Raw genomic sequence first — 288,358 nt, 5'->3', positions numbered from 1 at the left:
TCAGTTCTAACCCTGAAATCCACAGGAGATAAGCATGGGCTGCTGAAGATCAGTTCTAACCCTGAAATCCACAAAGAAGATAAGCATGGGTTGCTGAAGATCAGTTCTAACCCTGAAATCCACAAGGGAGATAAGCATGGGTTGCTGAAGATCAGTTCTAACCCTGATATCCACAAGGGAGATAAGCATGGGCTGCTGAAGATCAGTTCTAACCCTGATATCCACAGGGGAGATAAGCATGGGCTGCTGAAGATCAGTTCTAACCCTGATATCCACAGGGGAGATAAGCATGGGCTGCTGAAGACAAGTTCTAACCCTGAATCCACAGGGGAGATAAGCATTGGCTGCTGAAGACGAGTTCTAACCCTGAAATCCAATAGGGAGATAAGCATGGGCTGCTGAAGATCAGTTCTAACCCTGATATCCACAAGGGAGATAAGCATGGGCTGCTGAAGATCAGTTCTAACCCTGATATCCACAGGGGAGATAAGCATGGGCTGCTGAAGATCAGTTCTAACCCTGATATCCACAAGGGAGATAAGCATGGGCTGCTGAAGACAAGTTCTAACCCTGATATCCACAGGGGAGATAAGCATGGTACGAGTGGTTGGAAATCAATTCTATTTACCTTTTGCTTATCATGTATTTTTTTGAAATTACATAATTGTGTAATATAAACCATAATGATCATAGGATGGATATTTGTGCAACTTACACTGCCCATAATAGAATGGACATCTGTTCAGAAAACCAAGAGACCGGATGCGGGCAGCGGCGTACTCATCCGTTGTTACCATGACCACGTTGATGCCATACGACTGCACTGTAACCATGAACAAGCAGTATGTGTAGTCTTTAAAACGTCAAGGTTGGTGCAGTTGATATGCCTGACGCCAAACCAAAGAAATATTTGTGTCCCCACAACACCCACCCCTCGTCCCAAATAAATAAATAAATATATATATATATATAAAATAATTAAAAAATTAAAAAAATAAATAAATAAATAAATAAATAAATAAATAAATAAATAAATAAATAAATACGTGATCGTTACACGTGTGTAACTAAAGACATGAAACTGTAACACGTGTTGACAGATTCAGAGTGATTTAGGATGTCAAGATGATTACTTTCTTAAGAGTTAAATAATCTTTTTGAATGCATTTTATTACTTGAGGGTATTCCTGGTGGCATTTAGTCGGTGTTGTAAACAGTTGAAAACGCTTTTGCTTGGTTTGAATATGTACAACACATTTGCTGTATTGGTTATTCACATGTCTAGACTTCGTCTAAATTTCGTCGGTTTGTTGATGAAACAATACAGATGCGTTACTTTTTCACACACTTTTGTTTGTTTTTTGTTTAAAGCTGCACTCAGCAATATTCCAGCTATTTGACGGCGGTTCGTAAATAATCGAGTCTGGACCAGACAATCCAGTGGTCAACAGCATGAACATCGTTTTACCCAATTGGATACGATGACATAGCCCCGTTTGTAGCCTCTTTCGACAGCTTGGGCTTGCTGAAGACCAATGCCAACCCGGATCTTCATGGGTATTTTCACACACTCAATCAGTCACTCAGTCACTCACTCACTCACCCACCAAACCCTCCCACCCACCCACCACTCACCACTCACTCACTCACTCACTCACTCACTCACTCACTCACTCGAGAGCCCCAGCGGCGCCACAATGTCTCTGGCGAAGATGTTTTGGTTTTGGGATTGGAGTGTGCGGTAAAAGCTGTTGATGGTGGAGACGTCCAGACGTCCCTGTTGCCGAAACACGACCCACATGTAAGGGTTCACCCGCTCCAGGGGGTTTCCAGGCCCAAAATAGGCAACTATGGTCTGGAACAAAGGATACGTAATTAAGTTCTCATTAGAGGAATCTATCGATCGATACCCAAAACTATTGAGCAATAATACCACGTGACAAAACAGTGGTATTGTTTTTGCCCACAACAGTATGTCCTCCAGCCGTGTAATGTATTTGTAGTTCTAATTATTTGATGTAACAATGACGAGGTGAGGTGAAATGGGGGTATAACGTCGTATCTATACTTTAGAATATTTCGCTGCATGCATATGTATGTGTGGTTGCTTGTACAAGCCCAGACTTAAGCTGGTTTTATAGTGCTAGCTCACTAAGATACCATGCCGCAGTGAAGCATGAATACCCCACTCAGACACATTACACTGACTCCGAGCCGACCAGTCTTTGTTGTACCCATTAATGCCGAGCGCCAGGCAGGGACCAACAAGTACCAAACGTCTTTTGGTATGACCCGCTCTCCGGGCGGACGCTCTAACCACTACACCACGGAGACGGTCCCAAATGACGACATGTAAGGAGAGTGATGATGGCTTCACCTTTCGGGGTATTAAGCAACGTTTGAAACGAACGCTTGATGACGAACTTTTGATATATTTGCATGTGTTTTATAATTGAATGTTTGAAGTAACGAGAAACTACTGTTTTATATAGGTTTTTCAACTTTATACTTTATTTTGCATGTCATGTAATCGCCCATGCAATAAATGATACCTACATCTCCACCCTGCAGCCTGCCGCCGACGACGTTGATGTACAACGCGTGCATGAAGCTGAAGCCAACGTCATACATCATGACAGTGTAGAGGGCGTTCTGCTCCGCTGGCCACGTCACTTCCGGCAGCTCGCGCACGTCGAAAGGGGGATATACAGTAGAGCCCAGGGCGTCGATGGAGAAATATTGTGACCTTGTATAGGGTACGTCCACTACCCTCCCACACCCGGGGTATGTTCCTGGTGATCATCAAAGAATGAGTGAGTGAGTATTGTTTTACGCCGCTTTTAGCAATATTCCAGCTTTATCACGGCGGGGCACACCAGAAATGGGCTTCACACATTGTACACATGCCGGGAATCGAACCCGGTCTTCGGCGTGACGATGCTTTAATCACTAGGGCTACCCCACCGCCCCTCATGAAAGAGAAGCATGGACTTATGACTGCATGATTTGTCATTTACAAGAAGGTTTGAAGAACATACATGGAACGCCATGTGTTCTTCTTAGAGCTATGATGTGACGCAAAATGACGTAGAACCTCACTCACTCCAAATTATACAACTGAAATGTATTATTTAAAGATATCGCAGGGTAAATTCTAAGAGAGAAAAGGGTGAGTGAGTGTAGTTTTACGCCGCGTTTAGCAATATTCCAGCAATATCATTGCGCGGGACACCAGAAATGGGTTTCACACAAAGTACCCATGTGGGGACTAGAAACCGGGTCTTTGGTGTGTCGAGCGACGCTATAACTACTAGGCTACCCCACTGCCCCAGATAGCAAAGAAATAGTTATTGATATAACTGGAGGTGAAATGTTCTTAGAGCTATAATGTGACTTAAGAGACGAAGAACCATACTCATTCTAAACTGTATGTCTGAAATTCATTATTATAAGATGTCGCAGGATAAATTAGTTAGCAAATATTTTATTGATATTACTAAAACGTCTGTAGATATTTTTTAATATCGATGGTGAATAAAACGTTCGATTCCCCACATGGGTATGTTGTCCGAAGCCCATTTCCTGCTATATGAGGGCTGTCTGTAAATAAACGTGTCTGGACTAGACAATCCAGTGATCAACACCATGAGCAATCATCGCAATTGGGATACGATGAAATGTGTCAACCAAGTCAGTGAGTCTAACCTCCCGATCCCGTTAGTCGCCTCTTAGGACAAGCATGGGTTACTGAAGATCAATTCTAACCTGGATCTTCACGGCTATTTTTACCCTTCATCAAAATGTGTCGGTGTTGATATAACATCTGAATAACTCTCCTCGCGATAGTTTTCTGAAAAATCTGTGAGCCTTAAGGGAAACTATAATGTGTTTTATGAGTAACTGAATAGGAGGTAAGTGCATTTTCTATTTTTAGACAAATATTTATAACATTTTATTGCCTTCCAGTCCTTAACACTCTCGATATTTTGTAAGTTGGTGATTTTTCGTTCAATATAAACCCAGAAACACATGACAATTGTCAGAGTGTTTACCGCAATATAAGACGGAGAAAGCGAGTCATTCCCCTTCACCACACAAGGAATGCGACTTGACCTAGTTTCGGCCCGAATGGTCAACTGTGCCCATTTACTCTGTACCAGTATGTAAAGTTTAAAATGTAAAACAGGAAATGAATTGAGACCGGTGTTATTCCTGTTGGTTAGAAAATGCCTGTGTTAATTAAATATTTTCCGAAGCTCTTTTTACCTTGCTACGCAAATTTGGGTTGGAGAGGTAGTGGAGGACTTGCTTCGGACCACGAAAAACTTGAGAAGGTAAGGAGGCGATTCTACTTTGGAACTCGTGATGTTATTGGCTTATGTCGGAAATTCGAAATACAATCCAGTGATCAACAGCATGAGCATTGATCTACGCATTTGGGATACAATGACATTTCGATTAATGTAACGATAATATGACACAAAGCAAGGGTTGAATGCAGTTAGTTAACTGGACCCGTTTTTGACTTACTATGGTAAGCAAAAGAAATGAACTTGGTTCTCTGTGACGGTTTGGAAGGTTTTCCGCGAGCAAAACACATCAATCTGTTTTATCTTCGGGAGAGGACCTCGCTGAGGCCTAAGTGAGTGCGGTTTTACGCCGCTTTTAGCAATATTCCAGCAACATCACGGAGGGGGACGCCAGAAATACACATTGTATTTATGTGGGGTATCGAACCGTGCCTTCGGCGTGACGAGCGAACGCTTTGACCACTAGGCTATACCCCGCCGTTCCCTTAGGCCTAAGAGATCATAGAAGAGAAATATTTCTCAGTACTATAACGTTGAATTTGACATGGGCGTAACACAGGTGTACTCATGTGGGGAATCGAACCTAGATCCTAGGTGACGAGCAAACGTTTTAACCACTTGGCTTACCCATCGCCCATTGCACATCACATAACCACCTTAAGAGAAATGTTGTGTGGATTTACAAGTACGCTTCAGAATCCGCCTGTGGACAAATCCGAGTGGTGCCTCAAAGGGTTACCCAAATCAGGCCCCATTTCCATGCCCATAGGAACCCTATGTGGGCCCCAAATATGTGTGTTGCCTCAGTAGCAGAGGAGGGTTATACTCACGGTCAGATCCATCAGCTGAAAATATAATAAATCAAACTATTTTGTATGGTTGATAATATATTGTTCGAAGGGTACTAAATACAGAATCATAATAGCCATACCTTAGCCTTAAATATCATCTGCAACAGTATCAAAGAAATAAACCTGTCTCCCTCACAATACTTAGCGTTCATGTGCAACAACGACAAGAGAGAGTTATCCAATAACGTGGAATCAAGCAGAAACTGCTGTCGCCATATATATCAACAAACATATAAACAATTCACATGTTACTTTACTTTTATCAAAACATGAGATTAAAATCTACAAAACCGATTTCATTTTCTTATTGAATCTGTGAAGTGAAAGGGAATAACGCCGTTAGAGTTACGGCCGGTGACGGTGTCGCTTACCTGGAAGAGTAATGGGGTACGTGACGTTGACGACGAAGGATAAACCGCTGGCGTCGGCGGCGTTGTTTCCCAAGAGTCGAGTGAGGAGGGAGGTTCCTGATGGGTTCGAGTTTCCACACAAGATTCCTCCACTGCCGGGTGGGCAGTCCGTCGCGAACATCGTCCCAAACCAATAGGCCGAGGTGTTGGTGTAGAGGGACCTCATGGCCGCCAAACACGCCGCATCACGTCGGACGCTGCATGGCGTCGAAGTCTGGGCGTGGACATCTGCAGAGCGTTGGATGGAAAAGAACGAAATAGCAGCAACAATAATTTCAACATAACCACTCTCTTCCCGCGGTATGAAAGTATTTGCTCAAAAAAGTAACAGTTTAAAATCTGAAGGGGTGTAAGGTATTACTAGTATATAAACATATAAGGTATTGCGTCATAAATGCACGTGTACACGCACACGCACGCACGCACGCACGCACACACACACACACATAAAAGCACATCGCCCACTGTACAGAACGTCTGCACTAAAGGCCTACAATCATTTCAGTTCGTGCAATGCCGCCAATTCTGGTGAGTCATTTAAGTCGTTACTTTACGTTCGGCATCATAAAACGTTAGAGAGTTGGCTCTACCCCATGTGCAGCACAAGACGGTATGGTTTTGCACGTAACCCTTACTTATGTAAGACATTTTTGTCCCCACTATTAAAATATCAACCGGAGTCCAGTTCAACTTATGTGACGACATTATGATAAATTCTACTCATGCTGTCTAATCGGTAATAATAAGTTTTTTCTTTATGAGCACTTCTTCTATTAGTTTGTGTGACTGGTATGGTGATGGCCACAATCTGCTACCTTAAACTCTACATCCAATAATATCAGTAAAGTCAGTACGCAGCGCCATTTTGAAAACAGCGCCCTCTGCGGGAGGACGTTGACCCATTGCTGGATAGCGCCCGTCGGTCCGCGGAGATCGCTTAGAAACTTTGAAAAGGCTCAGAAAGCGCTTCTGCCTATTGAACTCCGCCAGGGTGTAGTCTTGAAAGTATGCAAATATTAGCCAAGCTCTTAACAGACTAAACACAAGAAGTCCGAGTCACGTTGAATGATAGAGACTAAGAACTCCTGCACATTTGTTTTGCCACGGCGCTGTTCTTCAAACATACGGACATATCGTACCAATCACGCTGTGAATCTGATGAAAGGAAATTCTTCAGTACATGGAAGATCAGTTTCACATGACATTTGTAACAGGTACAAACAAGAATGTGTTTTGAAAGATGACATAGGACACACTATGTTTGTTCCGATTCCATGTTTGTTTTGAAGCAGGTACAGTATTTAGATGCGCATGTTGGAAGTAATTGGTATAGCTGCCCTATAGAATTATATGCGTGTGTGTATCGTTCTTCACCCTTGTGTTCCCTGGTGTTGAATGGAAAACTTACATCAGAAAAATATAATTATAGTGCTTCTGAGCATGACGATATTTTATTACGCAACACGTTCGGGTAGGTGACACTTTAATAGCTTTTCTACTTTACCGAATGGACCCGTGAAGGTCCGGGTTAGAATTGACCTTCAGTAACCCATGCATGTCGTAAGAGGCGACTAACGGGATCGGGTGGTCAGGCTCGCTGGCTTGGTTGACACATGCCTTCGGTTCCCAATTGCGCAGATCGATGCACATGCTGTTGATCACTGGATTATCTGGTCCAGACTCGATTATTTACAGACCGCCGCCATATAGCTGGAATATTGCTGAGTGCGGCGTAAAACTAAACTAGCTCACTCACTCACTTTACCGAATGATGAACAAAGCTTGTGTTTTATTGGAGAAAGGTTTAAAATCCAAATGGAATGACCTCAGAACTGGGAGATGGCAAACAGAACAAAATAGGGAAAGGAAAGGCAACAGCCATGCAGCATTTCGCTGAATGAATTCGGCCGTGAAACAGGTGTACATACAGTTAATAACGTTATACATTGTAAGGAATGCTGAGTCATTCTGGTGTTCAGGGACAGACATAACTGCTTTTGAACCAACGACGGCCTGGGACGACGGCATGTATACTACCCATCAAAAGTTAAGACTCACTTAAAGCACTCCCTATATGTTATGTATATGTGTATGGTTACATCGAAGATGAATTTCTCCACTAACTTGGGGGAACCAACTGAAAACCTTATGCAGATGAATTGCACGAGGATCATGCATCAAATTGCTGTGAAGCATGTGCAAATATCATGCATGTGAACAGCTGCGTTTTGGTGTAAAGTTTTGTTACGAATTCGTCAATTTTCACTGAATTTCATCATTTATTGAACTCATCACAATAATCTTTTCAACGTTACAAATGTGTTTTACAATACATCAGTTCATGTGTAAACAGTACCTTTAAACAGTATGGAATGTTTTGCAAAATTTATATTAGAACAGTTGACTACATAATGGCTACATTTACACTAGTGAGTCTCAACTTTTGATGGGGAGTATGGCTGCTGTGGTAAGGACAGCAGGGTTTGAATATATCTGGGATAAGCTGCAGGCATGATAGATCGTTGACATCATCTTGTCATATTTCTATCTCAGAAAATATCTTCAACCATACTCTTTAAAAAAAAGTAAGAGAACTATAATTTACAATTGGAAGTCAATCAATGTTGGTATGATAATAATGAATGTTTTGAGAGTGCATCACCCCTTGCACTTCCTTATGACCATAGTTGTTTGTACAGTATCGTTCTTGAAAGGTGATTGGTGTATGACGTGAAATTTGCATGTGTACGATTTTCATTAAAAAACCCGTCTAGAAACAAACACTAACAACTGTGTGATGCAAGATGATTGTCAACATTAATGGTCTACAGTAATTTATCGACCTTCTTTAAAACCGTCAAAATCAAGAATGACACCCCGGACTACTGCGTTGTGCATTCCATGTGTTGTGTTTAAGGCGGTGATAAAGAGAAATGGTGGTGCGTTCATAAGATGTCTGTATTTCAAAAGTCTGTTAACGCTTATACACCCCATCCAAATTGAAAGTTCAGGTTTGCCTACATTTTCAAAGAGTATATTTAACTATTTAACCGATTGATTGTTTATACGGACAATATTAGGAGGGAAGCTGGGCCCGTCTATTATATCGCAATAAAGCTTTGGCGTAAGTTGATCACACGCAAAGGAAGCAGGGAACCAGTTTAACGGGGTAGGTTCATGTAAGTCAACCGTCATCATGACGTCAGCACATTTCTACGTAAGTTATCTCAAAAAGTGTGCTATATCGCAGGTCAAGTCCTTTGATTTTAGAGAGAAGACTTGGACGTGAACTATGTCACGTATAACATATATATAACACCTTATCTTCTTGAGCGTCTTCTTGTGGATCACACAGCGTCATACCAAAAATGAACTTGCTACTTGTTGTTACCCTGTCTGGAATATTGCTAAAATCGGCGTAAAACCATACTCAGTCAGTCTAAAATGAAACTGAAAGGAGGCTAACTTTGCATCAGACAAAAGGCCAAATAAGTGTTATTCAGAAACCTATGATTGGTTCGAATCCCACTTGGTTTTGTCTACAAGTGCGGTCTGAGAAGTGCATCACTTCGCGTTTCCTCACTCCACCAACCAGACAAGCCGTTATATAACTTGAATACTGCCTAGGTCGACGGTCAGGGGCTTTATTGGCGTCAAATCCTGGATTCTATCGTTGTACCACATATCGATAGCCATCCACTGATCCACCAACAAGGTCACCAGGAGACCACGGGTAAATGAGTATCTCCAGGAAAACGTCTTCACGACCATCCCTTGCAAAACATATGGGTCTTCATTTTGACCCGGAATACATAAACTGACCATGGAACCACCAGCAGCCAATCTACAGGAAGTGGGACAAACATTGGACCGATGATGGACCAATGGATAATGCCCAAATAGCGAACCTTTATTTCAAATAGAATAACTTCAACATCTTTCTTAACGAATCGTCGTGAAAATGAGTTTCCTCATGAATTGAGATTCTCTGTATCAGAACTTGAACATCTTATGGAAAATGTTTGATGCGATAAACCAACTCATCATAACTTCAATCCGATGCTTATGCAAATGCTTGTAGTATCTACTTCCAGAAAACTGTATATGCATGTGATTACTGGTTTATTTGGATAGACATGGCTGCAATTACATTTCGCACTATACAATTCACTGTTCACTCAAGCTTTATATTTATGTTTTTATTAGGTTAAATAGTGAATGAAATATATGTTAAATAACAATGTCAAATATACAAAAGAAAATTCCGTTATATTATCATTACACTCATATTTCTCCTTTAGGTGAGTGAGTAAGTATGGCTTTACGCCGCTTTTAGCAATATTCCAGCAATACACCAGAAATGGGCTTCCTACATTGTACCCATGTGGGGAATCGAACACGGGTCTTCGGCATGAGAGCGAACGCTTTAACTAGGCTACTCCACGGTCCCTCTCCTTTAAGTAAATGTCATACATCACGAAAAAGAGTGAGCGAGTGAGTGAGTGAGTATGGTTTTATTTAGCATTCCAGCAATACACCAGCCCTCTCCTTTAAGTAAATGTCATACATCACGAAAAAGAGTGAGCGAGTGAGTGAGTGAGTATGGTTTTACGCCGCTTTTAGCAATATTCCAGCAATACACCAGAAATGGGCTTCCTACATTGTACCCATGTGGGGAATCGAACACGGGTCTTCGGCATGAGAGCGAACGCTTTAACTAGGCTACCCACGGTCCCTCTCCTTTAAGTAAATGTCATACATCACGAAAAGAGTGAGCGAGTGAGTGAGTGAGTATGGTTTTACGCCGCTTTTAGCAATATTCCAGCAATACACCAGAAATGGGCTTCCTACATTGTACCCATGTGGGGAATCGAACACGGGTCTTCGGCATGAGAGCGAACGCTTTAACTAGGCTACTCCACGGTCCCTCTCCTTTAAGTAAATGTCATACATCACGAAAAGAAGTATCTCTTAATGCTCAATGTTTTGATAATATATGATAATTACGATTCGGCAGAGTCTCCATCTATTCATGTCTTTTGCATAACTTGATATATATATATATATATTACTGTGCCCAGATGGAAGAACAGGTTTTTTACAAGTTCTTGGCTGTTGATGACAGATGGGTGTATATGGATAAGTATACAGCTCTTTATTGTGAATGATGACACGGCGTTTTCATTCATCTATGCGTGCATTGATTGTGATTGATGAATTCGGTTTTTGTTTCATCGGATCTTAAAGAGTTTGTCATGGTATGGGCGCTCTCATATCTATACACTATCCTCACTGTGAATTAGAATAATTTTAACGCTACTACAAGAATAACGGCAATGTCATGTTCGAAATGTTCAAAAGCGAAAATAAAATTGTCATTTCAAAAGTCATCCTCACAGACACCAGTTTGTCACCAGGGGGCGTCTTTCTCAGTATCTCGTATGAGCAACACGAGCTGCAATCACTGCACGGCATCTCCTTGGACAAGAACGGATAAGACGCCGGATTCTTTCCTGGGGAATGGCTCTCCACTCCTCCTGCAGTGCAACGCCGAGCTGTTGCAGCGTCTGTGGCGGCGGCTGACGTTGACGTACGCGTCGACTCCAGAGTATCCACAGGGTGTTCAATAGGGTTGAGGTCTGGTGATTTAGAGGGGCTATGGCAAGACATTGACGTTGGAATTCTGCAGAAAGTTCATTGTTGCACGTGCAGTATGAGGCCGGGCGTTGTCTGGTTGAAAATCTGTGTCTGTTGGTCAATAATCGGGAGAAGGTGAGGCTGTAATACGTGGTTGATGTAACGTTGGGCTGTCAGGTTCCCTTCAACGATCACCAAGTCTGATTTCTGGTTGTATGAGATGGATCCCCAAACCATAACGCTTTTCTCCGCCAAATCTGTCCCCTGTCGGACGCAGATGGGCGCAAAACGTTCATGACGTCTCCTATACACACGTTTTCTTCCGTCGTGATGTTGCAAAAGAAACAGGATTCATCAGAAAACCAGATGCGCCTCCAGTTTTGTAAAGTCCATATCCTTACGTTGTTGCACCACCTGAGTCGTCGGCGGGCTTTTATACACCCCTACATTAACTGCCATTTCATGATTTGCATGTGTTTTTTGTGCGAAGTCACCATGAGGGTCATTTCGCCATGCGTTGTGACGGAATAAGCAATAAAATACACTTATGCGTACAAATGCAGTTGTTTGGATGGTAATCTTCATTAATTACGTGTATCAAATAACGAATAACATTTAGTTTGGAAGCAAACTTCATTCAAACGGAATTTTTTCATATCTGAGGAAGGGTTGCGTTTCTTTTTTGACAGAGTTTATGTTAAATCAATGTTACAAAAGAAAATTCCGTTATATTATCATTACATCCATATTTCTCCTTTAGGTGAGTGAGTAAGTATGGCTTTACGCCGCTTTTAGCAATATTCCAGCAATACACCAGAAATGGGCTTCCTACATTGTACCCATGTGGGGAATCGAACACGGGTCTTCGGCATGAGAGCGAACGCTTTAACTAGGCTACTCCACGGTCCCTCTCCTTTAAGTAAATGTCATACATCACGAAAAGAGTGAGCGAGTGAGTGAGTGAGTATGGTTTTACGCCGCTTTTAGCAATATTCCAGCAATACACCAGAAATGGGCTTCCTACATTGTACCCATGTGGGGAATCGAACACGGGTCTTCGGCATGAGAGCGAACGCTTTAACTAGGCTACTCCACGGTCCCTCTCCTTTAAGTAAATGTCATACATCACGAAAAAGAGTGAGCGAGTGAGTGAGTGAGTATGGTTTTACGCCGCTTTTAGCAATATTCCAGCAATACACCAGAAATGGGCTTCCTACATTGTACCCATGTGGGGAATCGAACACGGGTCTTCGGCATGAGAGCGAACGCTTTAACTAGGCTACTCCACGGTCCCTCTCCTTTAAGTAAAATGTCATACATCACGAAAAAAGAGTGAGCGAGTGAGTGAGTGAGTATGGTTTTACGCCGCTTTTAGCAATATTCCAGCAATACACCAGAAATGGGCTTCCTACATTGTACCCATGTGGGGAATCGAACACGGGTCTTCGGCATGAGAGCGAACGCTTTAACTAGGCTACTCCACGGTCCCTCTCCTTTAAGTAAATGTCATACATCACGAAAAAGAAGTATCTCTTAATGCTCAATGTTTTGATAATATATGATAATTACGATTCGGCAGAGTCTCCATCTATTCATGTCTTTTGCATAACTTGATATATATATATATATTACTGTGCCCAGATGGAAGAACAGGTTTTACAAGTTCTTGGCTGTTGATGACAGATGGGTGTATATGGATAAGTATACAGCGCTTTATTGTGAATGATGACACGGCGTTTTCATTCATCTATGCGTGCATTGATTGTGATTGATGAATTCGGCTTTTCTGTTTCATCGGATCTTAAAGAGTTCGTCATGGTATGGGCGCTCTCATATCTATACACTATCCTCACTGTGAATTAGAATAATTTTAACGCTAAATCCAAGTCAGTAGTACTACTACTACTTAAAGAATAACGGCAATGTCATGTTCGAAATGTTCAAAAACGAAAATAAAAATTAAAAATACAAGTCCTGCAATCATACAGTTATACTATAAGAAAAACAATTTACTATTTTCCTCAAAGTTTAACCTTATTATTTTCTGTCAAATGATCTTTTAACACAATTTGTTATGTTTACTTGAAAAACGTATTCTATCGAGGTAAATATGTTTTGACAATTTTTACAAAAATGTAGGTATCGTCAAAAACCTGAATAATATTTCTCCTATCTTGAGCAAAGTTCTCTAAACCATAAAGCTGAAAAGAAGGTATTTTGAGAATAAACTCGAATCTCAGATTTTCCTACAGAAATTCCTTTGGCAGGTGAAAAGCACACCGTTGCAACTTTCTTCAAAATTTGAAATTCTGCGATCTGTCCGATGAGATGCAATGTGCTATTAATGCAAATTTGTAAACAATGACAATTCGGCTGATTCAATTAAATAAGGAACAGCTGTTAGTAAAAATTACAAATCGTAACACTTACAATATGAGATCGTCAACAGAAAAGCCAAGAGGACGGGTACCTGCTCCATGGTATCGTCTCACTATGACTCAGGTATAGCGATGGTTACTGTCAATAATGGGTAAATATGACCTATATACACCTATGACTTCATGTTAATCATCAGCCACCACAGACAAGTGCTACGAAGGTGAACTTAACGCCTGTAAGCGCAAAGACTCTTGCATCAAAAGGTGTTGTGTTTGTTCAGAACATTGTCCTGTTGAGAGACTGACTGTACGTGATTCATCATGTGGCATTATTCATGTCATTAGGAAATACTGGCTCCCGTGAAAAAAACAGGTTTCTCTCCGATCGCTGAACACAAACTAGCTTCAGGCGCCCAGCATTTGACATTCTGGGCGGGGATCGTTGAAATACACTAAGAAGCTGTCTGCCACAAAATTACAAGATTTTTTAAGTGTTTATTATGACTCAAAGTTTCAGTAAAACAGATGTGGTTTGAGCTGTGGCTGACAAAATATTTGTTATCCCAACAAAATGAGTTAGTTCAAATACCAGATCCCTCATCACAGAATTATTCTCTGTTGGTGGAAATCATACCGATGGTTGCGACTTTAATACGTAAATTCACCTTATTTTACATCTTAATAAAACAAAATGTCATAATAATTAGCTGTCACTAGAAGAGCAATGAGAATGGGCACCTGCGCCATGTCTGTCGTCTCTCGGTATGAGTCAAATATTGCTATGTCATCTGTCTTTAAGGGGTATGTTTGACCTACATGTACCCAAGTCATGGTCTTCACCAACCAACACTGACCAGTATACGACAGTGAAACCCACACATATAAGCGGCAAAGACTATCGCTTCGAAACGTGTTATTCGTTTAGTACCTTGCCATACTGAGTGTTGAAAAATATTAAGAAGTTGTCTGCCACACCAATTGAAAGGTGTTTTTAAATGTTTAGTATAACTCATTTTAATTGCTTATCATAACTCATAGTTTCAATAAAATATATATCTGGTTTGAGCTGCAGCTGACAAAACATCTATTCTCTAAACAAAATGAATGGTTTCAAATCCCTCATTATGTAGAATTATTCTCTGTTGGTCGAAACCATACCGATGGTAACGACTTGAAAGAAGTTAAAAATCAGCGATATGTCGTTATTACCAGCGCCCTGTTATTGTAAAACACGTACATTAATTTGTCCAATTAAGAAAACATTGTGATAATAATTAAGACATCCCAAAACTTACATGATGTCGCTGTCACAAGAAGAGCAATGAGAACGGGCACCTGCGCCATCTCTGTCGTCTCTCGGTATGAGTCAAATATTGCTATGTCATCTGTCTTTAAGGGGTATATACCCAATTGCAAGTCATGGTCTTCACCAACCAACACTGACCAGTACTACAACAGCGAAACCCACACCTACAAGCCACAAAGACTCTCGCTTCGAAACGTGCTATTCGTTTAGTACCTTGCAATGTACTCATTTACTGAGTGTTGAAAAAACACAACAGAATATTCTGACACAAATATTTCATTGTTGCATGCAAGGTGTTTTTATTTAAACAGATTCTTATAGGTGCATACTTTCAATTTAATACAATATATCTGATTTCGCAGTTGTAGCTGATAAGATATCTGATAGCTGATACACATATCGCAGTTTGTTTTCCAATCGCAGATCCTCGCAGAGATTGCCCTTTTTGGTCAAAACCATATCCATGGTTACGACTTTCACTATTGTTAAAATCTTCTTAAAATATTACAGTCACCTCACTCATCTAATTAAGAGACAGATGTAATTATAACTAAAACGTTCACGTGGACAACACTTACAGGAAGAGACCGTCAACAGCAGAGCGAGGAGTGCGGTCACCTGCGCCATGTCGGCCGTCTTGAGATGAATGACTCTTTGTAGCGAGTAAATACAACCTACATATAGCCTAGTGTGTGGAATCCAGTCAGTCTACATTGACAACAATTGCACCAACGTAGCCCCCACCATGGATTCTTGTACGGCGAAGTTCCGGTCACTAATTGACGCCAGAGTAAACGCTGGGTTGGTTGGTTGGTTTGTTGTTTAACGCCGCACTCGGCAATATTCCAGCTATAAGGCGGCATTCTGTAAGTAATCGAGTCTGGACCAGACAATCCAGTGATCAACAGCATAAGCATCGATCTGCGCAATTGGGATACGATGACATGTGGTCAACCAAGTCAGCGAGCCTGACCACCCGATCCCGTTAGTTGCCTTTTATGACAAGCATGGATTACTGAAGACCAATTCTAACACGGATCTTCGCGGGTATAAACGCTGGGCTCTGTTAAACACCCGGTGTCGCTGTGATGTTGATGACTGAAAAGGACCCGTCCCTGTAGTGGAACCCGTATGATAAAAGAATGTTGGGTTTAGGAAAGCCGTGTTGGCACTGTACACAAAACAGAATATGTTATAGGGATCAAATCTAGCCGGCATGCGGGAAATCCCAAAAGGGCTTTGGCGGTTGGTTGGTTTTAGGCTATTCAAATATCTGACTTCATCTTTTCATGACGGGTTGAAAGATACACAGCAACAGGTCGAGGCGACAAGCATACTGCGCTTTCGGGTTCATTTTAATTGAAAGGAAGTTGGCTTTGTTGAAAAGCAATCCATATACTTTAAAATAACACCAGGGCGGCGTGGTAGCCTAGTCGTTAAAGCGACCGCGGGTTATGCAGGAGACGCGGGTTCGATTCCCCACATGGGTACACCGCGATATTGCTGGAATATTGCTAAAGGCGGCGTAAAGCCAGACTCACTCGCATCAAATCACTTCGAGTTACTAGTAGATATTATTTCCATTATAATATACTGTACCATTCAGAGAATCGTGATTATGAAATGTGTCTCTCGGGGGAATTATACTTCTCAGACTTGGCCTGGTCAGAATCACAAATACATTTTGTAATACCAAGCATAAGAACAAAGATAAGTGTTTATTTCAAAAGCCAATGCAAGAACCTTTACATGTGTTATATTTTACAACAAAACACATGCTATAGTTTGAAGATCCGGGTTAGAATTGATCTTCAGCAACCCATTCTTGTCGTAAGAGGCGACTAACGGGATCGGCTGGTCAGGCTCGCTGACTTGGTTGACACATGTCATCGTATCCCAATTGCATAGATTAATACTCATGATGTTGATCACTGGATTGTCTGGTCCAGACTCGTTATTTACAGACCGTCGTCATACAGCATGAAAATTGCTGAGTGCGGCGTAAAACTAAACTCACTCACTCACTCGTATCTCACTTGCATAGATTGGTGCTCATGATGTTGATCACTGGATTGTCTGGTCAAGACTCGATTATTTACAGACAGCCGCCATACAGCTGAGTGCGGAGTAAAACAACAAATAAACGCGTCGAGTATGGAGTCGTTGCAGACAGGTTCAAGGAAGGTCGGTTATTTCAGTGGACCACCATTTACGTCAATCTGATTCTGCTAACCTGTGATTTACCTGATTTTATGTTTTGTTAGTGTATGAAAGTGACTGTGTAAAGCATTGTGCAGTGTCTGTGAACTTGCACCACTAACACTAAACTCTTGACGATCGACCCTTTTCAGAACGTCCCAGGTTCACAAGACTTCACGATCGATTGATCCGAAACCAGGCTCAACGAGATCAAGGCTACTGGAGTACCAGTTACGATCCAAACGATGCAGGGGCACTGGGGTATCCTAGTGGTTAAAGCGTTCGCTCGTCACACCGAAGACCCGGGTTCAATTCCCCACATGGGTACAATGTGAAGCCCATTTCTGGTGTCCCCCGCCGTGGTATTACTGGAATATTGGTAAAAGCGGCGTGAAACGAAACTCACACATTCCCCACTGAGGCATGTCCATTGTGTCCCAGTTGTATATATCGAATCGATCACTGACATACCGTCGTCATATAGAATACTGCTCAGTATATGTGATACTAAACCTATGTATATACGTAAGTGTGTGTATAGATCGAGAAAACTGTAACTGCATAATTCAAGCACATGTCGACAATGTATTACTAAAATTTATTTTGAATATTTTCAAAAAAGAGATATAATACAAGTACACAATACTGATGTCAAAGGCAAATATTCAATAATGCAAACAAATCACGATTTCTTGATGTGGAGAATATGTGTAATAAAATCAACTTGAAAAGAATAATTACGTGATAATTATGGCTATTAAGAATATCATACTGTGATCAGCTTATAAGGTGTCATGACCACAATATATGTGATTCGACCTTTCTCGATTCAAAGATTTTTATTTTAGCATTGTAATTTATAAACATCATTCAAGGAGCACAAACGCTAAAAAAGTTTATACAGTAACTGAAAAATATCAAAATAGTTCTTTGCTTAAGGTATAGTATGATAAAAAAAGTATTGGACATTTAAAGAGGGCAGTATTCAATCAGGCAAATTAACGTTTGAATAGTAATTATTAAATGCAATCGTTTGAACTGAACAGTAATTTTATTTAAACTGAATTTCATAGTATCGATGGATAAGGAAAGAAGGTGATTTGTTTCAGCTGTGTCTACCGAAATAAGTTAGAGAAATAACAAGGAGAAGTAGGCACAATGGCGTCCTCAGCTGGACGCCAGAGTTCAGAGGGCACGGGACTCCATATCCGGTCTGACCTGCGCACTCCGCTGCTTCTTTGGTGGCGTTGTAAACGCTGTACAGGAGGTACTTCCGGTACGGGTCTGGCGTGTATCTCAGTTGTCTAAGTCCTACTGGAGTCAGGGAATTGTCTCGGATGAAGTCTGGCGTCCGGAAGTGACATCTGGAAAACAAGAAAACGGTTGCCAATTTGCATCTATGTATGCAGTATGACTTACAGATACCGTGTCGAATACAAGCTAGCCGTCGTCATATTGCTGGAATATTGCTGTGCGGCATTAAACAACATATACACAATTTCTGAGAAACCAAACAGCATTAAACAACATATACACAATTTCTGAGAAACCAAAAACAGGAAAAGCTGAGCCTTGTAACCCTATCATTAAGATATGTGCTTGTTAGTTTGTTTACTTTCAACACCGCACTGTTCCTGAAAGACAAAAAATCATAGATGTCATGAGGAGGACCACGACGTTTCGGAGGATCTTCTTCCTCCTTCATCACTCACGTCGTGTAATAAAGAAGTTGACACCCATAATTCATACAAAGTACTGATGACACCAGGTGTTCGCGAAAAGGTGAGCTCATCCAGCCCCACCAGTGGAACAGATAGTCAACTGTACACCTGAAACGTATCAGGGTTGTATGGTTCAAGCCAAATAGGGACATATTTTTGTCACTGATGTGTCAAGTTTGAAATACAAGCTTTTCCGATAGGCGTTGCGTTGCTATCGCTTTACAAATCTTGCAAAATAGGCCCCTCGTCATGTTTTAACTCCTGTGACGACAAGACAGACTAGCGGTGAGTCTCAGAAAATATTTAGTTTGGATGGAAACTGAAATGGAGGCCCACTGAGATTAGCCAGTCAGTAGGAGTCTAGACTTGCTTTATTTATGACATTTGCATTTCAGAAACGCTCGACAGAAAGACAAATGAGATGGTTCAGTGACTCTTAAGAGTGAGTGAGTGAGTGAGTATGGTTTTATGCCGCTTTTAGCAATACTCCACGTGTGTTGCCTCTTGCGACAAGCATGGGTTGCTGAAGATAAATTATAACCCCGATCTTCAAACTGTAGTATGTGTTTGGTTGTAGGTTTAACACATATACAGGTTTGGCCTTTGTAAACACTTATCTTTGTTCTAATGCTTGGTATTACAAAATGTATTTGTGTTCCCATTATAACTCCGGTCTTCACGCATATCCAGTACCAGTACATAGCATTACAAACAAAGGGTGTCAGTGTGTTGTCCTTGAAGGTTTTGTGACCCATCGTTGCACAACATAGAGTGGCCGATAAGCAAATAGATGAACTGCTTGAAGACTATTTTGAATCGTGTGAGTGAATGAGTGTTGGTTTAAGCCACTTTTAGCAATATGCCAGCAATCTAACTGTGGGGGACACCAGAAATGAGCTTCACACATTGTACATATGTGGGGAATCGAACCCGGATCTTCAGCGTGACGAGCGAACGCTTTAACCACTAGGCTACCCCACCGCTCCATTTCATTAAAGGCATTATCTGATCATTCCTTGCATACAGGTTAGTTTTCTCTGACCTGCACAACCCCGGGTTGACTCCGAGGCAAATCGTTTTATTACCTGTCAGTCATGAGTGATGAGCAGTCGTCTGCCGTGTAGCCAGTCACTGCAGTCGCGTTCACAAATGTCGTCTGCTCGAACAAGATGAACACATACACCGAATCCTCACTTGGGGCCAGTGGTGTTAAGTACGGGTAAACCTCTACACCGGAAGTGACGTTAGTGCCATGGATATTGACCACGCCCCAGTGAATGGAGGCGTTGTGGTCGGTGGAGTTGATGTCGCCGATAGCATCAAGCAGAAGCAGAGAATACATCTTGTCTGAAAGAAAGAAACAATAATAATGGTATAATAAACAGCAAGACTTCATTCTTAGCAAGATTGTACTCAATTTTTTGAAAAAATGTTTGTGGGAAGAGAAAATATTGTCCTTACTGGGACATTGCGCACCAACTCTTTTGTAATGTTAGCTGCACTATTGGAGTCAATTCCTCCCTGAACAATTACACCAGGAACAAATCTTGGGGTGGTGAATACCTTTTAACAATTACATATCACGGCAGGGGGACCAGAAATGACCACTTCATGTGGGGAATGGGGTGGTGGGGTAACCTAGTGGTTATAAAGAGTTATAAAGAGTTGGCTCGTCAAGCTGAAGACCCGGGTTTGATTCCCCACATGGGTACAATGTGAAGCCCATTTGTAGTGTCCCCGCCGTGATATTGCTGACATATTGCTAAAAGCGGCGTAAAACCATACTCACTCACTCTCTATTATTACCTAAATTGAAATCTGTTCCTAAAATAAGCACCAACAAAAATGTAACTATGCTTTATATAACGTTCAATAGCAAATAATGTATTCTACAATTGTATAATTCATCTTTCAGTATATCATCATTGAGATATCTCATCTAATTTTAGTTTATGATGCTGAATCCGATTCTGCACGTGCATGTTTATACAATTTGTATATTTATGCTATATTGGGAGCATGATACTAAAACACGTGATGTCATTTTGTTGTTTTTGTCTGGGGGTAGCTGTTTTACAGGGGAGGGAACGTCAAACCGTGATTGTTTCGCTTCCAGGTGCTCATAATTACGACTTCAAACTTAAATTCGACGTCTATCGCTATGGGTATGATGCAAACAGGACTGGCGCAAAAGAAAGCTGTCAAACATTTTAACGTTCATCGAAACGCAATATCATATCTTTGTCGTTATCTTCACGTGCCACGTCACGCCAACAAGACAACCACATTCGGTTGATGTTTCAATGGAATCGATACCAAATTGCCACATTAGTTCAGGCAATTCTTGTGTTATGAGCAGTTAGTTGCAACCGTATCCACAAATACGCTCTATATGGCGCTTCCAGGTCACCGTTAGTCACGCAGACCGCCTCCGTGGTGTAGTGGTTAGAGCGTCCGCCCGAAGAGCGGAAGGTCGCGGGTTCGATCCCCGATCCTGTCATACCAAAAGACGTTAAAATATGGTACTTGTTGGTCCCTGCCTGGCGCTCGGCATAAATGGGTAAAACAAGGACTGGTCGGCTCGGAGTCAGTATAATGTGTCTTAGTGGGGTATTCATGCTTCACTTCGGCATGGTATCTCAGTGAGCTAGCACTATAACCAGCTTAAGCCTGGGCTAGTACAAGCAGCCGCACATACACATACACACGCATGCACGTCGTCATATGAGGGAAATATTCTCAAGCACGACGTTAAACCCAATTTCACCTCACCCCGTTAGTCACGCATAGCTCGGTGTTGACAGCATCTGAGGTTTAAAGGACAAGACTCGGACAGTTCACTGTTCACAGGGGTCAGGTTCATGAAGCAAGGATTTGATCACTGGATTGTCTGGTCCAGACTCGACTATTTCACACCAGCGCCATATAGCTGGAATATTGTGGCGTTAACTACAACCAAACGAACATTGACAACGTTGGAGTTTAAATGACGTGCGCTACCGACGTCTAAGATCATATTCTACCCATTGTACAGATGCAGGATGTAACGATGTTGCAGCAGAACAATGCCGGCCAAGACGTTACAGGCGTTGTAACAGACTGAGGCAACATAGCTGTACCGCTATTACCAGCTTTTTCAGTAGACCCCTCCCCATTTGAATATGTCTGGGATGGGGAGACTGCGGCTGAACCAGCAGGTAATGTTAATAGCTAATTTGGTCCAATCTTGGGTTGACCTTTGCAATATCATCCCCAGGTGTCTTAAGTGTCGCAATGTATCAACGCACACGCTGGTCACACCCGATGTTGACACTGTTAATAGAGTTGTTACACTACCTCGCTTTACGTGAGTGAGTGGGTGAGTGAGTGTGGTTTTATGCCGCTTTTAGCAATATTCCAGCAACATCATGGCGGGGGACACCAGAAACGCGCTTCACACATTGTCCCCAAAGTGGGGAATCGAACCAGGGCCTTCGATGTGACGATCAAACGCGTTATCCACGAGGCTGCCCCACCGTCCCTTCTCTTTAAGATCGCTTTGTTTCTTGTTACCGGTTATGGACATGTCAATGAATTTATTATGTAAAACACTGATCAGACGAACGATCTTGAATAACATTTACGCATTATCTTAAATGACATTTATACCACTTTAAAGGAAGGACAGTTACAGAAACGATTGAAACAATTTCAGTTATATTATATAATCGTCGCTGGTGAGTTCACAATACATCATTGTATCAGGAATCGACTTAAAAGACCACGCACGTTAATCCCCGTGAGTTAATCAGAATAAAGAATGACCTGTTTCACAAAGTACAGCCAGAAGATGAACACCACTTTTAACAATACCCCGGAAATATGAAGGCAGGGGGCACGAGAAAAAGACTTCATTCATTGTACCCATGATTTGAACCGAACTCGGAACTTCGGCGTGCACATCAAACGCACTAACCACTGTGCTTTCCTGCCGCACAGAGCGGTCTGGTAGCTTAGTGGTTAAAGCGTTCGCTCGTCACTCCGAAGACCCGGGTTCGATTCCCCACTTGGGCACAATGTGTGAAGCCCATTTCTGGTGTCCCCCGCCGTGATGTTGCTGGAATATTTCTAAAAGCGGCGTAAAACTAAAATCACTCACACACTCACTCCTGTCGCACAGGTGAATAAGTGAGTGAATGGACACGAAATTGACTCACTCCAGTTTCGTTTCATGGGTGAACTAATGTTCAGTCCCACTTTTCCGTTTCCCACTTACTTGCCAAGGTCTGTGTGGTGGCGTTCGGATTCTCCACGGTGCGGAGGGTGATGGAAGGGGTGCGGCGGTACGTGACGGAGCCGTGGATACCGTAGCTGCTGTAGTCGAGGGTTGTGTTTACAGACCTACACAAGAAAACGTTAACCCTTAAACAAATGCCAAACACTAATTGGTTTACCACCTGTAGGTCCATTCAGCGGTTGAAATTGGAAATTGGCTACTGCAACAGCATGTACGCTTCATTATCAAACCTTGAGTGAACCATAGAAATAGAGTCAGGCAACTGACCCTACCGCATTTCTTGCAACCACGGCTGATTAAAGTTAAAATCGATTCCCCGAGTTTACCTGTGTTAAGCGTGAACAACACGGGGTAGCACCCGACATACAAAACCGTGTTAACAACAAAATAATTCCGCCAAAGGAATTAAGACAACGAGTACTATATGCTCATAATATCAATCACTGGCAAGTCTGGTCCTGATTGGTTTATTGAAGAGTACTATATGCTCATAATATCAATCACTGGCAAGTCGGGTCCGGATTGGTTTATTGACAACGAGTACTATATGTCACAATTACACTGGGTTGATTTGGATCTAACGCCGTTTGAACAGTATTCCGGTTTTACACCCTAATGTTGAAGGCAAGCTGTAAGTGATGTAAGTCTCGGACCTTACCACTTTTGAACTGGGATTCGAGAGTACCAGCAGATGCTTCTGGCAAAGGGACGCAACTCTGCACGGCCAATTGTCACAAAACATGATTACACCAAGGCAGGTAACTCTTTCCGTTTTATCCATCTCGCCGTCTGCCCGAGGCTAGGCAATATCAAAATGGCTATTACTTTATTCAATGGGAGATAAATCATATGAAGAAAAATATTACCTGAAAGCAATATGTAACAAAACGACATGTACAATGTATAAACCTACTGTTGGTGGTGTTCTGTGCAGCAGGACGTAAACGTTATAGCAGGGGCGGTATAGTGGACGTCCAGAGAGACTCGGAGGTGAAGTGGGGTCGTCAGGTAGGTTAATCCACCTCGCTGGCCGATGTATTTGTCCAACCCTGTTGATTGTGAACATATGTAAATATATATATGTGTAGTCATATGAAGGTAATGGTAAAGTATACTTATACAGAACACCCTCCTTGATACACTACACACTGTTGAAACCACACTGGCTTCCTCACTATATCGTGTCTAACCGGACACAAAGTACTAGACCGTGAAGACCCGTTTTAGAATCGATCTTCAGCAACCCATGCTTATCCTAAGAGGCGACTAACGGGATCGGGGGTCAGGTTCACTGACTTGGTTGACCCATGTCATCGTATCCCAATTGCTCATTGACCAGACAACCCCGTGATCAACATCATGAGCATCGATCTACTCAGTTGGTATACGATGACATGTGTCAACCAAGTCAGCGAGCCTGACTATACATCCGATCCTGTTAGTCGCCTCTTACGACAACATGGGTTACTGAAGATCAAGTCTAACCCGGATCTTCACGATTCAAGGGTGCAGTAAACTAGTGGAGTCGTGACAGACATAGTGCTATGATCACCCAACCCTCATACATCGTGTACTCACACAGGCCGTAGTAGACGGGGCAGCGGTTCAGGAGGCCGTACTTCATGCTGGCTACGGTGGCATATTCGTCTGTCGTCACCCGCATGATATTTATACCATAGGGGCCTGAAATGTCGAAATAAATACAAATGTCAGTGCAAAAGAACACCCAGTCTTGCTATACTGAGAAACGAATTATATTTGGCGCAAAGAGCATAAGAGCTGTGAAAAATATATGAAGTTCATTAAAAATCAGTGATGACACCAGGTGTCGCGGGCGAGGTAGGCATGTCCTCCCCTTTCTGATTTCGTTGAAAACATATGCGAAAGGAGCTATGTTATCGGTAAATCCCGTTTTGGTCCGGTTAATATTTGGTACCCAGAACCTATTAAAAGATCAATATTTGATGTCTGATACGTGGAATATATTCTCGATGGATGCGTAAGTAACAAGTGGCTGTTCCCACCGGTGCCCAACCAACAACGGCTAAGTTACCTGGGAGACTGTATTGATTCATCATTTCATCAAGATATTACCTAGAAGACTGTATTGACTCATCATTTTATCAGGGTATTACCTGGAAGACTGATTGACTCATCATTTCATCAAGGTATTACCTAGAAGACTGTCATCATTTCATCAGGTATTACCTAGAAGACTGTATTGACTCATCATTTCATCAAGGTATTACCTAGAAGACTGTATTGACTCATCATTTCATCAAGGTATTACCTAGAAGACTGTATTGACTCATCATTTCATCAAGGTATTACCTAGAAAACTGTATTGACTCATCATTTCATCAGGGTATTACCTAGAAAACTGTATTGACTCATCATTTCATCAGGGTATTACCTAGAAGACTGTATTGACTCATCATTTCATCAAGGTATTACCTAGAAGACTGTATTGACTCATCATTTCATCAAGGTATTACCTAGAAGACCTAGAAGACTGTATTGACTCATCATTTCATCAAGGTATTACCTAGAAGACTGTATTGACTCATCATTTCATCAAGGTATTACCTAGAAGACTGTATTGACTCATCATTTCATCAAGGTATTACCTAGAAAACTGTATTGACTCATCATTTCATCAAGGTATTACCTAGAAAACTGTATTGACTCATCATTTCATCAAGGTATTACCTAGAAGACTGTATTGACTCATCATTTCATCAGGGTATTACCTAGAAAACTGTATTGACTCATCATTTCATCAAGGTATTACCTAGAAGACTGTATTGACTCATCATTTCATCAAGGTATTACCTAGAAGACTGTATTGACTCATCATTTCAATCAAGGTATTACCTAGAAGACTGTATTACCTCATCAAGACCTAGAAAACTGTATTGACTCATCATTTCATCAAGGTATTACCTAGAAGACTGTATTGACTCATCATTTCATCAAGGTATTACCTAGAAGACTGTATTGACTCATCATTTCATCAAGGTATTACCTAGAAGACTGTATTGACTCATCATTTCATCAGGGTATTACCTAGAAAACTGTATTGACTCATCATTTCATCAAGGTATTACCTAGAAGACTGTATTGACTCATCATTTCATCAAGGTATTACCTAGAAGACTGTATTGACTCATCATTTCATCAAGGTATTACCTAGAAGACTGTATTGACTCATCATTTCATCAAGGTATTACCTAGAAGACTGTATTGACTCATCATTTCATCAAGGTATTACCTAGAAGACTGTATTGACTCATCATTTCATTCTAGAAGACTGTATTGACTCATCATTTCATCAAGGTATTACCTAGAAGACTGTATTGACTCATCATTTCATCAAGGTATTACCTAGAAGACTGTATTGACTCATCATTTCATCAAGGTATTACCTAGAAGACTGTATTGACTCATCATTTCATCAAGGTATTACCTAGAAGACTGTATTGACTCATCATTTCATCAGGGTATTACCTAGAAGACTGTATTGACTCATCATTTCATCAGGTATTACCTAGACTGTATTATTACCTAGAAGACTGTATTGATCATTTCATCAGGTATTTGTATTGACTCATCATTTCATCAAGGTATTACCTAGAAGACTGTATTGACTCATCATTTCATCAGGGTATTACCTAGAAGACTGTATTGACTCATCATTTCATCAAGGGTATTACCTAGAAGACTGTATTGACTCATCATTTCATCAAGGTATTACCTAGAAGACTGTATTGACTCATCTGTATTGACTCATCATTTCATCAAGGTATTACCTAGGTATTACCTAGGTATTACCTAGAAACTGTATTGACTCATCATTTCATCAGGGTATTACCTAGAAGACTGTATGACTCATCATTTCATCAAGGCATTACCTAGAAGACTGTATTGACTCATCATTTCATCAGGTATTACCTAGAAGACTGTATTGATCATTTCATACCATGACTCATCATTTCATCAAGGGCATTACCTAGAAGACTGTATTGACTCATCATTTCATTTCATCAAGGTATTACCTAGAAGACTGTATTGACTCATCATTTCATCAGGGTATTACCTAGAAGACTGTACTACTCATGATTCATCATTTCATCAGGTAGAAGACTATTACCTGACTTCACATCTAGAAGACTGACTCATCATTTCATCAAGGTATTACCTAGAAGACTGACTCATCATTTCATCAAGGTATTACCTAGAAGACTGTATTGACTACCTAGAAGACTGTATTGACTCATCATTTTCATCAAGGTATTACCTAGAAGACTGTATTGACTCATCATTTCATCAGGGTATTACCTAGAAAACTGTATTGACTCATCATTTCATCAGGGTATTACCTAGAAAACTGTATTGACTCATCATTTCATCAGGGTATTACCTAGAAGACTGTATTGACTCATCACTGTATTGACTCATCATTTCATCAAGGTATTACCTAGAAAACTGTATTGACTCATCATTTCATCAAGGTATTACCTAGAAGACTGTATTGACTCATCATTTCATCAGGGCATTACCTAGAAGACTGTATTGACTCATCATTTCATCAGGGCATTACCTAGAAGACTGCATTGACTCATCATTTCATCAGGGCATTACCTAGAAGACTGTATTGACTCATCATTTCATCAAGGTAAACGCTTCTCGAGTTGTTTTCCATCGCAGAGTTGACGTAGTTTCTGACGTCATGAACTTGAAGCGCCCCTGTTGTTCAAAGACGGCCCATACATACGGGCCCTCCCGAGGAAGTAGATTGTCAGGCCCAGCGTACTCAACCACGGTCTGAAGGCATGAAAGAACGATAATCAGTACTGGACCCGATTCACAATGCGATCTGAGAGATAAATTGATCGTTTTGTTTGTTTGTTTGTTTGTTTAAAACCACACTCAACAATATTCCAGCTATATGGTGGCTGTCTGTAAACAATCTGAGTCAATCCAGTAGTCAACAGCATGCGCATCATCTACGCAACTGGGATACGATGACATGTGTCAACTAAGTTAGTGAGCCTGACCACCCGATCCCGTTAGTCGCCTCTTACGACAAGCATGGGTTGCTGAAGACCAATTCTAACACAGGCCTTGAGGCTTACTAAATTGATCGTAACTCGCATACTTTTAACATGGGCTTACGTCAGTCGCAGCGCTAAGATCGTTTTGTGTAATGGGAATACAGGGCTTGGGATCGTTGTTGTTACAGTCTGTAGAATCGACTGAGATGGGTACTAGCATGGTCAGGTTTGACTGAGGTTAATGTACTGTGGTGGTAGGATTTGGTGCTGATGCTTTTCAACACTGGTTTGTTTGTTCCATTGCTTGCATTAAACTCTTATGTCCTTATCTGACGGCTTGGGTCAAGGCCGCCGTAAAATGCAATCGCTCAAGGCCGGGTTCACCTATGCAAAGGTCACACAATTCTGCGATGGGTCGGGGTGACTTCGTGTCCTCTTGCATTTGTGTAGAGGGTGATCTGATGGTCAGGCTCTGTGGTTTGGTGTCATACCTCGGCTGCGGTGCTCATGATATCAATCATTGGTCTGACCGGTGAAGTATTTACTGGCCGCCATCATATATGCTGAACATTTTCGTGTGTTTGTTTGTTTGTTGTTTATCGTCGCACTGACATTTTCCAGCTATATGATGACGGTCCGTAAATAATCGAATCTGGACCAGACAATCCAGAGATTGACATTATGCTCATCGATATACGGAATTCGGTTACGATGACCGTCAACCAGTTCAACAAAACAATCACTTGTCTGGTTTTCACTACGTACTGTCGACATACAGGTTCTAATCAATAATTATTAATGATTCATATACATTATAACAGAACTCACCTCCCCGTCGTTCACGCTGCCGCCATGGACGTTGACGTACATCGCGTGTATGATAAACATGCTGGCGTCATACAGGATAACGGTGTATTTGATGCCATGCACTGACGGCCATGTCACTTCCGGCTCTTCGCGCAAGTCAAACGGGTTGTATAAGCTGGTATTCAGTGGGTCAATGGAGAATACCTGTGGTAGAGTCAGTGGAGCGGTGACCTTGACCCCACAGCCGTCATATGTACCTACAGATCAGAAATACAGACTTACAGCTTGTTCAGCTTGACCTGAGCTACTCTACATATGCATGACCCGAGAGGTCAAATGGCACAAACGGCAGGTCGAGTTAACTTCATTAAATAGGGGAGCAGAGAATGTTATTAATGTTCCTGCACGCTGCATAAAAGCCCGGATTGGAAACATTAAACCATCTGTAGCTTCTTTTTTAAGTTTAAAGAAAGTTAGGACATTGCTGGCGATTTGTCGACAATGAGATGTCAAAGGGCGATTTTGTCTCGGCTGTTCGGACATGTTTACAATCAACTGACAAAGATGCACCCCTTCATAATAATAGACCCAACCAGTTGTGACACGTCACGTAATTCATTAGTATTCACTTGATCAGGTCAAGCTGAACAAGTTGTAACATCAAATGCACGCCATAAGATCAACTGTATCCACGCTTGTGAAGATAAATACAGCCAACAAATGCACAATACATTTGTAAAACCTTTTGATTATTTAACATTAAAGCTAGGCACGAGTGTTTCACCGATTCTTTATTGTTGTGGCAGCGTATCGTTTACCTATTCAGGACTAAACTTTATGTTAAAAGGACACCAGATAATTTACAGCACTTCCAGCTTCGACGTTGTCGTTCAATCAAAATCTTTTCCCGTTTACACAGATTTTTTGATATACTATTCTCATAATTAAAGAAATCCAATGAATGATACCAAAAGACTAGAAGACCTAAAGAAACACGTGATCTTAATAGGTTACAAAGAAATTCATTAGAACACGTTATGTCGCATAATGACTCTAATAATAGCACGATGTCAGCCTCGTTTGTAATCGTTATGTAACTCCATTGATAGCGCGATGCCAGGATCGTTTAGGATTAAGCAGTGCTTTGAAGGAACGCTCGATGGGTACCTTTAATGACTACCCTTGCTCAACATAAAATAACTTGTCTCGATTTGAAACATGCCATCCATGACAGCTCTTGCTTCATTTATTCGTTTGTTTGTTCGTTCATTTATTATTTATTTGTTTATTTAGCTTTAGGTTCTCTTTGGCTTACGCTGGTAAACAAATTTAGTATCCAGTCAACAATCGTTGCTTAAAAAGTGGTAACCTCCGTTGAATATTTTACTGATCGAACTCACGTACTGACACACAACACCACCGTTCTCATTACAGTGACAATTAACACAGTGACGAGTTGAACCCAGTATCAGGTGCGTGTATTACACGAAGATGCTACGCATACTCACGCTCAGAGCCGTCATCTGCAACAAATGAGACCAGAAAGTTAAATAGATGCATGATAAACAACAGCGCGACAGGTAACGGGACAGAGCGTCATAATCTTAATCACTACATTAGTCGCCGATCACAAGATCCAGTCAAGCGAGAAGGAACCTATTTAGGTTCAAAGGGTCCCCATCCCTCCCTTCCTCCAACACGCCCCCATCCAAAATAACTAAATGCCATAATTACTGCAGTCTAAAAGAACAAAGTTACTGGTCAATGGACCAGTCAATAGCCTGCCTTCTTACAAATACAGATACATTGGGGGGTGGGGTAGTCTAGTGGTTAAAGCGTTCGCTCGTCACGCCGAAGGCACGGGTTCGATTCTCCACATGGGTACAATGTGTGAAGCCCATTGCTGGTGTCCCCCGCCGTGATATTGCTGGTATATTGCTGGGATATTGCTAGGATATTGCTAGGATATTGCTGGGATATTGCCGTGATATTGCTGGGATATTGCCGTGATATTGCTGGGATATTGCTGGGATATTGCTGTGATATTGCTAGGATATTGCTGGGATATTGCTGGGATATTGTTAAAAACGGCGTAAAACTATACCACTCACTCACAGATACATTAACACTATACCCCAAACAAGTCAAATCATTATTTAATCCTTCCAATCTTGGAAAAGTGCCAATGCTAGCTTATCACAAGTAGCGGTAATTGACGGGTATAAAGGAATTTAGTGTTACAAAATAGTGAGACATGGCTACAGAAGAAGACTCGTCTTTAGTGCAGCCATGTGGGATTCGAACGTCAGCCTGCAGATGGCATCGGTCGCCCTAACCACCAGTGCCAGAATAGGTTTCAGTTCAGCGGCTTGGCATACCAAAACATCCCGGTATCTATTCTAAACTCGTTTATAAATACTGATATTCGTGAAAAAAGATATTACCCCACACCGAAACGTTTCCACCCTCTACCTTAAAAGCCGGGACAGACAATACATACGACCTCGAGCAAGCATATCCCGACCACAATACATTATCGTACATTAATACAGGTAATACAATAATCAGGTAATAACTTCGCGTAACAAGCAATTTTGAAATACTAGTCCTCATTTACATGATGAATAAATATTCTCATGTATAATTTTATATACGACTGAAGCCATTTTCTGGTGTACCCTGCTGTGATATTGCTGGAATAATGCTAAAAGTGGCATAACTCACTCACCCTGCACCCACTCACTCATTCATTCACTCACTCACTCACGTATATGACTACGGGAATAAATCAATTAAGGAAATACCGATATTTGAGTTTTGGATAAGTAACATATAGTTTGATGAATGTTTTAGGTATATTTGAAGCATGCAGGTTTATTTACTGTTTGGAGTCTTCAGATAAGATTTGGCCTTTATGTTTACAATTCCAGCTGTTATAGGCCAAACAGACCCTGTGGGTATTCCTGGGGGGACCCAGATTACTACGTCGTCAATAGCAGGGATTGTGTATATACGACAACCATGACTTGCTACATTCCCGATGACTTGCGAAAGCCGTGTAATGGGACAGGTGCTCTAAGAATGTGTGTGTGCGCGCGTGCTTCCTTGTATGGTTGTGTGCGAGTAATTGGAGCGCGTTGCGGTTGTATTGCTGAATATATGCGCCACACACTATTGACGCATTCACCCACGTACACATGTTTACTCTGTACAATAATGCTGGTATGATTACTAGAGCGAGATATGAGTGAGTGAGTGAGGTTGCATTTGCATTTGTTTCAGACATATAGCCACGAGAGAAGTCACGCATTGGTGATCGCGTGAGTATGGAGAATCGAACCCCGGTCTACTTCGTAACGAGCAAACACTTTAACCACTAGGCTACAACACCGCCCTTGTGCAGCTTGGGAAGTTTACTATAACGTTAATGAGTGAGTGTGAGTGAGTATGGTTTTGCGCCGCTTTTAGCAATATTCCAGCAATATCGCGGCGGGGGACACCAGAAATGGGCTTCACACATTGTACCCATGTGGGGATTCGAACCCGGGTCTTCGGCGTGAAGAGCGGATTCTTTAGCCACTAGACTACCCCACGCCCCTATACCGTTTATGTCACACTAAACTCTGGCATCATACTGTGATCATAGTCATTGTAAGACAAACGTCCTCGACACCGGACACTGATGTAGACGTACTTACCAAGAAGCTGGATGCTGTAGGTGACGTTGACGATGAAGCTCATGTAGGCGGGGTCGAGAGAGTACTGTCCCGTCATCCTACTTAGGAGGGAGTCGGTGCGGTCGCTATGGCGGTTGATGCACTCATACCGGCCGTCTTGGCGTTGGGGACAGGTCGTCGTATACGACGTCCCAAACCAGAACGCTGACTGATCCAACAAAACGCTGCGCACGGCGTTCAAACATGTGACGTCATAAGATGTGCTACAGGCTGTGCTCGAGTGAGAACCTGGAGAAAACAAGAGAGACTTATTAAATAATTATTTGCTCTCAGCACCGTCTGTTGTAGATTGACGGTTGTATTGAATATATTACTGTACCCATGAAGATCTGGGTTAGAATTGGTCTTCAGCAACACAGGCTTGTCATAAGAGGCGACTAACGGGATCGGGTGGTCAGGCTCGCTGACTTGGTTGAAACAAAATAGAATCGGTTACTAGTAGAATTTGATGAAGTATTTGTAACGGAGGTAGTGCTACGCCGCGTTTAGTAATATTCAGCAATATCACGACGGGGGACACCAGAAATGGGCTTCACACATTGTACCCATGTGGGGAATCAAACCCAGGTCTTCGGCGTGACGAGCGAACGCTGTAACCACTAAGCTACCCCCACCGCCTCGAGCGACATGTTAGTCACATGTTCGTGAAATAGTGTAGTGTAGTGTGGTGTTGTGCGGTGCGGTGCGGTGCGGTGCGGTGCGGTGCACCGTAGTGTAGTGTAGAGTAGTATACCCCACAAGGCTACCCCACAGCCCCATTTGGATATGAAGCAGTAGTCGAAAACTTTGTCCCCACTATTACAACAGGCGTCTGCATAAGTCCCACATAAGGACTGTGTACTGTGAATGTAGAGCTTTTACTATGATATACTGTCAGCATTGATCAAATTCCACCTCCAATGAAGGGTGTTTCAGAAGATAATCTTAAATTACTCCTCCAATAAAGGATGTTTCAGAAGATCATTAGAATACCTCCTCCAATAACGACTCCCTTTATGGCCGTTGTACAAACGCGATAGAAATTGACACATGTCCTTGACAGAGTGGTCAGAGTTCAACGTTGCCGATCACAGACGGCGCAATTGTTTTATCAGCCAATCTACAAGCACCTGTCAATAATTAACAGATAGTGAACTGTCAGTGGGGGATGTTACAGAGGGTTATACACGCCTTTCATGTATATAACGGTATCTCAACTATGAATGAATTTTGGTATTTTATTAGAAGATATACACTGACGTACACCGTTTACCGAACAACTGACAATTTACGACTTAATTTCTTCTGTGAATAAAATGCCGAGCAATGAAAGTATATACTTTGACAAATCAAATTGCAAAGCGTTACCTGAAAACAGTCGCCCAAAACAACGCAGGCAACATAATATCACCATAATACCCGTATTTAACACAACCATTTTGTGTTTGTGTCATGCATTTAGCCACCATCAGACTTTCGAGCATATTTAATTTGTTTCGGCAGCTTATCTGAATATTTCGAAAAGCCACAATGTCTCTCTGCACGTCGCTCTACAAGTAATATTACTCAGCTGTTATAGAATAATACAAACATTCTCCCACTAAGCAGGCATTTTTCCTTCATGTATACGTTCACTCATAGTCTTAAAGGTTCAGACATGTTGAAATCGTTGACATTAAGCTTTTTTCATTTGCAAATTTTGGGCATCTATTGCAATACATAGTTATGCCTATGATGAGTGAAAAATTTGATTTTATAATTTTCCGAAAACAATTAAACAACGACAAGTCCGTGACGTTGTAATGATGTATTCGGTGTACGTCTGTTTTGTCTTGATCTCATATCTCAGTCTCAGTCAAAGACTTGTTCATGCTGAAATAATGAAAACACCAGCTATAGCTGAAAACTTCTAAAATCAGCCTCTTTGATGACGCGCAGCTCCCCTGGGTTGCATTTTCTGTTATTATATATTCAGAATATTCAGCTGTTGAAATTCACAAAGTCAGATGTCATTCATAATCATCTTAACACTTGTATACTAGCAGTTTTGTTTAGTTATCAACTGCACATATCCTGTAGGCCCTTACTTCTTTAACGTATATATTTTGTAAAATATTAGAGAGAGTGTGACTACTCACCCGAAATTAGAAGAGATATGAGGGATAGCTGAAGCAGGTGTTCCATGTTCCTTCCACCTTCACGTGTGTGGCAGTACAACACCTGCAGACAGGTTATTCCCCTTATATACCTCGGCGTGCACCTGGGGCGTGTCCGGGCAGGCTCTCGTGCATTCATCTCCTCTCGCCTCTTTCCGTAACGTGAATCGGAATAACACGAGTTATAATGAAGCTATCTCGTGGTAGAGCAGAGGTGTTTACCTAATGTAACCACGTATGCCTTTGTTAAGGCGTGACCTGTGCTGATGTTCAGGGTTGCGATCCCCCCTAAAACAATACTTTACATGTTGAATGGTGTGGAATAGTTTTGGACTGACTAATTAGGTGAAAACTAAAGCAAACAGCAACCGGCAAATGCAGGAGCATGACCCAACGTAATAAAAACCGACTCATGGAGACCACCTTGTATGACCGGCTGATGGTGTGTCATCTTCCTCCGATGACTATGGTCATCATTGTTGATTTCGAAGTCCAGACTATGTAAAAGTGACAATGGTATTGCTATGCAGAGAAAAACAACACCCTTTCATTTTTACGGAACGAGCATGCTTGACAACGGTACAAGAATCTGTATCGAGACGTCGCACTCACGAATAAAAAGAAGTTGTTATCCATAAAGTTTGTTCTATATTGTACTTCCCAACTTCTAAAATGCCACTCAAAGGAGCATGACATGGTTTAGTATGGAATCCTAGAAGGGACAGTGTCGCGTTGTCGCACTTTGCTAATTGTGCCGTTTTGCGACAACGCGACAATGTCCCTTCTAGGCTTCCATACCGGACAACTCCAAGACCCATGTCGATATGCAATATGCATGCGTCGTTAATACTAATTTATGTTTGTGCGTCGTATCGTAATTTCCAGCGAGATGTCATCGTGCCATGTGTTTACTTTGTTGTTTAACGTTGAAGTCAGAGTTACACCAAGTACGGTGGTGGTTTGTATTCCGTGTTGAGACTGAACCAAACATATCAGTGATTGATGTAATGATGAACCCCCAACGCCTTCGAGGTTGGGTGACACGCGAACCGAGCCTTACCATCCAATCCACCCAGTCGTTTTTTATCACAAACATAGTTTCCTGGGGATCTGTTTTATGTACAGCAACAGCTTCTAAAACACATATGTATATTATAAGTAATAAAAAGTCGATAATGTTGCAGAACCATTTCACCTGTGTGAGTGAGTGGTAATTTAGTGTGTTAGCTTGGTGTCTCAGGACAGTGAGTCTGTAGTTTTAAGTTGCGTTTAGCAATATTCCAGCAATATCACGGGCACCAGAAACAGGCTTCACACATTGTACCGACATGGGGAATCGAACCCGGATCTTCGGCGTGACGAGCGAACGCTGTAAGCACTAGGCTACCACCAACTCGAGCTACGCGTTAGTCACATGTTCTTGAAATAGCGTAGTAAGGTGTGGTGTGGTGTGGTGTGGTGTGGTGTGGTGTGTTGTGGTGTGGTGCGCTTTAACTACTGGGCTACGCCTCATGTGTCAAGACAGGTTTAATTGACACTGATATTGAGGGTTACCGTTCCGGTGAAACCCATTAGCTTGGGCATGGTACTTGCTAAACTAAAACATAATGATGGAGAATCTAGGATTGGAACCCATTGGTCTACTGCTCACATAAAGAACGCACGGCGATTTACACGATTTGGGTCACTTCTGTCGTTCAGTTTAAACTTTGTGATTCATTGAACATTGTAGACATTCCGTACATCAATGATTACGTTGGTCCATTTGCACGTTAACGTTTCTTAAAGGTTTCTTAAAGTTATATGGCGCTATTTGTGCCCCACCCCCCATTCCCACTTCCCACCCCGACAAATCCACCTGTACCTTTTACCTGTACCTGGGAAGTCAGTGAGTGAGTTTAGTTTTAGGCCGCTTTTAGAAATATTCCAGCAATATCATGGCAGGGGACACCAGAAATGGGCGTCACACATTGTACCCATGTAGGAAATCGAACCCAGGTCTTCGGCGCGACGAGAGAAAGTTTTAACAACTAGGCTACCCCACCGCCCCTGTGAAGACCTTGTTCAGTCATCTTTATGTCGACCCGGGTTCGAATCCCCACATGGGCACAATGTCTGAAGTCCATTTCTGGTGTCCCCCGCCGTGATATTGCTGGAATATTGCTTAAAGCGGCGTAAAACCATACTCACTCACTCACTCACTCTCTCAGTCATCTTTAAGAACTTATCTCTCCCCCGTCCCCCGCGCTTCCAACCCCAAACACAACCCTACCCCTATCAGCAGCGACAGCACAAATACTAACACCCCCATGTCCTGTTTACCCTCCCACAACAGCGTCTTAATGTTCTTTGTAGTAGTAACTCTATCTGGGATACTAAAATGTTTCTCTGTCCCAACAGCCCGCCCTTAATTACCTTTCAGTTACCTTAATTACCTTTGTCACCTGGCCATGTCATTACCCCCAACAGAGTCTTGTTCCCGTGGGTCCCACAACGTCACGTGTGTTGACCTTGGGTTACGTAATGACACGTGACTGCACATCACGAGGACATTTGGGGGAGAGAGAGAGAGAGAGAGAGAGAGAGAGAGAGAGAGAGAGAGAGAGAGAGAGAGAGAGAGAGAGAGAGAGAGAGAGAGAGAGAGAGAGAGAGAGAGGATCACTGTAAGAAGACCAAGGTGTTTAATTTTGACATCCGTTTCTGCCTGGAAAAGAGGAAGTCATGCCTCGACTGAGTGCCGCCAATCGAATCAACGCCATAGACCGCCTTGAAGCTGGGGAGTTGCAGTCTGCAGTTTCCTGACCGTATTTCGCCTTTGTGATCGTTTCCTGCAGACCAATTCCTCCCAAGGTCGTCGGAGAAGTGGCCGTCCAAGAGTTACCACCAGGGCCGCTACATCCACAGCCGTGGAGACTGCACAACGCATCCCTGGTTTGAGAAGAAGTTCTAACCAAAGTGTCAGGAATTGATTGCGTGAAGTAGGGATTCGGCCAAGAAGACCAGTTGTCGACCCTGTTTTGAGAGACTTCCATCGGCGCAATCGCTTGCGGTGGTGTCATAGAGTCTGGAACTGGAACCTTAGAAACTGGAGGCGAGTCTGGTTCAGTGATGAATCACCATTTCTTCTTCACCGTTGAGACGGAAGACATCGTGTTTACCGTTGGAGAAATAAAAACCCATACCCAAACCAATCACTCACTCAACCAACAAACCAATCACTTGTACAGTACCCAAACAAAAGGCGACAATAGTCACACGATATATTGCTGAGCGTGTAAGTAAGCTTGAAGGGCGCACCCATTTTGGGTGTAAGTCTTCACCACGCTAACAAATCAACCTCTGCTATGTGGACAGCACGTATGAATATTGTATCCCACACATACACGATACACCCATCTCTCTTCACCACGCTAACAAATCAACCTCTGCTATGTGGACAGGACGTATGAATATTGTATCCCACACATACACGATACACCCATCTCTCTTCACCACCCTAACAAATCAACCTCTGCTATGTGGACAGGACGTATGAATATTGTATCCCATACATACACGGTACATCCATCTCTCTTTACCACACTAACAAATCAACCTTTGCTATGTGGACAAGATGAATATTGTATCCCACACATACACGGTACACCCATCTCTCTTCACCACACTAACAAATCAAACCTCAGCTATGTGGACAAGATGAATATTGTATCCCACACATACACGGTACACCCATCTCTCTTCACCACACTAACAAATCAACCTCTGTTATGTGGACAGGACGTGTGAATATTGTATCCCACACACACGCCATACACCCATCTCTCTTCACCACACTAACAAGTCAAAGCTCTGCTATGTGGACAGGACGTATGAATATTGTATCCCACACATACACGGTACACCATCTCTCTTCACCACACTAACAAATCAACCTCTGTTATGTGGAGAGGGCGTATGAATATTGTATCCCACACATACACGGTACACCCATCTCTCTTCACCACACTAACAAATCAAATCTCTGCTATGTGGACAGGACGTATGAATATTGTATCCCACACATACACGGTACACCATCTCTCTTCACCACACTAACAAATCAACCTCTGCTATGTGGACAGGGCGTATGAATATTGTATCCCACACATACACGGTACACCCATCTCTCTTCACCACACTAACAAATCAACCTCTGTTATGTGGACAGGGCGTGTGAATATTGTATCCCACACATACACGATACACCCATCTCTCTTCACCACACTAACAAGTCAACCTCTGCTATGTGGACAAGACGTATGAATATTGTATCCCACACATACACGGTACACCCATCTCTCACTGACGTTTTAGTGTGTCAGCTTTTAGCAATAATCCGGCAATATCACGGCGGTCCAGACTCGATTATTTACAGACCGCCGCCATACAGCTGGAATATTGCTGAGTGCGGCGTAAAACTAAACTCTCTCACTCACTCACTGACGCAGAGGTAGCTGATCGTACAGGAAACTCAAACACCATTTGTGTCAGATCATCCAAACATGTCAACACCTATTCACAACTTGTCGATGACGTAGGGAGCGGTCCGACAAAGTCACAGTGGATAGTTTGCCATGGTACTGAAGCTGTCCGAGTTACACATATGGGACTCCGCGGCACAGCATGAGGGCCTTCTATACATGCTGTATACTGACTGGCGTCTTCTCGAACCTGTCTTCATGTAATGGGCTTGTCAGTCATCCTTGCTAAATTCCATGTACGTATCACACCAAAATGAGCAGGATCCTGAGTACGCTTGATAACATCATACTGTTTATGTTGATATGGCACAGATTGGTAATTCCTCCGAATCCTCCACGGCAAATCTTGACAGAATGTCACTTGGAATGTCATGTTTCCCAGGTATATATTCCACATTTAACAAATAATCTGATAGTTCTAAATACCATCTTGCGCATTTAATAAATGTCAAGGGCCTATGCTCTGTTTTGATTATAAACTTCCTACCATTAATATATTCTCTAAACTTCCGTACTGCCCAGATAAGTGCCAAAGCTTCCCTGTGTGCAGTGGAATAATTCCGTTCAGTTTCTGACAACTTTTTTTAAGCAAATGGGATGATCACCCGCTTCACCCGTTCCACTGGCGTCTGTCTGAACAACAAATGCAGAACCATTAAGACTAAAGTCAGGATGTGCTAACACTGGCAATACTTCTCAGGGACCCTCCGTCTCATGTTTACATCCTATACCTGTCACGTCAAGCTGACGGGGCGGTGGCGTAGCCTAGTGGTTAAAGCGTTCGCTCAGCACGCCGAAGACCCGGGTTCGATGCCCCATATAAGCACAATGTGTGAAGCCCATTTCTGGTGTCCCCCTCCGTGATATTGCCGGAATATTGCTCAAAGCGGCGTAAAACCATACTCACTCACATCAAGCTGACACACTAAAACGTCACTGAACGGCTGTTCTAAAGCAGCGTTAAGCTAATTCACGCAGGTGAAATGGTTAAGCAACATTATCTTCTTTTAATTACTTATAATATACATGTGTGTTTCAGAAACTATTGATACACATAAAACAGATCCCCAGGAAACTATGTTTGTGATAAAAGACGACTTGGTGGATTGGATGGTCAGGCTCGGTACGCGTGTCATGCAACCTCGAATGCTTTAGGGGTTCATCATTACATCAATCACTGATATTTTTGGTTTAATCTCAACACGGAATACAAACCACCACCGTATCACTGGAATATTACTTGGTGCTACTCTGACTTCAACGTTAAACAACGAAACAAACAAATGGTACGGTGACATCTTGCTCGAAATTACGATCTTGTTTCCGTCACCCGTGTTGTCTGCAAAACGACGCGCAAATATAGAATTAACGACGCATGCAATCGAACGTTTTAACCACTGGGCTACCCCACCACTCCATTTAGAATGTGATCACATACAAGATACATAATAAATAATACAAAAACAAGCACAAAGTGTCAAAAATAATCAAGGCGAGAAAACGCGACAATGTCCCTTCTAGGATTCCGTAATGTTCCAGAATGTACCTTTCTTTATTGATCTCGTCTTGAGTCCAGTATAAATGCGAAAGGCGCTTTGGTCCTGGAGATCAGTCGTGTGTTTTTTTCATCTGCCTGTAGTCGGTAGCTGCGTATTGCTGTAGCGGCATATTATCTGATATCTAATGAGCTTCTGTGACCACTTGACCATGAATCCCGTGTCCTCAGGGGTCTTCCGAGGCCTGCTGCTGTTGTCTGCAGTTATATGCTCCGTGTTGGTTCTGGCCACGTCCACCACGAAGCCGAGCGGTGATTTAACATCACAGGAAGAGAGTCCTATTATTATCAGGAACATTGGCATCAAGATGTGCCAAGTGAAATGTGTTGAGACCGGAGGCTGTTGGACCTTCAACTACGATTTGGACACTTTAACTTGTCGTCTACGAGTTGGCGAATCGAATCGAATGGAGAAGAAGAAAGGATTAAAGAATCCTCTCAAGGCTCCCTCAGATGTAAGTCGAATGTATCTGTCAAACAGTGGGGTAGCTTAATGGGTGATGAGTGCGCTCGGCACACCGAAGACTCCAGGTTCGAATCCCAACATAGGTACAATGTGTGAAGCCCATTTTTGATTCCCCCTGTGATATTGCTTGAATAGTGCAAAGGCGGCGTAAAACTACACTCACTGTGTATTTGTCATGGAATTTAATTCTTCACAATGTTTGAAGCCCATTCATGGTGCTGGTCTATGTCAAAATCAGCGTAAAACCCAACTAACTCACTCACCCCCCATACACTGCTCACTCATATAAAGTACAGGGTGTTCAGCTTGACCTGAGCTACTCTACATATGCTTATCCCGGGAGGTCAAATGGCACAAACGGCAGGTCGAGTTAACTTCATGAAATAGGGGAGCAGAGAATGTGAATAATGCCTAAAAGCCCGAATCGGAAACGTTAAACCATCTGTAGCTTCTTTTCAAAAGAAAGTTAGGACATTGCTGACGATTTCTCGACACTGAGATGTCAAGCGGCGACCTTGTGTCGGCTGTTTGGACATGTTGACAATCAACTGATAAAGGTGCACCCCTTCACAACAATAGACCCAACCAGTTGTAACACGGTCACGCAATACATTAGTATTCACTTGATCAGGTCAAACTGAACAAGCTGTACATAGTTGAATGCATTATTGTGTTAAAATTCCAATTCTCTGTTGCGTTATAAACATTTATCGCATTTTGTCCTCAGAGTAATTATGTACAATGTACGTCTACAATGTGTGTGTGTGTTAAAATATAATACCTTAAATTTTCATCTGAAAGCAAAGTCAGATTGAAACGCTTATGGACAATTCCAAACACTGCTCATACCAATGTATTCACGTATAACCTCGAGAAAAGAATGAAAAACTGTTCAAATATAAAGACTGAGTCTGGTCCAGACTCGACTATTTACCGATCGCCGCCATATAGCTGGAATATTACAGAGTGTGGCGTTAAACAACAAACCAACTAACCGAGGGAACACCAGACATTTCACAGCTGACCAAATGATGACGACAAGCATGTGTTGCTGAGGCCCAACTTTAACCCGGGTCTTCGCGGGTTCGCGCACAGTCGTTCATGGTCGTGTTCACTTCTGTCTAAAGGTACCCCCGGGTTCCTGCGATGGTACGTCTTGCAGCCTTGGTGCCAGGTGTTTGCAGAGTCGATCAGGAAAAGCTGTCTGTGTGAAAGGTAATTGTCTTCCATTACTTCTTGAGTGGTTTCTATGAGCTCATTTAATTCAGAGTGGAATTGTTCATTCAATTATAGAAGTTTGCATGGTCATTTGTTAATTGATTTTCTTTGGAAGAATGCCAACTCCCAAGGAATATCCGCAGTCTCGAATATAATTTTATACATTGTAAACCAAAAGTCACTGTGTTCTTTAATCTGATTGGTTGAAAAACGTGATCAAATGGTATTTGATTCCCGGAAATTCTCTGCGTATTAATACATACAAACATCGATCACACCATTGTATTGTTACGTCGTCAGCTGTGATGACGTCATTAAAATCATATTGTGACGTAAAGTCCGAATGACGTCACAAATGAGCAGTTCCAGATGCAACCATGGGAGACAGCCGAAACGGCCGGCTGATGACATTTCACTGCTGTACCCGTACTCGATGTCAATGAGAGCAGACACAAAAAACGTGTGTGGACCTTTCGGTTTACTTTTGTGTTTACAATGTCGATAAACATCATGTGTTGGCGAATTTCCGGGTGTTATTGAGTATTTGAAGCACGGGAATATTTCATTTGAAACCTTCGGCTAACGCCGTCGGTTCCAAATGAATTCCCGTGCTTTAAATACTCAATAACACCCGGAAACTCGCCAACACATGATGTTTATCTCCTAATTGTAGCAATTACTGGAAATATGTCCTAACATGAGTTAGATTCTCTACCACCTTTCTATATATATATATCTATCTATTCGAAGCATTTAAAGTATACCTAAGAAAAATCACTGTTCGGTATCTGTCCTGACAAATCCTTACCTTTACATCAACACAACCATGTTAAAAATAAAACCATGCCGGTTAAACATTTCACTCCAGCTTGGAAGACGTTTCACCCTGTGAGATCCCAACAGCAGAGAACAGACAAGAAGAAAAGGCAAGGGAAAAACTTATTCCAAGCCTGCAGAGAGGGAAACTTGAGTCGGGTGAGGGACATCTTGTCCAAGGGTCAAGTTTTCCTCAACAGGGGAGAACGGGGGAACGGAAGGACACCAGTGATGCTGGCAGCACGAAGAGGACATATTGATGTGTTTGACCTTCTAAAAAGTAAAGTATGCAATATGTCCATTCTTGACGTTCTTCATATGTTCTGCTATGGAGGACAAGTTGCGATGGTGAAGCATGTCCTCAAGCTTGATTCCGTGGACATCAACAGTAGAGGACAGAAAGGGAGGACATGTTTGATGATAGCGGCACATAGGGGAAAAAGGGAACTTTTTAAATTTCTTGTCAACACCGGAAGTAATGTGTCCATGGTAGATCAAGTAGGGGACAACATTCTTCATATCGCCTGTAAAGGAGGACACGTGGAGATGGTGAAGTATATCATCTCACGGCGCCTTGTAGACGTAAATAGCAGGGGACAAGACAGTAAAACAGTTCTGATGTTCGCATTACTTGCAAGAAACAGGAAAATATTTGACTTATGCGTTTGCGCTGGTTGTAATTTAACGGCAGTTGATGGTCAAGGTAACAACATTCTTCATTTGGCCCTTCAATCAGAAAACCTGGAGATGGTGAGGTATATCATCTCACAGAACTTTACCGACATCAACAGCAGGGGACCTAGCGGTTGGACTCCAGTGATGTTTGCAGCAATGTTTGGAGAAATAGGGTTGTTTGACTTTATAATGAGCAAAGGAGGTGATGCATCGGTAGTTGATGACGATGGTCGCAACATCCTTCACCTCGCCAGCCATGAAGGACTGATGAAGTTGGTGAAGCATATTCTTTCTAAAGATATTGTTGATGTCAACGCCAGGACCAAGGACGGAGAGACAGCAGCTGAAATTGCGAACAGAAAATCATACAGGGAACTGTCTGGTTTCCTTACATCGCAAGGTCGACAGGGGAAGTAACTGCGGTATGATTTCAAACTTGGCCCAAAGTATTAGTTTATTATTGATAAATTCATAAAATGATTTGGTTTGTCTTCAAAGTGAGAATGTGCGGTTGTGTAAATAAATGGAGTTTTCGTCAGTTTTAAAATAACTTAACGAACTGCTATCAAAACACACTAAATTCCACCCAGCCCACTCTTTCAGCAGAACAGAACCGTATTCACCTTATATGCTAAGAATAGCACAATGAGGTATTTATCAGAGATTAACATACAGACATATGGCGGCAGATTACATATCACTTAAACTTGTTGGTGATGTAACGGCGATATCTAGGAGGGTTTGGGTTCTTCATTTAATGGTATTATAAACAGGTTGTGACAGGTGCTTCCAGTATCATGTGTTTGGCGTCAGAGACATTTTCTCTCTATTTTCTCTCTATATGATGCCACCGACCAAGCTCAACTAGTAGTCGGTGGTTAGAAAAACTGAATTGTGTTAATGTATATATAAATACACATATTGGGCAGATTTTGTAAATAATATTCATTTTTCATAGGATATCTTTGATTATCTTATATATATAGTCCGTGTGTGTGTGAAAATGCACCAGATTTGGATTTATTTGTTTTCAGGGCATTTTTTTGTTTTCTTATGAATTTCAGGTTATTTGTTTTTCTGTTGTTTCCAAATGTCCAAAGTAAAAAATGTAGGTATTATTGTATTTGTCTGGAAAATATTTTTTGAATGTAATTGAGCCACTTATTTCCAGGTTTGTAATTCATATGTTTCACACAATAGCCTTGTATATGTTTTGCCTTTTGTTTTTTTTATAAACGTTTAGCCCAGTGCATGGCCATGGTAGACTGCACTTCGAGATCTAAAAGGTTTCTTCCAGTTTCACCATATAACACATACAGAGGCTAACATTGATCAGCCCTGAGAGACGATGATCACCATCCACTAACATTGAGCAGCTCCGACTGACGATGATTACCATCTACTAACATTGATCAGCCCTGACTGACGATGATCACCATCCACTAACATTGAGTAGCTCCGACTGACGATGATCACCATCCACTAACATTGAGCAGCCCTGACTGACGATGATCACCATCCACTAACATTGAGCAGCTCCGACTGACGATGATCACCATCCACTAACATTGAGCAGCTCCTGACTGACGATGATCACCATCCACTAACATTGAGCAGCTCCGACTGACGATGATCACCATCCACTAACATTGATCAGCCCTGACTGACGATGATCACCATCCACTAACATTGAGCAGCTCCGACTGACGATGATCACCATCCACTAACATTGAGCAGCTCTGACTGACGATGATCACCATCCACTAACATTGAGCAGCTCCGACTGACGATGATCACCATCCACTAACATTGATCAGCCCTGACTGACGATGATCACCATCCACTAACATTGAGCAGCTCTGACTGACGATGATCACCATCCACTAACATTGAGCAGCTCCGACTGACGATGATCACCATCCACTAACATTGAGCAGCTCCGACTGACGATGATTACCATCGACTAACATTGAGCAGCCCTGACTGACGATGATCACCATCCACTAACATTGAGCAGCTCCGACTGACGATGATCACCATCGACTAACATTGATCAGCCCTGACTGACGATGATCACCATCCACTAACATTGAGCAGCTCTGACTGACGATGATCACCATCGACTAACATTGAGCAGCTCCGACTGACGATGATTACCATCGACTAACATTGATCAGCCCTGAATGACGACGATCACCTTCGATTAACATTGAGCAGCTCCGACTGACGATGATCACCGTCGACAAACATTGATCAGCTCCGACTGACGATGATCACCATCCACTAACATTGATCAGCTCCGACTGACGATGATCACCATCCACTAACATTTATCAGCCCTGACTGACGATGATCACCATCCACTAACATTGTGACCGCCTCCGTGGTGTAGTGGTTAGAGCGTCCGCCCGGAGAGCGGAAGGTCGCGGGTTCGATCCCCGACCGCGTCATACCAAAAGACGTTAAAATATGGTACTTGTTGGTCCCTGCCTGGCGCTCGGCATTAATGGGTACAACAAGGACTGGTCGGCTCGGAGTCAGTATACTGTGTCTGAGTGGGGTATTCATGCTTCACAGCGGCATGGTATCTCAGTGAGCTAGCACTATACAACCAGCTTAAGTCAGGGCTAGTACAAGCAGCCGCACATACACATACACACGCATGCACGTCATCATATGAGCGAAATATTCTCAAGCACGACGTTAAACTCAATTTCACCTCACCTCACCTTACCTCACTAACATTGATCAGCCCTGACTGACGATGATCACCATCCACTAACATTGAGCAGCACCGACTGACGATGATCACCATCCACTAACATTGAGTAGCTCCGACTGACGATGATCACCATCCACTAACATTGATCAGCCCTGACTGACGATGATCACCATCCACTAACATTGAGCAGCTCCGACTGACGATGATCACCATCCACTAACATTGATCAGCCCTGACTGACGATGATCACCATCCACTAACATTGAGTAGCTCCGACTGACGATGATCACCATCCACTAACATTGATCAGCCCTGACTGACGATGATCACCATCCACTAACATTGAGCAGCTCCGACTGACGATGATCACCATCGACTAACATTGATCAGCCCTGACTGACGATGATCACCATCCACTAACATTGAGCAGCTCCGACTGACGATGATCACCATCCACTAACATTGATCAGCCCTGACTGACGATTATCACCATCAACTTACATTGATCAGCCCTGACTGACGATGATGATCACCATCCACTAACATTGAGCAGCCCGATGACTGACGATGATCACCATCCACTAACATTGAGCAGCTGACTGACGATGATCACCATCCACTAACATTGAGCAGCTCCGACTGACGATGATTACCATCGATTAACATTGATCAGCCCTGACTGACGATGATCACCATCCACTAACATTGATCAGCCCTGACTGACGATGATCACCGTCGACAAACATTGATCAGCCCTCGATTGACGATGTTCACCTTCGACTTACATTGATCAGCATCTAACTGACGATGATCACCTTCGACTAACAGTTATCATTTTCGACTGACGATGATCACCGTCGACAAACAGTGATCAGCCTTTGATTGATGATGATCACCTTTGACTAACATTGATCAGCTCCGACTGATAATGATCAACTTCGAGTTACAGAGTCTGACACCGATTGTCAGTAATGGGGCTATAGCATTAATAACAGCAAGAACACGAAAACAAAAGGAAATATGTTATCTCCCTATCAGCACGGTATTTAATAACAATTTCAAAATTATGTTTGTGTTATATGATTTATTTTGTCTTCAAACTGTAATTGTACTTTCATGGTGTCATCAATAAATAATATAATCCAATAAACGCTTCTGTAAACGTGTCTGAATATAATCGCAAACTGTTAGAAACTGTTTTGCAGGACCCAGTCACTGGTGAATATCATACACTTTCAAGGTGAACTAAAATTGAAAGCAACTGTTCTCAAGGAGAGTAAAATACAGTTGTATAGTGTTTTGAACCCATGCTTGTCGTAGGAGGCGACAAACGGCATCGGTGGTCAGGCCCGCTGACTTGGTTGACACATGTCATCGTATCCCAGTTGCGTAGATTAATGCTCCTTATGGCAGTCACGCGATCGTCTGGTCCAGAATCGAGTATGTACGTACTACCGTGATATACATGTAAAATTGCTAAGTGTGATGTTAAACAACAAACAAAACAACTATCAGATTCGACTGTGAATGATCTACTACAAATGACACCACAGACGGATGCTGATCAGCCAGTTATAAACCATTGACCGTTAGATATTCACTCAGCCGTCCGTGGTTTTGCCAGCAATGTTATACAACAATGCAACTGGGAGTAATGAAGAGTTTAAATTAATATTTAAGCTAGAGGACATTCAGGATCCAAAATATAGCACTCACTTAGAAATGCATCTATCATATGAGCGAATATAATGTATTGAATGGTGTACACTATGGGGGTGCCTGTCTCCTTAGCCACTTGATAGTGTGGTGAAAAGAGATGGTATATCGTGTATGTGTGGGATACAATGTTCATACGTCCTGTCCACACAGGAGAGGTTTATTTGTTAGCGTGGTGAAGAGAGATTGGTGTATCGCGTATGTGTGGGATACAATATTCATACGTCTTGTCCACATAGCTGAGGTTTGATTTGTTAATGTGGTGAAGAGAGATGGTGTATCGTGTATGTGTGGGATAGAATATTCACACGTCCTGTCCACATAACAGGTGTTGATTTGTTAATGCGGTGAAGAGGGATGGGTGTATCGTGCATGTGTGGGATACAATATTCATACGTCCTGATCACATAGCAGATGTTTGATTTGTTAGCGGGGTGAAGAGAGATGGGTGTACCGTGTATGTGTGGGATACAATATTCATACGTCCTGTCCACATAGCAGAGGTTGATTTGTTAGCGTGGTGAAGAGAGATGGGTGTACCGTGTATGTGTGGGATACAATATTAATACGTCCTGTCCACATAGTGAAGAGAGTTGACCGTGTATGTTGATACAAGCGTGGTGAAGAGAGATGGATGTACCGTGTATGTGTGGGATACAATATTCATACGTCCTGTCCACATAGCAGAGGTTTGATTTGTTAGCGTGGTGAAGAGAGATGGATGTACTGTGTATGTGTGGGATACAATATTCATACGTCCTGTCCACATAGCAGTGGTTGATTTGTTAGCGTGGTGAAGAGAGATGGATGTACCGTGTATGTGTGGGATACAATATTCATACGCCCTGTCCACATAGCAGAGGTTGATTTGTTAGCGTGGTGAAGAGAGATGGATGTACCGTGTATGTGTGGGATACAATATTCATACGCCCTGTCCAAATGGGAGTGGTTGATTTGTTAGCGTGGTGAAGAGAGATGGATGTACCGTGTATGTGTGGGATACAATATTCATACGTCCTGTCCACATAGCAGTGGTTGATTTGTTAGTGTGGTGAAGAGAGATGGGTGTACCGTGTATGTGTGGGATACAATATTCATACGCCCTGTCCACATAGCAGAGGTTGATTTGTAAGCGTGGTGAAGAGAGATGGGTGTATCGTGTATGTGTGGGATACAATATTCATACGTGCTGTCCATAGCAGAGGTTGATTTCTTAGTGTGGTGAAAAGAGATGGGTGTACCTTGTATGTGTGGGATACAATATTCATACGTGCTGTCCATATAGCAGAGGTTGATTTACTTAGTGTGGTGAAAAGAGATGGGTGTACCGTGTATGTGTGGGATACAATATTCATACGTGCTGTCCATATAGCAGAGGTTGATTTCTTAGTGTGGTGAAGAGAGATGGGTGTACCGTGTATGTGTGGGATACAATATTCATACGTCCTGTCCACATAGCAGAGGTTGATTTGTTCGCGTGGTGAAGAGAGATGGGTGTACTGTGTATGTGTGGGATACAATATTCATACGTCCTGTCCACATAGCAGAGGTTTGATTTGTTTGATTTAAACATATTTATTCAAGAGAATGGATTGGGTACAAGTTATGCCAACTTAGTGAAACCCTCTCCTATTTACAGTGCTTACATGCAAAAGTGAAACAAACTATATGTACAGGGATAGAAAGATATATACAAAATGATATATACAATACAATAAATACATGAATTATTTAGATCATACACATTATATCCAATCACTGAACCTTTTAGAATTTGATATATATTTTTGAACTTCTTTAAAAATGTGAATATTGTCACTATACGGAAGATCTGCACTGCCATTTAATAGTACGTCTAGGTTTGTTGGTGCTTTAATGTTACAAATTCTGCTAATATTTTGAAACATTTCCTGTCTGATAACAGAATACAATGAACATTCCATAAAATAATGTTGAGAATTTTCACAGGTAAATTTACAATTACATTCGGGGTTCTCTATGAGACCGATCCTATATAGATCACCATTTAATCTACTATTTGAATATCTTAGCTGGGTATGAATTACGTTGAGTTTTCTATAACCATTCTATTACTATTTGATTTGTTCGTGTGGTGAAGACAGATTGTGTATCGTCTATGTGTGAGATACAATATTCATACGTCCTGTCCACAAAGCAGGGGTTGATTTGTTAGTGTGGTGAAGAGAGATGGATGTACCGTGTATGTGTGGGATACAATATTCATATGCCCTGTCCACTGGCAGATGTTGATTTGTTAGTGTGGTGAAGAGAGTGGAGACTAATGGGATAGGGTGGTCAGGCTCGCTCACTGGGTTGACACATGTCATCGTATCACTGGATTGTGTGGTCCAGACTTGAATATTTACAGACAGCCACCATATAGTTGGAATATTGCTGAGTGCGGCGTTAAACAACAAACATTGTTACATATTTACCAGCCTCATGTTACATATGTTTCAGATCCCGCCAGCTTCAACATCGTGCGCAGCTGGAGCGACGACTACGCCGCCGTTACCATGAGAAACAGGCGTGTTCGATGATGATGATTTAGGGTTTAACGTCGGCTTTTAGCTGTAGCCAATGTCGCCGACGGGGTAGGTGGGAGATAAGATAACAATAAATAGGTTTAAAATAAGGAGTAAACCACCGTACCCAAAAAAAATATAAATGCTGGGGCATTAACCTAAGTGGACTTTATAAAGAAGAAGATTATAAGGAAGTATAGCATAGTGGGACATGTATGGGAATGCAGTTAAGCTGCATAATTAGTATAAGGGGATTTAATAAGGAAAGAAAAATGGGTTAAGTTGGTGGGGGGTGGGGATGGGGGGTGAGGTGGGAGCGAAGAAGGCTGTGGGTAAGGGGCCGTGGCTGCTTGGCGAAGATTGCAGGTAAGCTGGCTGTGGTGGGTGGCCTTGACCTTGCGTTAGAGAGGTTGGGCTGCTTTGTTTACGTTTTAGTGGAGTGTGATTGGCTAGGGGTGGGCGCGGACGTCGCAGCGGATTTAGAGCACTATAGATGAATGAAATTGACTCCCAGGTCTAAATGTATAGGCATGTGCCAGTGATAGAATGATAGTATGGGTAAGTGGAATTTTGACGCCTGATCTAAATATGTAAGCTAGAAGTGAGTGGTAATGAGAGGGTTTGTTTGGGAGGTTCTAAATTTTTGGGAGTAGGTTAGAGTTTTGTAGGAAAGTGGCTATGGCATGGAAGATATTGGGCGGATTGTGGGGGTTGAGAAGGAGGTGTATGTTATTGTGGTATTTCGTGGGAATGTTGTTGTGTAATTGGTTAATGTTTGTTTGTTGCAGCTGGCAATGTGTGAATATGTGGTTTATGTCTTCATGGGTGTTGCAATGTGTGCATAGTCCATCAGGGTGTCTGTTTTGTTTGTAGAGTGTGTAATTTAAGTTTGTGATGCCTGTGATTAGTCTGGTTATTGCTGTGTCTATGTTTTTGATATTTGAATATGTGGGGATTTTTTTTATTGGAGATTTAATAATGGAGGTGACCCAGGTTGATTTGTTTGTGTTGATATTGTGTTGGAAGCTTGTATTTGATATGTTAGTTTTAATCAGTTTTTTTATTTCTGATTTGGATGTGTGGAAATTGAGATTTGGTGATATATGGGATGTGGCGAGTTTGGCTGCGGTGTCTGCGGTGTCGTTTCCTGTGATGTTTGAGTGGCTGGGTATCCATGTGAATGTGATATTTTTGTTTGAGCGTGCGAGTGAGTCTGTTTGGATTACTATATTGTGTATGAGGTCTGGACGAGATTTAGAGTGCATGTTGTGAAGTTGTTTGATAGAATTGAGTGAATCAGTTAAGATGAGGAAGATTGTTTGGGGAAGGGTGGGTATTAGGTGAAGTGCAGTGAGGATTGCAGTGAGTTCAGCAGTGTTTATTGTGGTGTAGTTGGTATAGTGGAAATTAGTTGTGATGGGAGGGGTTTGTTGAACATGTATGCCTAGGCCTGTGGTTTTGTTTGTGTTGATTGATGCATCTGTATATATGTGAGTGTGGGTGGGGTAGTTTGTATTTATGTAGTTGTTTGTGATATTAGTTATGGTGGTTTGATGGGTGTCTTTAGGTAGTTGTTTGAGGATTGTGTCAAGGGACATGTCTGTGGTGGGTGGGGGTTTGTCGTGAATGTAGCTTGTAATGGGAGGTGTGTGTTGAATGGTGTTTAGCTGTTGTGCATGTAGCAGACTGTATAAGTGAGTAAGGCATGATGCTTTAAATGGGTTTGATTTGAACTTTTTTAAGTGTAGATTTCTTAATGTTTTTATATTTGTTTGTGATTAGTTTAAATATGGGATTGTGTTGGGCCCCAGCCCAGTAAGTGAGTGTGGTTTGGTTTATTCTTTGTGTGATTGAAGAGGTGCCTGTGAGTAGAAGTAATGTGTTAAGAGAGGTACCACTCCTCGCGCCGAGAGCTAATTTGAGGGCTTTAAATTGAATGGAATTAAGTTTTTGAAGATTATGGGAGGAGAGGTTGTGGAGAATCGGGGCGGCGTAGTCCAATCTCGATAATATGAGAGTTTTATATATGTTGATGAGGGTATGTTTGTCGGCACCCCAGTTTGTGCCGCTGATGGCTCGCATTAAGTTTAGATCTTTTTGACATGAATTGACCAAGTTATTAATGTGGGGTGTCCATGTCAGATGGCGGTCGAAAGTTACTCCTAGAAATTTGGCTTCTTTTTTTAATTCAAATTCTTGGTTATTTAGGTGAAGTTTGGGGGTATAATTTTGCATATACTGTGTTTTGAATAATATGCCCACGGTTTTTTTAACGTTGATGTGAAACCCCCAATTTTGGGCCCAGTTTTGAATGGAATTTAGCATTTTTTGAATTTTGAGTGATGCCTGTTTAACTGAGGTGGAGGAGGTCCAAAATGAAATATCGTCTGCAAATTTGGCAGTTGTGATTTCTGGCCATTTATCTGGAAAAATGTCATTATCATGAAGTTGAATAAAGTTGGGGATAATATGCTCCCCTGGGGGGTTCCATTTTCTAGGGGGTATGGGTCCGAGATGGTGTTGTGAGATTTGATTGTTATTTGTCTGTCGTTTAGGAAAGAGTGAATGAAATTTATAATTCGACCGTGAATGGCATGTTTTTGAAGTTTTTGTAGTAGGTCGTTGTGCCAAACCATGTCGAATGCCTTACTGAAATCAATAAAAATGGCCATAGTATATTGTTTCTGAGCTTGTGCTACTTTGATATCTTGTTCTAAATGTAAAATGTGGTCTAAAGTTTGTCGATTTGGAGTAAAGCCGCTCTGGTCCTCCTTAAGTAAGTTGTTGGTTAAAATAAGGTGTTTGAGCCTGTTGTTTACAATTGTTTCTAGGGTTTTACAGAGGTGGGAGGTAAGAGAGATGGGACGGTATGAGTCAGGCTCGCTGTTGGGTTTCCCTGGTTTGAGGATTGGTACCACTCTGGCTGTTTTCCAAGTGTTGGGGATAGTTCCTGTGGTCCAGATATGGTTAAAGAGGGTAAGTGTGAGGTTATGCATGTTGGGGGGTAGTTTATTTAGTATTGTGTATGTAATGGTATCTGGACCTGGGGCTGAGGCTGATTGTTTGTTTTTTAGGGCGGATTTGAGTTCATGTATGTTGATAATTTTATTTATGGGTTGGTCTGTGTGAGGAGGTTGTGGGGTGTAGGGGTGGTAGTTTTTAATAGTGTTTTGGAAGGTGGGTGGGTAGTTGGTGGAGCTGCTTGTAGCCGAGTAGTGGGCAGCAAATGCATTTGCTTTATCTTTGTTTGTGGTTAGGTCTGGAAAGTTGGGTGAAATGGGTTTTTTAGAAATGCCCTTTATGGCTTTAAATTTATTCCACATAGTCCTGGGATTTCGATGAGATTGCCTGAGGGTAGAACAGAATTTCCTCCAATGGGTGATTTTTGCTGCCTTGATAATTTGTTTAGTTTTGTTACGTAGTTGTGTAGCTAAATGTAATTTAGAACGGTCCCTTTTTGATTGATTAAGGGCCTTTTTTCTAGCCTTTCTGGCATTTATAATTTCATGGCTCCACCACGGGACTGTTTTTTGTGCAGGGTTAAACCGAAAAGTGGGAATGCATTTATCTGTGATATTTAGGATAGTGTTTGTAAGATTACTGTTAAATGTGTTTATATCGGGGCTGTAGATGGATGAGGTGTTTACTTGGTTGCATAGTATTGTGATTTTTTCCAATCTGCTTTATTAATGTTGTATCTGGTTTCTGTGGGTGTGGGTGGAGGAGTGGTGGTTGGTGAGGTGGGGATGTGTGAAGTTATAGTGATTTTAATGGGGCAGTGGTCGCTGCCCCAGGTGTCGTTGTGTACCTCCCATATGCAAGCTTGTGTTAGTTTGGGTGTGGTGAAGGTGATGTCTATGGCTGTGGGTGAGTGGAGGTGGGAAAGAGGGTAACGGGTGGGTTGGTTGTCATTAAGTGAAGTGAGATTGTGTTGGCCTAGCCAGTCGGCGAGGCGGGTTCCGTTAATATCTGTGTAGGGTCTTGTGCCCCACAGTGGGTGATGTGCATTGAAGTCTCCGAGTAAAATGGTATTGGGGCTATGAATGTACAGAGTATTGCCAAATCTTGGGGAGTGATTTTGATATTAGGACTTCTGTAGACATTAATAATGGTGATTTCTTTGTTCATCATTCATTATGTTTTTCTGCGCTTGGAGCTGGTCACGTTGAACGCCCCGCACCGATCGCCGTCTCAATCCATAACCACAAAGCTGGCTTCGTCCCCTCTAACCTCCTCCTCTCTACCGACCACAGCCGACTGACTACAAATCAACACATCCTACCGGTCGCTGCACCGTGGCCCCCCAGGGCCAGGAAACACGCAAGTGTTACCTGTGAAACCTTGACTATCATTGACTCATAAATCATCCGAACTGTAGCTCGCTACCATATCAAACCTTTTTCTTTCATCTCATTTGTATATATGCTTTCTCCTGTAAATTTGTTTGTATTTTCATTTTGTATATTGTGTACTCTACCCCAGCCCACACTCCCCCCCCCCATTCCCCCCCCCCCCACCCCCACCCCCCCCACTACACTATGGCCTCCCCACCCCTCCCGGCCTCACTATTCTCCACTCCAACAAAAGAGTTCCCACCCCTTACCTCCCCAATTCAAATGGACCCCATCCCCATAAACTTCGGAATCGACATTGATTCCCTTCTCCCATCCCTACAAACATCAAAACCACCACCCCCAGCGTAACAACCCCCAAGCAACACAACTAAATCCACTAAACGCCCGCACATCTCTCCCTCTGAAAGCTCACAATCAAACAAAAAATAATGCGACAAAGCCACCCCAAGCCCAAGACAATAAGCTCATACTACTAGCCTTTGCCACCAACACACACACTCCGCTCAATCACACATACTCTATCAACAAATTCGCCCTTTGCCTCAAACAGCACAACATACAATACAGATACATAAACAATTGTGGCCGAGGCTTTAAAATCACATTCACTGACAAACAAGCACTAAACAACACACTTAAACACACACTGATTGACGGCAAGCAAATAAACTGGCAATACCCACGCTGGCAAACATCTATACAGGGAGTCATCTACATAGACACAAGGGAAAAAACGGGCGTGTTCTAAACAGGTGCCCCTTCTTCAACAAAAAACGTAAGCATCTGTAGATCAAATGTCGGCATCCTCTCGTTCGATTCCCCACATGGGTACAATGTGTGAAGCCCACTCACAAGTGAAAAATAGGATGTTCCTAACCGTCGACAAAACAAAAAACCCGGAGTGTCGACATCACGTGGTCAACATACCGTGACGGTGTTAATTAATGAAAGGGAATGTTTGCTTAGTGGTTTGCAAATGGCTATGGTGGCTACAGCTATGCTCGTATCATGAGTTAATGAATTAAGTTGATTAAAGAGAATGTCTTTTTAACAATTTGCAAGAGAATTAAGGTTGCAAAAAACAGACTATTATTTTACGTTATGCGAGTGGAAGGATTACCATTTTGGAGTTTAACATGCAACAACAACCGGAAAGAAACAGAGAGCTTACAAATTATTTTGTGATATTGGGAGTAGAAGGATTATCGAAATGCTGTTGTAAACATTTAGCATTTGGGTATATATAATAGATCATGAATATTTTGTTACCACTGTCAAAATGGCAAATGCTATGGTGCGGGTTACATTGATTGACAACATTCATAGAGGTCAGAATCTTTACCACAATGGATTCAAGTACAGAGTCAACAGACGCAGAGCTCAGAAAACATACTGGAGATGTACAGATGCAACCTGTCCATCATATCTGGTTACAGAAAACAACCTGCTGAATATGGTCGGTCAAGGTCACAACCATCCTGCTATTCCGTATCTTACTGAAGTCGATGCGTTCAAGTCAAAGCTCCATCATCGTGCAAAGACTGACAAAGCTACGCCTATCCCCCAGATCTACCATGAAGAAGTCAGCAACTTGAGAAAGAATCCAGCAGCTGCTCCGGACGCCCTTCTCCAACACATTCCTGTCTTTGACTCCATGAGAACCAGCATATATCGACAAAGACATAAGACCGTTCCTAAGCTCCCACAGACCCTTGCAGACATCAATCTAGAGAATGAGTGGACAACGACTGAAGCAGGAGATGACTTTCTTCACCGACGAGATGATGGCAACATTTTGCTCTTCTTCACCAGCAAGAATATGGAGCTTCTCTCTGCAGCAGATGTGATCTTAGCAGAAGGTACATTCTCGTCTTCACCGCGACTGTTTGACCAAATCTACTCGATCCATGCTGAATACCAAGGACACATGCTACCCCTGATCTATGGACTCTTGCCTAACAGAACAGAAGCGACCTACACAAGAGTGTTTGACTATCTGAAACAGACTGAAGCGACTCAGGGACTTCAGCTTTCTCCTGATGTGTTTCAGTTGGACTTTGAAGGTGCAGCTCACAACGCCTCCAGTATTGTATTTCCAAATACTCAGCTTCGTGGCTGCTTCTTTCATTACACCCAGTTCATCTGGCGTCACACACAGAAAGTAGGCTGATGGACTACGTTACTATCACCTGGGTAGAAGGTCCATGGACACTGCCAACTTGGAATCATTTTGAAAATGATGGACACAAAACTAACAATGATTTGGAAGGTTGGCACAACAAAAGCAACAAGTATGCTATAAAGACACATCCGAATGTATTTGAGGTTGTGCGAATGCTACAAAAAGAACAGTCATTTGCTGAAGTAAAAATTCAGCAGATCCAAGGACAGCAGAGAGATCCCGTCCGTAGACGTCGCTACCGAATCATCGACGCTAGGACAGACTTACTGACTCGAATTACACAGACCATGTGTCAGAGTTCCTTCATCTTGGCTGAACATTCAGATTACTTTAGTGCACATATAAAGGAGTTTTGGCAAGAAGAAATACCTGGACTCATCTTTTATATATTTATTACTTATAATACACCTGCAGAAATCACTTATTTATATGAAACACGCACAAATATATTGTGTGAGCTTTATGAAATATATATACAAATATGTTATATTGTGTGACATATGATACATGCATGTTGTTATATTGAATGAATAAATATATTGTCTACTATATATATCACACTCTGTTTTAATTGGTTTCAAGAACACTGGGAGTGAAGTCACTCATGTAGAACATCACCTCCCTTTTCCCGGACTGTCGACAAGTAATTTGGACGGATTATTTCTTGTTGTCGACAGTCCGGGCATAAACCACTCCAAGAACTAGTTGAAGGGCTACGACAAAGCACATATGTGAAAAGCTATGTTTAAAACAATCCATTCATTCATTTTAATCAGACACCATAGAATAAACCTATTTTACGGTCTCCACCTTAATGCACAATGGAAATGGTTGAACACTGTTAACAGATGACTCACTCACGCCTTCACAGAAAAGTATTTCGTATGTTTTACACTATAGCAAGTGAAGGTAGAATTCCGGTCTATTGTTGTCAGGAATCAAAAGTCTGTTGGACAGCCATGGTGGTGTGACCTTCAACTTGTCAGCCGAGGCCTCGATCTCACTTGACCTGCACTACGTGACCCCGGACATGCGCTTCACCTTCTGCTGTTCCGCAATGCAGACTGGGTGGGTCGTCGTTGTAGTAGTAGTAGTAGATCCAGATCCTGAGCAACCCATACTTGTCTTAAGATGCGACTAACAGGATCGGGTGGTCAGGCTCGTCGTATTCCAGTTGTGCAGATCGATGCTCATGTTGTCAATCACCGGATTGTCTGGTTGAGACTTGACCGTCAACACACCGCCGTCATACGTGAGGTATAGATGGTGTGGCGTGAAACTGGTAGTATTCTCAGTGTTCTGAGAAGTAGTAGTAGTAGTAGTAGTAGTAGTAGTAGTAGTAGTAGTAGTAGTAGTAGTAGTAGTAGTAGTATTTGTATCTTCTGATCGTCATCATTATGACCTTCATCAGTGTTAAATAATGTCTCTTACAGCGCCGCCAACCTTCACGTGGATTATAGGTCTAAGGGAAACATCATGGCCGCCAAAGCGAGAACCGAGCCCATGATTCATCTGGTACCAAGAAACCTCTCCTCTAACCTGGAAGGTATAACACGTCGTGTCTGGCTTCCCAACCAACACACGTAGCTGAATTTATCTCTTCTGAATGAAGTGACGCTAAGTATTGCATAGATCCTACATGTATTTCATACAACATTAAAATTCATAACATGGAGAACGTTTATGACATACTACCATTCGGGATTCCTTGTTAAAGAATTGGTACTGGTCGATTACGACGGTCGTAACGGTAAAGTGATCGTAACTCCATTATTTCAACACACACTTACGACGGTCGTAGCGCTAAAACGATCGTAACTCCTATACTTTAACCTACGCTTATGACTGCCGTAGCGCTAAAGTGATCGTAACTCGATTACTATAATAACCCATGCATAATATAGTCGTCGCGCTAAAGTGATCGTAACTCCCATACTTTGACACACACTTACGACGGTGGTAGCGCTAAAGTCATCGTATCTCCCATACTGTAACACACGCTTACGACGGTGGTAGCGCTAAAGTCATCGTATCTCCCATACTGTAACACACGCTTTTGACTAGTTCATATTACATGTCAGTATACTACGACGACGTGGACCGTTGCCCATAATTTCAATCACTGGATTGCCTGGTCCATATTTTCAGGCCGCCGTCGTACATCTTCAGCTGATTTTATAAATGCTATTGTCGTCTAATAGGTCAGTTCTTCACGCTGATGCTGATCGACCCGACAAAGGAGTTGAATACTACCACCCCAAACTCCAACGTTCACTGGCTTGTTGTCAACATCCACGCCGAAAACATCTCATCTGGCGATGTCCTCGTGGAATACATGCCCCCAATGCCACATGCTACAAAGAACATGTTTCTGGCGCTACTGTACAAGCAAGCTAACAGAACCGAACAAGTGAAGAACATCACGGGCTTGTTCGGTTATGATTGCCCTCGAAGCACCAAGTACGAGTAACGAGATTTGGTCTAAATATGGCTGAGTGAGTGAGTGAGTTTAGTTTTACGCCGCTTTTAGCAATGTTCCAGCAATATCGCGGCGGGGGGACACGAGGAATTGGCTTCACACATTGTACCTATGTAGGGAATCGAACTCGGGTCTTCAGCGTGACGAACGAACGCATTAACCACTAGGCTCCCCACCGCCCCTAAATATGGCTGAAATAACGCCGACGTATCTCCCATACTGTAACACACGCTTTCGACTAGTTCATATTACATGTCAGTATACTACGACGACGTGGAACGTTGTCCATAATTTCAACCACTGGATTGCCTGGTCCATATTTTCAGGCCGCCGTCGTACATCTTCAGCTGATTTTATATATGCTATTGTCGTCTAACAGGTCAGTTCTTCACGCTGATGCTGATCGACCCGACAAAGGAGTTGAATACTACCACCCCAAACTCCAACGTTCACTGGCTTGTTGTCAACATCCACGCCGAAAACATCTCATCCGGCCATGTCCTCGTGGAATACATGCCCCCAATGCCACATGCTACAAAGAACATGTTTCTGGCGCTACTGTACAAGCAAGCTAACAGAACCGAACAAGTGAAGAACATCACGGGCTTGTTCGGTTATGATTGCCCTCGAAGCACCAAGTACGAGTAACGAGATTTGGTCTAAATATGGCTGAGTGAGTGAGTGAGCTTAGTTTTACGCCGCTTTTAGCAATGTTCCAGCAATATCGCGGCGGGGTGACACCAGAAATGGGCTTCACACATTGTATCTATGTAGGGAATCGAACTCGGGTCTTCAGCGTGACGAACGAACGCATTAACCACTAGGCTCCCCACCGCCCCTAAATATGGCTGAAATAACGCCGACGTATCTCCAATACTGTAACACACGCTTTCGACTAGTTCATATTACATGTCAATATACTACGACGACGTGGACCGTTGCCCATAATTTCAATCACTGGATTGCCTGGTCCATATTTTCAGGCCGCCGTCGTACATCTTCAGCTGATTTTATAAATGCTATTGTCGTCTAATAGGTCAGTTCTTCACGCTGATGCTGATCGACCCGACAAAGGAGCTGAATACTACCACCCCAAACTCCAACGTTCACTGGCTTGTTGTCAACATCCACGCCGAAAACATCTCATCCGGCCATGTCCTCGTGGAATACATGGCCCCAATGCCCCATGGTACAAAGAACATGTTTCTGGCGCTACTGTACAAGCAAGCTAACAGAACCGAACAAGTGAAGAACATCACGGGCTTGTTCGGTTATGATTGCCCTCGAAGCACCAAGTACGAGTAACGAGATTTGGTCTAAATATGGCTGAGTGAGTGAGTGAGTTTAGTTTTACGCCGCTTTTAGCAATGTTCCAGCAATATCGCGGCGGGGGGACACGAGGAATTGGCTTCACACATTGTACCTATGTAGGGAATCGAACTCGGGTCTTCAGCGTGACGAACGAACGCATTAACCACTAGGCTCCCCACCGCCCCTAAATATGGCTGAAATAACGCCGACGTATCTCCCATACTGTAACACACGCTTTCGACTAGTTCATATTACATGTCAGTATACTACGACGACGTGGAACGTTGCCCATAATTTCAATCACTGGATTGCCTGGTCCATATTTTCAGGCCGCCGTCGTACATCTTCAGCTGATTTTATAAATGCTATTGTCGTCTAACAGGTCAGTTCTTCACGCTGATGCTGATCGACCCGACAAAGGAGTTGAATACTACCACCCCAAACTCCAACGTTCACTGGCTTGTTGTCAACATCCACGCCGAAAACATCTCATCCGGCCATGTCCTCGTGGAATACATGCCCCCAATGCCACATGCTACAAAGAACATGTTTCTGGCGCTACTGTACAAGCAAGCTAACAGAACCGAACAAGTGAAGAACATCACGGGCTTGTTCGGTTATGATTGCCCTCGAAGCACCAAGTACGAGTAACGAGATTTGGTCTAAATATGGCTGAGTGAGTGAGTGAGCTTAGTTTTACGCCGCTTTTAGCAATGTTCCAGCAATATCGCGGCGGGGTGACACCAGAAATGGGCTTCACACATTGTATCTATGTAGGGAATCGAACTCGGGTCTTCAGCGTGACGAGCGAACGCATTAACCACTAGGCTCCCCACCGCCCCTAAATATGGCTGAAATAACGCCGACGTATCTCCAATACTGTAACACACGCTTACGACTAGTTCATATTACATGTCAATATACTACGACGACGTGGACCGTTGCCCATAATTTCAATCACTGGATTGCCTGGTCCATATTTTCAGGCCGCCGTCGTACATCTTCAGCTGATTTTATATATGCTATTGTCGTCTAACAGGTCAGTTCTTCACGCTGATGCTGATCGACCCGACAAAGGAGTTGAATACTACCACCCCAAACTCCAACGTTCACTGGCTTGTTGTCAACATCCACGCCGAAAACATCTCATCCGGCCATGTCCTCGTGGAATACATGCCCCCAATGCCACATGCTACAAAGAACATGTTTCTGGCGCTACTGTACAAGCAAGCTAACAGAACCGAACAAGTGAAGAACATCACGGGCTTGTTCGGTTATGATTGCCCTCGAAGCACCAAGTACGAGTAACGAGATTTGGTCTAAATATGGCTGAGTGAGTGAGTGAGCTTAGTTTTACGCCGCTTTTAGCAATGTTCCAGCAATATCGCGGAGGGGTGACACGAGAAATGGGCTTCACACATTGTATCTATGTAGGGAATCGAACTCGGGTCTTCTGCGTGACGAGCGAACGCATTAACCACTAGGCTCCCCACCGCCCCTAAATATGGCTGAAATAACGCCGACATATCTCCCATACGGTAGCACACGCTTTCGACTAGTTCTTATTACATGTCAATATACTACGACGACGTGGACCGTTGCCCATAATTTCAATCACTGGATTGCCTGGTCCATATTTTCAGGCCGCCGTCGTACATCTTCAGCTGATTTTATATATGCTATTGTCGTCTAACAGGTCAGTTCTTCACGCTGATGCTGATCGACCCGACAAAGGAGTTGAATACTACCACCCCAAACTCCAACGTTCACTGGCTTGTTGTCAACATCCACGCCGAAAACATCTCATCCGGCCATGTCCTCGTGGAATACATGCCCCCAATGCCACATGCTACAAAGAACATGTTTCTGGCGCTACTGTACAAGCAAGCTAACAGAACCGAACAAGTGAAGAACATCACGGGCTTGTTCGGTTATGATTGCCCTCGAAGCACCAAGTACGAGTAACGAGATTTGGTCAAATATGGCTGAGTGAGTGAGTGAGCTTAGTTTTACGCCGCTTTTAGCAATGTTCCAGCAATATCGCGGAGGGTGACACCAGAAATGGGCTTCACACATTGTATCTATGTAGGGAATCGAACTCGGGTCTTCAGCGTGACGAACGAACGCATTAACCACTAGGCTCCCCACCGCCCCTAAATATGGCTGAAATAACGCCGACGTATCTCCAATACTGTAACACACGCTTACGACTAGTTCATATTACATGTCAATATACTACGACGACGTGGACCGTTGCCCATAATTTCAATCACTGGATTGCCTGGTCCATATTTTCAGGCCGCCGTCGTACATCTTCAGCTGATTTTATATATGCTATTGTCGTCTAACAGGTCAGTTCTTCACGCTGATGCTGATCGACCCGACAAAGGAGTTGAATACTACCACCCCAAACTCCAACGTTCACTGGCTTGTTGTCAACATCCACGCCGAAAACATCTCATCCGGCCATGTCCTCGTGGAATACATGCCCCCAATGCCACATGCTACAAAGAACATGTTTCTGGCGCTACTGTACAAGCAAGCTAACAGAACCGAACAAGTGAAGAACATCACGGGCTTGTTCGGTTATGATTGCCCTCGAAGCACCAAGTACGAGTAACGAGATTTGGTCTAAATATGGCTGAGTGAGTGAGTGAGTTTAGTTTTACGCCGCTTTTAGCAATGTTCCAGCAATATCGCGGCGGGGTGACACCAGAAATGGGCTTCACACATTGTATCTATGTAGGGAATCGAACTCGGGTCTTCAGCGTGACGAGCGAACGCATTAACCACTAGGCTCCCCACCGCCCCTAAATATGGCTGAAATAACGCCGACGTATCTCCAATACTGTAACACACGCTTACGACTAGTTCATATTACATGTCAATATACTACGACGACGTGGACCGTTGCCCATAATTTCAATCACTGGATTGCCTGGTCCATATTTTCAGGCCGCCGTCGTACATCTTCAGCTGATTTTATATATGCTATTGTCGTCTAACAGGTCAAATCTTCACGCTGATGCTGATCGACCCGACAAAGGAGTTGAATACTACCACCCCAAACTCCAACGTTCACTGGCTTGTTGTCAACATCCACGCCAAAAACATCTCATCTGGCGATGTTCTCGTGGAATACATGCCCCCAATGCCACATGCTACAAAGAACATGTTTCTGGCGCTACTGTACAAGCAAGCTAACAGAACCGAACAAGTGAAGAACATCACGGGCTTGTTCGGTTATGATTGCCTTCGAAGCACCAAGTACGAGTAACGAGATTTGGTCAAATATGGCTGAGTGAGTGAGTGAGCTTAGTTTTACGCCGCTTTTAGCAATGTTCCAGCAATATCGCGGAGGGGTGACACCAGAAATGGGCTTCACACATTGTATCTATGTAGGGAATCGAACTCGGGTCTTCAGCGTGACGAGCGAACGTATTAACCACTAGGCTCCCCACCGCCCCTAAATATGACTGAAATAACGCCGACGTATCTCCCATACGGTAACACACGCTTACGACTAGTTCATATTACATGTCAATATACTACGATGACGTGGACCGTTGCTCATAATTTCAATCACTGGATTGCCTGGTCCATATTTTCAGGCCGCCGTCGTACATCTTCAGCTGATTTTATATATGCTATTGTCGTCTAACAGGTCAGTTCTTCACGCTGATGCTGATCGACCCGACAAAGGAGTTGAATACTACCACCCCAAACTCCAACGTTCACTGGCTTGTTGTCAACATCCACGCCGAAAACATCTCATCCGGCCATGTCCTCGTGGAATACATGCCCCCAATGCCACATGCTACAAAGAACATGTTTCTGGCGCTACTGTACAAGCAAGCTAACAGAACCGAACAAGTGAAGAACATCACGGGCTTGTTCGGTTATGATTGCCCTCGAAGCACCAAGTACGAGTAACGAGATTTGGTCAAATATGGCTGAGTGAGTGAGTGAGCTTAGTTTTACGCCGCTTTTAGCAATGTTCCAGCAATATCGCGGAGGGGTGACACGAGAAATGGGCTTCACACATTGTATCTATGTAGGGAATCGAACTCGGGTCTTCAGCGTGACGAGCGAACGCATTAACCACTAGGCTCCCCACCGCCCTAAATATGGCTGAAATAACGCCGACATATCTCCCATACGGTAACACACGCTTTCGACTAGTTCTTATTACATGTCAATATACTACGACGACGTGGACCGTTGCCCATAATTTCAATCACTGGATTGCCTGGTCCATATTTTCAGGCCGCCGTCGTACATCTTCAGCTGATTTTATATATGCTATTGTCGTCTAACAGGTCAGTTCTTCACGCTGATGCTGATCGACCCGACAAAGGAGTTGAATACTACCACCCCAAACTCCAACGTTCACTGGCTTGTTGTCAACATCCACGCCGAAAACATCTCATCTGGCCATGTCCTCGTGGAATACATGCCCCAATGCCACATGCTACAAAGAACATGTTTCTGGCGCTACTGTACAAACAAGCTAACAGAACCGAACAAGTGAAGAACATCACGGGCTTGTTCGGTTATGATTGCCCTCGAAGCACCAAGTACGAGTAACGAGATTTGGTCTAAATATGGCTGAGTGAGTGAGTGAGCTTAGTTTTACGCCGCTTTTAGCAATGTTCCAGCAATATCGCGGAGGGGTGACACCAGAAATGGGCTTCACACATTGTATCTATGTAGGGAATCGAACTCGGGTCTTCAGCGTGACGAGCGAACGTATTAACCACTAGGCTCCCCACCGCCCCTAAATATGACTGAAATAACGCCGACGTATCTCCCATACGGTAACACACGCTTACGACTAGTTCATATTACATGTCAATATACTACGATGACGTGGACCGTTGCTCATAATTTCAATCACTGGATTGCCTGGTCCATATTTTCAGGCCGCCGTCGTACATCTTCAGCTGATTTTATATATGCTATTGTCGTCTAACAGGTCAGTTCTTCACGCTGATGCTGATCGACCCGACAAAGGAGTTGAATACTACCACCCCAAACTCCAACGTTCACTGGCTTGTTGTCAACATCCACGCCGAAAACATCTCATCCGGCCATGTCCTCGTGGAATACATGCCCCCAATGCCACATGCTACAAAGAACATGTTTCTGGCGCTACTGTACAAGCAAGCTAACAGAACCGAACAAGTGAAGAACATCACGGGCTTGTTCGGTTATGATTGCCCTCGAAGCACCAAGTACGAGTAACGAGATTTGGTCAAATATGGCTGAGTGAGTGAGTGAGCTTAGTTTTACGCCGCTTTTAGCAATGTTCCAGCAATATCGCGGAGGGGTGACACGAGAAATGGGCTTCACACATTGTATCTATGTAGGGAATCGAACTCGGGTCTTCAGCGTGACGAGCGAACGCATTAACCACTAGGCTCCCCACCGCCCCTAAATATGGCTGAAATAACGCCGACATATCTCCCATACGGTAACACACGCTTTCGACTAGTTCTTATTACATGTCAATATACTACGACGACGTGGACCGTTGCCCATAATTTCAATCACTGGATTGCCTGGTCCATATTTTCAGGCCGCCGTCGTACATCTTCAGCTGATTTTATATATGCTATTGTCGTCTAACAGGTCAGTTCTTCACGCTGATGCTGATCGACCCGACAAAGGAGTTGAATACTACCACCCCAAACTCCAACGTTCACTGGCTTGTTGTCAACATCCACGCCGAAAACATCTCATCCGGCCATGTCCTCGTGGAATACATGCCCCCAATGCCACATGCTACAAAGAACATGTTTCTGGCGCTACTGTACAAGCAAGCTAACAGAACCGAACAAGTGAAGAACATCACGGGCTTGTTCGGTTATGATTGCCCTCGAAGCACCAAGTACGAGTAACGAGATTTGGTCTAAATATGGCTGAGTGAGTGAGTGAGCTTAGTTTTACGCCGCTTTTAGCAATGTTCCAGCAATATCGCGGAGGGGTGACACCAGAAATGGGCTTCACACATTGTATCTATGTAGGGAATCGAACTCGGGTCTTCAGCGTGACGAGCGAACGCATTAACCACTAGGCTCCCCACCGCCCCTAAATATGGCTGAAATAACGCCGACGTATCTCCCATACTGTAACACACGCTTACGACTAGTTCATATTACATGTCAATATACTACGACGACGTGGACCGTTGCCCATAATTTCAATCACTGGATTGCCTGGTCCATATTTTCAGGCCGCCGTCGTACATCTTCAGCTGATTTTATATATGCTATTGTCGTCTAACAGGTCAGTTCTTCACGCTGATGCTGATCGACCCGACAAAGGAGTTGAATACTACCACCCCAAACTCCAACGTTCACTGGCTTGTTGTCAACATCCACGCCGAAAACATCTCATCCGGCCATGTCCTCGTGGAATACATGCCCCCAATGCCACATGCTACAAAGAACATGTTTCTGGCGCTACTGTACAAGCAAGCTAACAGAACCGAACAAGTGAAGAACATCACGGGCTTGTTCGGTTATGATTGCCCTCGAAGCACCAAGTACGAGTAACGAGATTTGGTCTAAATATGGCTGAGTGAGTGAGTGAGCTTAGTTTTACGCCGCTTTTAGCAATGTTCCAGCAATATCGCGGAGGGGTGACACGAGAAATGGGCTTCACACATTGTATCTATGTAGGGAATCGAACTCGGGTCTTCAGCGTGACGAGCGAACGCATTAACCACTAGGCTCCCCACCGCCCCTAAATATGGCTGAAATAACGCCGACATATCTCCCATACGGTAACACACGCTTTCGACTAGTTCTTATTACATGTCAATATACTACGACGACGTGGACCGTTGCCCATAATTTCAATCACTGGATTGCCTGGTCCATATTTTCAGGCCGCCGTCGTACATCTTCAGCTGATTTTATATATGCTATTGTCGTCTAACAGGTCAGTTCTTCACGCTGATGCTGATCGACCCGACAAAGGAGTTGAATACTACCACCCCAAACTCCAACGTTCACTGGCTTGTTGTCAACATCCACGCCGAAAACATCTCATCCGGCCATGTCCTCGTGGAATACATGCCCCAATGCCACATGCTACAAAGAACATGTTTCTGGCGCTACTGTACAAGCAAGCTAACAGAACCGAACAAGTGAAGAACATCACGGGCTTGTTCGGTTATGATTGCCCTCGAAGCACCAAGTACGAGTAACGAGATTTGGTCTAAATATGGCTGAGTGAGTGAGTGAGCTTAGTTTTACGCCGCTTTTAGCAATGTTCCAGCAATATCGCGGAGGGGTGACACCAGAAATGGGCTTCACACATTGTATCTATGTAGGGAATCGAACTCGGGTCTTCAGCGTGACGAGCGAACGCATTAACCACTAGGCTCCCCACCGCCCCTAAATATGGCTGAAATAACGCCGACATATCTCCCATACTGTAACACACGCTACGACTAGTTCATATTACATGTCAATATACTACGATGACGTGGACCGTTGCTCATAATTTCAATCACTGGATTGCCTGGTCCATATTTTCAGGCCGCCGTCGTACATCTTCAGCTGATTTTATATATGCTATTGTCGTCTAACAGGTCAGTTCTTCACGCTGATGCTGATCGACCCGACAAAGGAGTTGAATACTACCACCCCAAACTCCAACGTTCACTGGCTTGTTGTCAACATCCACGCCGAAAACATCTCATCCGGCCATGTCCTCGTGGAATACATGCCCCAATGCCACATGCTACAAAGAACATGTTTCTGGCGCTACTGTACAAGCAAGCTAACAGAACCGAACAAGTGAAGAACATCACGGGCTTGTTCGGTTATGATTGCCCTCGAAGCACCAAGTACGAGTAACGAGATTTGGTCAAATATGGCTGAGTGAGTGAGTGAGCTTAGTTTTACGCCGCTTTTAGCAATGTTCCAGCAATATCGCGGAGGGTGACACCAGAAATGGGCTTCACACATTGTATCTATGTAGGGAATCGAACTCGGGTCTTCAGCGTGACGAGCGAACGCATTAACCACTAGGCTCCCCACCGCCCTAAATATGGCTGAAATAACGCCGACATATCTCCCATACGGTAACACACGCTTTCGACTAGTTCTTATTACATGTCAATATACTACGACGACGTGGACCGTTGCCCATAATTTCAATCACTGGATTGCCTGGTCCATATTTTCAGGCCGCCGTCGTACATCTTCAGCTGATTTTATATATGCTATTGTCGTCTAACAGGTCAGTTCTTCACGCTGATGCTGATCGACCCGACAAAGGAGTTGAATACTACCACCCCAAACTCCAACGTTCACTGGCTTGTTGTCAACATCCACGCCGAAAACATCTCATCCGGCCATGTCCTCGTGGAATACATGCCCCCAATGCCACATGCTACAAAGAACATGTTTCTGGCGCTACTGTACAAGCAAGCTAACAGAACCGAACAAGTGAAGAACATCACGGGCTTGTTCGGTTATGATTGCCCTCGAAGCACCAAGTACGAGTAACGAGATTTGGTCAAATATGGCTGAGTGAGTGAGTGAGCTTAGTTTTACGCCGCTTTTAGCAATGTTCCAGCAATATCGCGGAGGGGTGACACGAGAAATGGGCTTCACACATTGTATCTATGTAGGGAATCGAACTCGGGTCTTCAGCGTGACGAGCGAACGCATTAACCACTAGGCTCCCCACCGCCCCTAAATATGGCTGAAATAACGCCGACGTATCTCCCATACTGTAACACACGCTTACGACTAGTTCTTATTACATGTCAATATACTACGACGACGTGGACCGTTGCCCATAATTTCAATCACTGGATTGCCTGGTCCATATTTTCAGGCCGCCGTCGTACATCTTCAGCTGATTTTATATATGCTATTGTCGTCTAACAGGTCAAATCTTCACGCTGATGCTGATCGACCCGACAAAGGAGTTGAATACTACCACCCCAAACTCCAACGTTCACTGGCTTGTTGTCAACATCCACGCCGAAAACATCTCATCTGGCGATGTCCTCGTGGAATACATGCCCCCAATGCCACATGCTACAAAGAACATGTTTCTGGCGCTACTGTACAAGCAAGCTAACAGAACCGAACAAGTGAAGAACATCACGGGCTTGTTCGGTTATGATTGCCCTCGAAGCACCAAGTACGAGTAACGAGATTTGGTCTAAATATGGCTGAGTGAGTGAGTGAGCTTAGTTTTACGCCGCTTTTAGCAATGTTCCAGCAATATCGCGGAGGGGTGACACCAGAAATGGGCTTCACACATTGTATCTATGTAGGGAATCGAACTCGGGTCTTCAGCGTGACGAGTGAACGCATTAACCACTAGGCTCCCCACCGCCCCTAAATATGGCTGAAATAACGCCGACGTATCTCCCATACGGTAACACACGCTCACGACTAGTTCTTATTACATGTCAATATACTACGATGACGTGGACCGTTGCTCATAATTTCAATCACTGGATTGCCTGGTCCATATTTTCAGGCCGCCGTCGTACATCTTCAGCTGATTTTATATATGCTATTGTCGTCTAACAGGTCAGTTCTTCACGCTGATGCTGATCGACCCGACAAAGGAGTTGAATACTACCACCCCAAACTCCAACGTTCACTGGCTTGTTGTCAACATCCACGCCGAAAACATCTCATCCGGCCATGTCCTCGTGGAATACATGCCCCAATGCCACATGCTACAAAGAACATGTTTCTGGCGCTACTGTACAAGCAAGCTAACAGAACCGAACAAGTGAAGAACATCACGGGCTTGTTCGGTTATGATTGCCCTCGAAGCACCAAGTACGAGTAACGAGATTTGGTCTAAATATGGCTGAGTGAGTGAGTGAGCTTAGTTTTACGCCGCTTTTAGCAATGTTCCAGCAATATCGCGGAGGGGTGACACCAGAAATGGGCTTCACACATTGTATCTATGTAGGGAATCGAACTCGGGTCTTCAGCGTGACGAGCGAACGCATTAACCACTAGGCTCCCCACCGCCCTAAATATGGCTGAAATAACGCCGACATATCTCCCATACGGTAACACACGCCTTACGACTAGTTCATATTACATGTCAATATACTACGACGACGTGGACCGTTGCCCATAATTTCAATCACTGGATTGCCTGGTCCATATTTTCAGGCCGCCGTCGTACATCTTCAGCTGATTTTATATATGCTATTGTCGTCTAACAGGTCAGTTCTTCACGCTGATGCTGATCGACCCGACAAAGGAGTTGAATACTACCACCCCAAACTCCAACGTTCACTGGCTTGTTGTCAACATCCACGCCGAAAACATCTCATCCGGCCATGTCCTCGTGGAATACATGCCCCCAATGCCACATGCTACAAAGAACATGTTTCTGGCGCTACTGTACAAGCAAGCTAACAGAACCGAACAAGTGAAGAACATCACGGGCTTGTTCGGTTATGATTGCCCTCGAAGCACCAAGTACGAGTAACGAGATTTGGTCTAAATATGGCTGAGTGAGTGAGTGAGCTTAGTTTTACGCCGCTTTTAGCAATGTTCCAGCAATATCGCGGAGGGGTGACACGAGAAATGGGCTTCACACATTGTATCTATGTAGGGAATCGAACTCGGGTCTTCAGCGTGACGAGCGAACGCATTAACCACTAGGCTCCCCACCGCCCTAAATATGGCTGAAATAACGCCGACATATCTCCCATACGGTAACACACGCTTCGACTAGTTCTTATTACATGTCAATATACTACGACGACGTGGACCGTTGCCCATAATTTCAATCACTGGATTGCCTGGTCCATATTTTCAGGCCGCCGTCGTACATCTTCAGCTGATTTTATATATGCTATTGTCGTCTAACAGGTCAGTTCTTCACGCTGATGCTGATCGACCCGACAAAGGAGTTGAATACTACCACCCCAAACTCCAACGTTCACTGGCTTGTTGTCAACATCCACGCCGAAAACATCTCATCCGGCCATGTCCTCGTGGAATACATGCCCCCAATGCCACATGCTACAAAGAACATGTTTCTGGCGCTACTGTACAAGCAAGCTAACAGAACCGAACAAGTGAAGAACATCACGGGCTTGTTCGGTTATGATTGCCCTCGAAGCACCAAGTACGAGTAACGAGATTTGGTCTAAATATGGCTGAGTGAGTGAGTGAGTTTAGTTTTACGCCGCTTTTAGCAATGTTCCAGCAATATCGCGGCGGGGGGACACCAGAAATGGGCTTCACACATTGTATCTATGTAGGGAATCGAACTCGGGTCTTCAGCGTGACGAGCGAACGCATTAACCACTAGGCTCCCCACCGCCCCTAAATATGGCTGAAATAACGCCGACATATCTCCCATACGGTAACACACGCTTTCGACTAGTTCTTATTACATGTCAATATACTACGACGACGTGGACCGTTGCTCATAATTTCAATCACTGGATTGCCTGGTCCATATTTTCAGGCCGCCGTCGTACATCTTCAGCTGATTTTATATATGCTATTGTCGTCTAACAGGTCAGTTCTTCACGCTGATGCTGATCGACCCGACAAAGGAGTTGAATACTACCACCCCAAACTCCAACGTTCACTGGCTTGTTGTCAACATCCACGCCGAAAACATCTCATCCGGCCATGTCCTCGTGGAATACATGCCCCCAATGCCACATGCTACAAAGAACATGTTTCTGGCGCTACTGTACAAGCAAGCTAACAGAACCGAACAAGTGAAGAACATCACGGGCTTGTTCGGTTATGATTGCCCTCGAAGCACCAAGTACGAGTAACGAGATTTGGTCAAATATGGCTGAGTGAGTGAGTGAGCTTAGTTTTACGCCGCTTTTAGCAATGTTCCAGCAATATCGCGGAGGGGTGAAACCAGAAATGAGCTTCACACATTGTATCTATGTGGGGAATCGAACTCGGGTCTTCAGCGTGACGAGCGAACGCATTAACCACTAGGCTCCCCACCGCCCCTTAATATGGCTGAAATAACGCCGACGTATCTCCCATACTGTAACACACGCTTACGACTAGTTCATATTACATGTCAATATACTACGACGACGTGGACTGTTGCCCATAATTTCAATCACTGGATTGCCTGGTCCATATTTTCAGGCCACCGTCGTACATCTTCAGCTGATTTTATATATGCTATTGTCGTCTAACAGGTCAGTTCTTCACGCTGATGCTGATCGACCCGACAAAGGAGTTGAATACTACCACCCCAAACTCCAACGTTCACTGGCTTGTTGTCAACATCCACGTCGAAAACATCTCATCCGGCCATGTCCTCGTGGAATACATGCCCCCAATGCCACATGCTACAAAGAACATGTTTCTGGCGCTACTGTACAAGCAAGCTAACAGAACCGAACAAGTGAAGAACATCACGGGCTTGTTCGGTTATTATTGCCCTCGAAACACCAAGTACGAGTAACGAGATTTGGTCTAAATATGTCTGAGTGAGTGAGTGAGTGAGTTTAGTTTTACGCCGCTTTTAGCAATGTTCCAGCAATATCGCGGCGGGGGACACGAGAAATGGGCTTCACACATTGTATCTATGTAGGGAATCGAACTCGGGTCTTCAGCGTGACGAGCGAACGCATTAACTACTAGGCTCCCCACCGCCCTAAATATGGCTGAAATAACGCCGACGTAAATCTATTTTGTTTTATGGTTGAGATGTGTTTGGGTGTGGGTTTTTTATTTTAAGAAAAATGGGTTAAACAATTCATATAATTCGAGATGAAATATTTTCATTGAGAACTTTGCCTTCAATTTTATATTTAGGTGGGAACTGTATCAGATAACCTATGAATGAGGGAGTGAGTTTATTTTTACTCTGCTTTTCAGCAATATTCCAACAAAATAACGGCGGGTGACACCAGTAATTGGCTTCACACATTATGTACATGTGGCGAATCGAACCCGAGCCTTTGGCGTGACGGGAGAACGTTTTAACCACTAGGCTACCCCGTCGCCCAGATAACTACAAGAAAATGCGAAACATGAACACGAAATCAGGAAATGACGTCATTATAAAATATTTTCCTCTGAATATTTAATCAACATGTTTGAAACAATACGAACAATATTTGATCCAATCCATTCCCCGTTTTACAGCTTGAACCATGTTTTCACTTTTGATTACCTCCCTTTACATGCTGAACACGATAACGACCGTGTTTCAACAGTAAGTAATGTCAGTAACCTGTTTAAGTATTAAGGTAAGGTCTTAACAAATGCGGGGTGGTGGGGTAGCCTAGTTGTTGAAGCGTTCTCTCGTCATGCCGAAGACCCGAGTTGTATTCCCCACATGGGTAAAATGTGTGAAACCCATTTGGGGTGTCCCCCACCGCGATATTGCTGGAACATTGCTAAAAGCGGCGTAAAACCATACTCTTAACAAATGTTATGCATTTCAGGATTTAAATGCCAACAGTTCATATAAGGAATTTTACGATAACGTAGACCATATATGACACGTTGTAAACAATTGTTTAAGGAAACAGAGATGCCCGTACCTTCTACAGTCGAACCTGCGTTTATTTAGATGTTGTTCGGATGAACGTATTTTCGGATACCTGAATCACCTGAATCAGGTGGTCAGAGTTACCTCCCCTAACCAAATTATACATAAGGGAAAACAAATTCAAAATTACAAAGTTCAAACCTTTAATGAGTTAGATATTCAATTACCCCCCACTGAGCTGGCACAATAAAACCAGCTTAAGTCTGGGCTTCCCCAAGGCCCATGTGTGTTAGTTATTCACCTATCATAAGATTACTTGTTGTGATTAAGTACATCTTGGGAACAAGATAAGATACATATTGTGTAATATGGACTCTTTATCAACAAATCGGATGAACTGTTATTCCAGGAATAATCAGCAAGTCAATTGTGACGTGAGTCACTATCCGGTTTCTGAATCTTGTGCGCCTCTGCATCAGGCTTGGTGGTCAGATAAATGACCCGTGGAGCCCAGATGTACTGTACGCAGAGCTCCAACACAGCGCCACAAGGACAAAAACAGACATGCGTCATACCTTATCCCCGGTCCAGACAGTCAAAAACTGCACTGTGACAGATCCTCAGCATGTCCATATATCACTTAAAAAAAAATAACGCTCATGGAAGCATTTGAAAACAAAACAATCCCCACCATCAAAGCCAGTCCTGTCACGACACATGACAGAACTCCACAAGGTCACGTGGGCCTGGCGTGGTACTACGGCCGGTTTGTGTATCTGTGAAGGACACGTGAAGTACTTACGATACATTTATAATGTGTCCAGGCACTTCACAGCTTTGTGGTCACGGACTCAAGGCACTCGGATTAGTATTGATACAAGGCGTCTTGTCAGTTGTTAATGTTAAAGAGAGACTAGGCTCGGGCCCTTTGGAAGACACATCAAGCGAGAACCAGTCATATATCCAACAAATTCATAAACCAACTCAAACGTTGGACTAACTGCCATTCAATTCAAAATTTTGACACATGTCTACAATTGCTATCATCAGTCAGCTCCTCCACTTTTCAATGATCTCATTCACAAATATGTACCACTTCGATCTTCCGACCATCATCTACTTGAAGTACCAAAGTGCAATCTGAAAAAGTTTGGATGTAGATCCTTTGCCTACTTGGCAGCCACTTTATGGAACCCGTTACCTCTTCAAATAAAGGAGGCAGAATCTTTTGACATTTTTAAGTGCGACCACAACACCCATTTCTTCAGGTCTTTCTATAATTTGTGAGCACCCAAGAAAAAAACACCTATGACAATTTGCAATGACTTCATGTTGTCTGTAGCGCCATGAGCAAGCACTCTGTGCCTGGAGTTTGGCGCAGTATAAATGCACACAATATTTTTATTATTATCTATTGGGTATTAAATACATCTTTTTTTATTCAGTGAATTACAATGTTTAGAATCAAGCCACAGAGCCCAGTCTCTCTTTTAAATGCATCCTTGTTACAGAAGCGGAAAGAAAATGGCCGACTTTTAGAAGGCCTTCTGACAGACAACAGTGAGCAACGCCAAGGCATAGATCGCAACGTAGGAGGATTTCAAAGGATGTCCTGTTCCTATTGGGCAAGGGTCGCCGTACCCAGCCCTGCCTCGACATGCATCTTTTACGGGTTTCATCCCTTTCTTCACTTCCTGGAGTCTGTTGTAGTCATCCTGTTCCACGTCCAGCTGACGGAGTCCACTCAGAACCAGGTTGTTCATCGTCACATAGTTCTGGACCTGGAACTTGCACCTAAACGGAAGAGGGTTGAATTATATGTTGAGATATTTACCACAAAGATGATGGGGCGAACAGTGTACCGATAGATAACCAGGTATTGAAGTTCTAGATATGAAACAGAGAGGAGATATGAAATAGAGCGGAGATGTGGAGTGCAGATATGACGGGTGCAGTGAAGGAGAGTGAAGATATGAAACAGGGAGGTGATATGACCGACGGGGGAAGCCAAAGAGAGCGGAAAGATGAAATAGAGTGAAGATATGAAACATAGCGAAAATATGAAACAGAGGGGTGGTATGAAAACGGGCGGCTATATGAAAACATAGATATGAACACGTGCGAACATAAATCAGGTTGGACATTTCGGAGACACGAAAACAGAATAAATTTGCGGTGAGGTGAAATGGGGTTTAACGTCGCACTTAAGAATATTTCGCTCATATGACGACGTGCATGTGTGCGTATGTGTGGCTGCTTGTGCTAGCCCAGACTTAAGCTGGTTTTATAGTGCCAGCTCACTGGGGGGGTAACTGAATATCTAACTCATTAAAGGTTTGAACTTTGTAATTTTGAATTTGTTTTCACTACAGTAATGTATAATTTGGTTAGGGGAGGTAACTCTGACCAACTGGCGAGTGATTCAGGTATCCGAAAATACGTTCATCCGAACAACATCTAAATAAACGCAGGTTCGACTGTAGAAGGTACGGGCATCTCTGTTTCCTTAAACAATTGTTTACAACGTGTCATATATGGTCTACGTTATCGTAAAATTCCTTATATGAACTGTTGGCATTTAAATCCTGAAATGCATAACATTTGTTAAGAGTATGGTTTTACGCTGCTTTTAGCAATGTTCCAGCAATATCGCGGTGGGGGACACCCCAAATGGGTTTCACACATTTTACCCATGTGGGGAATAGAACTCGGGTCTTCGGCATGACGAGAGAACGCTTTAACAACTAGGCTACCCCACCACCCCGCATTTGTTAAGACATTACCTGAATACCTAAACAGGTTACTGCCATCATTTACTGTTGAAACACGGTCGTTATCGTATTCAGCATGTAAAGGGAGGTAATCAAAAGTGAAAACATGGTTCAAGCTGTAAAGCGGGGAATGGATTGGATCAAATATTGTTCGTATTGTTTCAAACATGTTGATTAAATATTCAGAGGAAAATATTTTATAATGACGTCATTTCCTGATTTCGTGTTCATGTTTCGCATTTTCTTGTAGTTATCTGGGCGACGGGGTAGCCTAGTGGTTAAAACGTTCTCCCGTCACGCCGAAGGCTCGGTTTCGACTCACCACATGTACACAATGTGTGAAGCCTATTTCTGGTGTCCCCCGCCGCGATATTGCTGGAACATTGCTAAAGGCGGCGTAAAACTAAACTCACTCACTCACTCAGACATATTTCTAAGACCAAATCTCGTTACTCGTACTTGGTGTTTCGAGGGCAATCAGAACCGAACAGGCCCGTGATGTTCTTCACTTGTTCGGTTCTGTTAGCTTGCTTGTACAGTAGCGCCAGAAACATGTTCTTTGTAGCATGTGGCATTGGGGGCATGTATTCCACGAGGACATCGCCAGATGAGATGTTTTCGGCGTGGATGTTGACAACAAGCCAGTGAACGTTGGAGTTTGGGGTGGTAGTATTCAACTCCTTTGTCGGGTCGATCAGCATCAGCGTGAAGAACTGACCTGTTAGACGACAATAGCATATATAAAATCAGCTGAAGATGTACGACGGTGGCCTGAAAATATGGACCAGGCAATCCAGTGATTGAAATTATGAGCAACGGTCCACGTCGTCGTAGTATATTGACATGTAATATGAACTAGTCGTAAGCGTGTGTTACAGTATGGGAGATACGGTGACTTTAGCGCTACCACCGTCGTAAGTGTGCGTTACAGTATGGGAGCTACGATCACTTTAGCGCGACGACTATCTTAAGCATGGGTTAAAGTAATGAAGTTACAATCATCTTAGTTGCGTTACCACTGTCGTAAGCGTGGGTTAAAGCATGGGAGCTACCATTACCTTGGCGCTACTACCACCATAAGCGTGGGTATAATTATGGGAGTTACAGTCACTTTAGGGCACTGACCATCATAAGGGTGGGTTAAATATGGGAGCTACAATCACCTTAACGCGACGAACATCTTATGCATGGGTTAAAGTAATCGAGTTACGATCACTTTAGCGCTACGGCAGTCATAAGCGTAGGTTAAAGTATAGGAGTTACGATCATTTTAGAGGTTACGACCGTCGTAAGCGTGTGTTAAAGTATGGAAGCTACGATCATTTTAGAGGTTACGACCGTCGTAAGCGTGTGTTAAAGTATGGGAGCTACGATCACTTTAGCGCTACGACCGTCGTAAGTGTGTGTTAAAATAATGGAGTTACGATCACTTTAGCGTTACGACCGTCGTAATCGACCAGTACCAATTCTTTAACAAGGAATCCCGAATGGTAGTATGTCATAAACGTTCTCCATGTTATGAATTTTAATGTTGTATGTAATACATGTAGGATCTATGCAATACTTAGCGTCACTTCATTCAGAAGAGATGAGTTCAGCTACGTGTGTTGGCTGGGAAGCCAGACACGACGTGTTATACCTTCCAGGTTAGAGGAGAGGTTTCTTGGTACCAGATGAATCATGGGCTCGGTTCTCGCTTTGGCGGCCATGATGTTTCCCTTAGACCTATAATCCACGTGAAGGTTGGCGGCGCTGTAAGAGACATTATTTAACACTGATGAAGGTCATAATGATGACGATCAGAAGATACAACTACTACTACTACTACTACTACTACTACTACTACTACTACTACTACTCGGAACACTGAGAATACTACCAGTTTCACGCCACACCATCTATACCTCATGTATGACGGCGGTGTGTTGACAGTCAAGTCTCAACCAGACAATCCGGTGATTGACAAAATGAGCATCGATCTGCACAACTGGAATACGACAAGCCTGACCACCCGATCCCGTTAGTCGCATCTTAAGACAAGTATGGGTTGCTCAGGATCTGGATCTTCACGGTGCACTACTACTACTACTACTACTACTACTACTACTACTACTACTACTACTACTACTACTGCTAGAACTACTGCTGCTACTACTGCTACTGCTACTATTGATACTACGACTACTTCTACTACTACTATTACTACTACTACTACTACTACTACTACTACTACAACGACGTCCCACCCAGTCTGCATTGTGGAACAGCAGAAGGTGAAGCGCATGTCCGGGGTCATGTAGTGCAGGTCAAGTGAGATCGAGGCCTCGGCTGACAAGTTGAAGGTCACACCACCATGGCTGTCCAACAGACTTTTGATTCCTGACAACAATAGACCGGAATTCTACGTACACTTGCTATAGTGTAAGACATAGGAAATACTTTTCTGTATTCTGTAAAGGCGAGAGTCATCTGTTAACAGTGTTCAACCATTTCCATTGTGCATTAAGGTGGATACCGTAAAATAGGTTTATATTGAATGAATAGCTTTTCACATGTGCTTTGTCGTAGCCAATACACACACCAGAATGGGCTTCACATATTGTACCCATGTGGGGAATCGAACGAGAGGATGCCGACATTTGATCTACAGATGCTTACGTTTTTGGTTGAAGTAGGGGCACCTGTTTAGAACACGCCTGTTTCTCATGGTAACGGCGGCGTAGTCGTCGCTCCAGCTGCGCACGATGTTGAAGCTGACGGGATCTGAAACATATGTAACATGAGGCTGGTAAATATGTAACAATGTTTGTTGTTTACCGCCGCACTCAGCAATATTCCAGCTACATGGTGGCGGTCTGTAAATATTCAAGTCTGGACCACACAATCCAGTGATACGATGACATGTGTCAACCCAGTGAGCGAGCCTGACCACCCGATCCCATTAGTCGCCACTCAGGACAAGCATGGGTTACTGGAGATCTGGACTACTACACTACTGCTACTACTACTACTACTACTACTACTGCTAGAACTACTGCTGCTACTACTGCTACTGCTACTATTGATACTACGACTACTTCTACTACTACTATTACTACTACTACTACTACTACTACTACTACAACGACGTCCCACCCAGTCTGCATTGCGGAACAGCAGAAGGTGAAGCGCATGTCCGGGGTCATGTAGTGCAGGTCAAGTGAGATCGAGGCCTCGGCTGACAAGTTGAAGGTCACACCACCATGGCTGTCCAACAGACTTTTGATTCCTGACAACAATAGACCGGAATTCTACGTACACTTGCTATAGTGTAAGACATAGGAAATACTTTTCTGTATTCTGTAAAGGCGAGAGTCATCTGTTAACAGTGTTCAACCATTTCCATTGTGCATTAAGGTGGATACCGTAAAATAGGTTTATATTGAATGAATAGCTTTTCACATATGTGCTTTGTCGTAGCCACACACACCAGAATGGGCTTCACATATTGTACCCATGTGGGGAATCGAACGAGAGGATGCCGACATTTGATCTACAGATGCTTACGTTTTTGGTTGAAGTAGGGGCACCTGTTTAGAACACGCCTGTTTCTCATGGTAACGGCGGCGTAGTCGTCGCTCCAGCTGCGCACGATGTTGAAGCTGACGGGATCTGAAACATATGTAACATGAGGCTGGTAAATATGTAACAATGTTTGTTGTTTACCGCCGCACTCAGCAATATTCCAGCTACATGGTGGCGGTCTGTAAATATTCAAGTCTGGACCACACAATCCAGTGATACGATGACATGTGTCAACCCAGTGAGCGAGCCTGACCACCCGATCCCATTAGTCGCCACTCAGGACAAGCATGGGTTACTGAAGATCTGAAACCGGATCTTCACGGATGGGATCATATTGTAGTCGCGTCCATACAACATGGATCTTTGGGCCATGATATGCCTTATTGCATATACATGTACTCAGTGTGCAAAATAGCCACTGGCCCGCCAGCCCGTGGCTAGTAAATCTCCTCAGCTAAAGGCCCGACTGGCTAGTGAATTTTTATGGGGTCATTTTGTATATCACTCTCTCCGACTTGTTAAGTTATAACACACTTTTAAAATCATCCAAGATTATGGCCTGATAAACTGTTCATCACATTAGCGGCTTAATGATGAAACCCGTGTTATGCCGACAATATCTTATTCTCATCTATTTTTCTGTAATCTTTTGCTTAGTTTCTACGTTCAAATTTCGGGCTAGTGAATAATTTTGTGGGCTAGTAACTTTCAGGCATAGCTAGCCCAACTGGCTAACACAATTTGGAAACTATTTCGCACACTGCATATAAAGTACAACCAGAAATTATTGAGAATTTAAAGATTGTAATTTTTTAATTGTTTTTCACTCATTACTCACGTATTAAATGTGAATATTAGCAGAACATAACTCCAGATTCAAAGACAGGTGAACAGTTAGTATTTTGTCAAGTCACCATGGGCAGCAATGCAGGCTTCAATGCGGCGGGGCATACTACTGATCAAAGAAGTTAGAAAGTCGTGGTCCATGCTGTCCCAATATCGGACCACCTCTTCTTTCATTTCAGCAATATTTGTTAGATTTTACTTATTGACACTTTCCTTCCTAAGTCCCCAAACATTTTCTATTGGAATTAGGTCAGGGCTATAGCTTGGCCAATCTAATAATGTCATATTTTGGGTCCGAAACCAGGCCTGTAAATGCTTTGAACGATGTTTTGGGTCGTTGTCCTGCTGGAAAATCAAAAGATTTCCATAGAACACGTGAGTAGATGGAAGTAAATGTCCCTCGAGAATATCTGTGTACCGCTCACTGTTCATATTCCCTTCAAATACACAGATGGGCGTTGCCCCTAACACAGATATGCCACCCCACACGTTAAATTTCGGACTGTTCTTTGGGCGCTGATACAAAGATTTTTCAGTTTGTTTATTTTTTAAAACACGATAAACAGTGGACAAAGGGATGCCTGTTCTACTTGAATCACTTTGGCTGATCTGATGCCCATGTTATAATACTCTAAAATCAACTACCTCCTCTCTAAATTATCCATAGGATCACTGAAAATGTCGTCTTCTAGCAAGTAAACAAAGGGGGATAACTCTTCACAAACTAATGAAAACGGATTAACGGAATTGTCTCTCTTGAATGAAACCAAGCACTTGGTAGCTGGTCAAGGTTGTTTATACTAGAAATCCAATTAAACATATTCCTAAAATTCTCAATAATTTCTGGTCATACTATACTTGTTAAAAGTTCTAAAATAAATGTTTCATCTTTCATAGACATACTACTGGGAATATTTCCAAAATAAAAGTGGGTCACTAGATTAACACTCTGCGCTTACCTGAGAGATTATATCTGTCTATAAAATCTTTCATAAACATCGGATTCCTGAAGGTGTTGGTTGAGTTCATGTACGCTAGGACTTCGCTGAGTTCCATGTTCTTTCTTTGCTCGAAGACCATCCACACATAGATGTTTGGCCTCCACAGGGTATTCAGGGGGCCGCGGTGGGGGACGACCGGCTGGTTTAACAGAAACGACAGGTTAACAGCAACTGAAGCATGGGTGTTCAGAATATACGTTAGTGTCTTCAAACAACACTGTGTTGAAGTTGGCCATGATCAAACTATGACCAACGACTTTATCCAAGATCAAACTATGACCAACGACTTTATCCAAGATCATAGTATGACAAACGACTTTATCTGTGATCAAATTATGACCAATGATTTTATCCAGGATCAAACTATGACCAACGACTTTATCCAAGATCAAACGATGACCAACGACTTTATCCAGGATCAAACTATGACCAATGACTTTATCCAGGATCAAACTATGACCAATGACTTTATCCGTGATCAAACTATGACCAACGACTTTATCCAAGATCATAGTATGACCAACGACTTTATCCATGATCAAACTATGACCAATGATTTTATCCAAGATCAAACAATGACCAACGACTTTATCCATGATCAAACTATGACCAACGACTCTATCCAAGATCATAATATGACCAACGACTGTATCCATGATCAGATCATAGTATGACCAACGACTATATCCATGATCAAACTATGATCAACGACTTTATCCAAGATCATAGTATGACACAACCCCTAGTGTACAGTACACAACCCTGTGCACTTAAAAGAACCCACGAATCCGTTGGTATATGACCAGATGGTGGCCACATGGATGCGTGCAAACACCCAGTTGCGGGTACAGCAACATGCAGTAAACGTGGACAAAGTAATGTGACTATGTGTCCCAGTCCACCCAGCTGTGAATGGGTACCTCGTAAGGATGGGAATGCCACAATAACTCGGTGCGCCTAGTGGCTGCAAGAGTTGTATGCTCCCCAAGGAGTTGAGATTGACAATACGTATGTATGTATGTATGTATGTATGTATGTATGTATGTATGTATGTATGTATGTATGTATGTATGTATGTATGTATGTATGTATGTATGTATGTATGTATGTATGTATGTATGTATGTATGTATGTATGTATGTATGTATGTATGTATGACAACGGACTCCTGTCACTGTCAGAAGAACTACGGTGTGTCCTTGACTCAGTTACTGGCAGTTGTGCCCGTCTCTCTATGCTCTGCATGGGGTGATGAAGTTTAACACCGTTATAATAGTATTGAACTTGTATCACGGCGGGTTTAATATCAGTTATATATGGTCTCTTCATATTCTACATATATCAGAGGGTGAGTGAGTGAACTTGGTTTAATGCCGTCGTTGGAACGTAATTCACGTACATCACGTCGTGATCCTAAACCTTTAAATACGTATTGTCCTACCTGGCCCAAGGTTATGTTTCCACCGTTGGCGTTGATGTAGATGCCGTGGATAATGTAGTAGCCAACGTCGTAGTATACTACAGTGTAATTGACGTTAGGCTTGGCAGTCCACGAGACAGTTGGCATGTCCTTCAGCTCAACTGGGCCCCTTTGGTGAGGGTTGAGTGGACCAATCTTGAAGGACTCACTACTGGATGTCATTCTTATCTCTGCTCCACATCCATTGTAAATGCCTACACAGACAGAGATGGGTTCAGGCAACAGAAGGGTACAGGCTTAACAGTAGGGGAAGCAAGACAGATGGGTTCAGGCAAGATAGAAGGGTACATGCTTAACAGTAGGGGAAGCAAGACAGATGGGTTCATGCAAGATAGAAGGGTACATGCTTAACAATAGTGGAAGCAAGACAGATGGGTTCAGGCAAGACAGATGGGTACAGGGTTAACAGTAGTGGAAGCAAGACAGATGGGTTCAGGCAATATAGAAGGGTACGTGCTTAACGGTAGTGGAAGCAAGACAGATGGGTTCATGCAAGACAGAAGGCTACAGGCAAGACAGAAAGGTACATGCTTAACAGTACTAGTAGGGAAAGCAAGACAGATGGGTTCAGGCAAGATAGAAGGGCACAGGCTTAACAGAATGGAAGATAGATAGGTAGAGGCAGAAACAGAAGGGTAGATGCAAGACATAGGCAGAGGCAAGACAGAAGGGTAGAGGCAAGACAGAAGGGTGAGGCAAGACAGAGGGGTAGAGGCAAGACAGAAGGGTGAGGCAAGACAGAAGGGTGAGGCGGCAGACGGGTAGAGGCAAGAGAGACGGCTGAGGCAGGAGAGACGGGTACAGGCAAGACAGAAGGGTGAGGCAAGAGAGACGGGTACAGGCAAGACAGATGGGTAGAGGCAAGACAGAAGGGTGAGGCGGCAGACGGGTAGTGGCAAGACAGAAGGGTAGAGGCAAGAGAGATGAGTGAGGCAAGACAGAAGCGGGGGTGAGACAAGACAGAAGGGTGAGACAAGACAGAAGGGTGCGGCGGCAGAAGGGTTGAGGCAAGACAGAAGGGTAGATGCGCGAAGTGTTTATTAAAATATCAGCATAAGTAAAGTGTAATTGCATAATATCATAATACATGTTAATCATTGTCATCATAGGTCTGTTTGGTGTCTCGGTGACGGGAGATGACCCTGTGGTTGACATCAGGAGCATCTCTCTATGCAATGGGGATATGATGACACACATAAACCAAGCGGGTGACAATTACCACCTGATCCACATTGTCGCATTATACGCCACTGACGGAACCGAGTGGTCAAACTTGCTGTCCACGGATATCAATGACTTGATTTTCTTGTACAGACCCGTGAAGATCCGGGTTAGAACTGATCTTCAGCAACCCATGCTTGTCGTAAGACGCGACTAACGGGATCGGTGGGTCAGGCTCGCTGACTTGGTTGACACATGTCATCATATCCCAATTGCATTTATCGATGCTCATACTGTTGACCAGTGGATAGTCTGTTCCTAACTCGATTTTTTACATACCGCAGCCCCAGATAGTTGAACTATTGTGTCTTTAATTGCTCACAATCAAGTATTGTTGAATTAACAAACACGATATGTTTGAATTCTTGATGTGCCAGGGTGACGGTCGGCTGTCTACTTACGTTCAAGAGGTCGGGCATAGTAGATTTCCATGATCGAGGGTCTCGAGCCTGTTGTGACATTACTTCCGGCGAACATTCGGCTCATAATGGAGTCTGCCATGGTTGGTCGAGGATTGACACACATTTGGGTACCATCTTCACCATTTGGACACATCTTATCGTAGTCAGTGCCGAACCAAAACAGGGTGTTATTGTTCAAAGCGTCATAGGCAGCGTTCAGACATGTCTCATTGGTGAACTGGTTCGTGCAAAGAGTTTTGTGGCTGCGCACTGAAAGTCAATGTTAAATGGCATTGGATAGTATTATAGCTAAACAACATGCTTATTTTAAGACTGACTGACTGACTGAGTTTTACGCCGCTTTTAGCAATATTCCAGCTATTCCAGAGAGAGAGAGTCTCAAACTTAATCCAGAATCTCTTCGGATGAAATTCTATATATCATAAAAAATCACTCTTCATTACTTTTCAATGAAAAGTGTACATCTCTAAACACGGTTCTGCCATTATACTTGCAGTGCAGCGATGTCATAGTATTGTGACATGTTTGGTTGAAACTGAGCATAACTGATTTGCTACATCGGTTTTGCATAGCTCCATAAACATATTGACGTCAGATGTTATAAATAGATGCGCAATATTAACAATATTAGCCTCACAGACACAAAAACGAAATAATAATATTAATACGAAATCAATAACATCGTTTCACAAATCCCGCCCATTCTTATTTCAACCAATCAAAAGTAGTCAGTAAGTTGGCGTGGCCGTATTGCTTTCCGGTTTGTGTTTTCCAAAACAAATCGCTTTCATAAAGTGAGTGAGTGAGTTGGGTTTTTACGCCGCTTTTAACAAGTTTCCAGGAATGGGCTTCACACATTGTACCCATGTGGGGAATCGAGCCCGGGTCTTCAGCGTGACGAGCGAACGCTTTAACCACTAGGCTACCCCACCGCTGTACCCAATGCGGAGGGTAATTTCATGTCCCCAACTTGCGCTACATGCGCGTTATGGGATAAAAAAGGCCAAAAGGTAAAACCTCCTTGACTAGGACATAATGAATACAACACATATGACCATTTATGTAACAATACTATGAAGAATAAAATGATTTCCTTGGATACTGTCACATATAGATTATGATATCAAGTATCGCTATACATGTATATTACACAATTATCGGCTTTACTTTGATGTTAAACGACCGAAAAGATCAGATATCAATTAAGTTAGAAATGAGGTTTCGTCAGAAATATTGCAATAGCTTAGTTGTTTTAAAAAACAATAAGTAATGTTTCTAAAAAAATGGATTTCTGTCGCCAAAACAATAAACAACAATAAAGCTGTATTTTACAGATTCCGTTAATCTTTTACAAATTGCGTTAAAAATTGTTTTTACATTTTGCGTTAGGTGTTTACATATTGCGTTAAAGACATTTTTTATATTTGGCGTTAATCTTTTACATATTGCGTTATATTTTACGTTTTGCGCTAAGTTTTTACATATTGCGTTAGTTTTTACATATTGTCTTGATTTTACATCTTGGTGTTGTACCACCGCCCCTGCTTTGATACAGACCATGCAAGTATAATGTTCTCTACAACGTAAGGGATTGCACCGCTCTGTGACGTTTTAAGTATAGCATAGATACACACCGCTGTGGGTTTAACTACAAGTGATTCCAATCAAAAGCAGTATATATATACTCTCCAAAAAAAGAAACGCATAGGTGATGTTAATGTATGAAAGTCCAAGTATTTTTCAAAATTATATTGAAGACAACGCCCAACTGGATACGGACGTCTTCACTTCTTGAACTTTTCACAAACAATACATGTTAACAGACATTTGATCTTTTATACATGTACTTTGTTGCAGCTGTTCCAGAATTTTTGCGTTATATGCCTTTAAAGTTAGCAGATTAAGCATTTCTTTTTTGGGAGAGTATATACACTACATACAGCTATGATGTATTAATCCATTCTTTATTCAACGTGATTATTTTAACTGATCAAAATATGCTGAAATAGAGATGTAAAAATTTGGAAAGGTTTACGACAATCGGGCGGGCGATGGGCAACTGGGCGACATGACCATCTGTGAACAGAAGGGTACTCGTCTCACCCGGAATCACAATAGGGGTAACTCAAGAAGGGAGGTGTTTAATGTGTAGCACCCGCAAGACGACATGGGGACAAAAGCATCGTCACGTGACAGCATTATAAAGAGGGAAAGGGGGGAACCAAATATTCTTTATACAGAGAAGGTTGAAATAATATAATGCCATATCTTTAGGTCAAATCAACCCTCTTTCGGTCAAACACTAAATGGCCTGACGAGCCCGTGTGCAAAATACGCATTATGCTGGAAAGCGCACGTTAAATCGCCAAATCATCACCATAATCAATAATACGCATGGCTATAAGAACATTGCTGGAATTAGTGAGTGAGTATGGTTTTACGTCGCCTTTCCAACAAAATCACGGCGGGGACACCAGAAATGAACTATACAAATTGCACCCATGTGGGGAATCGAACCCGGGTCTTCGATGCGACAAGCGAACGCATTAACCACTAGGCTACGCTTCCCTATTAAAATATACAGTGGGCTGGGGTAGGGTGAGTGACGAAAGGCGGATGGAGAGGGCAGTAGGGCTATGGTATCAATTCAGGTTAAGGGGGTAATACATTTAATTTTTTTTAATTTCGATTTTGACAGTACTGTTGGTGATTAAATATTGATATCAAGATATTTAAATTCCGTAAAGGTGTTGAAGTAATGCATGGATGACAATTCATGCTCTGGGTTTAAGATTCAAACACCACTCCGAATGTTTGGTTGGGAATGTTTACACTGTAGACCAACTTGTCGAACACGGGCCGGGGGAAGTGTGTTACCCTACTGTTGAACCGATAGAAAAATCCAAAACAACGTTTATCAACAATTATATATTTCCATGAATCTTTGGAAACGGACGTATGTCTTGGCATACATTTAGGAGATCAGCGACTTTAAGAAAAATGACCAAATTAAGGAGTGTAATGCACCCATCTCTTGTATGGTCATATTACGGCTTATTGGGAAGCTAGTTGTAGCTACTTTAACATAGGCCATGGTGTGGTGGATAAATATGGTCCATTTTTTTAAAATGTTATGTCATGTGACCCAACTAAGGCCAAAATAAAAAATAATTACAACGTTTTATGTAAATACATTGTATACTGAGGGGAACAAATATGGGAGCACGACTTCATGACAGTGTTCCTTTAATTATTCTCAGATTTTCTCCCAGCGCTATTCAAAGCTGGTAATGAATACATGATTAAAGGACTTTCCTGTGTTCCTTTATTTGTTTCTCTCAGTATATGTATGCTATATTTTCTGGTTACGTTTCCATCATCAATGGTGTTCAGGCATATTTTGATTTGTTCTTAAAGGCAGTGCGCTTTACAAATTCGATTCCAATAAAATATGAAAGACATTTGCTGTTAGAGATTTTTTCACATTCCGCACATTCACTTAAGTTCTTGAGTTACCACAGTGATGTGTGTTCTGTAGATTGTGATCAATAGCAAAATGTATCTCCAGCGAGAGACTTTCAAAACCTGCTTTGCAAGTTGTCTCTGTTAATCATTCAAGGACGTCTGAGGGGCAGTTGTACGAAACGAGAAACTGAAAAGGCACGAGGGTGATGTTGGTTACTGGAGGCTTATAATTACGTAAAGTTAGTCAGCCGTATCTGTATCGGGTATCCCACCGCGAGGATATCAGATCCTATTATCCTCCTTGTTCACCTTGTCATTCTTCACGAAGCCATTGCTGAATATGTGTTTGTCCACGTTGTGAAAGCCTCAATGATACTGATGTTCAGCTGAAGGCTCGTCTTGAATGTCATCTTTTATGATGGATCCAGTATCCCCAAATGAAATGAGTCCTTTTCAGAGTTTGAGGACGAGCGCACCTGTCCTGCTTTGACCCGAAGTCGGTTTTCGCGTATCAAGTGCAACGGTCTGCAACGTTGACGGATACATCAGGCCATGGACAATGCAGCTGTATTTGCATAATCTGTTTAGCTTTACGGTGTGGGGGGCTCGACACTTTTCGCAGGGACAGGAATGTGACGCTGTATCACGTGTTTGGGATAAACTGACCCAATGTGGTCAAGCGTGAGTGGCGTTTTTGCCCTTTTGCAAATAAAACGGATGTTCCACATAAAAGCGAAAAGGGATTTTTGAAAAGGAATAGATGAATGAAATTTCAAAGTTGTTTTGAAATATACATGACATTTTAACCTACTGTCTCATATGCTGAGATAACGGGATAAAACAAGTAAAAATGATAATAACAATAATATTAATAATAACAATGGGCCTAGATTTTCGAAGCTCTCTTAGCGCTAAGATAGTTGAAAGTGCCATACTTTAACATTAACTTACGACTATCTTAGCGCTAAGACAGCTTCGAAAATCTAGGCCCTGGATTTCTATGGAGCCAACTCAGCTTAGTGTTACATTACGGCTGTGGCAAGGTATCTCAATGGGTAAGCATTATGAAATCAAAACCGGCCAGCACGCACGTGCATACACACGCGTGTGCGTCGTTACATAACTCCGATATTGTCGTAGAAATCTCGAACATGATGTCAGGACTCCATTTCAAATGTTCACTTTGGATACTTCAAGCTATTAAAAAGTAACAGACATTTCTACCTACGAATAGCTTAAAGTTGGAGATGTGGTTTTATTTAAATATGCATTCACCTCTCACCTTTTTGAGGCGACAGCCGAAGCTGTTTAATATTCACTAAACAATTATAAGTCTTTAAATACTTAAACGTTCGAGCTTTTAGCTAAAGCCCTTACTATATCAACACAGCCATGACCTTAACACACTCTTGAAAAATGGTTACGTAAGCTGAAAATCACCTATTAAACAAAACCAGTAAATGATGACAAAACATACTCAACAGAATACAGTAGCGTATATTGCATACGGGACATGAGCACCGAAAGGGGTGAGATTATGGTTACCTTGCGACAGTGCGGCCAGAAAGGAGACGAGCAAGACGAATCTGGAACTCGAAGTCGCCATGTTATCTGTAGCTCACGTCGGGTGGGAATGTATCAGGCACTCGCTTCACTGGTCACCAAACGCGTTTTGTAAGGGCGGGTCGGGTTGAAGGGGTGGTATCAAAACTCACAGAGCCAATATATGGGCATCAACATTCCTGTGTATTCTATACTATTCATGCATAACTTTAAGGCTCGTGTGGGTATTTACCATTGCCTTGCATCGGGCGTATCGAGAAGTCTTCTTTTCTTTAGTTGTAATGTTTTCAGTGAAACAGTTAAGATTAATTGCTCATGAAAGTGGGCAGCGTATCCCCTTCGTTATGAAACAGCCTATTTTTTTATTTGCACGAACCTTAACTGATTTTATTCAGTTACAGACTGTCAATATAATTTTTAAGTTTCTTTCGTTTTCGAACTGACAATCAGTAAGGCAACGAGTGATTCAGATGGTGCTTTAAGTGGTAATCAGCAATAGTCCAGTTACATAAGATCCTTCTGTCAATAACAGAATCCGGACAAGACCAAAACGTGCTGTACCTATTGACATGAGAGAAATGACTCAGTCTGGACCAATATTTAAAGTTTACTATTGTCCGTTTGCCTCAGCCAGGTGTACGAGAAGCACGTGCACAAGTGCCGACAAAGTTATAGATTCATCAACCTGTGCTGCGCCGTCTTCATCGTTTCTCGCACACCTGGCTGTCCCTTTCTCTGCACTCCTCCCTCGTAACAAACAGTGAACTGTGTAAATAGTTTAATGATAGTTTGTTAAACAACATTTTTTTAATTTTAAGGAATAAATTCTGCAAAAAAATCACAGAGTTGGTCTGATGTTTTGATTATAATCAGTGTTTCATTGAGTATTATATGGTGATCAGTTTTCGAGTTAGATTGCAATTCATCGGTCCGCTTTTGAGGCAAACGGACTATACATACGACACATTAAGGTGTAACGAAAGATTGTACATATTGTGAAGTGAAGGAATATTTCAAACTGAAGGACCGGGATTCAATGTCTTTACATGCTGTGGGTTAAAGTGGAAACGATCTTCGGGCATAATCCACGACCAAAATTTCTTCTTGTGCTTGTCAGACAAGCAAATTTAAGGCGTAATACCTTTAGCTGTATTTACGGGCATACCTAGTCTCTCACAGTTCCCGAACCATTATTTAATTATTTTCCCTTCCACCCAGTCCCAAAATCTAAATGAAGCAAGTCTTGATTTTCCCCAGGTTCTGATGCCTCAAGGCTCCCACTCCTCACTGGGGCTCCTTTAGCCCTTTAACATTTAAAATTATATTGATTGAGACTCAGCGTTAGTCTAGAGTATACCTGGTATTATCACATGGGAAATTACACGTATCACTTATTCGTCTGCATACAAGCAACTGGTTAGCCATTTACTGTCACGATCTTATACGGTGTGTAATTACATATGTCATCACCTGCAAGTTCATGTCGGTGTTTGAAAATGTCATACATTGGTATGTATTGCTGTAAAGTGACCGAGTGAGTGAGTATGGTTTAACATCGCTTTTAGCAACATTCCAGCAATATCACGGCGGGGAACACCAGAAATGGGCTTCACACATTGTACCCATGGGAGAAATCGAACCCAGGAAATCGAACCCAGGTCTTAGGCGTGCCGAGCGAACGCTTTAACCACTGGGCTACCCCCATCGCAAAGAGATTGTCAATCTGATATTACGTCGTTTGCTTTGCAACATGTATCGTGACTCCCATAGCATATATCTTGTGTGAATGACACCCCGTCTATGGTGTTTGGGTGAGGGGGTTGGGAGGGTGGGGGCGTGCGTATGCGCGTGCTTGTATGGTGTGCAGTAATGATTCTGCTATGTATACATCGTTATGTGTCGTACACACATTACAGTGATGTCAGTACGTTCTTTAAAGCTCAACAAATGAAATGAGGTATCGTTTCACAGACTAAACATGTACTAAACACAACATCCCCCAATAATAGAAGCGGTTGACAATCCTATTGCGTTGAAGTTCAGGGAGATATCCCTTCTTAATTGTGTTAGGAAATCAAGTGACCGAACAATTATACAATTATCATCGTGTGTGTGTGTGTGTGTGTGTGTGTGTGTGTGCATATATACTCCCAGTACATATACAGAGTTACTTCGAAGATGAATTTCTCCACTAACTTGGGGGAACTAACTGCAAACTTTATGCAGATGAATTGCATGAGGATCATGCATCAAATTGCTGAAAGCATGTGCAAATATCGTGCATGTGAAGAGAGACCATATAATAGATCATAATATATAATATTAAATGGTCTCTGATGTGAACAGCTGCGTTTTGGTGTAAAATTTTGGTCAGAATTCGCCAATTTTCACTCAGTTTCATCATTTATTTAACTCATGACAATAATCTTTTCAAGGTCACGAATTTGTTTTACAACACATCAGTTCATGTGTAAACAGTACCTTTAAACTGAATGGAAGTTTTGTAAAATCTAGTTCAGAACAGTTGACTGAAGTAAGTGGCTACATTTACACTAGTGAGTCTAAACTTTTGATGGGTAGTATATATGCACCATTAAGCAATAGTGACTACATTTGTATGGTATATTGCTGTATAATGCTTTGGCCTTTGTGACATAAACGGATCGTTTATTACCTGGAAAGCTATGGTATAAAAGGGCCATTGCTAGAATGGCGTTTACGTTACATAAATAGTCGTAATCAGTGTGTTTCTAACTGCAGCTAAGACACCTACAGCGTGGAATCCCCCAAGGGTCAGCCTTAGGCCCTTCTCTTTTTATTGTTAATGACATAGTAGTTAACGTTCGTCCTACTACAAGACTATTTGCAGATGAAATATCACATGGGGCTTCTTCGCGATGTAGTGCAATGATTCCGAATCCCAGATTTGGTTTTATTACATAAATGGGCCAAGCGTTGTTTGATATTATACAATCCTGATTGAACGAAAGCTATTTTAATCGCACTGAAGAAAGGAACATATATATCACAGCATAACATCTTCCATCTTCCGAAGATATCATGCACTCTGACCTAACCCCCAACAAGACTAAATGGTCGCAGGATTTCCCCAATATCTAGTTACATTAGTTTTGAATGATCTATGTATTATTGTATTTATTTTCGTATTAATCTCTATGACAAAGATAACATAACATTATTACATACATACCGAACTAGGACATAAGTTTTGTCATTTATATCCTGATGTATGTAGAGTAGGAATTGAAGACACAACAGACTATTTGTAAAACAGTAAAAACATAAATTCAATTACAAATGTACATGTTTAAAAGAGTTATTCAATGTAGATAGAAACACGTCCCTCATAAATGAGTAGTACAGTCGAAAATACATCAACTCAGTTTGATATGGAATGGGCTTTTACTAGAATGAGTAATATAAATAATCAATAATGTAGGGATTTATGTATGAAATACAAAGAGACTTTCCAAACTATGAAGTGGGTTTCACACAATGCATCCATGTGGTCAATGGAAAGGATGTTGTGAGTGTACCTTTACCGACTAGATTGACCCCATCGCTAGAGCATGTATATCTGCAGTTCTCTAGAACTGTTGCAGCTGTTTGTAAAGCTCTACAGCTTTCCCAGTTGTTTCAGGGACTCCATATTGTCATCATGACAGGTAAGTCATCAATGTCATGATTCAGAAAAGGCATAATTTTCTGCAAAATATGCATCAGTCGATAACAGTATCATATCACACACATCATCAGATTATCAGGAGTTTATTCACAAATGTCCAACAATCTTAACCATGGAAACATAAATAAATACTTTTTGTACACGTAGTCTGAGACGTTCACATTTTTAAGTATATTATAGTAAAAGCGAATTAATGCAAGAGGTTAACAGAGGGAGAGATAAAAATGTGGTGATCACCTTATACAAATTAAATTTAAGTTAAATAATAATGTTAATAAAACACATATACCTTTGTAACTATTTTTCAGGTGATATTTAAGAAATACAGTTCGCTCTACCACCATGTATAGTGTAATAAAGCACACTTTTGCCCTGAACTATTATAGTTAAAGCACGAGGACCAATCTCATTCAAGCCTTTTACTGGATCATGACATGTCTCTCTGTGAAAATCTAAGTTCACGTCCATAAGAGGTCAGTCAAATTAGGTGAACTTTCTATTCAACCAGTTATTGCTAAAGCTTCTAAATTTCTTGGCAAGAGCAAGCCAGGCATTTATACCAGCATGGTTAATTTGTATATCATGACAATGAAGGTGATTGGTGTGGTTGGTTGTTTGTTTAACGCCACACTCAGCAATATTCCAGCTATATGGCAGTAGTCTGCAAATAATCGAGTCTGGACCAGACAATCCAGTGATCAACAGCAAGAGCATCGATCTACACAATTGGGATACGATGACATGTGTCAACCAAGTCCGGGAGCCTGACCACCCGATCCCGTTAGTCGCCCCTTACAACAAACATTGGTTACTAAAGACCAGTTCTAACCCGGATCTTGGGATCGGGTGGTCAGGCTCCCTGACTTGGATGACACATTTCATCGATCCAAATTGTGTAGAACGATGCTCATGTTGTTGATCACTGGATTGTCTGGTCCTGACTCGATTATTTCCATATTGCTGGAAGTTGCTGAGTGTGGTGTTACCATCCAACCAACTAGAAATACACTCAGACATGGCAGCCAAAGTTCAGGGAGGCTTCATCTAAAGCAATCTTTTAAGATGGTGTCCTGAGATCTTCACACAGACAGGTTCATAACTGAAGCAGAATATCTCATTTTTAGTCAGATTGAGAAAAAACAAACACAACACACACCAAACTCGACTTCATGAGAATCTATGTAATCTTTACTTTATTGGTCTTTTTTCGTTTCTTATCGAAATCCTCCAGAATGACATCAAGAATCTGATGCTTGTTGTCCCACATAAGACTGACAATGACATCATCAAGGTCCTCGCCTCCGCTGAGGAAGACGTCAATGTTGTGGCAGTTCTCCCCGAGTCTGTGGTCAGTCACTCTGTCCTGTGGGAAGTTATAGGTGCGGATCTTCTCGGACCGTCCACCCGGTACCGATCTGCAGCTTCCTGGAAGCATTGGTCTCCGCCATCTGGGCTGTCAGCTGCTGCTGGTATATTCTGGAACAGACATGGTTCTTTCAATTTTCTGAACAAACAGAATCAAACAAACTTTGCTGCCTTCACCAACCAGGAATATTGGATAGATTCAGAAAGGGACATTTATGCAGCCCTTGAAAACATTTAACACTAGTCCAATAGACTATGGAAAACATTATTTCATAATTCCTCAGAGCTAGTTCTGCTTGAAAGACACAAAAGAGTTAGCTATGTTTTAGAGGTTCTGTTTTATATGCACCAAAAGTGATTCATTAAGTGAGTGAGTGAGTGTAGTTTTACACCGCTTTTAGCAATATTCCAGCAATATCATGGCGGGTGACACCAGAAATGGGCTTCACACATTGTACACATGTGGGGAACTAAACCTTGGTCTTCGACGTGACCAGCACAATATAACCTCTAGGGAACTGCACCGATCCGAATCATTAAGTGGTTCAGAATTGAACCCCTAAAATGCTTCTAGTTAATGAAGACTGTCATCCTTGGTTTTAACTTGCCCTCAGTACAGCTTAGGTCTGTGGGTCAGTTCTTGATTTGGTGTGAATTTCCAAGGCTGTTGATGTGTTTCCTAGTTTATCAGGCAGATTTTCAACAAAACATTCACTGACCTTGACCTAATGAGCTGCAATGCAATCTCTCGGTTTCGAATCTGTGACCTCTCAGATTGACATTCAGCAACAGTTTCTGAAAGAACAAGCACACTCCTGGAGTGAGTGAGTGAGTTTAGTTTTACGCCACACTCAGCAATATTCCAGCAATATGGCAGCAGTCTGTAAATAATCAAGTCTGGACCAGACAATCCAGTGATGAACAGCATGAGCATTGACCTGCGCAATTGGGAACCGATGACATTTGTCAACCACGTCAGCTAGCCTGACCACCCGATCCCGTTAGTCGCCTCTTACAACAAGCATGGGTTACTGAAGGTCAATTCTAACCCCGGACCTTCACAGGTAACACACTCCTGGAAGACAGTTGATGCTGATGTGGTGTATTTGCAATTATCCCCTTATAACAGTGAGTGAGTGAGTTTAGTTTTACGCCGCTTTTAGGAATATTCCAGAAATTTGGTTCACACATTGTACCCATGTGGGGAAACGAACCCAGGTCTTCTTCTTGACAAGTGAACATTTTAACCACTAGGCTACCCCACCGCCCCGCTCGTATAACAGAAGCACACACAGTCATGGTGCCATTCTAACAATACAATGTTTACCCAATGGACTGACTGACAGAGTTTGGTTTTACGCCGCTTTTAGCAATATTCCAGCAAAATCACGGCGGGGGACACCAGAATTGGGCTTCACACATTGTACCCATGTGGGGATTCGAACCTGGGTCTTCAGTGTGACGAGCCAACGCTTTAACCACTAGGCTACCCCACCGCCCTCGGTGTGACGAGCCAACGCTTTAACCACTAGGCTACCCCACCGCCCTTACCCAATGGAGATGATGCAGTTGATGCTGTTGACTTACTGGTTGGAGTGTGCGTGATGCGGACAGCGCTGTCAGTGTTGTTCACGTGCTGGCCCCCGCTTCCACTCGCACGGAATGTCTCCACATGAAGGTCCTTTGCATGGATCACAACATCGATCTGGACGAGAAATTTATATCTTTTACAACATTACATGACATTAACTACTCCAATACTGCTCATCTCTGATCTCATAACTGTGAACTGATTTCATACAGGTGAATTGGAAAATACACAGGTCACAAATCAGGTGAAGTTAAGCATCTTTAATCACAGAAAATAGCTGTTTTTTGTTTATTCTTTTGTTTGTTGTTTAGCGTCGCACTCAGCAATATTCCAGCTATATGGTGGCAGTCTGTAAATAATCGAGTGATCACAATCCAGTGATCAGCACCTTGAGCATTGACCTGCTCAGTTGCAATATGACTTGTGTCAACCAGCGAGTCTGACCACCCAATCCTGTAGTGCCTCTTATGACAAGCATGGGTTGCTGAAGAACAATTCTAACCCAGATCTTCAAAGATATGATTGTGTTCGGCAGCTTGACTCCTGATAGTGTCCAGAAATTTTCATGCTTTGACCATGCACTGAGAATATAGTGCCTAGCACTATAAAATTACATATATTACTATTATTCTAAAAAGCCATGATTGACAGAGAGGAACATGATTAAATCTATAAATCTGCAACCCAGATGCAGAATACAAACAATACACACCAGCGTTTGTATATATGATGCAATTGCCTTCTGCAGACCCAAGAAGATCTGGATTAGAATTGGTCTTCAGTAGCCCATGCTTGTCGTAAGAGGCGACTAACAGGATCGGGTGGTCAGGCTCACTGACCTGGTTGACACATTGTCATCTTATACCAATTTTGTAGATCAAAGTTCCTGTTGTTGATCACTGGATTGTTCGGTCCAGACTTGATTATTTACAGACTGCCGCTATATATTGCTGAGTGTGTCTTTAAACAACAAACTAGCTATTACTCCAAATAACCATGACTCACTGACAGGATCATAATACTGCAACCCAGATGCAGGAATACGAACAATATCAACAGACGCCAGGGTTTGTATATACGATGCAATTGTATTCTGCAAATCATGAGTCGATTCCCCCGTACCTCATCAGGTTGTGGCAATATGGCGACGGTCATGGTGCTGGTGTGGACTCTGCCAGACTTTTCGGTCCGTGGGACTCTCTGAACCCGGTGTACGCCGCCCTCAAACTTCAGGTATTTGAATACATCCGTCCCCTCTATGGCAGCAGAGGCTCGTCTCAAACCCCCTGGATTGACAAGGCAAAGAAAAGGCATTTGGTCAAATAAAGAAGATAACGACAGGAACAATTTTCATCAAACAAGCAAGCAGGAGGCCCAAGTCAAGTTGTAAAGAGATGTGATGTGTTTTTTCAAGCAAACGGATAGTTAACAAATCTTTATTTCTGTTTTTATAACATTTTGTGAAAAATCCTGGCAGTTCACGATATGGGGTATTTGATTTAACTGGCATCAGGTACATGTTGACATTAAAACCTATTTACACAAGACAAAACCTAATTACACAAGACAAATCCTAGTTGCACAAGACAAAACCTAATTACACAAGACAAAACCTAATTACACAAGACAAATCCTAGTTGCACACAAAAGACAAAACCTAATTACACAAGACAAAACCTAATTACACAAGACAAAACCTAATTACACAAGACAAAACCCTAATTGCACAAGACAAAACCTAGTTACACAAGACAAGACAAAACCCTAGTTACACAAGACAAAACCCTAATTACACAAGACAAAACCCTAGTTGCACAAGACAAAACCTAGTTGCACAAGACAAAACCTAATTACACAAGACAAAACCCTAGTTGCACAAGACACCTAATTACACAAGACAAACCTAGTTGCACAAGACAAAACCTAATTACACAAGACAAAACCCTAGTTACACAAGACAAAACCCTAATTACACAAGATACAAACCCTAATTACACAAGACAAAACCTAATTACACAAGACAAAACCTAGTTGCACAAGACAAGAAAACCTAATTACACAAGACAAAACCCTAGTTGCACAAGACAAAACCTAATTACACAAGACCAAAACCTACACAAGACAAAACCTAATTACACAAGACAAACCCTAGTTGCACAAGACAAAACCTAATTACACAAGACAAACCCTAGTTGCCAAGACAAAAGTTTACTAACAAGACAAAACCTAATTAACCTACAAGACAAAACCTAATTGCACAAGACAAAACCTAATTGCACAAGACAAAAACCTAATTACACAAGACAAAAACACAAAGGCACAATTACAAAGAAAAGACAAAACCTAGTTACACAAGACAAAACCTAATTACACAAGACAAAACCTAATTACACACAAGACAAAACCTAGTTTGCACAAGACAAAACCTAGTTACACAAGACAAAACCTAATTGCACAAGACAAAACCTAATTACACAAGACAAAAACTAATTACACAAGACAAAACCTAGTTGCACAAGACAAAACCTAATTACACAAGACAAAACCTAGTTGCACAAGACAAAACCTAATTACACAAGACAAAACCTAGTTGCACAAGACAAAACCTAATTACACAAGACAAAACCTAATTACACAAGACAAAACCTAATTACACAAGACAAAACCTAATTACACAAGACAAAACCTAGTTGCACAAGACAAAACCTAATTACACAAGACAAAACCTAGTTGCACAAGACAAAACCTAATTACACAAGACAAAACCTAATTACACAAGACAAACCCTAGTTGCACAAGACAAAACCTAATTACACAAGACAAAACCTAGTTGCACAAGACAAAACCTAATTACACAAGACAAAAACCCTAGTTGCACAAGACAAACCCTAATTGCACAAGACAAAACCTAATTACACAAGACAAAACCTAGACAAAACCTAGTTGCACAAAGACAAAAAACCTAATTGCACTGAGACAAAACCCTAATTACACAAGACAAAACCTAATTACACAAGACCCAAAACCCTAGTTGCACAAGACAAAACCCTAGTTGCACAAGACAAAACCTAATTACACTAAGTTGCAAAACAAAACCTAATTACACAAGACAAAACCTAGTTGCACAGAGACAAAACCTAATTACACAAGACAAAACCTAGTTGCACAAGAGACCTAAAACCTAATTACACAAGACAAAACCCTAATTACACAAGACAATTACACAAGACAAAACCTAATTACACAAGACAAACCCTAGTTGCACAAGACAAAACCTAATTACACAAGACAAAACCTAGTTGCACAAGACAAAACCTAATTACACAAGACAAAACCCTAGTTGCACAAGACAAAACCTAATTACACAAGACAAACCCTAGTTAAACCTAGTTGCACAAGACAAAACCTAATTACACAAGACAAAACCTAGTTGCACAAGACAAAACCTAATTACACAAGACAAAACCTAGTTGCACAAGACAAAACCTAATTACACAAGACAAACCCTAGTTGCACAAGACAAAACCTAATTACACAAGACAAAACCTAGTTGCACAAGACAAAACCTAATTACCAAAACCCTAGTTGCACAAGACAAAACCTAATTACACAAGACAAAACCTAGTTGCAAAAGACAAAACCTAATTACACAAGACAAACCCTAGTTGCAAAGACAAACCCTAGTTGCACAAGACAAAACCTAATTACACAAGACAAAACCCTAGTTGCACAAGACAAAACCTAATTACACAAGACAAAACCTAGTTGCACAAGACAAAACCTAGTTGCACAAGACAAAACCTAATTGCACAAGACAAAACCTAATTGCACAAGACAAAACCTAGTTGCACAAGACCAGGTTGCACACTGGTCCCATGAATTTATCTCAATAAATACAATCACCAATGGCCGTCTCATGATGTCTAATACAGTGAGTTAACTTCAGGGACAGATGAAGCTATAGCACTGAACACGATGTTGAAGTATGCACAGTTTAATGAAATCATGCTCAGGAGAGCATGACAAATGCCTCCTAAATGCTGGTGGTGTAGTGTGGAAAATACTGCTTAGAGGTACATGTATTGACTGCATGCTGAGGTCAGTGAAGTGGGGACCATTAAGAGTAAGGCAAAGCCAAAACCTGTAATTTATGCATGGTGTATCTAGACATAAATATTTGGCTGCATTTGTCAGTCATAGGTTGCACTGGAGCATGTATGTATAGTTAAATCAGTGAGTGAGTGAGTATGGTTTTACTCCGCTTTTAGCAATATTCCAGCAACATCACGCTGGGGGACACCGAAAATGGGCTTCAAATCTATTTTACTAATGGTGGCGCATGGTCCTGTGCACAGTGCTCAGGTCACAAATCAGTTGAAGTTAAGCAACATCGAACTCGGACAATCCTTGGATGGGTGACCGTGTTTTGCAGCTTGACTCCTGAGAGTTTCTAGGATTTCAGTCCTGCCCCACAACGAAGCACATGTGATGCATGTGGTCTCACCTTAGGCAAGTCAGTTTGTTCAAATTGCCTCTGTTCACCCAGCAGAAAATGGGTACCCGGTTGGAAAATGTCATGTGACTATAACCTTCTAGCGCTTAACAGGCTGCTTGGGTTATCCGGGGTAATAAGAATCAGACTCTGATTAAGCGCCGCGAGCAATCACTGGGTGTTTGGAGACTGTGCGCTATAGAAGATGACTTATTATTTTTATTATGTATGAACTGAAGGTATTATTAACCTGATAGGGGAATAAATATATCCTTGAATAACGAGTAGGATATTGTGGTTTTACCTATTTCACTGCGTTCATAGTCGATTATTTGGAAGGCCCAGCCCTTGAATTGTGCATAGTTCTCATACATGCTGAACATCTCGCCGGTGAACAACATGGCTTCCTGACCCCCGACCCCAGCTGACACCTCCAGTATGATGTCGTTTTTGTCCACACTTGATTCGCCAGCCAACATCAAAAGAAGCTGTAATAGGAAGGGAGATAACTCCATGAACACCACTGGACTGTTTCACAACTGACTGACTGAGTTTGGTTTTACGCCGCTTTTAGCAATATTCCAGCAACATCACGGCGGGGGACACCAGGAATGGGCGTCACACATTGTACCCATGTGAGGATTCGAACCCGGGTCTTCGGCGTGACGAGCCAACGCTTTAACCATTAGGCTACCCCACCGCCCCACTGTTTCACAAAGTGAGTGGATGAGTTTAGTGTTATGCCGCTTTTAGCAATATTCCAGCAATATCACGGCTGTTGTCACCAGAAATGGGCTTCACACATTGTGCCCATGTCGGGAATCGAACACAGGTCTTCGGCGTGAAGAGCAAATGCTTTAACCACCAGGCTATCCCATGTCACAAAGTCCTAACAGCAATGGCAAAAATGTAAGCAGGCCTCAAGCTGTGTACTAGTTTGTTCATTGGAAGATCCAGGTACGGTGTGTGAACCTCCTACTCTTTGTCAAACACTTCACATAATAACTGCTCTCTCGGCTGTAACCACATGTTTTATTTGCTTGCATACATATACGCATCATAAATCTATATTATTCAACTTGCGTACCTGTATTTCTATAGAGATCTGATTCAAGCATGCAGACATTTTTATGTCTCACAAAATCATTTACAGCAATTCTGAATTGATTTGGAGTGGGTTTATCATGTTCATTGCCATTTTTAACAGTAGTAATTGTGTCATCTTCAGGCATGAAGGAAGTGGTGAATGTCCAAGACTTTTACCACCTTCATGACCCTTCATGTACCCATCCGATTCCACCACATGGGTACAATGTGTGAAGCCCATTTCGGGTGTCCTTCGCCTTGATATTGTTGGAATATTGCTAAAAGCGGCTTAAAACCCAACTCACTCACTCAAGCATGAAAACGATATACTAGTAAGTACTAGTATCTATACCAAAACGTTGCTATTGTACAATAAAGAAGTTGATCATCCAAAAAGACTTGTCATTCCTATCTACCACAGCTGTTGTCATGGTTACCATACCCCATTCTCCTTATCCTTAATATCTTCAAGAAGCTCATGCTTCTCTCTTGTTGCCATGGCAACCATCTCGGTATCATCAGACCCTGTAAGTAAAAGTTTTGTTTTCAAAGGGAAGTTATGTGGTTGCATGTTCCAGAAAACTGTTAATCAGCTGCCTACTATAGGAACGAAACATTACGACTCCTCAATCAGACATATCCTAAACATTGAAAAGATTAAGGATTGTTGAATTTGAAATAAAATAAGAGGACTTCTTATACCACCAGCACATTGCATTTAGTCATATTTAGCAACATCAAACTATTTCCCATTTGGAAAACTAACTTTAATTTTTTTCATTTAACTCTTTCACAAACATTTGGATGGATCCCATACCCACCCCTAACACATGTACATTTTTGGGATGACGCTTTCTTCCAACCTTTCCCACTAATAAGTTATAAGTCCATAAACGATCAAGATTATCTTCATATTTATAATTTATTTACTTCAGTTCTGTTAAAACTGCTATTGTTAAAAAATGCTGTATTTTATTCTCTTTGCAACTAAACTGTACTTTAGTTTTTGTAGTAAAGGCCTGTGACCTTCAAGTACTGTGACCTTCAAGTACTGATTAATACATATCCAGTACTATCGAAAATGTTAGTTTCATGTGCAATATTGTCAGGTGCATGTTTCGCCCTACCTCTGTACCTGATAACAAGCTATCCAGTTCTGTCACCTCTGAATACTTCTGTTGAATGTCCCTGAATACTGACACAACAGGCGACAACTCCTGCAGACGTAGATTCTTGTCCTTAGAAGACTGGACATCTTGGCTGGCAAGAGCAGACGTCAGTTTGTCATACTCATTATCTAAACTAGCAAGATAGTCGTCAGTAGAGGTGGTTAGAGTTAATGCTGAATCTGTCTCTTTTTGATGCATATTTCCTCTTGTGGCTTACAATGTTTTCAACACTTTCATCTAAAATACACTTAGTTGACAACTGCTGTACATCTCGAGTAAGTGCATGGTAATGCCTTGCAAGAACTTGATCTACGTAGTTTGGTCCAAAGCAGTGCAAATTATTCTTGTCAGTATATACCATTCCGTCAGATGGCACAGAGAGTACATGTTTCACTTGACATATTGCCCGATATTGACAAAATGACATATTGCCATTGATGGAACAGATGGAATATTTTCTTGAACAAAGATTGTTCTGTTTTGTACAGCTTCTCTTTGGACTTTGTCTTCCTTGCCAACATAATGAGGAATACAGACGCTTAATAAAAGAAGTGGTTCCTTTGTTCAATGAGGCAGCCATTTTCAGCTTTCTTTTGCTTAATCAGGTGGATTCTTCTTGATGGAGATCTGAAACATATCATTTAACTAAGTAAAGTTTTATCATGAGTTAATACATGACCTAAACATGTGGGGGTCTGCAATTTTGTATGCATAAATACTAAAAAAATATTGCTAAAAAATATAGTAAGCGGGTTGGATGTCAGTGATTTTGTACATGGCGACGGTGAGTGTGTGGGGGTGGGGTGGGGGTGGGGGGGGTGGGGTGGGGTGTAGTCTCTTACATTGTACATGCTTCTCAAAAGAAAACATCATCACCCACCCACAGGCCCTCGTGTCTTTGCGAGGATTAATGATTTAAAAAATATTGTTTTTGAGATGACCCCTGACTCGAAATGCTTCACAGTACAATACATCATGACAAGGCCGGACACTTTGGTGCACCCCACCCGATTGCTTTGCCGATCGCTACGCTACCATCGCATACAATCGATTAAAACTTAATGGAAACATAATCATGGATGATTGGCCTATCGAGCACCACTCATGACACTAACCAATTCTTTATTGTTATTTCTGCTTGCTTCGACCACACACCCGTTTGTGTGGACATATCATCAGCCATTTGTGTCAAGATCGTTTAGTTGAGAGTCAAAATAGGGTTTCAATCGACTTGCAGAAATAACAATAAAGAATTGGTAGGTGTCATGAGTGGTGCTCGATAGGCCAATCACCCATGATTATGTTTACATTAAGTTTTAATCGATTGTATGCGTAGCGTAGCGATTGGCAAAGAAGTCGGGTAGGGTGCACCGAAGTGTCCGGCCTTGTCATAATGTATTATGCTGTGAAGCATTTCCAGTCGGGGTTATCTCAAATTTTTGTATATATTTTATAAAATCTTTAGTCCTCGCAAAGACACGAGGGCCTGTGCACCCACCCACCCATCCCCCACCCTAACCCCCCTAGCCATATTATGAACGGTCCCTTATCATAACTGACTTTCACAGACTGAAGATTATGATGTTAATCACTTGATCAGATGGTCCAAACTGCTGTCATACCGCTGGAATGTTTCTGATTGAGGCATTAAACAACAAACAAGTTACCATTTTAGTCACAGCAAGTGTCATTTTTTACAAATGATATGCAAACAAACACAATAACATATAATTCAAATATACATTCTTTCTACTGATTGTAAGTTTTCTGTAAAAAAATGGGAATGAAAATATTTTTAAAATAAAAAGCACGTTGCCACTGTAGTATGGAATTTAGGTCAAACTTCAAACAGATATTGCATAATAAATTGGGTAAGATTTTCACCCATTTCAGCCTGGTGTCATGCTGAACTGACCAAAAAAGACATGTCAGCTTACCGAATTCGCTGTCAAAAGAAACACGACAGCAGTACAAATACCATAACATGCCTCCAATCATGGGGGCAGCCATTTTGTTTTGCTTAAAAACCGGGTAAATAGATTTACGTCAAATCTCAAGAAACAGTGCAATACAACACAATACAATGTAAACACCTAAGGAAATAGCTTTGCTAACTGACTTGTTGTTCAAACACTACATTTCCATGTTAGGTTTAGATATATGAAAGTGAATTATTTGGAAAGTGACATAAAGATGTTCCCGGTTAAACCACGAATCTTTTCCGTATCCGGTTAGAAATGGCGTCAAAACGAAAATCCGAGAGTCAAGTACCGGCTGAAGAGAGCGAACAGCTCATTATTAGACCTCTGTTAGTTCTTACTTTTATGTCCATGTCTTAGGTTTGATGTAATAATGAAAGAAGAACAAAGATGTAAACGATAAATCATGATTTATAGATGCCACATCGTGAGCTGACCATGCGTCTTTGTGAACTTCATAAACATCACCATGATCATGGGCATGGGCGGCCATACCTTGTGCAGCCTTCTTCAAATGCTGTTTAGAATAACAGTGAACGAAACCAGAAGTGAACCCAAGAGAAAGGCTTGATTAATACCACACTTGAACAAGATTCGATAGATAATTTGCTTAATTTTTACCCCACATTGGGCTGTAGGTGAGGTCGTAAAAACTTGTGATACTTTGTAGATAAAATTCTTGGTGAACTCACTGACAAAATAAATATGGGCTTCTAATACTGATCTATTTGGTAGTACAGTAACCCCTATTCCACTCACCACTTTCTGGATGTACTTTCTGGAGTTTTTCTCGGAACTTGTTATTATCACATCTACTTGGTCATTATTGAAAATTGGGTTTGTAACTGGCAAACCTTGTAATTTAACAGAAATTTTTACTCTTTGAGAGACATTTAGAACATGTAGAGTGAGAGTGAACGAGTTCAAATGTATAGTCACATCGGCAATATTTCAGCCATATCATGACTAAAGAACATTTAGAAGTTGGAGCAGTAAGGAAGGATAACTATAGGGGTGAACAACATCTCTATTACAGTGAGAGTGACGTTTCGGTGTAGGTTCTAACACCATATTCAAGCAATTCATCATCACTTGCTTCATAACGGTGTTTGGGGCCGTGGGGTAGCTTAGTGGTTAAAGCGTTGGCTCGTCACGCCAAAGACCGGGTTCGAATCCCCACATGGGAAAAATGTGTGAAGCCCATTTCTGGTGTCCCCCGCCGTGACATTGCTGGAATAATGCTAAAAGCGGCGTAAAACTAAACTCAGTCAGTCAGTCATAACGGTGTTAGAAATGACACTGAAATATCATTCTCACTGTAACATGTGTAATAAAGAAGTTGTTCATCCATATATTGTTATCCTTCCGCAGTAATTGTTACGTCCAGATCATAGGGTCATGATACAAGATGATGCATTAGGACTGGAAATAACTAGCAATAAGATCCAAACCAATACGTGATATACATTGTATTATGTAAATTCGAGCCAGATTACCGGTAACTAACAATGGCTCGAAAACACCTGTCCACTTGCACTGAAACTAAAATTTGCAAATATTGTACTGAAGAAGTACAATACCTGTAATTCAGAACTTCCTTTTCAGAGGAGCTGGTCAAGAGGTTGGGCGATCATGTCACATCATGGAGTTCAAGGGAAAAACTATAATGGTAAATAGAAACTTACCTTTTAACTGTAGAGTTGTTTCCCTAACATCTTGCTAACAGCAGGGCAAAACTAACTAATGAGTGAGTGAGTTTAGTTTATAATCGAGTCTGGACCAGACAATCCAGTGATCAACAGCATGAGGATCGATCTACGCAATTGGGATACGATGATATGTGTCAACCAAGTCAGCGAGCCTGACCACCCGATCCCGTTAGTGGCCTCTTACGACAAACATGGGTTACTGAAGATCAGTTCTAACCTGGATCTTCACGGGATCTTTTCCAGTAACCCATAAATGTTAAAATGTGATTTAAATAGAACGGTTGGTCGGACTTGGTCACTCAGTTAATTTTTGTGTCATGGTACTTTGACAGTATGCACTATTGCTCACATGTATATATAGATCTATCTAACAGGCTGCAGTTTTCTTATATTACTTTGTGGTGTAAAGAGCAATGCATAAACAGAAATGCTGATCATAGTCTGGTGTAAAGTGATTCTTAATGCAAACTGATGATGTTTCTATAGACAAGACAGAGAATTTTAATAACACCGTCTGTGTCAATAATGTTTTATCTTGTTATCAGTGTTTGTTTAGTTATGCTTTGTCTTTCCATATAGGGACGGTGGGGTAGCCTAGTGGTTAAAGCGTTCACTTGTCACGCCAAAGACCCGGGTTCGATTCCCCACATGGGTACAATGTGTGAAGCCCATTTCTGGTGTTCCCCGCCGTGATATTGCTGGAATATTGCTAGAAACAGCGTAAAATTAAACTCTCTCTCACTCACTCACTCTTTCCATATATGAAGTGTGTGATCAGTTGTTTCATTCATCACTTTGTTCAAATTGGACAGTTTAGCATGAGAGTTGTGGTTTCAGCTGGACTGTGGGATCCACCCTGGAATGAACGGCTATGCGTCACTGCCGTTTCTTGACATGGTGGATGTGGAGGAAATAGACCTGCTCCTCATCAGTCAGTAAGTGTCAAGGTTGTGTCTGAATATATTTAGGCTACTCTGACCCATCGCCATCGAGACACAATGTTAAGGTTAAGGCCAGGCTGCTTTTTAAAACTTTTGTTTACATATCTGCCAACTCCCCAACACTGAAACATGTTTCTGTTTTGATGAAACAAAAAGTAGTAAAAATAAGTAAAGAAACCCAACTCACATGAACTAAGTCAGCGAGTCTGATCACCTGATCCCATCAGACACTTTTTAGGGACTGTTCATAATTTATGGCTAGTGAGGGTGATGATGATGTTGAGAGGGGGGTCACCCATTTTGTTCTTGGCAGGTAGGATGGTTATCACTTTGAGTCACTTACTTTGTACATAAATTTTATTGGGGGTCATAATACATTCATTGTACATGCTTCTCCGTAAAAATCCTCATTTTACTCATTGACTCCCCTTCATGTTCATTGAACATCTGTTGCTTTCCAGTTTCCACTTGGATCACTGTGGAGCCTTACCATACTTCCTGGAGAAGACAGGGTTCAAAGGTCGGTGCTTCATGACACATGCCTCAAAAGCCATATACCGATGGCTTCTATCAGATTATGTGAAAGTCAGGTATGTGTTGTTTTTACAGTTAATGAATGAGAAAATTATCTGAGATTATTGGAAATGTAATGAGACATCTTAAAGCCATTAATAACTTGTTTCTGAAACAGCAAGGACCTAGAGCTGCCTGAAAAAACGATAATTGGAATGGGGAAAATTACTTATGATTATTGATGTGAAAATTGTGTACATTGATGATATCTTGCGTAAACTATTGTGAATTAAAGCTTTACGTTACACACATAACACAAAGTTGCATCTTTCTTTATTTTGTTACTGCTTCTAAATTATGTTTAGAATCCTGTTTTGTTGGTAAACCATGCATAAGTCACAAGTGACATGAAATTTTTTTTTCTTTTGTTTTTTATTTGTTTACTCAAAGTTACTACTCCAGTATTTAAGATATACAGTTGGCTCTACCACCATGTATAGTGTAATAAAGCACACTTTCGCCCTGAACTATTATAGTTAAAGTACGGGGACGCTTGTATGAAATAAGGCCCATCCAACCGCCTGAGATGGGCTAGATTTCTGACGGACGATCTAACTTTACAGCTAGTCAGCCCGTTGGTCTGGTAAACATTTTAGATGTTCTATACATCTGAGTAAATTCACCATATTTGGTCTGGTTAAATCCATTTTAGGCTGGTAACATTTTGAAGTTTTAGTTCAGGGCGAAAGTGTGCTTTATTACATGGCGGTAGAGCGAAAACTGTATTTCTTTTCTAAGATGCCAAATTTAATACTTTTTAATGATAATTACGAATAATCTAAGGCAGAAAACAAACGACAGTGTCGGCGACCTAAATTAAGAATCCTCACACAGGGCTAACTGGCGCGCTGTTCTAATGATGTGTCTGCCCTCCTACGTTAAGACGAACGTTAACAGAAAAAACAAATGCTAAACATTTCGATGACATTTTACGTTCGGATTAAATACCTTCTCTAAATTATTTTAAGTACATCTGTGATTAACCTAAACCATATGGGGCTATATGAACGTCGCATTTCTACTACCAACGTAAGTTTAGATCAGTACATCCAGATGAAGCTGACTAGTCAAGCGACATTCCACGTTTGCATTGTGGGAATGTAAACATTGCAAACGTTACCGTGTCGCTGTAAAATTGTGAGTGAAACTGAGACATTTTATCCGTCGGAAAACATAAACGTAATGTTTCCACCAGTGATGTTAGCTGAGTGAAGCAACTGCAAACCAAGAAACTGGATGCAACAGAGTAGTTTACAGTAGGAGGCTGTACGAGGCGATGACAACTGACATGCATCGTGACGTCGGTTACATTGTGACGTAATGCAAAAGTGTTCGATCACGAGGGGGCAGACTAGAATGGCGCAGTGATGGCAACACATTGTGACGTAATGCAAAAAGGGCACATTATCGTCTGATAAAGTACAGTCGGCGCCTTTGACCTTTCACCGAAGCATCTTAGAATTGTCAATGATATAGTTAACGATTATTAATCTGTATGATCTATATTGACAGCCAGCCCTATGGTAAACACTACTTATTTGTGTTATGGAACAGAGTTGGTTGTGTTTATTCTTAAATTATTAAAGGCTCTTTCAAAGCTGTTTAGTGAAGTATAAAGCTTAAAAATGTTTTGAAATTGTTTTATAATGCTGTAATTAAAAAATGGCAACTCTGAAATTTTCTTCTGATTCTGAATTTTTCAAATCATCAGCAACATTGCAACAGAGGCACAGCTCTACTCAGAGAAAGACATTGAGAATTCCATGGACAAAATTGAAACTGTCAACTTCCATCAGGTACGATATGTCTTTGCTGTCATAAGGGTGAATGAGTGAGTTATTATGGCTTTATGCCGCTTTTAGCAATATTACAGCAATATCATGTCGGAGGACACCAGAAATGGTATTCACATATTGTACCCATGTGGGGAATCAAACTGGGTCTTCAACATGATGAACGAACACTTAACTCACTAGGTCACCCGTGTGTACTATTGTCATGAGGGAGTCATTTAGTTGGATAGCCACTGAAGAAATTATACATGAATTTCTTAACATGAGACTGTCACTATTATGGGTTGCCACTTGCTATACACAGTTGCATCCCTTGGTTACCTGCGCAACCTCTGATTGTGGTTTCGAATGCCGAGCGTGTTTCTAGGTTTGTGTAGCTTCAGATCAATGCTTGTGGGTTTCACAAATGTGGTAAATGTCTTGAAATCTGCCCAACAGAAAGATTAAATCACAGCCAAACATTCCTGTGACTGCACCAAGCGTTTAAGTATGACATTGTTCTGGATAGCGTGTGATGCACATACAACCTGCGCAAGACTTGCAGCACTCATCTCTGTCCCTAAGCTTATCATTTCTAGTCATGCATGCTGTTGGTGGCTGCCTCAAATAGTTTCAAATCAGGGCACAATTGTATAAAATTTGTAAAGTCCAATAAGGACTTTACTAAAGCCAACTAAGCATTTTGATTGTTAAATACGGACTAAAACATCATTAATAAGGACATACTGTTGTAAATAGTGATTGCTTTCTGAAATCATGGTTAATGTTAATATAGTGTGCATTTGAGTTTCGGTCAGTAAACAGAAATGAACTTTCATTTGTTTTGTATTATTTTTGTCAGCTGATTTAGTTTGAGCTTTGTTTCTTTTCAGGAAACTGAAGTGAATGGCGTGAAGTTCTGGTGCTACACAGCTGGACATGTGTTGGGGGCGGCCATGTTTATGATAGAGATTGCTGGGGTCAAGGTCAGTCCATACTGAGCCTGTCATTTGAAAATAATGCTATGCTATGCTATGCTATGCTATGCTATGCTATGCTATGCTATGCTATGCTATGCTATGCTATGCTATGCTATGCTATGCTATGCTATGCTATGCTATGCTCATGGTTATTACTAATGGTTATGATAGAGTGTGTTCTATTGTCAGTGAATTCATATAGCTGTTAATAAGGTTTAGTTGGGACAGGTGTTTTGGGTGCAGTAATGATTCTAATGAAATCATGTTTTTATGTAACTCTTTAAAGTCAAATGATCCCTCCTCTCTGTTAGAACCACCATTGGTGGGCAATTGGTGGCATGTTGTCAACCCTGGGAAAATTAGGGTTAGAATTTGTCTTCAGCAATCCATGCTTGTCTCCTTGTGTTTAGATCTCAGTTAGGTTTGGACTTATCAACCCATGCTTATTGTAAGAGGTAACTGACAGAATCTGGGGGTCACACTAGGTGATTTGCTTGATGCAAGTTCATCGACGTAATATTGCTGTTGCAGGGCTGTTGCTAACTGTCAATGCAGTATTGCTCGTGCAGTGCTGTTGCTAACTGTCAATGTGCTAATGTTGTTGCAGTGCTGTTGCTAACTGTCAATGCAGTATTGCTGTTGCTGTCAATGTAGTATTGCTCTTGCAGTGTTGTTGCTAACTGTCAATGTACTGTTGTTGTTGCAAATTATCAATGTAGTATTGCTGTTGCTAACTGTCTAACTGTCAATAATGTTGTTGTTGCAAATTATCGATGTAGTATTGCTGTTGCTAACTGTCATAGAATATTGCTGTTGCTAACTGTCAATGCAGTATTGCTGTTGCCGTCAATGTAGTATTGCTGTTGCAGTGTTGTTGCTAACTGTCAATGTACTGTTGTTGTTGCAAATTATCAATGTAGTATTGCTGTTGCAGTGTTGTTGCTAACTGTCAATGTACTATTGTTGTTGTAAATTATCAATGTAGTATTGCTGTGACTGTGTTGTTGATAACTGTCAATGTAGTATAGCTCTTGCTAACTGTCAATGTAGTATTGCAGTGCTGTTGCTAACTGTCAATGCAGTATTGCTGTTGCTAACTGTCAATGTGGTGGATCGGTGCTGTTGTTAACTGTCAATGTAGTATTGCTGTTGCTGTCAATGTAGTATTGCTGTTGCAGTGCTGTTGCTAACTGTCAATGTAGTATTGTTGTTGCTAACTGTCCATGCAGTATTGCTGTTGCTGTCAATGTGTATTGTTGTTGACTGTTTCTAACTGTCAATGTGTATGCTGTTGCTAACTGTCAATATAGCATTATTGCTGTTGTAGTGCTGTTGCTAACTGTCAATGTAGTACTACTGTTGCTGTCAATATAGTATTGCTGTTGCAGTGCTGTTGCTAACTGTCAATGTAGTATTGCTGTTGCAGTGCTGTTGCTAACTGTCAATGTAGTATTGCTGTTGCAGTGCTGTTGCTAACTTTCAATGTACTATTGTTGTTGCTAACTGTCAATGCAGTATTTCCGTTGCGGTGCTGTTGTTGACTGTCAATGTAGTATTGCTGTTGACTGTCAATGTAGTAGTGCTGTTGTAGTGCTGTTGCTAACTGTCAATGTGGTATTGCTGTTGCGGTGCTGTTGCTAACTGTCAATATAGTATTGCTGTTGTGGTGCTGTTGTTAACTGTCAATATAGTATTGCTGTTGCTGCTGTTGTTAACTGTCAATATGCTGTTGCTGTGCTGTTCGTAGCTGTCAATGTAGTAAAGCTCTTGCTAACTGTCCATGTTGTATTGATGTTCCAGTGCTGTTGCTAACTGTCTGTGCGGTATTGCTGTTGCAATGTTGTTGCTAACTGTCAATGTATTGTTGTTGCAGTGTTCTTGCTAACTGTCAATGTAGTATTGCTGTTTCAGTGTTGTTGCTGTCAATATATTATTGCTGCTGCACTGCTGTTGCTAACTGTCAATGCAGTATTGCTGTTGCAGTGCTGTCAATGTAGTATTGCTGTTGCAGTGCTGTTGCTAACTGTCAATGTACTATTGTTGCAAATTATCAATGTAGTTTTGCTGTTGCAGTGCTGTTGCTAACTGTCAATGTAGTATTGTTGTTGCAAGTTATCAATGTAGTATTGCTGTTGCAGTGTTGTTGCTAACTGTCAATGTACTATTGTTGTTGCAAATTATCAATGTAGTATTGCTGTTGCAGTGCTGTTGCTAACTGTCAATGTACTATTGTTGTAAATTATCAATGTAGTTTTGCTGTTGCAGTGCTGTTGCTAACTGTCAATGTAGTATTGTTGTTGCAAGTTATCAATGTAGTATTGCTGTTGCAGTGTTGTTGCTAACTGTCAATGTACTGTTGTTGTTGCAAATTATCAATGTAGTATTGCTGTTGCAGTGTTGCTAACTGTCAATGTACTATTGTTGTTGTAAATTATCAATGTAGTATTGCTGTGACTGTGTTGTTGATAACTGTCAATGTAGTATAGCTCTTGCTAACTGTCAATGTAGTATTGCAGTGCTGTTGCTAACTGTCAATGCAGTATTGCTGTTGCTAACTGTCAATGTGGTGGATCGGTGCTGTTGTTAACTGTCAATGTAGTATTGCTGTTGCTGTCAATATAGTATTGCTGTTGCAGTGCTGTTGCTTACTGTCAATGTGGTATTGTTGTTGCTAACTGTCAATGCAGTATTGCTGTTGCTGTCAATGTAGTATTGCTGTTGCAGTGCTGTTGCTAACTGTCAATGTACTATTGTTGCAAATTATCAATGTAGTATTGCTGTTGCAGTGTTGTTGCTAACTGTCAGTGTAGTGTAGCTGTTGCGGTACTGTTACAAACTGTCAAGTTGCTATTGACAGGTTCTGTACACTGGAGACTATTCACGACAGGAGGACAGACATTTAATGGCAGCTGAGATCCCCAATGTACGGCCGGACATCGTCATCATCGTGAGTTAATTCATGATACCCTCTCATCTCCATCTGGGAGCATTTTCTGTTCCACTTGTACCTGACAGTAATCTCAGATTCCTTCAAGTGCATTGCTTGAATGTGTGTGTTTTTTTTGTCAAATTTTGTTTTAAGTTTTTTGTTTGGGTGGTGGGTGGGGTATGTGGTATTGAGTGATTCCATATCACTGTTGTTGGCAAAGCCTCCCCTTAGCTGTACAACAAGCTCTATCACCTATGTGCATGTTGCTATCACATGACTCTTTAAACAACAATAAGTGCAAAATACACAACACTTTGGAAATCGCACATTAACTCTTTCAACACCAGTCAACCAGAGGCATTTACTGCCATGACACCGAGTTCCCAGAGACTCTGAGGTCATAGATGAAGTCTATGTTTGTGAAGGAAATTATAAGCTTGTAAAACGTTATTGCTACTACATCCCATACACCATTTAAAAGATCTAATCCTACTGTTGATAAATATGAAGTTTATTTTTATAATATTATTCAAATAATACAACTACAACTTAAATAAATTTATATTTGAATGAAAATGCAAGCTACATTTGTAACGCCCAGATAAAACCAACCTAAAGGAGCAAAAACTATGGCTTATTTTTTCCATTTGTGACATGTCATAAATTGCCCGCGGCTTTTTTCTTTTATATTTTCATTTTTACTGAATCAGAAAATTATTATAAAAAGATTTCTTAAACAATATGTATGGTCGCTCTATTTCCCGACATTCGCGCTTTCCTCGCCGGTGTAAAATGACATAACAACTGAAAATACCTCCGCTGAAGCTTTCAGATGAATAACATGCTAGCAAATCGCTTGATGTCGGGCATCGCTCTTCAAAAGCTCTGAACATCAACAATATCACTGTACCCTTGCCAAGAGTATTTTCACAGTTGTAAAGAAGCGCATTTTATTGATAAAGATTGGTTTCTAATGACGCTTTTTCGCCACAGTCTGCTATAAGGGTTGTGATTGGTCAAAATCAGACATCGGACCTAAGGCAGCCAATCATATTACGGCAATGGATACCGTCCTAAAGAAACTTAAATCTTTTAGATTTGGACAAAAGTTTTGGGTAAAATAATGCTATTCTGAACATATTAAGCAAGAAATCGCTACCAATAACGTAAATTATGGAACTTATTGGACGTGATCGAGTAGCTAGGGTTATGACCTGTGACAAAAAATGCTTCATGTATGTATTTTCAAGATTAAACATCGCGGTCCGAAGCCGTGAAGATTGAGGCGGCGAGAGCCAAGATGTCACTTGTCAGTGACTTGACTTGCATTACATGATCGCACAAAAAGATTGAAATAGTAATTTTATATGTACGTTTGACAACTTTTATGAATGCTGTTGTTGATTTTATTCATTAGTTTATTCAATTTATTTAATAATTTCCTCAAAACATCGCTACTTTGCTTTTTGACAATGTTATTGTGGACCCGCCGGCTAAAGCATGTGTCCGAGAATCGTTGTTTTCAATAATATTGCGAAAAATAGTTTATAATTTTAATTCTGCTGATAATATATGATAAATTGAAATTTAATAAGTGTTTTCAGACATTGTGAAATGTGATAGATTTGATATATGAATCAAAAGTCAGGTAGGTTCCTAAAATTATGTCTCATTTTGACGTGACTACTGCCTGGCCGATTAATCGGCCTCCGGTGTCTGGGGACTCATAACGTTGTGGCCGATTATTTGGCCTGCGGTGTTGAATGGGTTAAATCTCCAAATCTTCATCACAAGAATCATGAAAATTTACCTTTAACCAGAAGTTTACTGACATGTGTCTTTGGCAATGCCATTCCAGTGAATTGAGAAAATGTTTACTTGCCTAACTTTTGGTCTGAGGAATTGATGTTTGAATCAGATTGGTTCAAGATTGCTGAAAGCACCCATCTTCCCCCTTATGTTTTCATCGTGATAATTACATGTACCTGGTAATAAAAATCCAAGTATCTTACAAGCAAAATAATATAATATGACGGAAGTGTATTTGGCATCATGATAGGTCATTTTTCATTTAAGGGCAGGACAGTTTAAGGGCAGGACCATATACGGTATAGTGGTCTCAAGTTATAGTCCATACCACCAGACCAAATGTAGGGTATGTGACTGATGTATGGGATTAAGAGTATAGGAGCTCTGTAAACAAAGTATCACTGTGATGAGCTTAGGCTGTACTCTACATTATGTTCCAGGAGTCGACATACGGCACACACATCCATGAGAAGCGGGAAGATAGAGAGTTGAGATTTACCAGTCTTGTCCATGACATTGTGAATCGAGGAGGTCGCTGCCTCGTGCCTGTCTTCGCTCTTGGCCGAGCTCAGGAACTGCTTCTCATTTTAGGTAAGACTTTATGCATTTCTGACATTTTTTATTTTTCATCCTACTGGTGCTGAGTCATGATCATAATATATTTTCCTGTTACTAATATTTGACTGTTCTCAAAGTGCAAAAGAAGAATGGAACATGCTGATTTATTAAGGACTGATCATTTAATATAAGGTGGTAGGGGTGGGTATTGCAGAGAATTTTCATATTGCGATATATTGCGATGCGGAATCATATATTGCGATATGTATTGCAATATATTGCAAGGATTATTTTGTTAACAAAATCTATTTATAATCGAGTTAATGCTTGATTATAAAGCAAAAACACAACAAACTCACTATGATTGATTAACCTTTTATAAAAACTTTTTATCATGACAAAATAAAAATGTAAGTAACATTTGGCACTAATGAAACAGGGAAAAGAACAATTCAAAAAACGGAAATATCCGAAGATTTCCGAGTGTTACGAAGTTTTCCGAATGCATGTCAAAATACCGGTTTTCGCAATACGTATCATTTTCATGTCTGAACTGGTAAATACCGGTAAACCGGTTATATTGCGCAGCCCTATAAGGTGGGGGTGGTCGTACATTTTGCTGAGGTGTCCAGAACTTCCCTTGTGTTCCTCAGAGGCCAATAGTTGACCACAAATATGCAGGAAATGTCCATAAATATTCCCAAGTTGAAAATATCAAACTTTGATTTCACATGAAATATTATGGCTTTGTTGCACTCAATCAGCTGTTTCATTTTGATTGGATTATTACAAGAATTTTCAGCTTTCCTTCCAGTCATTGGTTTCTTTACTCTCATCATATTTGAATCTAGAGACACTATAAGTGGTTGACAATTAGCAAATATCTTTTTAACTTTAAACACTTGGTTTGAAATGACTCACATTTTGTTCAGATGAATACTGGAGTCAGCATCCTGAGCTTCACGACATCCCCATCTACTATGCATCATCGCTCGCCAAGAAGTGCATGAGTGTGTACCAGACATACATCAACGCCATGAATGACAAGATCAGACGTCAGATCACCATCAGCAACCCCTTCATCTTCAAACACATCATCAACCTCAAGGTGTGACTTGAATGGGTATTCAGTGGCCACAATGGCTGCTAAAATGGGAACCGTACTTGCGGGGTTACCAGCAGGAATGCCAATTCCCATCAGCGACACAGGGCTCAGTGGCGGATTCTGAGGAGGAGGGGGGGGTTCAGAGGGTTCGAACCCACCCCCCTTTTGATAATTACTTAATATGACATTGAAGATTTTTTATTGCGTTGGCGGAGCCAATTCGAACCCCCTGAATCTTCTCCTTTCAAAATTCCTGGATCCGCCCACGGGGCTGTATTTTTTAGACCTGTGAAGATCTGGGTTAGAATTGATCTTCAGTAACCCATGCTTGTCATAAAAGGCGACTAACGGGATTGGGTGGTCTGGCTCGCTGACTTGGTTGACATATGTCATCATATCACAAGTGTTCAAAAAGCCTTGGATTTTAGAATTTGTTTACAGAGGAATTGAAAATAAAGTACCTTCAGTAAGACCCCACTAACAGACATCAGTCTTTATATTGATATCTAAAAGTACAAAATACAAAATGCTTGTGAAAGTCCAAGGAGGAATGAAATAGTGCCACATTTTACCAAGTAATTTTAAAATCTCTCAAGTATTGTCAACTGTATTCTGTTTCAGAGCATGGAGCAGTTTGAAGACATCGGGCCCGTCAGTGGTGCTAGCCAGTCCTGGTATGATGCAGAGTGGATTGTCAAGGGAACTGTTTGAGAACTGGTGTACCGACAAGCGTAATGGCTGTATCATTGCTGGCTACTGTGTGGAGGGCACTCTAGCAAAGGTTAGTTTGGTTCATTGGTTGGTTCCACGAGCAATAATATTCCCTCTACATGACAGCTGTAACAATTGGGTCTGGATTGGAATATCCAGTGATTGGCATCATCAGTATCACTAACGGGATCGGGTGGTCAGACTCACTGACTTGGTTGACACATGTCATTGTTTCCCAATTACGTAGACTGATGTTCATACTGTTAATCACTGGAGTGTCTGGTCCAGACTCGATTATTTACAGACCATATAACTGGAATACTGCTGAGAGGGGCGTTAAACAACAAGCCAACATGAATATCAATCTTTACAATTGGGCTGCGATCACAAGTAAACAAGAAATTGAGTCTGATCACCCAATCCATATAGTCGCCTCTGTCACAAGCATAGGTTGCTGTGGATCTATGTCCTTTCCCACAGGTGAGGTAACTTTGATCTGAAAGCCCCACTGATAGTTTCTTGACGATGTTTCAGCACATCCTGTCTGAGCCAGATGAGATAGTGACGATGACGGGGCAGAAGCTGCCCCTGAAGTGTTCCGTGGACTACATCTCTTTCTCCGCCCATGCAGACTACCAGCAGACCAGCGAGTTCCTCCGAGCTCTCAAACCTCCACATGTTGTAAGTGTTGCACAACTTCTGCTGAGTCCTGCTTTTATCGTTTGGGGTGAGGGGGACAATTTTGCCTGTCTGTTATTATCTGTTCCCATTTTGGCAACAATATTTGTGATTAGGTATGCCACAAATTTTAATCAACAAAATATGAAACACTTGCCTACATCTGCAGAAGACGGTTCAGTTTGCTTATGCTTGCACGGTGGGGTAGCCTAGTGGTTAAATCAGCAGTTCGAACATGCAATGTGTTAAGCTCATTTCTGGTGTCCCCCGCCATGATATTGCTGGAATATTGCTAAAAGCGTAAAACTTCAGTCAGTCAGTTATGCTTGCATTGTGGGAGGGGCGGTAGGGTAGCCTAGTGGTTAATTCTTTCACTCGTCACGCTGAAGACCTGAGTTCGATTCCCCACTAGGGTACAGTGTGTGAAGTCCCTTTCTGGTGTTCCCCCGCAGTGATATAGCTGGAATATTGCTAAAAGCGTCGTAACACTAAACTCACTCACTTGTGTGAAGGCCATTCTATGTGTCACCCAGTGTCATAATCCTGGAATGTTGCTTACAGTGTTGTAAAATCATTATCATCCACTGATGAGATGTTGAGGATATTTGGATGCTATGTTCCAGGTTCTCGTGCATGGTGAAGCTAATGAGATGAGTCGTCTGAAGGGTGCGCTACAGCGGGAGTATGAGGACAGCACCGACTACAAGATGGAGGTCCACAACCCTCGCAACACTGTCGCTGTAGAGTTACACTTCCGTGGAGAGAAACTAGCAAAGGTCAGACCTGAAACTGCCTGGTGTGTCATAGTTACTGCAGTCACATGGGATTCTGCGTTAGGTACCCACCAACAGAGTTGTAACAGATGACTTTATATAAAACCTGATGTCTTTGTTGGTAATGTGTCTTCATAACCTGACGAAGTGGATTGTTGCTAAAAATGTCATTCAAACGAATGTCCAATTCGGCTAATTACAGCCTCTGTGAAACAGCTGGAATGTTGCTGTTATTATCCCCCCGGCATGTAATGCGGGATATAGTCGACGCCTCGTCTGTCCGTCCGTCCGTCCGTCCGTCCGTAATCATTTTGTTTCCAGAGCATAACTCAAAAACCGTTCAATATTTCTCCACAAAAATTGGTAGATATATCAAACAGAACCTAAGGTGGTGCCTTTTGCTATTTACAGGTTTTTGTCATTTTTATTTTTCTCGCTTTTCATGGAAACGTTTTTGACTTAGTCTTAAAGGTGGGTGGGCTTCGTTTCCGGAGCATAACTCAAAAACCGTTCAATATTTTTCAACAAAACTAGGTAGATATATCAAACAGATCCTTCAGTGGTGCCTTTTGCTATTTGCAGATGTTTGGCGTTTTTATTTTCCCCGGTTTCCATGGAAACGATTAGGACTTTGTCCAAAAAGGGAGGGGTGGGTTTCGTTTCCAGAGTACAACTCGAAAACTTCTTAACATCTTTCAGCAAAACTTGGCTGATATGTGAGGCAGATCCCAAAGTGGTGCCTTTTGCTATTTGCAGATTTTTGTGATTTAATTATTTTCTCGGTTTCCATGGAAACAATTCGGACTTAGTCCCAAAAGGGAGGGGTGGGCTTCATTTCCAGTGCACAACTCGAAAAGCATTCAGTATCTTTCAACAGAACTTGGCAGATATATTAGCCAAATTTTTAAATAGTGCCTTTTGCTATTTACAGATTTTTGACATTAATATTTCTCATGATTTCCATGGAAACGATTTGGACTTAGTTTAAATAAATGTCAAGCTGGACTTTAAATAACTGTCAGATGATTTGTTCTTTCAAATATGTGATGGCTGGTGGGATATGTCATCTTCTCATGACTCTTGTAATTTTAAGCAAGAAACTATCATAATCATGAACAGAAATGAACCAAGTCTCAATATTGATAACAACAGCAATACCCCCAAAGCCCTTAGTTCATCATGAACTAAACTGATCTGGGATAAGGAGCTACACATGTTGTAAGTTTTGCACAACCTGGGGTGAGTTCTGCTTTTCCGATTGGCGGAGACAATTTTGCCTGTATATTATCATCTGTTCCCATTATCCAATAATCATGGATAGAAATTAACCAAGAAGGACTACCAACCGAATAGTGACAACAGCAAAAAATTCAAACCCCTTAGTTTACCTTCATTATGATCAAAACTGGTCTGGGATATGGAGCTTTTGCTCTCTCTCAAATTACAGCAGAGATACCTGTGCGACTTTCCTTTTTTACAGATAAACACTCCCACGTACAATATTTTTTAATGACATGGCTTCATTGTCATATTTAAGTTGTCTCATACAAGTTAGGTCTTGAACGTCTGCCTGTTGTCAGCGGATGGGTGGACCAGTTGTCTGAGGCTTCACAATTTTGTTGTTCAGAGTTGCATCCCTTGGGCAATCAAACGACCTATGATTGCGCTTTCGAATCCCAGTTCATCCGGCCATTGTTTTGAGGTTTTCAGCATAACAATTCTTGTGTGATAAACATCCTGCATCATTTCGGCCGTCCTTCTATATTAAACTGATACTTTGTGATAACATAGGAAAACTGTTCAAAGCTGTGTTGACCCGAAATCACTCAATGACTCAGTCTTGACCAAGCACAATCAAAAATGGCCCTTGGAAAGATATTTGTTGTGGGAGATGACTCAAATGTATGTTGATGTCAGGGTCACAATGGCTGTAGTTTAAGAAGCTCCTACTCTCAACTTGGGCTGAAGTTGTATTTGGATATAGTACTGTATTTGTGAGGACAGAGTTGTGTCCCTTAGCATGTTTGGATCTACTTGTCATAGGTTCAAATCCCATACCTGGGTCTTTGGTTTTCAGCATCATATCAGATATTTGTGAGCTTTACCAGTCTAGTAAAACACTATTCAAAGCAGCACTAAATTCACTCATTGCAAACATAAAAATGTTATCAATCAAAGATCAAGCTCTTAGCTACTTGTGCACAATGCATTATGAGTTGTTGACTGAATTAACTGTTAACGAAAAAACACTCAATGAAAGCATAGAGTGGGTATCCTGAGTGGTGTCACGCTGGAGTGGTGTGTAGGATTTGCTCTCAGTGATGGATGGTGTAATGTTATCATTTATAATGCAGGTTGTGGGCAGTCTGGCAGCAGAGAAAGCTAAACAAGGAACCAAGGTGTCCGGGATCCTGGTGAAGAGGAACTTCAACTACCATATTGTGGCACCAGGAGATCTGCCAAGTAAGCTAAACTGTCGAGCATCACTCCTACTGTTTGCCCATTTACCATATGCCATCATATAGTTGAGTGAATGAGTGAGTTTAGTTTTACGCCGCACTCAGCAAAATTTCAGCTATATGGCGTGGCCTGTAAATAATCGAGTCTGGTCCAGACAATCCAGTGATCAACAGCATGAGCATCGATCTACGCAATTGGGAACCGATGACATGTGTCAACCAAGTCAGCGAGCCGGACCACCCGATCCCGTTAGTCGCCTCTTGCGGCAAGCATGGGTTACTGAAGATCAATATTCTAACCCGGACTGTAACGGGTCATATAGTTGAAATATCGAGCACAAAATTAAGCAACAAAACAAGTACAGTAAACAGAAACATCATTCCTTCATAACAAAGACTTCAAGCAATTTTTTTATTTCATTTATTTTTTACTTGTATTTGGGCTCATTTACATAAAGAGATATTAAATAAACATGCCTCAAAATTAAAACCACTGCATGTTTGTGCATTAAGTATTCCTCATGCTCCTTGATTTTATCTGATAATTATGACGAACTTGCAGTTTAAATGTTAGAAACCTTTGTTTACTTTGCATTCATTAATTTGAAATTTAGCTGATTCTGCTACAGAAGATTGGAGCTGTTATTCTAGTCCCCCGAGAGATATTGTTCCCTCTTGTCAGTTCATGTCATGTTGTGTCAGAGTGGGAGGGGTGATGGGGTAGCCAAGTCGTTACAGTGTTCACTAATCATGCCGAAGACCCGGGTTCGATTCTCCACATGAGTGCAATGTGTGAAGCCCATTTCTGGTGTCCCCCACCATGATCAGGGCTCGATTTAAGGGATGTTAACCTACTTGCACCAGGTGCAAACTAAGATAAAAACCTAGTTGCACAAGCCAAATTCCAATTGCTATGTCAAAGCTAGCTTCATTAATATGTCGTATATTGTACACATACAGGGACTGTGGTGTAGCCCAGTGGTTAAAGCATTCGCTTGTCATGCCGAAGACCGTGTTTGATTCCCCACATGGGTACAATGTGTGAAGCCCATTTCTGGTGTCCCCTGCCATGATATTGCTGGAATATAGCTAAAAGTGGCGTAAAACCAAACTCAAGCACTCACAAATGTACACATAGGTCATATTGTCATCCAGGGCTACAGCTAATTTTCAGCAAATTTTGTAACCTACATTATATCGTTGCAACTGTGAGATATATACGTCTCAGTTACCAAGTGACATTGATTTTGTAGATTACACTGATCTGGCCATGAGCACAGTGACCCAGAGGTTGAGTATAGCCTACACAGGAACAATCCCTCTTCTTCGCTACTACCTGTCTCAACTTGCTGGGGATGTGGAAGCCATCAAAGTCAACGAGAAGCAGGCTCTCAGGGTGTTCAAGACTATCACAGTTGTGTTTGAACCAAGAATGGTTGTCATAGAGGTAGGTGTTTAGATAGTCATGGTTGCTCAACAGAGAAGATATTTGGTGTTTTTTCAATGAAGTAAAAAAAATGTTAAAGGCAGCGTTAGGGGATAAAACAAGGACATGTTGGATTAAGTCGTTATGATGTGTTTCGATAGGGTTTCCTGTTGAACATGAGCATTTTTTATTTGTTATCCCCCGCCGCAAGTTTAGTGGGAAGCAGGGGATATAGTATTAGGCTCCGTCCGTCCATCCGTACGAATTAGAATATCTTAAGAACCGTTGACTAGATTCTTTTCATATTTGTGACCTAGGTTCATCACAGTATAAGAAAGGCCCCGTTTAGGTTTGGTGACCTTGACCTTCATTTCAAGGTCACAAGGGAACTTTAACATTTTACTCTGGTCAGCGAGATATCTCAAGAACCGCTCACTAGATTTTCTTCATATTCAACACCAAGCTTTATCTAGGGAAGGTGCAGGTCCCAGTCGATTTTGGTGACCTTCACTTAATTAAGATTTCAGTATGTTAAATTGCATGTTAAGATAGTCAACAAGATATCACAAAAACCATTCACTGGATTTTTTTCATATTTGACACCAAGCTTCATCTAATGAAGGTGCATGGCACAGTCATTCTTTTTCAAAGAGATCGTCCTTGGGGAACATATATGCATTTTCTGCGGCTGAAAATGTCATGTGACAGTTGTATCAATGTTTTAATAAAAATATTGTACAATAAATAAAATCTTTTTTATCTATTATACGGCCCCCACCACTTGGAGTTACCTCCCTGCTACGCATGCGCAGCCAACAAGGTAAGCACCTAGGCCTGTATCATCATTCCTTCTGCTGTCACTCAAGCGTTCACACGTGTTCTGAGTTACTAAGCTGATTTACTTCTCTTGTGAAGAATGTCTGAGACTTCAACAACTGTATGTATGGTCTTTATTCGTTCTTGAAAAAGAATAAGAACAGTTTTATTGACTTTGCAGTCTGTTATTTCTCATTTATGTGACTTTGTATTAATTTTTACGCTAGCTTTTCCGTGGTTTATGCACGTGTTGCTATTCCATGGCGGGAAGTTTAGCGTGCCACTTGGTTGAAATATTGCGTTATTAACCAAGTATTTCATGTCGCGTGGTCGCATTCACATACTTTTCAATGTTTTGTACGTGTATATTTATGCTGCTGTGTTCCGCCGTTAGCTACATGCTTGCGTGTTTGCTTTCAGGCGTTTACTGGGTGTACTGTCTGTGGGAAGAATATCCCGAGAGCTGATAGGCATGACAAATGCTTGTGCTGTTTAGAGAGAGCGGGGCATAACCCTGAAATCTGCGAACTCTGTCTGGCCTTTTCCCCTCGGGCCCAGAAGAGATGGGCGGCTGATTTCCTTCTTTATAAGGAATTGTGAGAGGCTGGAGGGGAACTGACCCAGGAGGTCCCCCCGTCCAAAGACAAAAAGGCTAAACAAGCTAAACCTAAGTCTTCGCATAAGTCGCATTCCCAATCTCAATCCCAATCTAGTGGTTTTGATATGTGAATAATCACTCAATTGTTTCAGCAGCACATGGACTCCATGTAGTCCCTTGTTCATGAGGGGACCAAGAGTAGGATCGCCGAGTCCGGCTCGATCCCTTAGCCTGGAGGTGACTGTTGATCCTTTGCCTTTGGCTTTGGGTCCAGACGCCCGGAGGGGGCGGGTTCGCTCCCAGTCCCCCTCTCGGTGCTGGCGCATGGTCCGTTGAGGATTCCTGGGGTTCCGGTCCCTGCGCCACCCCGCCCCATGAGAGCGGAGGAGCCGGTTCTGCCCGGTCTTCCTCCCGTGTCTCGGGACCGGGGTTTGAGTGTTGTGTCAGTTGCCGGAGCGGGGAGTTCCTTCGGCTCTTCACTTTCGGGGCGTCTGTGGCTCGGCCTCCCAGCGGGTCAGGCTTTGGCTCCTCTTCACGAGGAGACCCGAATTCTGACTTGGGCTCGGTTGCCGAGTCTATGGAAGTTGGGGAGGTCGAGGAGTCGGAGGGTACTTTCCGTTTCTTGTCGGCTCTCCGGGAGGTTAGGCAACGTATTGTCGAGTATATACCCCAAGCCGCGGTGCCAACATGTCGCTCGGACTCAACTGAGTTCCGCCTGCCGGGCGAGGCGTTTGCTACTAGGCAACCCTCGCAGACAAAGCTCCGTATCTTGCCTTCCCTGGTGCAGGATGTGATGGATCCCCTCCTGATTGGGTCACGCCTCCGGTTCGATTTACCTGAACTCGTTAAGAGGTACCAGCTCGGGGATGATTCTCTGTTCTTTGTGCCGGTGGTTGATGAGTGCGTGTTCACTTCGGTGCTCACTTCGGTTGGCCTCAGGGGAAGCTCGGCTTCCTCAGGTGCAGCTCCGGCTGCTAAGCAAGGGCGGTTAGTTCCACCATTTGCCCTAGCGGGCGCCCCCCTGCAACAGGCATACCGGACTTACAAGGAAGTCTACTGGAATGCCATGCACCAGGTGAGGGTGGTGGTCCACGAGGCCTACCTTTCCTCTATCAAAAGGTCGGCTCTGGAGACAGAAGGGAGCACTGGGGACGTTTCCCCGAATGTTGTTCTGCTTCGCCAATTATCCGAAGTGCAGGCCCACCTGACGCGAGACTCTTTGCGGTCTGCCGCGTCTACGGTGATGTGCGCAGTCATGGGGATGCGCAAGCTGTGGCTGTCTACGTCCCGTTATTCGGCAGCAACACAGCAGACCTTGCAGCAGCTACCTCCTTCAAGGACTCTAAGGCCTTGTTGGAGCAGCCGCGGGTTTCTCGCTCCCGCGCTCCTGTAGCGGGTTCCTCCCTACGCCATGTGCCGGCTGGCTTCGGCCCCTGGGCAGGCGTAGGAGGAGGAGCCGTCCCGCCAAAGGTAAGGGCAAGGAGCAGTCCTCTTCGTCTGGTTCCCAGCAGCCTTTTCGCGATCACGAGGCTCTGACCCGTGGGTCCGTCTCAGTCAGTTCAACTGCAGGGGACCACTCACGCCCTGTTACCACACGTCCCAGTGGGGGGCCGCCTCTCTCTATTCCTGCCGGAGTGGGAGAAGGCTACCAGCAACACTTGTGTGCTATCCGTCGTCAGTATCTGCCATCTACCACTGTGGAAGCGAGGCCCGCCAGAGTTCACTGGCATACGTCGCACTCCGGTGCCGTCAAGGCGGGTATACTGCGAGACGAAGTTCAGGCTTTGCTGAACAAGTCCGCAATAGAGCGCATACCACCAGGCTAGGAACAGGCGTGGTTTTATTCCACGTACTTCCTCGTTCCAAAGAAGGACGGCGGGTTCCATCCCATTCTCAACCTCAAGGGGTTGAATCGCATGCTAGAGGTTCCATCCTTCAAGATGGAGACACTTCGCTCGGTGATCACCTCTGTTCAGCCCGGCGATTGGCTTACGTCGATCGACCTAAAGGATGCGTATCTACACGTGCCAATTTATCCATCGTTCAAGCAGTACCTCCGGTTCTCTTACGACGGGATGTATTAGCAATTCATGGTCTTCCCCTTCAGCATATCCACTGCCCCCAGGGTGTTCACCAAGCTCATGTTAGTGCCTGCTACCCTCGCAAGGTCGCAAGGAAGGCGTTGTTACCCTTACCTAGACGACTGGCTGCTCAGCGCTCTAACTCAGCCAGCGAGCCTAGACTAGTGTGGATAATCAACCTCAAGAAATCCGACCTGGTACCCACCCAGGACTTGGTTTTTCTCGGGGCGAGGTTCCCAACTCACAAGGGTCTTGTCTCTTTGTCGCCCGACCGGGTCACCAGAGTACGGGAGATGGTGTCTTCGTTCCTCTTCCAGCCCCAGGCACGAGCGCAGACTTGGCTCCGTCTACTGGGTCATATGGCTGCAACTATCTCTGTCGTGTGGCAGGCGTGGTTGAAGATGCGCCCTATACAGTAAGCTTTGGCGAGTCTGTGGGCTCACTCGGAGGATCTGGAGCAGTGTCTCACAGTCCCTGGGTGGTTGTCTCCTCACCTTCAGTGGTGGACCAATGTTGGGAATCTCTCCAAGGTGCTGTGGGCGTTCCTGACTCTACCACTCATTCCCCGGGTCCTCTCCCAGCTGTCCACCGAGCCAGTTCGGCTACTTGTGCTACTGGCACCACTATGGCCGTCACAGAGCTGGTTTCCGGTAATTCTCACGTTTCTGGCGCAGCCTCCTGTTCTATTACCTTTGCGACCGGACATCCTCACTCAGAACGGCGTGCTATACCCCAATCCAAGGATTCAGTGGGTGGCTTGGCCTCTGTCAGGTCTAGCCTCGAAGCACGCGGAATTCCTGCAGCAGTTGCAGACACAATTCTGGCTTCGAGGCGGGATTTGACAAACGTTCAACATGAGGATAGGTGGTCCCGCTATGTGCGCTGGTGTTCATTTAGGGGGATTGCAGACCCCTTTTCTGCGGATTTAGTCCGAGTATTGGAGTTATTGCAAGCTCGTTTGGAAGAATGCTTGGCGGCTTCGACCATTCGTGGCTATTTCCACTTTCCACACCCCTGTCGATGGTGCTCTTCTCGGGCAGCACCCTCTTATGCAGCGCTTTTTAGCTGCCGTGGATCGGGTTCGATCTGCTGTCAGGCGAACCAGCCCACCTTGGGATTTGTCAATCATGCAAGATTGGCTGTCGAGGACTACGTTCTCACGTCTATCGGCTATTTCCATACAGATGTTAACATGGAAGGCCGTATTTCGGGTGGCGGTAACATCTGGGCGAAGGGTCAGCGACTTACATGCTATGTCTGCAGACCCGGCGCTGACTGTGTTCCATCCAGGTCATGTCAGTATTAGCCTCCCGGGTACTTACCGTTTGAAGATCGATCACGTTTTCCATGTGACAGCTCCTATCGAACTTCCTACTCTTACCCAGCCTTCCACATCGGGGACCTCTGCAACGAGCACTCACCCGTTGGATGTGTGTAAGACTCTCAAGGTCTATATCAAACGAACACAAGGGATCCGTATGGGTACCCATCTGTTCTGCTGTTACGGTGGCGGGTAGGCTGGCATGCCGGCTAGCAAACAGACCCTATCAGGCTGGCTTGTATCGGTCATTTGGGCTGCTTATCAGGCTAAGGGCAAGCCTCCCCCCTGAGGGGTTGAAGGCTCACTGTCATGGCAGTGGCCACGTCAAAGGCTTTTGCATTGGTACTGCCCATTGAAGAGATATGCTCTGCCGCTATTTGGAGCAGGCCTAGCACTTTTATCAGGCACTATCAGCTCGATACACATTTACGTGATCGTGCGCATTTGGCCGTTCTGTTCTCTCCAGTGGACAGTGTCCTGCCACCCTGACCGAGTGAGTCTTGGTTATCTGGACAGTTGATGCTGCTTTCAATTGTGTATCATTGATATATCCGCTGTAATCATATTTAACTCCTTTCGATTCTCTCAGGATATTATGGTTGGTTGTGAGTTAGGTTTCCCCCTTACGGTGCTCTTATAATAGATTCACGATGTGGGCGGTTTTTTTTACTTTCGCACTGTGTGCGAATTGCTTTGCTTAACCTATGAGGTCGGCTCTTAGTACTTTCCTCCCTATTGGTTACCCTCCCATCATGCCTCTCACGGAAGCTTTGGGACACGTGACAGGTGAGTGTTGTGGCGTCTGTTACATTCTTCCTAATGATCGCTATTTATGTGTACTTTGACAGAATTCCCTCCTCCCTAGCCTCCGTTCTTTGGGAGTCTGAGTTAATGCATATATGTACCCCAAGGACGATCTCTATGAAAAAGGATTAGCTAACCCTGTAGAGGTTTCCAATTCTTTGAAGAGAATCGTCCTTGGGGTAGGGCCACCCACCTCCCCGCAATTCTGTTCACTGATTTATTCAGCAGAAGGAATGATGATACCTTGCCTTACCTGGTTGATGATGATACCGGGCCTTACCTGGTTGGCTGCGCATGCGCAGCAGGGAGGTAACTCCACGTGGTGGGGGCCGTATAATAGATAAAACAGATTTTATTTATTGTACAATATTTTTATTAAAACATTGATACAACTGTCACCTGACATTTTCAGCCGCAGAAAATGCATATATGTACCCCAAGGACGATTCTCTTCAAAGAATTGGAAACCTCTACAGGTTTAGCTAAATTTTGGTGACCTTCACATAATTTTCAAGGTCACTGCAACACTTTGAAGATTTCAGCATGTTAACCTGAATTCACTGGATTTTCATCATAGACTTTCAAGAAGTCCCTTGAATGTTTTTCAATAAGCAATGTCTTTAGTACCATTTTTGCATATTTCATACACTATGACATTCATCTCAAGGTCAAAGTCAGTCTTGAAAATATTTGTGTGTTTGAACAACTAAAGAGAAGATATCAAGAGAGGTTGACTGGTCATGTTTTTGTTGACATTTAACTTCATCTTAAACTTTCATTACTTTTTAAGTTTGATTTGATAATTTGCGATGGGGGATTATGTCACCTTAGTGACAATGCTTGGTGTTGTTAAATTTTCCAGCTGTAAGATGGCAGTCTGTAACTAATCAAATCTGGACCTGAGCCCCGTTTCACAAAGCTATCGTAGTGCTGCAACTGTTGTATGTCCATAGACTTACGTCAGTCATAGCGCTACAATAGCTCTGTTAATTGGGCCCAGAAGTCAGTGATTGACATCGCTGTGAAAAACCGTGTTAGGATCAGTCTTTAGCCATCAGGTGGTCGAGCTCCCGAGCTTGGTTGACACATGTCAACAATTCCTTGCTGCTAAGATCGATGCTCATGATGTTGATCACGGGATTGTCTAGTCCAGACTCTATTATTTACAGACCGTTGTCAAATAGCTGGAATACTGAGTGTGGCAAACCAAATATCTGTTTTCCTGAATTCTGTATGCCATGATGACATGGACAACTAACAGAGCAATTAATGTTGGTTTATTAATGACAATGTGTTGTTGCAGTGGATCGCTAACCCAGTGACAGACATGTATGCTGATTCTGTTGTCACAGTCATCCTCAGAGCAGAGAAAGATCCAATGCCCCAGAAAAGTAAGTGTATCTGTCTCAGACTTGAACTTGTAGTCTGTAGCTCTGTGGAGCAGGTGATTGACTAGGGACTAGTTGTGACTGTTTGCTTGAAATGTCGCTGAAAGGCAAGTCTCTATATTATGAGGTTGATGACTACAGTGATACCCCGGTTACCCCGACACATTGTTTTTTTCATTAATCCTCCGGATAACTGAACATCCAGATATCTGGATTTCTGTCATCCAGGCTCTGGAGTTGAAACGGTAGCGAGCATATACTTCTGGTTTAAAATCACTTCCAAAACAGCATGGTCATTTTGATTTGCCAATTACAATTCACTCAGTGTGAGATAGGCCTACTAATCACCACCAATACCCTGCTGATTGGTCATTAATCCGTATTAGCAAACCTTGTCTCGTGTCAAGACACGCAGAAGATCAAAGCTTCGTGTGGATGAGTGAGTCAATTTTGTGTTGATTTAGCCATTTTTTTGGGTAAAATGTACCGCCCGGAAACGGAAACTGCATATCCATTATAGACAGTCACTTTTATACAGTAAGAGACTGTATTTTATGGAAACTGACCGGATGGGGAGGTCCAACTATCATTTAGTGATGATATACAAACTTGTATTATGAATATGATCTGATATCATTGTTACTATCAACAGCAAGACCGCCTCCGTGGTGGAGTGGTTAGAGCGTCCGCCCAGAGAGCGGAAGGTCGCGGGTTCGATCCCCGACCGCATCATACCAAAAGACGTTAAAATATGGTACTTGTTGGTCCTTGTCTGGCGTTCGGCATTAATGGGTACATCAAGGACTGGTCGGCTCGGAGTCAGTATAATGTGTCTGAGTGGGGTATTCATGCTTGACTGCGGCATGGTATCTCAGTGGGCTAGCACTATTAAACCAGCTTAAGTCTGGGCTAGTACAAGCAGCCGCACATACACATACACATACACACACATGCACATCGTCATATGAGCGAAATATTCTCAAGCACGACGTTAGACCCAATTTTACCTCACCTCACCTCACCTCATCAACATCAAGCCGCACAGATGCTTCACTGGCTCAAAGTCATGGCTGTATTGGCAAAATTTGTATTGCAATGACTGCCAGTACTTCTTTATACTGGTCCTTCGTTGTTCCGCAAAGCTTTGTGGAACAGGCCCTGGGACTCCACACATAAAGGTATTGTATCAGCTATGGTTTGAATGGAACTAAGGGATGGAGTTTGTTGTTGCAGACGTCCCCGCAGTGATGGTGGTGGACCGCAGCCACTTTCAAGAGTGTGTGATGGACATGATGAAGGAGATGTTCGGACAGGCCAGCACAGGGAAGCTAATCAAAAACAACAATCTCACAGTTACAGTGGATGAAAAAACAGCAGTGATCAACTTAGAGACTCAGGTGTGTAACTGAGGCCCCGTTGGTTAGAATGGGTACCAAGCAACACATAGTTGTCATAAGAGGTGGCTAAATGGATGGGATGGTCAGGCTGAGACCACTGCTTATATCCCTTGATTATTTGACCCAGGGTATATTATTTACAAGCCATTGCAACATTAAACTAAAAACACGCTCAAATGAGTGTCCTAGTTTTCCAAGGCATGGCAGTTACCTGTGCAGCTTTAAATCCCTCTCAGGGAAAAGCCCCCCTCCGTGTTGTAGTGGTTAAAAAAAAAGCATCCCCCCTCGAGAGTGGAAGGTGATGGGTTTGATCCCCAGCCATGTCATACCAAAAGAAGTTACAATATGGTACTTGTTGTTCCCTGCCTGGCGTTCGGCATTAATGGGTAAAACAAGGTCTGGTCGGTTCGGAGTGTCATGCTTATCTGCAGCATAATATCTCAGCGAGCTAGCACTATAAAACCAGCTTAAGTCTAGGCTAGTACAGAATTGATCTTCAGTAACCCATGCTTGCCGTAAGAGGCGACCACGGAATTGGGTGGTCAGGCTCGCTGACTTGGTTGACACTTGGTTTATCCAAATTGCATAGATCGATGCTCATGCTGTTGATCACTGGATTGTCTTGTCCAAACTTGATTATTTACATACCACCATCATGTAGCTGGAATATTGCTCATTGTGGCGTAAAACTAAACTCACTCATTCACTATTCATACTATCAGTCATTCAGTTGTACAGTGCAGACTGATTATGTAGGTGTTTGTATTTGAGGGATGGTGGTTATCAATGGCAGGCACAGGTCAAGACATCGTAATTCCTTGTTGAGATATACTGCTTCAGGTCATTTTATGGACTCATAGTTTCAGATATAATTACATTATTTTGCAGGAGGTTCAGTGTGAAGACGAAGCACTCCAACATGTGATACAGAACTCCGTCACAAGGTTGTACCAGGCAATTACACCTCTCAAGGTGGGATGAAGAACAGTTGGGATGCTGACAAGATATCCTAACATAGCCACTTCTTTACAAGGCATAACCCCAAAGATTCAGCATTCTCTGCCCTCAGTATCAGTTCGTGATTTTGGCAAAGCAGGGATGTCATTCTATGGGAATGGTGACCATATTTTGACACACAAGTCAAAGGACCAATTTGAAATGTGCAAAATGTACATGTATGTCTTTGCAGATGGACATTTAACACAAGTTAAAGGTTATCACAGCAAAAGGTACTTTAAAAAGGAATCGTGTTACATTACATGTTGATACATATGCTTCAACCACTGAGCAACATGATTACAGATTGTAAGAAGGCAATGATTCAGAATACGTCCGTTAAAGTTCAAGCTGTGAATGTTTCTGGTGCTTCAGGTGAAATCAACAGCTAGATAAGAAAACCAGAGTGAAGTTTAAATGAATCATGCAGTTTCCAATTATTGTATCCGATGTTGTGGGATGAGTTCCTTGCACTATACAGTGTATATCTTGGGTCTTTTATTATACATCATTATGATCTCATCATCATGAGAAGTGAGTGAATTGATTGTAAATAAATTAAAGGAATTGTGACTTATGGTTGTGATTATTTTATTGGTTGGTTTGTTGTTTAACATGGCACTGAGCAATACTCCAACTAAAAGGTTGCAGTCTGTAGATAATTAAGTCTAGACCAGAAAATTCAGTGATCAACAGCATGCCCTCAATCAGCATCTTTGGGTGATGGAAGATAACATCTTTTTGCAAAAATGATGTTTTGAATTTGTAGCATCAACTCTTGACTGTTAGGATTTTCATACTAAAAACTAAAGTAATAGTTGAAGTTTCAAGGAGAACAAGGAAAAGGGGTTGGTTTGGGCCCACAAGATCTGAATGATTGGATATATAGAGGATACTAAACGACCTTCGAGTTTAGTATTCTGCTGTTTATTACGCTCCAACCTAGATTCATAGAAACTGCCTACAGTGTGATCACTCAGCTTTCGACGAGTCAAGCAAAATTCTAAAACCATTGTGACTGAGGTATTAGCATTGTGACGTCATAACTGTAAACCATAATGACGTCATAGGTCTAGCGGTATTACACTAAAGTACTGTCAGAAATGCTAGAAAAATGCTTTTTGACTCATATTTAAAATTCAGAGGTATTACAGTTACTTAAATAACAAATATCACTTTAAGAAACATCTACCTAATGTAGACCCAGGGTATAAATTTTGAGACATGCCCTAAAATGTGTTTTTTACTGATGAAAATACCAAAAACTTAGAAATATAAGCGGTAGTGGGACGTTATTTGATACAAACTTTAACTGCCTGTGTTACGTCATCAGCATGCATGGTATCGACAGGTGAAATTGACACTTGAGCACACGCTCGGGGGAAGGGTCATCTCAATAGATGTTTTCTTCAAAATGTTGAATGTATGTACGTATAGTACAAGTGTTGGTTATGTAAGGGATCATATGATATCCACATTTCGCACACCAACAATACCTATATATATATATATATATATATATGTGAGTGTGTGTGTGTGTTATCTTATCGATTGATTGTAGAAATGTGCAACGGTTTAATAAATGTTTTGCATGTCAACAGTATATTTGATTGCAAAAATATGGATGTAATTCGGTCAGTTTAATCTAGTTGTGAACATTGGCCAAAGATTTAACGAAGTCACTGGTATAGCTTCTAGCTTTAGACTATATATATTCTTCTTCTCATAAAGTTTGTAGACTGCCCGTCTAAGTACTCCCTTGTCAAAGTTGTCAAGGATGGTTTTACGTCCCGGTTTTGCTCTTGAGACGGTCCCTGTCTTATCTGATTTGTTTACAATATTGTAAACTTGTTGGTAAGACATACCAACAGCTCTACAAGTTCTGTAATAAACCTTTTCTAAACTAATGAAAGGTATACCTCTCTCTTTTAAACCTTATAATCGACTGCAAGTAGTTGGCCATAGTGAACGCTGTGATAAAGATGTGCATGCATGACGAGAAACTTATTTATCAAGGCTTAACATTTATATTAATATTTCTTCAATAAAGAAACGATAATAAATTAAAGTAACATTTATTTGTTTAAGAAAAAGGCTAATTCATATTTTTACACCACCTGTATTATTAGCATTAATGTAAAGACTATTTCAGATTTCTATTGTTGAACTCTGAAAAAATCTTGAGTTGTTGTTTTGGTACCAAATTCTCTCCTGTAAACTGCCCTTTAAATGCATGGGAATGTTAAATCAATTGAAATAAAAATTAGGTACACTATAGGCGAGTTGATACATTGACAATATAGTACATTTATCACCTTTATAAAGATATTAAGGCTGAAAAGCATTTTTTTTAGCATTTCCGACAGTACTTTAGTGTAATATTTTGGGGGCTGCAAAACGTTATGTAAACATGAAAACCTCTACTCATGGAGTAACTGCATCTCAAACGTGCACTACAAACGTTATATGCGCTGAAGTTCGCCATGTGCTTTTGCAAAGGGACGTCACTCTAAACAACATTTGAAATCTTCATTTAGGCCCATAGGCTTAATAACGGGAAAATATCCTGATTTTAATACCGTGGGCGTAATTACGAGTGGGCTTAGATATGGGAAATCCCGGTACGTATGTAACTTTATTTTGGCCAAAGCATTTATTTGTCTGTCACTCCTATTCGTAACCAGAAAATAATTGATCAAATAGAAATACTATTTTCCAATATAATTTTCTGTTTTCCAAAACTATTTCAAGCCATGTAAACTCAAACTGAACTTCAGTGACAATTCCAAAATTCTATGACCACATGAACCCTGTATTATGAAATAAACTGGAAGGTTTACATAGGATGTTTATGTCAACCCTGTCCTCAGCTCCACATAATAGTTGGTGACACGAGTAAGGATAATGGACAAACGATTCTTTTGAACAGTCTAACTTAATCCAAAACGCCACTCCAGTTCATGGTCACTTTTCGAATCTCCTGAAGACCATATATACTTCCAACAGTCACAGTAAAATAACAGTCTCATTAAAACATCTCCATGTTCGCTGCTGTATCAAGCATGGAGGTCTGACCGAATATAATTGGGTATGTTCCACAAATAAATGCCCCTTTTGAAGCCTTCTTTATTTGCTTAGTAAAGCTACAAATTTCAGTACACTTTAGTATCAGACCTACTGAATTTACACGATTTCACATTTTGAAAGTTTCAGAGAGAACTTCATGTAAAGTAGAAGCACCACAATATCTGATGATTACCTTTTGTTAGAGCAATTCTAACCCATATATTCACAGGTCAGTGGTACAATTACTAAGATCTGTTTGCTTGAATTGGCTGAAGCCAGCCCTGTATTTGATTTGCTTAGTACCTGTATATATTTAGGGGTGGCCTGTACATTTGTACAGGTGGTCTGTATGTACTTTTGGATGGTCTGTATTATGGGTGGCCTGTACATTTGTACAGGTGGTGTGTACATATTTATGGATGGCCTGTACGCATTTATGGATGGTCTGTATGTATTTAGAGGGGGTCTATATGTATTACAGGTGGCCTGTACGTATTTATAGATTGTCTGTATGTATTAATGGGTGGCCTGTATGTATTTATGGATGGTCTGTATGTAATTGTCCCCCGCCGCAGCGTCTGTCCGTACGTACGTCCCGATTCTTGTTAACACGATATGTCATGAACTGTTGTACCCAATGTCTTCAAATTTGGGGTATTACGCAGACACCAGTCGATCTGCGTGACCATGACCTTATTTTCAAGGTCACCACGACACTTCGACCACTTTTCCAACTCTTGTTCACGCGATATCTCATGAACTGTTGTACCTAATGTCTTCAAATTTGGTGACAGCATACATTGGAGTATTATTACACAGACACCAGTTTATTTGGGTGACCTTGACCTTATCTTCAAGGTCACCACGATACTCTGACCGCTGATATCTCATAAACCATTGCACCCAATGTTTCAAGTATGTTGACAGCCTACATTGGGTGATTATGCAGACACCAGTCATTTCAGGCATCTTGTATGTGACCCAAAAATACAAAGTAGTAAATATAGATATTCCATTCTTTAGCGGCGGGGGACTTTGCCATATCAGTGGCAAACACTTGTTATAGATGGTCTGTATGCATTAATGGGTGGCCTGTATGTATTTACAGGTGGTCTACGTATTTTCGGGAGATAAAGGAGATAAAGTTATAATATTAGACGGAAGGGCAAAAAGTCATTTATTTGTGGGATTACATAACAAAACATTTCAGCTCTTCCAGGAACACATTGGCAACAAAGACATGTGAAGTTGACGTTTATCCAAAAAACTCCACTTCCTCGTTGCCAGTTAATTCCCTGTCAGGTAGAAGGATTGACTCTGGGAGCTCTGAAATGAACAAAAACAGATAAATGGACATTCAGGATAAAAATGAGATTTTGCTTGAAATGGGATCATTACGGTGGGTTGGATCATGTTTGTCATGAAGAAATAACCAGTTTTCTCCAAAATCTAGTTGTTTAACCTATTCCCTGCTCAAAAGTGGCCTGCTGACTAATTGGATTTCAAGCCTGTTATGATTTACATGCATATTCAATTAATCAAACAGTATTCAAGCATGAATTAAATCAGTATTTGCGATCACTAGCATCATAATTCACAAAATGATTGTCTGGCTGATATTTTTAAATACCTCCCTTATGAATAACATGCGAGAAGATATATTTGAGGCGGGTATCACTCAAAACTTTTGCTACAAAAAATTTTCAGAAAATATATAATTTTGATTAGCGCTGCGTAATATAACCAGTTTACCGGTATTTACTGGTTCAGACATGAAAACAATATGTATTGCGATATGCTGATCCAAAAACGGTATTTTGACCTGCATTCAGAGAACTCAGTAACATTCGAAAATTTCAGTTTTTCATACCGGAAGTCATGCGTTTGTTGTAAAATGGCGACCCCCCAACAATGATCAAATTATTGTGGTGCCAAATACTAGGGCAAAGGCTTCAGTATGGCAGTATTAGGTTGAAAAAGTTCACGGTTGATGGAACTACTGGTAAGAGTAACGTGGTATGTAAATATGCAATGGTACAGTAAATTAAATATTTGTTAAAGCTTAATCTAGCATAGTGATTTTGTTGTGTTTATAAATCAAGCATTAACTCGTTTATAAGTAGTTGGTTTAAAAAAAATAAAAATTCTTGCAATATATGCTTTCGCATCGCAATATATCGCAATATGAAAATTCTCTGCAATACCCACCCATAATTTTGATGATGTAAACCGATAAGGGGAATTGCAAGTGTAACAGGCTCGTTTCAAATGTCACAGAGTATTTATTTCATGCTTGTTGTCTTTTAATTTGCTGAAATAATTCACATTTGAAACAATGATAAATGCGACTTACGAGTCAAAAGTGTGGGCAGGCAACTTTAAAGACGGGCAGACAGCATTATTGGTCAACTGCCCAAGGGTCTGGTTGAGTTTTAAAATTATTTCGAACACTGCATTGCAGCCTAAGTACTGGTCAAAGGGGTGGAGGGAATGAGGAATTGGTTAACTGACAAGTATTTCACAAATGGTTGATAATTTTCTGACATGATGAACTTCCAATCCTTCATACCGGAGCGGTGGGGTAGCCTAACGTTTAATGCGTTTGCTCGTTACGCCAAATACCCCGTTCTCTTCCCTTCATGGGTACAATGTGTGAAGCCCATTTCTGGTGTCCCGTTGTGATATTGCTGGAATATTGCTAAAAAACAGCATGAAACCATACTCACTAACTGATACTGTGACAAGGAAGGAAAACTGCTTTTGTCAAGTACTGTAGTCATACATGTTTTCCCTATATTTTCCTTAATCCTGTAATACACTGGACTAAAATTATACTGTCACATTTGTGATTTGTCCCAAGGAATAGATCGCTGTTACCTTTAGCTTCATGCCAACAACCATCTGTACAGATAGGCATGTTGTGTGAAAGGGCGTATGAGTAAGCTCTTTCTAAATTCAAAGCCTTGGCACATTTTTTGGTCATGTCGTCGATGTAATGTTGAGTATCTTCACTTGTCTTAGGTGGATTGTCCTGAAAAGAAAAGCAGCACCATATTTCTATGTGATTAATCATTCGTGGGTTTGTTTGTTTGTTTGTTTGATGTTTAACGCCACACTTAGCAATATTCCAGCTATATGGCGGCAGTCTGTAAATAATCGAGTCTGGACCAGACAATCCAGTGATCAACAGCATGAGCATCAATCTATGCAATTGGGATACGATGGCATGTGTCAACCAAGTCAGCGAGGATGACCTCGATCCCGTTAGTCACCTCTTAAGACAAGCATGGGTTATTGAAAACCAATTCTAACCCTGATCTTCACTGTCAGGCAAATCATTGTGGGACAGGATCTACTAAAATGCAAAACAACTTTTGCCAAAACTGGCAACAACATTTGGGAGATTTGGAGAAAGAGTGTCCACTGCTGATTGCTTTTTCTAGCTTACTTTACAAGAAAAACAGTAATCTTCAGCCAAGCAAAGCAAGAGATATACATAGGGAATCATTATGTCCAGTGATGTTTCATCTCAAATTTTATTTTTATTGACTAGTTTTGTTGATACATGTTCATTTATACAAGAATTGCCTGATGGGATATGATATACATTACGAACATAATGTACATAAAATACATTCTGGTTTATCCATACCAAACCTTAAGAAGGAAATCATTAAAGACTTGAGTAGAACTATTTATATATTCTCTTTGGTCAGGGAGACGAGTATTGTTTCACATTAGGCCTAAAATAAACATGTTGTGGTTCCGATTACCCGTCTTGAATTCTGGTGCCGACCCTATCTTTTTTTAAGCAGTATGAATAAAGTAAGTTTTCAGATACTATTGTTTTTCCCCAGCACCGACAGACATCAGTCATTCTGATAGAGAAAGTCGACATGATGGCTGCAAGCTTGATTGAATAAACAATTACACATTGATAAATGTGTGATAGTTCATACTTTACTTCAAAAAAATAAATAAAATAAAATAAAAAGATTCCACCTACCTACCCTAAATTTTAAAGAGGTGTAATCAGAACCACAACATCTTTTTTATTTGGCCCTATGAGGATGGACATTACTGGATAATTATTGTACTAACTTTAATTTTTGTGAATCTCCAAGTAAATGTACTGATTGCAGCGATTTAAATCTGACTGTAGTTACAGTATCATTAGGACTAGTAGAAATCTGCGATTGTTAAGAGCAGATGGTATCATTAGCCTTGTGGTCTGAGCATAATAGTTTCAGTCACTACAATGCAGGGATGAGAATGAAGTTTTGAGAAAAACTCTGAAAACTAGCTAGGGGTTTAGCATCTATCGGATTTAGACGATTCACAAAAATTACCCTTGGCCTTATGAAGTTCCCTGAATTCCGCGGAAATTTCTCATCCCTGATCATGTCACTAAGTAATAACTTGGCTTATGGATCCCCATTCGAAATGTACATATTGTTTTATACACAGTGGTCCTAAAATAGTGGTGCTCTGATTAATTATAATAATCAAAGATTGGCCGGAGTGACCAAAAAGACCAAGCTATCGATCATATTTTCTCATAATCAAACACAAACAAGTTTGGAACTACTGTTTTAGTGTTTGAAACATGATGGAACATCTTAGAAAACTCATTTCATTTATTGAAAAGTCATCACTGAATATTTCTAAAAGAACCCAAGAGGTTTATGTTCATGATATATCAGTCATCACTTGAAAGTAGGAAGTTGAATCGTTTAACATTGGATGTGAAATTTGCAAATGCAATTTGCAGTTTCTAGATAAGAGACAAAAAACAACAGAGAACCATATTTCTTTTCTTTATACTAATCTGGATTAACAGAATAGGAAAATCTGAAATTATGGTGAAAAAATAAAATAATAAAAAAAAAAATTGTTTAAAAAATCCAATATTAGATAATGATAAATGATAAATAGAGGATATTTTGCTAACGTCAAATAACATATATTTTTCATCAAGTGGTCAGACAAAGATGATATGTTCACGAGTGGTGCATATTGTTATATAAACATAACTTTGTCAGACCTCTCGATGAAATATACATGTTATTTGACAACATTAACAAAATGTTCTATTTATTATATTTTGATCATTGTTTATAAATGATCGACACATCGAGTAAGTCTGCATTTTATTACGCAACCCAACTACAGTCTAGCCCTTGAGTTCCAGGCAAAAGTGATATTCTACTCAGTGAAATAGCATGTTATTCTACTCAGTGAAAATACCATTTTTATTTTCACCAATATTTAAAGTACTTCCCCCTTAAGAATATAATAATAATGAGTATTTATAAAGCGCTGTATCCATCCACAAGGTGCATGCTCAAAATGCATATATATGTAGAGAACAAAAAACCCAAATGGGTTCATGATATTTTTGTGATTTTTTAAAGTATTCTGTAGGACACTAAGGACACAATTTCATAGAAATATTCCAAAAATACTAACGATCACTTATTTATTGTCATCATGATAGGGGGCGGTGGGGTAGCCTAGTGGTTAAAGCGTTTGCTCGTCACGCCGAAGACCCGGGTTTGATTCCCCACATGGGTACAATGTGTGAAGCCCATTTCTGGTGTCCCTCGCCATGATATAGCTGGAATATGGTTAAAAGCGGCGTAAATTGAACTTCATGATAGGAAACAATGTAACCATAACTGACATTCCCCAAAACCGTTTACTCATGAAAAAAGAGGCCTTAATTACTTTCAGTGAAAGATGTTTACTTACAACTCTGCTCCTATAGAACTTGAGGGCCTGTAAAACTGTACGAATGTGATACCGGAAGAATTCCCTGTTCAGTCTCAGAAGCCCTTTCTGTACTGGCAACCTGAAGAAAATGGTAATTCAATTCAGTTGATATTTTAGGGGAAAGGAATGTCATGTGTAGTGTTGGGAATCGGAAACCAAATCCACTATCGATTATCGGAGGACTTGTGGTGAACCATTATCGATTATAATCGAAATATATACATTTTTAATGTAATCAACAATTTTAAGGGTTTTTCCCCAGGTTTTTTCTAATTAATGTTTTTTTATGACTAATACTGTCATGCAATGAAATGCACGCATGAAAGTAAGACACTGGAATTGTAATTAAACAATAAAAGTGGTTAACATTTTACAATGCGCATAGCTTTATGCTGTTGAGCGCATGTTTGTTCGTGAATATTCATCAAATTAATTGGTTAGTATACTTAATTCAAGGGTGTTATACAAAAACAACAAAATTCTGATTAATCAAACATATTTTTTTACAATCAATAATCATTTTTAATCCTTCTTTCGATCGATTTTCGGAAAAATTTTTTTCATCAGAACACCACTAGTCATGTGATTTTAAAACTTGGTCGATGGGAGATGATGCTTTCTTATATACTTTCTAATAAGGGGAAACAACTCTACTTAGGAGGCGAATGAGCTGCATTTGTCAGGGCTCCAGATAAGGGGCGTATGTACGGCTAAAAAATATACACAGTAGGAAATAATTTAGAAAATGTAGCAGATACGCACCACAGCAATGGTGACCGGTGTACAGTTTTAGAATCATTTATAGACATGTGTATCTGAAGAAGCAGGGATTGGGAAAGGCAGGGGCCATGGGCCATTTTGCACATTAGAATAAAAAATGGCCCATTAAAATTTTGAAGTTTACTATTGATACAAGGGAAGTGGCCCATTCTAAATTCAGAAAATGGGATAGTTCTCTATCCCATTCCCTGAAAAAGTATTGTTTTATTGTTTATTGACCTGTTTACACAAGAATAGCAATATGTTGTGGTGCAAATATGAAACGAAACACAAGATCACTGGTACTCCATTAAATTCCATTCAGTAGTTTTTCCAGTACTCCTGTATTGAAAATATAAGGAGTACGTATTCCTGATGTTGAAAAGTTATCTGGAGCCCTGATTTGTAATTTAGATTGGCATGACGTCAGAGATTAGTTTGATGTTGAATTTCCTTCCCAGGAGAAAGTGCCAAAGTCATTCAATCATAGAAATGGAGTGGAGTGGAGTTTAGGGATTTCGGTAGGGCTGACTATCGATATAGACCATAGAGATTAATAACTGTTAACTCAAATCGATCAATAATTATCAGAGAAGTGACTTTGAGCAAAAATCCCCCAAAATGTCTCAAAGAAATGGATATATTTCACACCGTTGGTGAGCAGTGACATGTTTATGTATGGGTTACTTAAAGGTCACATGCAACATAAAACACAACTTTGCAGATTCTGATACCTTTCGGTATGGACATACCGAAACAAATCGTCAAAAATGCAAATTCAACTTATAAAGTTGAAAAATAACGCGATGAAAAAAAACGCGCGAAATCGGAGTTCAAACGTTTCACTAATTTTCCCCAGACTTTTCTGGGGAATACGGGTTTCAACAGCTGGGCTGCGCTCATGGCACGTGCGCAGTGAAATAGGTTCGCGCAACTTGGAAGCGGGCTGTCTGGTGAATACTCGGTGAAGGCTTTGGTGTGAGCTATTTTCATAATGTTTTGTTGATATCTCACAGGCGCGAGCTTTTTATATGTTATGACAGTAAATAAACTGTTTATATAATTTCATTTGTCTATTTCACCACACGTTCTTCTTACCGAGTCACTTTCTCAAGTTCGATACTTAAAAGCAATGTCATTATTTAGCGTTGACACAATTTCTAACTGTGATATAGATATGTCGTTGTCACAGACAAAACTCAATGTCTTGTTTTATTGACACCTATGTGTCTGCCTGCCTGTCTGCTAATGACAATATTCAATACACAACTGCTATCACTGACCACATGCAATTTGAACTTAACACCAATCAGGCTATACACCATAAACAAAACGCATTGGTTTATGGCCCGAGTTCGGTCTCTGTCACATTATGTAATTACACGGACAGGCAGGTGACTTAAGTCTAAAAATGACTTAAGTTCCCAATAAAACTTAAGTTTTGACTTAAGACTTATGTTTTTTCTTAGTCATATTCACAAAACGTATTAGACTTAAGTTTGCGCTATTTTCGACTTAAATCCTAAGCCTGTTGTTGGCTAGGCTTAACTCTATGTATGTAACTTAAGTCAGTTGACAAAAATGGCCGCCAGACATGCCAATAGAAGAATTTACCGTCCAAGAAGTAACCGTTTTGAGGACTTAAGTGATGAAGAACTCATTAAACGGTATCGTTTAGACAGGGGCGGCATACAGTTTGTACTTGATTTGGTCACGAATGCCATTCAGCCTAACACAGCAAGAAATCATGCAGTCGATGCCACTGTGAAAACACTTTTGACATTGCGCTTCCTAGCAACAGGAAAATTCCAGCTATGTAATGGTGATGATCATGGAGTTAGTCAGCCTACTGTGTCCCGTGCTGTACATGAGACTGTCAGTGAACTGTCATCACACCGAATTCTCACTAGATTTGTTCACTTTCCGACACAACCCAACGAGATCCACGCGAATCAAATGGCGTTCTATCAGGTGGCCCATTTCCCCGGAGTTATTGGTGTGATTGACTGCACTCATGTGCAGATACAGGCTCCACGTGTCAACGAGCATGTCTATGTAAATAGACATCACTACCACAGTATCAACACACAGGTAGGGGCCTATACTTCTACATTCTAATCACACGTCAATTCTTATGAGTTTATCCAATTGCTTCAATTAAAACAGCTATCTTCATTACTTTATGTAATAGTTTGTTTAGCTGTCATGTTGGTAAATATTCACAAGTATCCTTACCTTAGAACATTTTATTTTCAACAGGCTGTCTTTGATGCTGATGATAAAATAACTGACATAGTTGCACGGTGGCCCGGTTCAACGCATGACAGCCGGATATTGACAGAAAGCGGACTGCACCGCTTAATGGAGGGGGAATAATCTGCCAGCCGGCGCTCATCTCCTCGGAGACAGCGGATACCCCTCAAAGAGGTGGCTCCTGACACCCTACCTCAGACCACAACCCGGTCACCAGACAAATTACAACAGGTAACAGTAACAGTAAACACCGAACAGTCAGCCAAATCTTATCTAATTAGAGTTATCCGCCCTTCTTAGGGTTAACGTACAAAGCTGAAATGGGGTGTGTCTAAAATAAGATTGTGGTGGAAAATGTAGATGCTTAGATGTAATAATAACAAGACTGATTAGTCATTTTCACTTTTTAAACAGTTTAAAAATAATCATATGACTTAGATAAAATAGAATTAATTATATTGATTTGAAATTATATTTTATTATTATTATTTTTGTCTCTGATTAATCCGGTTAATTATTAAGTTGTCAACACATATCTCTTTCCAGATCACATAAGAGAACAAGAAGTTCAGTGGAGAGAGGATTTGGTCAGCTGAAAAGAAGGTTCAGTGTCCTTCATGGGGAGATGAGACTTTCACCTGAGAGAGCATGCAAAGTAATAACATATTTTTTTTATTTGCTTTTATTCAATGTATCATTTTTAAATGATATATAAGTAATGACCATGGATCTGTTTGTGTCAATACAGGGTTTTTTTCAATCAAGAACATGTTATGTATTATCTGAAAGGTATATATATAATGTGAAAATGTGTTATGCCACAAAATGTTGTAAATGTGATTTGTAATAAGAATGATAACATCATTAATTGTGAATTTAAGATCTGAAAATTTTATGAGCAAGAAATTCATATGATATATAACTTTATAAAACTGGGTTTCCATTTAGGTCATCACTGCATGTGCTGTACTGCATAATATTTGCAAAACCAGGAATATTCCTCTTCCAAATCTTGATGGCAACCACAGGGTCAACCCTCCCCCACAAAATGGACAACTAGTTCTGCCTGCACAGGGTATCATGGGAGTTCGATACCGGGAACAGTTCGCAATTACAAACTTTCCTTGTGAGTATTTCAAAAATGTCTTTTTAATTAGTATCTTTCTTCCTATTAATCAAACATATACAAAAAGTTTCATTACTGCAATATATCATGACGATATGCAAAATGGGCTGTTTTCCAGGATATCGTCCCCCTTTTTCTCCAGAAATGACCAAATGATTAAATTTCAAATATACAATAGCGAATCCTTGTAAATTTCCACTGAGATGAAATTACAAGATCATTTAAAGGAATTTGTAGGCATGAATATGCTGATCCTAAATCCTAAATTCACAGACTGCATGACATTCTTAAATCTTGCTTATAAATTGAGCAACAAATAAGTTCATTTAAAATGAAAACATACAATCTGTTCAGTTTCAAAGTTTAATCAAAGCCAATTGTGAATCACTCTTCCATATTAAGTTTCTGCTTGAGGTAGCGCTTCTTTAACTGAAGACATTCCACCTCTAACTGCAGTTTTTCTCTCATCAGAGCATGAAGTGGATGAAGTGGCTGAGGCAGCTGAGGTTGTGGTGGGACCTGTTGATAAAGCTGAGGTGACTGAGGTGATGAACTTGGAATATGAAATACCTGTGCTGGTTCACAAACTTGTTCACAAAATCTGCAATGGATAAAGAATGTGAAATTGAAATACAGAATTAATAAAATAATGAAGTGAAATATGTTTTTCTTCTCTTTTCAGTCCAACAAACTCCTGAATATAATTATTTTGATTTAAGTGTAAATTATTTGACAAATGGGACAGGGAACAATGAAATAGATTATAATAATGGACATTCTTTAAGACACTGTTATAAATTAAAATATTGGAATTTATTTTAGACACTTTTATCAAAAATAAATTTTGGGATTTTTTGGGTCTAATTATTGTTTTACATGCTTTTGAATATCAGAATAATTTTGAAACTATCAAACAAAGCGAAGAAGGAGCTATGAATTCTTTTAATTTTATCATTAGTGATGTGGCATTATATGTACGATACAACTATTATCAGGATTTGATCCACATACCTCTTGATCCGTAGCTGTACACGCTAACCACCCAATCCCATCCCGAATCAATATTGAAATTATAATAATGAATATTGATATTTGTTACAATGTTAACTGTTACTTCATTACATTATACATTTGTGTATACTTTTTGATATCCTTAATCCTAATTGATTCATTTAATTTTGGCTTTTCTTAATCAGAATATATTACTTTTACATTTCTGTATTGACACATTTAATTTCCTATGTCACATACCCTTGTTGAGCTGGTTGCATATTCAAGATTTGCAGCATTGTGGAGTCCATGGTCTGATTAATCCCTGTTAGGATTTCATTTTCTCTCCCAATGACGTCAATGACATTGTCAGTAACAGGACTGAGTGGTGTTGGTGGAGGACCGCCGCCTGAAAAACAAATTCTATTGATCAATTTCATTATACATAGACAGTGATTTTTAAAGTCAAATAGGTTCTGTATAATCTATATGTTACAGACATTTATATTATAGACATTTTAATTGGATGATATTGTGATGAAAAATAATTAATAAGTGTTCGATACGTACCAGTAGTTGTTGTCGCCCTGTGGAAGGTTGAGTAACTCTTCTTTCCGCTGCTTTTCATATTCTTCCACTTCTTTTCGATTTCTTCTTTGGTCCTTTTCACTGAACCCCCAGCATTTAGGCTGTCAGTGATACTCTGAAAAAGATTCATTCTATTAAACTCATATTCTTTTTAGAACCCCATGTTATAATATTTATTACATTTTATAACAAAGAATCATCAACACCATAAATTAATTTCTTGCCAAGGTTTTAAAATCATTGAGCAAAAACAGATACAAATTGAAGGTAACAAATGATATTGTTTTAAGCAATTCAGTTTAATCATTGTGAAATATATAACATTCAATAAATATATAATAGCAGCAGGTAATAAATTAAATGTAAATGACCATAGCTTTTACAAATGACCTAGCATGACCACATGTTCAGGGATTTGTGAACATGTTCAGTTGTCAGCAGGTTTAATAGGATATGTTTTGTTAGGAAGTGTATATGAGACTTAGTTTGTACAAATCCTCTAGCATCTACATCACATGTTCAGTGATTTGTGAACATAGTTTGTCTTTCAGTTGTCAGTGATCAACAACAAAAGCAAGGATATATTTTGTTAGGAACCGACTATAGAGACTTAACAACAAAAATCTCTATCCTCTAGATCCCAGTCTCTCACGACAAGCATAGAAGCCTTTTGACAAACATTTATTGGAACAACAACATTTTACATGGAATGATGTTGTTGAGTTATACTGAAACAGGCATTAAATTAGTGCTGTCAGGATGATAGGGTTTGTCTATATCACAGTAAGATAATTGTTATTTTCACTTGTATTAAATCTGTGCAATGATAATGTTTATTATGTCAACAATTTCATGGGGGGGTTTTAACCAAGGGAAAATCCGAGGAGACATAGCATACATATAGATCTATATTTCAATTTTTATAAAAACAAAAAAAAAACTCAACTGCATTAAATGGTGGGAAAGACTTCCGCCCGTATCCCCCCTTAAATTTCATTTTAGTCAAATCATATCACCTGAATATATATTCCTCATCTGATAATGATGAGTTTAAACATGTTTCTTCAACTGTATCTGAACATACTGAAAGACATATCCAACTTCTGAAAATGCCTCTCAAAGAAATTCTTCCTCATCTTTAAAATTTAGGGGGATACGGGCGGAAGTCTTACCGCAACGGTTCTTACTAGGTCCTTATTAATAAACTCCAATAATTGTTCTCGGACCAAGCCTAACTCGACGTTCTTATTCACATTGAATGCACTCACCTGCCACGCCTCCTGTCTGTTTGCCGAAGTCAAACCTGGCCCGAATTTTCCTTCTATCAAAGTCTTCCTTTGCTTCACAAGTTCTGATAACTGCAAACATTCGTCCTTACTCCAATTCGGTTTTCTTTTCTTTGCATCATTGGTCCCAGTTTCTGCCATTTTGATCGTTGTGTTGTCGTCTGCGGTACGACGACAGAAGGGAATCCCCGCTTGACGTCACTTTTTATTTTCTTGCATTAAAGAGTTCCACCGGAAGTTTTCCGTTGCTGGTATTTTCCCATTAGCAACGATGCGCACGCACATCGGCTATGAACTTAAGTTTCTGATCGATTTAACCTCCGACTAAGCTAAGTTTTTTGACTAAGTCACTTTATGAATACGAACTTAAGTTTCTGACTTAGGTAAGTCAATTTTTCAAAACTTAAGACAAAACTTAAGAAAAATCTAAGACTTTTTTAGAATACCCTAACAATGATTTTGCTAGAGAAAAATGGCAATATGACATTCTCATGATTATTTCACTTAGGGCAGACTATATCAATACCAAACTTGATAACCTTCATGTCATTTGAATGACAGTCAAAACACTACAGTTACAGCATCCGTTAAGGTCCGGGTTAGAATACAGATCTTCAGTAACCCATGCTTGTGGTAAGAGGCGACTAAGGAGATTGGTGGTCAGGCTCGCTGACTTGGCTGCCACTAGAGATGGGCGGTTTTACCAGTTAACCAGTAAAGTGTGTTTTTTTTCCATGAGCTGGTATGTACCGCGGAAGGTTGAAGAAAACCGTCTTTTTTTTGTTCAAATAAAACACTACTTTTCTCTTCACAAAGATATTTGTTAGCAAAATTTGTGATCTCACTAGTTTTTCTTTATATGGTTTCTTTAAAATGCCGCTATCCAATGTAGATTGAACGAAGAAAATACTCCAACGAAAGGGCAATGGCATTGATGATTAACAGATTTGTTAACTTGTTGTTCAGTTTTGAAATTTTCAATTTCATATGGAAGTTTGTGAAGGATATTATCTCAGTTTACTATTCCTTTTTGTGATGACTGATGAGTGATGACTAGTGATGAGTGTTTTTGCAAACTAAAACTTGCACTCCTAATAATTTAATACCTGAATAATGCTGAATTCAAGAATCTCATTGCTCAGCCGTGACTCTTGTAATATTTCTAGTCAATGTGATTTTTGTGAAGTCATTTTGTGATATTGTCAAGTTATGTTAGCTTATGTCGTTGAATTATTGGGATTAACAAGATTGTTTATTTTGTTCATAATGTTTCATTACTTCATGGTCCAATCTATTCAAAATCATTAAATTATTATTATTATGCTAGCATTTGTATAGCGCCGATATCCAGCTCAGCTCAGCTGCTCAAAGGCGCTTTGTTTTTTCCCTCGTTCACTGGATGTCAATCTCAACGGCACATCGTATTGTCAATCTCAACTCCCTGGGGAGCATACAACTCTTGCAGCCTACTAGGCGCACCGAGTTAGTGTGGCATTCCCATCCTTACGAGGTACCCATTTTTACAGCTGGGTGGACTGGGACACATAGTCACAGTACTTTGTCCATGTTTACTGCACGTTGCTGTACCCGCAACTGGGTGTTTGCACGTATTCATGTGGCCACCATCTGGTCATATACCAACGGATTCGTGGGTTCTTTTAAGTGCACAGGGTTGTGTACCGTACACTAGGGGTTGTGACAACACTGAAAGAGTCTGCACACAAAGTTGACTCCAAGGTATTTACACCCGGTCACAGGTGGGCTCGATCCCGGCACCTCAATCTCGCTGGATCACTAGCCTGGCGCTTTAGCCAGTTCGCCCACCGCGCCCCCAAGACAATCATTAGTTAGTAGTTACTGCAGTAGGATGGTAAATACCGTGGTACTTGAACAAAAAACCTTGGTATACTGTGGTTCTGAAATTTACGTGGTACCCAACCCTAGTTGCCACATGTCATCGGTTCCTGCGTAGATGGATGTTCATGCTGTTGATCACTGGATTGTCTGGTCCAGACTTGATTATTTACAGACCGCCGTTATATAGCTGGAATATTGCAGAGTGCAGAGGTGTAAAACTAAACTCACCCACTACAGTTACAGGCGCTGGTCTTTATCCAAGGATGCATAACTGAGACATGATAGAATGGGGAAACTTTGGGTTGAATGGTTGACCATTTGGACACACCACCACCAAATGGACTGGGATACCTAATGATAGATAGTGTATTAATTACTTACGAGCATCCATTCTTTTGTGCAAACGAATCCGCTTCACTTTTCAGTGCCAACAGGAAGGAACGCTTGACTATTTTATTATCTGCAGAAGAAACATGCAAAGTATAATGCCAATCCACCATTGTGCCCCACTGGTCAGACATAAGATCACCCTTTGCTGATAAACACAGGTGTATATAAATAAGAACAAATTCACACTAATGCCCTTGCCTGACAAATTGGGGAAAATATTCTGATATAGTGCACAATTAGATTTTTAAATCTAATTTTTCTTGTTTTTGTAAATTTTGAGATATCAGAAATTTTCAAGTCATTTTGTCTTCAGACTTGGGGCTAAATATCAACCCCTGAGAATGTGTAGATAAATCCGCCTTGTGAAAATAAGATAATTCATTCACTTGAACAAGAAGTAGGTAACTCTGAATCATGTTTAAAGGTCACATAAACCCTAGGGGGTACAAATACATAAATCACTAACTGGCATCGTTATAAATGAAACCCCGTCATTAAAACTACTCATTTCGACCTTTAATTGACTTAAATCGACCTTTTTGACAACAGTGCACAATTCTCACCCGCGAACGAAATTTCAACCAATCAGAGCGGCGCGCCTCTGTGACGTCATATGAGGAATAGCTTTGAGAGCCGATGCAGAATTCATCTACATTTTAGGGGGTAAATTATCGTGTTTACAGGCTTGTATAAACCTGAAATCGTGACAATTGTTGTGGAAAATGAAAGCTATATGTTCTCACAATCTACTGTCATTTAATTTTGTCTCCTGCTTTGCCTAGTTTCCGAGTTACAACTTGTTTTCATAGACGATTCTGTCAAAATCGATTGGTGTCGTTAGGCCCTATTTGTATAATGACTGATCCAAATTGATCCCATTTCTGTGTTGTTTTACCTCGATATTTAATCATGTCATGTAAAAATCTGTTTGTATTCTCAAAACAGTGTCGGCCCATAAGTTTTCACATGCAATACAGCAATTAATACTCCCTCGTTGTAACCCGTGTTAGGTGGTATAAACCTACACATGTTATTTGTCATCATTCACTTGATGGTCAGTTAATGAATTTATAACAGGTATAATTAGTGGTAACACACTTAGATTACCCGACAAAGGTTCCCATTTGGCATTTCTTGTGTCTGGAGTAAATATTCAACATTATAAACATCGATCAAAGGATTAACCGATAACACACTGATTGATTAATTACTTTTATCTTACACAGCGGAATTGTCAAATGGTAGTGTTTATGTATGTAGATTTACTAATCTATACTGAATACACTCTGTCGTGTCGGTGTCTGCATAAAAAAAACGTTCTTGTTTCAAAGGATTAACCGGCAATACATTGATTGATTGCCCATTATTGGCTAACTAAATTACTGTTTTTAAAGAAAGGCGGACATTATGCAATTAGTTGCCAGGTGTGCTATCTTGGGTGACCAATGAGACTATACACCAATACCTGAAAAGATTTATCACTTTTTCGTATATTAAACTGTTAAAAGACACATCATTTGGAACAGTTTTGTGGATATTGATGGATACATTCCTCGAACAAGGTAATGGCCTGATATTGTTCCTATAACTTTAATCTGTTTTAATTTTAATATTTGGATTTTGTTTTTTATTCATTTGTCGTAGCATTCAACAGAATCATTGTTTTCGCCGTGAAGTGTAATGAGAATTTTTAAAAATGGCGGCGCCCTATCGGGAACATCCGCCAGTCTGAGGATAAACGGTATTTAGGTTTGTTTTCACCGAGTTACAAAATCAAAACTACTTTCTACTGGTAGTAAAATATGTATTTTATTGATGGCCAATAGGATTTTGCATGACATAGCGTATATCATAACAATTTCTCTCGTGGCAGCGAGGTGGGTGTCAATATAATACTACTTACAATATTATTGTTACTTCGACCACAACCTCACTTCCCGAGGAAGAAATCGTTATGTTACAAGTTGTGTCATAGAAAATCTTTATGGTCATCAATCATATGCATATTTTACTACAACTAGTAAGTAGTTTTGATTCTTTAACTTCCGTGAAGCGATCTGAACACAAGTAAGATATCGTTTCAGGCTTCCACAACGCTCGCTTCGCACTCACAAACATAACCCTTTTAGCACGAACTGCGGGGTCCTGTGGAAATCTGTGCATGGTGACATCATCGCCCGACCCCTAGGAGCAATTGACGACAAAGCAACGATTCGGCATGTCGTCGTTGATTTCGAGAAATCATCAAAATGATGAGCGTGCTACACATTTTCTATACAACTAACTGAAAATCGTTCCTCATATGACGTCACTGCAGTGCTTTGGCGACAGAGTTACGTAACCTGTCTGTGGTTTTGTTGTCTGTGGTTTCGTTGGCGGGCGAGAGGGAAGCAGGCGACTTTTTGGCCACTTTTAATCGCTCGGTATTAATTAACCACAAGTTTTTAAAGAATAAATTTGGTGTTCCGCATAAGACTAACCACAAATCTTTCATATGTAATGGTTAAAAGAGTAACAAAAAACAAAGTTTAGTGGTTCTTTAACAAATAAAGAGGTTGATATGCCAAAAAACGTATTAAAACAAGTATGTCTCGGCCTGATCAAGATAATGGTGCCTTTCCAATGATCCTTAATTTGTTTGGGGAGATATTGTGCATAGATTCTCAAGTTCTTCAAACAATAAAGCCAATAATTGAAAATACTGAGGGCCTTTTTCAAACCAGAGAAACAGACATTACCCTGTTGTTGTACTCTTACTGCAACAAAATTTCACAAATAGCAGGGATTGGGATAGAAAACTTTGACAATGGGCCATTTTCAAGACTAATAACCATTTTCTGAATTTAGAATGGGCCACTGCCCTTGTATCAATAGTAAACTTCAAAATTTCAATGGGCCATATTTTTTTTTGTTCTAATGTGCAAAATGGCCCATGGCCCCTACCTTTCCAAATCCCTGAAATAGCATCATATTGTATATATGTGACTGGAATGTGTAAAACGTTGGCAATATTCTACAGGTAGGCCAACAGAATTATTTCATTAGGGGACAGACCATTTGTGTTTGAAAGGTAAGTTTTAATACCTGTATGTTTTAATTGAATCAATACTAAACATCATCAGAAGCAGTATCATCATAAGTGAAATACTTACACAAACGCCATTCAGTTGAATATCCATATGTGGTTCTCCTGAGATCAGAAAAGGCAGGACATTTGTCCAGCTGGGAGTTCTCCATCTTCTGGCCATAATCACTCATAGGGATGAGGACTACAGCAGAACACAGGTCTGTGACAGCAACAGTCACCAAAGCCGCCACAAGCAGCTTCCACATGATGCAGCCTGGAAATAACCAGTAGTTTTCAGCTGTTTTAAAAATCCCTCAAAATTTTAATTGTCTGCAGATGATATGTGTTAGAGAAGATTAACTTACAACTCAACTACTTTCTTGAATGAAATGAATGTGTATTCCTTTACCCATATACAATTTGCTTTTTGCGGCTCAACTATTTACTCAATTAATTTCTAAGCTCAACTATTTTCCTAACCTTAGAGACACTGAAAGGGACGTCCAGTAGTGCACATATGTACCCATGTTTCTGTTTACAGAAATGTCCGGGGTTGTATTTCATTGTACCATAGTCAAAATCCAAATGCAGAAACGAACCCAAGGATGAACACAATCAGCATTGCATCATAATGCTGTTTGAGATAGGGTTAGGGTGAAGTGACACTAAACAATATGGAATACCAGGAGGAACACCCAACATACAGTACACCAGAAATTATTGAGAATTTAAAGATTGTAATTTTTTTTTTTTATTTACTCATTACTCACATATTAAATGTGAATATTAGCAGAACATAACTCCAGATTCAAAGACAGGTGAACAGTTAGTATTTTGTCAAGTCACCATGGGCAGCAATGCAGGCTTCAATGCAGCCGCATACTACTGATCAAAGAAGTTAGAAAGTCATGGTCCATGCTGTCTCAATATCGGACCCCCTCTTCTTTCATTTTTCTTATTGACACTTTCCTTCTTAAGTCCCCAAACATTTTCTATTGGATTTAGGTCAGGGCTATAGCTTGGCCAGTCTAATAATGTCATATTTTGGGTCCGAAACCAGGCCTGTGAATGCTTTGAACGGGTCGTTGTCCTGCTGGAAAATCCAAACATTTCCATCACACACTTGAGCAAATGGAAGTAAATGCCCTTCCAGAATATCTTTGTACCCTCACTGTTTATATTCCCTACAAACACAGAGGGGTGTTGCCCCTAACACACATATGCCACCCCACACATTAAATTTCTGACTGTACTTCGGGTGCTGATACAAAGGTTTTTCAGTTTGTTTGGTCCAGAATTTCAGTGTATTAGGAAACAGCCACACATAACTTTCATCTGAGAAAATCACCTTGTCCCCCACAAAAAATTCTATGCTGTAAGCACCAGTTCAACCTTCGCTCCTTTTGTTCAGGTTTCATGATCGGTGATGGAATTCCTGGACTTTTCTGCCAACCCATTGCATGCAGCTCAGTTCTAATTGTCTCCTTACAGACAGCCACAGTTCCTCTATCAATCATATCCAGCCTTAAGTTTTTTAAACTCCTTTGTTTGTTTTTAGAAACAAGAATACCAAGCCGCCTCCTGTCACCTACAGTCAATTTCCTGGGCCTACCTGGGCCTCCCTGGTGCTCAATGCCATATCCATTTGCAATATTTTTCAAAACATAGTCATCTGTTTTCGTTCAACATCTGTTTTCGGTCGGCCGTTTGCGTGTTCATTTCTCGCGGTTATTAGCGAGATTTTACGTCACCAGACAGGTTATTTTTAGCAGGAGGTCGACTGCTTCAGCTAACAAAATGCTTCGTGTGAAATTTAGTAAGGTACATGATTGCAAACACACGTAAATGTTACGTTTTAGAACCGAGTTTACTAATGCATAAATTTTCATGTAATCAAAATGCTATATCTAAAATATCGTCAGATCCACCTTTTCAGTATAGCGTCGTCTGCTTGTTTATAGTATGACGTATTATTATCCCATGACATATTACGTGGCGTTGCCGTCGTAAAAAAATATATGGAAACTGGATAGGATCATCTCTTATTACGATTTTCCAAAATATTCATTTAATTTTCGAAACTGCAATTAATATATTTCTGTGTCATGGGCCCAGTGTACTCATCCTGCATGCTGTCATTGGGTCCACCTCAAGCTGTGCACCTCCGTATGTGTAGTGAGATCTTCTGATGAGTTTTGGTGCCCTTGTCAGCGCGAACCGGAGGAGTGAAACATGCCTGGACATGTGATGTAACTAGCGAAGTCTTATCATGATTAACTTTGACATGAAATTATTACGACCATAGTTTCTAATAATTATTATTGGAACTATTACAAATATTCTTTTTTGGACTGGATGTTTATTAACTTTATATTATAAAAATATCAGCATAGCACGAATACTGCTATTTGATTCGTGTTTTACGGAGAACCAATGAAGTGAACGAAAACAGATGACGTCACTTCCGCATTCAGGATCTTTGCGTAGCGAACTACGAGGCCTGCTGTGCGGGTGAAACACGAGGTTAATCCGTCAGATATTTGAATATCATAAATAAATAACAAACAAACGAGGTAGGTTTGTTTATTATCGATTTATTTATGCACTTAATGTTACGTTGGTCGACAATCCTTACATGACCGAAAACCGAATACACAAGGATATATCAAAGCCGCCTAAGTTATTGATAAACAATTTGTCATACGAATTTGGTTGTGTCACGTGTCATTAAAAAGGCTGACATTAACTTCTGTATGGTGCCAAATAACCGAAAAACAACGTTTTTATTCTGGGCTTTCACAATGACTGATGTGTTACGACTCAAATACGAGGAAGAGTGTAGATCTAATATATCCTGTAAAACGCTACCTCTCAGCACATGTATTTCATGGAAGTAACCTCGATCCTTTTCTGTGTTTGAAAAGAATACCAATTTACAAATGCATGCATTCGGTATCGGGATCGAACTGAAAAGCTACGTCTCTCATTCAAATAACAATCCCCAAGTGATCTAATCACTTCAGAACATATGATGTCCGCCATTTTGAAATTCAATGTGAGCACGAAATACCCAATCAACATCTGACGAAAATAATAGGCTTCAGGTTGTACTAAACCATAGAACGCTATACGAAGCAAATGTAGATCAAATGTATCTATTAGATCAATGTTGATCACCGTATTGTGATCTTAATCAATTTTATAGACAGTAGTTACTCACAATTTACAGCTCTCACAACTTTTTCGAGTTATTATGCACGTGAAGTGACGTCACTGTTGCGTCATTGTATACGTCATCAGTTCGATTCCCCGCGTGCGAGCTCGGCTATATTCGGCTTATGTATTTCCCGACATCCCGCATGGCGGAACAATTTATACAGAATGTTACTTTTTGACCCTACCAAGTGTGGTATAGAGAAACAATTTCTGCTGAAACTCAATCACAACATTTGTAAGTTAAACTTATTAAAAGTATAATGAAGTGAATATGGTGAATTCTGTTATTAAAAAGTGCACTATTATTTTATGGCGAAATGAGACAAATCGTGTCCCAAATCGTTACACAGACGAAGTTTGTACCTCACTGAAACCAGTGTTCGAAATACCTGCCTGCCCGACCGCCCGGGACGGGTTATTTTCAACACGGACTACCAGATTCTCAAATTCACCTGCCAGACGGTCAGGTTAAAATTTAGACATGTATATGAAGATATGATATTTTGTTTTGTGGGCGGGTAAGTTTTGGTCAGGGCTGGCAAGTTTTGCATCCAACCATCCCTGTGGTCTGGCTGAAATTTATGGGAGTTTCATACCCTGCTGAAACTTGTAAATGGAGCGGTTTTCAATGGGGTGACTATTATACATTTTTTATAAAGTTTAAAGTCGAAACCATAACATGAAAACATACGTGTATGATTAAGCAGAGTTTCCAACCCAAAGAGAGAAAAAAAGCTTGAGATGCAGAGGTCTGAGGGTCGCCCTCCTGGCCGGGTCCAGAAGCTCCCTAGACGCCAAAGCATACTGTAAATTCCCTTCTAAGAAAAGGACCGCCTCCGTGGTGTAAGTGGTTAGAGCGTCCGCCCGCAGAGCCTTCATCAAGCACAACTTGTTGCAGCATTTGTAAATACAGTACCAAACGTTCTTCATCCATGCAACGGCATATGAGGTGTCACCAAACATCATCTAAATTCAAATGTGATTTATGTGACAGGGCGTTCGCCAACAACGATAAACTAAACTCGCAAATCAAGCAAGCAAGAGCATGAACGGAACACATTTCTTTGTGAAGTGTGTGTGTGAAAGTGTATACTTGTCGCGCGATTCCCATGTGCAACGATACCACCTGAAAAAATCCCACACCAGTGCTTGCACATATACATGTACAATTTGCAGGATTCATTTCATTTCAGTGACCATTGCTTAACATGTAAACATGGAGAGGGTATACATACGATCCATAGGGGCTTTCTGCAATACTACAACATTTTGACTTCATTTACCCACCCAGTGATGTCATGAGTAACACACTTGTTCATTGTGCCGCTGGAGTCATACTCACCTCGAATTAATTTGAAAAGGTTAATGTTCTGAACAAACCATTGTATGAACACTGGGGTAACAGACAGTATAACACCCATGTTTGCTGGCCAAAGCAAACAGACAAAATGTTATTTAGTATTCTGATGTATCATTTTCCTCTTTTAGACGGTGAGTTTGCAGTGTTTCGGCGAATGGTTTCTGACAGATAACGTGTTGATAATAAGATTTTATTTTCAAGTGTTTACTTTCTTTTGCCCGGTAATGTATATGAAGCTCATTATGGTACATGGATGTACACACTTACCTCTGAACGTAAACCAGAGCTAGTCAGTTCGCATGTGTGTATTATACTTAGTGGGGTGGTTAGCCTTCTTCAAGACCGGTGCTGGGGTGGTGGGGTGCCCTGGTGGTTAAAGCGTTCGCTCGTCACGCCGAAGACCCGGGTTCGATTCCCCACATGGGTACAATGTGTGAAGCCCATTTCTGGTGTCCCCCGACTTGATATTGCTGGAATATTGCTGAAAGCGGCGTAAAAGTAAACTCACAACACCGGTACACATGATACTAATGACGTGTAATTCCATTAATATATTTAGAACTCTAAATATCCCTAAATTGTAACTCCGTGATAAGAAAATGATACAGAAAATATCTAAACAGCACAAAAATTACGAATCTTTCTCTTCACACGCCTCACATGATACACTTTGCTGAACGTACACACGTTGTGGAAACCTACGCTGCATGGCCCCGTCTATGTCTTTGTGGTGACCACCGACCACCGATTAGTTGGTCAACTACAAATCTCCGTGAGTAGTGTCGGGGGTCACAGACTAATCCGAATACATGTCGTTGGTTTTAATTTTGCCGAAGTTTCCATTTATACGGAGGCAATTCAGGAGTCAAGTCTTTACAAATTCTCTATTCATATCGACGAAGAATAAAAGCACAACTGTTTCATACAAAATGCTAAAATACTTAGTAAATGTATAAGTGTGTTTTGGGCTTACTCCATGAAAAGCAAAACGCAAAAAATGTGCCATGAAATAGGCACAATCCAATTTGCTAAAATTGCTTTGTTTGAGGGAAATATCTCATTAGCAATGTATTTGAACAGTGAAACAATTTCGACAAGCAGAAGGAAGGCTATATTGTCGAGTGGAAAGGCTCCGGTAAATACAAGTTTCAGAAAGCTAACGAAGTCTGTGACATGATCAGCACGATGAAGTTCTTTCACCCCGTCTGATATCAATCATGTCATTTCACGGACATACGCGTCATACTTGACTTTCCATCAACATCGGGGGCGCGGTGGGCGAGCTGGCTAAGGCGCCAGGCTAGTGATCCAGCGAGGTTGAGGTGTCGGGATCGAGCCCACCTGTGACCGGGTATAAAAACCTTGGAGTCAACTTTGTGTGCAGACTCTTTCAGTGTTGTCACAATCCCTAGTGTACAGTACACAACCCTGTGCACTTAAAAGAACCCACGAATCCGTTGGTATTTGACCAGATGGTGGCCACATGAATACGTGCAAACACCTAGTTGCGGGTACAGCAACGTGCAGTGAACATGGACAAAGTACTGTGACTATGTGTCCCAGTCCACCCAGCTGTGAATGGGAACCTCGTTAGGATGAGAAAGCCACAATAACTCGGTGCGCCTAGTGGCTGCAAGAGTTGTATACTCCCCAGGGAGTTGAGATTGATAATGCGATGTGCCGTTGAGATTGACATCCAATGATCGAGGGAAAAAATACCAGCGCCTTGAGCATGCACTAGTGCGTGGATATGTGCGCTATATAAATATCCTATATATATCCTCACAAATGTCACCCTTAGGCGATATATCCTTGTCCCTCTGCTTCGCTTTCTTGCTTTAATAGAGGACAACTGTGTCTGAATGTACTATAGATAGAGATTTTGTGTTTTTGCAGAGATGTGTAATGTCTTTTTTGTACCCTCAAGTTCGCTTGGTACAATGTCATACACACTTGGCAAATATTGATTCTTGCCTTTGTTTTTATCAAATGCTATGGCCATTGTCTTTATTTATCAAATCTCCGTGTTTCTGCACACAGTGATTCACAACTGCAGAAAAGTCATCTATATAAGGGCAATATCCCCACCTGACCTTCTCATCTTTGTTGCTCAGTCTGAAAGTGATCGAAAATATACTTTGTTATATCGAAACACCCGCCTATTTCATATTTTCGATAAACTTTTGAGAAAAGGTGTATAGAAAGTTCCGATCACTGCTTATTCCAAATTTCCGATCACTGAATTCTGTGATCAGTGTACTCCCGCGATCACTTCACTGAATATCAATTTTACATTTTGTACAATAACTTCTACAATTTCACCCGAATGACTTCTTCTTTTTACAGAAGCTGGTATATTGGTGATACATTTTAACTCTGTTTGTCTTTCATAAGAAAAATTATATTTCAAATAAACTTAGTATTTGTCTGCGTGAAAAGATATGTTCTGCCGATAATCGCTGATTGCTTTCTTCATGTTTCACCTAGCAACTTCAAACTTTCTATAAATAACCATCCGTACCTTTGCATTCGTGTAATGTTCATATTTAAATGATATTGTTCGTCTTACACAAATGGTGGCTAGATGTTTAACACTGAACTTACATTCACTGCCAAAACAAGCACGCGATCACTGCAAACGCAGGCGGACAGTCACCCTATCACTGCACCTCTGCAGGACAGTGGTTCCATGGGGTGAGTGTTCCATAACTTCCAAACTTCCATAACTTTGTTTGTGTTCGATTATGAGAAAACGTGATCGATTGCTTGGTCATTTAGTCATTGCAACCAGTCTTCGATTATTTCGATTAATCGGACCACCACTAAGGCTACCCCACCGCTCCTCCAATTTGCATTAACAATATTTTTTCACAAAGTTGTTTTTGTCTGTTACATTTCAGAAGCACTACAAGCTCGTTCAAAGTCACGATTGAATTTATCTTATAGACTCCAGGGAATTTATGTTTCTAACATACTAGTCATTCTTTAAGGATGTGAAATTTGCAAATGCATTTTGTGCAATTTTCGAAAAAGACTACATGTCTTTCCTTATTTTTTGTGCATTAACAAACATAACGAGAAAACTTTGATAAATGACGCAAACCAATTATTTTCGATAACTGATCGGTTGTAACGAACCAATCATCAATTTTGAGACTTTAACCAATACCCAACACTAGGTAGCCTAATGGTTAAAGCGTTCGCTCGTCACGCCGAAGACCCGAGTTCGATTCGCAACATACAACATATAGGTACAACGTGTGAAGCCCATTTCTGGTGTCCACCCGCTGTGATATTGCAGAAATATTGCTAAATGCTGTTTAAATACATAGTCTTCACTCACTCATATCTTTCATAACGTTGTACAATTTTTCTGGAAACCAAGCAAGAAGTTTGATATCTAGGATAAAAATATTCGAAAAGGACTAAACATTCTATTTTTTTGTACACAAAACAAGATGTAACTTCGTGCTAATCGTGAGACATCGCTGTTCTGTCAATCGAACGACCTAAAAACACTTTAAAAACATGGCAATTACCTCTAAAATGTGTGAATATGTATTATAGAATGACCCATTTTTGACAGGTAATATATTCAGTTATTGTTGTGTGCAGTTGAGCCTTTTATTCCAGAAACCATTACAACCTTCAAACGTCCTTCACAAACCCGAGAGTTATTCCCCCTTTTCTGGGGGAATGCTCACCTTGCATACCGCTAAAGAAAATGGAGTTATCTCCCTTAGATCAATGTCATTGCTCCGGAGTCTAATAGATATTCAATTGCAAAATGATCAAAGAATATATTTCTTTTACTTTTACCCTTAGCTCATCATGACAACGTGCTGGTATACAATGGGGGATCGGCGTTGGGGGGACTGAAACGTGAACATTTATCTCAAACTATTCAGATACATATACACAACACCTTTTAGAAAGTGGTCAAATGTAACATCTGTTATATTTATGATTACACCGTCCCATCCGGGACGCCGCCGTGGCTGAGCGGGTTAGACCTCTGACTTTGTGTGCTGGCGAATAGGTGCCTGACTCTGGGGGCGTGGGTTCGAATCCCGGATGGGACCCCAACCAACAAAAGTACTAGAATCTGTACTTTACAGTGTGTAATCCCAAATATAACATATGTTATTTTCAGATATAGATTAGTAAAATTCTAAAGCGCAATTGAAGAAATGCATTTATTTGAAAGGAATATGGTATCAAGATCAGTTCTGTTCAGACAAGTGCAGCTTGAAGACGTTTTTGGTGAATTTCTTCAAATGACTGAAACGACATACTGACAGCTGACTCATCACACAATTCATGCTGTTCGTTTGTTAGTTTCAACAGTGAATTCCTTGTCCATAACATATAGTGAGAATAAATTAGCATAACTCCACAAACGTATTTTGAAAGCCTAAAAAATACACTTTTGCTGAAGCTGCTAGTTCAGATTTGAAAAAAACTAACACCTGTATACAAATTTAGTGGACTAATCTCATAAAAGACATGCGTGAAGCGAGATTTTATCAATCCTCTCCGATGGTGAAAACCTCACTTCGGCGTTCGTGTTTGCGATCTTTTTCTGAAATATTCTAAACGATTCTATGGTTATCGGCAGCCATTTAGAATGGTCATTGGCGATTTCAGAAAAAAAAGAAGAAGGAAAAAAAACCCCCAAAAACAACCCAAAAACACCCGTGGTCACTAATGTGTTATTTTTGTAAATTGAATATACCAGTAAAAATCTGACGTTCAGGGTCCAAAACATTCATTGTATTATGTCGTACTCCACCGGGAATTGTTTTGAATTAGATGCTCTCAGATGCAATTTCCTGCTTTTTTAAGGTAAAACGATTCCATTTATGTAACCTCAAATTTTGTATAAAATATTATATTTTCCTGCTACGTTTTCTTTTTTTTCATGCTTTTTAAAATAGGTTTCTTTGTTCAAAACTGTAGCATCTGTACATAATATTCCGAACTAAACTTTATAAATATGTTTATACCTATTTGTATACATGCAAAACAACTGTGGTTTTTTTCAGTTTAAGTATTAATATACAATACTTGTAGGATTATTGAATTCCGTTGTCAGTCCAGAAATTGCACGCGAAATTCACATCATGTCTTCAGGTTTGTTCAATATGTTTGGAGTCATGTGCATTAATACAATCCTTTTTCGAATTTAGTCTTTTGATCGTTAATTATCATTAGGTATGGCACAATAATGTCTTGAGTTTATAAGGTTCCGGGTAGTCTATGTCATTGCCCTGGATTCCTTATTTTATTTATCAATGGTTGTTGTAATCATATGTAATTAGGTGTACCGATTCTGGTACCGATCATCTGTGAGATGGGCTGACCGCAATCTTTGCGTCAGTGTAACTTCAGGGATGCGGTGGGGGTATATGACACTCAAAAGAGTGTTATATCAATACGTTGATGTACAAAACATATTCTCTAAAATCATTCTAGGGGGGCAGCTGCCCCCTGCCCTCCGGGCTCCTTACGGCCCTGTGTATGCCCATGTGGCATCCGTGGGTAAGAACAAGCTGGTACCATGTTCATTCTAGTGTGCCCATCGACTTCGATGTGAGAGACGGGGCCAAGTTTACACGAGGCAACAAGGACATGGTACCAGTCTATCTCAGCACGCGACAAATCCCGATCGGAAGTATCTGTTGATTGGTTGAGTCAAATAGCCCGTGTTGTGACGTCACAAATTTACGTCATCCGCACTGCTGTTTCAAATTCATTCGTAGACGCTACTGCAGTTGGTTGAACGAACAGATCACAAGTAAGTATATTACGTTTGCATTGTTTAGGACGATGTACCCAGGACGATTTCGTTAATTATCATTAGGTATGGCATAATAATGTCTTCAGTTTATAGGGTTCCGGGTAGTCTATGTCATTGCCCTGGAGTCCTTTTGTTTTTTAATTGTTGTTGTAATCATATGTAATTAGGTGTACCGATTCAGGCCCTGGATTTTCGAAGCTCTCTTAGCGCTAAGATAGTCGTACGTTAATGTTAATGTATGGCACTTACGACCATCTTAGCGCAAAGAGAGCTTCGAAAATCTAAGCCCTGGTACCTATCATCTGTCAGATGGGCTGACCGCATTCTTTGCGTCATTAACCACAGGCCCCCACCGCCAACTCGGTCTTTGGCGATTTAATAAAAAACATCAAATGCATCCCCACGGAAAGCCCATGTATATGCCTCCTACATACATCGGAGATATGGACAAAAGCTTTTGATGCTTGTGAGACCTTTAAAATATGATATATTCATTGACATGTGCGTAATTGTCCGGTTTTCGATCATGTCACCGTATTTCTGTGATGAACCTTTATGTATTATATAGTAGGGGATGATGATACTAAACCGGGGCCTAGTTTATCGATTTTCTGGCCCGCAGTGGGGGCCTGTGTCATTAACCCCCTGGGTGCCACAAGGACATATATGTTCTTCCTCTTCAACACTCACTTTGAAGTCCAAACAATTTGCAAATATATCACGCACACAAATATGCTTCATAGTTTTGAATTCTGTGGGAAATTCCCTGTTTGTTTTTACCATCCACTATTATCTCAGACAAAGCTAAAGTGCTATAAAAGACGTTTCCAATAGGCTTCATCGTAAATGGGGGCGGTGGGGTAGCCTAGTGGTTAAAGCGTTGGCTCGTCACGCCGAAGACCCGGGTTCGAATCCCCACAAGGGTACAATGTGTGAAGCCCATTTCTGGTGTTCCCCGCCGTGATGTTGCTGGAATATTGCTAAAAGCGGCGTAAAACCAAACTCAGTCAGTCAGTCATCGTAAATGTCGCCATTTTTGACAATACGAAATCGCGATTCACAGCGTCATTTGCTGTATGTTTTGAAACGTGAAAATGGGATAATTACTGGGAGTATTGAATTTCAATAATTGCATATGATCACTGATATCAGTCATTATCAGTTTGTCCACGAAATCACTAATGACTATTCTGAAACGTTGCCGATGAACTTAGAATCGGTTGGGATGTTTACGAAAATACACCAACACGAAAGCCGAAGTGCGCTTTCCAACATACTGGATAGTGTTTACAAAATCACGTTTCGCGAAGGCCGGTATTGAGACGCATATTTATTATTACATTACGTATATGTCATATTCCGCTGCGACAAATGCATCACTGAATTCCCATGCTTTTTAGAATTAAATTACAAATGGTCGGCCTACCTTTAGAATACAGCACCACAACTTCTCGTGAGGACGATCTCTGCCGTAGGTCACATGTCAGTAAGACAAGGCAACCAGTTTGTGAGAACCCGTCGGACGCGAACCCGCGACCTTCGGATTGTTAGCTCAACAGCTAACCGACTGAGCTACGTCCACACTGTTACACAATGTGCAAATTTATCGAGTCATTCCTGTGACGTCACGGAAATGAACGGAAAGAGTCGAATAGGTCACGGACAATTACGAATGCTACGGGTAGACTTGGTGTCTCGTGATTTCATTCTTGGGACAATTGCCGAATGGATCCGATGCCATTTGGCACACTCGTCCCATTCCGTAATCTACAAATTAACGTGTGGCGTGGAATGAGCCGATATGCCTCAAACTGAAAAGGGTTGTTGACGTCAGGCGTCAGACGTAGATTTCACGGTACATGCATGAATGACGCGCTTTTATATAAATCGGTGATTTTGTGACAGAAAAGTGATGTAGGGAACACTGTAAGGATAATGTGGATCGCACTAAGGAACGAGGGAGACATGAGCATGTGTAGTGACGGCACGAGGGTGAGTTAGCCTTCGAATCATTACTGAACAAAATTTATGTTGCGTGTGAAAGAGGCTTGAGTGCAAATTCCAGGCCAATTTCCATTAGCCCACAATTTCTACATTAACCCATTTCATAATGTACTTTCGACGTTTTTGGTTTCCCGTTTTTGTGTGAAAAAAAAGTATTAAAATGCAAAAAAGAAAAACAACAAATGGTACTCACGTATTACACCGGACATGTACCTGCTATATTGGATTAGGTCCCTAACCCCTCAGCCCTAACCCTAACCCCTTGAAATAATCCTAATAAATAGAATGCATTGACCGAACCACCGGACATGTACCTACTATATTGCATTAGGTCCCCAACCCCAACCCCAACCCCAACCCCAACCCTAAGCCCTAGCCCTAACCCCAATACCTTGAATTAATCCTAATAAATAGAATGCATTGACAGAACCGGCACAAACACGACTGACGTGTCTAGTGTAATGCATTATTACCGCTTCGAAAAATAAAATACTAATAAAACACTTTTCTATGTAATGGTGCAAATTACTGAATGACAAAAATATATATGTAAATTTAAAAAATTACAAAATACAAAATACACAAAACATAACACCTCAGCAGCCCGTAATACAAATAAATATGAGTGTATTAGTGAAAAAAGAAAAATATTTCAAACTGGTGCTTGCAAAATATTGCGCATCCGCCGGTATACAACTACTGGAAACTCTCAACATCGTTGGGCTTATGCAATGAAATAGCTCGTAGAGATGAAACACCAGTGAGCGGAGCTTATACGCACTCGCTGAGCCAGACAACCGTGTTGCCATGCAGGCGTCATAGGGCATTGTATCGAGAACGTGCTTTCGAACAAAATCACATTACATTACGTAAAAGGGTATTATGACGTATTTTTAAAGTTTGTGGTGCTGTATTCCAAAGGTAGGCCTAGCATAAATAATTTTCATGAAGTGAGTTTTAGTTTAGGATGTTTCTTTGTCATATTTGACACGCAAATTCTCTGCTCTGCGCACATAATTTCAGTTCATTTTCCCGACCATCATTTAACTAATGACATCACATTTATCAACTTACGTATGGTTCTACAATGCACAATCCCATAGGCCGCCATGTTAAAGGTGTTCACGACACTGTACATATGTTGATTAAATTGTTGCCATTCGATAAATAAGCAACGGAAAATTAAACAGAAATTATGTGATTGTAGGTAAGGTGATTCCTAACAAATGTGCACAATTTGTCTATAGTCTGTTTGCGGTGAAAACGTACCGATGAATTTCACTTTAAACAAAAAAGTAAATCAAATAAAGAGAAATTAAGATTGCGAATCCTCAATTTTACCTTGGCCATTTGAAAATGTAAATCTCCGAATTTTATTCAACTTAGGATAAAAGTTGTTTAACAAACGATCATAGTTTCAAATCGGTATTATTGGTTTGTATCGATTCGATTTACATTTTTGTTCACCTGTACCTTTTCACTGCAACCAGACAATACGTAGGATCTTGCGAAATTTACGTTATGCTACACTAAATTAACATGTTAAATATGACAAAGAAACATCCTAAACTAAAACTCACTTCATGAAAATTATTTATGCTACACTGAAATAACGTGTAAGTCTATGGAAATTACGTCAAGTGTCCGAATACCTTTTGCATGACTCGTGTGTAGACCGTCTCGGTTGGTCGGTCGGACGGGCCTTATTTCATACACTGGTATCGTTCAGGGCCCACTTGCACAGAACGATCTTAGCGCTACAATTATTGTAAATTCATAAGATCGCGATCTTAGGCTTCGGCTACAATCGCCATCGACTTGCACAAAGCGATTGTAGGCTAAGATCGTTGTAAGTTACAATCGAAACTTACAATTGGTCCAATTGTAAGGAGCTAAGATCATTGTAGTCTGTGACAAAATGGTGTTCAAGTTTCACGCAAATAATCAGCTTTACGTTTGGAGATTGCTTTTATATTGCATAAAACTGTACTGTATGATTCGCCTCGACACTTCAACAACACGGATAATGCACAACCGATTAACGCCGGATACATTGTTATTTGCTGTAGTGAACCACAGAACTATTGAGTCGATATCACAAAGTACTATTCCCACCCGATTCAATGTTGGAATAAGTGTGAAACAACATACCTTTTTGATAATCAAGGAAGGATACTACCAAATGGTGTCCGCGTGCGATTAACAATGGCCGTGACCTTTTCATTAACTCAAGAGCAGATAATTTTAGTTTATGGGCAAGATGGGAGTGGTTTCCCCTGGCCTATGCCGTTGCCGTAGAGTCGTCATGCCCAATCGCAGAGTTCAAGATATTTTCTTTTCGGTGATGGAGTGATTTTGTCTTAGTTAATCATTAAAGTAATCAAAAATTAGATACAAGTTAACGTGCAAAATCAAGATTCAATTTTAATTTCACTTTTAGAAAAATATTTATCAACACAATAGGGTCATATCATTAATATACTGTGAATGAGTATTTAACAACTGCTCTCTCGATATATTATTTGATGTTCGTATTTCCCTGTCATGAATTCTTTACAACACTTCTGTAGCCATATTACATTTTCTTGTTATATTGTGAGAAAACCAATACTTCTAGGGTATATTTAGGATTTTACACACACACAAAAAAAAAAAAAAGGAAAAAAAACTGCTGTGCATTAAACAATGTCTCATTGACAACCAGTGGCAAATCATGCATTAAGGTGTTATATCATAAGTAAATATTGTCGATATTTGATATATTATTATAATTTTCATAATTATTAAGTCACTAAATCTAGACCCAAATTTATGAATGTATTTTTTCGCAGTTCAATATTTTCATAAAACATGGGTAGGTATTTCCGTGGTTGAAATATCACATTCTCAGTTCATAAATCAAGACAGTTAAAATGTAGAAAAATATATGCTATCGTCCACGTAATCGTTTCCTTCGAAGATTTCTTGGAATGTTTTTCATGAAAATTCTGCAAAGCGCGATTGAGGGAGGTATGTATTGTGTGCAGGGACCAGTATCACTCTCTATTTGCGCAGTATGCTATGCGCACTTGCAGAGAACTGTAGACAGGAGTCGAGTTTAAGAAATTCGCACCTCCACCGTTGAAGAGTGCGATCTTAGCTAAGATCGCGATCTTAAATCCATGCGGTCTTACAATCGCGCTAAGATCAGCTTCGTGCAAGTGGATGAGGGCAATTGTATGGTGATTGTAAAGTTGATTGTAAGGCCCTAAGATTGCCCTGTGCAAGTGGGCCCACATACTTTTTCATGAAACTAATTTCAGTTAATTCAGTATCTACATTTAGCCTTGTTCAATATCTTACACGTGGATTATAGGGTATACGTTTATATAATCTTTGAAAGTTTTTGATTGTTTGAATAATATTCACATAGGAAATTGACACATTTAGTGTAGTACACCATATTTTATACCTTAGCACAAGTGTTAGAAGATCTAGCCTCGCCATAACTTCCACATGTACTTTAGTTCCTATGATGTACACTATTCAATGCATTGGGACTAATAATGCAGTTTCATATGAACATGTTATTGAACACTGCAGCGGTTTAATTCAGCCTTATAAGTGAAACTGATAATATTAATGAAAATGATTTTATGAAATGTATATGCACACATATGTAAAGGAATGTGTCTTATTCATTGACTTTGTTTGTGTCGTTTTATAGACAAAACAGTGATGTATATTGATTGGCCAGGTGCGCGTTTCTCAGAAACATTTTAGGTTTCACTATCATTGTTTTCGATCATATAATAAATTCATATTCGGTTGAAAGATATTGTGATGACAGGATATCAATCTCTAACTATATTTATACAAAAATTGTTTAAAAATGTATAAATCATGTCATGTCTTACATTGGACAAACCTTACATCCATATTCTAATAGTTCCAATACAAAAAAGCTATCTTTTTGCATGTTCAGTGCATACTTATGAAGAAAAATAGCTACATAATCATAAACAAAGAAAATACTTATCCTAAAAAAATATTCGGGTATTGTGAAATATTTTTTCCATTTACGTTGAATTAATGCCAAACAGGTGCGCGTGTTGTTCACAATAAGATACACAGTGAATACACATATATTCCGGATAATATTTAAATGCTAAAATCATTCATCTTATGTTTTGACTAAAAAACTCTTAAATTCTGACATAGAAGCCGAGACCTTTTATGCAATTAATGGAAATTAGGTGAGATATATACTAATCAATATACATATGTCGATTTTTTCCGACGTCGCAAAATACATAAAACAAGCAATAACGTCAACTAAAATGTTGTAATCTTTTCAGTAGTTTCATTACATTTGACGATATGGCTAGTACTCTGTTAAAATTGGTGCAAAATTAGTCAAATTACATCTACACAAGCAGGAGAATATGAGAATCTAAGAACTAACTTATCTATCGGATAGGGCCATTCAAATCGCTATTACGTGCTTTCTGAGATAGTACTGCAGAGGCCCAGATAAGCTGCGTATCCGGGTAAAATACGCATAGAAAATTTCCAATTACCCATTGAAAAATAATTCTTGCGTACCAATTACGCATTCAAAATGTTAGATACGCAAAAAGTTTAAAACATGCGTACGGAATATATTTATAAAAATTGCTTGCGTTGTGAAAAAGACATCGATTGCTATCAAGTCGTACTGTTAGTATAGGATGAGTGATTTTTTTATGAAATCATTTCCATTATATTTAAGTTGGTTTTGATTAGGTATTAGGTATGACATAAGGCAGAACATACCTACCTGCTTAGTAAACTTACTCAATGACATAATACTTAGGTGAGTAAAATGACTGAAATACGCACATATTTGAAAGCAGTGGGTAACGGAAAATGAAATACCCACTCAACGTTCATAATACCCACTCCAACAAAATACAGTGGGTACAGTATACACATGAGCTCTGTAGTACATTGTCATCTTTTCTTATAAATTGTGAAACTACCAAAATGTATCCGCTCACATTGGGGAACTTTGTATTGGAATAGTTTGGTTCACGGTGAACAAAACATAACGAAATTATGGCGATTGTATGCACAACACATTCTCTGCAAGTGGTCTGCGTTACATTGACCAAGTGTTAAGCATAGCGGAGTTATGTCACGTGTTATATCAATACGTTGATGTACAAAACATATTCTCTAAAAACATTCTAGGGGGGCAGCTGCCTCCTTGCCCCCCGGGCTCCTTACGGCCCTGTGTATGCCCATGTGGCATCCGTGGGTAAGAACAAGCTGGTACCCTGTTCATTCTAGTGTGCCCTTCCACTTCGATATGAGAGACGGGGCCAAGTTTACACGAGGCAACAAAGGACATGGTACCAGTCTATCTCAGCACGCGACAAATCCCGATCGGAAGTATCTATTGATTGGTTGAGTCAAATAGCCCGTGTTGTGACGTCACAAGTTTACGTCATCCGCACTGCTGTTTCAAATATTCATTCGTGACACTACTGCAGTTGGTTGAGCGAACAGATCACAAGTAAGTAATTACGTTTGTATTGTTTAGGACGATGTACCCAAGGTACAGCCACTGAGAGCCGTATCAAATTAATCCTAATCTAAATTTCCATCTTTTTGTATAAAGTAAAACTATGAATATCATTTTGAGGAAATATCCAGCTTACTAGAGGCTTAGTACAAAATGACTGCCGTAATGGATAAGGATGAAGGGAAATTGAAACCTAAACCTATTGCTGAGCATGCGTCACAGTTTTGGATTGATAACGTGGCAGCCGCACGCACCATGCCGAATTATGCGTCCACCGTAATTGTTTTTAAGTTTCATACTGGCTAGAATGCATTATACAGGGTACCTAGCAGGGTTTGGATTATTTTCATCTCAGTTTTATATTTTTCACCTTTCCGCGCTCGCATCACGTGACCTAATTAAATATGGCAGCAGGTATCCGGTATAATGCATGTGTACTGGGTAGATTTACTTATACCGGTACCACTAAACGTATTAAGGAAGCTAAAGGTTAGGGTTCAGGGTTAGGGTTAGACTACTATATACAACCTGAAGTAGCTAAAACAATGGCACCGGTATAAGTAAAGTGCTCCATCCATACATTTGTGTTCATGTTCGACTTGAGGAATTATTTGTGAGTAATTTCGCACTGGCCCTCGTGTCTTTGCGAGGATTAATGATTAAAAAAATATTGTTTTTGATACGACCCCCGACTCGAAATGATTCACAGTACAATATACATCATGACTAAGTCTCGCCAGACTTGCCATAATGTATTATACTGAAAAGCATTTCGAGTCGGGGGTCACCTCAAATTTTGTATATACAGTCGTGCCCCGTTTATCCGAACACCTGTGTTTTTCTTGAAATTGTTCGGATATCTGAACCGAGGACCATATGGAAAAAGACAGACAAACAAACGAACATAATAAGCCTCAGACGTATTCTTTATTGATTGATTGATCAACAAATAACATACTGTAAACGTATTATATTTCGCACAGGTTTTATTTTCGCGCAAAACATTTTAGCGCGAAAATTAATACACCGCCAATAAACCTGTCATTCATTCAGTCTAGCCACGCTCGCCCCTGAGTTGTTACCAAAACATATCAAGTTTGAAGACAGAAATCTACGGGAATCTTAAAATGACGACTGATAGTAGCATAAAGAATCATACTTAACTGTCGCTGTAATGAATTTCCCAAAACATAATTAAATAATGCGCCAAATCCCATCGCCGAATTAGCGAAAACAGCAATGTGTGTTGTGGCCGCCATGGAAATTGGTCACATGACAGATGGTTTGATACAAAACAGATTACCATGAAACGACTCGGAAAGAAATAATACAGCAGTATTTTATCTATTCATTAAGATTTTATTTACCAGTACATCATGAAGCGAATAGTCACTTAACACTCAATCATCTCATTCACAACAACCCGGCTTGTTTGAAATCACAAAGAGCTTCATATACAGTAGAAGTTAATCTCATCTGTCTGTCAAATGCTAGCAACCAATCACGAAACAGTTCTGATGTCGTCCACGCTTTTGCATTGTTCCTGTACCCAACAGAAACCTCCGGATTGAAATCACTGCCAAAACAACGGGGACGTCTAGCCTTGCCAATAACAATTGACAGGCCTCAAGATTAACTATTTTATAAAATATTTAATATTCGCGAAGACACGAGGGCCTGTGGAATTTCGGCCGTTGGAGACCATTTCTCAGAGGGGTTCTGTGTTCACCGCGGCCAGCTGTTAGCGTGTCGTTTAGCAGAGGTCTTCCACAAGTCACCGCCTAAAACTAGAGTGTTCTAGGTCCTAAAAATGGTATTTTCGAGAAAATCGATCGTGAAGTTTAGAACAACAGCATTTTCAAAACTATTCGACGAAATTGTCTAGAATGGTGCACATATGATACAGTAAGCCATAAGTGAGTCATCATTAGTGAAATTTCCATGGACTTTCATGTTAGTTAAACTGTTCCAAGAATAATTTTCGAATTACTATAAAGGCCAGCAAAAGAAAATTCTTCACGGAAAGTAACATAAGAGAAATATAAAAGATAAAGTTATGAACCCTATTAAAAAAAATAACTTAGTTCGCGGGGGGGGATGTCCCACGACCTAGTATAATAGCAAGTTCATGTTCACAATTCATTAATTGTTTCATTCCCTATCAATCTGCTGTAAAAGAAAAACACAAATAGTCACACAATCGATTATTCGAGGTTACTGTATGATATAAATATATATTATTTCTGATTTTCACGAATGGCATGAGATATTCTGAATGGCGATAACTGTTACTGTGAGAACATCTATTTATATTGCCATGATTCCCACCGGCACGTTATATAAAAACATGATTGGCGACAGTGAACGGGCTGGACACATGGGTGAATAGCTAAAGTATCATAATTAATTCTGTTTCATTAATTTAACGAACGGGGAATAATTTTGCAAATGTCGCTGAAATATGGCGATAACTGTTCGCTAGCCAGTAGTGGTACAGAAACCCAAACTGTTGAGTAACCCACGTGTATAGTTACATGTTTGCCACATGTTTTCTTATTTTTCTTTAGTTATTGTTTGGGTATTATCTTTTCTTTCTTTCTTTTGTTTGATTCCGTCTGGTTCACATAAAAAAGCAGGGTATAGGTCTATTGTACATTTTAAATAAAAACTTCGGCAGAACTCACGCCTTTTTATTTACTTATTTATAGTTGAAACGTATATGCAGTTTTTTTTGTTCCATTCAAGGATGAAGCTGTTGGTGCTTTGCGTGTTGGCGATGATGGTGACGGTGGCGATGTCTCGCCGATGGAACTTTGTTGCCCACAGACATGTTTCCAGGCAATGTAAGTAGTGTCTTCCATATTCTTTCAGGGCAGTGTAAATCCCTTGCTAACGGAAGCTATCTCTTGTGGGTTAGATTGTACTTAGTTTATCCCCAGCTGTTTAGTGTTTACCATTGATGGTTTGTGATTTTGCAAGAGACAAATAGCAATATGTCATTTTCATGATCTGTCAACTCTTAATGGGACATTCTTCCAAATCATTGAACCCATATCTTCAAATAATCTTCAGGACAATCTTGATAATAAGTTAGTGTCCCGTAAAAATGAACCGATCTGAAACCCTGTGATTGTTTTTTTTATTTGTTTAAAAAAGGGATAATATCTTATCGCTATTGTTTTAACAATATCGAACCAAGTTCATTAAAACAGACACGATTCGTAGATGTATTTTAACAATATGAAACAAGTTCGCGCAATGCGTCGCCAATTTTGAACGTACCGTGAAAAAAACAATGCGTCGAAATCGCGACTATATAATATATATGGACCCACTTGTAAAGAGCTGTTGTAGAGCAATAACTATCGTGACTAGGTGTTACCGTCTTCAACACTGACGTACCAATAGTTGTAGCGCCATAACTGCTTTGGACAAATGGTTCCTGGTGCATTTACCGGATACAGACGCCATGTCTGACAGAATTTACCCGTAGGATTTAGACCAGGATTTTCTCTTCGTATCTTGCATTACTTTGTTTGGAAGCATTTACTTTTTTTATGTTGTACTTGAAGTTTCAAGATAAGTTAAAATTTAAAGTATTGTTATTCTGAAATATCAACATCTTGAAATTCAAAGAACAAAATAACGAATGACCCAGTAAGGTTTCCGTTGTGTGACAGGGTTCCATTATTTACTGCAAGAATAGATATTTTAAGGAATGCCCGTATGCCCGCTAAACTCGCCGCAGAACCATTTGAGTGCCCGGTCACAAACAAGATCATCTTTCTCACTTCAAAGGCGAGAGTAAACTAGCAAACAAGCTTCTCCGCAATTTAAGCTTTCCAACAGTGAAATTTTAAGTTGGAAATTGGCAGAAATAGTGCTTTTAAGGTATCTATGACCTCAAACATTTAAATCAGATGCGATGTAGACCTTTTGAGCTTTTCATCTTTCATCTTAAAGCAATGTTTGAAAGATGAACGTTTAAAGTGTTACCCCACTGTCTGAATCTATCAAATGACAGTCTAATCAAACGTAAATTAATTTTTCTTCAAAATAATCGACCATCTTTTTAACCAGGGTTTCATCGGTTCACTTTCTGGGACATTAGCGGCCTATCGTAAATAGTTTGTTCAAAGATGAAACAGAATGCCCTTTCAAAACCTACATTATGGAAATGTCTGCCTTTCAGTTGAATTTATTGTAATACAATTTGCATGTACATCAAACCGTGGTAACTACTTGGCAACGGATACCTTCTTCAGTTTGTTCATAAAGTTATATTTTGTTTAAAATGTACCGATACAATACTTCGTATTAAAAAAGAAAGACTTCTATATTGGAAGCATAAAACATGGCTGCTAGGTATCCGGTAAATGCAAGTGACCCGTTTGATATGCAAATATATTCAAATGTTTCGTTTTAATGCTAATTTCACTACATTTGACGTTGAAGTTGAAGTTGCACTGAAGGTCCAGATCATGGCTGGGTTTGATAAAAAGTTGGCCAATTGGCTTGCACGTCATGGCAGGAATTTGAGGTAAACATGAGCTTTCTTATTTTGTATATATTTTTATATCATACGCAGCGGTGCGATTATAGAATACGTTCTCCACCTAATTATCTATTTTATCACCAGGTTTACCTTATTCGACCAATCACCCACCCTTTCCTCTGATATTCAAAGGGTTAGGGTTAATTTAGTGTGTTGAACAATCCTATAGCGGCTCCAAACCTTCGTAGCATCATGTAGTGAAACCTTCATCGCATCATGTAGTGAAATCTTCATCGCATCAAGTAGTGAAACCTTCATCGCATCATGTAGTGAAACCATCGCATCATGTAGTGAAAGCTTCATAGCATCAAGTAGTGATCCTGAAATCTCACAACACATTTGACAGACAAAACCCTTGAGGGACATTGAAAGAGCAAGAACATTTGTAGCAAATATATAGTCTTGTATCCATATAGAAGACATATCGTGCACGGTATATAAAAACACAAGGTGCTACCATCTATCGTTTCATATATATCCTTAGTATTTTTTTAACAATGAGATTCTGTGTGTGCATTGCCCGAGTAAGGCAGCTAACACTACAAGGAGTTTTAAGACTATAGAAAGGTTATGCGTAACAGTGTTGATGTTAACAATACTGCAGTTGAGCTTGGCTCTTCCAGCACATCATGGGAATAAATACTAAATGTGCTGCGATTTTCAGGTAAATGATAGTGCAATGTTTCTTCTTCTTTTGAATTTGTGGTTTGTTTGTTTTTCAGCCCAATTCAGAAGAAGACGCTGTACTTCGTTAATAGGCGTTACATGCAGACTCACTGGCAAATGTACATGCAGTTCATAAACAGGGAGATAAACAAACTTGTAGGTATCATTGAACGCCATAGACCCATGAAGATCCGGGTTAGAATTGATCTTGAGAAATCCATACTTGTAAGAGTCGACTAACGGGATCCGGTGGTCAGGCTCGCTAACTTGGTTGACACATGTCATGGTATCCCAAATGCGTTGGTCGATGCTCATGCTGTTGATCACTGGATTGTCTGGTCCAGACTCGATTATTTACAGACCGCCGCCATATTGCTGGAATATTGCTGTGTGCGGCCTTAATGACAACCAACCAATGTAATGGGGAAAATAACATGATAGACAAATGTGTTGAAATATATTTCCATGTTTTGGACCCATATATTTAAGGCTTTTGGATCGTAGTCATTGCCCTAGAAAATAAACCAATCTGAAACACTAGTTTTTGATCCAGCAATAACATATTACAAGCACCAGAAAAAATCACTTCGTTTTCATGCTTCACTGTGCAATATATTTTTTGGCCTCAACTCTTCCATTTTTACATATGTTTTCAGGGTAGGGCACCCAACGTTAACGATTACAGTCGTGTTGGTGCCGAGATCGGAAGACGTATTCCTCTGGAAGTAACCTACAGCTTTTTGGTCAGGAGAAACTTGATCCCTAGATGGCGTCAGTACATGGGAAACCTTCTGGCCAGTGAGTATAGTGTGTGTGTGTGTGTGTGTGTGTGTGTGTGTGTGAGATAGAGAAGCCAACCCATACGATTTTATCCTGTTCGTTACGGAAAAACAACAACACAAAATACGCGACTACAAATCAAACTATCAAATAGCATACGTACCATACACAATAAATTTCAAACACATTTTATTCCAGTGATGCAAAATTAGTACCTTTTGGGCAAAAATAGTATTAAGTTTTGCATCAGTTAGGCCTAGGGTGTACGTCTGCGTGTGTGCATGTACGTCTGCGTGTGTGCATGTATGTATGCATGTACATTGTTTTAGATATTTTCTCGTTCCCTGTTTCACATCATTTAATGATGTTATATATGCTTTTATGGAGATATACAGACTAATCAGAAAGCGTACTTCTGCAGCCCTTCGGTATTACAGTGTATGACTCTACACGGAGAGCTTATTCCATTTCTTCAGTAACACTCACTCTCTTATCGACCAATAGGGATTGCATAAACAACAAACAGGATTCGTTCGTTTTAAATCTCGGTAACACAACTTCATTTTAAACGCATTGTTATTTGGAACTTCTTATGGAGGTTTGTTTTGTTTTTACAGAACGCGTGGAAAATATCCCAATTCGATAATGCACGTGGAACCAATGCACAACCGTGGCATGACGTAAAGAGACAGAGATGGGGGTCTTTCATCAAACGCTGAATGGGGCCATGACGTCATCTCAGCGCGCGGGTGGCCAGATTTTTCACCCGATATATTCTATTTAACTCGTAAACATTGTACAATAGTAAATAAATACTTTTGCTACGATATGTATTAGCGTTGAAATGGTACATCTGTTTTTGAATGGCAGGATTCTTCACTCAAGCGACTGTCTACAAAATGGTGTGTGTGTGTGTGTGTGTGTGAGAATACAATAAGAAAAAACATCATCTGTCACCTAGCAATCATCTCTCTGAGGCAAAAGGTTTAACAGCCTATAACTTGAGTTTCAGTTAACTCTCTTGATTCTGGAAAATGCTAGGTTAGATTAGTTAATATTACCATTAAAGTTAGCGAACAATCCTATAGCGGCTCCAAACCTTCGTAGCATCATGTAGTGAAACCTTCATCGCATCATGTAGTGAAACCATCGCATCATGTAGTGAAAGCTTCATAGCATCAAGTAGTGATCCTGAAATCTCACAAACACATTTGACAGACAAAACCCTTGAGGGACATTAAAAGAGCAAGAACATTTGTAGCAAATATATAGTCTTGTATCCATATAGAAGACATATCGTGCACGGTATATAAAAACACAAGGTGCTACCATCTATCGTTTCATATATATCCTTAGTATTTTTTTAACAATGAGATTCTGTGTGTGCATTGCCCAAGTAAGGCAGCTAACACTACAAGGAGTTTTAAGACTATAGAAAGGTTATGCGTAACAGTGTTGATGTTAACAATACTGCAGTTGAGCTTTTTGGCTCTTCCAGCACATCATGGGAATAAATACTGCAAATGTGCTGCGATTTTCAGGTAAATGATAGTGCAATGTTTCTTCTTCTTTTGAATTTGTGGTTTGTTTGTTTTCAGCCCAATTCAGAAAGAAGACGCTGTACTTCGTTAATAGGCGTTACATGCAGACTCACTGGCAAATGTACATGCAGTTCATAAACAGGGATTAACTCTTTCAACACCAGTCAACCAGAGGCATTTACTGCCATGACACCGAGTTCCCAGAGACTCTGAGGTCATAGATGAAGCCTATGTTTGTGAAGGAAATTATAAGCTTGTAAAACGTTATTGCTACTACATCCCATACACCATTTAAAGATCTAATCCTACTGTTGATAAATATGAAGTTTATTTTTATAATATTATTCAAATAATACAACTACAACTTAAATAAATTTATATTTGAATGAAAATGCAAGCTTACATTTGTAACGTCCAGATAAACCACGAAAGGAGCAAAAACTATGGCGATTTTTTCCATTTGTGACATGTCATAAATTGCCCGTGCCTTTTTTCTTTTATATTTTCATTTTTACGTAATCAGAAAATTATTATAAAAAGATTTCTTAAACAATATGTATGGTCGCCTATTTCCCGATATCTGCGGCTTTCCGCTCGGTAAAATGACATAACAACTGAAAATACCTCCGTTTTCGAAGCTTCGTATGAATAACATGCGCGGCAAATCGTTTGATGTCGGGCATCGTTCGAAAGCTCTGAACATCAACAATATCACTGTACCCTTGCCAAGAGTATTTTCACAGTTGTAAGAAGCGATTTTATTGGATAAAGATTGGTTTCTAATGACGCTTTTTCGCCACAGTCTGCTATAAGGGTTGTGATTGGTCAAAATCAGACACGTGACCTAAGGCAGCCAATCATATTACGGCAATGGATACCGTCCTCGTAAACGAAATCTTTTAGATTTGGACAAAAGTTTTGGGTAAAATAATGCTATTCTGAACATATTAAGCAAGAAATCGCTACCAATACGTAAATTATGGAACTTATTGGACGTATCGTGCTAGGTTATGACCTGTGACAAAAATGCTTCATGTATGTATTTTCGCATTAAACATCGTGTCCGAGCGTGAAGATTGAGGCGGCGAGAGCCGAGATGTCACTTGTCAGTGACTTGACTTGCATTACATGATCGCACAAAAAGATGGAAATAGTAATTTTATATGTACGTTTGACAACTTTTATGAATGCTGTTGTTGATTTTATTCATTAGTTTATTCAATTTATTTAATAATTTCCTCGAAACATCGTTACTTTGCTTTTTGACAATGTTATTGTGGACCCGCTGCCGAAGCATGTGTCCGAGAATCGTTGTTTTCAATAATATTGCGAAAAATAGTTTATAATTTTAATTCTGCTGATAATATATGATAAATTGAAATTTAATAAGTGTTTTCAGACATTGTGAAATGTGATAGATTTGATATATGAATCAAAAGTCAGGTAGGTTCCTAAAATTATGTCTCATTTTGACGTGACTACTGCCTGGCCGATTAATCGGCCTCCGGTGTCTGGGGACTCATAACGTTGTGGCCGATTATTCGGCCTGCGGTGTTGAAAGGGTTAACAGCTTTTGGTCAGGAGAAACTTGATCCCTAGATGGCGTCAGTACATGGGAAACCTTCTGGCCAGTGAGTATAGTGTGTGTGTGTGTGTGTGTGTGTGAGAGAGTGTGTGTGAGATAGAGAAGCCAACCCATACGATTTTATCCTGTTCGTTACGGAAAAACAACAACACAAAATACGCGACTACAAATCAAACTATCAAATAGCATACGTACCATACACAATAAATTTCAAACACATTTTATTCCAATGATGCAAAATTAGTACCTTTTGGGCAAAAATAGTATTAAGTTTTGCATCAGTTAGGCCTAGGGTGTACGTCTGCGTGTGTGCATGTACGTCTGCGTGTGTGCATGTATGTATGCATGTACATTGTTTTAGATATTTTCTCGTTCCCTGTTTCACATCATTTGATGATGTTATATATGCTTTTATGGAGATATACAGACTAATCAGAAAGCGTACTTCTGCAGCCCTTCGGTATTACAGTGTATGACTCTACACGGAGAGCTTATTCCATTTCTTCAGTAACACTCACTCTCTTATCGACCAATAGGGATTGCATAAACAACAAACAGGATTCGTTCGTTTTAAATCTCGGTAACACAACTTCATTTTAAACGCATTGTTATTTGGAACTTCTTATGGAGGTTTGTTTTGTTTTTACAGAACGCGTGGAAAATATCCCAATTCGATAATGCACGTGGAACCAATGCACAACCGTGGCATGACGTAAAGAGACAGAGATGGGGGTCTTTCATCAAACGCTGAATGGGGCCATGACGTCATCTCAGCGCGGGGTGGCCAGATTTTTCACCCGATATATTCTATTTAACTCGTAAACATTGTACAATAGTAAATAAATACTTTTGCTACGATATGTATTAGCGTTGAAATGGTACATCTGTTTTTGAATGGCAGGATTCTTCACTAAGCGACTGTCTACAAAATGGTGTGTGTGTGTGTGTGTGTGTGTGAGAATACAATAAGAAAACATCATCTGTCACCTAGCAATCATCTCTCTGAGGCAAAAGGTTTAACAGCCTATAACTTGAGTTTCAGTTAACTCTCTTGATTCTGGAAAATGCTAGGTTGTATTGCTGGGCCACGTTTCACAAAGCCGTCGTAGCACTACGACTGTCGTAAGTCTATGTTACAATATAGGAGGCACGACAGTAGCAGCGCTACGATAGCTTTGTGAAACGGGTCCCAGGAGACAATAACTACGAATGACTGTATCATTTAAAACTATTATCAAGATGTATTATTCGAATATGAAAACAATTATTTTTTTTACCATTAATGTCTTGAAATATCGACTTAAAGGCTATAATTCCTCTCACTGAAATTTGCAGTGAATACAGTTTAGGTTGACCACGTCATACGAAAGTGTGCCCAATCAATTGCAGATTTATTTGATCAAGATAGCAGATTTGTCGGAGCGGTTATGCTCGATCAATATGTTACGTTAATGTTTTTAACGTGATCTGTCCAAGACCACAAGCAGGTGCTTGAGGAGTTCAGCCAGTTTGCTCATTGTTCTGTCTTTCAATGTCAACTTTGGACATATATAAACGTATTCGGTTTCCATGCCAAATATTACTGGTTGAAAATTGATAGGGGTTATAACTCGAGACAGTTCAATATTTCTTGTTGAAAAACTGGCGCCGTTTGCTATTTAGTAGTAAGAAATGCAAATCTTGTTTCCATGCCAACAAATTGGACTTACGATAGGTAGCGGGGGAAGAGTTCATTTTCAAACCCATCTTACAAGTGAAAAATGAACACTGAATTGGTGGTCGCGTAACAGTGGCGCGATATATCACGAATTTTAACAACGGATAAGCAATCGCACAAAAAGGGGGTAGCAGAAGAGTCACCCATAAGGGTTACGAAGTAACGGGGGTATATATAGCGTTCATTCTGTCCGTCCGTCCCGAAACTTTGTCCGGAGCATATCTCTTAAAGTTTACATGCTAGGTTCACCAAACTTCACACACATGTTAATCATTACCCATTGATGTGTCTTTTGCTATTTTAAAGTTTTTTCAGAATTTAGTTTTTTTGCTGTTTCCATGGAAACGACTTAGGCTGTGACTATGAGGATGTCATCTTGTCCGGAGCAGATCTTCCATACTATACATGCTAGCTTCATCAAACTTGGTACACATGTCAAGCATGATCCCTAGATGTGCCTTTTGGGGTTTAGATCCAGATATGAATTTCATATTTTGCTGTTTCCATGGAAACATGACTTAGTGCCAAATGTGTTCGATTATTTTGTCCGGAGCATATCTCTTAAAGTTTACATGCTAGGTACATGCAAAATGTATTTGATGGTTTCCTGACCACGGCATATCATCGAAACTATACATGCTAGGTTCACCAAACTTTTGTTAATCATGACCCACAGATATGCCATGTGCTAAAAAATAGCAATCTTCATCTACGTCCACTTCATTGTGTGCAACATGACAGTCAAGTTCAATTGTATGTCAGGTTTCCACGGAAAACACCAACAAAAATCTAGTTTCCAGAAATTAATACCGTAATCAGTACATGCCAAAACTATTATCTAACATGTATATAAAGTTTAGTAGAGTCAAAGAGAAAGTCTTGTGAGCTGCTGATCCTTGTCACATTATATATATCAATATCAGTCATTTCCATGTCCCAAAGTGGGAAGCGGGGGTATGTGAGCTATGCTCACTTCTACACTTGTTATTAATGAAAGACATGTTAAGAACATACGTTACAAGACTTGACAGACATCAGCTCCTATGTTCAATCAAAAATCAAATTAATCCATGTTTCATTTCTATTATGGCAGCATATATGGTATCCAGTAATAGATACACAGAGGTTATATATAGTATTAAACAGTAATAGATACACAGAGGTTATATATAGTATTAAACAGTAATAGATACACAGAGGTTATATACAGTATTAAACTAATAGATACACAGAGGTTATATATAGTATTAAACAGTAATAGATACACAGAGGTTATCACACAAGCTTGATTTGGAATAGTATATATCTTGTACATCCTGCCATATTTAGTGAGCCATTGCGAGCTAGTGTAGTGCTTGTACCTCAAACAGAATATTTACCATTACTAAAACAAAACTTGTTTATCGTTTAATGTCACTCTTAAATTCTGTCATTGGGAGACCTGTTCTCAACCCGCAAAAAAACACATTATCAAAACATTGTAATGTTCCTGGAATTTCCGCATGTATATATATCAGTATATCAATAAAACTGATATGTCACGTTTCAGTCGACAGTGACAGAAGCCAATAAAGTTCCTCCTGAAAACTATTTCTTAGACAGTAGCGTAACTACATACAGGCCAGAAAACACACATTAGCAATTGCCGACACACTGTCACTATATACTAGTATTTGACTCTCTACCCTTTAGAGTTGCTGCCCTTTATCCAAGGGAAGCTACTCTAGCCCTTGTTTGTGAAATGTCACGTTCGTTTGGTATCTGTGTTGCTTGTCGCCTGATCAGCTGGTCATACCGTTACGAATTGCAGAGTTGAATGTATACAAAGTGACAGAATGAAACAAGGTAACAATTACGGCGGATTTCTGCATGAAGGAAACTGGTGTAATAAGCAAATGAAATTACCGTATTTCCTCAATTAAATGCCAGTGTTTATGTTTCTTTATTATCCATATGGTGAAACATAACCAGTGTCATATATATCATTTTTGCCTTGCAACCATTGTTTCTCTATTTCGTCGTCTGTGACGTCACTTAAACAATTGAACGTAACGTCAATGAACAGGGCAGTCACACTTGCTTACCGTATTTTACTGCACAAATGTTCATGAATAAAATGGATAATAAAGAAAGTTTTACACTCGCAAGTGTGCCACATGACTTATACGTGGCTCTCGCTCGGGCAATACAAAATTTCACACTCGTTTCGTATAAGTCGTATAACACACTTGCTCGTGTAATAATCTCTATTTAGGTCACTCTTTAGCCCACTCGTTTAATTGCACAAATAATATTTCGGAAAAGTGTTTCACGATAGTATGTCAAAAATATAAGCAGCCTAGAGTGACGACTGGGTAACAGTTTTAAATATACACGTATTGATCTAGGTAATGGGACAGTATACGGTAGAATGACTGGACTGTCAGCTGACTGAGCCAAGAGCCATTGTAACTGAATGATGGACGGGTGATGGCAAACGAGTCCTCACTTTGTAGCTTGCTATTTTACACATCAACATTGATTCAACCCTTAAAAATAATAAATGATGAACAAAATGAACTAAAAAAAATTGACCGACAGATTTTATTTTCAGTAATATTGGCCTTCTGGCCCATGTTATTGTTGTTGCAACATATTTGTAATCACGTGATAAGACAATAGAGAAAAAACAAACACTGTTTCTAGACTGTTTCAAACATTCTTGGAAAATACGCTTTAGAAATATGGCTATTGCTTTAACGATAGTTCTATTGTGCGAATTCAACACATTTATCACTTGGGATTTACATACATCATAAAAAAGAAGAAGAAAAGAAAGTATTTACATGGCCGTTTAGGCCAGTAGAAACTGCACTGAACCTAGACATTTCTGATAACAGGCCAAACTTGTGCTTATCCTGACCAGAAGGGTGTTATTGGTCACCATAAAAAACCCAAAGAAAATCAAGGTTGGGGAAATATATTTTTTGGTTTTGGGGGTGGGGTCTATTGTCTTTTCACCCACATTTCAGTATGAATGCGCATGTCACGACTTCATAGTTCATAATACATTTTTGGTTTATCTTAATACTGGTTAGTATTTGGGGGCTCTTTTGCAATCACTCATTTTTAAACTAAGTATCTCTGCTTCGAAGATCGTTCCGCAAAGGATCGAACCTCGACGAACCGGTCCGCCATGAAGACAGGCATCATTACTGGTTTCAACAGACAACTGGATGGGTGGCTGGTTCAACATGGCCAAACAGTCAGGTAAGTTTTCTCTAATTATTTTAAAATTTACAAATACATCTATAGGTATTTAGTTATTAATTAAGGGATTACATTTGCGAGTTTGAACTTCTATCCAGTAATCACAAGTGCTGTTCAAGATTTTCTTCAAAGTAATTTCATTTTATTTTTCATTTTCATTTTTCTTAACTTCAGAAGTATTTTAACATTTTCTTCAAAGTAATTTTATTTTATTTTAAAAAGTTTTTTTCCTTAACTTTAGAAGTATTTTAACGTTAAAATAATATTGCAACATCAAGTGTTAAAGCCTCTTTTATTTTGGTCTTGTAGTCAGCGAAATAAGTCACATTGCAAAGCCGTATCAGCAATAACTACTAAATCCCTAAATGTTCAAATTCCAATTTTGAAACGTTATATGATTGCTTCAATGTTGCGGTAGCGTATCTTTACCAGGTATTTCAGTTAAATTGTATCTGCGAGTCAGGTTATTGATGTTTTGGGAAGAAAAAGTACAAAGTCAGCAGGTTTTTTAGTTATTTAAGTCATCTTTGTTTTATATACAAAATGAAAATCGGGTTGATAATCCAGATATGCACATGTACATAGTATCAGTATAAATATATCAGCCAATCAAAAAAAGAAAAGTAAAACGAAAAACTGTCAGTACTTTGGCATTCCCCCAGATTGATCTGATGTGCTATGAAAAACTAAATACTATAAAAATAAACACAGAACAGCTTCAAACCAAGCTTACGAAGACACTCCGTTTAGAGTGCGGACATATTTTACCTGTCGTTATAAACGTTTCCCTATTTATTTTCCAAGCGACAAAGAGAGGAAGATTCTACGCTTTGTAAATATACGTTACATGCAGACACACTGGCCAAGCTTTCTCAAATTTGCGCGAGAGAGGATGAAGAAACTGGTATGTTATTTTCTATTCAAAAGTGTGAGTGAGTGACTTTAGTTTTACGCCGCATTCAGCAATATTCCAGATATATGGGGGAGTTCTGTAAATAAACGTGTCTGGACCAGACAATCCCGTGATCAACAGCATGAACATCGATCTACGTAATTGGGATACGATGACATGTGTCAACCAAGTCAGCGAGCCTGACCACCCGATCCCGTTAGTGGCCTCTTACGACAAGCATGGGTTACTGAAGATCAATTCTAACCCGAATCTTAAAATGTGTAATCGTATACTACATATGCTGAACAAAACAAAAGCTACAAATCATCATAAATATTTTGGGAGTCATTTAATGTAGTAAGGACAGAGTCCACAATTTTTTTAATGAAAATCCCCAAATGCCATTGGTCTCTCAGTATATGTCGACCCCGATGCGGAATTATTTTCTCTGTGCATTTCAAATAGTCAATTGTAGCGCAGACCATGTATCCAGAAGCTCGTACTTATATATGACTTCATCGATGGTGTGTCATGGTGTCAAGCACTACTTTACTATGTAGTGAACTCAAAGGCACCCATGATGCACAGTTGAAATATTGCTGAATCGCGATAAATAACATTTCCCCTAAAACCCGATAGAACACACTTGTTGATAATGATCACCATGCAGTGTTTTCATGAGAATAAAAAAAATTCAACTGAAAAGAGATTTCTCTGTCAACAGGCCAACAGTCCAACAGAACATGACTACTTAAGCATTGGGGCTGAGATTGGGAGGCGAGTGCCTCTGCGATTTTCATATGGCTTTTTGATAAGGAAAGGCCTTCTTCCCCGGTGGGCAGACTATATGCAAGATCTCCTTGACAGTGAGTAACGGATACATTTCTTTAACTTTCGGATACCGTATTTCCCCTAAATACACCCCCAACACTGCAGTATCGCAAACATGGTGAAATCAAGCAGATCAATCTCCCAGATATATTGGATGGATGGATTAATGGATGAAGTCATAAGTTACCATGGCAACGCATCAAATGAAGTCAAATATACCATGGAACTGGGGTAAGGTTTTCCTCCCTCAACAGTGTTGTGGCAGTGATTGTTATTGCTATAAAGTGGAAAGGTTTGATTGACACAAACATTATTTTGGATAACCAGAATCTCACCCTGGTGTCTTTTAAATACCAAAGTAGAGGTCTTCCAGTTTTAAAAAGACATTTAGAAACATTTATAATGACAAATGAACAAAATAATAATTGTAGCGGACTGAAGATTGTTGTTGATAAGAAGTTCTCTGACTACGTCAGTGACCGCCTCCCTGGTGTAGTGGTTAGAGCGTCCGCCCGGAGTGGGGAAGGTCGCGGGTTCGATCCCCGACCGCGTCATACCAAATGACGTTAAAATATGGTACTTGTTGGTCCCTGCCTGGCGCTTGGCATTAATGGGTACAAGGACTGGTCGGTTCGGAGTGAGTATAATGTGTCTGAGTGGGGTATTCATGCATCACTGGGGCATGGTATCTCAGTGGGCTAGCACTATAAAACCAGCTTCAGTCTGGGCTAGTACAAGCAGCCGCACATACACATACACACGCATGTACGTCGTCATATGAGGGAAATATTCTCAAGCACGACGTTAAACCCAATTTCACCTCACCTCACCTCACCTCACCTCACTACGCCAGTGAGTGTGTCTAGTTTTACGCCTATTTTAGCAATATTTTAGCAATAATCCAGCAATAGGGACACATAAAATCTAAAACATATCTGTGTAAAATGGTCCATTTGATGTGACAAGTCAGTGTGATCTCCTTGTGATCTATTCTTTACGCTTTGAATAAAACTTGTTATGGAAACAACCATTCACGTAGAGCTTCACCGCATTTGCTGTAATTTGAATATTTAGTATATTAGATGAGTGCAAATGATGTTGCCTAAAACATTTATTTATTTTTATAATTATCTAGACTTATTGATCTTAAGGAAACACTCAACTCTTAATTTAAATGTCACGATTACATTTTATTCCAGCCACATACCAACTCCTAGAGCTGTAATTCCTGACAGGCTGGTGTTTTTAATATTTTTCAACAATTGAAATTTTTGAAAATTAAATGCCATCAGCTCGTGAGAATCGCGTTAGAATTGGTCTTCAGTAACCATACTTGTCCAAAGAGGCGACTAACGGGATCGGGAGGTCAGGCTGCTGACTTGGTTGATGCATATCATCACATCTCAGTTGTTAAGATCGATGTTCATTCCAGTTATATAGCTGGAAAATTGCTAAGAATAAAACCAAACATGACGTCAAACAAGTCACCCTTCCTGGCCAACGTACCATTTGGTCATTTCATAAGTCATTAAGATCACTATCTTCTGCTGTAGTCTAACTAAACCAGCTTAAGACTGGGCTAGTACAAGCAGCCGCACATACACATACACATGCATGCACGTCGTCATATGAGGGAAATATTCTCAAGCCCGACGTAAAACCCAATTTCACCTCACCTCACCTGTAGTCAAACTGTACAATGTGAATGACCCTCCCCTAAATTCCATGTACAAAGTAAGTGCATGTCATGTACAAAATCAATGACCCCCCTCCCCATAACATTTTAATGTAAGCATGTACAATATTAATTTACCCCCAAAAAACCCAAAACAAACAACAACAACAACAAACAAACAAACAAAAAAACATGAGTGAACCCTCTCCCCTAAAATATCACACGCACACACAAGCCATATATTAGGAAGGGTCCCTGATGGTGAAGTAAGCACTCCGCAGCTGCTATCTTTTACTGTCAGTTTAAATGTAATGTCAATTGATTGAAACCAATTTTGTGTTGTCTTTTCTTTACCAGCGCCACCTGGTGACATAAAATGCAAGTCATAGCTGTCATACTGTTGGAGTTGGGGATCTGGGTTGAACAGTAAAGGGAGCAAACATCGTTCAAGTAACCACTGCAGCCAACTACATAGCCATAAATATCAAACCCCAACCTGGGGTCTCTCATTTTGTGCAAAGAGTGGATTTACATAGACGAAACTGTAAGCTATCATAAAGTCTGAAATAAATACATCTGCTAAGAATTTTGTGTTTTCTGTTGTCAGTGAGGATAGTTTTACGAAGCGTTTAGCAGTATTTAAAAACAATATTACAGAGGGGACACCAGAACTGAGCTTCACTGTGGGAAATCGAATATACTTGGCACATGTCATGTTGGATACAAATGTCAACATACTTCCTGAATGTAGTTTATTTATGAAATGACTGAACATTTGTATTTAAAAAAATATTTAGACAGCACGATTTGAAGACAAATGCGAAAAACAAAATAAAAACCATCTGATAGGTTTCCGTCCACGATTGGCAAATGTCAGTCAATTCATGAAACCAAAATCCAAACGTGTGCCAATTTTTAGACAGGAATGTATTCTAAATGACCTTGAACACACAATCAGTACAGTGTATTGAAGAGTGAATCTGAATTATGCGAACCCATATGTTTATTAGCATCCTGCAGGGTTTTGCCAGACGCACAAATGTCCAGGACCAGCTCCTCGAAACATTGTAACTTGTTTCGATCAACTTGGTATTGATTGTGCAGCGGACCCCTGGCTGATATCAGAGCAATAGTGGTACGCCACAACAGGTCTCTCGCTTGTATCAGAGCATGTGGTACACCACATTTCTCAACATTCCTCCCAATATCAATGTGATGGAAAACTGGAAAGGGCTTTACAAATTGTACCCATTAACACCCACTGTCTATCGTACAGTGCTAATACTTAAACTACTGGCCCAACCAGAAATCAGCTTCAAATATTGTACCCATCTGAAGAAGCGAACCCGAACCCAGGTCTTCATTGTGACAACCGAAAGCTTTAAATACTGAGCTGCTGAACTACTTGAACCCTGGGGTCCCCTGCCATTTCCAGTGCAGTGATAGGATCGGTCATTCAAGGATCTCCTGGAGGATCCCCTGCTCTCACTTGGCAACTAAGGTATTCTCAGAGGTGCTCAGATCAGGGTTTGTCATTAGATTCCCGACCAGGGTCTAGTTCCTCAAAGCGATTCTAGTGCAAGGACAGTCGTAAGTCTATATTAAAGTATGGGAGTTACGATCATCTTAGCGCTACGATCGCTTTGTGGAACGGGCCCTCGATTTTAAATCAGGTGGTACTTAATTATTGATAATGTGTACCTAAGAAAAAATGGCATCCTAAAATGGACATTGTCTCCTTGCCATGTGATACAGTTTTACGCCTTCTTTTACTTTTATACATCTAAAATGAAAAATATCTGATCCCCATCCCTTGGTCAAAACTAAAAATATCTTTCAATGAGCAACAGAGTCACGCCACACAAAACATAATGTCAGCATATGCTACGTTTTAGAGGGCAGACAATCCGACAAGAAACCTTGTGTTCCATATTATTGATAGCTGGAATAGTGCTGAGTGCGGCGTAAAACTAACCTCACTCACTATTATTGACAGTGAAAAGTTTTTGGATACTTTTTAGGTCTTTGTTCTATATTTAGTTATTATCATTTCCGTTTTGAACATTTTATTGCATGATTTCTGTGCTTTGTAATTTCGGAAAATATTCCTGATTTTCTGATAGTTCCAATTTCCTTTTTTCAAAAATGTGGAATATTTTTATGAAAACGTGTGATGCTTCAATTAGTCAATGACTTTCTTTCCCAGATGATAACTTTGACCAAAAATATTGTGTAAACAGGGTAGATTATGTAGCTCATAGTGAAAATACAAGGACGAAATAAAAGTTTGACATATCAAAGCACCAGTCTGGTGCTGGCAACTGTAGTTATGTAGGGATGCACCTTGGGTTCAGACCCTTTTTGCCAGTATCCTAAAGTGAGCTTAACAAATGGGAAAGTGTTCCGGAGGTCTAAGGTACTGCAATCTGCAGAGCAAAATTGCATCCCATTGCTGTCTTAGGATCCCGTAACTGTTGGTTGAAATGAGTGAGTGAGTGAGTATAGTTTCACGCCGCTTTTAGCAATATTCTAACAATATCACGGCGGGGGACACCATAAATGAGTGAGTGAGTTTAGTTTTACGCCGCACTCAGCAATATTCCAGCTATATGGCGACGGTGTGTAAATAATCGAGTCTAGACCAGACAATCCAGTGATCAACAGCATCGACCTGCGCAATTGGGAACCGATGACATGTGTCAACCAAGCCAGCGAGCCTGACCAAACGATTCAGTTAGTCGCCTCTTACGACAAGCATGGGTAAGGTGCGTTCTCACAGTGCGACTTGTAGTAACAACTTGTAGCATGCAACACAGTTGCAGCGTGAGAACATCCAAATCGTAACGATGTAAAATCGCATACAACTAGTTGCAGCCAAGTTGTAAGACATAGGACTTGTCCTAATTCCTACTACAAGTCGCAAGCTCTCGACCAAACAAACCGCTTACATCTGTGTCCACCTAAGAGTGACGTCCCCTTTGTTTATGTTTACATCATGTCGGAGCCAGCCAGAAAAGATTGACCTCACAAGGGAATAAACCGAGCGGTTTATAGGTTTCTATTTGTCCCAGGAATGTCTATGGAATGTTCAACATGCCACATATTCCAAAAGGGACAACAGACTCGCCACGCAATATTTCAAAACACCATTCCCAACATTAAACGCTTTTGTTTGCATGAACATTTACATAAATGTTTCAATTTATATTTACATTTCCTAAATTTATATCCCACTAACACTTCTTGTACTCATTTGAATAATCACTAATGACACTCATTTATGAAGCTTCGCTCACTCAAGAACATCTACTGATTATCCCCCCTCATACTTGATGCAGAGTGCTTTTTCCTTAGTTCAAGGTGGTCAACGCGCGAAAGTAGGAATTACCATGACTTTTGATAATATTTTGTACTGATACGTACTTGAAACCTAACAGAATAGTTTGGATTCTTTACGAAATGAAATGGCAGTATCTGTGCTTCATTTACCCACCACATAACTTACCGCTTGTTAAATATGTATGGTAAGTGCCAGTTTCTCTCCAACAGGAATACTGTTTCTCATGGGGGTACACTTCTTCTCGATGTATGGAGAAATTTTCTCCAACAAAATGTCAAAATTCGCCTTGTCCATATTGAGAAAATTCTTCAGTGACCTTGGATCTTCCTGTTCAAGCTCTCGAAGAAGCGAGTTATACGCTCCAGCCGTGTTCCGCCTGAGAATCCAGTTATGGACCCACACAGATTTAGGCTTTGTCTTCTTTTTTTAAGCGACTGTGATATGTAGACCGACATTATCATGGCTAGCGTTTCTTCTTCACTCGACGAATCCATGTTGCTGAGTCATACGTGAGAATGTCGCAAGATACGAGTTGTATACGACTTAAAAAGTACACAAATAGCAAAGTCGTTACGATCTTTGTTGTTACTCAAAGTCGTATGCTACAAGTTGTTACTACAAGTCGCACCGTGAGAACGCACCTTTACTGAAGGTTCATTTTAACCCGGACCTTCACGGGTAAACACCAGAAATGGGCTTCACACACTGTGCCCATGTGGGGAATCAAACCCGGGGTGACGAGCCAACGCTTTAGCCATTAGGCTACCCCTGGTTGAAATGAAGACTTTCAGGCATGATCCTCTCTTTGTCTCTTCCATATTGTTGCTCTAGATTCTACTGAAGGATATATTGGAGACTAAACCTAATTCAGAATGAAATTCACATGAAACTGACACATTGCATGTGCGCGCGTGCGTGTGGATGCATGCGCATGCAAAATTCAGCCATTAAGTACAAAGACCCATGTCACCGAGCCTGTGCATCAGTTTAATCAAGTATTTTTTGTTTCTTGTTTCACGCCACACTCAGCAATATTCCAGCCAAATGGCAACAGTCAGTAATAATCAAGTCTGGGCCAGACAATCCAGTGATCCACAGCATGGCCATCGATCTGCACAATTGGGATACAATGATATGTGTCAACCCAGTCAGCGAGCCTGACCACCCGATCCTGTTAGTCACCTCTTACGACAAGCATGGGTTACCGGTACTGATTCTAACCCGGACCTTCACAGTAATCAAGTTTCTATCAGCATAGGTTGGTAGGGATCAGTTCTAACATGGAATCACCAGGGGGTTTAACTTAGGTGGCAAATATAATAAACAAGGTTGTAGTATTGTCAATCCTACCTGCCTACTTGCATGATATCTAGGATATCTTCAAGTCCCATGCAGGACTTGACAAATGTTTGGAAAAAAGAAACATGAGAAAAAAAAGCAGTGCTTGCAACAATTATATTTACATTTCAACTGTACATTCATACGGCTCAGTCACATATATTTACACAAAGAATTTTTACATATCACAATCTAAAAGTTCTCTAAGAAGCTAAATTACCAATGAAAATGGCACAATGTCATTTCAATTCTGCCTCCATCACCGATGTGTGGGCTTATCCCCAAAGTATTGAAGCCTTTTAGGGACATTTGTCATTTTTAGTAAATTTCAAATTAATATCTTGAAATTTCACCTTAAGAGCCCTAAAAGGTTTCCATACATGAACAAAGTCTGAGCCCAAACAATGACAATGCTTCAACACACCATGGAGCAGGTTAGTGCTCCAAGATAATTTTGTGGACCAGGGCCCCCGTTTCACAAAGCTCTCGCAGCGCTACGACAGTCGTAAGTCAGTGTTACCTTATAGGAGGTACGAATGCTACAAGAAAAGTTGAGATCTTAGGCTTACAAAAGCTTTGTGAAACGGGGCCCTGAACTGTGATCTCAGTCCAGAAACCCCCTATTGAGAACTGATCACACTGTTCTTTAACACTCCACAAGAGTGATAAATAATGAACCTGTACAATAAAGTAGTCAGCCAGCTTCTGAAAGCCTCTACCTAAACCGGGAACTTGTAGATATTTTCATGCCACCCAGGACACAACTTTACACAGGCAAATGACATCTCACAAATATTATCCATATTTACACCTAGACCATATCTGTATATTCTTAAAATGAACTCTTAAGCCCCTCAACCCAAACTGATCATTTTGACTCGTACCTTGGTCAGTTTAGGTAAATGATAATTTCCATTTCCTATCAAGATATGATTGTTCCCGGACAATATTGATAGACTATCTGCAAAACTAAAACAAGTTACCAGGGCCCACATGCATGAAACAATCTTCGCATGAGAAATATAATCTCAGATTTAAGATTGCTGTAGACCTAAGATCACTCTGATCCTAAAAGGCAAGATGCACTCACCTGCAACAACTAACACACGTTCATGCTCAGACAGATACACTAGTTAATAAAATCATGCTTTTTGTTCAATATCAGACAAGCTGATGGTGTAGAAAATGACAATGTCTGGAAATATCCAAAACAGACCACCATATCATAACACATACCTCATAATCAGGCATATTTGCCAAAAACTAATGTTTGTTTGTTTGTTTTTAAAAGAAAAGAAAAGAATTGTTTAGCCACAAACTGTTTAAATATTACCATTCACATTTGGTATTTGTTAGTGATAAAAGTAATAACAGACCAAGGCATCTCCCGGTGTGACTTGAAATAGGTACATATTGTTTGGATTATTTTTAAAATAATAAAGTTTTGATTACTGCTGTTTTAGTGAGTGAGTGAGCTTGTAGAATATTCCAGCAATATGTCGGCGGGGGCACCAGAAATGGGTTCACACATTGTATCAAACCTGGGTTTTCGGCATGGTGAACGCTTTATCCACCAGGCTCCCCCACTGCCACTGCCATTTGGAATATATACCCGATTTCAGAAGCGTTGTAATGTTAAGAACCTTTTGGCAACTGTTACAAGTGTTGGTTTGTGTTATTGTTAGAGAATATTTCATTTATGAATGTGATTGTGGGTGGTGTGCGAGAGTAATTTCAGATGGTTTGTGAGTGAGTGAGTTTAGTTTTACATCGCTTTTAGCAATATTCCAGCAATATCACGGCAGTGGACACCACAAATGGGTTTCACACATTGTACCCATGTGGGCAATCGAACCTGGGTCTTCAGCGTGAGGAGCGAACGCTTTAACCACAAGGCTTCCCTACCACAGCCTAGTGTAACAGTATCATTGTGGCTGGTGTATGAGCGTAAGGGGTTTTGTGGTGAATGCTTTACAGTCACAAATAAAACATCCTGTACTGGCTAATTCTAACAGATATAAAGAAGTTGAGAAGAGAAAAGGACACAGTAACATTTTTACATCCCACCCAGTAAACAACTGTCTCTAGACACACACACATTCAGCCAGGTACTAGCCCCATCATTCACTGAACTTTTTAGCTTTTATTCAGTTTTTTTCTTTAAAACGTCCATACCAATTTTATATTTCTGGTTTCTCTAATGACCAAATACTTAATTTTCTACTTTTTAAAAATAATGTTAAAATGTTGAAGATGCAGTTTGAACACATGCTGTTTAAAAACATCTTTTTAATTCCGTTTTTTTTTGGTTAAAAGAGTTTTGTGTTGAGGCAAGCAATCTAGCTGTGAACCAGTAGTGTCAAATAGCAATTCTTGACAGTACAGATGCACAGCAACTCAGCTGACGATGTGAAGCAGTCACAGGTACATTTGTGTCTATCATTCATATACATTTGTATCAACGGCTTGACAACTTTAAAATGCCCAGTTTGCACTTGGCAACAATCTGAGTCGCTTCGAGTCACGACACTTTTAGCTAGCACCACTTGTGAACTTTGAGCATCTTTTCAGTCAGTGCCACCAGGAAGTGTTGACTGTTGACGGCGAACGTTGCTAGGTCCACCACAAAGGCACCCGTGGCAATCCTCTGACATTGCTGTCCAGTACTACAGTCCCATACATGTATCTGAAACAACCACCATTACATCTTGCTTCACAAGCAAAAATATTCAATAAGAAGTTAGTTCTCAACAAAGTTTAAAAAGATCTGAGGATGACCCATTGCTAGGCACTTTAGGGCAACTATATATCTAAACATTGCAACACAGCATTTGAAAATACAAAGAATAAATAAAGATAGCATCAATTTTGTTTATATGTGATTTTTCTAAATTCTTCGTGTTCACACAAAATACTTTTTTCTGAAATTCACACAATCATGTGCCTGATGTGCCATGTAAACCATTATTTCATTATCCCATGGTCAAAGGGGAGACAACTCTTGCTATTCCAACTATTTATGACCCAACAACCATCTCATGAATTAGTCACTTTACAAAATGTTTGGCACAAATCAGATTCTTATATAACTTATTACTTTTTATTATTATTTCTTTTGATCTTCATGGTTCTTCTCCTTCTTCACATTTACTCAAAATATGGAATTCTTTAAAGTTAAAAATTCTCCCAATGATGAGACAGTCTAAATAAACTTAGGCTCAGTATTATTATTCTTTGAGAGGCATTTAGAAGTTGGAGCAGTAAGGAAGGATAACAATGGCTGTAATATTGCCGACGCGAAGTAAAATTTTAACTCACTCACTCACTTGCTTGATAACAGTGTTAGAACCTACACCGAAACGTCGCTCTCACAGCAATAAAGAAGTTGTTCATCCATAAATTGTTATCCTTCCTCAGTATTATTCGTTACACTGCTTATACTGAGTCTAACAAACCTAGTAGGTCATGATATCTAACCTTTTTGATTGACCAATCAGAACACAGCTAACCAAATCACGGGAGTTGACATTCGCACATACCTTTTGAACTTTTACCTCAAAAAAGTTTGTACCCGAACGATTCCGAATGCTATTTTTCATACGATAGCTCCAGAGTGATGTGCATGAAGCATGCCACAAGTAAACAGTCGCTGAAAATACTGTATTTGTCAATATTCAAGGATGACATATTAGCTAATGGTAACCATGTCATCAGAAAGCCTTAAGCCTATACAGTAGAATACTTTTATAACGAACACGGATATAACGAACTGACGGCTACAGCGAACTGTTTTAGATGTCCCGAATAAACCTCTGTATATTATCATATAAAAATGTCTTGAATAACAAATTCTCTATAACGAACTTAATGGCTATAGCGAACTGATTTGCAATCCCCGGGAGTCCCAGTTAACGCTTATTAAGGGTGAGAATAACGAACTAAGCAAACTCAAGCAGTGTCAATTAGTGGTGCTCACTTTGAAATCTGACCTATAAGATGCAACACTTGCAATCCCAGACAGGTATCAGCTAAATGCCGGTTAAAGTTCATCAGTCCTGACCTCGCAGTGATTGGTTAACTTCTCAGCTGCGGGTTACCTCGAAAACATGACATGGCATGAACAGTGATGAAACAGACCAGGCCCCTCCTTCGTTTGCTGATGCCAATATGGCGCTTCAAACATTGAAGAACTTTCTAGTTTTGCAGAAGACAACTGATATGTCTTCATTTGATTCACTTGCCGATTTGAATGAGGCTGTAGCACGTATGCAGTCGGTCAAGCGTGGACAAAGTAAGATCACAGACTTTGTAGTGAAACGAATGTAACTGTCGGTCAAGCGTGGACAAAGTAAGATCACAGACTTTGTAGTGAAACGAATGTAACTGTCGGTCAAGCGTGGACAAAGTAAGATGACTTTGTAGTGAAACGAATGTAACTGTCGGTCAAGCGTGGACAAAGTAAGATCACAGACTTTGTAGTGAAACGAATGTAACTGTCGGTCAAGCGTGGACAAAGTAAGATCACAGACTTTGTAGTGAAACGAATGTAACTGTCGTATGAATGAATGAATAAAGTGAGTAGGAATGTATCGTACTGTACAGTATGTCTTTATTGTTCTTTCAGTGGAATTTCGTGAATAGCGAACTACGGATATAACGAACTAATTTCAGTGGTCCCTTGGAGTTCGTTATAAAGGTATTTTACTGTATACTGCAGGTCAAATATCTGAGTTTTATCCGGGTTTTCGTTCGTAGAGAGATCAGTGTCAGTGACCGGGGAAGTTTGTATGTCCGCCGAACCCTAAAGAGTAGCCGTTGTCAGATTGAATCCGCTCGGCCGTCTTGCATTTGACTGGACGGTCATAGGTTGCTCAAAGGTTAGCTGACGCAACCTTCTACTAGGGTTTGTTAGACTCAGTATAGCAGTGTAACGAATAATACTGAGCCTAAGTTTACTTAGACTGAATGATGAGACTGATGTGCTATGTTAACCCTCCATTTTGGTGGACTCTGGTCAAAGGGGAGATAACTCTTGCAATTTCAACTCTCATACCTAGACCCACGGCAACTCATAGCCCAGCACAGCACAAAGTCATGAGCACAGATCAGATACATGCATTAATACCGACATTATTCATAATATTCATCATAACCAACTCACAGCATTTGAAGTCTCATCTCCAGCACAAACCAGCAGTTTGTTGGGATCACTGGGGTTTGGGATGAGTGCAGACCTGGATAATACAGATTGTGTCCTGCCTCCCTGGAAGGTGTGCACAACGTCACACGAGCACAGGTTGTCTGTCACGGCAGGATCTGTGCTGAGGTTGCTGCACGACATCTCACACAGCTGGGGGAGAAATGGAGAAAGAGAATGACCTGATTTGTTAGGGTACAGAACGACAGCCAGACAAAATACCTGACTATTAGAACTGTGACGATACATCGTAGTATCGATAATCGTGATACAGTATCTGACGATAAATATATCGATACTTTTGTTCGTATCGTGATATGTATCGTTGACCTTAAAATTGTTAATGTTCACTAGAAATTGACGGTTATGTAAAAATTTACACTGTTACTTGCGATCAAAATATACATTTATATGAGAAAATAACTAAAGATAGCATATCGTGATATGCATTGAATCGAATCGTATCGTTCCAAGATAATGTGATACGTATCGTATCGTCACACCTCTACTGACTATCCAATGATTGACATCATGAGCACAATCATCTACACAATGTGGGATGGTCAGTGAGCCTGAGTAAGTGAGTGAGTATAGATTTATGCCACTTTTAGCAATATTCCAGGCAGGGGGACACCAGATATGGGTTTCACCTATTGTACCCATGTGGGGAATTGAAACTGGGTCTTTGGTGTGATGAGAAACACTTTATCCACTGGGGCACCCCACCGCCCCTCAATGAGCCTGACCACATGATCCCATTTATAACCATGAAAGCATGGGTTGCTGAAGGCCAATTTGCCCCAAATTATTTACAGGTTGGCTATGGCAGGTTCTATTGCTGACCAATAGGTGACACTTGCACTATAATCATGATTTATCTGTCCCAATATGATTCTCGGAAGACAACTCCTGTCAGGAGAACTATATATGATCAGTCACTAAGTGTCAAGGCTTCTAAATTTTTAGTCCATGAAAGTTTAACACTTTAAATCCAACAAGGGAGTTTTCAGCTTTAAGTGATGTCATGACACAATGGTAACCCATGACATGACAGTGGCCGGCAAGGTCTGTGATGCCATTTCAATGTAGCATTATCTGCAAGAGATATCTCACCCAAGCAATATCTCCTGAGGAAGTCAAACATTTTCTTTATCAAACTTGATAAGTACATGTATCAACCTAAAGTGTACCACTTTGCCTAGTGGTTAAAGCGTTCGCTCGTCATGCTGAAGACTCAGGTTCGATTCTCTAAATGGGCAGAGATGCCAGCCCAATTAGTATTTTGGCCAAAAACAGATGTGAAAATTAGTATTTTTTTGGCTAAAAGTAGTATTAACTTTAACAAAGAATTTTCATATTGAATAAAAAACGTAAATATATAGTCTAAGACCTTGTTATTAACATTGTACTCACCTAAATCAGTAGCAAGTATCCACATATAGCTTGATACTGAATAAAATGTGGTTGAAATTTACTGTGCATGGTACGTATGCTATTTGATAATTTAATGTATTATTTTTAAAAATTCATAATTTTTACTGCTATCATAGTCACATATTCTGTGTTGTTTTTTCGTAATGAATAGGATAAAATCGTATGGGTTGCATGGGTACAATGTGTGAAGCCTATTTCTGGTGTCCCCTGCCGTGATATTGCTGGAGCATTGCTAGAAGCAGAGTAAAACTTACCTTACTTATACATTGCTCAAACGTGATAGTACATGTATCAAGTTACACTGTGTCACTACATACCTGGTGCCTGACCATAGCGTGTTTAGCTGTAGGTCGGAAACTGGCTAGCAGATGGCGGGTGTGGTTATCAAAGCTTAAGCTTGTTAAACTTCCTGAAAAGAGAAAATAATGTCACAGCATATCAGTAAAAGGTATGTAACTGAACTGTTGGTGTGAAGGGTAGTTGACATGTTCAGGGATGAGATTGAAGTTTTGAGAAAAACTCTGAAAACTAGCCGGGGGGATTAGCATCTATCAGATTTAGACGATTCACAAAATGACCCTTGGCCTTATGAAATTCCCAGAATTCCGTGGATCCGCGGAAAATTCGCATCCCTGCATGTTGACCTTAAGAGTTTCACATTGCTTAAGGGACAGTGGTTAAAGCGTTCACTCATCACGCTGAAGACTAGGGTTCGATTCCCCACATGGGTACAATGGGTACAAATTTGTATGTCAAATGCACTCTGTATATTAGATGGGGAATGTGAGATCATTGTCCAGAGCAGAAGAATCTTACTCCCAAGCCTTTGGTGAATAGGGCATCCCTTTGCAAAGGACAAAAAAGTTCACAGTTATGAGTATTACCCATGACATTTCAATAAAGAAATTGAAGAAAAACATGAAATGCCAATAGATAAATCTCGCTAAACGCAACCTATTTTTTCTCTCCCATGTGTCTATTGCAATAGATCATTTAAAAACACCAAGAATGAATAACGATATATGCACTTTTGATTTTTGTGTGTTTTTTCTCATTCATCATGTTCACAAAAAATAATGCTTCTGAAATTCACACAACAACGTGCCTGATGTGCTGTAATGCTCCATTTTCCCAGACACTGGTCAAAGGGGAAACAACTCCTACAATTTTAACTTCTCCTATGGTCAAAAGGGGAGACAACTCTTGCTATTCTGACATCCATGCTATGACTATAACCAATCAGTCATCTTATAAATTAGTCACTTTATAAAATCTTCAGCACAAATCAATAGTTGCTTTAATATCAACCAATGGAACACTGACATAACTTCAACTTTCCAATAAACATTAAAAATCTGTGATGAGTGAGTGATTATTGCTCCACACTGTATCTGAGCGAGTGTGTTAGTTTAGTTGTACTCCGCACTCAGCAATATTCCAGCCATATTGTGGCGGTCTGTAAATAATCGAGTCTGGACCAGACAATCCAGTGATCAACAGCATGAGCACCAATCCAGTTAGTCGCCTCTTACGACAAGCATGGGTTACTGAAGACCAATTCTAACCCTGATCTTCAAGGGTAATCACACTAGATCTGCAATGATGCAGCTGTTCTAAATGATCAGCTGTTCTAAGTGATGACATGATAAACCAGTAAACTGCACCCACCTTCCAGCGGCAGGAAGTTTAACCTGGGCTGTTCTGTTCCCTTGTTCTCAAAGAAACTTGTTCTGTCCAGCTGTCCCACGACCAGACCTCCTGGTCTGGAAACAATCAAGTCTACAGTTAAACCACAAACCATCACGCACTGGAGCTATCTTTATTCAGTCCTGGATTCTCTCTTATGATGAATCTCATTATTCAGACAGATCTGCCATTTTGCATCCCACATGAACTCGCACATTCATACAGCATCTATTATATATATATTAGTGGAACTATTTGATGCAACATTATGCAGGTCGCAAAACTCTGACCACCATAAGACACTGTAACTGTAAGTGTAATTATTTACACTCAGCAATATTCCAGCTATTTGGCAGTGGTCTGTAAATAATTGAATCTGGATCAGACAATCCAGTGATCAATAGCATGAACACCATTCTACGCAACTGGGATATGATGACATGTGTCAATCAAGTCAGCGAGCCTGACCACCCGATCCTGTTAGTCGCCTCTTATGACAAGCATGGGTTACTGAAGACCATTTCTAACCTCAATCTTCACAGGTCGTAAGCGTATTTAAGGCACATAATGCAATAATATCTAGAACTTAGCCTGAGAGAAGGAAAATTATTTGTACTCAGTACCAGTTAAGAAGGGAATATCAATCATTAAATTCCATGTCTTTTTATTGCTTTCGGAGACACTAGTATCCTTGCGGGTATTATTAGGTAGTTGATGAGCTGAAACATTTGAAACAACATCAGTTCCAAATCATATTCTGATGTATCCAATACATTGAAACTTGTAATTCTGAAAAACATATGCGCTGGAAATGATGCTTATCTTCGGACCATAAAAACTGTCAACCATAATTTCAAGAGCCTGTATCATCATAATTTTACAAGCATATAACTGCACCTGGTCAAGAGAAACCAGTGGTCAATAAGATTAACATCAATCACTTGACACTCATTGTAATTCTAATAGCCTAACATACATTATCATCATCATACAAAAAATCAACTATCATAACTAATGGTTAATAGCATGAGCACCAATTGGAAGACACTGACAGCCATTGGAAGACTACAATCACATGTATACATTACCAGAAGATCAACTATCATTACCAGTGGTCAATAGCATGAGTACCAATCACTTGACAGCCATTGGAAGACTACAATCACATGTATACATTACCACCACAGTACAGAAGATCAACTATCATTACCAGTGGTCAATAGCATGAGCACCAATCACTTGACAGCCATTGGAAGACTACAATCACATGTATACATTACCACCACAGTACAGAAGATCAACAATCATTACCAGTGTTTAATAGCATGAGCACCAATCACTTGACAGCCATTGGAAGACTTCAATCACATGTATACATTACCACCACAATACAGAAGATCAACAATCATTACCAGTGGTCAATACCATGAACACCAATTCATTTGACAGCAGCTCCATTGAAAGATTACAGTTACATACACACATTATCATAACTACAGAAAATCAACTATCATTACTAGTGACCAATAGAATGAATACCAATCATTGGAAGACAACAATCGCAAACAATATGTCACGACATAAACAAGCCCACTACTCAGTTTACTATACCTTTACAATAAGCATGGCTTCAAGAGATCTATACTGGACAAAATAAGTTAGGGATATTGGTATTTTAATGATTGATATGTCATCAGTGTGTCAATGAATGAATAGATCATTATTCATAATTTCAAAATGTGCATATATCCCTAACTATTTTTGTCCAGGATATATTGGTATGCAATCCCTAAATGGCTTGTTGGCCAGGAGTCCAATATACACAGACTGTTTACCTGAATATTGCAGTGTGGTCCCTAGGTATGTACTGCATGGCCACGACGGGAGACTTGCTGCCCCCAGTGTTCAGTTGCTGCACATGGGTTTGCGTGTTGCGGATGTCGTACTCCAGCACAGAGCCGTTCATCAGGCCTGTGTAGAAGTAGTTGGGGTCGTCATTGTTCCACACGCAGCTCCACACTGGTACAGGGGTCTGGTATCTGTGGACACAGATGTAGTTGTCAGGTGGACAGAGTTTGATGTGTCAGGGTGTGAGATGTGTGAGAGTGATGCAAGTGTGAGCGTGTCAACAATATTCCAGCTACACGATGACAGTTCATGGATAAGGGATCTCAGAATCTGACAATCTAGTGATATCATGAGCATTGCTCTTGGATACAAAGCTAGCCTCAAGCAAGTCAGCCAGACAGACCACCCAATCCCAAAGACGCCTCTTAAGACAAGCATTGTTGCTGAAGACTAGCTCTGATCCCGGGGGCCGATCCACAAAGCGCTCGTAACGTTATGACCTATCGTAACTCTAATATTTATCATAGGCTTCAGATGACATAGTGCAAATAACATTTTGTGGATAGGGTCAATGATCTTCAAGAGGAATGTTTGGAGGTATTACCACCACAGTCAGCAGTAGTACTAGAGTGGGTTTTTTGCATCAGATGCGGCTTAGAGGCTTATTTGTGGGAATAAAGCCTCCCAGCCCCCCTTAAAAACATAGCGAGAACCATCCTTCAATGTGCCAGTTCAAATATAAAAATAACAAAAGCCCTCTGTGGCCACAACCCACGGAGGGAGAAATTGGTGTTTTGACCAGAGACCCGCCTGGTCCCTGGTCTGATGATGTTTGGTGTGCTGGTATTTCTCCCATGGGGTTGTGGTCGACTGCGCTCTCCCTGAGAGCTCCGTGGTTTTTTTTTCGAACGGTAGGCTTCGAACCTCGGTCACATCTCTGCTCCGTCTGTAGTAGCGCAAAGGATGTCTGAAACCCGTCATTCCACTTCCGCTTCAATACTTTGTGCACGTTTGGTGTCTTTTTCACCTCGAATCCATGTCTCATAAAATACAAACACGATGCCCGCAGGTAGTTTGAAGAACGCTGAATACGATACATTAGTCGACGAACGCTGAAAAAAATCCATTATTTATCTTGAGCTGGGCTCCGATTATACTAGCTACAGTAGTGCAGAACCAGTCTTGCTCGCCTCGTGCACGTTTGGTGGCTTTCCACCTCGAATCAAGGTGTAATAAAATACAATCACGATCCTCTTAGACCACGCCGATCACGATGCATGCGTTGATGGACGCTGAAAACACGTTTAGAAGCCGCAATCGGCTAATTTAGAATCGGATTACATAAGCTCGCAAAGCGTATGAGCTATATATAGCTTGAATGCACCTCCACTGTGAGAGTGTGACTGCTGGCGTGAAGGGAACGTGCCGGACTTCGGACCTAGAGTTTTAGCGTTCAAATCCCAGACAGCAAATATTTTTATTTTTAAGGGGGTAATACCATGTCGTGAGGGACAATTTGTAATTCCTCTTGGATGAATCCCCTGCCCAGTCCGTCTTGCAAGTAATACAGATTCGGTTCGTCGTCTTTGATGTCCACTCGTTTTTTTGGTACGTTTTCATGGACCATACGGGGTCTGTGGCACGACGTTTGTACCGTCCTTCGAGTTCACCGTGCTGGTACAGATACCTCACGACGATCCAGACCGGTAGTTTTTTCTCTTGGCCGTGACACTATGGCGCAGCCGATTCGATTGTCACAGATTTCATTCGAATGGCTTCGACGGGTCTTTTATTGAGGAGTTGAGTGACTTTGTTGTTGATGCAGACACCACTCGCGGTAAGCGTACGACCCATTCCGTTGATCATTTTTCTGGGTTGACCATCTCTCGGGCTTACTGATGTCCGAACAAATGCTCGGCTAAAGTCCTGTTGAATCTTTCACGATGGCTTGGCTTTGGTGAGCTCCGACCACGCCTCGCCTCACCTGGACTTTATGCTTCGATAACAGCTGCGACACTGCTCCCATGAACTTGCGTCAGGGATCGACTTGCAATACGGCAGGCCAGGTCAAGCGACTGTGTTTGTAGATGCGTTAGCGACTTGACTCGAATCGGTGGTCGTTAACGGCTCCGCTTCCTTGTAGCGACTGGCAACGTCCACGACGGTCAGGGCGTACTTGTAAGTTTTGTTTCTCACCCTGTCGTGCGGGAGAAACAGGAGGTCGGCTTGATGGGTACAGTTGGGTATGGAAATGTCAAACTTTCTTCTCGGGATGTATCGGGGGAGCTGGCAGGTACACTTGCCAGATGGCTTGTTTTTTAAGCCAAGCTTTGGCGGTATCCTCGGAGACGCGAGCAGCTTTGGCTAGCTTCGGGTGGCGCTCACACCTTTCCAGTAACACCGAGGGCTGTAGTAAACCTTCTCCATGATGTATACACGCTATCGTTCATACAATTGTCTCGACGCATCGAGTGGAGTTTCCTTTATTGGGGGTCTCGGAAACTCCCAACACGTCGAGGTCACCTGTTGGTACCCATAGCTATAAGCGTGGATGCCATCGTTCGCAATCCATCGTTTGGTATCCAGGTGCGACAGCGATGTTTTGTTGAGAGTGATGCTGTAGATGTTGTGTTTGCCTCTCAACGCGTATATGGGGTGTTTAAACGTGCGTTTATCGGAGAGAGCTTGTTTGGAGAAGGTGTGTTTGATGTGTAGTTTCACCACGTATTTTTTCACCCCTTTCGCCTTTCGGATCTCACCGTTATCGGCTTTCAGGATGGAATACATCTTTGGTCTCAATCCGATGTATTCGGAGATGGGTGTGCCCGAGCATTCGTCCTTCATCTTGCCGAGGACCTTTTTATTGGTCGTGCTGTGTAGGGCGTAGTCTTTCGGGTAATCGCTGGTATTGTACAAGTGGCTGTGTTTCGCCATGTCCTCGTACAGGTCCTCGGTGCGTATATTCAACAACAAGGAATGGCTTCTTGAATTGGTTGTAGTAGAAATCGTACATGAGATGTTTGGATAAGTCGAGGATGCTTATTCCCACGTAAACAGGCCGGTTGAGCTTAATGTGACTTTGTTCATGTGGAGCGCTGCCAAGTCGTTATCGAATAGCTTGCTCCGGTTGAAGGCCGGGCTGGCTACGAGTTTCCTGAGTTTGTCTTCCTCGTGAGATTGCACGAGTTTGACCGTCACCCGTTTTCTCAAATTTTCCATGGTTTTGCCGAACACCAAGTTGTTCATCAGTTTGTAGAGGATTGCAGCACCCGACGTATTTTGGTCAGCTTCATGCCCACCGACAAGTACAGTTGCAGATTCCGATAGTGCACTACGTACTTGGTCTTGCGCATCAAGTTCGGAACGAGTTTTCTCCACGTTGGCCAGCTTATTTTTCCCGAGCAACATCCAGTCTCGGTTCACCGTCAACCGTTCGGGAGCCAGCGGATAGCTGTTGTGAGCAGCGTGCAATGCCGTGGGATAGTCCAAGTCCACTTCGAGGATGTAACCTTTGTTCGAATCCGGCGTGATGCTCATGATATCGATCTCATCGTCCAACCACGCGACTGTGATTCAAATCGAATTGCTCAGTCTGACAACACCGGGACGAGTAAACCCCTTCGACGTATCCCCCAACATATATACTTTCCAATATATATACTTCAGCGTATTGAGACTGCTCCACCTTTTGAAGGGTGAAAGCAACACCGCCTTTTAACTTCATACGATCATCTCACCATTCATTACTCGGCAGAGCAAAGTCCTGTCGGAGCCAACCACTTTTCAGTAAACCATCACTGACTTCTTTCACGGATTTCGCTCCACTGTACGGAATGTCCAACCGTGGTTCGTACCCGGTATACGCCAATCCATGTTCGGATCGATTTCGAAATCACCACAAATCCGTTCGTAAGCTCGCCGTTCGTATGGATTGTTCGACGCATCCTATGCCTTGTCCTACGGCATCGGGGTGCTGATCTCTTTCAGGATGCGTCTGATCTGGTAATACACGTGGAAATGGAACATGGACCGACACGGAGTGCCATCCCGAAGCAAGCCAAAGCCGCTCGCCTCTCCGAGGATACCCCAAACCTTGGCTTAAAAAACAAGCCATCACGACACGTGTCATTCAAGGTCACGCCGCACCCTGTCGTCGCGCACCACATGGCAAAATTGAATTGATTCTGCCAGAACTGCATCGGGATGTGAAACCATGCGTGGACTGCCTTGACGTTCGTGACCGAAAGCCTATACTTTTCAAATAAATCGATAAATCGAGCTCGAAAGTGGGAACACTCCTTCGCATCCACCACAATTTTCATGTGCGTGAGATCGGTAGCACTTAAATTATCGCTTTTAGGATAAATCACTCCAGGCTGGTACTTGGGTGTAGCAATATTGAATTATTATAATTACGTACATATATTTTTTCAATATGTACGTTACGCTCCCGGGAATAACGAACGGCGAACCCGTTCCGCTACTGCAAGCGATCGATAACACGTCAGGGGAACTCGAAGTCGCGCTCTGCGATCTCACCTACTACCCGCGATGGTCGAATATCAGCGACGTCATACAACGATGACTGAAGCTTCGGGTCAGGGAATGCGACCGAGAAAATGCGCCAACCTAGCAATCTCCGACCTCGGGGACATGCGCGGTTTCGAAGAGCCCGGCATCGACGGCAGACTACGCCTTGCAACTAAAAAACAACATTGACATAAGCGTCGAAGTGAGCGGCAGATCTGGTGGTAACCTAGGAGATTTAGACGATGTCGAGACCAGAGGTCTCTTAAAAAACACGCAGTACAATCTCGTTCGCAACACCAATAACACATGGGTGATGGTTCAAGCCTTCGGCGGTAAACTCTTCGACCTATAGGACGTTGAGAAGACGATCCTTGCTCGAAACACGCCTGTCTTTACCAACGACAACCAATGGGTGTTCGTACCCTCTAGAATCGACTGGAATCTCAACATCGCGCTAGACTCTCCCCACCTGTTCACGGAAAACAAAGACCACCACCTCACGAAAGTCGTGAACAACGGAACGCTGATCGTGGCTTACGTCCCGACGCAAAGATGAAGCGTTGTCCTGAGCACGCTGTCGCGAACCCATAGCTCACATCCTATCGAGTAAACCGGGACGTCAAACGCGACGTTGCAGTTAGTGTCGGAATTGACAGCATGGCCAACATCCTGCAAAATCTGATCATCCAAGTCTACCTCGGCAAACCAAGGGTTGGTAACGTCAAAATCGTCAAAGGCATCAAACTCCAGTGGACCCAACAACACCAATACCACGTTTTGCTCCGTTTACGTTGCACGGGTGGGCGTGGAGGCCTTCACCAGTCAGCAGGGAGTCAACATCACCGTGGAAGACACGATATTAGCGCACGAAAATGTTCCTACACGATAACATACATCTTATGGGTTTGAAATGCACTGCCGAAAAATTATCCAAAACCAATTAAAATTTCTTCTCTAATATAAACCATGACAAACGTGACTCCGCAAGCCACCATCGCGTTCTCTGATCTCAAGGACTCGCGAGGATTCGACGAACCCGGTACGGAAACGCCTTGTACGTCCTGCACTTACAAAATGTCGAGAAGTCATCGTCGAATTGAACTAGATCATCAATATCGTCCTGACCTACCCCTATCTCGTCATGGATCGGAATCGTAATAACCTCGAACTAAAAAACAATGGGATTCTACTGGGAAGTTATATTCCGTTTCATAAAAAGGGAATGTACGCATCACCATTACCAGATCAAACGGGTTATATGCTAGTCCCTCACTCAGAAGACACAGCGAAATGGCTCTATTTAAAACGCTATAGTGAAGTCCCAGACTCGTACAGACTGAATCACTGTGATACCAGGTTTTACCCTTATTATCGACGTCGTTCTTAGAAATACCTCCGGACAACGGGTGGGACTTCTGGTTGGGGTAATCATACGCTGGCATGATCGCCATAAAAATCAACGGTGCCGTATTTATGTACAACTAGGAACAGCTTCCACCACAAGCCTCGAGGGAGTCGAGGTTTTTATTGGAGATGAAATTTTACTCTACCATGCTTTTTCATACGAACACGTGTACCTCATCAGCTTAAAGTATATTCTTAAACGATTGACGGAGGACCAATCAAAATATTATTTGTAAACTATATATATATATAGTGGAAGATGGGATTGTATCCGGCCATGGACAACGTGGCTCAAACGCTCGAAACCGTGGATGGATTTCGTTTGCGACAGATCAGCAAAATCAAACGCCAATTGGAACGAGACTCAGATTGCACAAAAAGTACCATCGGGTCGTCAATGCCATCGACGGGATTGACACGGCTCTCGTGGTCACTGGCTCGGACTCGGGGGTGCTAGCATCGGCTTATTATCCACCATCATGGCCGCACCCGTCGTCCTCGGATTAGAAGTAGCCGCCGGGGTATCGGGACTGGCGGGAATAACTCTTAAACTCGTTTCGAGTCGTCTGCAACGGAAGGCCTTAAAACACGACGAAATCCGAGTGCTGGCCGAAGCCAAGCTGAACACAATCGACGATCGCGTCTCGTCTGGGAGGCTTAATTCCCACAAATAAGCCTATAAGCCGCATCTGATGCAAAAAAAACCACTCTAGTACTAGTGTCAGTTCTTGTACTACATACGTTTGTACAACAGTGTTGCTCATGACGCTGGTCATCTTGGCCGTCTTGTCCAGACCGCAGCTCAGCAGAATCCCGTTGTCAAATGTGGGATGGAAGCAGATATCCCGGATTGCCTTACTGTGGATAGTCATGTATTGGGACGTCTTGAAGTCCATAGCACTCAACTGGAAAAAGTGCAATAGAGAACTAAAAACATACACAGGGAATACAAGACATAAATATATGATTGTTTCTTCAGTCTCCTCTAAACATAGACACCCCATGTAACTTATACCCTTTCTTCAGATAAAGGTGCAGACATTCTGTCTGGTGTCAAAGGGGAGATAACCCAAATGAAAAGAAAATCTACACCATTATGAAAGTGGCCAAAGTTGAGTTCAGATAGAAGTGTCTCAGAGAACTTCTGATTTAAAGCAAGAAAACGTCAACTTCTTGATATCAATGTGGTCAATACAAAACATAAGTTACCAAATTGAACACAAATAAAATATTTTTCAGTCCAGCATGTTAAGTAAGAGCCTTGTATGTGTGTAAACAGTCTTATGATGAGATTCTTACAATATCGTCAGACAGGCTCCAATCGTAACTTCGATTTCTCTTTTCCAACATATCCAGTGTTTCAATTTTTTCAATCAACTTACACACCAATCTTTCCCTGCATGATCACGATGATGCCAAATCTAACCCAAATCTTCACGGATTCCCATTAGCTTAAAACCTTGAACCAAATTTGATATAAACCAGCTTATTTGATAAAGCAGCTCACTTTTTTAATCCCAAACCCAGGGAAGAGTGTGCTTGAGGAGGGCTGTGACACAATGAGAGCACCCAGTGATGAGCTGTATGCCAATACTCGACACTGGCCAGCCTGGAATAGAGGAACCATAGTACAGCACAAAGATTGGTAAATTTAGGAACACAATATGAAAATGAAACTTCACATAATTAAATAGTATTGTTATACTATTAGGTTTTTCAAAATTATAATGCAAATCTACAGGCAAGCAAGTCCACACCATTTGGTTTGTTTGTTTATTGTTTAACGCTGCACTATCCCAGCTATATGGTGGCAATCTGTAAATAATTAAGTCTTGACCAGACAATCCAGTGATCAACAGCATGAGCATCATACTATGCAGTTGTGATACGATGACATGTGTCAACCAAATCAGCGAGCATGACAACCACATCCCGTTTGATACATCTTACGTCAAGCATGGGTTGCTGCAGATCAATTCTAACCTGGATTGTCACTGGTCACCGTTCTATTTGGGAAAGGTGATGTATAGAACGCAGCTTTTCAGGAACTCTGATTGCCATGATTACATGGCCTCATTCTTCAAAGCATTTAATAAGAGGCCAAGTGCCATTTGCCACATGATGATGCATTCAACAACGTGACTGCATTAATACAATAAGCCACATAACAAAACATTTGGGGTAAAACTTTGGAAAACTATTCACAGCACTGTAATATGTTTTAAGGAGAACAGGACATTTTTCAACTGTAGAATCAAGTGGGCGATTGAGGGAATGTTATTTAATGCTGCAGCAAACAAACCGGTAAGCCACATCATGACGACCTAGAGTCAAGTATGGCCAAGGTAAACCCTTGGACAACATCAAGGCCAACTCTTAAGTGGCCTTCACACCAACTTCAGAGTTGTCAAACTGTTGTCTAGAAATAGGATCGGTCTCTAGTCTCACCATCCTTTCCATCAAACTTTCGGTGTTGTCAAACTCAAGCTTGACGTGTTGTTGTCAAACTCAACTAAATTGGCGTGTGACCAATAGTTGTCAAACTACGTGTTGTTCAGAAACAACCAATCACAGTCTTTTAAAATTCAACAACATGTGTTGTGTTTGCGTGTGAACGGTTTACAATAGAGTACATGCCAAGCTCAAATCAGAGTACCTGGTCACAGATTCTTTCAGTGCAGGTATTTGTAATTTTGTTGTAAGCTTGTTTGACACAGCACTCTGCTGTGAGTGAGCGAGAAAGTCAGGATGGTTTTACACACGCTTTTAGCAATATTCCAGCAATATCACAGCAGGGGGACACCAGAAATGGGCTTCACACATTGTACCCATGTGGGGATTCGAACCCGGGTCTTCGGCGTAACGAGAGAAGGCTTTAACCATTAGGCTACCCCACCGCTTCCCTCTATATGATGGGGGTGAGTGAGTGAGTGAGTGAGTGAGTGTGAGTGAGTGAGTGAGGAGTTTAGTATTATGTTCCAGCATTATCACAGTAGGGGACACCAGAAATCATGTGGGTATCTAAGTCTTGATGTAGGTCATTGGCATGACAAGCGAAAACCTTAACCACGAGGCTACCCACTGGCCAGAGTGAGTGAGTGAGTGAGTTTAACACACCCTTGAATAGCATATATCCTGTTAGATCCCATCATTTCACCTATGGGAGGCTGATGTGGTATGCCTTTGATGACAGGGCCACACGGAGCCCAACTACTCAATCCTTCAGTAGCCACGTACAAGCAGCACAGGTTGCTGTGGACCTATTCTAACCTACAACACCTACAGATCACCAATGTTTGCCATACCTCCCATATCTTCACTGTTCTGTCCATGACAAACCTCTTCCCAGACATGATGGTGGTCAACTGTGTAGCGCCATCTGGTGTTACACTCTGCGAGAGATGCTGACCACTGTTCATTTGAGACCTGGGTTCAAGAACAAAATGCCAAATTTTATGCTATATTTATCATGGTTACATAAAGCAGAGGTTTAAGATACTTTTCAGCAGTATATAACTTACCATAGTTCAAAATTAAGCATAGTCTGTTAGAACAAATGACTGATTTTTACATATTTATGAGAATAATTAAGTGTGGCGAACTAGCAAACTGCAGTTCAAGTGAAATCTTCTTTCTTAGCTAACAGGCTGCACCCATTCAACCAGAGGTGAACATCATGAGCACTGCCTAAACTGATAGATACAAGTGATACACAATCAGCTCGGTGACATATTCTGTATCTGGTAACTAATCAATCCTAAAATCGTGTGTCAACTGGTCCACCCAGAACAATCCCAAAACATCAGCCAGTGCAATATATATTCCAACATAGCCAGCCACACTGAAAACACTCAAGCAGCTTATCTCAATTGCTGGAGCTGATGCGTGAAGCGATTACACTCCTCTATACAGAGCTGATACTGATGACAGGAGTGTGCTTACCTTAACTGCTGGAGCTGTGTGCGAGTTGTATTCAGCTCTTGTCTGAAGCAATGACACTCCTCTATACAGAGCTGATACCGATGAGTGTGACTGGCTCTGCTGGAGTGTGCTTCAGCCTTAACTGCTGGAGCTACTGATGACAGGAGTGTGCTTACCTTAACTGCTGGAGCTGTGTGCGAGTTGTATTCAGCTCTTGTCTGAAGCAATGACACTCCTCTATACAGAGCTGATACTGATGACAGGAGTGTGCTTACCTTAACTGCTGGAGCTGTGTGCGAGTTGTATTCAGCTCTTGTCTGAAGCGATGACACTCCTCTATACAGAGCTGATACTGATGACAGGAGTGTGCTTACCTTAACTGCTGGAGCTGTGCGAGTTGTATTCAGCTCTTGTCTGAAGCGATGACACTCCTCTATACAGAGCTGATACTGATGACAGGAGTGTGCTTACCTTAACTGCTGGAGCTGTGTGCGAGTTGTATTCAGCTCTTGTCTGAAGCAATGACACTCCTCTATACAGAGCTGATACTGATGACAGGAGTGTGCTTACCTTAACTGCTGGAGCTGTAAATGAAGTTGTATTCAGCTCTTGTCTGAAGCAATGACACTCCTCTATACAGAGCTGATACTGATGACAGGAGTGTGCTTACCTTAACTGCTGGAGCTGTGTGCGAGTTGTATTCAGCTCTTGTCTGAAGCAATGACACTCCTCTATACAGAGCTGATACTGATGACAGGAGTGTGCTTACCTTAACTGCTGGAGCTGTGTGCGAGTTGTATTCAGCTCTTGTCTGAAGCAATGACACTCCTCTATACAGAGCTGATACTGATGACAGGAGTGTGCTTACCTTAACTGCTGGAGCTGTGTGCGCGAGTTGTATTCAGCTCTTGTCTGGAAGCAATGACACTCCTCTATACAGAGCTGATACTGATGACAGGAGTGTGCTTACCTTAACTGCTGGAGCTGTGACAGCGAGTTGTATTCAGCTCTTGTCTGAAGCAATGACACTCCTCTATACAGAGCTGATACTGATGACAGGAGTGTGCTTACCTTAACTGCTGGAGCTGTGTGCGAGTTGTATTCAGCTCTTGTCTGAAGCAATGACACTCCTCTATACAGAGCTGATACTGATGACAGGAGTGTGCTTACCTTAACTGCTGGAGCTGTTGTGCGAGTTGTATTCAGCTCTTGTCTGAAGCAATTACACTCCTCTATACAGAGCTGATACTGATGACAGGAGTGTGCTTTACCTTAACTGCTGGAGCTGTGTGCGAGTTGTATTCAGCTCTTGTCTGAAGCAATGACACTCACCTCTATACAGAGCTGATACTGATGACAGGAGTTGTATTCAGTGTGCTTACCTTAACTGCTGGAGCTGTGTGCGAAGTTGTATTCAGCTCTTGTCTGAAGCAATGACACTCCTCTATACAGAGCTGATACTGATGACAGGAGTGTGCTTACCTTAACTGCTGGAGCTGTGTGCGAAGTTGTATTCAGCTCTTGTCTGGAAGCAATGACACTCCTCTATACAGAGCTGATACTGATGACAGGAGTGTGCTTACCTTAACTGCTGGAGCTGTGTGCGAGTTGTATTCAGCTCTTGTCTGAAGCAATGACACTCCTCTCTATACAGAGCTGATACTGATGACAGGAGTGTGCTTACCTTAACTGCTGGAGCTGTGTGCGAGTTGTATTCAGCTCTTGTCTGAAGCAATGACACTCCTCTATACAGAGCTGATACTGATGACAGGAGTGTGCTTACCTTAACTGCTGGAGCTGTGTGCGAGAGTTGTATTCAGCTCTTGTCTGAAGCAATGACACTCCTCTATACAGAGCTGATACTGATGACAGGAGTGTGCTTACCTTAACTGCTGGAGCTGTGTGCGAGTTGTATTCAGCTCTTGTCTGAAGCAATGACACTCCTCTATACAGAGCTGATACTGATGACAGGAGTGTGCTTACCTTAACTGCTGGAGCTGTGTGCGAGTTGTATTCAGCTCTTGTCTGAAGCAATTACACTCCTCTATACAGAGCTGATACTGATGACAGGGTGTGCTTACCTTAACTGCTGGAGCTGTGTGCGAGTTGTATTCAGCTCTTGTCTGAAGCAATGACACTCCTCTATACAGAGCTGATACTGATGACAGGAGTGTGCTTACCTTAACTGCTGGAGCTGTGTGCGAGTTGTATTCAGCTCTTGTCTGAAGCAATGACACTCCTCTATACAGAGTTGATACTGATGACAGGCTTACCTTAAAGTGCGAAGTTGTATTCAGCCTGTTAACTGCTGGAGCTGTGTGCTGGAGCTGTGTGAGTTGTATTCAGCTCTTGTCTGAAGCAATGACACTCCTCTATACAGAGCTGATACTGATGACAGGAGTGTGCTTACCTTAACTGCTGGAGCTGTGTGTGAAAGTTGTATTCAGCTCTTGTCTGAAGCAATGACACTCCTCTATACAGAGCTGATACTGATGACAGGAGTGTGTGCTTACCTTAACTGCTGGAGCTGTGCGAGGAGTTGTATTCAGCTCTTGTCTGAAGCAATTACACTCCTCTATACAGAGCTGATACTGATGACAGGAGTGTGCTTACCTTAACTGCTGGAGCTGTGTGCGAAGTTGTATTCAGCTCTTGTCTGAAGCAATGACACTCCTCTATACAGAGCTGATACTGATGACAGGAGTGTGCTTACCTTAACTGCTGGAGCTGTGTGCGAGTTGTATTCAGCTCTTGTCTGAAGCAATGACACTCCTCTATACAGAGCTGATACTGATGACAGGAGTGTGCTTACCTTAACTGCTGGAGCTGTGTGCGAGTTGTATTCAGCTCTTGTCTGAAGCAATGACACTCCTCTATACAGAGTTGATACTGATGACAGGGAGTGTGCTTACACCTTAACTGCTGGAGCTGTGTGCGAGTTGTATTCAGCTCTTGTCTGAAGCTTTAATGACACTCCTCTATACAGAGCTGATACTGATGACAGGAGTGTGCTTACCTTAACTGCTGGAGCTGTACAATGCGAAGTTGTATTCAGCTCTTGTCTGAAGCGATGACACTCCTCTATACAGAGCTGATACTGATGACAGGAGTGTGCTTACCTTAACTGCTGGAGCTGTGTGCGAGTTGTATTCAGCTCTTGTCTGAAGCAATGACACTCCTCTATACAGAGCTGATACTGATGACAGGAGTGTGCTTACCTTAACTGCTGGAGCTGTGTGCGAGTTGTATTCAGCTCTTGTCTGAAGCAATGACACTCCTCTATACAGAGTTGATACTGATGACAGGAGTGTGCTTACCTTAACTGCTGGAGCTGTGTGCGAGTTGTATTCAGCTCTTGTCACTGAAGCAATGACACTCCTCTATACAGAGCTGATACTGATGACAGGGTGTGCTTACCTTAACTGCTGGAGCTGTGTGCGAAGTTGTATTCAGCTCTTGTCTGAAGCAATGACACTCCTCTATACAGAGCTGATACTGATGACAGGAGTGTGCTTACCTTAACTGCTGGAGCTGTGTGCGAGTTGTATTCAGCTCTTGTCTGAAAGCAATTACACTCCTCTATACAGAGCTGATACTGATGACAGGAGTGTGCTTACCTTAACTGCTGGAGCTGTGTGCGAGTTGTATTCAGCTCTTGTCTGAAGCAATGACACTCCTCTATACAGAGTTGATACTGATGACAGGAGTGTGCTTACCTTAACTGCTGGAGCTGTGTGCGAGTTGTATTCAGCTCTTGTCTGAAGCAATGACACTCCTCTATACAGAGTTGATACTGATGACAGGAGTGTGCTTACCTTAACTGCTGGAGCTGTGTGCGCGAAGTTGTATTCAGCTCTTGTCTGAAGCAATGACACTCCTCTATACAGAGCTGATACTGATGACAGGAGTGTGCTTACCTTAACTGCTGGAGCTGTGTGCGAAGTTGTATTCAGCTCTTGTCTGAAGCAATGACACTCCTCTATACAGAGCTGATACTGATGACAGGAGTGTGCTTACCTTAACTGCTGGAGCTGTGTGCGAGTTGTATTCAGCTCTTGTCTGAAGCAATGACACTCCTCTATACAGAGCTGATACTGATGACAGGGTGTGCTTACCTTAACTGCTGGAGCTGTGTGTGCGAGTTGTATTCAGCTCTTGTCTGAAGCAATGACACTCCCTCTATACAGAGCTGATACTGATGACAGGAGTGTGCTTACCTTAACTGCTGGAGCTGTGTGCGAGTTGTATTCAGCTCTTGTCTGAAGCAATGACACTCCTCTATACAGAGCTGATACTGATGACAGGAGTGTGCTTACCTTAACTGCTGGAGCTGTGTGCGAGTTGTATTCAGCTCTTGTCTGAAGCAATGACACTCCTCTATACAGAGCTGATACTGATGACAGGAGTGTGCTTACCTTAACTGCTGGAGCTGTGTGCGAGTTGTATTCAGCTCTTGTCTGAAGCAATGACACTCCTCTATACAGAGCTGATACTGATGACAGGAGTGTGCTTACCTTAACTGCTGGAGCTGTGTGCGAGAGTTGTATTCAGCTCTTGTCTGAAGCTTAATGAATGACAGAGCTCCTCTATACAGAGTGCTTATTAACTGATGACAGGAGTGTGCTTACCTTAACTGCTGGAGCTGTGTGCGAGTTGTATTCAGCTCTTGTCTGAAGCAATGACACTCCTCTATACAGAGCTGATACTGATGACAGGAGTGTGCTTACCTTAACTGCTGGAGCTGTGTGCGAGTTGTATTCAGCTCTTGTCTGAAGCAATGACACTCCTCTATACAGAGCTGATACTGATGACAGGAGTGTGCTTACCTTAACTGCTGGAGCTGTGTGCGAGTTGTATTCAGCTCTTGTCTGAAGCGATTACACTCCTCTATACAGAGCTGATACTGAAGACGGGAATGAGCAGCTTCTAGCTCAGCCTTCCGTCGATGTTCTTTTTCCTTTTCCAGGTCAGCAAGTGCCCGATCTCTCTCTGTAGTATCCACTGCCTGAAGTGACGCAATAATCAGTGAGCTTCTCTGATTGCAGTACTCAACCGGTCCACAAATCCATAAATACGACCATAACGTCTGTACTCTTACATTTACTTATGACAGTCATAATGCAAGAATGATCTGTAGAATGGTAACTTGAAATATGCTTGAGGTGAATTGTAAGGAAAATTCAACAGGGTAACAACGGTAACCTTGATGGACTTTGTGTAGAGGACCCGGATGTCCTGTCTCTTTGCCTTGGCGTTACACTGGGGACATTTCCCACCCTGACCTTTCAGCCACTTGTCGATACAACTGTCAATAAAACAATCAAAGTTGCTTAGTAATACAGGAAATCAAGCACATCCCTACAGCAACAACCAGGTACATTTTGATGAAAGTGAGTGAGTGAGTGCATTTAGTTTTACGCTGCTTTTAGCAATATTCCAGAAATATCACAACTTGATGAGACTTGAACTACAAACCTTTGACCAAAGAGATGGCCACATCGGAGAGAGGCCAGTCTGTGGCTCCCTGACGTTGTCCAGGGCTCAAAGCAGATCGGACAGCACTGAAGGGAAGAGTGGAGATTGTTTGTTGCATTTCAATGAAAGCAAGGAAAAGTGTCTCAATGGCTGATTCTCATGTGTTGGCAAGACATTGCTGAATCATGGTGCTGATGTGATGCAAAGCTTACAGTCACATAACTACTGAATATCATTTGTACCATGATAATAAATACCCATCAAGGACATTTGATAAAGAGGGAAATGTATGGATGACAACTTCTGTAGTTTCAGTGAGTGAGCGAGTGAGTTTAGTTTTACGCCGCACTCAGCAATATTCCAGCTATATGGCGGCGGTCTGTAAATAATCGAGTCTGGACCAGACAATCCAGTGAACAACAGCATGAGCATCGATCTGCGCAATTGGGAACCGATGACATGTGTCAACCAAGTCAGCGAGCCTGACCACCCGATCCCGTTAGTCGCCTCTTAAGACAAGCATAGTCGCCTTTTGGGGCAAGCATGGGTTGCTGAAGACCTATTCTACCCCGGATCTTCACGGGTCTCTGTAGTTTCAGAGTATATTTACTTGATGAAGGAGTAAGAATAGTATTGAGTAGTGAGTGAATTTAGTTTTACGCCACTTTTAGCAATATTTCAGCAATATCACGGCGGGGGACACCAGAAATGGGATTCACACATTGTACCCATGAGGAGAATCGAACCCGGGTCTTCGGCGTGATGAGCAAACACTTTGACCACTAGGTTACCCCACCGCCCCAGTATTGAGTAAGTATTGACATCGCAGTATGCAGTATTACATCACCCTTCAACCTGTCTTTAAATTTCGATGCATTTTCGTGAGTATAATTTGGACCAGACAAACCAGTGGTTCACAGTATGAGCAGCATGTATTGAACAAATGTTGTCTAAGTATTACAGTATTGCAGTATTACAAATTTATCAAAACTGTCTGGATATTTGACAGATTTTCTAGACTTTAATCTAGCATGAATATGTCATTATATTTGCCTGTGTTAGAACAAGCAGGAGTTCCCTATCATATTTAACTGCTGGTTACAATTATCAACTGGACAAACATCAGCTGCATATCAAATTACTCACATCACTATCATCATCTGATTCCACATTCGCTGGTGCCGATTTTTCTGGAGAGCTCCTTTTCCGACGCTTAGGTGATCGGAATTCTGCCAATGATGCATTTAGTAATGACTGTGTCCTGGCAGAACTTGCTGGAACAACAGGCGTTGTGGGGACATCTGGTGGTGGTAATGGAGGATCAGCCAGAGTTATCTCCCCTCCACCAGCAGGTGGGTGTGGTGTCCCTGCTTCCCCCGCAGCTCCAGGTGTCGGTGATGACTCCATGGGCAGCTGAGGTAGTCCTGGTTCACTTCCTGCTGGTTGCTGTGGCAATGCTTGGAGTTGTGGTAATGATGGATCCATCGCTGTTGGTTCCTGTGGTGATGCCTCAAGTTGAGGCAATGAAGGATCCATTGCTGTTGGTTGTCGTGGTGATGGTGGGGCTGAATTTTCCACATCAACTTCATTACTCTTTTGGCGTACGTGAAAACAGTTGTAATGAGATGACAAGGAAGGCATGAGTATGTTAATACATTTTTACGATCACTCTCCACTATACCCTGGATGCATCCACGGCTTGGCCAGATTATTTTATTACCTCCCTTCGCTGGCTATTTATCTAATCAGGTGTCTATGCTGGGAAGTTGAGCGAACCAATCACAACTCACTTTCACTTCTTAAATTATCTAACCGTTTAAACTTGGCATCACAATTGATGCACAGGTACTCTGAAAGAGGTAGAAGGAGTTCTTTTATATATATTTTTTCAGATCTGTCAATTTGTCTGTATTATTTCCCCCAAAATCTGAGTGGCACTGCGAACAAACCTTCGCGACTGCAACCGCTATCTATGTTGACACTGGCAAACTCGGATGTAACGGCGGCTTCGCTACTGTGAGAATGCGTAGCAAGCAAAGGGAGGTAATATAATTATTGAGCCGTGGATGCATCCAGGGTATAGTGGAGAGTGATCGTAACGTATACCTTGGAGATTATCGAGGATGGGTATCCGGGGTCTCACTGCATCATGAAAAAGTTGGAGGCGGGGCACAAAATTTCATAAAAATATCCCCAAAACATTTATGATTACTAATGTTTTTTTTGTGAATATATGATTCACAGAAACTCAATAGGTGTCCATCTTGTGAGTTGTACAAAAATTCAATGGTCTTATTAACATCACTAATGTTTGTATACACATTTTAGAAAGTGGTCAAATTTAACATGACATATTTGGGATTACACTTTCTAAGTAAAGTAACAATTGTAGTACAGTGCCTAGATTTTCGAAGCTCTCTTAACGCTAAGATAGTCATAAGTGCCATTAACATTAACTTACGACTATCTTAGCGCTAAGGGAGCTTCAAAAATCTAGGCCCAGACCTGTAACCTAAATTTGTGGATAACCTTGATTCGTGGATCGCGGTAATTATCATGCTATCTTGTAAATTAAGTCTCGTATGATGTCACGGAGCGATACTTTTGTATTTTTGATGTACATGCAATGCCACACCTCGCTGACAAAAATGTTCCGAATCTCAGCATTAAACATAAGTACACTAAATTTAATTGTCCAGCACTGAGATGAATAGTCCAAGATCACTAATGCCACTAATACCAAATTATATTTTTACAAATGTGTCCATAGCTACTGCAATGGGCTGTCATACATAGTGATATATAGTAACCGACTATGTAATCCACGAAACAAGGTCACATTTTGTGTGCACATGAATGGGTGATGATCCGCAAATGGCTTCAGTAAACAATGTTTCATTTACGAGTAGAATATTAGGCATTTTCAATTTGATGAATCAATGAATAAAATAATCAGTGGGTCTACAAAACGAAACCGAGCATTTAAAATATGATTTTCGGCCAGTTCCCTTATATCCATGAATCAAGGTTATGGGAGTGTACTTTTATTATGTTGAGTGTCATCCAGGATTGGAATCCACCCTCTCAGAGTCTGGCACCTAATGGCAAACACAAAGCCGCCATCTAATCCACTCAATTCACAGCGACTCAGTTTTTATCCATTTGAACTTCATTACGAATATAATGTTACTGACTAAAGACAAGTTCGTTTACCTCTGATTCGGAGTCTTGTACAATGTCCTCCTCATCAGTATATACTATAAAGATGTCATCGCCAGAGTCCCCACTCGACGAGTCAATATCAATAACATTGGGTGACACCGCCACCTGTTGGACAGAACAAATAATCATAATGTGAGATAAAACAGAAGCTATCTTTGAAAATAGGAAAATATTTAGGCAGTAATCAATCATTTTTACAGTGAAATCATGTATAATAACTACAACCCAAGTAACCAAAGTAATGAGTCATGTGTTACTGCAGTTCAAAATATTAGGTTAAACCATTTATATATCTTGTTTTGCGAACATTGCATTTTGGCAATATTTTGGCTATATGAATCTGGCCAATTTATATACATAACAGTTGCAAAGTATTAACATTATATTGGTGTACTGAAATATTTCTATCAAACAATATGTATTACACGATTTTTGTGTGTGTTCCCATATGACAGATGAAACACAAAACATGTACCGGTAAGTTTCTTTATTATTTGAATCGTTCATCCTACACACTCATAATTCCCTTCAAAATTGACTAACAAAATGGAAGAAACATGGAAGTAATTTTCCCTATGTAGTTATCGCAATGTATCCATGACTACAAAACAGTAATGGCAGAGTAAAACTTTTTAATATTGTTATATGGCAGCTATTATGAGCGGGTGATAATCGAACTTCACAATACGATATACTGCGGTACACTTTTCGCGAACCAGTTCACTGGATACGAGCGGCAATTTCCGTGACCATGATCAGTAATTTTCGTCATATAGTAACAAATACTAATAACATTTGGATTTTCTTTTATATTATAATACATTAATAATTTTGAGAATATTAATTGGCCATATAATTGCATTTGTGTGACATTTAAACCATATAAATCTCGTCGTAGAGCTAAAAAGACAAAATGGACGCTGCTGCAGACGCTATTTCTTGAGTTCCAAACTTCAGAGCGAAATCTTCAATTTGGAAACATTTTCAATTGATCTCTTGGACAATCACATCTGAGTCTTGCCAGTGGCCAGTAGCATTGTTGGAAAAGAAAGGAAACAGTTATCTAATTACCTTAAACCATGTGTTACACTTTCACAATATATTGCAATATATATTGCAAATACCCCAAAACATATCACAATATATGGCAAATGCGAAAATTTTGGCAATACCCAACCCTAGCAGCCATTCATTGTGTAACAATGTTCCAAATATATAACACTGTGTGTGTGAATAGTCATTGATGGGCAGTAGTGTGCCATATTTAGCCTTGTGCTAGATTTAGACACAGTTCTGGAAGGTACTTCAACCCTACAGGGCTCCAGATAAGATGCATATTTGCGTAAAATATGAATGGATAATTCAGATATATGCATAAAAGTCAAATCAATGAGTGAAAGATACGCACAACTTTCTCGGAATACAAGTCAGATTTTGTTTACTTACATGCATGAACCAAACCTGTCAAAGTATTATTTCAGTTCTACACATCTGATTTTAAGATCTCTAATAGTGTTGGCTGTCTGTATTGAAGGGAGGATTGTTGAGTTATTCCGAGGGTTTAAGAAAGCCCTTAAACAGTGTTACTATCACAACGTTTCTTGTCCGTATTAGTAATAATACAGCATTGGGGATACTGTAGATTACATGATGGCCCTAAACCAGCCTAGGAAAACATTTAAAACGCAATAGCTCAATGAGCATTCTCACTTATTTCCTGTCGTCTGCAGCAAGAATGTCAAACCAAAAGATACTTGTCAAGTTTTTGGAAAGGAAAACATTTTCAATTAGCAAGGAAAAGTTAGTGTCTGATATTATCAACAATTTAATTGACAATGTTGCTAAAATCAGTATTAGGAATAAACACAATTGGAATAGTGTCACTACAGTGACAAAACGATTTCTGGTTGGAAGTCAAATTTCCCATAGTTGCATGTGGTTATAAGCCAGTGCAGACCAAAAAAGCTATGAAAAGCTGCTAAGTATTATGTGTCTCTGTGAAAGTAATAAAACCATGCAGCCTGTGAAATACTCATCCTTTTATTTCCATTTGCTATTTTACTCCTCGATTTTAATTTTGAGGAGTGAAATACCCCTGAGTCAAAATAATTATCTGGAGCCCTGACACTATGGGCCTTTCCATATTCTGACTCAGGGAGTTGGATAATCTTCAGGAGACATTTCTTAGGTATACAAGGGAGGTCAGCAGCTGTTCCACACTTAAGATGTTACTTTTAAATGATCTCCAAACTGAGTAATGATGATTATTTAAAACATGACTTCATCTAACATCACATCTCAAGTTACAAGAACACAAGCAGTTGTGTGGAGATCATTCTTTCCCTGGATATAATACAGTCGAGCACCGATGTGTCCAACTCTGATAACTCGATATCTCGGTTGTCTCGATATAACATCTCGGTCCCGACAAATCCTTCATAATTTATCATTATTCAAGCTCTTTTAACTCGATACGGATGTCTCAATATTTCGGATATCTCGATATAATTGCATGGTCCCAACAAGCAAAATGACCTTTTTAACTCGATATTTGCAAAGAAACTCGATATTCCCCTACCTTTCATGGGCAAGTATCCCTCTGAACTGAGGTTGTTTCAACACGTTTACACACGGACCGGCATGAATCAAAGGGATGCGGTAGTGTAAACTAATTAGGGCTAATTGAGTTGAAGGTGTCACTTGTTTGTTATTTAATTAGGATTAATTAAGAAGGAATGAATTACGAAGTGCTCACTGTTACTACTAAATACTACTGATAACAGATTATAGTTTCGAATCAAAACATACTGAGAAGCGTTTTGTTTTCTTTCATTGTGATATGTGATGATATGCCCTGGTTGGATGTCTCAAAGTTTGGATAACTCGATATTTTTTCTTGGTCCCATGAATATCGAGACAACGGTGCTCGACTGTATTTACTGCTGGAAGGTACTACAGGCCTACAGGGTACTACAATCCTGTAGGCCTTTCCACAATATTCTGACCCATGGAATTGGAGAATCTTCTGGAGTCTTTCCTTTGGCATGCATTACAAGAGGACCAATGTGGAGATGATTCTTGCATGGGATACTCAGCCTAAGTTGGAAACCTGATCATTGTTGCAGGGAGGTGAATAATACGTTCTCAGTCTTTGTTGCTATAATCACTGCTTTCACATCGTACTGTCTTTGACTTTTTTACTCTGCCGCTCTATGTTCAACTGCCACTGTAATACCTAATTCGTTGAGTTAATTTTAGGCCTGCCGTTAGAATCCCTCAATAAGCACATGTGAAATCAAACATATTTGTATCTGTTTGTTTCAGAATATTGTTGCAATTTCCTGACTTCATCACACCTGTCCCTATGCTTAACTGTGACTTTGCAATATTATTACACCGACTCCCTCGGCTGTGTTCCAATGGCTACAGAGGTCGTACTTGCCTCAAATTGTTATGGTTTTGAAAGGCTTCGGTGCAGTGTTGTTTACATTACGGAAATAAAGACATCCTTTTTATGCTGTCATTTTTAATTTTTACGGAAAACTGTCATTTTCAATTTTTAAGGGGGGTCTTAGGGCGCTTGCCGGGGTTTCGGGTTAGGGATTGGGGTTAGGGGTTAGGGTTAGGGTTAGGGTTAGGGTTAGGGTTAGGGTTAGGGTTAGGGTTAGTTGTAAGGCTTCAGTGCAGTGTTGTTTACATTACGGAAATAAAGAGTTTCTTTTTATACTGTCATTTTTAAGTTTTCCACGGAATACTGTCATTTTCATTTTTAGGGGGTTTGAGGGGTTTGTAGGGGTTTAGGGTTAGGGTTAGGGGTTGGGGTTTTGGGGTTGGGGTTGGGGTTGGGGTTAGGGTTAGGGTTAGTTGTAGGCTTCAGTGCAGTGTTGTTTTACACACGGAAATAAAGAGTTTCTTTTATACTGTCTGAATACTGTCATTTTAATTTTAAGGGGGTTTTAGCAGGGGGCTTACCAGGGTTTAGGGTTAGGGTTAGTTGTAAGGCCTCAGTGCAGTGTTGTTTACATTATGGAGATAAAGAGATTATACTGTCAATTTTAATTTTGAGGAATACTGTCATTTTTAGGGGGGCTTGTCCCCCTTTAAAAGGATCCAAAAGAAATGTACAATTAGTATGGGTGGGGAAAGGGATTTTTCTTCTGTTTTTTGTTGTTTTTGTTTTGTCCCTTTATCTTAGCTAACGTTGGATAGAGGAAACTGGTGTGCTACCAGAAAAGGATCAAAGTTTCAGTATCTCTCCTGGCTAGTGGTACCATAAACATCTTGTCTAGCCTCTCTCTCAATTTATCACACACCTCTCTACAAACATTGTACCAACTCCAATGATAAATCAATTTCAAGCATTCCATCATAATAATATTACTATTAGCCAGCCAACTTCCAGCTTGAAACAAACAGCAAGTATGACCCTAAATTTTGAACCCTTGTTTTATTGAGGTCTCCGTAGCTCAATTGGTAGAGAGCTGGACTTCAAATCCGAGCTTTGTGAGTTTGAAACCCCACTGTGGGAGAAACATTTGCAAAAGTTTCTTCAATGAAGGAGTGTGTGAGTGATGGTCACGTGACATGTGACGTCACTTCACGTTGTAAGTTACTGGCTTACAAAACATGGTGAGGGATTCTAAAGGTGCTCGTAATAAAGTTGTTAGGGGGTGACTGTTGACGGGGAAACAACTATTGCGATAGTGATAGACTATTGCGACCAACTTTTGAAATACTATTACAATAGTTTGTATTTTCTCCTTGAATTGTCTCATTTGCAGTTATTTCTGGTTATGGTTAACCGGTATATTGCAATTCGAACTTCACAATACGATATATTGCGGACACTTTTCGCGAACCGGTTCAAACCGATAGGATCGGTAATTTTCGAGATGTAGTAAAACTACTAATAACATTTGTACTTCCTTTACATTATTATACATTAATAGTTTTGAGAATGTTTATTGTTAATATAATTGAACAAATACATTTTGAGTCCTGACAGTGGCCAGTGGCATTATTTCAAATGAAAGGAAACAGTAATTTCATTACCTTAACTCATGTGTTACACTTTCACAATATATTGCAATATGAAAATTTGGCAATACCCAACATTAGTTATTTCCTAAATGAATGTATATCTTATATGAAATAAAAACAAGTTGCAGAAGTTTCAGTCTCTTTTAATAACTGACAAGAAACTTGAAACACAAATCAAGTAAACAGTTAAAACATAAACTTATATTTGTGTAAGAGGAAACTCTAAATCTAAATCAAAGTGAACGAATCTGGTACATCCTGTATTTTGCGCTGCTCATTTATCAACGGAAGCCAGTTACTAAACTATCGATAGTCACAATACTATCGTTGCATCGATAATTTTTCGCTTCTATCATCGATTAATTGCTATGAGATACTCAACAATTGCAATCAATCAATAGTTCGATGCTTCGTTACAGCACTTTGTTGTTTGTTGGTTCTTTTATGGTCTGATTCTTGTTCAACTTATAGTTAGTTCGACGAGGGAATCAACAGAACAGAAAAGGATATTCCCAACAGCAACTTGTGTCAAGTGTAGATCATGGTCAGGGCTACAGATAAGAGGCGTACAGGCGTAATGTACGCCTCAAAATCAATTAATGGTACAACACAATATCAGATTTCAAGCGTATCGTGTACGCACATAAATACCTTCGTACGTCTAACATTTAATTTCCGTGCGTATCGTGCAAATGGAAATCTATTTCGGATAAATACTTGTTAAGTTTATTTTGCAAAACACGATTTGACACATAAGGAAACCCCGACAGTAGGAATCCCTTGCGTTGCCATGCAACGATATGCGTCACTATTTTTCGATTGGCTAAAAACTACACTGTTCCTATCTATATCCAGTCGGACCTGAAATTTTCGCGCATTACACAGTCGCTCAGTTATATCTCACGCGTCTTCAAATACAAATACATGGCTGGAAATAGTGATCGATGAATCGTCCAGACAAACCACATCAACTCGCTCACACAAAAACATGTCAGTACTCCTTCAAAATTCTCAGTACACCTCCACTTGCAATATGATGTGTAAGTACACTCACACCCCCAAAAGTTATCTGGAGCCCTGATGGTAAATGTCCTACCTGTAGTCCAGGCAACACGACATCAGAGCCATCATCCAGGTCACCGTCAGCAACAACTACCTCTTCCTGGATTGCCTCCACACCAACATCACTGACTTCCATACCGTGCTAAAGACTGCACTGTAAACAGATCAAGATTCCATCTCACTTCTGAAACTATCTCGGCAGAAAGGTATGAACCAAATTTACAGTTTATACTGTACAATCACTTGCGGTTTTGAATAGTGGTGTTCCGATGATCGAAAATAATCGAAAATCGATCGAAAGAAGGATTAAAAATAATTATTGATTGTAAAAACCATTTTATCGATTAATTACAATTTTGTTGTTTTAGTATAACACACTTGAATGAAGTAAACTAACCATTAAATTTGACAAATATTCACAAACAAATATGTGCTCAACAGCATAAAGCTGTCCGCATTGTAAAATTTTAACCACTTTTATTGTTTAATTACAATTCCAGTGTCTCTCTTGCATGCGTGCATTTCATTGTATTATTAGTTAAGAAAAACATTAATTAGAAAAACAAATGGGGAAAAACCCTTAAAATTGGAGATTACATTAAAAATGTATATATTTCGATTATAATTATTATTATTATTATTATGGATATTTAGGCCAGACCAATTTTATTCTTGTTTTACGGATCCGCCGGTCGTATATTTTCAAGAATTAAAAAATAAAAAATAATTTAATTTTCCCCGCTCAAAAAATAAAATCGTAAAGTTTTTATTGGCCAAAATTAAAAACTTACAAGAACGTTTTTTTATTATTGTATTTTGCCCCATATACACTTCATAACTTGCCAAAAGTAAAATGGTTTTACTATTTAGAAGGAATATTACTTTGATTGGTGATTTTATTTTTTTATTTTTTCCCTCCTGCCTTTAGGTTTTGTGAGGACAAAAATCTGTAAAACAAGAAATAAAATTGGTCTGGCCTTATATAGCGTACATAGTGCATGCTCAAGGCACTGGTATTTTCCCCTCGATCATTGGATGTCAATCTCAACGGCACATCTTATTATCAATCTCAACTCCCTGGGGATCATACAACTCTTGCTGCCACTAGGCGCAGCAAGTTATTGCGGCTTTGCCATCCTTACGAGGTACCCATTCACAGCTGGGTGGACTGGGACACATAGTCACAGTACTTTGTCCAAGTTTACTGAACGTTGCTGTACCCGCAACTAAGTGTTTGCCTGTATTTATGTGGCCACCATCTGGTCATAGACAAATTACTCCAACTCCCACATGACTAGTCCTTGCACTGTTCCCTTAATGAAGACCAGGCAAGTAAGAAGTACTGTCTCTTAATCATGTTAATGTCTCTAGCAGAGTTTTACACAGACTTTGAAAACGGAAGTCATGGTGACTCACCATATCTATTTTTAGGAGTCATTCTCAAATTTCAATATTTGGGAGTCATGAAAATTTAATATTTCTTTGTGTTTATAAATCAAAAAGCAAGAGTTTGGCAAATATTTTATTGTTTTATGTTGTATTGTCATTCATATAACTAGTTAGTAATATAAGTTGTATGCTTCTCTCGAGGGTAATAGTACTAATGTGGTCTTTTTGTAGCAGAGTCACCCGAGCCAGTAGCAAGGATGACTGTCTACTCTGAGTTCTTTGGAACAATCTGACAGCTCTGTCAAAGTCAAACTATCATCGAAAACTATCATTGTTTGCTTATCAAACTGATTTTATTGAACTGAATTCTGAGGGTCACCCATAAAACTTGCGTCAAGCTTGACTCGTATAATATTTTGAGTGTCTTTTACAAAATTGTTGCGTCAAATACGCACGAATCATGCGTCATGTAAAACCTCTAGGTATGGTTGATCAGTCACTTTCTTCTTCCATATGTGTGAAGCCCATTTCTGGTGTCCCCTGCCGTGAAATTTAGTGTAGGGAATTGGTTAAAATCTAATAATTGATGATTGGTCCATTACAACCGATCAATCATCGAAAATAATTGGTTAGCGTCATTTATCAAATGTTCCTGTTATCTTTGTTAATGCACACAAAAAATAAAGAAAAAACATGTAGTAATTTGGTGTTTTTTTCAAATTGCATAAAGTCCATTTGCAAATTTCGCATATTTAAATGATGAGTAGTATGTTAGGAACACAGATTTCCTGGATTCTTTAAGATACATTCAATCATGACTTGGAACAAGCTTGTAGTGCTTATGAAATGTAAATTTAATGACACAGACGAAACCAGCCTTGTGAAAAATATTGTTAATGCAAGTGTTCCAAGATTGGTTGCATTCGATTATGAGAAATCATGTTTGATTGCCTGGTCGTTTAGTCACTGCGACCAATCTTCGATTATTTCAATTAATCGGACCACCACTAGTGATATTGCTTGAATATTGCTAAAAGCGGCGTAAAACTAAACTCACTCACTCTCACTTTCTAATTCATTCGCTCTTTTAGCAAGACAACTATAAAGTGTGCTTTTGTAATGAACAGGAGACAAAAATCATGTCAATAAACCATAATCACTACTTTGAGAGGCATTTAAAAGTTGGAGCAGTAAGGAAGGATAACAATATGATGGTGAACAACTTCTTGATGGCTGAGAGAGCGACGCTTTGGTGTAGGTTCTGACACATCACTTGCTTGATAGCAGTGTTAGACCCTACATTGAAATGTCGCTCTCACTGCAAGAAAGAAGTTGCTCATCCATGCATGTTATCCTTCCAAACCATAATCAGCTAATAGAATTACAGCTTCTAGTCTCTAGCCGTGACAGCCATGTCAGACTAGAATTCTGTAAGCAGTTTTAGAAACACTACAGCTGGGATGATTCATGCAAACTTTCAGCTCCATAGGCCTTGTAGTTTCAGAGGAGATATCAAAAATGTAAAAATTAATTATGTATGGCCATGCTCAACATAATCTCACTTAACTTTGAGTCAGTGAGATGACATTAATATTATTGTGTGCACTCTTTATAGATACATACGTGATATATGTTGGAAAACCATTGTGACACCGTGGCTTACATGAGTCTGAAAAGAAACCAAATGTAAATAGACATGTTAGCCTATGAAATATTCTCAGGGTACAGATTACACAGGCACCAAGAGAAAAACAGTTTTATTTAATAGACAAGATTGAAATTTTCTATGAAATTATATTACTAACTCACCACTTATCAGATACATCAGAATGGAGTACATAGAGAGTGTGCTATTACATACATAGTCAACAAATAATTTTGGACTAGACATTTATGTGGATTAAACTGGTACTGGACATATATGTCAAGAACTCCATGTTTATTAAGTTGATAGAAGCCATTTGCCATTACAGCAGAAACCCAGTTGGAAGCAACTTTTCATGTTTTTCAGACACAACACATCCCAATCTACGCTACAATCGATATAGTTCGATACACTCTGTCGTGGAATGGCACTTCTATATCTAATAGTGTTCGTAGCTTTCACCAGAAATCGCTGACTTACGTAAACAATCTACCTGTCTACGGACCCATCTCGGAAATGTCAGTTTGGGGTTTTAGATTATCTGCTGATAGTTAGACCGGACGAATAATGGCATTCTTTTTATCTAACACAGATTACAACAAAACCTACACTCTTATTGTATAAGACCGTCAATTCTTCTTTTGGATCGTTGATATACGTTTATGTGTTTTGTAAATCGGGTGGCTTTCAAAACTGCTTTGGCGCCATTCAAGGGATGTAACTCTTACATCCGGCAGTTGCAGTCTTCAACCGCTATAAAATATCTGCATGGTCTGTATGTGTACAACGATAACTTCACTTTTGCAGATACGCATTATTGATACATGCTGGATAACCGGACCATATATTAGTTCTCCACAAAAAATCAAGATGCTTCAAGATGCATTAGATAATTGTTCTCAGCAATACTGATGCTGTCGAAATTCTCAAATATAAACCATTTGATCACATGCAAAACGAACAAGGAGGGTAATTCTGAAACATCCAAACAAATATATTCGCGAGAAGGCTCCCAAACCCTAACTTTCAAGATTACAGTCAAACAAAGATCAGATGATGAATAATTTGCTCGAGTTAGTGAGTATGGTTTTACGCTGCCTTTAAGTAATTAATATTCTAGGTCAGTGGGGCGCACCACAAATGGGCTTCTAAAGTAGTAACCTTTAGGGTAATCGAACCCCGGCCTTCGACGTGACTAGCGAAAGCTTGAACCACTGAACTATCTCATAGCAAAAACTGTTCGGAAATGATTGCTACCTTAAAACATATAGATTACATCTAAACAAATATAATGAAATGTTCTAAATGTACTGTCAACCTACTTCCACGTGTCAATTACAAGGCTACAAAACTGTTACCTTCAGTAAACCATTAGAGCTGTGCTAAGTTAGGCACAGTGCGCATTGTCCTCAAGACTTTCTTAAGGTCAGTTACACGTCACTAATTACACACTATACTGTTAGCAGCCTATATTCAGAGTGAACTCAGATTTGAATCCACGACTCTGCTACTCTATGATTGGTATTACATTAGTAAGAAAGTGAAAAAGTAAACACCGAAAAAGCACTATTTTTCTATACATTTCTTGTTAGAAAATGAAAAGAGGACTTTTTCCGGAGGACCTTTTTACCTAGGCAAATGTATGACTCTTTACCGGTACATTTTTATCGAGGAGCTTTTTACCAAACGCCGTTGTTTCACTCCACACTCACCAATAACAATAATGGCATTGGACCAGACAATCCAGTGACTGACGTCGTGAGCAATGATCCACGTAACTGGGATTCGATGACATATCTGCCAAGGCAGTTAGTTTGCCAACCCGATCCCGTAAGTCATCACCTACAAGCACGGGGTGATTTACACCAGTTCTTCGGGGGTCCCATAGCCTTGGGCTTTTACTAGGATTGGCAAACAGGTTGTAGGCGATGGCCTCAGGAAATACAGGGTGGAGTGTTTTGATCGGACAATTATTTTGTATAAGCGGTGTTACCTACCTTTCAAATGGTCGATTCCACTTAGATCACTATATCCTTGGAAATAGATGCATCTTAGAATATCACAAATATCATAAACTCCACAGTTTACTATAGAAAATAAAACCAAATACCTTCACGTTGCTATGACCAAGCCTTGATACGCAAGACATAAACTCACCAGCGTGGAAACCTCTGGTGTTCTTAATGCAACACCCTCCGTAATATACCACAACCTTGAGTAATCGTACGCTTCAGCTGATTTAGAGGGGACTTCTCAAAATCTGCACGGCAAATATATTTATGTTCCGATTTAATAATTGGACTTCTCTTTCAGATAAAAGTTCATTTTTTAAAGATGGATGGAAAGTTGTATATAAATCTGAGACAACACATTGTACAGGATATGACTGAAATCATAGCTGAAAAAGTTTTGACAAGGCCAGTTTAGCTTTGTATCACTTTGGATTTAGGATACGCGTATCTTAAAATGATAGATCTAGTTATTTTGATTGTTACAGTCATTTAAAAAATAATTTCAAGTACGTATATAGATGAATTGACGTTGAAGGACAAAATATCCCCCAAACTCATGACATTGTCCCTTCAATTCGGACGAGTTCATTGTCACCAGAATACTGTTATTATTTGTTGCGCCATCAATATACTCCTCTCGCAGTTAACACATGTGGAACAAAGCTTCTTAACATAGAACCGGACTCCCGTCAATGGACAGGTCATTAGCCATATAGTAAACATAGAGCCTTATTCCACCAATGATGCAATGTAGCTGCAAGATTATTACACACACAGGCGTATGTTTTCTCAACACTCGTGTTGACGCTGTTTACCGCACAAATTTCCGATACATGTTAAGATAGAGAAAATGGTACAAAAACACGTTTATTTATCCATAAATAGAGAACTGTTTGAGGAAAAAATTATTTGGAGTTACAAATCAAATGGAAAAAGTTCCGAAAATGTTATTGCTTGTTATGTGAGATTCCGTCAAAGAGATAAAAAGGTCAACGGGAAGCTCAAAAGGTTATTTATACCGTTATATAAAAAAATATATCGATTTGTTGTAACGGTAGTATTACCAATCATTCAATCAGATTAACAAGGAAGAGTAAGGGATATTGGAAGTGAGCACTGACAGAAACATAAATAGTGTTCATTCAGGACAGCCATCGTCCAAATATTTCTAAAGACCAAAACTATGTAACCAAGCCATGTGAGACTTAATTTTATTATTTATATGGCGCTAATCTGCATACTTAATCCTTATCACTACCGCAGTGTACATTGTCTTGTCAGTCACCATGTATCACTCTGTCACTTTCGTTAATTCCTGTATATGACATTTATAGCCTTCATTGGTCATCCCCCTTGGCCGTGTCTGCCATCACATCAACTGGTCAAGGAAATGCTCTATTGCACAATGGTTCAAGCGTTCGCTCGTCACGCCGTAAACCCGGGATAAAAAACCCACATGGGTACAATGTGTGAAGCCCACTTCTGGTGTTCCCCGCCGTGATATTGCTGGGATATTGCTTAAAACGGCGTAAAACCAAATTCACTCACGTTGGGGGTGGTTGGGAGTGAGGAAGAGGTGTGTGTGTCTGCGCGCGCGTGTGCGCGTGCGTGCTTAGCCTAGTGGTTAAAGCGTTCGCTCGTCACGCCGAAGACCCGTGTTCGATCCCACATGGGTACAATGTGTGAAGCCCATTTCTGGTGTCCTCCGCCGTCATATTGCTGGAATATTGCTAAAAGCGGCGTTAAACGAAACTCACTCACTCAGACATATTTAGACCAAAAATCGTTACGACTCGTACTTGGTGTTTCGAGGGCAATCAGAACCGAACAGAATATTGCTTTAAGCGGAGTAAAACTATACTCACTCACTCACTCATGAAAACGTGCCTTCGAGGTAAGTAAGTTGTATTCAACGCCGCATTTAACGGTATTTCAGTTGTATTAGAGGTGGGCAGCAGTGACAGTCTGAAGAAAGCCTAGGGGGATGCAGGGGTATATGTTTCTGAGGAACCCAAAAACATAATCAATGTTAATCCGAAAATAGAACCCCCAGTTATAGGTTTCCGGCAAGACTAAGTGACGTATCTCAGCACTGTGAATTGCGGTACCACAGCCACCCATGTCCCAAGATGGTCGTGAACACCTGAACAGTACATTAACATTTTCATCAACTATGACTTTATTGTGTTTGTTGGTAGTTAAATTCCATTATTTCAGGAGAGGTGAGAGACCGCCGTCTGCGTGTAAACAATCGCGCCCGTCCAGACAATTCAGTGATTGACGTGATGAGCATCGACGACAGGCAAACAACCACGTCACCGTGCTCGGTCACCCGATTCATTTGGTCAGCTCTTACGACTTGCATAGGTAAGTGGAGACCCACATCCTTAGATCGAAAGCCACGGGTCCCCTGCTTGTGTGGAACTTATGTCATGTGAGTGAGTGAATTTAGTTTTACGCCGCACTCAGCAATATTCCAGCTATATGGCGGCGGTCTGTAAAAAAATCGAGTCTGGACCAGACAATCCAGTGATCAACAGCATGAGCATCGATCTGCGCAAATGGGAACCGATGACATGTGTCAACCAAGTCAGCGAGCCTGACCACCCGATCCCGTTAGTCGCCTCTTAAGACAAGCAAATGGGAACCGATGACATGTGTCAACCAAGTCAGCGAGCCTGACCACCCGATCCCGTTAGTCGCCTTTTGTGGCAAGCATGGGTTGCTGAAGACCTATTCTACCCCGGATCTTCACGGGTCACTTATGTCATGTGGGGTTAGGCAACAAGTGAATGAGTTTAGTTTTACACCGCTTTTAGCAATATTCCAGCAATATTACGGCGGGGGACACCAGAAATAGGCTTCACACATTGTGGGGAATCGAAACCCGGGTCGTCGACGTGACGAGCGAACACTTTAACCACCAGGCTACCCCACCGCAACTAGGACAACTATGATTATGTAGGTCCTCCAAATATATTTTGTCGTCATGGAAGATCCTAAATTCACCTCATTGCCCTCTTAATCGTAATTAAAAACATCGTCATCCATTGAATGTCATCACATGTAAACATTAATTGATGTTACTATATGGTAATATTCAGAATTTGTCACGTCCGTTAGGCAGAGTTAAATTTTAACATTTTTCTAATACCGGTCGACGGTTGAAATACCAAGGAATTGCAAAGTTTTTGTAAGTATTATCATGAAAAGTGCTTGATGTTTGAAATATAAAAAAATGAAAACCAAAGTAATTATCTTTTCCTGGTTCAATTTGATTTTGTTAATAAAGTCCTTGTTGTTTGAAATATAATAAAAATGAAATACACGTATATTAAAAAATAAATAAAACTAAAGGAATACACTTTTCCAGGATCAATTTTATTTTGTTAATAGCTGAAACAAAATAAAAGACATATCAGAAAGAAAAACCTTTACTAATTGCGTTAAATTATGTTCCAACAATTGAAGCACTGGGAAAGAACAGAATAAGTCACAGGTGCTCCAAGGGGCATAACTCTGGTTCATTGTAGCGGAAGTGCACAACAAAACTGTCAACATGGCTGACTCGTCTCCGTGGCAAGCTGATCAACAATCAGTAAGTTGACGTTTCTCTGTCAGCAAAGGGCTGTAAGAACACATGATGTATCAAGGACTATCATTCCTGCATTGTCCAAGAACTACTTATCTCGAATGATTATTTTCACGGGATGTACACCTAACAATCCGAAAAGTGACTTACTTTGAAATAAAATATGACTGTGACTTTGTGATGTTGTGGAAAGTATAATTTCAGAGATTGTCTCTTTTAGTGTATCTAATGATCACCATACATCAAGGCTTTTAAAAACTGTTATTTGTTATTTATTTATGTGTCTCCAAAAAATGTATTTCAGTGCCCAGTTTTGAATGAAAATGATTTGTTTGGACACAAGCTTTTCAAAATTCATTATTTGGTAATTGTGATTTATTTTGTATATTATTCACAAATATTCTGTTTATCTGAAGCTCTGCAAATTGTTCAGAGGACTGACATGGCTAAATAACTCACATATGATATTCTTTGTTTAGTTTGTACAATCAAAATTTGGCCAATGTTCACCTGACATGATGTCTGCTTTTATAGGTGTTCTCAATCGGGTGGTTGGGTAATCTTGTGGATAACTCTTTCCATATGATGAAACATTTTCACAGCTGCACATATATCCTAAGGACATGATATTACGTCCAGTCATCTACAACCCTTGCATACGACCAGATTTTTCCAGCTGTAGCCTCTGAATTCGATGGACGAGATATGACATTGGATTTTTTACAGTGTTTCCATATGAGGGACATGATAACTCGTCTACACATATTAAACATATTTCACTGTTTTATAGCCGTGTATCCTCGTCCTTCGAATGCAATTTGTGTACTTTGTGACAGTGTAATTGTTAGGGTTTTCTTGATTATCTCCCTTGGTCAAAACCACGTGCTATATGATCTTGACATTCGGTCACCATACAGCGTTAAATGGCTGGTCGTTGAAAATTGTATCAGACTGCAAGTCAATCTCTATCTGCCATTTGTGATGATGAAAGTAGATGTTAGGACGTTTGGCGTTTGATTGTTACTGTCAGCAATGTTCTTTGACTGTTGACTGTTCTTAAAGTTGTTACCACAGGTAACACTCGTTTCATCGTTCTTTAGATTTGGATGTCATGACCCTATAATAGTGATGACATAAATCTACTAAATTGTGGTTGTTCTTCCACCATAGTGTAGTCACTGAATTGAAAACAATTGTCACAATTACCACACTGATGTGTAAGTTCAAATTATTCTCCTTTTAGAAAAAAAACTGCATTTCCAATGTTTCTGTGCTAAAGATGACCTATTTTTTTCTATTTTGGTCTGAAACAGTTTAATGAAAGTGAATAAAGATGTTTGGAAATCATTTCAGTTCATATGGATTTTGATGTTATGTTAGTCATGAATGGTCCATGTCAACCGTTGCAACCATGGAGACGTGATATCACGTCCCTCGTATGTAAGTGTCATGTTGCTAAAAATAGTCTCGTACTGAAGGGTTGTAACCCCCTCAGACGTGATATCTCGTCCTTCGAATGGAAAGAGTTAAAGCTTATGCTTGTCAAGCCGAAGACTAAGGTTCAATTCCCCATTTTGGTACAATGTGTAAAGCCCATGGTGACCTGCTGTGATATTGCTGGAATATTGCTTAGAGTGGTATAAGATCCAATTCATAGGCTCACTCTAATAATGATGCAGAGTAAATGATCTGGGGGTGGGGATGGGGGTATAAGTCAGATTGTACATGCTACTCTCTATATAAATCATCATTTCCCCCCTCCCCCTCTCTTCTCCCTCTTTCACACACACTACACACACAAACACACACACACACAAATAAATAAAAATATATTAGGAACTTTCTCTAAGCTGACAGTGATAATTATCTTTCCTGGTTGTGTTTTCAGCCCAAGTATTCATCATCTGACGTTTGTCTGAATCTATCGTGTTGACAGCATCTACTTTTTATGATGGTTCTTAAAATATTAATTATGGTAATTAAGGTGCCAAAGTGAAAGTAAACATGTTTGGTGATATTGTGTTGCTATGGTTACAGAACATGCACCAAGGTTCTGCAGTACTGGAGATGGAAGGAGATGGAGATGACTTTCGTAAGATGAAAGAAGGTTCATCATGCTTGTCTGAAGACGTGTTATGAGCATCAACTTTTGTCTGGTAATTAGCAGGTTGCCAAAGTGAAAGTAAACATGTTTCAGGTGATATTGTGTTTAGTTACAGAACATGCACCTAGGTTCTGCAGTAAAGTTGAGAAGTTCATGATTAACATCCTCAGTTCAGAGATGGTTAAGTTGAGAGTCAATAAGACCTGATAATAAGACCTGATTGCTCACTTGGGTCTTGAATATTGGTATCTGTTGTGTTATATACTCCTCACCTTCCCCTCCCTCCCTCCCTCCCCTGTGATGGTGGGGTAGCCTTGTGGTTAATGCGTTCGCTCGTCACACTGAAGACCCCCACATGATTGAAGCCCATGTCTGGTGTTCCCCGACGTGATATTGCTGGAATATTGCTAAAAGCGACGTAAAACCAAACTCACTCACTCACACTGTAACTTGGTTGATTGTGTAACATCATACTGCAAACAGCTGTTGGACTGTTGCTCAGTGTGAATCACTGGATTGTTTGGTTCTCTCCCACCCACTCACAACCCATCAACCCAATGATACCCACTCAATACTTATCCACTCACTCAGTTTTTTTTATTCAGGGTCACAGCAAGAGGGAAACAAAGATGGCAAGTTCATGGATGATGTTCGGCAGCGTGTTAGTCAAAATGTCACACAAATGGTATGATCTGTTTTGTTTTACAATAACAATGAATTTTACACCATGTTTATATGTGTTGCTACACACATGATGTAGTTTATGTGTATTTGTTCTTATTCTTATTAGATAAGTGAATATGTAGTGGTTAGAGCGTCCGCCCGGAGAGCGGAAGGTCGCGGGTTCGATCCCCGATTCCGTCATACCAAAAGACGTTAAAATATGGTACTTGTTGGTCCCTGCCTGGCGTTTGGCATTAATGGGTACAACAAGGACTGGTCGGCTCGGAGTCAGTATAATGTGTCTGAGTGGGGTATTCATGCTTCAATGCGGCATGGTATCTCAGTGGGCTAGCACTATAAAACCAGCTTAAGTCTGGGCTAGTACAAGCAGCCGCACATACACATACACACGCATGCACGTCGTCATATGAGCGAAATATTCTCAAGCACGACGTTAAACACAATTTCACCTCACCTCACCTCAGATAAGTGAATATCACTTTCAGCAAAATTATTTTTATTGAGAGCTTTATATTAATGCTTTCCATGCTAGTAAGTTAAGTGGATTTTTTTAAGGCATGTTGAAGGTGTGAGACAAAAGGTAGTCAAAATCTTAGAAAATAGAAATGACCAATCACCTTCTCATTAATTCTTTTATGACAGATGTGGACTGCAGGGAAACAGAGTGCTCAGAAAGCCTGGAGTATCTATGGCAACATCGACATTCTGCGGCCTTATTTTGATGTCGAGCCTAAAGAGGTTCAGAGGCGGTAAGTGGCTGACTTTTATTAATCATTTTGTTCATGGTTTCTTGAGTCCAAATAGTATTATTCTGGTGGCATTTAATCTTCGTGTACCACAATATGAATCCAGTGATTCAACAACATCTCATTCATCTAAACGTACATCTCAGTAAAAGTGTCATTAAAGAGTCAATTTGGTACTATGTCTCATTTTCAACATGGCCGTCATAGCAGCCATATTGAAAATGCCAGTTTCCTTAACCTATCCATACATTATACCAAATACATTTGTAAGTGAGCAAAAAATGTCTAGAAACATAATGATTCCTTCGGATAATTTGATATTATGGTGGTACGGAAGACAGTAATAGATCCCCTGCAACTGATGTTGCTTGTAAGTTCAACTGACTAAAACTTGGGTGGCCAGACTCTATGGAACGGTTGATTTGCATGTCGTTGTATCATGAATTAATGCACATGTTGTCAATCACTAGTATATCTGGTTCAGACTTTACTATTTCAAATCCACCTTCATATAGCTGAAATATTGCTTGAGTGCAGTAGTGAGCAGTATTTAAAGCTGGCTGATGGCCAGACACCATGGTGTCAAACAAACAAACAAACAGCTAACAAACAAACAAACGTTCTATCAATGAAGATCCGGATGCATATGATGTTGATCACTGGATTGTCTGGTCCAGACTCAATTACAATCTGCTGCCTTACAGCTGGAATATTGCAAACATTCTCTATGACACTCTATGCAGGCTCTATCTCTTCTTCCAGGTTGCTGTTTTCCATGATACCGCAGAAACCGACCAGTCAGAGACAGGTGAGTTGCCCAAACACAGACTTGTCATGTATCCCTCTGAAAATACTTTCTGTGGCATATAGAGGTAAATAGAGCGGACTCAAAATAAGAAGAAATTTCAGCCAGATACCAAGTGGTCTCTAATTTGCATTTGCTGGCATCTTGATTATTCACACTGAAGTTTCTAATATATATTCTGTCCAAATTGCTCTTTGTTGTCCTATTGCTGACTCAGCGACATGCACGGTCTGTTACAGCGGATACAGAAGGAGTTGTATGGGCCACTGATGGTGATCTTCACGATGATTGCCTTGCTGCTGTACCAGATGAAAGTCTCATCACATTCTGTGGTTTGTATTAAGGCTGTAACGATTCACTCGCATATTCATTGAATCGAACCGTAGCCCTTCATGAATTCAATTCGTTATTCGTGGTAACCAGAACCGAGTATTAACGAATATTTACGATTTTTTTTAAGGGAGCACGTGTTACTTGAACCCTTGTGTACTTTTGGAAAGTGAGATATGCAAGAATGGAATATGTACTAGCCTTGCAGTAGCGCAAGTCATGTGAGTTTGCCAAGGTCGCACATGGTACTGTTGATTAACTATTACATAATAATAATAATAATAATAATAGTGCATTTATATAGCGCTATTTCCAAACATAAGGATGCTCAAATTTTTAGTGTCAGGAGATCACTGGTTATTGCTGTGGCAAATTAACACTGTCAACATGGGCATCCATATTGTGCATAAATATCTTAACTAAATATTGTATTCGTGAATAATTATTCGTATTCATTACCCAATATTCATGATATGTATCATATTCGCCACATGGTGTATTCGTTGCAGCCCTAGTTTGTATATTGGGTCATACACAGGCAGCTTTAGAAATTCACTCTGATGCTTTATTTTATTCACTTACACACAAGCAGCCTTTGAGCTTTGCTGTGATTTTGATGGAATGTTGCTTCATCACCTCAGCGTTTTCTCCCACTTCAAGCTGAAATGAAGTAATGTTCAAAGTTGTGAGACTGATAAATCAACAGAACATGCTTTTAAGATGTTTCCTGATATGTAGGGTTTGCGGTAGGTTTGCTGATATATGGTGAAGGTTTCTCAGTGGACGTTTGCTGATATCTCTCAACACTCAAAGTTACTTTAATAGGAAGGAGAACCATGACCTTCATCAACCATGACACTGTTGTGTTTTTCCTGTCTAACCCAGCTTTGTGCCAAAGATGATTGTCCAACAAGTACCGGTAATGACCCCACCTGTACCTGTTGCCTGGAAGGGCGGTGGGGTGGCCTAGTGGTTAAAGTGTTCACTCGTCATGCCAAAGACCCGGGTTTGATTCCCCACATGGGTACAATGTGTGAAGCCCATTTCTGGTGTCCACTGACGTGATATTGCTGGAATATTGCTAAAAGCAGCATTAAACTAAACTCACTCACTGTTCCAGGAGGAAGGAACTCTGATGGGAACGGCGTTCTTGGTGTGTTTCTCATACTGGTTCGGGACATCGTCGTTCATATGGTTCCTCAGTTACGTCTGCAACGTCAGGATAGCGATGGTGCAGGTGCTGTCCATGGTGGTGAGTACAGCTTCACAGCGTCACAGCTCCAGCTGAGCTGCGTATTTACATAAAATAGGCAACGTAAATCACCATAACCCAAATATGTTTCAGTTGCTTGTGTACAAATATGAAGGAAGAAATGTGATTGTACAATATGCCTTATTAGTCATATAGTTTTTACGGCCTGTGTGCATATGTTTTTTTTCAGATACAGTAGTGGTGGTCCAATTAATTGAAATAATCAAAGATTGATCGCAGTGACTAAACGACCATGCAATCGGTCATGTTTTTTCATAATTGAACACAAACAATTCTGGAACACTTGTTTTCATTAACAGTATATTTTTCCTTATCCTGACTCATGCTCTTTTGCTTGTCTCCTTCTTGCGAACACAGTGGAACACTTGTATCTCCCAATTGAAGTTCCCTTCAATGTAAAATCATTAATTAGTACTCCCGAGTTATCTGTCCCCCCAAAGCGCGGGAACGAGGGCGTCACCTCCTGCCATGTGCCTCACTCTGTCCTTGTTCGCCCAGTGAGCAGGACGTGAGAGCGCGTCTGTGTCTCCCTACACACTATATCCTTTAATTATATTTATTTTGTTACCTCTTATATTCATCTATAGAGGTGTAACTAGTATCCTTATTCAACATGCATTGATATTTATTCGTGTTTCTGCTGCTTTATTCACGGTTCGCCGTGTTTGCTCAGCAGATTGTGTTAATAAAAATCTGCACTGTTTGTAAATTACGTTTCTCTGCTGCCGATCCGCATTTAATATGCCCTAGTTGTTTCACGCTGCAATTTATGTATTAAATTGTCTAATTCTGCCTTTGATAAATATTATATTAGGTCTTGAGACGTGCAGCAGATAGATCTCGGAAACAATCTTCAGTCATGGCTGATAGATCAGAGTCAGATATACCCTGTCAACTGTTGGCGGACGACCCTCTACCGTCTGGTGTTCCGCCTGAGTTACCTTCAGGGGAGAAGTGTGGGACGCAGTCCGCTATATCCAAGAAGCGACCTGCATCCCAGGACATTCCATCATCACAGTCTAAGACTAGGAGAGCTTCCACGCCGCCGTTATTATTACGCTCCGCACCCCCAGGGCTACAGCTTCGTCAAAGGGAAACCCACGAAGGCTAATAAAAAACTTTTCATCAGAATTGTGTTTATATGATGATGACATTCCGATTATCATTCCAGATGTATGGCATAAGAAGCGACCAGTATCGGCTACCGTCACTTCAGCGCAGATCAACACCCAACTAGAGATGCCTACGCTGACGGCTGAGATTCTAACTGAGGGTCCTGTCGCTACCACAGAGAGGGCAGCCTCAACGCCAGCGCAGACCGCATTCAGACGACCTGGTCAACCAGATTATGATGTTGATGGAAGACTGATACAGTTTACAGAGGCCTCAGAGCCGCCGCCCTAGAGCCCAACCCATAATAAGTCATGTAGGGCCCCAGAGCCCGCTATGACTTCGCGTAGGGCCCCAGAGCCCACAAACACGCCTCCACGAAGGGCAACCCAGCCCGTATCGAAGCCTTCGCGAAGGACGTCCCAGTCCGCCTCCACGAAGGACCTAGATCCTCACCATTCGCAGAAGGCTTCACGGAGGAGGAGTGCTTCACCGAGCTCACACCCTGTAGAACACGGAGGTCGTTCGCGAAGCAAGCTCCTATCTAATGAGTCGGACTCAGACTCGCTACCTTCAAGAAGGCCTTCACGAAGGTTAAGTGGCTCCAAGTCATCTTCATTCAGAAGATCTATAAGGGATTCACCGAGAGCTATACAAAGCCACCATCGTTCGCCAAGGAAGCTCCATGAAGGTCTCCCTATAGAAGCCAATCGTCAGTCCGTTCAAGACATCTTCGTCCTATAGTTGTCGAGGGATTCATTAGGACCTTAGCGAAACTACAGGTCACCCTACAAGCACAGTTCGTCGGGTTATTCACCACGTCGATCCCCTCGCCGATTTACACACAAGTATCCAGCGAAGCAGAGACATCGCAGTACTTGTCTATCAACTGTATGCCACATGCCGTCTACAAGCCTACGCGAAGGCATTCGCACAGGCTATTTACAACGCAGAACGTTGCTGTATTATTTTATCAACAGAACGTTATATAGTTACGAGAAGTACTATTTTACAGATGCAGAGCCTAATTAAGGATCTCCAGGCCGACTACCTACATCAAGGGCATCAACGACGTTTCGCAGATCTTCACAGGAATCACCATTTCCGTATATATTGCTAGGTATGCAATCCCGGACCACGATACGATTATCTACATGCATGACCATTACGCAGATCTGCAGACAATTCAATTAAGGAATTGAGCAGCAGCCTTGTTACAGCGAGTAAAACACATAATCGTCAACTATTTCCTGAGAAGAAATATGTACAACAGTTCAGCTTTAATTCTACAATTATGACGCTACATTGATGTATGCAGTCTACAAGCTGACAACTTGCAAGTTTATTGAGCCTATATATAAGGAAGTCGGCATTATCTTCAAGACTGAAGTTACATTCACAACAGCCAAGAAAATAACCTACCCAGCATTAATATTACAGAGCGAGGTAATTCGGCTGAAGATTGCTGAAGTTTCATTAACCCTCAAACACGCGGTCACTGCGGTAACTTCGAAGCTACGGACAAGACCGATGATTGATCTAATATCAACGACGGCACTAAATTATACAAGGTTCCTTTTCCTGCTACACCGGGTGACATCACAGCTGGTACAGTACAGAATCAAAATGCCTTGTTCTGATTGGACCACATGGACAACGCTTCAGAGGTCGATCATAGTTCACAGTTCAAGACATAGGTTGCAAGTGACAACAACATATCAGTGAACGAAGCAAAGCCTCCTTACAATCCAGTTAATCTGAACCTTCATGATTGGGCTGCCTTCATGAGGTTAGAGACCTCCCCTGTCAAGTAAGGACGAGGGCACGGCAGTCAGGCGATTTTTTACATAAAGTTCAACGATGGCAGTCACCCCTGGTTGTGCACCTACATCGTCAAGGACTTCGCAGCGAGTTTACCTCGACGACAGGATACAAGTGGATCCAGATCCACAGCGTCTCAGACTACAGTTGAATTTCATCATCAAGCTACTAACACAACTAGGATGGTTAGTAAATCTACTTAAGTTGGACCTAGAACCTACGCAAGATCTGCAATTTCTAGGTATTTGATTTGTAACGGCGCAGAATCGTATAATTGTACCGGAGGACCATGGATCAAGATCCAACAGTCAATCCCACAAGCCTTACGCTCTCCGCTACCACTACGACAGTGGCAGAGCCTGTTGGGGTTACTCACTTCAGCTCAAGACATGACAGTCAGAGGCAGACTAAAATTACATCCGTTACAAGTCATCATCAATTCGCATCTCGACGACTCTCTACCGTTCAGTTTACCGGATCAGGTCAAACCTCATCTACTATGGTGGACCAAGAGATCGAATGTTTGCGTAGGCGTCTCGTTAATAGAGCCAGAATCGATAACACATCTCTACGTAGATGTGTCACTACAAGGTTGGGGAGCCCATCTTGCCAACAGGACGGCATCAGGGCTATGGAGCAATCAAGAGAGCAAATTACACATAAATCAGCTAGAGATGCAAGCAGTGATAAACGCCATAATGCACTGGAGAAACTTACTACAGAATGCTCAGTTGATGATTCACACAGACAATTCGACAGTGGCGTTTTATGTGAACAAACTAAGCTCAACCAGGTCCCCGAACCTATTGACTCTATGTTTTCAATTGTTCGATTTAATCGACAATCTCAACATACATGTCAGAGCATGTCACATTCCAGAGCAAAGAATGTAATAGCAGACGCTCTCTCTCGGCCACACCTACCATCGCCGACAGAATGGATGCTCCATACAGAGATATTCACTCAAATTATCAAGGAAATAGGAACTCCACTAATAGACCTATTTGCCACTCGATTCAACAAACAACTGACAACATTCGTATCGCCAGTTCCAGACCCACTAGCATGGGCAACGGACGCACTAAGCATATCGTGGGAAGGACTCAACGCATACGCTTTTCCGCCACCAGCGTTAATCCCACAAGTCTTCCTCAAAATCAGTCAAACGCAGAGCCTCCATCTGAATTTGGTCGCGGCCTACTGACCAGCGAGAACGTGGTTTCCAACTCTTATTCAAGGAATCAGACAACCAATACTACATCTTCCAGAGTGCTCGAATCTGTTATTACATCCTCACACCAAACAAGTGCACGGAAAGCCAGAAATATTCCAACTTCACGTATGGATTGTATCAAGGCGTGTCTGAATAAGAGGTTATTCAGCCAGAACGGAAAAAGCAGTCACGCTTGCCCTGCGTAACTCAACTCGCAACTTATACGATGACAAATGGCACAGTTTTGTCAATCATGCTGCAAAGAAAGGATTTACAGCTAGATATGCTACTCATCCTCAAGTGGCTGACTACTTATGTTATCTACGTCAGACTAAGAATCTAAAAGGCTCAACTTTGTCCACCTATCTTGCAGCAATAAGCTCTGTCATAACTATGAGAGCCAAGTCAAGTTAACCAAACCCCAGAGTTACCCGCCTTTGCTACGAGCATTCCGATTGGAGGATTAAAAGCGGAAGTTTCACGCTCCAGCTTGGGATCTGAATATAGTGCTCCAACACCTCACAAGTGAGGCTTATGAACCGTTAGAATCTACATCGTTGAATCTCTGACCCAGATAACCTCGTTCCTGTTATATCTAGCTACGGCTGCCAGGATGTCAGAGAGATTCGCGTTGGATCTGAGAGAACACACTTTGATGATATACTTGGACCTCATGATACCGATGGATCTATCACTATGGCCAGTAAGAGCACTGAAAATATATCTCCACCGATCCAAACAGAGGAGGGAAAAATTCAAGAGATTATTTTTCCTCTATCAACAGCTACGCAGACTGAAGTCTCACGTACTACTATCTCCATTTGGATCAGAACTGTCATACTACGTGCCTACAAGACTGCAGGACTCGACCCTCCAAGAGCTTCTAATCCTCATGAAATTAGAGCGCTAGCATTTACACTTGCTCTACACGGCATCTGCTCTTTGAATACCATAATGGAGGGTTGTTTCTGGAGATCCGATATGGTGTTTGCCAACCACTATCTGAGAGATATCACCACCGAGGACATCTCAGGTATTCACCATTTCGGTCCCATGGTCCTCGCACAACAGTTGACAGTTCCTCGGAGAAGATAAGTCAATCTTACAGATTTCTACTTATCTTATAACAGTACTAAATAGCTACATGCTATATATATTTTGCTTAAGTTCTTTTATTATCTTAAGCTCAGTACTATGGTTGTTATATCATACAATATATTAGCTAACAACTCTACGGAGTTTGCTATTATATATTTAGCTTAAGTTAATCATATCTTAAGCTCAGTACTATGGTTACATTATAAATGTATTAGCTAACAAACTCTACGGAGTTTTTGCTATTATATATGTAGCTTAAGTTTATTCATATCTTAAGCTCAGTACTATGTTTATATCATAAAAGTATATTAGCTAACAAACTCTAAGGAGTTTTTTGCTATTATATATTTAGCTTAAGTTTCATCATATCTTAAGCTCAGTATTATGGTTACATTATAAAATGTATTAGCTAACAAACTCTACGGAGTTTTTGCTATTATATATGTAGCTTAAGTTAATTATATCTTAAGCACAGTACTATACTCATATCATAAAATTATATTAGCTAACAAACTCTACGGAGTTTTACTATTATATATATATCTTAAGTTTTATTCATATCTTAAGCTTAGTACTATGTTTACTTCATAAAAGTATATTAGCTAATAAACTCTAAGGAGTTTTTGCTATTATATATTTAGCTTAAGTTTAATCATATCTTAAGCTCAGTACTATGGTTATATCATAAAAGTGTATTAGCTAACAAACTCTACGGAGTTTTTTGCTATTATATATGTAGCTTAAGTTTATTCATATCTTAAGCTCAGTACTATGTTTATATCATAAAAGTATATTAGCTAACAAACTCTAAGGAGTTTATGCTATCATATTAACAAGCTTAAGTCTATTAGTCTTAAGCATTGTATTCATGTTGTATATACTTTTATCATAATATTTATATTGTAATAACCCATATATGGCAGCTGATAAGTTAGCAGCAGGAATTCATCAATTCAGTGCCTTTATGAAGTTCCCATAAGGGGTTATTACAGTCACTTTAGTACAAATCACTAATTATCTAAATCCAAAGTATTCTGTATTCCCACCTCCGTATCCATTGGATTCTACAAGCAAAGAGCATGAGTCAGGATAAGGAAAAATATGTAATTTTCTGAATAAAATTGATATTTTATACTTATCCTGACTCATGAATAGCTCCCTCCCATCCTCCCCACATAACACTTTGGATTTCCCTGATAATTCAAGTGTTGGGCTCGCTAAAATGAGGAGAGAGTGAGGCACATGGCAGAGGGTGGCACACCTGTTCAGCTTTGGGGGACAGATAACTTCGTGGGTGAGTACTAATTAGTGATTTTACATTGAAGGGAACTTCAATTAGGGAGATACAAGTGTTCCACTATGTTCGCAAGAGGAAGGGGACAAGCAAAAGAGCATGAGTCAGGATAAGTATAAAATATCAATTTTACTCAGAAAATTACATTTCTGTCCAAATTGCTCTTTGTTGTCCTATTGCTGACTCAGCAACATGCACGGTCTGTTACAGCGGATACAGAAGGAGTTGTATGGGCCACTGATGGTGATCTTCACGATGATTGCCTTACTGCTGTACCAGATGAAAGTCTCATCACATTCTGTGGTTTGTATTAAGGCTGTAACGATTCACTCGCATATTCGTTGAATCGAACCGTAGCCCTTCATGAATTCAATTCGTTATTCGTGGTAACCAGAACCGAATATTAACGAATATTTACGATTGTTTTTAACGGAGCACATGTTACTTGAACTCTTGTGTACTTTTGGAAAGTGAGATATGCAAGACTGGAATATGTACTAGCCTTGCAGTAGCGCAAGTCATGTGAGTTTGCCAAGGCCGCACATGGTACTGTTGATTAACTATTACATACCAAATTTTTAGTGTCAGGAGATCACTGGTTATTGCTGTGGCAAATTAACACTGTCAACATGGGCGTCCATATTGTGCATAAATAACTTAACTAAATATTGTATTCGTGAATAATTATTCGTATTCATTACCCAATATTCATAATAGGTATCATATTCGCCACATGGTGTATTCGTTGCAGCCCTAGTTTGTATATTGGGTCATACACAGGCAGCTTTAGAAATTCACTCTGATGCTTTTTTTATTCACTTACACACAAGCAGCCTTTGAGCTTTGCTGTGATTTTGATGGAATGTTGCTTCATCACCTCAGCGTTTTCTCCCACTTCAAGCTGAAATGAAGTAATGTTCAAAGTTGTGAGATAAATCAACAGAACATGCTTTTAAGATGTTTCCTGATATGTAGGGTTTGTGGTAGGTTTGCTGATATATGGTGAAGGTTTCTCAGTGGACGTTTGCTGATATCTCTCAACTCTCAAAGTTACTTTAATAGGAAAGAGAACCATTACCTTCATCAACCATGACACTGTTGTGTTTTTCCTGTCTAACCCAGCTTTGTGCCAAAGATCACTGACTGACTCACTGAGTTTGGTTTTACGCCGCTTTTAGCAATATTCCAGCAACATCACGGCGGGGAACACCAGAAATGGGCTTCACACATTGTACCCATGTGGGGATTCGAACCCGGGTCTTCGGCGTGACGAGCCAACCAAAGATGATTGTCCAACAAGTAATGACCCCACCTGTACCTGTTGCCTGGAAGGGCGGTGGGGTGGCCTAATGGTTAAAGTGTTCACTCGTCACGCCAAAGACGCGGGTTTGATTCCCCACATGGGTACAATGTGTGAAGCCCATTTCTGGTGTCCACTGCTGTGATATTGCTGGAATATTGCTAAAAGCAGCATAAAACTAAACTCACTCACTATTCCAGGAGGAAGGAACTCTGATGGGAACGGCGTTCTTGGTGTGTTTCTCATACTGGTTCGGGACATCGTCGTTCATATGGTTCCTCAGTTACGTCTGCAACGTCAGGATAGCGATGGTGCAGGTGCTGTCCATGGTGGTGAGTACAGCTTCTCAGCTCCAGCTTAGCTGCGTATTTACATGCAACGTAAATCACCATAATCCAAATATATTTCAGTTGCTTGTGTACAAATATGAAGGAAGAAATGTGATTGTACAATATGCCTTATTAGTCATATAGTTTTACAGCCTGTGTGTATATGTTTGTTTTCAAATACAGTAGGGGTGGTCCGATTAATTGAAATAATCGAAGATTGGTCACAGTGACTAAACGACCAAGCAATCGGTCATGTTTTTTCATAATTGAACACAAACAATTCTGGAACACTTGTTTTCATTAACAGTATTTTTCACTAGGTTGGTTTTGTCTGTTACTTTTCATAAGCACTTCAAGCTCGTTCCAAGTTATGATTCATTTTTATCTTGTAGACTCTAAGAAATTTATGTTCCTAACATACTAGTCATCCTTTAAAGATGTGAAATTTTGCCCCCCAAAACCCAAAGAACTACGTTTTTTCCTTATTTTTTGTGCATTAACAAATTTAATAAATGACGCTAACCAATTATTTTCGATGATTGATCGGTTGTAGTGAACCAATCATCAATTATGAGATTTTAACCAATTCTCAACACTAAGCTACAGTTAGACTGAACTGAAAGGGACCACTCATATTAGTTCATTATAACCAGAGTCTGTTATTTGAGGTCTTTGAATGGCAGTTCCAGGTGATAAATGTAAGGAAGAGAGTTGTTATGGATGTCAACTTAATAAAGCTGACGTCCATAAAAACGCTCTTCCTTGTCTGTTATATGCTTTTTGAATAAAATATACATGTGGTCTGCACCCAAACACAGTTTGTTACATCCATCAGCTCGTTAAATGAGTGTTTGTTATAAATGTAGATTACTGTATTACTTGTAGACTACAGGAATCACATATGAATCTAATGAAGTTGCTCTGTAGTTGCTCGGTTGCTGTGACTAAGACATTTATCACTGTTTTGAGGCGTCATGTGGTTCACTTGGGGCAGCACAAAAACATGTGCAGGTTAGAAATTGTCAGAAACAGTGACTGTTTTCACAACTCTATTCATCAGTTTACACCCAATATACACAAGAGAGTGAAATATATTGAATACCCAAAGAACTATCAGTGCCCAATGTGAATATCATGTCAGTGGGTTGTCAGGCTCACTGACTTGGTTGACACATGTCATTGTATTCCATTTACGTAGATCGATGCTCATGCTGTTGATCACTGGATTGTCTGGACCAGGATTCATTATTTACAGACTGCCGCCATATAGCTGTAATATTGCTGAGTAAGGCGTTAAACAACCAACAAAAACTCTGTGACACAGGATTCCATTGTATAAAGTGGTCTTAGTGCTAAGGTGGTTGTAGCTTCCATACATTAAAACAGACTTACAATCGTCGTAGCAATAAGGATGTTTTGTACAACAACATCGCGAACATGTTCTGAAGCATCGAGCATGATCTGGTGGTTGTGGTGGTGGTGGAATTGGGTTTAACGTCGTGCTTGAGAATATTTCGCTCATATGACGACGTGCATGTGTGTGTATGTGTATGTGCGGCTGCTTGTACTAGCCCAGACTTAAGCTGGTTTTATAGTGCTAGCCCACTGAGATACCATGACGCAGTGAAGCATGAATACCCCACTCAGACACATGATACTGACTCCGAGCCGACCAGTCCTTGTTGTACCCATTACTGCCGAGCGCCAGGCAGGGACCAACAAGTACCATATTTTAACGTCTTTTTGGTATGACGGGATTGGGGATCGAACCCGCGACCTTCCGCTCTCCGGGCGGACGCTCTAACCACTACACCACGGAGGCGGTCGCTTGATCTGGTAATGAAGGACTGCTGGCCAGCTGGGTTTTCGTGGAAGGGAACTTCTTAACAGCAGTATCATTGAGTGTGCTCAGAAAACAATGACATCTCTCTATATATCCAATAACTATATTTGCTTTACAGTGGATGTTAACAAAAATTAAAGTGCTGGAATTACAATGAACACAGTTAATTATTTGAAGTTTGATGTCTGCACTCAGTCAATAAATTTTCAGTGTGATGTTTATTGTCTATCTGGGGTGGTAGCCTAGTGGTTAAAGCATTCGCTCGTCACACTGAAGGCCCAAGTTCGATTCCCCACATTGGTACAATGTGTAAGGCCCATTTCTGGAGTCCCTCCTGGAAAATTGCTAAAAACACCATAGAACCATATTCACTCACTCACTGAGTCACTATTGTCTATCTGGAGAAATAAAACTTGTATGTTTCAGGGCTATGGACTGTTTGGCCACTGCGTTGTTCTGTTCCTGGGAACTGTCATACACACAGGTCATGATCACATGTTCTTCTATCTTCTGTGGGCAGTTATTGGAGGACTTTCTGCCCTAAAAATGGTATGGAAAACAAAATGAATTCAATAATAAGACTCTATCCCATTCCACCACTGTGGGGATCGCTGACTTGGTATACACATCATCGTATCCCTATCGTGTAGATCGATGCTCATGCTGTTGATCACTGGATTGTCTGATCCAGATTTGATTATTTACAGACTGCCGCCATATTGCTGAAATATTGCTGAATGCTGCATTAAACAACATACCAACCAACCTGTAGGGATTGCAGGTTAGACTAGATCCCCAAGAACCTTGTTGTAAATGGCAAGCAGATGGATCAGGAGGTCAGGCATGGTGACTTGGTTGATAGTAATCATACCTGATATTATCATGATAATCATGATAATGGATCATTGTTCACAATATAAGTCAGTGGATTGTCTGACCCAACACTTGATTATCTTCAGGCTGCTGTCATATAGCTGTAATAATGTTGAAGGGATAAAACAAGAAAATACAATCCTTCCTGGTCCAATATTCTGTCTGAAACATGCTGACCGAAACATGCTGTCTGAACCATGCCATCTGAACCATGGTGTCGGAAACATGCTGACTGAACCATGCTGTCTGAAACATGCTCTGAAACATGCTGACTGAACCATGCTGTCTGAACCATGTTAACTGAACCATGCTGACTGAACCATGCTGTCTGAACCGTGCTGTCTAAAACAAGCTGTCTGAACCATGCTGACCGAAACATGGTGTGTTAAACATGCTGACCGAAACATGGTGTGTGAAACATGTTGTCTGAAACATGCTGTCTGAAACATGGTGTGTGAAACATGCTGTCTGAAACATGCTGTCTGAAACATGGTGTGTGAAACATGCTGTCTGAAACATGGTGTGTGAAACATGCTGTCTGAAATATGGTGTGTGAAACATGGTGTCTGAAACATGCTGACTGAAACATGCTGTCTGAAACATGTTGTCTGAAACATGCTGTCTGAAACATGCTGTGTGAAACATGGTGTTTGAAACATGGTGTGTGAAACATGGTGTGTGAAACATGGTGTCTGAAACATGCTGACTGTCTGAAACATGGTGTGTGAAACATGCTGTCTGAAACATGGTGTCTGAAACATGGTGTCTGAAACATGCTGTCTGAAACATGCTGTCTGAAACATGTTGTCTGAAACATGGTGTGTGAAACATGGTGTCTGAAACATGGTGTGTGAAACATGCTGTCTGAAACATGCTGACTGAAACATGCTGTCTGAAACATGTTGTCTGAAACATGGTGTGTGAAACATGGTGTGTGAAACATGTTGTCTGAAACATGCTGTCTGAAACATGTTGTCTGAAACATGCTGACTGAAACATGCTGTCTGAAACATGGTGTCTGAAACATGCTGTCTGAAACCATGTGTGAAACATGGTGTCTGAAACATGCTGTCTGAAACATGCTGTCTGAAACATGCTGTCTGAAACATGCTGTCTGAAACATGGTGTCTGAAACATGCTGTCTGAAACATGGTGTGTGAAACATGGTGACTGAAACATGGTGTCGTGAAACATGGTGTGTGAAACATTTGTCTGAAAATGCTGACATGCATGACTGAAACATGCTGACTGAAACATGGTGACTGGTGAAACATGCTATCTGAAACATGGTGTGTGAAACATGGTGTGTGAAACATGGTGTCTGAAACATGCTGACTGAAACTATGCTGACTGAAACATGCTGTCTGAAACATGCTGTCTGAAACATGGTGACTGAAACATGTTGACTGAACCATGCTGACTGAAACATGGTGTCTGAAACATGCTGACTGAAACATGGTGACTGAAACATGCTGACTGAAACATGCTGTCTGAAACATGCTGTCTGAAACATGCTGAAACATGCTGTCTGAAACATGCTGACTGAAACATGCTGACTGAAACATGCTGTCTGAAACATGCTGACTGAAACATGCTGACTGAAACATGCTGACTGAAACATGCTGACTGAAACATGCTGTCTGAAACATGCTGTCTGAACCATGCTAACTGAAACATGCTGTCTGAAACATGCTGACTGAACCATGCTGACTGAAACATGCTGACTCAAACAGGCTGACTGAAACAGGCTGTCTGAAACATGCTGACTGAACCATGCTGACTGAAACATGCTGACTCAAACAGGCTGACTGAAACAGGCTGTCTGAAACATGCTGTCTGAAACATGCTGACTGAAATTGAATTGTTACCGAGTTGTCTGGTCCTGACATGGTTACGCAGGGAGCATCAGCAGCAGGAATACCAATCAAGTGCAGGATCAGACGGACAGACGGACGACAGAATTGTAGATATATTTGTTTTTTATGGTTGTAATGATGATACAGAAACATTAACTACTGAGGAGATATGTTATGTCAGAATGATTTGTTTTCTTTCTGTTTCCAGGCATGTATAATAATGTCGCGAGCGAGTGGGAAGACAGAGCGGCTGATCGTGATCGTGGTTCTAGCAGCATTACATCTTCTGTTCCTCCTGTATTTACACTTCGCCTACCACTCAGTGGTAGAAGGTAGGTGCCGGCCACGGGCACTTTGTTGGGAATCCTAGCCACATCCCTGCTTGTATCACAGCTGTAATACTCCTCATGTGGACACACCACAACCTTCTGTTGAATACGGAAATAAAGTGTGGAATTTTAAACACAGATTGTCATCAGAATATATTTGGTTTAATGCAGAGAATCGACATCAGTGTCATTTGGCTAAGGGGATATGTTTCTACTGGTGTGGATATAAACTTCAGTAGCTCCAAAAGATTGCAATTAACAGCTGTTCTTTCTCAGAGACAGTTAAAAATGAATTTATGTCATTGTTGCCTGATTTTCCTGGGGACTGGTCCAGGGGAGATAACTCCATCAGTGGTAACAGTTTCTGAGTAAGACCTTAGGTTAGACATCATCCCTTTAACATCTATAGGGGAATATTTAATAAACAGGGCTAGCAGAGCCAAGTGTCAAATAGATTTAGGTAATTGCTATCATGAGCAATCTAATAAATATTAAGCTAACAGTATTTCTGACTTTAGATGGCTAACTTGGCCAATCACTTGTTTTTATATACTTTGAAATTAGAGATTTTGGATTTTAGTTGACTGCTACTATGGTAACTAATGCTTTTAATTGTCCTGAACTTGTTCTAACATTTATATTTAGAATTATCCTCATGCTTTTGGTTTGATTGCAGAGTTATCCAGCATGTTTAATGATCATCGACATGAGCCAATTCAGCCCGTGGTGGCACAGAGGATAGCAGAACAGGGACTGGACAGGAAGGTTGGGAATGCAGCAGGAAACGTAATGGAGAAAGTCACACAGAGTGAGTGTTACCTTGTGTCTGTCTGTCCGCATGTTGTGTAGAGGATGGTTTCTTGACGAGACCGATCTAGTTCAACCAGGTCAGGTCAGGTCCACATTCCAACCTGCATGTTGTGCTGGAGGCTCCAGGTTAGAATTCGTCCCCAGCAGTGTGTGCTTGAACTAGATGACAAAATGGTCAGGCTCCTTGGTTTGATTGAATTTGGTTCATTTGAGTGCGTTTGTCATTGCTCATAGTATCAACTGGGGCCACAGGTGGCCTTGCCATTTAGGCTCTACAAGTGTGACAGTCAGTTGTGCTTAGACCTCGAGACATGCAAACAGAAATCAACCATGACCTCATTGCAACAATTTGGCTGCATTTTTAAGGGTCTTGAGATCAGTTGACATGACCAGATTGTGAACTGTTCAGAGAGAACAACAGGCAAGAGTCACCTTCCTGAGAGCCATGCAGATTACATCGTGGCCAGAGTTACCTTCCTTAGAGCAGTGCAGACAAGATCATGGCCCAAGCTAACTAGCCTAGAGCCATGCAAACGAGAATGTGGGCCAGGGAAACTTGACTAGAGCCATGCAGACTTGACCATGGTCAGAGGCAATCTGCTGAGGGCCTTGCAGACTTGACCATGGTTTAGAGGCAATCTGCTGAGGGCCTTGCAGACTTGACCATGGTCAGAGGCAATCTGCTGAGGGCCTTGCAGACTTGACCATGGTTAGAGGCAATCTGCTGAGGGCCTTGCAGACTTGACCATGGTCAGAGGCAATCTGCTGAGAGCCTTGCAGACTTGACCATGGTCAGAGGCAATCTGCTGAGGGCCTTGCAGACTTGACCATGGTCAGAGGCAATCTGCTGAGGGCCTTGCAGACTTGACCATGGTCAGAGGCAATCTGCTGAGAGCCTTGCAGACTTGACCATGGTCAGAGGCAATCTGCTGAGAGCCTTGCAGACTTGACCATGGTCAGAGGCAATCTGCTGAGGGCCTTGCAGACTTGACCATGGTCAGAGGCAATCTTGCTGAGGGCCTTGCAGACTTGACCATGGTTTAGAGGCAATCTGCTGAGGGCCTTGCAGACTTGACCATGGTCAGAGGCAATCTGCTGAGGGCCTTGCAGACTTGACCATGGTTAGAGGCAATCTGCTGAGGGCCTTGCAGACTTGACCATGGTTAGAGGCAATCTGCTGAGGGCCTTGCAGACTTGACCATGGTCAGAGGCAATCTGCTGAGAGCCTTGCAGACTTGACCATGGTCAGAGGCAATCTGCTGAGAGTGCCTTGCAGACTTGACCATGGTCAGAGGCAATCTGCTGAGAGCCATGCAGACTTGACCATGGTCAGAGGCAATCTGCTGAGAGATGCAGACTTGACCATGGTCATGCCATGCAGACTTGACCATGGTCAGAGGCAATCTGCTGAGAGCCTTGCAGACTTGACCATGGTCAGAGGCAATCTGCTGAGACTTGACCTTGCAGACTTGACCATGGTCAGAGGCAATCTGCTGAGAGCCTTGCAGACTTGACCATGGTTAGAGGCAATCTGCTGAGGGCCTTGCAGACTTGACCATGGCTAGAGGCAATCTGCTGAGAGTGATGCAGACTTGACCATGGTCAGAGGCAATCTGCTGAGAGCCTTGCAGACTTGACCATGGTCAGAGGCAATCTGCCGGGAGCCTTGCAGACTTGACCATGGTCAGAGGCAATCTGCTGAGGGCCTTGCAGACTTGACCATGGTTAGAGGCAATCTGCTGAGGGCCTTGCAGACTTGACCATGGTCAGAGGCAATCTGCTGAGGGCCTTGCAGACTAGACCATGGCTAGAGGCAATCTGCTGAGAGTGATGCAGACTTGACCATGGTCAGTGGCAATCTGCTGAGAGCCTTGCAGACTTGACCGTGGTCAGAGGCAATCTGCTGAGGGCCTTGCAGACTTGACCATGGTCAGAGGCAATCTGCTGAGGGCCTTGCAGACTAGACCATGGTCAGAGGCAATCTGCTGAGAGCCTTGCAGACTTGACCATGGTCAGAGGCAATCTGCTGAGAGCCTTGTGATGGGTGGGGGGAATTGTCCTACTGGTTACAAACCAGGTGTGGGGAAATGTCATGTGGGGAATTGTCCTAGTGGGGAATTGTCCTGATGGGGAAATGTCCTTCACTCGTTAGGAACCTGTTAGGACTAATATAGTAATTAGATCACAAATACTTTTCCACATACAGTTGAAAAACACCCCATTGCTTGACACATCCGACTCAGCTCTATGACTTCATGATCTAGCTATCGGTCAACAGAAAGGAAACTTAACACATTGTGTGTGTTATATAAATAACATGCATACATAAGAATTTAACGATTTGCGGATTTGACACATCTGAGCTCAAGACATCAGTGTTTGACTGTATGTATTTATGTTTGTTTAGTCTGACTGTTGAGTTGTGAATTAAGCTTATGTTTGTAGTGCATGCATTTGATTTATCCCATACCTCATGTATATATATTCTTGCACTTAGTTCTCTATCAGTGTGTTGTAATCTTCTGCTTCTCCTGATACTAACATACCCACTAAACTACCGAAAAAGCAATTTACTTTTTGTGCTGTAGAAGTGAATAAATATTTAACGTCAAGTTTTTATTTTTATTTTTATCAAGTCACTGAATTATTACTTGTTGGATCTTGGATAAAGTCAGATGGCAGGACCAAGTTAACTTATTAATTTTAAGAGATGTTTTGAAATATTTCCACCTGTATGGACAATCAGCCCATTGAAGGAAAATAGGAATCTCATGAAAGAAATGGATGCCTTGGGGAGAAAGAGCTTTGTTACATAGTCAAGTTAAATTGAAATGAGATGTGCCTTCTGTAAGAATGTTTCACGCTGAAAATATGTGGAATGCATAATGATACAACAGCACGAGATTGAAATCTTTTGGTTGGTTCATTTCAGTTGCCACTTATCGTGAGTTGAGTTTAGAATCATCCCGCGAGTAGATACTCCATTTTGAAATGTTACATCTAAGAGATAAATGATAGTTACAAACATGATAACATATAGAAATGTATTAAACATAAAATAAACGTTTTATTTCCTCAAATGGATTTTGTGGCTGGCTCTAAACAAGTGCAGGTGGGTTACAAAGTATGTAAAACTTTAAGCACATCCAGATTAAGATGTTCATAAGTGGGAAACTTGAAGGGCATGAATTTCTTCGAGGCGTTGTAAACTGAACATCAACTGAACATCAACTGAACTGTCAACTGATAATTCTTATTTAACCATGTAGAGATTGCCGCAGCCTTTCAGCAGCGAGGTCAGTTAGTGGCGGATTCTGTGGGCAAATCTGTCAACTCCTCCTCAGTCAAGAGAGTGTTGAGGGAAACTCTGAAAGGTGTTCAGCCAGGCAGGATTGTCCCCCTTGTCTCCAAGGCTTTAAATGGAAGTCATGTGATCGCTGGGAACGCTTCAAGGATCATGTGATTGCTGATGATAGATCATTGGTCAGTAGAAAGTAATCAGTATAATGATATGAGAAATGAATAATTAGCATGCTTTGGATCAGAATTAAATGATATCAGTTGAATTAAATATTCTTGTGGGAGTTCTAGTCAGAATTGAAATTATCTTGAGCTTGTCCTAACAGGCGACTATATAGATCAGGTAGTCAAACTTGGTGACGTGGATGGTTTCACGTCATCCTGCCCTAACTCTGCATGTTGTTCAGAATATCAATCACAGGTTTGTTTGGTCCAGACACGATTATTTATCTGCCATTGTCACCTGGAATTATTGCTGGCCAGCAAACAAGTGATGATTTTATTAAGAAAATATTCTAAAACGTTTATCAACTGGTGCTTGTTCATTTCATCTTGTCCATATAAGGCATCAATCTGTTTCTCTAATGGTGGTGGTCAATAATTCCTGATATTTCTCAATGGTCTAGATCTATAGAAACTTACGGAGGTGTTCATACAGTTCCTTGACATAGAGGTAACTAATGAAATAGTCTTCATAATATGAGAGTCTTTGCATGCGCTAGCACTAGTTTCCATCTTCTTTGTGTTTAGTTTGTATTTTCGTCACCATCCAAGTCAGTATGCATGTTCACCGTGAGACTGGTCATCTGTTGTTGAACTCTGTATGGCTTATTGTGGAAACTGAACATTTCTCCATGACTTGACTGACTGACTGACTGAGTTTAGTTTTACGCCGCTTTTAGCAATATTCCAGCAATATCACGGCGGGGGACACCAGAAATGAGCTTAACACATTGTGCCCATGTGGGGAATCGAACCCGGATCCTCGGCGTGACGAGCCAACGCTTTAACCACTAGGCTACCCCACCGCCCCTCACCATTACTTGAACAAAGTCCAGTGATTCAAATATAATGAAATATAAAGGGTGCTGTTGTACAAAGTGATCTTAGCTCTAAGGTGAATGTAACTCCCATGTCTTAACATAGACTTACAACAGCCTTAAAGTGCGTTCTCATGGTGAGACTTTTAGTAACAACTTGTAGCATGCAACACAGTTGCAACGTAAGAATACCCAAATCGTACTAGTAACTTCTGAGTTGTAAGACATAGAATATGTCCTAATTCCTACTACAAGTTGCAAGCTATTGACCAGTGAAATCGCTCAGGTATTTGTCCACCTCAGAGTGACGTCCCTTTAGTTTATGTTGACATCATGTCACAGACACGGATGAAAAAGAATCGACCTTACCAGAGAAGAAACTGAGCGGTTTATAGCTTTTTACTTGTCACAGGAATGTTTATGGAATCTTCTTCTTAGAATGCAGTTGCGGACCCACACCGATTTAGGCTTTCTCTTCTTCTTATTCCAGTGACTGTGATATGTGGGCTGACATTAACATTAGTGTTTCTTCTTCACTTGACGAACCCATGTTGCCGCGTTATACGTGAGAATCTCGTGAGGTACAAGTTGTATGCGACTTAAAATGTACACAAGCAGTGTAAAACTAAACTCACACACTAAACAGTGCACAAATAAAAAAATTCTTACAATCTTTGTTGTTGCTACAAGTTGCATGCTACAAGTTGTTACTCTAAGTCACATTGAGAACGCACCGTTAGCATTTATGTTGTTTTGTATAACAGAACCCTGGGGCCGTATCCACAAAGTGTTTGTAGCTTCAGATGATGAACTATTTAGTTATGATAGCTTGAAACGCAACAAAGTCTTTGTTGTTCAATATAGGAACCAGGTTTGTTGTCTGAGAAAACAATTTATCCTTGTACTATTCCAAAGGGGTCAGTATTCTAGCTATTGTTAATCCAGATGTTTTTGAAACAGGTGGGTGGTTTGTAAACATTTTTCATAGGTTGGGGAGTCAGGTGATTATGAAATTCCAGTTTTCGATTGTGGCTGGAAGTTTGTGGTTCAATTGTACCACTACCAGTGGGTGATGTGAGTTATGTCCCTTCTATATCCCTCCTTTTGAGCGGGGCGGTGGGGTAGCCTAGTGGTTAAACCATTCACTCATCACGCCTAGGACCACCGGGTTTGATTCCTCACATGAGCACAATGTGTGAAGACCATTTCTGTGTGTCCCCCGCCATGATATTGCTGAAATATTTTTAAAAGTGATGTAAAACCATACTCACTCACGCTTTTTGATCAGTCATATTCGAACAAGCACTTGCTTTTAAGTATAGGTCTGTGCAGAGTCATCTGATCAGATTGATTATTTAGAACTATGATGCAGTAAAACTAGACTTTACCTCAGGGACCTGTGAAGATCTGGGTTAGAATTGATCTTCAGTAACCCATGCTTAAGAGGCAACTAACCGGATCAGGTGGTCAGGCTCTCTAACTTGGCTGACACATGTTATCATATCCCAATTGTGTAGATCGATGCTCATACTGTTGATCACTGGATTGTCTGGTCCAGACTCGATTTTACAGACTGTCGCCATATAGCTAGAATATTGCTGAGTGCGACGTTAAACTAAACTCACTCACTCACTTTACCTCACGAAATGCATCAAACCACTTGAGCATGTTGACTAAATCCATGGAAACTGGACTTTCATAGTCATTAACTCCCTTGCCTCATGAAGATGGTTCAAGAGAGGAAATATACAATGGCCAGCCTCCTTCCCTGCTTTACTGCTGTCTATCATCTGTCATCCACTTCATGGGTGTCTCACTGATCTGGGTGTCTGTCATCTCATTCCTATCAGATCCTTTCCTTTGTGAAACCTAACCACTTTTCTGTGTTTGGTAATAAATGTAGGATATCAGATATAATTGAGATTAGTAAGTCTAGACATGTTTAGATAACAAGGTTTTTGGTTTGTTGTTTAACGCTGCACTCAGCAATATTCCAGCTATGTAGCGGTGGTCTGTAAATAATCGAATCTGGACCAGAAAATCCAGTGATCAGCATCATGAGCATCGATTTTAGATAACAAGGGATGTCTACTTTTGACCTCCAGCAATTAACTACCTTAGTGACATGGGTGTAGAAGACTTAATTGTAAACAGAGCAAACTCAAATGTTCTTTACAGTATTTTTCAGGAGGTATAATTTACCATGATTATCATTATTATTTTTTTTTCATTTAACAAAATTCACCGTCACTTTAAAGGTGAGCTGTATCAAGGTGTGTGGGATTATCAGCTTTCTTTTCATGAAATTTGACATCATGAAGATCAGATTTCGGGGGCATTTCAGGGATGCTTGCGCTTGTAATGTTAACTTTTAGCTTGTGTGAGTTTTCTGTGTATTCATTGTCCAATATCAATCCAGAATCAGTTAACAGCTTCATCCATGTCATCCTGCCTCATCTGGTTTTTGTTGTCAGTCTATCTCATTGAGGTTTTGCAACTGTTGGCTCTGTTTTTGTACAGGTGCAGTTTAGTGAAGACAAGCTACCACAGCAGACTGCACTCACAGGAAGTCGTCTGCCAGGGATAAAGGGAGGTAAGCCATGCTCCTGGCTTCAGCTATTGTGAAGACACTTTTGAAAACTGTACAAATGTTCTGCAAGTGAGAAGATGAGATTCTATCTATGCCTGACTTTACCTGGAAACAGAAACCTGCAATGTGGCACCGTGGATCTGAACCAGATGGAAATACTTGTCAAGTGGATCCCCAACGTGCACCTCCCCACTGAATATGCTTAATTAAACATTATTAATGTGATACCACCCTCCCAACACCCTTGCCGCTTATGGATCCGTTCCTGTGTTTGAGTTTCCAACAACTCATCCAAGGGGAAGTGAAATTATAAGATGATTTACAATGAGTATGGCATTGTGTTGTCTCAGATTTCAACTTGGAATTTTTGTCCTGAGTGTACTTAATAGCTATTAGCAAACTTCATGCAATCGAGCTTAGTCTAGACGAGAGGTGTAAGATCAGGGGCGGAAATAACCCACTGCCCGACGTCCGAGTCCAGTGTTTTTTTCTGTCGGGCAAGCTTATTTGTATATCACACTGTACCGGTGTCCAGTTGACTTTCCAATGTTAATTATGTTGTTTATTTAAAAAATCAACAAGGAAACGGTCAGTATAGTGGACAAATTATGAGGGCAAGTGATTTTACATGTGCCACTGTACTGGAGTACATTAGCAAGTTTAAAGTTATTTCCACCCCTGAGGATGAGTTCATCTCTCCTTGTTAGACATAACATTTGTGTCAACAAGTGTCAGGCCCTCCTTTTGATCAAGGTTGTGTGCATCTCCACTTTCTAGAAACCCTTGACCTGCCTCTACTCTGTGTTGAAGTCCTTCTTTCTGAGGTAAAATTGATTCTAATACCTTACTTTTATTATGTCATTGTTAAAATTCCTGCATTTTGGCTGTCATCACTTTAGAAAATATTTTGATTTGCAACAGAAGCTCCTCATCACCGTCAGGTTATCTGATAAGTCGTGTGGAACATATTATCGTTAACCAAACAGCGTCACTCAAAGAAGTTAACCAAACAGTTGCCCATATGACATATGGAAAACATTACTTCTTTCCTGGGTGTGTGTGAGAAGATGTAGACAATATATGTTTCACATAATGTAAAAAGTATAAAAGGAATTTTATGAATCTCCTGACTTAATGGCATCAATGAAAATGTTTATTCGTTTATCATCCAACAGATTTGAATGATTTGTTTACATGAATATTTGTAGTCGGGTATTGGCATTTCATATCAGGCTGACTGGGTTTATACAGTGATAAATCAATTATCAATCAATTGCAGCTTTTACATATACATAATTTCCTATAGTAGAAGACTGCCCCGAAACAGCCATTATGTTCCATCAACATGCTTCCTTACCGTGTAGAGAATCGTGTGACTTGCTGACCAGGTTTGGAAAATAGTGTAGATAGTGCAGTGGGGAGCTTATGATCGTGTCTCACAGTCCCTAAACTGCATTATTTTAGCTTCTGCTTAGCCCTTTCTGCATTGCTAAAGCCCTAAATGAAGCAAGTCTAGGCTCTTCGTCTCCCATCTCACTGGGGGTCCTTTTCAATTTTAAAGGAATTGTTTTCTTTCTATCAAAATATATATTTTCAGAGACCACATGTTAGTCTGGGGTGAGCTGGTGAGCGTGTTGTGACCATCTTCTAGAGTAGGCAGGTACTGTGTGATGTAGAAGCAGAGATGATGGAAGTGCATCTAAATAGTGCTTTATTGTGATGCTGCTTGCTGCTGTACAAAACATCACATTTGTATATAGTGTATCGTATCATACAACGGGCGGGAGGACTTGTTATTGGGGTATTTTGTGAAAACTGTCTATTTTTGTATTGGGTTAGTTTATTAGAAAATGCCGGAAAGTGCTGGTTTTGTAGGTAATTTGGTCATATATAGATTTCCAATATTGTTTGTGATTGTATCTGCTTTTTCAGTGCTACAAACAATGAATGTTGATAGAATAATACAAATATGTGTCACAAAATTCTGTCAAATTTTGGATTTTTTGTTATAAACTTGGGATGACATAACATCTTAGCTCTTTAGAATGTGTTCTATTTATAAATAATGATGTTATGTGTGCAGTCAGAAAAATTTCAGAATCAGTGGTTAATAACTTATTTCCCATACTTCAAAGTGGGAGGGTATACAGGAATTGTTCCCCTGTGTTAAAGCTTGTAATCATGGTAACACATTAAAGCAAAAATATGTAATGATAAAATGTGAAATTATTCATAAAAATTTATTTAAAAAAAATGTTTTTTGTCTTTAAAGCTGGAACTTTGCTTGGATTATCCTGTCCAGTGTGTCATGGAATCTTGTTCTAACTTTATATGTCAAGTTGATCATTATTCAGCTATAAGCGTCTTGTTATGAAATGTCACAAGCAGTAAATATTTAGGTGTATATAATACCGTGGAGTGTTTTTTTAATATTTTTTGGTTAATCTGGAATGGCCTTTGATACTTTTGTCCTTTGTGAAATGAGTGCAGAGAAAGACTTATCATTATCATCATATTGTACAGATATTAAATGTTAACATTTTGTCTGAAATATCCAGGTTTACTGTTTACCTGGCAGTCTCAAACAAGTTTGGATGATATGGATGTTTGTTGATGATAACTGCCTATCTTGTGTCTATGCAATGTACAGTTGTATTAGGTTGATGTACTTGTGTACTAGCTGACTTCAAAGTATCCTCTATAATCTCCAGGGCATACGTTCCAATAAATCTCCACTAGTACCCTGGATGCATCTACGGCTTGGCCAGATAATTTTATTATCTCCCCTTGATGGCTTTTTATCCAATCAGGCGTCTATGCAGGGAGGTTGAGCGTACCAATCACAAAACTTCATCATAACTCACTTTTGCTTCTTTTATCTAACGATTAAACCACAGGGGCGTGTCACGCTTAGAAACAGCGTTAGAAAGACATATTGGTATATAGAATGTACCCTAGTACTAATAGTAGTTCTAAGCGTGACATGCCCCTGTGGATTAAACTTGGCAACACAATTGTTGCAGGGTACTCTGAAAGATGTAGAAGGACTTCTTGCATATATTTTTTGAAGGTTTTAGACCTGTCTATTTGTCTGTATGATTTTTCTCTAAATCTAAGTCGCACAGGGAGCAAAGCTTCGGGGCCGCGACCGTAATCTTTGTTGTAACGGCTTATCTGATTGGCTTCTGTGAGAAGGCTCACCCAGCAAAAGGAGGTAATATCATTATCAAACCGAGCCGAGCTGTATCCAGGGTACTAGTGGAGATTTACTGAAATGTATACCCTGGAGATTATTGAGGATGACTTGAAAATAGAGGACCTTTGAATGGACTGATGCTGACATGTACTATAATGTTTGGCATTCACAAGCCAGGGGAAGCTGTTTTGACCACAGAGGAATTCCTTGACAAAGAAGGTCCCTGTAACATATGTTATATTTGGGATTACCCTTTTCCAGTAAAGTACAGATTCGAGTACTTTTGTTGGGTTGAGTCCCATCCGGGATTCGAACCCACGCCCTCAGGGTCAGTCAGCCATCTAACCAACTCAGCTACCACGGCTTCCACAAAAATGGAAGTCGGACAACTGGTAGTCAAGTCTACAGGGCCTAGTTGTTCAAAACTCGGTTATCTTTTAACCAGTACATTTAACTGACTGTTACATAATTACAGAGGGTTATCTTGTTGTTCAAACCTCTGTTAACTTTTAACAGGCTGTTAACGTGACGTTCAGTTAACACACCTAAGGACCGCCGCTAACTTTTTAACAGTGTGGTTAACTCGCAAATGGCGTTCATGGCTAACACTGCTTTCATGATGCCAGTTCAGCAAAGAAAGGATAGGGTGTATCGTGGACTGGACTTCGATATTGGAAATTATTCTGACGAAGAGTTACATACGAAACTGTATCTATGCACGTCATAGGAACTAAAATACATGTTGTACAAGTACATGATGCCTACGTTTCATCTTTTAACACTTGTGGAAAGGTTTATATATGCTTTACTACACTAAATGTGTGAATTTCTTCTGTAAATATTATTCAAACAAACACTTTCAAAGAATATAACACGTACACCCTATACCCACGTATGATATGATATTGAACATGGCTACATGTAGATAATTAAATTAGTTTCATGAAAAAATATCCGAACGATTACATTATGATACTGAAAGTGTAATCGGCGGGATATGGTGATTGTGTATACTCTTATTCTACCGACCTTCACCTCAGAGAAATTGCCAAATACACTCCCATTTTAAGAAAGAGAAGAAGCCAGAAATGCCGATTATTAACCGTTGTCGTTCTGCGTGATTTTGCGTCAGTCATGGCGTCACGCAGCACAGAAACTTGACAGTTTCGTGTAAACACATCACATTCCTGTATTGTATCTATTTTCAATTTCCTATTTCTTGCTACTATGCTCTTTCCATGCAAATGGGTGTCTGAAAATTTGAGAAATGCTACACAGTGTAAAGTCTGAAATTTTCTTTGTTTACATTTCAAACAGGTGTTGTCTTTCGAGCACAGCAGTTGTTTCCACCCCCAATATCTTTTGTTTCACTTTATCTAGACACTTGGTATTGGTGCCAAAAAGACCAGTTGTAATTAGATTCTAAAATGTATGAGGAATTCAGTAGGGCTGGGACGAGTAGGAAACAAAGGAATCGAGTACCCGCATGTACGTACCCGAATCGGAATCGAGTACCCGGAAATGTAAGAAATACATTCGGGTCAACTTTCTGAATATTCAATCACGATTTGACAGATTATTATAGAAAACCTGAACAGTTGGTAATAAGACATTAAAACTGACCTCAAGCTATTTAATTAACCTCTGTTTAACCAATATAGAGAGTAATACCATTACTTACATTCCTCGTTATAACAACGAACGTTTTGTTCCTGCTGCTACTGTAACTTAACTACTCACTGCTCATGCACAGATAAATTACAGTCATTAAAACTATGCTCCATTAATCGGACAATACCAATGATGTAAAAACCCGTCAATTTCTGGGTTAGAATATGGATCTTCAGTAACCCATGCTTGTCGTAAGAGTTGACTAACGGGATCGGGTGGTCAGACTCGCTGACTTGGTTCGCATATGTCATCGGTTCCCAATTGCGCACATCGATGCTCATGTTGTTGATCACTGGATTGTCTGGTCCAGACTCGATTATTTACAGACCGCCGCCATATAGCTGGAATATCGGTGAGTGCGGCGTAAAACTAAACTCACTCACTCACTTACTCAATGATATAAATGTGTGTTACGTCAAAAATGAAAAAGACAAGCTATTGTCTGCCCTTGTCATTACTGAGCTCTCTCCCTTTCCGGATACTCGATTCCAGCTGTACCCGACCCGGATTCGAGTACCCGAGTACCCGTCCCAGCCTTAGAATGCAGTTATTCACTTGTCGCCGCTGAATATGAAATACAAGTGATGTAATTGGCGTTTCAATACCGGCCTTCGCAAAACGTGATTTTGTAAACACTATCCAATAGGGCGCAAAGTGCACTTGGGCGTTCGTGTGAGTGTATTTATGAAAACATCTGAACACGATTCCAGGCTTATCGGCAACGTTTCAGAATTATTAGTGATTTTATTAAAAACTGATATCATTGTTAATTAATATGCTATTTTTGAAAGTCTATACTCCAAGTAATTATCCGATTTTGTTTGGATATGTCCGTCTGGCATCCCTTCCCATAGATGGATTTTAATTATGTTTTTACTAATCATTTCAGCAATAGGCCTAATTTCTTTTTCATTCTTCGAATGTTTTAATTGAAGCAAATGATCTTTTAAAAATGCTGTATTAATCGATGAAAACTTAGTTTGCATAAACATTGCTCTCGCAACTGATGTGTAGTAAAATAAACAAAACATTATTATGTATCTATTTCTGTTGTGAGTGATATGCGGGCCTACTTCGTAGTCACTTTGATTAAATGTTATATTTGAATATCGAAACCTTTTTGTCACAGCGAACACAACACTATCTCTTGTCACATTACACGATAATATTTGGAATTTTTAACTTATTTTATAACAATATCTGAATGCTAATGTTATACACTGATAGGTTCATATAAGGAATACTATGGCACAAAAGTATTTCTCTGCCGAATCGTTGCTGCGTTCTATAATACACTTATGAAATATAATACATGTTTTCCGTCCTTGAAGACATTGAAAAGAACTATCTGTGCATTAAATGGAGGTTCACCTGATTAATGAGTATCGAGGAAATTATGTTCATCTACTACAGTGTTCTATAATACACTTATGAAATATAATATATGTTTTCCGACCGTGAAGTCATTAAAAAGAATTATTTTCTGCAGTCACTTGTGAATTGAACTAAATGAAGGTTCATCTGATTAATGAGTATCGAGGAAATTATGTTCATCTATAAATGAGACGCAGCTTCATGTTTTTCAAGACATCTTTCCCGAATATGCGTCTGTGAAGGCGTTCAGATATTATTCATGAGATTCCTGTCAAAAGTAAGGTCGGATAATAGATCGATTTTATTCAGCAGTGTTGGCCCTGAGGCCTATAGTACAATTACAGTTTGATCTACTTGCACGTGGTGCTAGTAACATATTAAGTTTCTATTGGCATTGAATGCATATTTCAGATAAAAAGCTAATGGTATTAATTTCACAACATCTATATTGTTTGATGTTAAAAGTTTTGGCAATGTGTGTTCATACATTACAATTTTTGACAGACTTTGCAAATAATTAATAAATGATATTGATAGCATCTTCACGACTTGGCCATACAGTCATGACAATTTAAGGAGTGAAAAGTGAGCGATAGGTCTTGTGGGAATTCAAAGATTCATTAAGACTGTAGCCCGTCTAAGCGTAACTCTGTAGTATTTATACATTTTCTATCCACGGACAACATGCTTCTAATATTAATATTATTTTCATGGATTCATCATATTTTATCTATAGCTGTGCTATAGTGTTTCATTAAAATGTCTTTTCTGTTGCTGGAATTGAAGTAAGTTCCACACAGAGCTGGGATCATATGTCTTTGAAATATAAATTATGCAAACGGCTGGAACCTTGTGTTCCAATACAAAAAGTTCGTAAAGTTACGACATTCGCATGCCTATGATAAACTATAGAGTTGGCCTCAACCATTGACTGGATTACATTTTCTTCGTCAGCAGAGAAATTTTGACTTCTCTTTTTCCTTGGGGTGCAGGCGACATTTTGCGTTTCTATTTTTGGTAAACCGGAAGTAAACAGAAAACGGAACTATGGGATATATGGAAGCTAACCAGTGACGTTAACCACACTGTTAAACTTTGACGGCGACGTTAGCTAACGGCATGACTAACCATGTTTTGAACAACGCATATTTAACGTTCGGTTACCTCACGGCCGGTTAAGGATTTAACCGGCCGTTAGGAGTTAACCGGCGGTTAAGATAACCGAGTGTTGAACAACCGGGCCCAGATTGTGTACCCCCCTGATAAGTGTAAATGGCCACTTACTAAATGGCATTGTCTATTCGAAGAAGGACCCTGTGCTTCATGTTCTTCACAAGGGATGATCAAGAGGCGGTGGTGGCCATGTCTGACTGGGCCTGATCTTTGTACTACAATAGATGTAAACCTATGTTAAAGTATGGGAGCTATGATCACCTTAGCATTTAGGTCTCCATGTAGAACGGGGCCCAAGTATATAGCTCATGTACCATGAGGGGCAGTGGGGTAGCCTAGTGGTTAAAGTGTCTGCTCGTCACGCAGAAGACCTGGGTTTGATTCCTCACATGGGGACAATGTGTGAAGCCCATTTCTGGTGTCCCCCGCCATGATGTTTCATGAATATTGCTAAAAGCAATGTAAAACTAAACTCACTCACTCACTCATGTACCGTGATGTACTCTGCATATTACAATAAGGTCAAATAATCCACATCAATTTAAAGAAGGACTTTGTTCAAGCCAGTGGCCGAGGAGGAAGTTTGATTTAATCTGAATCCACTTCTTGTCTTTCCATTTTGTTGAAATATAATTTTAATCTACATATTAATTTCTTGATTGCCAGGTAAGGATGTCCATGCTGCTCATTTTTAGATAAGACAAACTCATGGCACTGACTGTGTTTCCCCCACTGTGATATCGCTGGAATATTGCTAAAAGCAGCATTAAATATACTCACTTACTCATCAAATTTTGGAGTTATCACATGGCATTGTTGTTTCTCTGCTGTAGCTTCAGCTGTAGTGGGGAATTCTGGGTAAGAGCTGGCCCCTTCAACCTGTGCCTATTGCTCAGAGGGAAATATGTCAGTAAGAATGCATTGCTGGTATTGAGAGTGAAATGACTGTACATGTAGATACTGTACATACATTTGCTGTACATAATGCGGGGACACGCAGGTCGTCCATCTGTACCTGGTTGAACAATAAAAGAAGAACAATATTTTTCATGTTAGTTTTATTTTATCATACAAAATTTGCGTCTAATTTAGTTGTCTATTGCTATGATGATGAGGTTATTGCCACTGAATCATTGTTGCTATGATGATGCTAAAGTAATTTACATGAAACACAAATATGACTGTTCGGGATGATAGTAACAGGATCCTGACCACTATCCTTCTTACCCTATGTTACATGCATCCCCTACAACCCATGCTTGGAACTTGGTGGTGATTAAGGGTTATATTTGGTCAGCATTAACCTATGCTTGTAGCTTAAGGGTTACATTTGGTCAGCATTAACCTATGCTTGTAGCTTAAGGGTTACATTTGGTCAGCGTTAACCTATGCTTGTCACCCTGTGGCGGACAGGAGCGGTGGGGTAGCCCAGTGGTTAAAGCGTTCGCTTGACAAGCGGAAGAACTGGGTTCGATTCCCCAAATGGGTACAATGTGTGAAGCCCATTTCTGGTGTCCTCGCATTGATATTGCTAGAATATTGCTAAGAGCTGCGTAATGAGTGAGTGCCTGTGCATTACAGGGGAATCTTTATCAGAATATGTCCCCATTAACATATGTTTGTTACGTTAATGCTTGTTACGGTATTGTGGTTCTCAATGGAATTGGACCCTGTCAATCTATGCTTGTTACCAATGGGAGTTCTGGGTTTGATTTCGTCCCTAGTCAACCTATGCCTGTTACTTTGGTCATTCTGAGTCAGAAATGGCCCCCAATTAACCTATGCTTGTTATCCTGTGGGAGTTTTATGTTTGATTTGGTCTACATCAAACAATGCTTGTTACCCAGTGGGGTTCTGGGTCAGATTTGGTCTTATTAGCCTGAACTTGTTTCTTGGATTCGTATAGAATAAGGTCCCTGAATCGTGAATGTTGCTGAGTGCAGCAACAAAGTCCATGCTTGTGTTTCTTAAGGCTTGAACCTGTCCAATTCCACACGGGGCAGTGGGGTAGACCAGTAGTTAAAGGGTTCGCTTGCTGGTTACGCTGAAGACCCGGGTTCTATTCTCCACATGGGTACAATGTGTGCAGCCCATTTCTGGTGTCCCCGCCGTGATATTGCTGGAATATTGCTAAAAGCGGCGTAAAACCAAACTCACTCAAATCCACACACATGTACAAATCATATGGGCAACTCATTTGTCACCTGCTGCCATACAGATGAAATAATCCTAAAAGCAGTGAATATAAAACACGAAAAAGTTCATAATGCCCATTCACTTTTCCATGTGTCTCCTGGACCATTCAGAAAGCAATTACAAGATGACTAACTGGTATTGCATGTGTTCATTATGCTATGTTCGATAGTAAGTCTACAATATGATGCAGAACAATTAGGGATCTGGATGTCCTTGTACAACTGACTGACTGAGTTTGGTTTTACGCCGCTTTTAGCAATATTCCAGCAACATCACGGCGGGGGACACCAGAAATGGGCTTCACACATTGTACCCATGTGGGGATTCGAACCCGGGTCTTCGGTGTGACGAGCCAACGCTTTAACCACAAGGCTACCCCACCGCCCCTGTCCTTGTACAAAACTTAGGTGACCGTAACTCTCGTATGTTAATATAGACTTACCATTGCCTTAGCACTAAGGTTGTTTTGGTCAAAGGCACCAGTATATAATTTTAGGTCATTTGCAGTGACAACTGACTACACAATTTCATAAAAAGTCCCTCCCCCAACCCTAAACAATCACAGACACACACACATCACAAGAGTTTTGGTTGAGGATAGGTACTTGTCTGTCATCATCTGTGAGAATGTGGACAGACAAAACAAAACATATTTACCATAACGATGCTAATGTAAAACACTAACACTTATGTTCTGGGTGGTGAATGAAGTGATCTCAGTGCTGTGACTCGACTTACGGGATGACTGTGCTAGACTTTGGGCCAAGTCATTTGATATAGGGGATTTGAAGATATGTATGTAAACTTGTTTGAGTGTGGGAAAGATCTGAAGACTCAGTGTATCATATTTTGGTCACCCCCATATTTATGTGACTTTTATTCATGACCACACCCACAACGCCACTCACTTCCTCAATACACGACCAGTCCTAAATTGTAATGAATTTTACGAATAGAACAGAACTCTTTCAGTTTCTCATGCCCCAACGCAAATTTACAGTGACACCCTTTCACCGTGTATCCTCGCACAGGGGCTTGAATTGCTGAAAAAAATACGTCCTAGGTCCAACACTTGTTCACTGATAGCCATCTACATATAAATATTACCTTGGACGTATTATTTTCAGCAATACAAGCCCCTGTGTACCTGCACACCCTCTCATAACCCCCAACGCCATCTGTGATACATAACTCGTCCCTTACAGTGTTAACAGAAATATTTTGTACAATGGAACCCAGAATGGGGCTAGTCAACCTTTATCACGAAGGTCTGAGGTAGCATCCACTTGAATCATTTGAACATGAATCTCGGACATCTTGTGGTCTTGTGGCCCCTCAAGTTGGCCTTCATCATCGTCTCCTCCCTGGACATAGTCTTGGTCCCGGGGGGTCGGGCGACGACCGTGTTGGCTGCAGGCAAAAGTAAAATGAGAGACAACTTCTGTCCAATGTATAACTAAGGTAATCATTGTAACTGGACGTATGATAACACAAAGACATCAAACGATGTTATTTGTTGTTGCCCTGCCTGGCGCGTTTCATTTAGAGTGTGGAACACGTGGGCGGGCAAATTAAAACCGGCACTAAACCACACAAGTTCACACCCATCCACTCACGCACAGAGAGTCTGGTGCTGCAGTGTTACTGTAGATTGACCACACCTTTGGAAAGAGTTGACTAAATTGAGACAGCAGTGTGTTTGATTCTGGTAGCAACGGTGCCACCTGACCTTGACTTTTGTTTAACAATATGGGTCTTACCCAATGCTTGTCGCAAGGGGATCACGTGGTTAGAAATGTGACCTGACAGATTACGTGTCTTCATGCTCAGAGTGAGTTTAGTTTTACGCCGCACTCAGCAATATTCCAGTTATATGGCAGCGGTCTGTAAACATTCGAGTCTGGACCAGACAACCCAGTGATCAACAGCAGGAACATCGATCTACGCAATTGGAATACGATGACATTTGTCCAACCATGTCAGCGAGCCTGACCACCCGATCCCGTTAGTCGCCTCTTACGACATGCATGGGTTACTGAAGATCAATTCTAACCCGGATCTTCACAGTTGTAAAGGACAAGGTAGAAGGTGTTTGAATGGTGCGTGCAAGATGTGTATAGGCCCTGTACGACAAGCAAGGTGTTTGAAGGTGCGTGCACAAGCAGGACAAAGGTCCAGGTGTTTGAATGGGTGCGTACAAAATGTGTACAACAGAACCTGTGTGGGACAAGGTCATTGTGGTGGTGCGTGAATGTGTGCCGGTCAAAAGTCAAGGTGTTTGAATGGTTTGTGCAAGATGTGTACAGGGCCTGTGTGGGACAAGGTCATTGTGTTTGAATGGTTTCTGCAAGATGTGTTACAGGCCTGTGTAGGACAAGGTGTTGAATGAATGGCGTGCAAGATGTGAATGGCCTTTGTAGGACAAGATGTGTTTGAAGGACAAAGGTCCAGGTGTTTGAATGGTTTGTGCAAGATGTGTACAGGGCCTGTGTAGGACAAGGTCAAAGTGTTTGAATGGTGCCGTGCAAGATGTGTACAAGGCCTGTGAAGGACAAGGTGAAGGTGTTTGAATGGTTTGTGCAAGATGTGTACAGGGCCTGTAATAGGGACAAGGTCAAGGTGTTTGAATGGTGCGTGCACAAGATAAAGTGTTTACATGGATTTGTGCAAGATGTGTGCAGGACAAGGTCCAGGTGTTTGAATGGTTTGTGCAAGATGTGTACAGGGCCTGTGAAGGACAAGGTCATTGTGTTTGAATGGTGCGTGCAAGATGTGTACAAGGCCTGTGAAGGACAAGGTGAAGGTGTTTGAATGGTGCGTGCAAGATGTGTACAAGGCCTGTGTAGGACAAGGTCATTGTGTTTGAATGGTGCGTGCAAGATGTGTACAAGGCCTGTGAAGGACAAGGTGAAGGTGTTTGAATGGTGCGTGCAAGATGTGTACAAGGCCTGTGTAGGACAAGGTCCTAGGTGTTTGAATGGTTTGTGCAAGATGTGTACAAGGCCTGTGTAGGACAAGGTCAAAGTGTTTGAATGGTTTCTTCAAGATGTGTACAAGGCCTGTGTAGGACAAGGTCAAAGGTGTTTGAATGGTGCAGTGCAAGATGTGTACAGGGCCTGTGTAGGACAAGGTCAAAAGGTGTTTGAATGGTTTGTGCAAGATGTGTACAAGGCCTTTGTAGGACAAGGTCCAGGTGTTTGAATGGTTTGTGCAAGACGTGTACAAGGCCTGTGTAGGACAAGGTCCAGGTGTTTGAATGGTGCGTGCAAGATGTGTACCTAGACCTGCAGGACAGAACAAGGTGAAGGTGTTTGATTGGTTTTGTGCAAGATGTGTACAGATGGGGGCTGTGTAGGACAAGGTGAAGGTGTTTGAATGGTTTGTGCAAGATGTGTATAGGGCCTGTGTAGGACAAGCTCAAGGTGTTTGAAAGGTGCGTGCAAGATGTGTGCAGGACAAGGTCCAGGTGTTTGAATGGTTTGTGCAAGATGTGTACAGGGCCTGTGTAGGACAAGGTCATTGTGTTTGAATGGTGCGTGCAAGATGTGTTTACAGGGCCTGTGTAGGACAAGGTCAAAGTGTTTGAATAGTGCGTGCAAGATGTGTACAAGGCCTGTGTAGTGGGACAAGGTCGGGGGTGTTTGAATGGTTTGTGATAACATGTGTACAAGGACCTGTGTTTGAAAGGACAAAGGTGAGTACAAGGTGTTTTAAATGGTGTGTGCAAGATGTGTTCTGGGCCTGTGTAGGACAAGGTCAAAGTGTTTGAATGGTTCCTGCAAGATGTGTACAGGGCCTGTGTAGGACAAGGTCGGGGTGTTTGAATGGTTTGTGCAAGATGTGTACAGGGCCTGTGTAGGACAAGGTCAAAGTGTTTGAATGGTTTGTGCAAGATTTGTACAAGGCCTGTGAAGGACAAGGTGAAGGTGTTTGAATGGTGCGTGCAAGATGTGTACAAGGCATGTGTAGGAGCAAGGTCAAAGTGTTTGAATGGTGCGTGCAAGATGTGTACAGGCCCTGTGTAGGACAAGGTCAAAGTGTTTGAATGGTTTGTGCAAGATGTGTACAAGGCCTGTAAAGGACAAGGTGAAGGTGTTTGAATGGTGCGTGCAAGATGTGTATAGGGCCTGTGTAGGACAAGCTCAAGGTGTTTGAAAGGTGCGTGCAAGATGTGTACAAGGCCTGTGTAGGACAAGGTCATTGTGTTTGAATGGTTTGTGCAAGATGTGTTACAGGGCCTGTGTAGGACAAGGTCAAAGTGTTTGAATGGTTTGTGCAAGATGTGTGCAGGACAAGGTCCAGGTGTTTGAATGGTTTGTGCAAGATGTGTACAAGGCCTGTGTAGGACAAAGGTCAAAGGTGTTTGAATGAATTTTGTGCAAGATGTGTACAAGGCCTGTGAAGGACAAAGGTGGCAAGGTGTTTGAATGGTTTGTGCAAGATGTGTACAGGGCCTGTGTTGGACAAGGTCAAGGTGTTTGAATGGTGCGTGCAAGATGTGTACAAGGCCTGTGGTGAGACAAGATCAAAGTGTTTGAACAATGCGTGCAAGATGCGTGTGTGTAGGACAAATCGGTGTAAGAATGTTTGAATGGTTTGTGCAAGATGTGTACAGGACCTGTGTAGGACAAGGTCAAGGTGTTTGAATGGTGCGTGCAAGATGTGTACAGGGCCTGTGTCGGAGGACAAAGGTAGAAGGTGTTTTGAATGGTTTGTGCAAGATGTGTACAGGGCCTGTGTAGGACAAGGTCGGGGTGTTTGAATGGTTTGTGCAAGATGTGTACAAGGCCTGTGAAGGACAAAGGACAAAGGTACAAAATGTGTTTGAATGGCCGAATTGCGTGCAAGATGTGTACAGGGCCTGTGTAGGACAAGGTCAAAGTGTTTGAATGGTGCGTGCAAGATGTGTACAAGGCCTGTAGCGACAAGGTGTAGGTGACAAGGTGCGTGCAAGATGGGGTGTTTGGACAAGAATGGTGTGTGTGCGACAAGGGTGTGTTTGAAATGGTTTGCGCAAGATGCCTGTGTAGGAGCGTTTGAAAGGTCCAGGTGTTTCGAAGAATGGATGCGGCCACCGCAGGGCAAGTTGCAAGAATGTGTACAGGCGCAAGGCCTGTAGTGACAAAGGTCCAGGTGTTTGAATGGTTCCTGCAAGATGTTTACAGGGCCTGTGTTGGACAAGGTCAGGTGTTTGAATGGTTTCATTGCAAGATGTGTTACAAGGCCTGTGAAGGACAAAGGTGAAGGTGTTTTGAATGGTTTGTGCAAGATGTGTATAGGGCCTGTGTAGGACAAAGGTCAAGGTGTTTGAATGGTGCGCTGCAAGATGTGTACAAGGCCTGTGTAGGGGACCAAAGGTCAAAAGTGTTTGAATGGAGTTTGTGCAAGATGTTTACAGGGCCTGTGTAGGACAAGAGTCCAGGTGTTCCAAATGGGGTTGCGTGCAATATGTGTACAAGACCTGCCTAGGACAAAGGTCAAGGTGTTTAAATGGTGTGTGCAAGATGTGTTCTGGACCTGCGTAGGACAAAGGTGAGGGGTGTTTGAATGGTTTGTGCAAGATGTATTACAGGAGCCCTGTGTAGGGTTAAGGTCAGAAGGGTGTTTGAATGGTTTTGTGCAAGATGTGTACAGGACCTGTCCAGGTGTTTGAAGGACAAAGGGTACAGGTGTTTGACATGGAATGGTTTGAATGGTGCATTGCAAGATGTGCTCAGGGCCTGTGTAGGACAAAGATCAAAGTGTTTGAATGGTGCGTGCAAGATGGTGTACAAGGCCTGTGTAGGACAAAGGTCAAAGGGTGTTTGAATGGTTTATTGCAGGCCCGTGTGTACAGGACCTGTGTAGGGATAAAAGGTCCAATCCTCGCCCAGAAGGGTGTTTAAATGGTCAAAGTATGTGCAAGATGTGTTCTGGACCTGCGTAGGACAAAGGTCAGGAGTGTTTGAATGGTTCCTGCAAGGTGTTTTACAGGGCCTGTGTGTGCAGGACAAAGGTCAAAGGTGTTTGAATGGTTTTGTGCAAGATGTGTACAGGGCCTGTGTAAAGACAAGGTCAAGAGTGTTTGAATGGTGCGTGCAAGATGTGTACAAAGGCCTGTGAAGGACAAGGTCAAAATGCTCGTAAATTTGAAGATGGCCTGTGTAGGACAAGATCGGGCAAAGCTGAAACACGAAAGTAACATGTACAGGACCCGTGCAGGACAAGGTAAGGGTAAAGCTGGAAATGGTGTGCGTAAGATGTGTTCTGGACCTGCGTCAAGGTCGAAGCCGAATGGTTTGTGCAAGATGTGTACAGGGCCTGTGTAAAACAAGGTGAATGTAGTTTGAATGGTTTGTGCAAAGAAACGTACAGGACAAAGGCTGCTAATTCGCCATTTCCAGACAGACAAATCTCGAAGCCTAATTGTCAATAGTGGTGGTCCGATTAATTGATGTAATCGAAGTTACTGGTCGCTGTGATCAAAGGACAAAGCAATCGATCGGCGTTTTCTCATAATCGAACACAAACAATTCTGGAACACCTTTTGCATTAACAAGATGTTTTCACAAGGTTGATTTTATTGTTACATTTCCTGAGCACTACAAGCTCGATCAAAGTCATGTTTGAATTAATGCGTAAAGACCCCAAGACATGTTATAAAACCTAACATACTAGTCATCCTCGCTTCAAGATGTGAAATTTGGCAAAAACCCCAAGATACATGGGGGTTCTTTTATGGTATTATGTGCATTAACAATGTGTACAGGAACCTGTCATAAAGGACGCTAACCAATTATTTTCGATGATTGATCGGTTGCAATGAAGCAATAATCAATTATGAGGTGTGAAACTAATTCCCCAAACACTAATTGTCACACATACTTTTTTGTCTATTTGGGGAGCAAATCTTCTCACCCCATCGACTTCACAGCAAGTGATTCCGCCTTCAATGATGTAGATATCTTTGAGCAGTCCAAGGTCAAGGTGTTTGAATGGTGCGTGCAAGATGTGTACAAGGCCTGTGTAGGACAAGGTGAAAGGTGTTTGAATGGTTTGTGCAAGATGTGTACAGGGCCTGTGAAGGACAAGGTGAAGGTGTTTGAATGGTTCCTGCAAGATGTGTACAGGGCCTGTGTAGGACAAGGTCAAGGTGTTTGAATGGTTTGTGCAAGATGTGTACAGGGCCTGTGTAGGACAAGGTCCAGGTGTTTAAATGATGCGTGCAATATGTGTTCTAGACCTGCCTAGAACAAGGTGAAGGTGTTTGATTGGTTTGTGCAAGATGTGTACAGGGCCTGTGCAGGACAAGGTGAAGGTGTTTGAATGGTTTGTGCAAGATGTGCATAGGCCCTGTGTAGGACAAGGTCCAGGTGTTTGAAAGGTGCGTGCAAGATATGTGCAGGACAAGGTCCAGGTGTTTGAATGGTGCGTGCAAGATGTTTTCAGGGCCTGTGTAGGACAAGGTCAATGTGTTTGAATGGTGCGTGCAAGATGTTTTCAGGGCCTGTGTAGGACAAGATCAAAGTGTTTGAATAGTGCGTGCAAGATGTGTACAGGGCCTGTGTAGGACAAGATCGGGGTGTTTGAATGGTTTGTGCAAGATGTGTACAGGACCTGTGTAGGACAAGGTAAGGGTGTTTAAATGGTGTGCAAGATGTGTTCTGGACCTGCGTAGGACAAGGTCGGGGTGTTTGAATGGTTTGTGCAAGATGTGTACAGGACCTGTGTAAAACAAGGTGAATGTGTTTGAATGGTGCGTGCAAGATGTGTACAGGAGAAAGGCTAAGCATCTGCCATTTCCAGACAGAAGAATTCGATGCCTAATTGTCACTAGTGGTGGTCCGATTAATTGAAATAATCGAAGATTGGTCGCAGTGACTAAACGACCAAGCAATCGATCATGTTTTCTCATAATCGAACACAAACAATTCTGGAACACCTTTTGCATTAACAATATTTTTCACAAGGTTGGTTTTGTCTGTTACATTTCCTGAGCACTACAAGCTCGTTCCAAGTCATGATTGAATTTATCTTAAAGACCCCAAGACATTTATGTTCCTAACATACTAGTCATCCTTTCAAGATGTGAAATTTGGCAAAAAAACTCCCCAAACTACATGTTTTTTCTTTATGTATTTGTGCATTAACAAAAATAAACAGGAACATTTCATAAATGACGCTAACCAATTATTTTCGATGATTGATCGGTTGCAATGAAGCAATAATCAATTATGAGGTTTGAACCAATTCCCAACACTAATTGTCACACATACTTTTCGTCTATTTTGCAGCAAATCTTCACCCCATCGACTTCACAGCAAGTGGACTCGCCTTCAATGATGTAGATATCTTTGGAGCAGTCCATGTAGTTGCCGGGGTACGTGACAGGTTTTGATGGGTCCAAAATACAGTTATCATCCTCTGGGAAAACGAGAATAAGTCCATCATAGACTTTACAGAAGAAAGGAATACTCGCAAATAACTTTACATAATTTACATAATTGTTGTGAGAGATATTAGTTTCCAGTAATAGTTGTATGATGATAATGAACGAATCGGAACGAAACAGCTCGTGAAGTATGGCACTATAGTCCGTTTGGCTCAAAAGCGGATTGATGAATTGCAATCTAACTAATAAACATATAATACTCAATGAAACGCTGATCATAATCAAAACATCAGACCAACTCTGTGAATTTGTTTGCAGAATTTATGTCCTAAAATTAAAAAAGGTGTTTGACGGACGTTGGTTTAAGATGGGAAATTTCTAATTGTTTTTATCAGTAGTGGGTTAGAGGGCCACGATTTGTCGAACATTTGTTCACACGCCGTATGTGTCTATAAGTGGTGATTCCGTTTTGTGAACCCTCCTTCAGCGCCTGGTCAAGTTCAGCCAACGTAGTCCATCCTACGACGTTGATGTAGACCTTTCCCTGTCACACCAGAGGCGTGTTAAATGGGGAGATGACTCTACACATTTTGCTGGCCATGGCATTCTATCGATGTTGTGCTAATGGAGGCGAGCATTAGCGAGTCATACACGGGCACTGTCGTCCTGAAAGACAAAACTTCGACCAACACGCCTTGCAAACCCGAAAAAAAAGGATCAGTCTGCCGATATTGTGTCCAGTGACCCTTTCTTGCAATAGGGCGTGGAGATGGGTAGCCAACCCTCCCCATACAGATTAACCGCCATATCTGCCATGGCCTCTCGGCTGACGCTGTCTCGTCGTTCACGTCGACGTCGCCAGACATGACCACGTCTGTCAAGGAAGTGGCACACGTACGTTTCGTCTATTTTGCAAAGTGAATCGGGATTCATCTGAAGATATGACTCGTAACCAGCGCTGGAGTGATTCCGATTTCGACGTTGTGGTGGTTGGTTGTTCAATCTACGCAATTGGAATACGATGACATGTGTTAACCAAGTCATCGAGTCTGACCACCCGATCGCGAGGTCGCCTTTTACGACAAGCATGGGTTGGTGAAGACCAATTCTAACACGGATCTTCACGGGCATCGACGTTGTGTACACCAATGACGTCTGTCAACAATATTGTTGTGCACTCTATGAAGAACCTCCTGGGTCCCGATCCGCAAAGCGGTCGCAGCGCTGCGACATTCGTAAGCCTATGATAAACTTCATAGTTACGACAGGTCGTAACTCTACGAACGCTTTGTGGATTGGGAGCCAGTATCGCCCTGCTATGTTCCTGGCATATTGCTAAGCATCAATTCATCCATCTTCTGACGTAAACGGTGCACCATAGTTTGTGATTATTTGCGCCTACTTTAGGATCGTACGCCGCATGAACCCAGAAAAATGTGTGGGTCCAGAAAAGGCTACGACGTTATCCTCGATCGCAATATCTAAATAATAAAGAATGGATAGAAGAAACTTTCCAATAAATGTAAGGTCTCATGAAATATATATTAGACAAGTTAAAAAAACAGATCAGCTCAGAAAAATGACTGTCAGAAATATTCAGCAATGTTCTATATTTATGAGTGCGGTCTATAAATGATCGACTCTGGACCAGACAATCCAGTGATTGGCATTGTGAACATCTATTTACAAATATGGAATTTGATGACATGGGTCAACCAGGTCTGGAGGCATGACCACTCGATTCTGTTAGTCGTCAACAAACAGCAAGCGTGGGTTGCTGAAGACCAATCCTAACCCGGATCTTCTTTGGTTTTCCTGAAAAGTCTTATTTTTTCATTTTCAATATATACTATCCCACAAAAGAAACGCATAGGCGTTTTTGTATTGTTAAAAAGTCTACTAAATGCCTATTGTGTTCAGACTATCGTCAAAATATGTAATAAAAGTGTTGATAACATGATATTACATAATTGCACAGGTAAAAATCTACTTTACCTGAAAATGTTGACTTTGATGAGATTTCTTACAAGGATTAAAATGGCATCGCCACAGCGCAACAGCAATCACCTTCCAGTTGAAATTATGCAGCAAAGAGCATGCACTGTCTGGCTATAAAAATTCAGATTACTTTCGGAAATCGGCATTCGTTTTGAAGGAGTTTCAAGGTCAAATGACTACGCTACGTCTTGACGCTGCGACACGGAATATCGCCATAGGAAGAATCCACGCTGGAGATTAACAATCTTCTGTTGCCAGGAGTCTGAATGTTAGTCTGAGCACGATATCACGGCTTGCAGCTCGTTACAACCAAACAGGTATAACCGTCCCCATACAGGCAGACCTAGAGTCAGCACTGCAGCCCAAGATCGGTACATCCGGGTATTACATTTCCGTGATCGTACTGCCACGGGTGAGAGCACAGCAGCCGGGGGGCCTGGACTTCGGAGGATATCCGGTCAAACTGTACGGAGCGGGTTGAGAGGGATTGGACTGAGAGCAAGCAGTCCCGACGTCGGGACCGTGCTACGTCGTCACCGTTGCGCTCAGCGTGTCCGTTATTTAAAATTATCCACTTGGTTGTATAGACATTTCCTTCTTCTAAACGGATGTACAAATTCATGTACTAAAGTCTATTTGTGGACGAGTTATACATGTTTGAAAATACAACAATTTCGCAAAAGATTTTTGGGTTATGCGTGCCTTTTTGAATAGTATATGTTACGTTTTGGAAGACAATCTCTTATTCAGCCTTTTGGCAACCATAATGATGTTTTGTTGACGGCTCAAGAATATTTTGAAACATTTGCTCAAATTCCCCAATTCAATTCAATATTTCGAATTACTTATAACCTCCTACTCAGTGAAAATATACAATATTCTATGTATAACAAACGTTTTGTATGTATATGCCTTTTAAATGATATGACAAGAGCCAAGCGTCAGCTATCGGGAGATACAAGATATTGTGTGCAATAACTTATTGCACAAAACAATTGTTATGTTTTATAATGTTATATGTGAAAAAAAGCGTTAGTTAGATTGTGGGAGTGAGTGAGGTTAGTTTTATGCCACACTCAGCAGTATTCCAGCTACATGGCGGCGGTCTGTAAATAATCGAGTCTGGACCAGAGAATCCAGTGATCAACATCATGAGCATCAATCTACGCAATTGCGAACCGATGAGATGTGTCAACAAAGTCAGCGAGCCTGATCACCCAATCCCGTTAAGATCATCGTTATACTTCGCAATGGTCAAGTTATTGGTCAAGTACTACATCCACGTACAGCGTAATACATTTTTGGACAAGTACTACATCCACGTACAGCGTAATAAATTTTTGATCAATTACTACATGCACGTGCAGCGTCATTAATTATTGGTCAAGTACTACATCCACGTGCAGCGTCATAAATTATTGGTCAAGTACTACATGCACGTGCAGCGTCATAAATCATTGGTCAAGTAATATATTGATCAAGTACTACATGCACGTACAACGACATAAATCGTTGGTCAAGTACTACATCCACGTACAACGTCATAAATCATTGGTCAAGTAATACATGCACGTGCAGCGTCATAAATCATTGGTCAAGTAATACATGCACGTGCAACGTCATAAATTATTGGTCAAGTAATACATGCACGTGCTGCGTCATAAATCATTGGTCAAGTAATATATGCACGTGCAACGTCATAAATTGTTGGTCAAGTACTACATCCACGTGCAACATCTTAAATATAATGATCCGCGCACAGCAATATTTCGTAAAATTGAGAAAGGCCCAGGCAATCCAATGACTGACTTTAAGAACATCGAACTGTGCAATTTGGTTACGATGACATGCATCAATCAAGTTTGGGGGTATGATGACCCGATCCCGTTAGTCGCCTCTTAAGAGAAGCATTGGTTTGCCGAAGATCAGTTCTCATGATGACAGTCACTGGATTGCCTGGTCCAGACTCGATTATTTACATACGGCCGCCATATGTCACTAGACCGATTTGGTCAAGTAGCTTATGGGATTCCGTGAAATATTTTTGATGAAAGCAAATCATATATTCTTTTGTGTTTATATGTTAAAGGAGTTTAAAAAAATGTTTGGTTCCAATCTGAATATTAATGCGAAAGCTATTTTTAGCTCAAAATCCAAGATGGCCGCCACAATTTAAACAAGTTAGATATGGACACCGTACCTTCTCCTATGCTGCTGATAAAAAAGATTTCTCCCAACATTTATTTGTATATATTTTTTTTCAAAGATTATAACCATTTTAGAATGATCCGATGCGATGACTTCAAAATTATTTCAAGGGATTTAATTGAGAGAGTGTGAAGCAGAAAATAGTGAGTTCTCCCCATCATTTCATTATATTCTTATCTATTTTCAAAGAACTCTGCTTTTAGAAGAAAAACTTTAAACGTATTAAAAAGACATTGATAAATCATAATCTGATATTGACCAACTACATTTTGAAATAAGGACTGATACCTTACTGAC

The 288,358-nt window shown here is 41.0% G+C and overlaps 12 protein-coding genes and 3 long non-coding RNA genes across 18 annotated transcripts in view; 7 read left to right on the top strand and 8 right to left on the bottom strand.

The window, feature by feature from the left end:
* LOC124256149 overlaps positions 1-15,520 on the bottom strand; it is a 23,840-nt gene extending 8,320 nt beyond the window's left edge. Inside the window, exons 1-6 of the mRNA XM_046690106.1 lie at positions 15,471-15,520; positions 5,533-5,799; positions 5,141-5,155; positions 2,557-2,792; positions 1,675-1,855; positions 716-823 (exon numbers count right to left, since the gene is read on the bottom strand). Coding sequence (XP_046546062.1) covers positions 716-823; positions 1,675-1,855; positions 2,557-2,792; positions 5,141-5,155; positions 5,533-5,799; positions 15,471-15,519 — 856 coding nt within the window. The 5' untranslated portion in view covers position 15,520. The remainder of the gene's footprint in view (positions 1-715; positions 824-1,674; positions 1,856-2,556; positions 2,793-5,140; positions 5,156-5,532; positions 5,800-15,470) is intronic.
* Positions 15,521-43,423: 27,903 nt separating this feature from the next.
* On the top strand, positions 43,424-44,488 carry LOC124256148 (ankyrin repeat domain-containing protein 50-like). Its single transcript, XM_046690104.1, has one exon. The coding sequence runs from the start codon at positions 43,424-43,426 to the stop codon at positions 44,486-44,488; it is 1,065 nt and encodes a 354-aa protein (XP_046546060.1).
* A 12,175-nt stretch (positions 44,489-56,663) lies between these two features.
* Positions 56,664-58,030, bottom strand: LOC124256208. The gene is made up of 3 exons (XR_006892855.1): positions 57,999-58,030; positions 57,488-57,489; positions 56,664-56,823 (listed from the first exon to the last, which is right to left on the bottom strand). It is a non-coding gene; the product is annotated as an uncharacterized LOC124256208 (long non-coding RNA).
* Positions 58,031-58,524: 494 nt separating this feature from the next.
* On the top strand, positions 58,525-60,095 carry LOC124256166 (putative odorant-binding protein A5). The gene is made up of 3 exons (XM_046690124.1): positions 58,525-58,660; positions 59,026-59,138; positions 59,794-60,095. Exons 1-3 carry the CDS (start codon positions 58,623-58,625, stop codon positions 60,060-60,062), a joined length of 420 nt encoding a protein of 139 aa, XP_046546080.1. The 5' UTR covers positions 58,525-58,622; the 3' UTR covers positions 60,063-60,095.
* Positions 60,096-69,218: 9,123 nt separating this feature from the next.
* On the top strand, positions 69,219-70,560 carry LOC124256147. The gene is made up of 3 exons (XM_046690103.1): positions 69,219-69,240; positions 69,636-69,869; positions 70,292-70,560. Exons 1-3 carry the CDS (start codon positions 69,219-69,221, stop codon positions 70,558-70,560), a joined length of 525 nt encoding a protein of 174 aa, XP_046546059.1.
* Positions 70,561-75,065: 4,505 nt separating this feature from the next.
* Positions 75,066-76,091, bottom strand: LOC124256155. Its single transcript, XR_006892837.1, has 2 exons — positions 76,050-76,091; positions 75,066-75,933 (listed from the first exon to the last, which is right to left on the bottom strand). It is a non-coding gene; the product is annotated as an uncharacterized LOC124256155 (long non-coding RNA).
* Positions 76,092-76,195: 104 nt separating this feature from the next.
* On the bottom strand, positions 76,196-91,298 carry LOC124256153. Its single transcript, XM_046690110.1, has 9 exons — positions 91,192-91,298; positions 86,161-86,430; positions 84,500-84,732; positions 83,017-83,197; positions 81,194-81,298; positions 80,783-80,915; positions 79,287-79,399; positions 78,107-78,365; positions 76,196-76,670 (listed from the first exon to the last, which is right to left on the bottom strand). Exons 1-9 carry the CDS (start codon positions 91,250-91,252, stop codon positions 76,412-76,414), a joined length of 1,614 nt encoding a protein of 537 aa, XP_046546066.1. The 5' UTR covers positions 91,253-91,298; the 3' UTR covers positions 76,196-76,411.
* Positions 91,299-96,076: 4,778 nt separating this feature from the next.
* LOC124256154 (peptide chain release factor 1-like, mitochondrial) lies at positions 96,077-106,684 on the bottom strand. The gene is given in 9 exon segments (XM_046690111.1): positions 96,077-96,320; positions 96,322-96,391; positions 97,000-97,075; positions 97,868-97,985; positions 98,994-99,157; positions 102,668-102,851; positions 103,892-103,974; positions 104,585-105,245; positions 106,556-106,684. Coding segments are annotated over 8 exon segments (1,155 nt in total). The 5' UTR covers positions 104,817-105,245; positions 106,556-106,684; the 3' UTR covers positions 96,077-96,092.
* A 149-nt stretch (positions 106,685-106,833) lies between these two features.
* Positions 106,834-134,994, top strand: LOC124256157 (cleavage and polyadenylation specificity factor subunit 3-like). Its single transcript, XM_046690114.1, is given in 18 exon segments — positions 106,834-106,926; positions 108,203-108,266; positions 109,144-109,241; positions 109,709-109,837; positions 111,532-111,616; positions 112,486-112,578; positions 115,430-115,519; positions 117,751-117,901; positions 118,801-118,976; positions 119,595-119,618; positions 119,620-119,754; positions 120,219-120,365; positions 120,986-121,138; positions 123,490-123,598; positions 124,848-125,041; positions 131,944-132,031; positions 133,262-133,425; positions 134,314-134,994. Coding segments are annotated over 18 exon segments (2,064 nt in total). The 5' UTR covers positions 106,834-106,855; the 3' UTR covers positions 134,407-134,994.
* Positions 134,995-138,648: 3,654 nt separating this feature from the next.
* LOC124256158 lies at positions 138,649-158,888 on the bottom strand. Its single transcript, XM_046690115.1, has 6 exons — positions 158,796-158,888; positions 155,661-155,849; positions 152,500-152,578; positions 143,239-143,338; positions 140,365-140,518; positions 138,649-138,813 (listed from the first exon to the last, which is right to left on the bottom strand). The coding sequence occupies exons 2-6, from the start codon at positions 155,839-155,841 to the stop codon at positions 138,743-138,745; spliced, it is 585 nt and encodes a 194-aa protein (XP_046546071.1). The 5' UTR covers positions 155,842-155,849; positions 158,796-158,888; the 3' UTR covers positions 138,649-138,742.
* On the top strand, positions 146,386-148,054 carry LOC124256160. The gene is made up of 4 exons (XR_006892838.1): positions 146,386-146,502; positions 146,818-146,926; positions 147,220-147,397; positions 147,869-148,054. It is a non-coding gene; the product is annotated as an uncharacterized LOC124256160 (long non-coding RNA).
* On the bottom strand, positions 148,458-149,183 carry LOC124256159. Its single transcript, XM_046690116.1, has 2 exons — positions 148,958-149,183; positions 148,458-148,796 (listed from the first exon to the last, which is right to left on the bottom strand). Exons 1-2 carry the CDS (start codon positions 149,103-149,105, stop codon positions 148,636-148,638), a joined length of 309 nt encoding a protein of 102 aa, XP_046546072.1. The 5' UTR covers positions 149,106-149,183; the 3' UTR covers positions 148,458-148,635.
* Positions 158,889-165,715: 6,827 nt separating the features above from the next.
* Positions 165,716-191,574, top strand: LOC124256165 (egg-lysin-like). Of its 3 annotated transcripts, XM_046690122.1 has the most exons (7): positions 165,716-165,948; positions 173,266-173,491; positions 176,246-176,343; positions 187,479-187,593; positions 188,398-188,497; positions 189,210-189,351; positions 191,349-191,574. In XM_046690122.1, the coding sequence occupies exons 3-7, from the start codon at positions 176,247-176,249 to the stop codon at positions 191,378-191,380; spliced, it is 486 nt and encodes a 161-aa protein (XP_046546078.1). In that variant the 5' UTR covers positions 165,716-165,948; positions 173,266-173,491; position 176,246; the 3' UTR covers positions 191,381-191,574. The 3 variants fall into 3 exon arrangements, with proteins under 3 accessions (XP_046546078.1, XP_046546077.1, XP_046546079.1); XM_046690121.1 differs by lacking the exon at positions 173,266-173,491 and having other exon boundaries at positions 165,722-165,948; XM_046690123.1 differs by lacking the exons at positions 173,266-173,491; positions 187,479-187,593; positions 188,398-188,497; positions 189,210-189,351; positions 191,349-191,574 and adding exons at positions 177,956-178,040; positions 178,778-178,877; positions 179,378-179,519; positions 180,119-180,328 and having other exon boundaries at positions 165,853-165,948.
* A 4,193-nt stretch (positions 191,575-195,767) lies between these two features.
* LOC124256163 (E3 ubiquitin-protein ligase RFWD3-like) lies at positions 195,768-234,229 on the bottom strand. Of its 2 annotated transcripts, none has more exons than XM_046690118.1 (16): positions 234,132-234,229; positions 233,501-233,546; positions 230,523-230,642; positions 224,378-224,494; positions 222,311-222,757; positions 221,165-221,250; positions 220,892-220,994; positions 220,516-220,694; positions 215,074-215,194; positions 213,276-213,377; positions 212,510-212,673; positions 205,822-206,025; positions 203,969-204,063; positions 202,618-202,709; positions 200,831-201,019; positions 195,768-198,355 (listed from the first exon to the last, which is right to left on the bottom strand). In XM_046690118.1, the coding sequence occupies exons 3-16, from the start codon at positions 230,622-230,624 to the stop codon at positions 198,206-198,208; spliced, it is 2,151 nt and encodes a 716-aa protein (XP_046546074.1). In that variant the 5' UTR covers positions 230,625-230,642; positions 233,501-233,546; positions 234,132-234,229; the 3' UTR covers positions 195,768-198,205. The 2 variants fall into 2 exon arrangements, with proteins under 2 accessions (XP_046546074.1, XP_046546076.1); XM_046690120.1 differs by having other exon boundaries at positions 224,378-224,491.
* A 4,851-nt stretch (positions 234,230-239,080) lies between these two features.
* Positions 239,081-266,202, top strand: LOC124256156 (protein YIPF3-like). The gene is made up of 12 exons (XM_046690113.1): positions 239,081-239,132; positions 241,164-241,233; positions 241,836-241,915; positions 242,557-242,663; positions 243,423-243,468; positions 243,705-243,797; positions 244,916-245,047; positions 255,503-255,625; positions 258,014-258,137; positions 258,811-258,942; positions 262,214-262,427; positions 265,805-266,202. The coding sequence occupies exons 1-11, from the start codon at positions 239,094-239,096 to the stop codon at positions 262,405-262,407; spliced, it is 1,140 nt and encodes a 379-aa protein (XP_046546069.1). The 5' UTR covers positions 239,081-239,093; the 3' UTR covers positions 262,408-262,427; positions 265,805-266,202.
* Positions 266,203-288,358: the final 22,156 nt, after the last annotated feature.

This window comes from Haliotis rubra, unplaced genomic scaffold (assembly GCF_003918875.1).
Source record: "Haliotis rubra isolate DU_JTF1 unplaced genomic scaffold, ASM391887v1 Scf62, whole genome shotgun sequence".
Lineage (NCBI taxonomy): Eukaryota > Metazoa > Mollusca > Gastropoda > Lepetellida > Haliotidae > Haliotis > Haliotis rubra.
This window is presented reverse-complemented; position numbering and strand designations above follow the sequence as displayed.

Bases quoted from the DNA above. Each gene is read 5' to 3' on its own strand.
- LOC124256148 (XM_046690104.1), top strand. From the start codon at position 43,424: ATGCCGGTTAAACATTTCACTCCAGCTTGGAAGACGTTTCACCCTGTG.
- LOC124256166 (XM_046690124.1), top strand. From the start codon at position 58,623: ATGCGCTTCACCTTCTGCTGTTCCGCAATGCAGACTGG. The intron at 58,661-59,025 runs GTGGGTCGTCGT...TGTCTCTTACAG, and splicing joins TGTTCCGCAATGCAGACTGG to CGCCGCCAACCTTCACGTGG. The intron at 59,139-59,793 runs GTATAACACGTC...GTCGTCTAATAG, and splicing joins CCTCTCCTCTAACCTGGAAG to GTCAGTTCTTCACGCTGATG.
- LOC124256147 (XM_046690103.1), top strand. From the start codon at position 69,219: ATGATTGCCCTCGAAGCACCAA. The intron at 69,241-69,635 runs GTACGAGTAACG...GTCGTCTAACAG, and splicing joins GATTGCCCTCGAAGCACCAA to GTCAGTTCTTCACGCTGATG. The intron at 69,870-70,291 runs GTTATGATTGCC...GTCGTCTAACAG, and splicing joins GAACATCACGGGCTTGTTCG to GTCAAATCTTCACGCTGATG.
- LOC124256153 (XM_046690110.1), bottom strand. From the start codon at position 91,252: ATGGCGACTTCGAGTTCCAGATTCGTCTTGCTCGTCTCCTTTCTGGCC. The intron at 86,431-91,191 runs GTAACCATAATC...ATTGACTTTCAG, and splicing joins TCTGGCCGCACTGTCGCAAG to TGCGCAGCCACAAAACTCTT. The intron at 81,299-83,016 runs GTAAGCGCAGAG...CATATGTTTCAG, and splicing joins AGACAGATATAATCTCTCAG to ATCCCGTCAGCTTCAACATC.
- LOC124256159 (XM_046690116.1), bottom strand. From the start codon at position 149,105: ATGAATCTTTTTCAGAGTATCACTGACAGCCTAAATGCTGGGGGTTCA. The intron at 148,797-148,957 runs GTACGTATCGAA...TTTGTTTTTCAG, and splicing joins CAGGGCGACAACAACTACTG to GCGGCGGTCCTCCACCAACA.
- LOC124256158 (XM_046690115.1), bottom strand. From the start codon at position 155,841: ATGTGGAAGCTGCTTGTGGCGGCTTTGGTGACTGTTGCTGTCACAGAC. The intron at 152,579-155,660 runs GTAAGTATTTCA...TTTCTTCTGCAG, and splicing joins TTCAACTGAATGGCGTTTGT to ATAATAAAATAGTCAAGCGT. The intron at 143,339-152,499 runs GTAAGTAATTAA...CATTTTCTTCAG, and splicing joins GCACAAAAGAATGGATGCTC to GTTGCCAGTACAGAAAGGGC.
- LOC124256165 (XM_046690122.1), top strand. From the start codon at position 176,247: ATGAAGCTGTTGGTGCTTTGCGTGTTGGCGATGATGGTGACGGTGGCG. The intron at 187,594-188,397 runs GTAAGTTTTCTC...TTATTTTCCAAG, and splicing joins CAACATGGCCAAACAGTCAG to CGACAAAGAGAGGAAGATTC. The intron at 189,352-191,348 runs GTGAGTAACGGA...TTTCTTTACCAG, and splicing joins TATGCAAGATCTCCTTGACA to CGCCACCTGGTGACATAAAA.
- LOC124256163 (XM_046690118.1), bottom strand. From the start codon at position 230,624: ATGGAAGTCAGTGATGTTGGTGTGGAGGCAATCCAGGAAGAGGTAGTT. The intron at 222,758-224,377 runs GTAAACGAACTT...GTACGCCAAAAG, and splicing joins TACAAGACTCCGAATCAGAG to AGTAATGAAGTTGATGTGGA. The intron at 215,195-220,515 runs GTAAGCACACTC...TCTTGAACCCAG, and splicing joins ACACAGCTCCAGCAGTTAAG to GTCTCAAATGAACAGTGGTC.
- LOC124256156 (XM_046690113.1), top strand. From the start codon at position 239,094: ATGGCTGACTCGTCTCCGTGGCAAGCTGATCAACAATCA. The intron at 243,798-244,915 runs GTTTGTATTAAG...TCACTGTTCCAG, and splicing joins AAGTCTCATCACATTCTGTG to GAGGAAGGAACTCTGATGGG. The intron at 255,626-258,013 runs GTATGGAAAACA...TTCTGTTTCCAG, and splicing joins GACTTTCTGCCCTAAAAATG to GCATGTATAATAATGTCGCG.